This window comes from Oncorhynchus nerka, linkage group LG3, assembly GCF_034236695.1.
Source record: "Oncorhynchus nerka isolate Pitt River linkage group LG3, Oner_Uvic_2.0, whole genome shotgun sequence".
Taxonomy (NCBI): domain Eukaryota; kingdom Metazoa; phylum Chordata; class Actinopteri; order Salmoniformes; family Salmonidae; genus Oncorhynchus; species Oncorhynchus nerka.
The window spans coordinates 45,743,258-45,987,050 of NC_088398.1; the positions used below are offsets into that span (position 1 = coordinate 45,743,258).

At 42.9% G+C, this 243,793-nt stretch overlaps 6 protein-coding genes across 13 annotated transcripts; 5 read left to right on the top strand and 1 right to left on the bottom strand.

The window, feature by feature from the left end:
* Nucleotides 1-16,568: 16,568 nt before the first annotated feature.
* itga6a (integrin, alpha 6a) lies at nucleotides 16,569-42,906 on the top strand. Of its 2 annotated transcripts, XM_029633699.2 has the most exons (26): nucleotides 16,569-17,005; nucleotides 30,201-30,328; nucleotides 30,480-30,559; nucleotides 30,904-31,165; nucleotides 31,494-31,625; nucleotides 32,116-32,329; nucleotides 32,452-32,645; nucleotides 32,732-32,826; nucleotides 32,920-33,047; nucleotides 33,139-33,228; nucleotides 33,345-33,406; nucleotides 35,280-35,449; nucleotides 35,556-35,699; nucleotides 35,870-35,985; nucleotides 36,111-36,270; nucleotides 36,354-36,440; nucleotides 36,545-36,624; nucleotides 36,717-36,794; nucleotides 36,897-36,999; nucleotides 37,118-37,294; nucleotides 37,429-37,524; nucleotides 37,612-37,728; nucleotides 37,836-37,934; nucleotides 38,045-38,170; nucleotides 38,394-38,522; nucleotides 41,363-41,450. In XM_029633699.2, exons 1-25 carry the CDS (start codon nucleotides 16,824-16,826, stop codon nucleotides 38,493-38,495), a joined length of 3,222 nt encoding a protein of 1,073 aa, XP_029489559.2. In that variant the 5' UTR covers nucleotides 16,569-16,823; the 3' UTR covers nucleotides 38,496-38,522; nucleotides 41,363-41,450. The 2 variants fall into 2 exon arrangements, with proteins under 2 accessions (XP_029489559.2, XP_029489552.2); XM_029633692.2 differs by lacking the exon at nucleotides 38,394-38,522 and having other exon boundaries at nucleotides 16,599-17,005; nucleotides 41,363-42,906.
* Nucleotides 42,907-48,035: 5,129 nt separating this feature from the next.
* On the top strand, nucleotides 48,036-51,690 carry pdk1 (pyruvate dehydrogenase kinase, isozyme 1). The gene is made up of 11 exons (XM_029633730.2): nucleotides 48,036-48,685; nucleotides 48,834-48,978; nucleotides 49,188-49,259; nucleotides 49,361-49,545; nucleotides 49,799-49,894; nucleotides 49,988-50,065; nucleotides 50,200-50,276; nucleotides 50,384-50,482; nucleotides 50,598-50,705; nucleotides 50,793-50,906; nucleotides 51,001-51,690. The coding sequence occupies exons 1-11, from the start codon at nucleotides 48,574-48,576 to the stop codon at nucleotides 51,139-51,141; spliced, it is 1,227 nt and encodes a 408-aa protein (XP_029489590.1). The 5' UTR covers nucleotides 48,036-48,573; the 3' UTR covers nucleotides 51,142-51,690.
* A 2-nt stretch (nucleotides 51,691-51,692) lies between these two features.
* On the bottom strand, nucleotides 51,693-97,837 carry LOC115109108 (neurabin-1-like). 2 transcript variants are annotated; one of them, XM_029633710.2, is made up of 20 exons: nucleotides 97,667-97,837; nucleotides 95,348-97,273; nucleotides 67,745-67,877; nucleotides 67,464-67,584; nucleotides 67,074-67,178; nucleotides 63,903-64,029; nucleotides 61,106-61,264; nucleotides 60,943-60,996; nucleotides 60,476-60,705; nucleotides 59,686-59,782; nucleotides 59,448-59,592; nucleotides 59,085-59,230; nucleotides 58,585-58,897; nucleotides 58,363-58,414; nucleotides 58,207-58,278; nucleotides 57,852-58,047; nucleotides 56,842-56,886; nucleotides 54,719-54,835; nucleotides 53,375-53,563; nucleotides 51,693-53,043 (listed from the first exon to the last, which is right to left on the bottom strand). In XM_029633710.2, the coding sequence occupies exons 2-20, from the start codon at nucleotides 97,106-97,108 to the stop codon at nucleotides 52,885-52,887; spliced, it is 4,221 nt and encodes a 1,406-aa protein (XP_029489570.2). In that variant the 5' UTR covers nucleotides 97,109-97,273; nucleotides 97,667-97,837; the 3' UTR covers nucleotides 51,693-52,884. The 2 variants fall into 2 exon arrangements, with proteins under 2 accessions (XP_029489570.2, XP_029489579.2); XM_029633719.2 differs by lacking the exon at nucleotides 56,842-56,886 and having other exon boundaries at nucleotides 97,667-97,835.
* Nucleotides 97,838-118,529: 20,692 nt separating this feature from the next.
* On the top strand, nucleotides 118,530-168,724 carry LOC115109130 (rap guanine nucleotide exchange factor 4-like). 3 transcript variants are annotated; one of them, XM_029633758.2, is made up of 27 exons: nucleotides 118,530-118,709; nucleotides 134,976-135,051; nucleotides 135,475-135,539; nucleotides 141,157-141,263; nucleotides 141,403-141,524; nucleotides 141,641-141,824; nucleotides 142,000-142,084; nucleotides 143,714-143,774; nucleotides 145,133-145,209; nucleotides 145,433-145,579; nucleotides 148,794-148,921; nucleotides 149,905-149,990; nucleotides 153,665-153,743; nucleotides 154,030-154,180; nucleotides 154,444-154,532; nucleotides 154,625-154,655; nucleotides 154,835-154,913; nucleotides 155,392-155,538; nucleotides 159,664-159,761; nucleotides 160,127-160,252; nucleotides 160,637-160,815; nucleotides 163,935-164,025; nucleotides 164,530-164,580; nucleotides 164,813-164,900; nucleotides 167,494-167,558; nucleotides 167,657-167,711; nucleotides 167,830-168,724. In XM_029633758.2, the coding sequence occupies exons 2-27, from the start codon at nucleotides 134,991-134,993 to the stop codon at nucleotides 167,955-167,957; spliced, it is 2,580 nt and encodes an 859-aa protein (XP_029489618.2). In that variant the 5' UTR covers nucleotides 118,530-118,709; nucleotides 134,976-134,990; the 3' UTR covers nucleotides 167,958-168,724. The 3 variants fall into 3 exon arrangements, with proteins under 3 accessions (XP_029489618.2, XP_029489611.2, XP_029489602.2); XM_029633751.2 differs by having other exon boundaries at nucleotides 118,530-118,698; XM_029633742.2 differs by lacking the exon at nucleotides 118,530-118,709 and adding an exon at nucleotides 124,606-124,782.
* A 96-nt stretch (nucleotides 168,725-168,820) lies between these two features.
* Nucleotides 168,821-225,114, top strand: map3k20a (mitogen-activated protein kinase kinase kinase 20a). Of its 3 annotated transcripts, none has more exons than XM_029633772.2 (20): nucleotides 168,821-169,241; nucleotides 171,027-171,220; nucleotides 174,084-174,171; nucleotides 201,444-201,545; nucleotides 201,955-202,020; nucleotides 202,195-202,223; nucleotides 202,349-202,486; nucleotides 206,924-207,010; nucleotides 207,408-207,482; nucleotides 209,401-209,507; nucleotides 213,665-213,800; nucleotides 219,668-219,712; nucleotides 219,826-219,856; nucleotides 219,972-220,111; nucleotides 220,255-220,317; nucleotides 220,408-220,506; nucleotides 222,545-222,661; nucleotides 222,941-223,015; nucleotides 223,275-223,428; nucleotides 223,560-225,114. In XM_029633772.2, the coding sequence occupies exons 2-20, from the start codon at nucleotides 171,062-171,064 to the stop codon at nucleotides 224,264-224,266; spliced, it is 2,418 nt and encodes an 805-aa protein (XP_029489632.2). In that variant the 5' UTR covers nucleotides 168,821-169,241; nucleotides 171,027-171,061; the 3' UTR covers nucleotides 224,267-225,114. The 3 variants fall into 3 exon arrangements, with proteins under 3 accessions (XP_029489632.2, XP_029489648.2, XP_029489639.2); XM_029633788.2 differs by having other exon boundaries at nucleotides 219,975-220,111; XM_029633779.2 differs by lacking the exon at nucleotides 168,821-169,241 and adding an exon at nucleotides 169,652-170,555.
* cdca7a (cell division cycle associated 7a) lies at nucleotides 225,075-228,601 on the top strand. Of its 2 annotated transcripts, none has more exons than XM_029633808.2 (10): nucleotides 225,075-225,183; nucleotides 225,896-226,024; nucleotides 226,138-226,257; nucleotides 226,377-226,592; nucleotides 226,688-226,762; nucleotides 226,900-227,088; nucleotides 227,209-227,343; nucleotides 227,441-227,590; nucleotides 227,687-227,823; nucleotides 227,918-228,601. In XM_029633808.2, the coding sequence occupies exons 1-10, from the start codon at nucleotides 225,163-225,165 to the stop codon at nucleotides 227,946-227,948; spliced, it is 1,203 nt and encodes a 400-aa protein (XP_029489668.1). In that variant the 5' UTR covers nucleotides 225,075-225,162; the 3' UTR covers nucleotides 227,949-228,601. The 2 variants fall into 2 exon arrangements, with proteins under 2 accessions (XP_029489668.1, XP_029489677.1); XM_029633817.2 differs by having other exon boundaries at nucleotides 225,899-226,024.
* The last annotated feature ends 15,192 nt before the right edge of the window (nucleotides 228,602-243,793 follow it).

The following is a 243,793-nucleotide window of genomic DNA, read 5'->3' on the forward strand; positions in this document are numbered from 1 at the left end:
GAATGCCGCAAGGTCCCACTCCCCTCATTGTTTATTCAGAGGCACACCACCCTCCCAGGAGTCATAAAAGGGAGGCAGTCCTTTGTGAGGGGGACCAGAGCAGATTTACTGCCAGGGGTTTCTCCACAAAGGGCTGTGCCACTGTCACAACAGGAGTAGATCAGGAGCTCTCCCTTTCACACAGTGTGATTTAACACCACGCTTCACACAGCTACTGGTGCCTCTCTGGCCGGAGACTTTTCACTGTGGCTTTTAGTGTCACACACACTCACTCACCAGACGTTCACACACTTTTAATGAAAAGCAGTAAGCGCTCTGCGGCTCAATTGTTAATAGCTGTGACTGATGTTTGTGTTTTTCCAACCGCATTTCCTAAAATGTATAACCTTGATGACAAGCTTCAGAGTTGAATATTTTTGTTTACACATTTTGTATTATCTCAGAAATCGATTGATCTGAAGTGATGCAGGGTGAACTGTGCAGTGGGGTCACAATGGTATGTGAGTCTGTGCTCTCTGGAGTTTCATGGTGAATTTGTCTCAGGTGACACTTTATCTCGCCTGTTGGAGATGTCAGACTGAATTAAGATGCGTATGCAAACATAAGGATGATAAATCTGTCCAAGTGATGTTTTTATGAGACAAAAGAACCACCTGATATGCAAGTAGCCCAAATATCTCCCCAAACACAGATGTAACAAAATCCTGTGAGAAATCATTATGATGCGATCATGTGACCATTTATTAGAGCTACACCAAAGAATCAAACTTAAAATGGATGTCATCAATTAGAATGCATTTAAATCCCTTTGAACCACACTACACTCCCATTTCCTCATATTGAGACTTGAAGACACAGAATGACAAGAGGCTAAGTGTGTAATAAATGAGTTGAACAGATGGCGTGGTAATGAATGAGGAGTGCTGTACTCCTTAGTGGTCTAATGGTGCATCTGTCATTGCATTGCATTGCAGTGACTAGTCCAGGATTGTTAGATGGGGTGTAACGGCAGTTGTCTAAATGCCTTTATGAGTGCCAAGCCTGCTGTGCTCTTTGGGCTCTGTCCGATAACTTCTGGGTTTGGTTTCTTCAACCAGTCAGTTTTGATTTCACCACTGTAACTTCAGAAGCCAGCCCTCCAATCTCAAAAGCAGCATGGGTTCCAAACAGCACTGGTATTAAGATGCCTTAACAAAGCAATAAAGTCTGGTGGCAAAACATATTTAAAGTGGTAAAATATATATATACATAATAAATCATGTTTTATGGAATATAAAGTATATAAAAATGTACAGGACCAGTCAAAAGTTTGGACACACCTACTCACACCTAGGACACACCTATTCAAGGGTTTTTCCTTATTTTTCCTATTTTCTACATTGTAGAGAAATTGTGAAGACATCAAAACCATGAAATAACACATGGAATCATGTACTGTAGTAATCAAAAAAGTGTTAAACAAATCAAATCAAAACATATTTTATATTTGAGATTCTTCAAAGTAGCCATCCTTTGCCTTGATGACAGGTTTGCACACTCTTGGCATTCTCTCAAACAGCTTAAGCTGGAATGCTTTTCCAACAGTCTTGAAGGAGTTCCCACATATGCTGAGCCCTTGTTGGGTGCTTTTCCTTCACTCTGTAGTCCAACTCATCCCTAACCATCTCATTTGGGTTGAGGTCGGGTGATTGTGGAGGCCAGGTCATCTGATGCAGCAATCCATCAGTCTCCTTTTTGGTCAAATAGCCCTTACACAGCCTGGAGGTGTGTTGGGTCATTGTCCTGTTGAAAAACAAATGAAAACCAGATGGAATGGTGTGTCGCTGCAGAATGCTGTGGTAGCCATGCTGGTTAAGTGTGCCTTGAATTCTAAGTAAATCACAGACAGTGTCATCAGCAAAGCACCCTCACACCCTAACACGTCCGTGCTTCATGGTGGGAACCGCACATGCAGAGATCATCCGTTCACCTACTCTGTCTCACAAAGTCATGGCGGTTGGTACCAAAAATCTCAAATTTGGAGTCCTCAGACCAAAGGACAGATTTCCACCGGTCTAATGTCCATTGCTCGTGTTTCTTGGCCCAAGCAAGTCTCTTCTTATTATTGCTGTCCTTTAGTAGTGGTTTCTTCGCAGCAATTCAACCATGAAGGCCTGATTCACGCAGTCTCCTCTGAACAATTGATGTTGAGATGTGTTTGTTACTTGAACTCTGTGAAGCATTTATTTGGGCTGCAATTTTTGAGGCTGGTAACTCTAATGAACTCTGTGTCTTCCTTTCCTGTGGCAGTCCTCATGATAGCCAGTTTCATCATAGTGGTTGATGGCTTTTGCGACTGCACTTAAAGAAACTTTCAAAGTTCTTGAACTTTTCCGTATTAACTGACTTTCATGTCTCAAAGTAACGATCAAATGTCATTTCTCTTTGCGTATTTGAGCTGTTCTTGCTATAATATAAGCAAATCTGTGAAGAAAGGCTCTCTCATCTGTGGAGATCCACCTGTCTCTCCCCAATATCTCTCAGGTTACCCCGTACCGTTGACCTGAGACAATCTGGCATAGCAAACTGACCTCTTCTGACATCTCCTATTACATACCCACCCAGGGCTATACTGGACATGAAAGCCCTGCCTGCTGTTTATGTGGTTTCTTTTTTTTGGTTTCTATACTAGTTTGGTAATGGGAGGCATACCTCATAGGTCAAAGGCCCTGGTGACTTCATGGTCCTGGTGACTTCATGACCCTTTGCTACCCATTCATTTATCAAATCAAAATTCTGGACAGTAAGACAGAAAAATAGGCTATAATTCTTGATGAGGATGCATAACATACAGTACAGCACATAGGGCACTATCAGTCGCCTTGATTTATGTCACAAAGCCATTAATTAATTTGCCACCTAATTTGGTAAATTGCCAACATAGATAAAGATAAATCATTTCTAAGCACATCTTAATTTCACAATAGCAATAAATTCAGTTGCATATAGCATATGAAACCGTAGACTTAAAATCTTGTATTCTGTATGCGTGGATTGATGGTTTTCTCACGGGCTGATACCAGCTGCATGATCATATCATTAGCTTTTTTGGCACTTCCTCTCTCACTTTACCTCAGCTTCCAGCCTGGTATCAACACAGCCTTAGCGCTCTATAGCAGATTCAAACAACACTGTTGAAAAATCTGCACATGCCTGAGACTATTAATAGAGATGCTGGTTTCACATCTATATTTGACTTAATCAAATCAAAATCAAATCAAATGTATTTATATAGTCCTTCTTACATCAGCTGATATCTCAAAGTGCTGTACAGAAACCCTGCCTAAAACCCCAAACAGCAAGCAATGCAGGTGTGGAAGCAAGGTGACTAGGAAAAACTACCTAGAAAGGCCAAAACCTAGGAAGAAACCTAGAGAGGAACCAGGCTATGAGGGGTGGCCAGTCCTTTTCTAACTGTGCCGGGTGGAGATTATAACAGAACATGGCCAAGATGTTCAAATGTTCATAAATGACCAGCATGGTCAAATAATAATAATCACAGTAGTTGTTGAGGGTGCAGCAAGTCAGCACCTCAGGAGTATATGTCAGTTGGTTTTTCATAGCCGATAATTAAGAGTATCTCTACTGTTCCTGCTGTCTCTAGAGAGTTGAAAACAGCAGGTCTGGGACAGGTAGCACGTCCGGTGAACAGGTCAGGGTTCCATAGCCGCAGGCAGAACAGTTGAAACTGGAGTAGCAGCACGGCCAGGTGGACTGGGGACAGCAAGTAGTCATCATGCAAGGTAGTCCTGAGGTATGGTCCTAGGGCTCAGGTCCTCCGAGAGAGAGAGAGAAAGAAAGAGAGAATTAGAGAGAGCATACTTAAATTCACACAGGACACCAGATAAGACAGGAGAAGTACTCCAGATATAACAGACTGACCCTAGCCCCCACTACTGCAGCATAAATACTGGAGGCTGAGACAGGAGGAGTCAGTAGACACTGTGGCCCCATCCGATGATACCCCCGGACAGGGCCAAACAGGCAGGATATAACCTCACCCACTTTGCAAAGCACAGCCCCCACACCACTAGAGGGATATCTTCAACCACCAACTTACCATCCTGAGACAAGGCCGAGTATAGCCCACAAAGATCTCCGCCACGGCACAACCCAAGGGGGGGGCAACCCACCTTAACAATTCATAGGCCCACAGCAGTTACCTGTATTGTTCTTAAACCAATTATCATGATCAATTCTAAGCATTATCAGTAATTATATTCAACTGGCCTGTCAATTCTGTGACAATACATATTTATACTGTACAGTTATTAATCACTGCTCAGAAAATATCACCGTAAAGGGTAGTACTGTACACCGAGTGTACAAAACATTAAGAACACCTTCCTAATGTTAAGTTGCGCCCCTCTGTATTGGCCTCGTAACAGCCTCAATTTGTCGGAGCATGGACTCTACAAGGTGTTGAACGCGTTCCACAGAGATGCTGGCTCATGTTGACTCCAATGCTTCCCACAGTTGTGTCAAGTTGGATGGACGTCCTTTGGGTGGTGGACCATTCTTGATACACGTGGGAAACCCAGTAACGTCGCAGTTCTTAACCCAAACCAGTGCGCCTGGCACCTACTACCATACCCTGTTCAAAGGCACTTAAATATTTTGTCTTACCCATTTACCATCTGAATGGCACACACACACTATCCATGTCTAAATTGTTTCTAGGCTAAAAAATGATTATTTAACCTGTCTCCTCCCCTTCATCTACACTGAGTGAAGTGGATTTAACAAGTGGCATCAATAAGGGATCCTAGCTTTCACCTGGATTCACAATGGTCAGTCTACGTCATGGAAAGAGCAGGTGTCCTGAATGTTTTGTACACTCACTGTATGCCTGAGGTGAAGATGCACAGACCATGCCGGATCAATGGAATCTTAGAAATACCTACACTGAAAACTGATTTGACTCATGCTTCACTGCCACTGAGCCAAATCACATTCTCCCAGGTAATGTAGCGTAGCCGCAGTTGTGGTGTATTGGGGTTGTGCAGCAGAGCATCAACAGAGTTGTGTGTGTTGATATGATCACGTTCTAGAAAAACGGTTGAACTGAATTCCTGTCTCCTGTTTCATCATTGTTGAATTGTTATAAAGACATGGTTATGAAATCCACGAGACATAACAAAAGATTGGCGATGAGTAAGTCTGAACCTACAGTGCAGTGACAATTCTGTCCGGAAGGAGTCCGTTTAACAAGTTTTCCGTGGTACTGTCTAGGCTAATGTTAGGACAGTGTATTGATAGCAGTGGCAAGTGCATCGTCAAGCTAGCTAAGAGAGAGTTAGCATCGGCATGGATGGCAGAAAATCATTCACTATGGACATCGGAGCGGGAAAACAACGTGGTTAAAAAGGGAGGAATATTCAGTGAGAAAAGGAAAGGAAAATGTATTCAACTGTGAAGACGAACATGGGAAGAAGAAAACTGCTAAATTAGCGAATTTGAAGATGAAACGCTAGTTAGTGAAGTGAATGAAGATCACGTGACTGAGGAAACTCTTGCTGTGGTTGAGGACAATATTGAAGTGAGTGACAATCAGGAGCCTATTGGGAAAAAAAATGTCTGGAATTGTTGGAAACATTTGACAGTTTGATGAAAGTATTGAGCAGTGGAGCTCATATACAGAATGGTTAGAGTATTTTGTTCTTGCCAATTACATTAATGAGGACAAAATTGTGTTAACAATTCACCTCACAGCCTGATACAGCCAGAGAGGCCCAGTAATAAGATGTATGGGGATATTGTGGAAATACCGAAATGGCACTTTTCCCCCGAAACCACTAGTTATTGCTGAAAGGTTTAGGTTCCACAAAAAAAATGCTGCTGCGTTAAAGAAACTATCAGTGCACTGTGAAGTTAATGATGTTCTAAATGACACCATTAGAGACAAACGAGTATGTGGGGTACGGAGTAAAGCTACGCAGAAGTAATATGACCTTGACAAAGACCATTGAAGTCAGTGTGTCCATGGAACTAGCAGCTAAAGAGGCTCAGCAGTTAAGTTCATCAGGAAAAGTGCATAGACTTGCAACTGAAAATCATATACAGGGAAATCAAGGCACATGCTTCCGCTGTGGCAAAGTGGGACATCAGGCGTCTGTCTACATGCTGGTGTAAGGACAAGGATTGCAGAGCCTGTGGTGAACTATCACCGTGAGAGTCCTCACTGACGTCACAGTTCAGTTAAACGGACAAACTGAAAAGCTACCACTCTTCGTCGTACAAGGAGACTATCCATCACTATTGGGACGTTCGTGGTTGGAGAACATCATACTGGACTGGCCATCACTACAACGACACATGGAGACACATACCTACCCTCCACGTTAAAGAAACATTGAAGAGTCTTTAATGGAGAACTGGGTAGTATGAAATATATTAAAGTGAAGATTAGCATTAAGCCAGACAGCAAACCAAAGTTTCCTTATGCCATCAGAGCAAAAGTTGAGGCTGACTTGGATGCTTTAGTCAAGAACAAAGTACTGGAGCCGGTCAGCATGAGTAAATGGGCGACATTTATCATACCAGTCCTCAAGAAGGATGGTGGTGTCAGGATATGTGGAGACTTTAAAGTCACAATTAACCCTGAGTTGTCCGCTGAGCAGTATCCACTACTACATATCAACAATCCTTTTGAGAATTTAGCTGGGGGACAAAAGTTCTGCCAAGCCTATTTGCAGATGGACGTGGATGAAAAGTCAAAGGAGCTGCTGACCGTCGTCGTACACAAGGGGCTGGCTCTTCAGGTACTGTCGTCTACCATTTGGAATCACAAGTGCTCCAGCACTGTTCCAGAGGGCGGTGAACCAGATCTTGTGTGGATTGCTAGGAGTACAGTGCGACCTGGATGACATCCTCGTTAGTGAGAAGGACAAAGAAGACCATCTCCAGAACTTGGATGCGACCTTACAGAGATTGACAGACTATGGACAGTGAGTTTGTAAGGACACACGTGCATTCTTCCAATCATGGGTTGAATACTCCGGACATGTCATCACGCCATCCAAGGTCAAGGCTATCTTGGACGCCCTAGCTTCTCAGAACGGGAGCCAACTACTTTCTTTCCTGGGGTTACTGAATTACTATGGACGCTTTATCCCGAGCTTAGCAACAAAGCTGAAGCCACTGCATCAGTCGCTTTGTCAGGACAAAACAAGGTAATGTACTAAACAAGGCGAGGAAGCATACATGAAAACCAAGGATGCACTCCTGAAACCTCAGGCACTGACACACTTTCACCTGTCATTGCCCATCCAACTAGCTGATGATAGTAGTCCATATGCTGTGGTAGCAATCTTGTCCCATATCATGCCTTCCGGTAAAGAGAAGCCGATCGCTTTCGCATTGAGGACATTGAACGAAGCAGAAAAGTAACTAGTTATGCACCGATAGAACGAGAAGCCCAAGGCATCATTTTTGGAGTGCGGAAGTTTCACCGGTATCAGTATGGGAGGAAGTTCACCCTTCTTACAGATCATCGTCCACCGAGGAGCATCTTTGGACCGTATACTGGGATTCTGTCACTTGCTGCAAGGAATATGCAAAGGTGGGCTTTGTTGTTGTCAGCACACACCTACGACATCAAGAACCGCAAGTCAGTACTGCACTGCAACGCAGATGGACTTTCCAGATTACCACTACCTGTGGTCAAACCAGAGTCACACCAAGTGGACATCTTCTACTTCAGACAAGTGGAAAACGCACCATTCATTTCAACATAAGTGTGGAGAAACGCCAGAAATGACCCGTGTTATCTGATGTGATGGACATTATCATCAAAGGTAAAGCTGCAGGAGATGCTCCGGACCTGAAACCTGAGCTGTCGGTTTGTCTGCTGTGGGGAGGAGAGTTATCATTCCGTTTTCTCTAAAGAAACCAGTGTTGCAACAGCTACACTCAGGTCATTATGGAATGGTTCACATGAAGGAAATCGCACAAAGCTATTTCTGGTGGCCTAGATTGGATGGAAGCATTGAGGAGAAAGCATTGACTTTGCAGGTCCAATCAAAGACAGAATGTTTGTCGTGGTCATGGATGCTTATAGCAAGTGGCCAGAAGTTGCAATCATGAGGTCTACTACTACTGAGAAGACCATTAAGAAGATTGGAGAAGTGTTTAGTCGGTTAGGATCGCCACTCCAACTTGTTAGTGTCCCAAGAAATGTCCATGTTCCTACAGGTGAATGTGAGACAGCACATCAGGTCTGAAATGTATCATCCATCTACCAATGGGCTGATGGAGAGGTTCCTACAGAACCATGAAACATGCCTTGAAAGTGTCTTAGGGTCAAGGGACGCATGAACAGCTTTATGCTATCCTACAGGACCAAGCTGCACGCAACCACCATGGCTTCGCCTGCATCTCTACTCATGAAAAGAGAGCTACGAAAAAGCTTCAACCTACTCAAACCTCAGAACGCAAAAGAGACGAAGTGTGAAGTCAACAGAAGACAGAGAGCAAAGGACAGAGCTTTCAATCCTGGAGAAATGGTCTAGCTAGGAACTACCTCAATGGACCAATGTGGGTTCCTGCTACAGTCATTGCTCAGACTGGTCCTGTGTCCTACACTGTTCAACCTGCAGAGGACGTCATCTGGAGAAGGCACACAAATCAGTTACTGTCACACCGACAGAACCACCAGTCGTGAGTGGTCCAGAACTGTTACTGGGTGACCCTCTGACCCAGCAGTCATCACCTGGGGGCTCACAGTCAAATTCTCAGGACACTGACTCAGCTGCATCCACGCAAGTGTGTGACGAGACTGTGACACAGGCTACTTGCATGCCTACACCTGTGACAATGCCACCGTCTAAAGACATTGTTCTTGATAGTCAGATTGACCACGGTTACCCTATGAGAGATAGGCGGGCACCAAGACGCTTGGACTTAAGAGTTCATAATTGTTGTTCATAACAGGGACAATTTGACTCAGAAGCTATTCAACAAGTAATCTGGAATTCTCGTTCCTGACTTAGAATGGTCATGTAATTGACTTTGTGTTTCACAAGATTGTAGTTTGAGAGGATAGATAATCAAGTTCCTTAGTATTGGAACTCAATATCCTGCTTTATTGCAATTATAAAGCATACATTGACTTGATGGAAACTATTTTAATCTTTTTGTTGAGGAAATGCTGAGCATAACGTTACATACTGTACATACATGCATTGTACTATTTGTTCTACCTCATGAGATAACTGGATTACATTAGTAAAGAGACATGCCTAATGGTATCTTGCTTTGGTCTTGTGATCTCCATTATTGTAATCCTTGTGTTCTGACACATCTTTGCTGTAACCAGTAATGCTTCTATTATAATGACCTGGCATAGGCACCTCCCAGTCATAGCCCCCCTCAATTAAATTCAAAGAGCTTTATTGGATTGGGAAACATATGTTATATGTTTACATTGCCAAAAGCAAGTGATATAGATGATAAACAACAGTGAAATAAACAAAAAATGAACAGTAAGCATTACACTCACAGAAGTTCCAAAGGAATAGAGACATTTCTAATGTCATAATATGGCTACAGTACAGTGTTGTAACGATGTGCAAATAGCTAACGTACAAAAGGGAAAATAAATAAACATAAACATAGGTTGTATTTACAATGGTCTTTGTTCTTCACTGGTTGCTCTTTTCTTGTGGCAACAGGTCACAAATCTTGCTGCTGTGATGTCACACTGTGGTATTTCACCCAAAAGATATGGGAGTTTATCAAAATTTGATTTGTTTTCAAATTATTTGTGGGTCTGTGTAATCTGAGGGAAATATGTGTCTCTAATATAGTTATACATTTGGCAGGAGGTTAGGAAGTGCATCTCAGTTTTCACCTGATTTTGTGGGCAGTGTGCACACAGCCTGTCTTCTCTTTGGAGCCAGGTCTGCCTATGGCGGCCTCTCTAAATAGCAAGGCTATGCTCACTGAATCTGTACATAGTCAAAGCTTTCCTTAATTTTGGGGCAGGCACAGTGGCCAGGCATTCTTCCACTGTGTACTCTCTGTTTATGGCTCTGTTTTTTTTGTTAATTCTTTCCAATGTGTCAAGTAATTATCTTTTTGTTTTCACATGATTTGGTTGTGTTGCTGTCCTGGGGCTCTGTTTGTGTTTGTGAACAGAGGCCAAGGACCAGCTTACCCAAGGACCAGCTTGAGTTTGATAATCAGCGGGTATCGGCCTAATTCTGCTCTGCGTGGATTATTTTGTGCTTTACGTTGTAGGACATTTTTGCATATTTCTGCATGCAGAGTCTCAATTTGGTGTTTGTCCCACTTTGTGAATTCCTGGTTGGTGAGCGGATCCCAGACCTCACAACAATAAAGGGCAATGGGTTCCATAACCGATTCAAGTATTTTTAGTCAGATCATAATTGGTATGTCAAATTTTATGTTCCGTTTGATGGCATCTCTCAGATCGTTCACAGCTTTTGGAAGTTACCTGTGGCGCTGATGTGTAGGCCGAGGTATGTATCGTTTTTTTGTGTGCTCTAAAGCAATTGTGTCTAGATGGAATTTCTCTCTCGCTCGCTCTCTTTCTCACTCACTCTCTCTCCCTATAATCTTTGACTAGCTGAAATGGGAACAGATTTAGCTTTGAGGTCTCTACAATGCCCACATTGTTTTGTTCTCTGCAGTGAGAACAAGGCTCAGGTCAGTTCAATCTGTAAACCATCTTAAAGGCATGATCAAACACAATATTTTGTGAATGAGAAATAGGCGGCAAACATTCCATTGAAAGATGTTAAGACCATGTGTATTTGATATGTGTGAACAAATGTACACAGGGTTGGGTTATCCATTTTTTTAAATGAAGTATTCCTTGAGGCTAAAGTACACTCTACTCATCAATAATCTTTTCTTGCAGGACATGCCAACAAACTGTATTCACGCCTTTGTCCAACAGAGAGAAGACTAATGCTCACACTTTGAGTCAGAAGTCTCCCAACAAGAGTGTTATGCACAGTGTTGTTCTCTAGTTCATCAGACAAGGCTGTGGGCAGAGTGCCCCTTACATGCTGACCACACCGCGCGTGTGTGTGTGTGTGTGTGTGTGTATGCACCATCGTGCGCATGTTGATTTTGTCCACCCACACCAGACACAATCAGGACATGAAGGTTAAAATATCAAAACGAACTCTGAACCAACTATATTAATTTTGGGGACAGGTCGAAAAGCATGAAACATTTATGACAATTTAGCAGGCTAGCTTGCTGTTGCTAGTTAATGTGTCCTATGATATAAATATTGGGCTGTTATTTTACCTGAAATGGTCCTCTACTCCGACAATTAATCCACAGATAAAAGGATAAACCAGTTTGTTTCTAGTAATCTCTCCTCCTTCAGGAATCTTCTTCTTTGGACTTTATATGGTGGTTGGCAACCAACTTTAAGGTGCATTACCACCACCAACTGGACTGGAGTGTGGACCTCAGTTCATCTTTCAATCACCCACAATCCCTCAATGGGAGAGGCAGGACATGTTGCGCGTCAAGCGACACAAATAGAACCAAGTTCTATTTTAGTGCCTGACTACGCAGACTCTCGTTGATGCGCTAAAGCAGTGTGGGAGCAATGATTGAATAACAAAAATGTGTACATTTATTTAGCATCGCTCGCGCACGCGATGTGGGCGGTGTTGTCAGCATTTTAGGATGTCCTCAGCTCTGACCCACAGTGGCTTTGACTCATTTTGGTATTTTTGGTATTTGGTATTTTATTAGGATCCGTATTTACTGTTGTAAAAGCAGCAGCTACTCTTCCAGGGGTACACACAAAACATGAAACATAATACAGAATGACATAATACAGAACATCATTAGACAAGAACAGAACAGCTCAAGGACAGAACAGCTCAAGGACAGAACAGCTCAAGAACAGAACAGCTCAAGGACAGAACAGCTCAAGAACAGAACAGCTCAAGAACAGAACAGCTCAAGGACAGAACAGCTCAAGGACAAAACAGCTCAAGGACAGCACTTCATACATCATTCAATTGTTTTATGTTCCCAAAATGTATTGAGAAGATAGCAGGGCATAGCTGGCACATTAGCGGTGTTCTTCCTGTAAGGGGATGTGCCAAGGAGCTGGCATGGTTCCCTGGGAGAGAAGGATGCCATTTCATTTGAGACATACTGTAAGTGTAGAGACCACAACATTTAGGAATAATTACTTATTCATGAACATTGTGTCCACCAGGTGTTATGAGTCAGAATGGTCATACATATTTTAGAAGCCATTCTCTTGTTGATGAAGGATTAGGAGCCTATCAAATTGACCATTGTCTATCAAAAGTATTCCTTGTTTTAAGAAGCTTTTAAAATGAAAATCTTTAAGTTTTCTTATGGAGCCTGAATTTGAGAAGCTCCATTCCTTGCAGTGTAATGAAAAAAAAAGGCTTGAGGCAAAGACTGGACAAGTCAGTGTGCCAATTCTACCTACAGTTTGAAGTCGGAAGTTTACATACACTTAGGTTGGAGTCATTAAAACTAATTTTTCAAACACTCCACAAATTTATTGTTAACAAACTATAGTTTTGGCAAGTCGGGTAAGACATTTACTTTGTGCATGACACAAGTAATTTTTCGAACAATTGTTTACAGACAGATTATTTGACTTATAATTCACTCTATCACAATTTCAGTGGGTCAGAAATGTACATACACTAAGTTGACTGTACCTTTAAACAGCTTGGAAAATTCCAGAAAATGATGCTTTAGAACCTTCTGATAGGCTAATTGACATCATTTGAGTCAATTGGAGGTGTACCTGTGGATGCATTTCAAGGCCTACCTATAAACTCAGTGCCTCTTTGCTTGACATCATGGAAAAATCAAAAGAACTCCAAACAATTGTAGACCTCCACAAGTCTGGTTCATCCTTGGGAGCAATTTCCAAATGCCTTAAGGTAGGTACCACGTTCATCTGTACAAACAATAGTATGCAAGTATAAACACCATGGGACCACGCAGCTGTCATACCGCTAAGGAAGGAGACGCATTCTGTCTCCTAGAGATGAACGTACTTTGGTGTGAAAGGTGCAAATCAATCCCAGAACAACAGCAAAGGACCTTGTGAAGATGCTGGAGGAAACAGGTACAAAAGTATCTATATCCACAGTAAAACTAGCCCTATATTGACATAACCTGAAAGGCCGCTCAGCAAGGAAGAAGCCACTGCCTCAAAACCGCCATAAAAAAGCCAGACTACGGTTTGCAACTGCACATGGGGACAAAGATCATACTTTTTGGAGAAATGTCCTCTGGTCTGATGAAACAAAAATAGAACTGTTTGGCCATAATGACCATCGTTATGTTTGGAGGAAAAAGGGGTATGCGAGCAAGGAGGCTGTCTCAGTTACATCATCTCTGTCAGGAGGAATGGAACAAAATTGGAAGGCTACCTAAAACGTTTTACCCAAGTTAAACAATTTAACAGCAACGCTAGCAAATACTAATTGAGTGTATGTAAACCTCTGACCCCTGGGAATGCGATGAAAGAAATAAAAGCTGAAATAAATCCTTCTCTCAACTATTATTCTGACATTTCACATTCTTCAAATTAAGTGGTGATCCTAACTGACCTAAGACAGGGAATTTTTACGAGGATTAAATGTCAGGAATTGTGAAAAAAACGAGTTTAAATGTATTTGGCTAAGGTCTATGTAAACTTCCGACTTCAACTATATCTCTTTGTCTGCCTGGATTTGGGAGGTTCATTATCCAACTGATTGTCTTCACAGTTGACTTGCTGTCCATCCATGTCCAAACATTAGTAATACTAAAAAGACATGGCCACTTCGACATTATTAGCTAGATGCCCTAAAACATATGGACCTCTTTTGATTATAATTTGTCGGCATAAGAGTGTGATTATTGGTACATATACATTGATGAATAGACTACATGTATCTCTCAGTCCAGTCTCGTTACCAAATAGCCATTTCTGATCACTATTGGCTACAGCGAACATTCATTTAATTTAATGAAGCTATTCATGAGGGTAGTTACTGCTTTCAATAAATATTAAAAAAAATTAAATTGGTAAACATTTAGTTACGAGGTTTTCGACGATATGCATCAATACCAAATTCAGTGTGATATCAATACCAAAATCAGTGTGGTTCATCTTAGGGATGTCCATAAGAGGGTTGTTTCAAGTTGATAGGCCACTGTGGAGTGGATTTACAGTGGATTAAATGGACAAGTAAAATGTTTATTTTTTATTTTCTATAACTCTAACTTTTGACCAATATCTTAGCTTTCTTAAACTAAGTTAAGACATGTACCATGGGCCTACAACATTTGTGTCATTTGGTCCTATGGTTCATAAGAAGTATTTCTTGCATTTTTAGCATATTAGAGTATGTGCTAATATGCATCTACTGGCAGCCGCCTTTGAGTGCATCAAAGTAATTTTTCTCAAAATCTTTAGGGACTATTGTGATGAGTCCATTTTACAAAATTTGGAGTGAATCTGAGTTTTAGTCAATGAGAAGATTTTTCACGATTGTTTTAAGCATTAGCGTTACATAGTCAAAAAAGAGAATTGCTAATTGTTTCCTTATTTTTTAAGATATCAATGCCAAACTGAATGTTTCATCATGGTAATGTCTTTTATGATCCTATATCGTTTCACGTTGATAGGCCACTGTGAAGTGTATTTACAAAGGATTTAAATGGACACGTAAAATCAGATTTCTCCCCAATTTCGATCTTGTCTCATCTTGTCTCATCAACTCCCCAACAGGCTCGAGAGGCTTGCTCCGAAACATGACCCGCCAAACCACGCTTTTTAACACCCGCCTGCTTAACCTGGAAGCCAGCCGCACCAATGTGTTGGAGGAAACACCATTCAACTGACAACCAAGGTCAGCCTGAAGTTGCCCGGCCCGCCACAAAGAGTCTCTAGAGCGCAATGAGCCAACTAAAGGTCCCCCGGCCCAACCCTCCCCTAACCTGGACGATGCTGGGCCAATTGTGCGCCGCCCTATGGGATTCCTGATCACGGCTGGTTGTGTTACAGCCTGGGATCGAACCTGGGTATGTAGTGATGCCACTGCGATGCAATGCCTTAGACCACTGTGCCACTTGGGAGGCTCGATTTCCTGATTTATTAATAAGTCAGCGGTTTTTTCAGAGACAAATGTGTTCAGCAAGAAGAAAGACCTCTACCTACAAAGTTTGCAGTCTCTTGGTCAAACAGGGTGGCGGATATGAGGATTTAAGTGAGACTGCTTATAACAGCGCCACCTATAGGCCAATCAGTGCCATTATTTTTGGTTAGGCTGACCCAGTGGTCTGGTAGGCTGATCCAGTGGTTCTCAAACCTCTCCTCGGGGACCCTCAGCTGGTTCATGTATTTGATCTATTCCAGAACTAGCACACCTGATTCAAATGGTCAACTAATCATCAAGCCCTTGATTAGGTCAATCAAGTGAACTAGTTCAAGGCTAAAACAAAATTGTGAAACATCTGGGTGTCCCCGAGGAGAGGTTTGAGAACCACTGGGCTAACCTAACCAGCTAAAACTCCGGACGCTAGTATGACATAGTAATAAATCAGCTGTAAAATGGTTTTATATGGGCTAGTCATACAAGTCATATGTATTCTTTTGACTAAACAACAAATGTGATTGGACAATAGAATTATCAGGGCATCTGTAATTAAAAAGTTACTCACATAGTATGTCATCACTATTGTGTTGATTCATTAATTCCAGTCAATAATTTTGGATTGAAAAGGTCTAGGTAGTTATGCCACCTGAAATTTGAATATAAACAACATTTTATCACATTCCCATTTTTCTTAACATAAATAAATAGGCATTTTTTTAGGCTATAAATGCATAGCTTCGGCTATAAATACATGACATTACTGCTTAATTTCCCCTGGCCAGAGGGATCAGAGCTCTAGGCTACCTGCAGCTGTGGTGGTTATCAGTAAACTACAGTTGATCAGACTGAAGCACAGATTAATTGTGCTGAGGCAAATCAGTCTAAACAACAATACTTGCTTTTGTGTCCATATTTTTTTAACCGAATAAAAGTGTTGGGGCATCTACATTTTTTTGTTAGTATCTCGAAATTTCGATTTAGTATGTCCAATTTTTGACTTAAGTATCTTGACATTTTGATCTACATTTTACATTGTTTTTGGTGGTGAGAATGGGCTTCCATAGTTATTTGACCATGTCAAGGGGGAAAAAATGTCTAAAAATAACGGTAAGTTACACCCTAATAAACCTTAAATGGAAACTGGAATGAATGACGACTACTGAATGGCCATTGCAGGGCAAATCTAAATAAAATCAAAACCCAGAAAACTGTTGTGGGGATTTGCAAGGTGACGTAAGTAAAAGGCGGAGGGCAGCAGAGGAGTGTCACTAGTCAACACAGCCACAAATGGCTAAACCCCGTTTATTTCTGCAATTTCTCTTCTTAAAATGTGATTTAAACATAACCCTAACCTTAACTTTTAATCGTAACCACACTGCTAATTCTAAACCTAACTCTAACCTTAAATTAAAAGCAAAAAGCTGTTTTTTGTTTGTTTTCAAGAATGATTACCATAGCCAATTTAGACTTTGTCGATGTGTTAACTAGTGACAACCAAACAGAGGAAGGAGGGGCGCTGTACTACACGAACTTTATCCATAACCCCGGGAAAACAACAGAACCATTCAGCAGAGAATCCTGAGCGAGGTGTAGTGGAACGTGGAGACAGCGGCACAACATTGGACTATAGTGGTACCATTTGCTCCTAGCGCAATGGTTCTCCCAATAAGATATTTTCCAATTCATGTGGCACTTTTTTGTTTGCTAGAATGGACTCCCATATCAGCCTTCAACCTGGATACCTTGAATGTCCTGAGGAAAGACGGGGAACCGGGCAGTTTATTTGGATTCTCTCTAGCCATGCACCGGCAACTTATTCCTTCAGATAAGAGAATGTAAGTTTAGTTTTTTGTTGTTGTTGATATTGTTGTTGAATTAGTTATGTAACATTTATTAGGCATACACTTCGTGTGGGTAGGTTAGGCTAATTATTGTGCGTCTCCGGTCTCCATTTTACAGTAACGTTAGTTGGAGCGTTCATCACTTGATGTATGGTAGCAGGTCCATTGACCAAATTCCGGTTGGACCGTTTTCTTGTCAAGGGAGGAGAATATTGTGCATTTAAAACGATTTCCTATTAACGCAACGTTCCACAATTGTTTCGTTATGGAGACAAATTAACTATTTCTATTCGTACATGGTTTTTAAATATTTTAAAGTTAAAAATTTAAACATTTTACTCTATGTTTTGGAGACCTACGTGTTGAATGCGTGTTAATAGGCTAGAAGCACAATGAGTATTTATATTCAGTAGTGCGTGGGTCCAGTCATTGTGTGTTTCAGAATGCCCTTTGACAGGGTCCTTGCTACAAATTAACAATGGAAAACCAGAGGTAACGAGCTTTGTCACTGGAGAAATCATGCATGTTAATGACATTTGTTCAAAAGAAAGTGACTCTATCCCCCAAATGAGAGGTTGAGATGGGGACCTCTGAATATGAATAGGAAATATGTAAGGACATTAAAAAGTGAATACACACGGGATATCATACGTTTTTTTCATAGTATGGGACACTGTATTGCACACCCATATGTTTATTGAAAAGTATATTATCATTGTTATCATTTTAGAAGAATTTTGGTGTCAAGTAACCAACAGCATTACTTCTGCTGTTTTTTAATTCTTACAAATAGATCTGCCAGCAACTCCATTCTTGTGCACTTATTTAATGAGTTCATAACATGGTTATTTATTTGACCTTTATATTATATATAAACCCGAGTTTATAACAAATGGTTGTCATTCTACTAAATAGCAACTCAGGCATCTGCAGTGGTGCAACCATGGTTTTATCTATTCATCTGTAATCCATTCTCTGATAGTTTAGATTCATTCCTCTGAAAAGAGGAATGATTGGTGACCTGATGTAATTGTCCCAACGGAGAGTGGATGAGTGTGGCATGAGTCGGGGTGAATTATTGGTTTAGAACAGGGTGCTAAGGGCAGTGGCCCAGACAGAACACACGGTGTGTGTGCAGTGCACTGTGCACCATTTAAAAACATTGCAGCCATGAACATTGAATATATTTAGATAAAGAACAATCCATGAAGTCTAACTTTATCAAATAAATATGTATTTTAACTATGGTCAGCAATGCTTTATTACCGAAAGAGCAAAATATTTTGACATACCTGACATTCAATAATGATTAGTAATGGTAATGATAGATAGGATGGCCACCATCCGTGTGTAACCTGTGATTCATTTCATTTAGCAAACCCTGAGGTGCCAGGAAAGTTAGGGGTGAGTGCAATGATCCAGTGCGGGACAAAACCATGCCTCACAGGTGTGTGTTCCAGCTACCCACCAGAAGAACAGAGCAGGGGGATGGGCTCTGCTGCATGTCATATCCACACACATACTGTAGCCAGGGTGAGCTTAGCTGAGCTCCAACAAGCAAGCACACATTTGGTGGCAGCCAGAGGGCACTTGCTGCAGTACATTAGAGATGCAAAGGCCCAGTCTGCAATGCACTGATAACAACATTTTGGCCAGGATTCCTTAGATCACTCAGATTGCCCTTCTTTTGCTTAGATCCTCACTTAGATCCTGCTTTGAGGAATGCAACGTGAACCTCTTCAGGTACGGCAGTTCTTGGTATCACTATTAACACATTTACTACATGTTTATCACCTACAACACCAGAGATTTTTAGGTTAAGCAATATGGACCCACAGTTAAATTATTATAATTAGCATATACAGTAGGAGGATGCAGTTAAGCATAACCATAGTGTCATTTGAAAGGGAACACGCGTGAGGTTAAGTGCTTTGAATAAAGGTTAGAATAAGACAGTTAAAATGCTCATCTTAGACAAAATCATGCCTTTGTGCCCATAAATGGATAGGGAGTGGAAACAGATGAACAACACAACTTTTAAAATGTTTTTTAATGCTATTTTCAAAGCACATTTTCACCGTAATGGCTGCTGTAAATGACTAGTTAAAAAAAGTTGAATGTCCTACTTGTATGTTAATGTTTTACAAGTGTGTGTATCTCTCTGCTTGTCCAAGAAATAAGTTCAAGAGAAGCCTGCTGATGGCCCAAAGCAGCAGTCTCTAAAATATATAGTGAATTTCATGGTATTTGTTGGACAAACAGAAGCTTGGTATTTCTCAGGAGCCTGGCAGTTGGCTGTGTCCCAGTCAATTTCAAAGGGAAGCTAGAGTTCCTTGGTTGGGTAGAGAGAGAGAGCCACTGATTTATTAACAACGATAGAAGAGCTCAAGTCTTGGTGCTTTGAAAAGCCACACACATTGGGATCAGATTTACGAAGCAATGTCATTTCGGAAGAATAACAATTCAAACAAAAAGTCAAGTCAATGTTAGGAGAATGACAAACATTCTAGTAAGTCTGTCCCTGTCTTCTACAGAACTCAAATGAAGGCTAAGAAGACGTGTGGAAAATGAACCATTTGCCTTTATGACAGTTTTCCCTCCCTGTTCGGTTCTTGTCCTTGGTTGGTTGTTACAAAGAAGATAGTATCATAAAAACAATGTGTAGGCCTATCCGTTTTAGGTCATTGAGACCAGAAGGGAAACACAGTGTCTTGTAAACATTTGGTCTGTTATCAGTGCTTTACTTGAATTGAAATAGGTGCCGGTACTCATTTTGGGTGCCGGTACAGTTTGTCTTTAGGTGCAGGAGCTCCACAATACTTTTGATGTAATATTCTAGGAACAGGAGCTCAAGCAGTAGAACATTTGAGATACCGGTACTCAGCTCTGGTGAGCTCCTGCCCAAGTCAAGAACTGGCTGTGATCTCAAATTTAAATCCTCACGTGACCTTAGATAATGAACAAACCAAGTGAAAGCACAGTTGATCACAAAGATAGTTAATGTGTAGCCCTGGCTAACAGCTGTGATGCTCATTAACCCGCTATGTCTTTACACAGCACAGAAAACCAAATGTCAACGCAAATATTTGTGAAACCAATCGACAATTGACTCTATTTATATTTTCCCCCACCTAGAGCATCTGATATTCAGTCAGTCGCGGTAATGGAAATGCAAATCTGGCCAAATTATCAGCAACATTTATTTGGGAACATGAATTAATTAATAATGTTTGCAACTCATTTATTGGCTATTGCTTGTACTGAGTGACCACTTCCTTTTTAGTACATTGGGGCTTGGAACACTTTTTTAAAAGGAGCATATAGTCTATTATGATGAGCTGGCCATACTTATTGGAGCAGCGGGTGTGTCTATATAACAGACTAATATCCTCACTGTCTGAACTCAACTCAACCAAAGTGATTAACTCACTTACCCTTCCTCTCTAGTTAGATAACCTTCGGTGTCTAGCACCGATTGTGTTAAACTGATTTGAACTCAAAACAACCTCAAGCCCTTCAGGGTCTTATTGCCAATGTCTCTGTGCACTGCAACTCCCCAATGGTTGCATTGAAAGCACAACCTCGTTTTAAGTGTGATACACTAAAGTATTTTCCTTCCTTCTAATTATGTAGTTTCCTGTGGAGTGGAAGTGATAAGTAGAGATCTACCCTTTTCCATTTGACACTGTATATTAAATCAAATCAAATCAAATCAAATTTATTTATATAGCCCTTTGTACATCAGCTGATATCTCAAAGTGCTGTACAGAAACCCAGCCTAAAACCCCAAACAGCAAACAATGCAGGTGTAAAAGCACGGTGGCTAGGAAAAACTCCCTAGAAAGGCCAAAACCTAGGAAGAAATGGTTAGGGCAAGAAATGGAAGATATTAGGGCTCCCAAGTGGCGCAGAGGTCTAAGGCACTGCATTTCAGTGCAAAGGGCGTCACTACAGACACCCTGGTTCAAATACAACATTGTTAATGTTGTAAATGACTATTGTAGCTGGAACCGGCTGTTTTTTAATGGAATATCTACATAGGCGTACAGGGGCCCATTATCAGCAACCATCACTTCTGTGTTCCAATGGCACGTTGTGTTAGCTAATCCAAGTGTATCATTTTAAAGGCTAATTGATCATTAGAAAACCCTTTTGCAATTATGTTAGCACAGCTGAAAACTGTTGTGCTGATTAAAGAAACAATAAAACTGGCCTTCTTTAGACTAGATGTGTAACGGCATTCAGAGGTGGAAGAAGGAGAGGACCAAAGCGCAGTGTGGTTAGTGTTCATCTTTGTAATAAGAAACTGAACACTTCAAAAATAGATAACAACAAAGTGACAACCGAAACAGTTCTATCTGGTGCAGACACACAACGACTGAAAATAACCACCCACAAAACACAAAGAAAAACAGGCTACCTAAATATGGTTCTCAATCAGGGACAACGATTGACAGCTGCCTCTGATTGAGAACCATATCAGGCCAAACACAGAAATAGAAAATCATAGAAAAACTAAAATAGACAACCCACCCAACTCACGCCCTGACCATACTAAAACAAAAGACAAAACAAAGGAACTGAGGTCAGAACGTGACAGTACCTCCCCCCAAAGGTGCGGACTCCGGCCGCAAAACCTAAACCTATAGGGGAGGGTCTGGGTGGGTGTCTGTCCGCGGTGGTGGCTCTGGCGCGGGACGTGGACCACACTTCCCACAGTTTTTGCCCGCCTCCTCAACCGCCCCATGGCCTCTTACGAGCGGCGACCCTCGCCGCCGACCTCCGACTGGGGACCCTAGCCATGGGTCCCGAATGGACGGGAGATTCCGGCAGTGCCGGACAGGCGGGAGATTCCAGCAGCGCCGGACAGGCGGGAGACTCCGGCAGTGCCGGACAGGCGGGAGACTCCGGCAGCTCCGGAGTGAAGGGCGATTCTGGCATCGCCGGCGTGACAGGCAGCTCTGGCAGCTCCTGGCTGACTGACGGCTCTGGCAGCTCCTGGCTGACTGACGGCTCTGGCAGCTCCTGGCTGACTGGCAGCTCCTGGCTGACTGACGGCTCAGGATAGACCGGCGGCTCTGGCGGCTCAGGACAGACCGGCGGCTCTGGCGGCTTAGGACAGACTGGCGGCTCAGGATAGACTGGCGGCTCTGGCGGCTCAGGACAGACTGGCGGCTCAGGACAGACTGGCGGCTCTGGCGGCTCAGGACAGACTGGCAGCTCAGGACAGACAGGCGACTCAGGCAGCTCAGGACAGACGGGAGACTCTGGCAGCTCAGGACAGACGGGAGACTCTGGCAGCGCTGGAGAGGAGGGAGACTCTGGCAGCGCTTGAGAGGAGGGAGACTGGCAGCGCTGGAGAGGAGGGAGCACTTGTAGGCAGAAGACGGAAACTGAAACTCGTCAGTCTATTCTTGTTCTGAGAAATGAATGCTATTCCATACGAGAAATTGCCAAGAAACTGAAGATCTCTTTAACTGTCCAGTCCTCAACTGGCAACTTCATTAAATAGTCCCCGCAAAACACCAGTCTTAACGTCAACAGTGAAGAAGCAACTCCGGGATGCTGGCCTTCTAGGCAGAGTTCCTCTGTCCAGTGTCTGTGCTCTTTTGCCCATCTTAATATTTTATTTTTATTGGCCAGTCTGAGATATGGCTTTTTCTTTGCAACTCTGCCTAGAAGGCCAGCATCCCGGAGTCAAGTCTTCACTGTTGATGTTGAGAATAGAGGTCGAACGATTATGATTTTTCAATGCCAATACCAATACCGATTATTGGAGGACCAAAAAAAGCCGATATCGATTAATCAGACGGTTTTTATATATATATTTGTAATAATGACAATTACAACAATAATGAATGAACAATGAACACTTTTATTTTAACTTAATATAATACATAAATAAAATCTATTTAGTCTCAAATAAATAATGAAACATGTTCAATTTAGTTTAAATAATGCAAAAACACAGTGTTGGAGAAGAAAGTAAACGTGCAATATGTGCCATGTAAAAAAGCTAACGTTTAAGCTCCTTGCTCAGAACATGAGAACATATGAATGCTGGTGGTTCAATATTCCCAGTTAAGAAGTTTTAGGTTGAAGTTATTATAGGAATTTTGACGAGTAGACTATTTCTCTATACCATTTGTATTTCATATATCTTTTTTTGTTGTTGTTGAATTTTTGCCCCCTTTTTCGTGGTATCCAATTGTTAGTAGTTACTATATTGTCTCATCGCTACGACTCCCGTACGGGCTCAGGAGAGACGAAGGTCGAAAGCCATGCGTCCTCCGAAACGCAACCCAACCAAGCCACATTGTTTCTTAACACAGCGTGCATGTGTCAGAGGAAACACTGTGCACCTGGCGACCTTGGTTAGCACGCACTGTGCCCGGCCCGCCACAGGAGTCGCTGGTGCGCGATGAGACAAGGATATCCATACCGGCCAAATCCTCCCTAGGCCAATTGTGTGTCGCCTCACGGACCTCCCGGTCACGGCCGGCTGCGACAGAGCCTGGGCGCGAAACCAGAGTCTCTGGTAGCACAGCTAGCGCTGCGATGCAGTGCCCTAGACCACTGCGCCACCCAGGAGGCCCGTATTTCATATATCTTTGACTATTGGATTTCTTATAGGCACTTTAGTATTGCCAGCCTAATCTCGGGAGTTGATTGGCATGAAGAGCGCTGTGCATCAAGCATTGCTAAGAGCTGCTGGCATACACAGTAAAGTGCTGTTTGAATGAATGCCTACGTGCCTGCTGCTACCTACCGCTTCTCAGTCAGACTGCTTTATCAAATATCAAATCATAGACTTAATTATAATATAATAAACACAGAAATGCGAGCCTTAGGTCATTAATATGGTCAAATCCGGAAACTATAATTTCTAAAACAAAACGTTTATTCTTTCAGTGGAATACGGAACCGTTCCATATTTTATTGAACGGGTGGCAACCCTAAGTCTAAATATTGCTGTTACATTGCACAAGCTTCAATGTCATGTTATAATTATGTAAACTTCTGGCAAATTATTTTGAAACGAGCCAGGCGGCCCAAAATGTTGCAGTGAAAGCAAGAGAAGTGACGCAATTTACCTAGTTAATATTGCCTGCTAACATGAATTTCTTTTAACTAAATATGCAGGTTTAAAAATATTGTGTATTGATTTTAAGAAAGGCATTGATGTTCATGGTTAGGTACATTTGTGCAAAGATTGTGCTTTTTTCGGGAATGCGCTTTTGTTAAATCATCACCCGTTTGGCGAAGTTGAAGTAGGCTGTGATTCGATGATAAATTAACAGGCACCACATTGATTATATGCAACTCAGGACAAGCTAGTTAACCTAGTAATATCATCAACAATGTGTAGTTAACTAGTGATTATGTGAAGATTGATGTTTTTTTACAAGATAAGGTTAATGCTAGCTAGCAACTTACCGTGGCTCCTTGCAGCCACAAGGTCCTTTTGACGTTGCACTCGTGCAACAGGTGGTCAGCCTGCTACGCAGTTTCCTCGTGGATTGCAATGTTATCGGCCATAATCGGCGTCCAAAAAGGTCGATTTACAGATTGTTATGAAAACTTGAGATCGGCCCTAATAAATCGGCCAATGCTAAGTAATCGGTCGACTTCTAGTTGAGACTGGTGTTTTGCGGGTACTATTTAATGAAGTTGCCAATTGAGGACTTGAGAGGCGTCTGTTTCTCAAACTAGACACTCTAATGTACTTGTCCTCTTTCTCAGTTGTGCACCGGGGCCTCCCACTCCTCTTTCTATTCTGGTTAGAGCGAGTTTGCACTGATCTGTGAAGGGAGTAGTACACAGCGTTGTACGAGATCTTCAGTTTCTTGGCAATTTCTCGCATGGAATAGCCTTCATTTCTCCGAACAAGAATAGACTGACGAGTTTCAGAAGAAAGTGCTTTGTTTCTAGACATTTTGAGCCTGTAATCGAACCCACAAATGCTGATGCTCCAGATACTCAACTAGTCTAAAGAAGGCCAGTTTTATTGCTTATTTAATCAGCAGAACAGTTTTCAGCTGTGCTAACATAATTGCAAAATGGTTTTCTAGTGATCAATTAGCCTTTTAAAATGATAAACTTAGATTAGCTAACACAACGTGCCATTGGAACACAGGAGTGATGGTTGCTGATAATGGGCCTCTATACGCTTATGTAGATATTCCATAAAGAATCTGCCGTTTTACAGCTACAATAGTCATTTACAACATTAACAATGTCTACACTGTATTTCTGATCGATTTGATGTTATTTTAATGGACAATAAAGGTGCTTTTCTTTAAAAAACAAGGACATTTCTAAGTGACCCCAAACTTTTGAAAGGTAGTGTATATATTGAACATGTTAATGCATCCTTTTCAAAACAATGAATTGGATACCTCTGTGAATAGCTATGTACGTCGATGATTTGGTTAGGATATCTCCACAGTGAAACCAGAGAAAAGGCCATTGAATTGTACATGCCAGGCCATCTGTGCACATGTAACCCAATAGACCGCTTGCAGCAGTTTTCTCTCAGACAAGACACTCAAAACCAACTAGAAATTGTGGCTTTTCTTGGATCACACTGTACAGCAGTATGTATATGAACTCTTTGCACCACATCTAACAGGGGTTTTGTTCCTATCTGAGCTTTCACTGAGCAGGATCTCTGCTTAAATCCAGCACGCCTAATTCTTGTAATGGCCTGGCTGATATAACAAGCCAACTCCAGGCCAGTGCCAAGTGTTGGTGTGGGTAAACGGACACAGTTAGAACAGCTGCAGGGGTCCTGGGGACTGTGAGTGCGTGGTGGTGGGGGCAGCGTCACACATGTGAACAAAGGATGCACCCATAATTTGGTCACCACTATTCATTTCCTGTTAGTCTGTAACCAACCATTCTGATGGTTGATCTGCCATGCTTTGACATGGTCTCTGTTTTGGCTTTCTTTGCTCTTCCTTATTGTCTTTTAGACTTCTTGACGGGGATAGGGATATGGCTTCCCATGTATGCTTTTATTTACCTGTGGTAGTTATGCTGACTTGATACTATAACCTGGATGTTTTCTGTTTTAGGGAAACAGGGGCAGTAGATTTGCAATGTTTTTTTTTTTTATGTGTCCGAAAATGTCTCATTTCCCGCAAATGTAACTTGTTGGCAGTTCGCTACGAAGAAGGTAGCTTAGCGGTAGCTTATATCACATCACAGTGTTCCCATTACTTCTATAGGGCATTGAGATCTATGAAGACCAGAGGGAAGAAAGTTTCAGAAGCTCCAAGTAGCAGTTTTGACTTTTTGGTTCAAATTGCTTAGTCATTCCGAATGAGTTTATCTACATCAGAAGCTGTTTAGTAGTCAATATGACAGGGTGGATAAGGTGCTTGTCCATAAGTCATCAGAAATTAGCAGCTTGTTTACATGTGTGCACCAGACTTTGGATGCAAAGGCTGAAGTGTTGCATGTTAATGTCAATATTACTCTTCAGTGATTTGCCGAATTCTACAACTATCACTGAGGAGCCATGCTGAAAACCTTTTCTTGCAGATACAAATCCCTATCTCTGTGTTACTATCTCTGTGTTACTATCTCTGCATTGATGTGTTGTTTCCCACCTAATATAGCTCTACACTCTGGGGAAAAAAAGGTTATATCTAGAATCAAAAATGGTTCTTCGCTTGTCCCCATAGGAGAACCTTTCGAAGAACCCTTTTTGGTTCCATATAGAACCCTTTTGGTTCTACCCGGAACCAAAAAGACTTATCCTATGTGGATAGCCGCAGAAACCTTTTGGAACCTTTTTTTCTACAGGTGTATGGGGTTGTTTTCTCCAGGGTTAGGTGAAAGTGTGATGTGCAAGAGTAACATTACAATAAATAAATTGTGATTCTGAAAGCCCTCAACTATATACATTCTAACTGTGCCTAACACTGAAGCTCAGCTGCACTGTGAAATTGTAGTTACGATCTTTGTATTGACTAAGCTCTTATTTGCATTTCACTGGCTGTTGATAGAAGGGAGGGGACAGAATTTGGGCTTCTATCTTCCTCTTTCCCAACAGGCTTCCTCTTGGGAGTTCTTGTTTGTTAATTGGAGGTCTATGACTCTATCCAATGAATCAATAGGGGGTTTACGGAAGAGCCTGTGGAATCATGTGGAGTGGAGGAAGAGGGTGAAGAGGATTCCCTGACCCCCTTTGAGGAAATTCTTACAATGTTTCCATTGGATTCACACTGTGGTCCACGATCACCCAAATGTGTTCTCCACTAGATCGGTCCCTAAGCAGTTGAACAGAGGACTTGTACTGTATGGACTGTAATACATTTCCCTAATTGCATTACAAAACGACTTCCTCTAGTTAATATGCAATAGGCCTATGCAATATTTTCTCCCAGAGTGAGCCGTTCTCATATTAATGCTTCTGCTCACGTTTTTCTCAGTGCTCCCCGGTATGGGCTGTGGCTCTCACTCACTGTCCAGGCTGGAAAATGTGACCCAGAGTGGTCCTGCTGAGGGGTTTCTCTCACTGTGGTTGTTCAACAATGCGCAAGCTGCCTGTGTGTTTCCCTCTATAGTGTTAGTCTAACAGGAACACTTTTTTCATTTAGTGAAGTGCAAGTACAGCCAATTCCTAAAAGCCCTGCTAAGATATTACTTGAAATGTTTCATTCCAATATCTCATTCAGTCACAGGTCTTATAAAGCATTGTGCATAAATATATGGGCTCCTGAGTGGGCAGCAGTCTAAGGCACTGAATCTCATAACTACACACACCCTGGTTTGATTCCAGGCTGTATCACAACCGGCCGTGATTGGGAGGCCCACAGGGCGGCGCACAATTGGCCCAGCGTGGTTAGGGTTTGGCCGGTGTAGGCCGAATTTGTTCTTAACTGACTTGCCCAGTTAAATAAGTAAATACAAATGTAAATGGCTCTACAAATTATTCAAGCCTTTAACGTATTCACACAGGCCTATTGTCCCCCGGCGGTTGTTAGGATTCTCTGAGGGGCTGGGGGATGATTTGGATAAGTTGTTGTCAGTGAGCTAATGTTGTACAGGACAATCACATTATTGAATATGTTGCAAATTAGATTGTTGCTCTGCCTATTGCTCATTGTATTGCACAATAGTCTACTCTACTACATACAGTTGAAGTTTACATACACTTAGGTTGGAGTCATTGAAACTTGTTTTTCAACCACTCCACAAATTTCTTGTTAACAAACCATAGTTTTGGCAAGTCGGTTAGGACATCTACTTTGTGCATGACCCAAGTAATTTGACCAACAATTGTTTACAGACAGATTATTTCACTTATAATTCACTGTATCACAATTCCAGTGGGTCAGAAGTTTACATACACTAAGTTGACTGTGCCTTTAAACAGCTTGGAAAATGCCAAAAAATGATGTCAGGGCTTTAGAAGCTTCTGATAGGCTAATTGACATCATTTGAGTCAATTGGAGGTGTGTACCTGTGGATGAATTTCAAGGCATACCTTCAAACTCAGCGCCTCTTTGCTTGACATTGTGGAGAAATCAAAAGAAATCAGTCAAGTCCTCATAAAAAAAATTGTAGACCTCCACAAGTCTGGTTCATCCTTGGGAGCAATTTCCAAACGACTGAAGGTACGACGTTCATCTGTACAAACAATAGTACACAAGTATAAATACCATGGGACCACACAGCCGTCATACCGCTCAGAAAGGAGACGCGTTCTGTCTCCTAGAGAGGAACGTACTTTGGTGTGAAAAGTGCAAATCAATCCCAGAACAACAGCAAAGGACCTTGTGAAGATACTGGTGGAAACAGGTACAAAAGCATCTAAATCCACAGTGAAACGAGTCCTATATCGACATAACCTGAAAGGCCGCTCAGCAAGGAAGAAGCCACTGCTCCAAAACCGCCATAAAAAAGCCAGACAACGGTTTGCAACTGCATATGGGGGCAAAGATCGTACTTTTTGGATAAATGTCTTCTGGTCTGATGAAACAAAAATAGAACTGTTTGGCCATAATGACCATCGTTATGTTTGGAGGAAAAAGGGGGATGCTTTCAAGCCGAAGAATACCATCCCAACCGTGTAGCACGGAGGTGGCAGCATCATGTTGTGGGGTGCTTTGCTGCAGGAGGGACTAGTGCACTTCACAAAATAGATGGCATCACGAGGCAGGGAAATTATGTGAATGTATTGAGGCAACATGTCAAGACATCAGTCAGGAAGTTAAAGCTTGGTCGCAAATGGGTCTTTCAAATGGACAATGACCCCAAGCATACTTCCAAAGTTGTGTCAAAATGGCTTAAGGACAACAGTCAAGGTATTTGAGTTGCCATCACAAAGCCCTGACCTCAATCCTATAGAAAATTTGTGGGCAGAACTGAAAAAGCATGTGCAAGCAAGGAGGCCTACAAACCTGACTCAATTACACCAGCTCTGTCAGGAGGAATGGGCCACAATTCACCAAACTTATTGTGGGACACTTGTGGAAGGCTACCCAAAACGTTTGACCCAAGTTAAACAATTTAAAGGCACTGCTACCAAATACTAATTGAGTGTATGTAAACTTCTGACCCACTGGGAATATGATGAAAGAAATACAAGCTGAAATAAATCATTCTCTCTACTATTATTCTGACATTTCACATCCTTAAAATAAAGTGGTGATCTTAACTGACCTAAGACAAGGAATTTTTTACAATGATTAAATGTCAGGAATTGTGAAAAACTGACTTTAAATGTATTTGGCTAAGGTGTATGTAAACCTCCGACTAAATAGATCATGAGAATCTCTTTTTTTTTGTTCCTAGCCACCAAAATAATTATTTTGAGGACTGACAGCCAGTTGATATACAAATTGTTTGTATTTGTGTCTCAAAGGGCATGTTCCCAATTATTTTAAAACGCTTGAGACAGTATTATGAATGCTGGACGTTTGTCTGGCAATTTGTATAGGCACACAGTAATGGACATGTGTTTGCCAGTTTGACATGGTTTCTGTTATTCAGTGCAGTCCTGGGTACTAAATTGACTGCATCTAATCCTATGTCTAAAAATGGTCAGTATGAATTATTGAATAGAACAGCTGCAGTATAGGATTACCAAACATCTCTGACATCTGCTATTGTCACAGTACATTAATCTACAGACCATACATATCTTAAAGATACAGTCATTGGATTTTTCTTACAGACTGTTGATTGGAGCACCAAGAGCCAAAGCTCTGGCCAACCAGAGAGCCAACATAACCGGAGGCCTGTACAGTTGTGACATCACCACAGAATCCGATGACTGTGATCGCATCGATTTTGACAATGAAGGTGAGGTGTTACTCATATCTGTTTCTCTCTCCTACACAACATATGAATTAACACGATGCTTTATTATTCACAATATACTGTAATTGTAATAAATGATTCTAAAGCAAGAATAAAAAATAACATCCTGATTCCTTCTGATGAATTTCCACAGAGGATGTGAGAGTTGAGAACAAGGAGAACCAGTGGATGGGGGTGACAGTTAACAGCCAGGGCCCCGGGGGGAAGATTGTGGTAAGTCAGTGTCCGAGGATATACTGGTTGGTTTCCTGACCAGGTTCATTTTGCTTTGTATATCTCACATGTGGAACTTCGCATTAGATCTGCAGTATTCATTAGCTGAGGATCTGTCTTACTTGGTGGATGTTAACCTGATTTCATTATACCCTGATGAAGACAGCTTGTCTGTCAAAACGTTGGTTATTTAGGTTGTTCAATTATTGCATCGGAGCTCCTAGAGTGTGCGGCTCTCTTTTTCTTTTTCAAGTGTTCTACTCCGCTAGCCAGCATCTCGCCTAAACAGGTGTGCGTTTCTCTCGCCTCCAGATTAACCTGATTCCACTGTCTTGTCATTGCAGACCTGTGCTCATCGCTACCAGAGACGTCTGTTTGTGGACACTGCTCAGGAGTCCCGTGACATCACAGGCCGCTGCTACGTCCTGAGTCAGGACCTCACTATTGATACGTCCTCTGATGAAGACGGAGGGAACTGGAAGTTCTGTGAGGGACGTGCCAGAGGCCATGAGAGGTTTGGCTCATGCCAGCAGGGTCTGGCTGCCACGTTCACCAAGGACTACCATTACGTGGTGTTTGGAGCGCCTGGCGCCTACAACTGGAAAGGTAGGAGTCTGTTCATAAGGCAAGAACTTAAGTTGTAGTTGCCAAACCTATTTACTTTGAAAATGGGTGTTCAATGTTTTGATTTGAATGTCAGCTGAATGAACCATGTAGTAATTGTGACTTACATTGCCCTCTAGAGGTAAAGAAAGGCATTGCAGCATTCTTCATTTGACATTTCCATACTGTGCTTTAATTGAATTTTTATTTCACTTGTAGAATAAATTCACCCAGTTACATTTAGCTTGTGTCATTATTGTTTTGTTGAGGGTCATATTTAAGCCAGCAGCATTCCATTGACATCTTCACCCCTCACTCTCAACCACTCTAGGCATTGTACGTGTAGAGCAAAAGAACAACACTTTGTTGGAAAAGGGATTTTATGATGACGGACCTTATGAAGTTGGAGATGAGAACCGCTTGGATCCTGACCTGGTGCCTGTGCCTGCTAACAGCTACCTAGGTGGGTACAGTAGGTCTGAACCTTGATTGTGGGAATCATGTGTTTTGTGTGCTTAGGTATCCTGTTCATGACCAGTTTGTCTGCTGCCAACCCTGATCAGTTTGTGTATAAGTCGCCTTCTCTGCAGGTCAGCTTTGAGAGAACTCTAGATGTGACGACCAATACTTACTTAGGTTTGTGACCTTCGAGGTGCCTAAAACATGAACCATTCCATCTCCATGATGGCTAACTAGTGAATGGTTTATAGTGTGAATATTTAGCATGTCATTATTTTAACATAATGCTTGAATGCACTGCAGTTATTATTACTGGTATAATTATGTGTGCATCAACATATGTTTTCTAGGTTGCGTCAAGATAACATGACTAGTATATTTAGTTGTGTTTTTCTTTACTTCCCAAATTCACTCATTTATCCATGAAATATGCATGATCTGTATTATAGGCCGTGTAAGAGATATACCTTGATTCCTGTTATTTTATGTTGCAGGATTTTCCCTTGATTCTGGCTTTAGCATCACCAAGGGGCATGGTCTAACTATTGTGTCTGGAGCACCACGAGCCAATCACTGTGGGGCTGTGGTCCTGTTGCGAAAAGAGAATGAAGCGTCAGCAAGACTCTCCCCAGAGTACATTCTAGAAGGGCCTGGACTGGCATCGTCTTTTGGATATGATGTAGCTGTGGTCGACCTGAATGGAGATGGGTATGTCACACAAGTTCACTTCTACTTTTCCAGTTGTGGCTTATCCATACATTATGTAATCAAACCTACATGGATATTGTAAGTTATGATTCCATTTTTTGTGTGTTTTTTTTGCATCCCAGGTGGCAGGATATTGTTGTGGGAGCCCCTCAGTTCTTCATGAAAGAGGGAGACATTGGAGGAGCTGTTTATGTCTACATCAACCAGGCAGGAAAGTGGGCCAAGATCACCCCAATCCGCCTCAATGGAACCAAAGACTCAATGTTTGGGCTGGCAGTGGAGAACATCGGTGACATCAATCAGGACTCCTATCAAGGTGGGAACCTGGCATCTGTTCTTGTTTCTGGCCTTTTCTGTGCTTTTTCCACCAAATCACATAGCTAAACGGCTTCTCTTTTACAGACATTGCTGTTGGAGCGCCCTACGCTGACGCTGGTGCAGGAAAAGTGTACATTTACCATGGTTCTGCTAATGGAATCAACACCATGCCTGCACAGGTGGGTTTTGCAGTATTTTATTGGTTCTGAATGTCCTTGTTGACATAGTGAAATGACATCTCTGCTGCATCCTATTTTCATTTGTCATTTCAGATCCTTGAGGGAAAGCCCAACAACATCAGATTATTTGGATATTCTCTGGCTGGGAACATGGACTTAGATAAGAATTCCTATCCTGATATAGCCATTGGGTCACTCTCAGATACAGTACTCGTTTACAGGTGATGATCTTGTTAGGCTATCTATATAGCAGTCTAGTTTTGACCTCACAAATTCATTTCAAGATAACACATAAGAATTTTTTTTGTTTAGGGCAAGGCCAATTATTAGTATCAAGAAGGATGTCAAAATTACTCCGAAGGAAATTGACTTCACAAAGAAAACCTGTGGCAACAGTATCTGGTAAGGTGTTGATGGGATTTGATGACTACTCATGTTTGAAAATATGTCTGACATCTTTATACTTCTGTACATTTGTTTGCTAATTCAATTGAATGACATCCATTTGTTGTCTATAGCTTGACCGTGGAAGCATGCTTCACCTATAAAGCAAACCCTGCATCCTACAGCCCAAAACTAAGTAAGCAAAGCTTCTCTCTCTCCAGTAACCCCACCCCAATTGGGATCATTTGTCGTAGTCCCGAAATTACTGAATCCATTTGTCCTTACATAATACATACTGTTCAAATCAAATCAAATTTATTTATATAGCCCTTCGTACATCAGCTGATATCTCAAAGTGCTGTACAGAAACCCAGCCTAAAACCCCAAACAGCAAGCAATGCAGGTGTAGAAGCACGGTGGCTAGGAAAAACTCTCTAGAAAGGCCAAAACCTAGGATGAAACCTAGAGAGGAACCAGGCTATGTGGGGTGGCCAGTCCTCTTCTGGCTGTGCCGGGTGGAGATTATAACAGAACATGGCCAAGATGTTCAAATGTTTATAAATGACCAGCATGGTCGAATAATAATAAGGCAGAACAGTTGAAACTGGAGCAGCAGCACGGCCAGGTAGACTGGGGACAGCAAGGAGTCATCATGTCAGGTAGTCCTGGGGCATGGTCCTAGGGCTCAGGTCCTCCGAGAGAGAGAAAGAAAGAGAGAAGGAGAGAATTAGAGAACGCACACTTAGATTCACACAGGACACCGAATAGGACAGGAGAAGTACTCCAGATTTAACAAACTGATCCTAGCCCCCCGACACATAAACTACTGCAGCATAAATACTGGAGGCTGAGACAGGAGGGGTCAGGAGACACTGTGGCCCCATCCGAGGACACCCCCGGACAGGGCCAAACAGGAAGGATATAACCCCACCCACTTTGCCAAAGCACAGCCCCCACACCACTAGAGGGATATCTTCAACCACCAACTTACCATCCTGAGACAAGGCTGAGTATAGCCCACAAAGATCTCCGCCATGGCACAACCCAAGGGGGGCGCCAACCCAGACAGGATGACCACATCAGTGAATCAACCCACCCAGGTGACGCACCCCCCCACAGGGACGGCATGAGAGAGCCCCAGTAAGCCAGTGACTCAGCCCCCGTAACAGGGTAGAGGCAGAGAATCCCAGTGGAAAGAGGGGAATCGGCCAGGCAGAGACAGCAAGGGCGGTTCGTTGCTCCAGAGCCTTTCCGTTCACCTTCCCACTCCTGGGCCAGACTACACTCAATCATATGACCCACTGAAGAGATGAGTCTTCAGTAAAGACTTAAAGGTTGAGACCGAGTTTGCGTCTCTGACATGGGTAGGCAGACCGTTCCATAAAAATGGAGCTCTATAGGAGAAAGCCCTGCCTTCAGCTGTTTGCTTAGAAATTCTAGGGACAATTAGGAGGCCTGCGTCTTGTGACCGTAGCGTACGTGTAGGTATGTACGGCAGGACCAAATCAGAGAGATAGGTAGGAGCAAGCCCATGTAATGCTTTGTAGGTTAGCAGTAAGACCTTGAAATCAGCTCTTGCTTTGACAGGAAGCCAGTGTAGAGAGGCTAGCACTGGAGTAATACGATCAAATTTTTTGGTTCTAGTCCGGATTCTAGCAGCCGTATTTAGCACTAACTGAAGTTTATTTAGTGCTTTATCCGGGTAGCCGGAAAGTAGAGCATTGCAGTAGTCTAACCTAGAAGTGACAAAAGCATGGGTTAATTTTTCTGCATCATTTTTGGACAGAAAGTTTCTGATTTTTGCAATGTTACGTAGATGGAAAAAAGCTGTCCTTGGAATGGTCTCGATATGTTCTTCAAAAGAGAGATCAGGGTCCAGAGTAACGCCGAGGTCCTTCACAGTTTTATTTGAGAAGACTGTACAACCATTAAGATTAATTGTCAGATTCAACAGAAGATCTCTTTGTTTCTTGGGATCTAGAACAAGCATCTCTGTTTTGTCTGAGTTTAAAAGTAGAAAGTTTGCAGCCATCCACTTACTTATGTTGTTCTGGAATGTTTCCTTACAGCTATCCGCTATGCATTTGAGGCTGAAGCAGATCGCAGGAAGCAAGGGCTGATCTCTAGGGTCCTGTTTCTGAACAAGTCTCGCACCGACCAGGACTTCCAGTCCACCGGATTTCTGGACCTCAGGGGACAAAACAAAAGAGCGTGTACCAAGACAAAAATCAGACTGCAGGTACAGTATTTGGTCTTCGTCTAAACCCTCTTGAGATTTTAGAATAACACCTAGAATGTGGCGAGGGAGACGGTGTACTCATCATGGTTGTGTTCTCTGTCTGTAGGATAACATTAGGGACAAGCTGCGTGGTATTCCCATTGAGGTGTCAGTGGGAATCCAGGGTACCAAGCGTCAGAAGAGGCAGAACGCTCTCCCCCAGCTTGTGCCTATTCTTGACAACTCCCAGCCAAGCAAGGTCATCACTGAGGTAATCATACTGCTTCAGAGCTGAGAGAGGATCTCCATGTCCCCATTGTTGCATATACTTCCCGATGCCATTGAATGTCTCAGGGCGAATGGAATTCAGTAAAGTTTAGAATGGACTTACTGTCAGTTGCATTAAAAATACGCTTTTTTATGTATTGTGCTTCACTACAGGTTAACTTCTTAAAGGAAGGATGTGGAAATGATAATATTTGCCAGAGTAATTTACAACTGGAGTACAGATTCTGCTCCAAAGAGCCCAACCAAGAGGTATTCCCTCCATTACAGATGTGAGTATGAACAAACATTCTTAGTGTATATACATTCTGGGATGTTCATGCTAAGATTTGGAAAAAGAAAACCATGAATCTGAGGAAGAGGTATAAGGCAATGTTTTGTTTTTGTTTTTATCCAGGCAGAATGGGCTACCAGTGATCTCCCTCAGTGATCAGAAGGACATAGCTCTGGAGGTGACAGTGAAGAACAGAAATGGGGATGATGCGCATGAGGCTAAGCTGGTGGGGATGTTCCCTAATGCTCTCTCATTCTCCGGCTTTCGCTCTCAGAAAACTACGGTAAGTGGAGGGACACTGGATTATTTCAGCATAGATTTGCTATCAGTCAAGTAACAACATTGTAATGGGCTCTTGTTCTCCAGAGGGATAAACCGGTGCTTTGTTTAGCCAATCAGAATGGCTCCCAGACAGAGTGTGAACTGGGGAATCCATTCAAAAGAGATTCAGAGGTAGGCTATGAAGTAGTTTTCTTTACAGTATTTTTCTTATTCTGTCATTGTGTGGCTCACTCATGGTGAAGGTTATTTCATATTTGGATGCAACGTGTTTCCAGGTTACTTTCTACATAATCTTGAGCACTGCTGGTATCTCTCTCAATACCACAGAAATCGACATTGACCTTGAGCTTCAAACGTAAGTAGCACTATAGTTTTCGCACAAACGTGACTGATGACTGACTTGGTGGCCTTGTAAAACACTTTTTTGTGTCATTTCTCTTCTTTCAGGACCAGTACACAGGAAAGAACAGGCAGTCTGAAAGCAAGGGCAAAAGTAGTGATTGAGATGTTACTTTCTGTTGCAGGGTAAGTATTCAAACATTGGCACTTTTTGACTACTGCATCAATTAGTTTTGAAAGCTATTGTGAGCAATGTGGTCCTCTAACATGTGGTTTGTTTATCAACAGAGTTGCGAGACCTTCCCAGGTGTATTTTGGGGGCGATGTGCAAGGAGAGAGCGCCATCAAGACAGAAGAGGAGATCGGCAGTTTGATTGATTATGAATTTAGGGTAATTATCGTTATCTGCTTATCTCACTGAGTTTCTCAATATATCTTGATCTGAGGTTAGAGGACTGTGATGAGGACTGATCTGAGGACTGTGATGTTGAAAATGGTAATACCTCCAGATAATCAATTTGGGTAAGCCGTTGAAGTCCTTTGGCACAGCCTCGTTGAACATTCAGTGGCCCAAAGAGAATGTGGATGGGAAGTGGCTGTTATATCTGGTTAAGATCAGCATCACTGGCCTGGAAGAGGTCCTCTGCTCCCCAGAAACTGAGATCAACTCTCTCAAACACATTCAGGTAATACTTTCCTAATGCAGTTTCACTGTACTCTATGCATTTTTGTAGAAGCAAAAAATGTCCAGAAATGAGGTTTTAAAACACTTAATGAAATTCTAGTTTGAAATACTAACTTCTGATGTTTGTTTTTTTAGGAGTCTAGCACATCTAGGAAAAAGCGTGAAGCTGGAGGCAAAACATCTGGAGGCAAAATCTCTTTGGTATCAGACCAAAGAAAGCACAAGATTTTGGTAAACACACTTTCATTTGCATTTAAAAAAATATATTTGATCAATAATTACAGCTAGGTTGTCTGACAAAAAGTATTTTCCTCTCAGATGTGTGGCAATGGCTATGACTCTAGATGTGTGGTGATCAAGTGCCCTCTACTGGGCTTGGACAGTAGTGCAGTGATTTCTCTAAGGTCCCGTCTGTGGAATGCTACCTTCCTTGAGGTGAGAAACAACATGTCTGTTGCTATTTGCTTTTCAAAATAGTCCTAAATAGCCGATACGATTGATTCGGACATTCTCTAACATTGAAAACCTTTATTTTGAAACAGAATTACGCGTCTTTGAACTATCTTGATATAATTGTGAAAGCTTCCATCAGCCTTGATGCTCCTGCAAAGAATATGGTTCTCAGGAATGCTGAGACTCAGGTGAGTTGCACAGTCCACTCACACAATGACTCCTTCACTGATCAATACAACTAAGAGTTTCTATGTAACAAATCAAAATAAACATACGGTTTCTTCTTGTGCCCATGCAGGTGAGAGTCACAGTGTTTCCGGAGAAGGCAGTAGCCCAGTTTGGTGGAGTCCCATGGTGGATCATCCTCGTGGCTGTCCTGGCTGGTATTCTGATGTTGGCGTTGCTAGTGTTTCTACTCTGGAAGGTAAGGACAGTCTAGCTGCAACACATTTACTAATATATTCACTGTGTTGTACTCTGCTATTAGTAGACGCATGTAACAGTGAATCATTATTCATTCAGGTGGTAATCATAACATACAGTGATTAGAACGTATCTTTCTGATAAAATTGATTTTATTCACACTTGCGGTGTTACAGTATATTTCCATTCTCATATTGATTCTCATCACCCTTGCTCTCCTTAAGTGTGGTTTCTTCAAGAGAGCCCCACAGTATGATACAGCGTATCACAAGGCACAGATCCATGTTCAGCCCTCTGACAAAGAGGAACTCACTACTGAGGCATAGTGCCTGATCTCTGCACTCAGACCTGGGGTAAAATGGACATTGCAGTCAGCATGGAGTGTGGGCTTAACAAAGACTAACTCACTTTGGCTTTAAAGGAAATGCTTACTTCCGAAGCTACTTCCGAACGTCTCGTGTGAAAATATTTGAATGGACACACTCCCATACTCCCTAAGTGAATGCACTTTATGTATCTAGTCCCCCCCATTTGAAGGTGTCATAAGTATTGGACAAATTCGCTTATTATATATTAAGTAGTCAAAAGTTTAGTATTTGGTCCCATATTCCTAGCACGCAATGACTACACCAAGCTTGTGACTCTACAAACTTGTTGGATGCATTTGCAGTTTGTTTTGGTAGTGTTTCGGATTATGTTGTGCCCAATAGAAACGAATGGTAAATAATGTATTATATCATTTTGGAGTCACATTTATTGTCAATAAGAATAGAATATGTTTCTGAACACTTCTACATTAATTTGAACGCCACCATGATTACGGATAATCATGAATGAATCGTGAATAATGATGAGTGAGAAAGTTACAGATGCACAAAGATCATGCCCCCAAAACAATTTGGTGAGAAAGTTACAGAGGCATAAATATCATACCCCCCAAAAAAAAATGCAAGATATTTATGCCTCTGTAACTTTCTCACTAAAACTTTTGACTAAATTGAATACACGATAAGTGAATTTGTCAAAATACTTATGATACCTTCAAATGGGGGGACTAGATACATAAAGGGATTTTATTTCTAAACTGTAAAACAGATATGAATGAAAACACCCTAAAAGAAAGGGGAAGATCTGTACTGTCACCTCATATAAAACATTTGATCTCAAAACCATAATGATGGAGTGTGACACCAAATTAAAAGTTTTAGCTTCACTGTCCAAATAAATACGTATGGGAGTGTACTATATCTGGTCATTGGAATCGATCTAATTTGAATATGTGCAAAGAGTATGCACTATTCAGATACAGTATCTGTGTGTTTGAATTTGGTCAGCATTTAAAGTTTTTTTCCCCCGAATGAGCAGATATTCGATTTCCCTTCATTTTCAAACCTATTAAACTTTTTATCCCAGCTTCTTTCTTTTTCTAGGTTTCTGCTTTGCCGCCTGGCTGTTTGGAAATGCTATTTTGAATATTACTCTTTCCAAGGGAAGCATGCTTTCTCACAAATCACTCTCTATGCATTGCCTCTGATTTGCCTGAGCATTATATTTTCTAAGTGTTGTATTTATATGTGCAGGTTGATACAAGTCTCATTTATAATAATGTACAGTGGGGCAAAAAAGTATTTAGTCAGCCACCAATTGTGCAAGTTCTCCCACTTAAAAAAGATGAGAGAGGCCTGAGGACTTCAACTGTGACAGACAAAATGAGAAAAAAAATCCAGAAAATCACATTGTAGGATTTTTAATTAATTAATTTGCAAATTATGGTGGAAAATAAGTATTTGGTCACCTACAAACATGCAATATCTCTGGCTCTCACAGACCTGTAACGTCTTCTTTAAGAGGCTCCTCTGTCCTCCACTCATTACCTGTATTAATGGCACCTGTTTGAACTTGTTATCAGTATAAAAGACACCTGTCCACAACCTCAAACAGTCACACTCCAAACTCCACTATGGCCAAGACCAAAGAGCTGTCAAAGGACACCAGAAACAAAATTGTAGACCTGCACCAGGCTGGGAAGACTGAATCTGCAATAGGTAAGCAGCTTGGTTTGAAGAAATCAACTGTGGGAGCAATTATTAGGAAATGGAAGACATTACAAGACCACTGATAATCTCCCTCGATCTGGGGCTCCACGCAAGATCTCACCCCGTGGGGTCAAAATGATCACAAGAACGGTGAGCAAAAATCCCAGAACCACACGGGGGGACCTAGTGAATGACCTGCAGAGAGCTGGGACCAAAGTAACAAAGCCTACCATCAGTAACACACTACGCCGCCAGGGACTCAAATCCTGCTTAAGCCAGTACATGTCCAGGCCCGTCTGAAGTTTGCTAGAGAGCATTTGGATGATCCAGAAGACGATTGGGAGAATGTCATATGGTCAGATGAAACCAAAATATAACTTTTTGGTAAAAACTCAACTCGTCGTGTTTGGAGGACAAAGAATGCTGAGTTGATTCCAAAGAACACCATACCTACTGTGAAGCATGGGGGTGGAATCATCATGCTTTGGGGCTGTTTTTCTGCAAAGGGAGCAGGACGACTAATCCGTGTAAAGGAAAGAATGAATGGGGCCATGTATCGTGAGATTTTGAGTGAAAACCTTCCATCAGCAAGGGCATTGAAGAGGAAACGTGGCTGGGTCTTTCAGCATGACAATGATCCTAAACACACCGCCCGGGCAACGGAGGAGTGGCTTCATAAGAAGCATTTCAAGGTCCTGGAGTGGCCTAGCCAGTCTCCAGATCTCAACCCCATAGAAAATCTTTGGAGGGAGTTGAAAGTCCGTGTTGCCCAGCAACAGCCCCAAAACATCACTGCTCTAAAGGAGATCTGCATGGAGGAATGGGCCAAAATACCAGCAACAGTGTGTGAAAACCATGTGAAGACTTACAGAAAACGTTTGACCTGTCATTGCCAACAAAGGGTATATAACAAAGTATTGAGATAAACTTTTGTTATTGACCAAATATTTATTTTCCACCATAATTTTCAAATAAATTCATTAAAAATCCTACAATGTGATTTTCTGGAGAGAAAAAAATCTAATTTTGTCTGTCATAGTTGAAGTGTACCTATGATGAAAATTACAGGCCTCTCTCATATTTTTAAGTGGGAGAACTTGCACAATTGGTGGCTGACTAAATACTTTTTTGCCCCGCTGTATATTTTCTCTTGCCAGTGTGGATTTTTCAAACGCTCAAAACATGATGACAGCGTTCCAAGATACCATGCCGTACGGATTAAGAAGGGGGCTTGTCAGTTTAAGGACGGAAAAGCCAAGCTGGATTCCTTTGAGAAAAAGCAGTGGATGACAAGCTGGAATGAGAACGAGAGCTACTCATGAGACACTTGACTGTTGGATACGGTCAGATACAATAATCTCCTATTTTTCTAAACATCCAATGACTGCATTTGGGAAGCAAACTACAAAAGAAACGTTTTCTATTCTCCCCAAGGACTCTCAGATGAAAATCTATCCTGGGTCGCATCTGAGGAAATTAGAAGCATCGCGTCTTACATTTGGGTAGAAAAAGGAAATTGGGACTTTGAAATCCATTATCTGCCACTGATACAGTTTTTGATGACATGATGAATTGAGTTTCAATCTCCAATGTTTAGCTGTAGATAATCTTTCTGCTGTGTTGTATAATCCCTGCAATGAATTGACTGGAACATTCTGTATGTTTTGTATATATTTAAATACTTTAGCACACTGTATATTTATTTTTGTCATTATCTGTATAAAAAAAAACAGATATGCATTGGCCAAAGTCTTTTTACATTTTTTTTATCCCAAGTTACTTTTCAGTATAATAAGTTAGGGTAAATGGTACTGCTGATTTTCTAGTGCTGCACAGACTTAAAAGTAGCTACAGGTATTATGTGAATAATATTGTAATTGGGACTCATTCTTTGCACTTGATTATTAAAAAAAGATATGTCATTTCTACACAAGTCAAACAGGTACAAAGTTTATGCAATGCCTCTTAATTCCCAAATTAGAAAAGAATAGCACCTTTATGAATATTTCTAAGACAGTTATGTCAGTTATGAGTTTGAGATATTTAACTGATTCCCACCAAACCTCTGTTTATCCAATACAGTGGCCCCTGTCAAAGCCATTTCATATATGCAAATACTGTACTGGGTGATACTTCAGTAGCATGCAGCTGGGACAACTGGAGTTCGAAAGAAGCAGTAAAATGCAGTTTATTGTTTCGCTAATTTTATTTGAGCATTCCTGAGTAAGAAGGAAGGCACTCAGTAATGGTATTTGTTATGTGTGTCTTGAAGGTTGAGATGCCACCTGACATAATAATCATAATACAAACCCCCAAAATGCCGACTTTGGAAAGTGATCTTCTTGATGAATGCTGTCTGTAGGCCTAACAGACTTAATTTAATATGGAAGCTATTCAAAGGGTAATTGCTGTGGAATAGTGATCAATGAGAAGCATTAGGTGCTTTCACACTGCACCTTAGCTCAGGGTTAACAAATGTTTATTTGAACACCGACTAAGCTAGCCCAGGGCCAGTCTAGCCTGGGGCTAAGAACAATGCAGTGTGAAAAGGCCTATTTAGTACTATGCCTACCTAAAACATGCTTTGAAAAAAATAATAATGTAAGTCTCATCACTGGCTCTTCATTCATTCCTCTAGTCAGATGTTTTGAATACTGTGTTTTGTGACAAATTGCAATAAAAAGAGAATAAATGGCTCAAAGTTTTTGTTTTGTTTTTGTGAAATGTGTTTTTTGCATACTTTAGTCTCCCTGAGACAACCTCAGAATGGGGTGAAAGCCAGTGTCTACCATTTTCAACAGCAACCCTGGAGCATAAGGTTTAACTGCTTTGCTCAACGGCACGTCGACTGATTTTTTACCTTGTCGACTTGGGATTCGAACTAGCGACATTTCGGCTACTGGCCCAACACTCTTTATGTGCTTGTTTTGATTAAATAAATGCTTAAAAAGTATATAGACTAAGGAAACAGGCACTTCTGAATCTACTAAAGGGCCATGTGTGACGTCAAGGACCCTGAACCAAAGAGGAAGCTCACTCTTAGGGTGTACTTTAACACTAGGCTGACCTGGGCAGAACACATTGAGAGAGTGGTGGGAAAGTAATGAGCTAAATGTCGAATCTTCCATTCCTCTCAAAAATTTTAGAGAAGGCTGTTGCGCAGCAACTCACTGCCTTCCTGAAGACAAACAATGTATACGAAATGCTTCAGTCTGGTTTTAGACCCCATCATAGCACTGAGACGGCACTTGTGAAGGTGGTAAATGACATTTTAATGGCAACGGACCGAGGCTCTGCATCTGTCCTCGTGCTCCTAGACCTTAGTGCTGCTTTTGATACCATCGATCACCACATTCTTTTGGAGAGATTGGAAACCCAAATTGGTCTACACGGACATGTTCTGGCCTGGTTTAGATCTTATCTGTCGGAAAGATATCAGTTTGTCTCTGTGAATGGTTTGTCCTCTGACAAATCAACTGTACATTTCGGTGTTCCTCAAGGTTCTGTTTTAGGACCACTATTGTTTTCACTATATATTTTACCTCTTGGGGATAAAACATAATGTAAACTTTCACTGCTATGCGGATGACACACAGCTGTACATTTCAATGAAACATGGTGAAGCCCCAAAATTGCCCTCGCTAGAAGCATGTGTTTCAGACATAAGGAAGTGGATGGCTGCAAACTTTCTACTATTAAACTCGGACAAAACAGAGATGCTTGTTCTAGGTCCCAAGAAACAAAGAGATCTTCTGTTGAATCTGACAATTAATCTTAATGGTTGTACAGTGTCTCAAATAAAACTGTGAAGGACCTCGGCGTTACTCTGGACCCTGATCTCTCTTTTGAAGAACATATCAAGACCATTTCGAGGACAGCTTTTTTCCATCTACGTAACATTGCAAAAATCAGAAACTTTCTGTCCAAAAATGATGCAGAAAAATTAATCCATGCTTTTGTCACTTCTAGGTTAGACTACTGCAATGCTCTATTTTCCGGCTACCGGATAAAGCACTAAATAAACTTCAGTTAGTGCTGAATACGGCTGCTAGAATCTGACTAGAACCAAAAAATTTGATCATATTACTCCAGTGCTAGCCTCTCTACACTGGCTTCCTGTCAAAGCAAGGGCTGATTTCAGGTTTTACTGCTAACCTACAAAGCATTACATGGGCTTGCTCCTACCTATCTCTCTGATTTGGTCCTGCCGTACATACCTACACGTCGCTACGGTCACAAGACGCAGGCCTCCTAATTGTCCCTAGAATTTCTAAGCAAACAGCTGGAGGCAGGGCTTTCTCCTATAGAGCTCCATTTTTATGGAACGGTCTGCCTACCCATGTCAGAGACGCAAACTCGGTCTCAACCTTTAAGTCTTTACTGAAGACTCATCTCTTCAGTGGGTCATATGATTGAGTGTAGTCTGGCCAGGAGTGGGAAGGTGAACAAAGGCTCTGGAGCAAAACCGCCCTTGCTGTCTCTGCCTGGCCATTCCCCTCTTTCCACTGGGATTCTCTGCCTCTACCCTGTTACGGGGGGGCTGAGTCACTGGCTTACTCATGCCGTCCCTGGGGGGGTCGTCACCTGGGTGGGTTGATTCACTGTTGTGGTCGGCCTGTCTGGGTTGCGCCTCCCCTTGGGTTGTGCCGTGGCGGAGATCTTTGTGGGCTATACTCGGCCTTGTCTCAGGATGGTAAGTTGGTGGTTGAAGATATCCCTCTAGTGGTGTGGGGGCTGTGCTTTGGCAAAGTGGGTGGGGTTATATCCTTCCTGTTTGGCCCTGTCCGGGGGTGTCCTCGGGTTGGGGCCACAGTGTCTCCTGACCCCTCCTGTCTCAGCCTCCAGTATTTATGCTGCATTAGTTTATGTGTCGGGGGGCTAGGGTCAGTTTGTTATATCTGGAGTACTTCTCCTGTCCTATTCGGTGTCCTGTGTGAATCTAAGTGTGCGTTCTCTAATTCTCTCCTTCTCTCTTTCTTTCTCTCTCTCGGAGGACCTGAGCCCTAGGACCATGCCCCAGGACTACCATGACTCTTGCTGTCCCCAGTCCACCTGGCCATGCTGCTGCTCCAGTTTCAACTGGCCTGGGCCCTAGGACCATGTCCCAGGACTACCTGACATGATGACTCCTTGCTGTCCCCAGTCCACCTGGCCATGCTTTGCTCCAGTTTCAACTGTTCTGCCTTACTATTATTCAACCATGCTTCATTTATGAACATTTGAACATCTTGGCCACGTTCTGTTATAATCAGGACTGGCCACCCCCAGATGCTCTCTTTGACTACCTGGATGACTCCTGAGTCCCCTCAGGACCGCTGCCCCAGGTACATTGGTCATTTATGAACATGACTCCTGGCTGTCCCCAGTCCACCTGCTTTTTTCTGTATTCGACCATGCTGGTCATTTATGAACATTTGAACATCTTGGTCAACCCGGCACAGCCAGAAGAGGACTGGCCACCCCACAGCCTGGTTCCTCTCTAGGTTTCTTCCTAGGTTTTGGCCTTTCTAGGAGTTTTTCCTAGCCACCGTGCTTTTACACCTGCATTGTTTGCTGTTTGGGGTTTTAGGCTGGGTTTCTGTACAGCACTTTGAGATATCAGCTGATGTACGAAGGGCTATATAAATAAATTTGATTTGATTTGATTTGATTTGATTTGAATGTCATGCGCTGTCTGATGGGAAAAGAGTGGTGGGCTGGGAGTTCCTCCCTACCGTGCCTTCGGAAAGTATTCAGACCCCTTGACTTTTCCACATTTTGTTGTGTTACAGTGTTACAGCCCCCCCAGATCTGATCTACACAATACTCTGTAATGACAAAGCAAAAACAGGTTTAGACATTTCTGCTCATTTATAAAAAACACAAATAAATGGAATATCACTTCTACGTAAGTATTCAGACCCTTTACTCTGTACTTTTTTTGAAGCACCTTTGGCAGCAATTACAGCCTCGAGTCTTCTTGGGTATCATGCTAAAAGCTTGGCACACCTGTATTTGGAGAGTTTCTCCCATTCTTCTCTGCAGATCCTCTCGAGCTCTGTCAGGTTGGATGGGGAGTGTCGCCGCATAGCTATTTTCAGGTCTGTCCAGAGATGTTTGATCAGGTTCAAGTCCGGGCTCTGGCTGGACCACTCAAGGACATTCAGAGACTTGTCCCGAAGCCACTCCTGTGTTGTCTTGGCTGTGTGCATAGGGTTGTTTTCCTGTTGGAAGGTGAACCTTCGCCCCAGTCTGAAGTCCTGAGCACTCGAGCAGGTTTTCATCAAGGATCGCTCTGTACTTTGCTCCGTTCATCTTTCCCTCGATCCTGACTGGTGTCAGTCACTGCTGCCACCACCATGCTTCACTGTAGGTATGGTGCCATGTTTCCTCCAGATGTGATGCTTAGCATTCAGGCCAAAGAGTTCGATCTTGGTTTCATCTGACCAGAGAATCTTGTTGGTCTGAGAGTCTTTAGGTACCTTTTGGTAAACTCCAAGCGGGCCGTCATATGCCTTTTACTGAAGAGTGGCTTCCGTCTGGCCACTCAACCATAAAGGCCTGATTGCTGGGGTGCTGCGGAGATGGTTAACCTTCTGGAAGGTTCTCCCATCTCCACAAAGGAACTCTGGAGCTCTGTCAAAGTGATATTCAGCTAGCCGCCCGGCAAAACTGAGCAATTGGGGGAGAAGGGCCTTGGTCAGGGAGGTGACCAAGAACCTTCTCCCCCAATTGCTCAGTTTTGCCGGGCGGCCAGCTCTAAGAAGAGTCTTGGTGGTTCCAGACTTCATCCATTTAAGAATGATGGAGGCCGGCCTTCCGGGTGGCGCAGTGGTTATGGGCGCTGTACTGGGTTCGCGCCCAGGCTCTGTCGTAACCGGACGTGACCGGGAGGTCCGTGGGGCGACGCACAATTGGCCTAGCGTCGTCCGGGTTAGGGAGGGGTTGGCCGGTAGGGATATCCTTGTCTCATCGCGCACCAGCGACTCCTGTGGCGGTCCTGGCGCTGTGCGCGCTAACCAAGGTTGCCAGGGGCACGGTGTTTCCTCCGACACATTGGTACGGCTGGCTTCCGGTTGGATGCGCGCTGTGTTATGAAGCAGTGTGGCTTGGTTGGGTCGTGTATCGGAGGAGGCATGACTTTCAACCTTCATCTCTCCCGAGCCCGTACGGGAGTTGTAGCGATGAGACAAGATAGTAGCTACTAAAAACAATTGGATACCACGAAATTGGGGAGAAAACGGGGTAAAAATTTTAAAAAATTAAAATAAAAAAAAAGAATGATGGAGGCCACTGGATTCTTCGGGACCTTCAATGCTGCAAAAATGTTTTGGTACCTTTCCCCAGATCTGTGCCTCGCTACAATCCTGTCTCAGCGTTCTACAGACAATTCCTTCAACCTTATGGCTTGGTTTTGGCTCTGACATGCACTGTCAACTGTGGAACCTATATAGACAGGCCTTTCAAAATCATGTCCAATCAATTGATTTTACCACAGGTGGACTCCAATCAAGTTGTAGAAACATCTCAAGGACAATCAATGGAAACAGGATGCATCTGAGCTCAATTTCGAGTCTGATAGCAAAGGGTCTGAATACTTTACTTATGTAAATAAGGTATTTCAGTTTTAAATTTTTATAAATTTTCAACAAAAAAAGTTGTGATGGCCATGCTGTTGGCCTTGCAGTGGGTGGAGGAATTCATTAGATACAGTCTCAAATATTTTATATTTTTTAAGAGAAAAAGGGCTGGCAGGTAGGATTTCGTTTTTCCCTGTCTCATGGACCAAACTCTAGTACAGTAGGTGGCGGTAATACACCATAACGTTGGATGCCAACCACCGACAAAACCCCACCGAAGAAGAAGATGAAGCGCGTTCGTGTTTATTTTGATTGCTAGCATGCTGCTGGAAGTTAGCTAGCACAACAGAACCAATGCATGATTCTTGAAGCGATATATGGGTTGTTCAATGTAGAAAGTAACGTTATAATACGCTAAACTAATACATGTTTTAAAATAATGTAAATAGCTCACTTTCTAGGAACGTTTGCGAACAGTTCCAGTCGACTTGAATGAATGACATGCTGGAGTACTAACGTTAGCTAGCTAAATAAGCTAGCTATCTCCACTGAGCTTTTGTCATTTATTGTAAACTGTAACCGTTACCTAGCCTAATTATTTACTTGTGGATCGTGATGGCTGCAAACGAACTTCACAAAAGCTAACTAGCTAGCTGTTAAAAGCTATCTAGTAACGTAGCTAGCTTAGCTACATATCTCGCTGCGTTCATCAGATGTCAACAATGCCATTGGCAATCAGCTGTTAAACACCGTCAACTGAATCATTTCTATCCAGGCCCGTTTATCAACTGTGAGCTAAATCGATCAAAATGAGGATTCTACGGGCCTTGATGAGTAACGCCGCTTCAATGGGAAAGCACATTGATTACTACTCCAGGTTCTCCCCTTCTCCCCTCTCAATGAAACAGTTCTTGGACTTCGGTAAGTGTACTTGATTTTCAATGTCTTTAGCCAACTGTTGACTAGCTTTATTGAGATATGTGGCACATAGGCTTTATGGCTGCTTCACCTGTTTCATATCTTTCATCGAACTACCCCAACAGTCATGTTTGTTCTGTTCCACGTTCAGGGTCTGGTGAAAATGCATGCGAGAAAACATCATTTGCATTCCTCAGACAGGAGCTACCTGTGAGGTTGGCAAACATAATGAAGGAGATCAACTTGTTACCTGATAATCTGCTAAAGACTCCATCAGTCCGGTTGGTACAGAGTTGGTGAGTACTGTCAACGGACCCCCATCTAGCCTTGTGGAACCAGCCTGAATGCTGCTTTTACCATTCCATTGCATTTCACTTCAGTAAAGCAGGATGATGAATGCAGAAATCAATTCCACCAGGCTGATTCCCATTTTCTCCTGTTATGCATTTTCATCAGGCCTATGAATATCTTAACCAATGTATTGGGTCATTTTCTCTTTTTTTAGGTACATGCAAAGTCTTCAAGACATTATTGAGTTCAAGGAGAAAGATGCCGATGATGAGAAAGTAACATATGAGTAAGATTATAATCCCGTTTCGTTATTCATGCTGACATATCACTGATATAAACGGTGCCCATTGTGGATCATAATTCCTTTTGGTGTCTGTCTTCACACAGTTTCACTGATGCTGTTATAAAGATCCGAAACCGTCACAATGACGTCATCCCGACAATGGCCCAGGGGGTTGTGGAGTACAAGGAGACCTATGGCACAGACCCCATCGTCAGCCAGAACGTTCAGTATTTCCTGGATCGCTTCTACATGAGCAGAATATCCATCAGGATGCTGCTTAACCAGCACAGTGAGCATGTCACCTGTTATAGCACCCACACTGACATCAAAAGCTACAGCATTGCTCAGAAGAGGAACATTTGAAATGGAAACTGTTTCTGGCAGTTTAAAGACATTCTGTTTTAAAGGCGAAAAATAGCTTACATCATACGACCAGAATATCTGAAAGAAATTGACAAATAACGGGCGCAGAGCTGTCAAACTCGTTATATAAACATCTGTTAAATGTTAGTGGTGACGGTTTTGCACGTCTTCTATTTTAGCCCTGCTCTTTGGTGGGAAGGTGAGGGTAAACCCAGCGCATCCTAAACAGATTGGCAGTATTGATCCGCACTGCAGTGTTACTGAAGTAGTTAGGGGTAAGTGCTGCACAATTTTAAACAACTGAAATAGGCCTAAATTGATGGCAACAATTTAGTATTACTTTCCTAACTGCTTTGCCTTTACCCCAGATGCGTATGAAAATGCAAGAAACCTATGTGATCGGTATTACATGAACTCTCCTGAGTTGGTACTGGAACAATTCAATGGTAAATGTTTGGTTTTCATTCCTGACTTATTCATAATAATAAACTTTGACATTTTTATGATATTAGACTGCATTTACATGTATTTTCTGAAATTATTGCATGACAGTTCCTACATTTTCCAATTGTCCCTACAGTGAAAGATGGTGGAAAGCCAGTGACTGTAGTGTATGTGCCATCCCATCTCTACCACATGGTATTTGAACTTTTCAAGGTATGCCTTATTTTTTAAACTTCAAAATTCATGACTTATGAGCTTCCGTTTTTTTAAGTTCGGAGAAAAAAATAATGTAACCTTAAATGTGGATTCAATCTCTCCAGAATGCCATGAGAGCCACCATGGAGTTGTATGGCGACTCTATGGACTATCCTCCTGTACATGCCCAGGTGGCCCTGGGGAGTGAAGACCTGACAGTCAAGGTACAACTACTCTGCAGTGTTGCTTCTCATTTGTCCTCTCTTATATGGCTAGAAAGACGCCATATCATATCAGGCTTATCAGTGCGTCTCTAGTCGATGCTATTTACTCTTCCAGGTGAGTGATCGCGGAGGAGGGGTCCCTCTGAGGAAGATTGAGAGGCTGTTCACCTACACCTACTCCACCGCCCCCCCGCCCAGCATGGACGGCCAACGCAGCCCTCTGGTGAGACTTTCCACTTTATAACAAGGAGCTCATAGTATTAATATTCATTACAGTATTGTAAGCATTCTCTTATCTGTTCTGTTGTAGGCTGGATATGGGTACGGCCTGCCCATCTCTCGATTATATGCCAGATACTTCCAAGGTGATTTGAAGCTGTACTCTCTGGAGGGCTATGGCACCGATGCTGTGATATATATCCGGGTAAGTCACAAAAACGAGACGTTAAAAGCGCTGATATTTTTCAGAGTAACTTGAAACTCATTTCTTCCATTATTCCCTCTACAATTGTGTGCAGGCATTGTCCACGGAGTCCATCGAGAGGCTTCCTGTTTACAACAAGTCAGTCTGGAAGCACTACAAGACCATGCACGAGGCAGACGACTGGTGTGTTCCAAGCAAGGAGCCCAAGGACATGACAACGTTCCGTAGTTTTTAGGCCTAGATGCCTCCTGGTTAGACTAGTGTCATTTGCTAGATGACTTACTGTACATGAATTGCTTTGTGTGAGTGACGCTATAGCTGTTCCACTGTGGGAAGCAATAGGTCAAAACCCTTTGCACCTTTACTGGTTGTATGGATACATAACTAGCGAAGTTCTAGTGCCATACGTTTGTTTCTGGGAGTGTTGCTTTTTCAAAACTGACATGTTTATTATGTGAAAGGATTGCTTGGTTTCTATCATTTTGCTGAAAGGGGAAAAAGAGTGAATGTTGTTTGTTATTTATACTGAGTGTTCTCCACTGGCTGAAGATGTTTGTTAAAGTTGTGCAGCTACGAGGTCTTTTTCCAAGGAATATTATTTTATCATCTCGACAGTATAGAAGTACATGTTTCCTTTGTCCTCCAGTGATACATCAGAGAAATACAAATATAGTACTTGTTCTAACCAATGTGTTATATCTGTCAAGTGTTGTGGAACTTCCATCTCATGATTGCAGAAACCATTAGACCTTCCAATAAAGCACAAAATACACCCACAAAAGAATCTGATGTGAGAATTTGTTTATTTTATGCTGCTTAACATGCACCCATCATTCATGTTGACAAGACAGCAAGCTAATTCAACAGATTTACTGTCATAGGCACACACACACACCTCGTGTTCTTATGGACCCCACACCCTGTAGAATAATATTGCATGTCTTGGTACCATTTCAGCAACACGTCAAATTCTCCAGCTCAATGGGACCACGGAGTAGTACATCCATTCTCAAAACAGGCACAGTTGGGAACGGGTTATATATATAAACAGCATTTACGTTGTCGTTACTTGATTCTTTTGCTTTTAGCAAAGATGTTTTCATCCCAGTGGCTATTCTACTTAGTAGAAAAAGTATTATAAAATGATGAACCTTTAATAATTTGATTTAAAAAAAAAGTTATGCAGTTAATTGATATGTAGAAACGTTAATTTATACACCTAAAACCTTGTCACCCTTTTAAGCTTAAAAGATTGTATAGTACTTTTATCTCAACTGTACAAAGTTCCTGCAACAAAATATCTGTACATGGCTACAGGAAAGTTACGCTAGCAAAAATACACTATAAAACATGTAAAAAGTAGTACTGAAATCATTCCACTTGTTGTATGGGTAAATGTACACAAATCCTGCAACTACATATCTGGAAACTCAAAAAGGGATAAAATTACTGCTTCTATAGCTTTATAAAGGTAAAAAAAAAAACATGTTGGGTTTTGCCTTTGGTCATGTCCCCAACACTTGTCATTACAGTATCACTCCCCCCCCCCCCCCCCCCCAATCTACCACAATGATGTGACACAGATACTGCTGGCGACAGGACTGTCAGCGTGTTTGATTTGATTATAAAGCAGAGCCAGCTCGTGTGTTCTTGTGAATAACCCAAAACTAGGAAACTAGGAAAAGTATCAATAGCCAACGACAAATCGGGCTATTTTCAGATGATTCTTCCAATTGGCATGGTAAATCAACACTGGTGTGCTAACATTATTGTTACTGGTCATTATAAACTCACATGATGAGTGACTGCTTTAGTGCTCTCTTAGTAACTGCGGTGAACTGAGGTGGATGGCACTTACATAGACCTATATGTGAAACAGAACAGATACAAGGGTCGTTGGATGTCCTGCCTCACTTGAGGGAGAACGTGTTGGGTTATGTTCAGAGAGAGAGAGAGAGTGGGTCACCTCTGGGGCAGCTCAGCAGACAGAGTCAGTGTTGGGAGGCAGTCTCCCGCTGCGCCGTGATTCCTTCTCCCTTTTCTCCCTCTGTTTCTCCATCTTCTCCTGGGCCTTCCTCATGTCCTTCAGCTTCTTCTTGATGGTGGCCCGGTCACTTTGGCTGGACACACCTAGAGCCTGAGGGGACAAACATCACCGGTCACATTTTAGAACACACCTCTATGAAATGTATATACACTTCGGACAATATCCTCTCCTCTATCCTCTATTGTGTCGTTTTCCATATGTACCATTTTAGTGTAAATCATTGTGGAATTCAGTCGGTTTATTTGGGGCTATAAGGTGGAAGTCTATGGCTTATAAACCTGACCGCTGCTGTAAATGGAAGCGCCTGCATTTGGATGATATGAAAAATCACTTCAATTGTACTTTCTTCCTTCTGACTGAAACTGTGTGGCCTACATATGAGTTCTGAACTGTAGTCTTGTTGCTTGTGATGCCCTCGTACCTTCAACTTGTCACTGTCCAGGTGCATGAGCTGATGGCCATCCACACCCTTGGCGGTGAACTCGGGCGTGTATTGGTCCATGTTCATGCCCATCAACCAGTGACAGACTTGCTGATTGGTCCACTCGGAGACAGGGCGGTTCTGCCATTGATATTCCTTCCCCGTGGGCACTGGCTCGTCATCCAGGTCCTACGGAACGCCAAGAAACACATGACATCCCAAGAAAACGAACGAAAAAAACTCACCTACAGCACAGTATAATGGATGAAATAGCAAATTCATGTTTTAAGCACAATATCAAAACTCTACGGCACAGTGCAAAGCATTTGGTACATGCATTGCACATCCAGTGACTGAAATCACATAAAAAATAAAAAAAGCTGTGTCCAATGGTCCATTCAGAGTTTATCACAACTCTGTGGAACAGGCCAGAACATGCGGCGGGAGCATGTCTGTTTAGTTCTACCTGGCATACGTCTGCTTGTTTGAGTATAGTAGGCAGGGCTTAGGTGTAGTGTTTATCAGAGTCAAATCCTAGCACTGAAACACCCAACAAGATAAGCCAAACAGTCACAAAACACAATTATACACACAATCCAGAACCATATGAAAAGGAATGTAAGACGAGCTCCACTAAACAGACACAGGAGCGGCACAGATCATTTTATGGCAGGGTTCCCCAACTGGCGGACGGCCTGCGGTGTGGTTGTATTTGGCCCCCAAACATATCTTTTGTTGTTGTTGTGAATTTTAAATGATCATTGTTGGACATAAAAGACTGTAAAAACACCAGGAAATCAGCTCCAAGTGATTTTCATTTGGGAAATCTGTTCCCAAGTACCTCCACGCATATTAGAGAGACACGTGATCATATACAAATGTAAGCAAGGTTTGAAATGATTCATGTTTTAGTCAAATGTGATTTCTGTTTGGGCTTCTACATATGATTTGTAATTATGTTCCGCCCCACCGACCATCCGCTCAAGTAAAACAAATGGTCTTGTCTTTACATTGTCTTGTGGCTGTATCTAGTTGATGATCCCTGTTCTAAGGTCGATGAGAAAAATGGAAGACCACTGGAGTAACTAAGTAGCCTCTACTGCTAGTTCAGCTGGTAGTAGCACAACAAGGACCCAAAGCTAAATACACTTGTTTTAACACCACACAGACAACTTCAGCACACACATGCAACTTCCTTCTCCGGTGGTCATTCACCACTCCATCATCACAGCCGCAAGGAGGGTAAACTCAAAAAGCATGCTTGAGACTGTCCCCTTTCAGAGAAATCTGAGAGCAGCACCATCCCGCACAGGGGTTTGTGGAACAAAGAGAGAGAGCACTCACCTCATTGGACGAGAAGACTAAAGTATGTGAGCGCCCAGGCAGATTGGGCTCTGCAACTAAGCCTGAGATGTCTGAACTGGGGCTGCCAAGGTTCGAATCATCTAGGACTGACAAACTCTAGAGCAGTGGAACAAGGAGGAAACAAGGAAGAACGCATTAACTAGACAAACACATGGGTGGGTAAACAACAGTTCAGTGGCCTAAAGCTCTAGGGAGGAAGACGATCAGCAGTTGTACTGTAAACGTGGAAATTGAGGTTGAGAATTAAATAGGGATTATCATTGACATGATTTGGTCTATGGTGATATCAACACTGGGAATACTGTGTCAAAATGCATCTGCATCATAACAGACGGGAAGAAGAAGATATCAGGTCAATGATTTCACATTCATTAATCAAACTGGATTACCAACTGAGCTCAAGGCAAACATAACTCGACAGAATTGCTATCATGACAAAACGACTTCTACTACGACAATGATGACACACAATTTCTATTGGTACAGCACTAACAGCAGCACTCGAAAAACCTTTGTGGTAGTGTATCAAGAGTACGTTTTTCAATCATTTGTGATGAATTCCAAACTGATAATATTCATCATTCATATCATGTGTGATATGAAAGGTACGGCGAGGAAGCATAAATGTGAAGTTAGATTTACAGTGCCTTCAGAAAGTATTCACACATTTTGTTGTGTCACAGCCTGAATTCAAATTCAACATTCTCACTCATCTTAGACAATACCTCATAAAAAAAATATTTGCACATTTATTGAAAATTAAATGCAGAAATATCTCATTTACATAAGTATTCACACCCCTGAGTCAATACTTTGTAGAAGCACCTTTGGCATCACAGCTGTGAGTCGTTCTGCGTAAGTATCTAAGAGCTTTCCACACCCGGATTGTGAAACATTTGCCCATTTCTTCAAGCTCTGTCAAATTGGTTGCTGATCATTGCTAGACAACCATTTTCAGGTCTTGCCTTAGATGTAAGTAGAAGAAAATCTACTTAACTAGGACACTCAGGTACATTCACAGTCTTCTTGGTAAGCAACTCCAGCGTAGATTTGACCTTGTGTTTTAGATTATTGTCCTGCTGAAAGGTGAATTAATCTCCCAGTGTCTGATGGAAAGCAGAATGAACCAGATTTTCCTCTATGATTTTGCCTCTGCTTAGAGCCATTCCATTTATTTTTATCCTGAAAAACTCCCCAATCCTTAACGATCACAAGCATACCCATAACATGATGAGGCCACCATTATGCTTGAAAATATGGATAGTGGTACTCAGTAATGTGTTGTATTGGATTTACCCCAAACATAACACTTTGTATTGAGGACAAAAAGTGAATTGCTTCGCCACATTTTTTACAGTATTACTTTAGTGATGTTGTTGCAAACAGGATGCATGTTTTGGAATATTTTTTATTCTGTACAGGCTTCCTTCTTTTCACTCTGTCAATTAGGTTAATATTGTGGAGTAAATACACTGTTGTGGATCTATCCTCAGTTCTCTCCTATCCCAACCATTAAACTCTGTAACTGTTTTAAAGTCACCATTGGCCTCATGGTTGAATCTGTGTTTGAAATTCACTGTTTGACTGAAGTGCCTTAGAGATAATTGTATGTGTGAGGTAGACATTCAAAAATCACGTTGAACACTATTATTGCACACAGACTAAGTCCATGCAACTTACTCTGTGACTTGTTAAGAACATTTTTACTCCGGAACCTATTTAGGCTTGTCATAACAAAGGGGTTGAATACTTATTGACTCAAGACATCTTTTGTAAACATTTGGAAAAACATAATTCCACTTTGACATTCTGGTGTAATTGTGTGTAGACACAAACATCTAAATGTAAATCCATTTTAAATCCAGGCTGTAACACAACAAAACGAGGGGAAAAGTCAAGGGGTGTGAATACTTTCTGAGGGCACTGTAAGTGCTTGACACACTACCACAAAACCCAATTCCACTACAACACCACAAATCAATGTTGGGTTATTAGTACAATCTAGATGTGAAATGAACTATCACAACACTAAACTAGATGACTGGTTAGTTCTAATCTACCAGCTCTAAGACTGGGGTTGTAAAAAGGAAATCATACTGTACCAAATCTAACGAGCGACTGAATAAAGAGGACCAGGAGAGATTTGTCTGTTTAAAAGAAGAACGGTTGGAGAGATTGTCATGTCGTTCTCCATACTGTACACTGGGGTTGACACCCACCTCTAGCTGCCACGGGACCACACAGAGTAGAATTCCAGCCAGAGGAACCAGGGGAGGCCCTGTTTGTGGCACACATCGCCCACTCCCCACAGCCCTTGTGCTGTTGGCCTCTGTCTACTCCCCAGGCAGCCTGGTTGGGAATTACTCAGGCCTATTTGTGCAGATGCATTTAATGGGGATAATTATCTGGTTGCTAAGCCATTGAAAATGCCAGTGAATCCTCCTCCTCCTCCTCTTGCTCTCAGATTAATGACGGGGTACCGTCTCAAATGGCACCCTGTTCCCTATATAGTGCACTACTTTTGACCAGGGCCCATAGAGGAATAGGGTGCCATTTGGGACGCATCCACGGCCCCCATATGGTTCCACAGGCGGCAGCAGGAGCAGCAGCAGTGCAACCCTGTTCTGCTCTCTTCCTGAATGGGAGGAGCTATAGGAGACAGAACAGCCACTCCACAGCAATGTCATCGTCACGCTCTGGGATAAACGTTACCGGCCGGCTGCTACACATCTCTTGACTGAATGTGGTATTTCCACGCAGAGCAAAAACCTGCTTTAAACAGTGGATTACTGACCAATGAATCACTGGCTTATTACTGGCCAACTCACCATGAAACAGTCAGGAAATGACAGAGGGGTCAGTTCAGTGACACAGGACTTACTTTATTCCACTTAGTAGTAGCAAATTAAATGTAATTCGAATCCCGGCTATATTTTTCATTACAGTAAAATGTCCTAATGCAATCATTCCTTTATATGTTCTGCTTCCGTTTGTTTTTGGTGATTCTGAAGTGACTGAAAATCTCTACCTCTTGGATAAAGATGTCTAGATGAGAGCTTTTTCGTTCTGTCTTTTGATGGAGTTGGCACTGTGTGTGTGTGTGTGTGCTCACTTTGTTCTTGCGGTCCTGGTTCTGCTCACTGCTGGTCTCAGTGGCTACGTATGGTAGGCTGCTGCTGGTGGACGAAGGCTCCTTGTCCCTATCTCGGTCCCCAAACCAGGAGAAAGGCATACAGGTGGGAATAGAGGTCATGGACTCAGAAGGGGACAAGTTTCCCCCAGATTCCTCCAGGAGCTCGGCAGAACCCCTGGACATTAGGAAAATAAAGAAAAATAAAAGTCTCCAAGTTATATATTGTCCCTTTAATAGGAGAAAGGTCCTCTGCTAGCAGAGCTGTGAGTGTACTGTGGTGACGTATCTAGGATGTGGTGAAACAGTCAGCCTGGTAACATGACATGTGACATACCTGCTGTCCAGAGATGCTCGCATCGCCTCCTTGTCATGTTTCTTCCCTTTGCTACCAGACTTCCGAAGGCCACTGTTGGTTATTCAAAAGCTTTAGATTGCGCAGGGACTAACAGGACTGTCAAACTGGAAACTAATCTTTATTACAGGCACTTACCCAAAAATCGTCTTTTTGGGTTTTCCGACGGAAGAACTCTCATTTGTCTCATCTGTAACAGAGTCCAATTTTTATTTTTTACAAAGTAATGAACTGCCACAAGCAGAGAGCCAGTAAGAGGCATATCAATATGGTGACAGTCAGTGGAGGTAGCAGCAACAACTTGTTTTATAAATGTACTGTGTAAACAGCATATTTTGGGTAGCAGATTAATGGCGGTACCTTTGAGCTCCTTGCCCTTCCCCTTGGACTCCCTCTTCTTGACGTTGCGAAGGAACCCTGAGGGGGAGTGTGGTGAGGGCGAAGAGGTGTCTTTCGGCGGGGACAGGGAAGGACTGCCCCCGCTTTCGACACTATCTCTCTGGGACGGGGGCAGGGAGGGGCTGCTGGAGAGCTTCAACTTGCTCCTCGCAGCCTCGGGGGTGTCATCCCTCTGGCCGTTCCTAGGACAGCAGATGGGCCCGGGCAGGGACAGGCTCTCCTGGATGCACCTCTTCCTGCTGGCAGAGTCCTCCTCCTCCTCCTCGTCGTTCTCCTGGAGGGGAAAAACAGTCAGCAGTGAATTGAGCAGACAAAGAGTGGCTCGGAGAACTGAAACATGTGAATATTGATATTGAACATGCATCCATAGAAAGAGATTGTGGAAGAAGAAATCTTTGAAATAGCCAGTATTGAACCCTGAAATTGTTTTCAAAATCAATGAGAGAACTTTCTGAGCTGACCTGTGAGTGGCAAGGGGACATGACGAGGTTCTCCTTCCGTTTGTTGCGAGATGGACGATTCCTCCTTGGGGCCAGTAGGCACTTGGCTTTGTGTGCACTGGTGTCCAAGCGCTCAGTCTCCGGAACCAGCTCGCCCCAGTCTGTATCTGTGGAGGAGAGACAAAACAGCTCAGTAAACACAACATAAGGCAAACTGTACCCTATTCTCAGACATACTGGTGTTCGGAGACAGTCACAGAGGCAGTCACAGAGGCAGTCACAGAGGCAGTCACAGAGACAGTCACAGAGACAGTCACGCTTTCCAGTGGTAGTAAATAATGGGTGGCTTCTATCCTGTTCGTCAAGTGTACGTTGGAGCCCTACCTAGCGCTAGAGAGTCCACTGACTGTGTGTTGATGAGAGGGCCTTCACTTCCCTGGCTGCTCAGTCTCCTCTCCACAGCAGAGTCCTGACCCGCCTGGGTCTCTTCACAGTCAGCAGGTGGACCGCTACCCTCCAGGACCGCTATCTGAGGAGAGAACCACAGAATGGCCAGTCAACTTCTTCTCGACTCGGTCTGTTCTAATGTTGAAGTCTCTTTATTCCAATATGTCCCTCATACCCTGTCCTGCAGGCTTTCAAGCTGCTCCTTGTACCATCGATCCTTCTCGTCTAGAACTTTCCTCATCTCCTCCTCCTTCTTCACAAAGTCAATCTCCCTGGAAAGGAATCAGAGCATTAAACTTCAGAAATCATTCCACTGACGTATAAACATATTGTACTTTCTACACAACGTGACTCAGCATAGTGGAAGGAAGCCTTCGGCCTGGTCAACACAGAAACTTACTTAGCTGAAGTAGCGACTTCTAAATAATGAAAAAATGCACGTCTAACTTAGTGAACTCAACTCGAACTGCAAAACCAACTGCAAAAATCACTGAAACGGATGACTCATGTCTCCCTCACTAGCTTTAAGCACCAGCTGTCAGAGCAGCTCACAGATCACTGCACCTGTACATAGTTCATCTGTAAACAGCCCATCCAACTACCTCATCCCCATACTGTATTTATTTCTTCATCTTGCTCTTTTGCACCCCAGTATCTCTACTTGCACATTCATCTTCTGCACATCTACCATTCCAGTGTTTAATTGCTATATTGTAATTACTTCGCCACCCTGGCCTATTTCTTGCCTTACCTCCCTTATCTTACCTCATTTGCACACACTGTATATATACACTTTTCTTTTTTCTACTGTATTATTGACTGTATGTTTGTTGTACTCCATGTGTAACTCTGTGTTGTTGTATGTGTCGGACTGCTGTGCTTTATCTTGGCCAGGTCGCAATTGTAAATGAGAACTTGTTCTCAACTGGCCTACCTGGTTAAATAAAAGGTGAAAAAAAACTCACTTCTGCTGGTAGTCTTTGAGCAGTTTCTTGGCCTTGTTGTATTTCTTGTCCAGCGTCCCGTACTGGCTCTGGGTCTCCGACAGTTGCTTGTTGACAGTTTTACACAGAGCCTGGGCCTCCAGCCAGTACTTCTCCAGCTTCAACATCTTCTCGTTATTCTCCTCAATCTTCTGCTCCAAATCAACCTCCATGGACTCCCTGGATGCTTTGTCCTCCTCAGACACCCTTAGCTGTGAAGGAAGAGTGAAAGGTATTTTTACTACCTAAACGTAAGGGCTTCTCGTCTACTAGTACAATCAACATATTCAAATCATTACGGTCAGTCAGGTGGCTGACAGGCAGAGACAGACAGTGTGACTGATGACATTTATGGTTAGTCACCGGGCTGGCGTCGGCTTACGCTCCAAGCATTTATCCATAAGTTCTCGTGTTTATAAAACAATCGTTTGTTCTTCAGATTGACCTACCTTTTCCTTCAGTTGGTTTATTTCAGCTGTTGCTGTGTTGTGTTTCAGCTGGAGCTAGGGTAAAGAAAGAAACAGTTTAAGCAACAAAAACAAGCACATATCACACACATAATTACACAGCCACCAAACTGTAAACTTGTGATAATTCTAACATTAGAAATACCTCCTTGAATTTGAAGCCCATCTGTGTGGAGTCCACGTTGGAGGGCATGAACATGGCCTCGGTCTTCGGCAGGTCAAACACCTCCACTGTCCTTCCGCCGGAGAAACTAGACCCTAGGATACCTCCCTCCTCTCCCTCCTCTTCCTCATAGTGCTCCTCCTGAAACACAAAACAACCACACAATCACGCAGCCAATCACCTGCCCACGTGGCGCCCAGCAGCTCGGCTCGGAGCCCAGGGGAGAGGTATGGGTAATCACTACATCATATCTCAGTGTTACCGTGGTAGCCTGCAGAGAGCTCAGCAGGAGGCCTGTATCAGCAGGAAATTCATATCTTCTGCTCATCAACATGTTCCATCACACACACAACCCCAAACATGAGCCACCACACACTTAGAAAAAAAACAACACAAAAAGCCCCATCACACTACTGCACAGATTAATTGCATACCCACATTGAAATGGCCAAATTTGTTCACCACTACCAACAGCTCCTTGGACAGGAGTAGTCCGGCATTCGGAATGTATTCAGACCACTTTACTTTTTCCAGATTTTGTTACGTTACAGCCATATTCTAAAATGGGTTAAAATATGTTTGTTCCCTCAATCTACACACAATACCCCATAATGACAAAACAAAAACAGGTTTTTAGAAATGTTTGCACATTTACTCAAAATAAAAAACAGAAACACCATATTTACATAAGTATTCAGACCCTTTGCTTTGATAGTTTAAATTTAGCTCAGGTGCATCCTGTTTCCATTGATCATCCCTGAGATGTTTCTACAACTTGATTGGAGTCCACCTGTAGTAAATTCAATTTATTGGATATGATTTGGAAAGGCACACACCTGTCTATATAAGTTCCCACAGTTCACAGTGCATGTCAGACAAGAACCAAGCCATGATGTCAAAGGACAATTCCATGACAGGATTGTGTCTGGGCACAGATCTGGGGAAGGGTACCAAAACATTTCTTCAGCATTCAAGGTCCCCAAGAACACAGTGGCCTCCATCATTCTTAAATGGAAGAAGTTTGGAACCACTTCCGCCAGGCCAAACTGAGCAGTCGGGGGAGAAGGGCCTTGTCGGGGAGGTGAACAAGAACCCGATGGTCATGCTGACAGACCTCCAGAGTTACTCTGTGGAGATGGGAGAATCTTCCAGAAAGACAACAATCTCTGCAGCACTCCACCAATCAGGCCTTTATGGTAGAGTGGCCAGACAGATGCCACTTCTCAGTAAAACACACATGACAGCCCACATGGAGTTTGCCAAACAGCACCTAAAGGACTCAGACCATGAGAAACAAGATTCTCTGGTCTGATGAAACCAAGATTGAACTCTTTGCCAAGAGTCACGTCTGGAGGATACCTGGCACCATCCCTACGGTGAAGCATGGTGGAGGCAACATCATGCTGCGGGGATGTTTTTCAGCAGCAGGGGCTGGGAGACTAGTCAGGATCGAGGGAAAGATGAACGGAGAAAAGCACAGAGAGATCCTTGATGAAAGGGCGAAAGTTTACCTTCCAACAGGACAACTACCCTATGCACACAGCCCAGACAACGCAGGAGTAGCTTCGGGACAAGTCTTTGAATGTCCTTGAGTGGCCCAGCCAGAGCCCGGACTTGAACCCGATCTAACATCTCTGGATAGACCTGAAAATAGCTGTGCAGTGATGCTCCCCATCCAATCTGACAGAGCTTGAGAGGATCTGTAGAGAAGAATGGGAGAAACTCCCCAAATACAGGTGTGCCAAGCTTGTAGCTTGAGGCTGTAATCACTGCCAAAGGTGCTTCAAAGTACCGAGTAAAGGGTCTGAATACATACATTTGCAAACAATTCTAAAAACCTGTTTTGCTTTGTCATTATGGTGTATTGTGTGCAGATTGATGAGGGGAAAAAACAATGGAATACATTTCTTAATAAGGCTGTAACGTAACAAAATGTGGAGAAAGTCAAGGGGTCTGAATAGTTTCCAAATGCACTGTATCTACATGATATGCTCCACAATGAGACATGTACACTGCATGTACAAAATATTAAGAACACCTTCCTAATATTGAGTTGCAACCCCCCCTTTTGCCCTCAGAGCAGCCTCAATTCGTCTGGGCATGGCCTCTACAAGGTGTCGGAAGCGTTCCACTTGGATGTTGACTCCAATGCTTCCCACAGTTGTGTCAAGCTGGCTGGATGTCCTTTGGGTGGTGGAACATTCTTGACACACACGGGAAACTGTTGAGCGTGAAAAACCCAGCAGCATTGCAGTTCTTAAAACAAACCGGTGCATCTGGCACCTCCTACCATACCCCGTTCAAAGGCACTAAAATCTTTTGTCTTGCCCATTCAGCCTCTGAATGGCACACATACACAAACCATGTCTCAATTGTCTCAAGGCTTAAAAATCCTTCTTTAGCCTGTCTCCTCCCCTTCATCTACACTGATTGAAGTGGATTTAACGTGACATCAATAAGGGATCATAGCTTTCACCTGGTCAGTCTATGTCATGGAAAGGGCAGGTGATCATAATGTTTTGTATAATCAGTGTATATCGCCTTTTAACAGATCCAATAGGTTTAAACTTTGTCTCTTTTCAAGGAGCCCAACCTTTTCATGCCCAGTTCCCTCTACAAATAAAGGCCTGTGGTTGCCTGTGCTTTTGAAAAGCAAACATTGCACAATTCCAGCAGGCTCCAGCAGCCACCCCACCCACACAGCACCAGGGTTACTCACTGCTCCCTTCCCGGATGGAGTGTAACTGGATTGGGCTAACCAACGGGCCAGGTGACTCACCTCCTCAGTGGACTGTTCATAGGGGTCGTCCAGGTGCTGCTGCTCGCTCTTCTCCTGCTCCAGGGTCTCACTGATCAGACGTGCCACCTCGCTCTGCGCCCCCGGCTTCTCCCGGCCAATCAGGAAGCTGTTTGTGTGAGAGTGCAGTGGGTCAGTGTGGAGAGTGGTAGTACCAGCAGACGCCTTAGTATCTGGCAGACACCTTGCCTAGTCGATTTTATGTCCTTTGCTCTAAGTCTTGGCATACCAGCGTAGTTCCAATCATAATAGCGGGCTCATACTGATATGAGTCGTTGTAATGTAAGGCAAACCGGGTGAAGCCTGTTTATTGAACTTTTCCTAGAGTGTGTGTGTGCTCTCCTTTCAATTGTGTACAGTAAATCATTAACATATTCACCCGTGTCCCATGTGGGCTACTCTCTGTGTGGAGGCCTGAGGCACATGCAGTAGACAATAATAAAAACCAACCGATTTATTCAATATTTCGACATTCCTCAAGGATATTTATTTTCCTCCAGTCATACCATATCACTTGAAGAAAGCTATGAGGTATTTTGTGGGACGTTCCATTACTGTCACACCTTAATCTCGTGTTGCCAGGCAACCTAGAACTCTGGGGGCGAGGCTAGCCACACCTAGGATGATTACGACTTATTTCAAAATCAAATCAGCTCACGTTTTATTTGTCACGTGCGTAGAATACAACAGGTGTAGACCTTACAGTGAAATGCTTACTTACAAGCCCTTAACCAATGCAGTTTAAAGAAAAATAAGTGTTAAGTATTTACTAAATAAAACTGAAGTATAAACAAATAAGTCAAAAAATAAGTCAAAAAATAAGAAAATAACAAATAAATAAAGAGCAACAATAAAATAACAGTAACGAGGCTATATACTGGGGGTACCGGTACAGTCAATGTGAGGGGGCACCGGTTAGTCGAGGTAATTGAGGTAATATGTACAGAGGTAAAGTAACCAGGCATAGATAATAAACAGAGTAGCATCAGCGTAAAAATTATTAGCTGTTCAGGAGTCCTCTGATATATAGTATTATGGCTTGGGGGTGGAAGCTGTTAAGGAGCCTCTTGGACCTAGACTTGGCACTCCGGTACTGCTTGCTGTGCGGTAGCAGAGAGAACAATCTACGACTAGGGTGGATAGAGTCTTTGGCAATTTGTAGGGCCTTCCTCTGATATCACCTGGTATAGAGGTCCTGGATGGCAGGAAGCTTGGCCCCAGTGATGTACTGGGCCGTACACATTATTCTCTGTAGTGCCTTGTGGTCGGAGGCAGAGCAGTTGCCATACCAAGCGGTGATGCAACCAGTTAGGATGCTCTCGATGGTGCAGTTGTAGAACTTTTGAGGATCTGAGGACCCATACCAAATCTTTTCAGTCTCCTGAGGGGGAATAGGCTTTGTCGTGCCCTCTTCACAACTGTCTTTGTGTGTTTGGACCATGAGAGTTCGTTGGTGATGTGGACACCAAGGAACTTGAAGCTCTCAACCTGCTCCACTACAGTCCTGTCGATGAGAATGGGGGGTGTGCTCGGCCCTCTTTTCCTTTGGTCCACGATCATCTCCTTTGGTCACGCTGAGGGAGAGGGTGTTATCCTGGCACCACACCAGCAGACCTCCTCCCTATAGGCTATCTCATCGTTGTGGGTGATAAGTGCTACCACTGTTGTGTCGTCGGCAAACTTAATGATGGTGTTGGAGTCGTGCTTTACCATGCAGTCATGGGTGAACAGGGAGTACAAGAGGGGACTGAGCACGCACCCCTGAGGGGCCCCTGTGTTGAGGATCAGCATGGCAGATGTGTTGTTACCTACCCTTACCACCAGGGGGCGGACAGTCAGGAAGTCCAGGATCCAGTTGCAGAGGAAGGTTTTTAGTCCCAGGGTCAGCTAAGTGATGCTCTTTGAGAGCACTATGGTGTTGAACTCTGAGCTGTAGTCAATGAATAGCATTCTCACTTAGGTGTTCCTTTTGTCCAGGTGGGAAAGGGCGGTGTGGAGTGCAATAGAGATTGCACTCCACACCACCCTGGGATAATGGTGTGATGTGAGCCATGACCATCCTTTCATAGCACTTCATGGCTACAGACGTGAGTGCTACAGGTCGTTAGAATTAATTTAGCTCGTCTGGTAGGCTTGTGTCACTGGGCAGCTTGCTGCTGTGCTTCCCTTTGTAGTCCGTAATAGTTTGCAAGCCCTGTCCCATCCGACGAGCATCGGAGCCGGTGTAGTAGAAATGAAGCCAGTGACTGATGTGGTGTTCTCCTCAATGCCATCGGAAGAATCCCGGAACATATTCCAGTCTGTGCTAGCAAAAGAGTCATGTAGCGTAGCATTTGTGTCATCTGACCACTTCTGTATTAAATGAGTCACTGGTACTTCCTGTTTTAGTTTTTGCTTGTAAGCAGGAATCAGGAGGATAGAGTTATGGTCAGATTTGCCAAATGGAGGGAGAGGGAGAGCTTTGTAGGCCTCTCAGTGTGGAGTAAAGGAGGTCTCGAGTTGGTTGCACATGTAACATGCTGGTAGAAATGAGGTAAAACGGAATTAAGTTTCCCTGCATTTAAGTCCCCAGCCAATAGGAGCGCCGCCTCTGGATGAGCATTTTCTTGTTAGCTTACAGCTACGAAGCTGTATGTTATCCATGTTGTCGTTCAGCCACGACTCGGTGAACAATAAATGATTACATTTTTTTATGTCCCGTTGGTAGTATATTTGTGATCGTAGCTCATCTATTTTGTTATCCAATGATTGTACGTTGTCTAATAGGACTGATGGTAGAGGCAGATTACCCACTCGCCATCGGATCCTTACAAGGCCCCTTGACCTACGTCCCTGATATATTTGTCTCTTTCTCATATGAATGATGGGGATTTGGGCCATGTCAGGTGTCTGAAGTATATCCTTTGCGTCCGACTCGTTAAAGAAAAAAATCTTCGTCCAGTATGAGGTGAGTAATCACTGTTCTGATATCCAGAAGCTCTTTTCGGTCATAAGAGACGGTGGCAAAATACGTAATGTACAAAATAAGTTACAAATAACAACATCAAAAAGAAACACACAATAGCAGAATTGGTTTGGAGCCCGTAAAACGGCAGCCATCTCCTCCGGCACCATTCTATCAAAGGGTCTATTAGAGCTGGACTCTGAGCTCACCTGACTGTTCCTTTAGTGTTCTTCAGAACTGTAGCAGCAAACAGCTGGGTCACTCCTACCAGACTGATCCCATCCACCTCCACTATCTGGTCATTCACCTGGATTCTAGTTGGAAAGGACAAAATGCAATCATAAGGCAAGACATTTGAGACATACTGCATGTTAGAAAGAGGGAGTGTAATCAACAGGGGAGGATATTTGAGAAATGTACTGTAACTATGTTATAGTGACGCTTTTCCTTAAATTTCTTTGAAATGCACAAATTCTTCCAGCGTTGTGGATCATCGTGATACGCCTATAATTCACAACACATTTTAAATGCCAAGGTTAAAACTGTAATTGTTTGGTTAAGCACAGTGGAGCGGAGCGCGTTTCCCCAAAGGGCATCACCTGCCATCCCGTTCAGCTGCTCCACGCTCAGATATGGTCTTCACAAAGATTCCTAGTTTCTCCAGGCCCTGGTCAGCTCCCACTCCCATCCCTATGATACTGATGCCCAGGCCGTTGTCTCCTGTGGGGCAAAGACAGATGGGGAGTTAGAATGGATGGATGGGACTGCATTCTCTGGACCCTTGTGATGATGTTGATGAGGATGTATCTTGGCCAGGGCTGCCCAATGGTACTCAAATGGATTAATAAAGGAAAGATGAAAGACAGACAAGGCGACGGACCCTTTTCAATTTCCACAGGGAACACGTCCATCTTCTCCACCCTCTTCTCCAGCTCGTACTCAGCCGACGCCGCCACGGGGTCCACCTCATCGTTGCGCCGGTCGTAATCCTCGTTAGAGTAGGTGCTGAACACCTGCAGTATGGGAACAAGCACGGGGGGCTTACAACTAGGTAAACCACTCCCCACACTCCAACAACAAGCAATGGACCTAATATGGGAGACACATTTTCTGTCTCTGTACTCATAGAATTAACATTATTCTCTAAAATAAGTCTGTTCTGCTCAGAACTATTGTATTTGTTTTTGTCTCTACTGTGGTTATGCGTTTCAATAAATATTAAGCAGACTAGGCCTTGATGTCTCGAACTCTAACCCTCCATTAATTATCAATTAAAAAAAGCACTCCCGGTGCCATCAACTCTGGTTCACCCTTTGCCAGTGAAAGAGGCTTCTGTGTCTTAGTTTTCAGACAGTGAGGTAACTTGCAGTCTCCCTAGTTTACAGCAAACTAAAGCACTGAGGCATGCAAACACCAGTATGCACCAAGACACACTGTTACAGGGATTCCATTAAGGTTTAAAGAACCTACGATTTCAGCAGACATAACATCAGAGCACTAGTTCAGTCTCTGTTCAGTTCAGAGACGATGTAGTGGTTTCCGTGTTAGGATCCTAGTCGCACAAAGTGTGGCAGGCAAAGCACGCCCTGCCTCGAGAAAAAGCAGGCCACAGCTGGAAGGAAAAGAGTGGATGTGGCAAAGATCATTGCTCTCTGGCAACAGGTGGCAATCCTCAGCGCTAAAATGAATAGCTCACAGAAAGCCTGTATTCAGTCAGCAATCTCCTGCCCTCTGTCAGCTTTCATTGCAGGTGGGCGTTATCCCGCCATATCTGTGATTAAATCAAACATCACACAGTTCATTTAGCCCGGCATACCGCGTGTATTAGTCAGCTGGCAAGGCCGCCTTCCATAATCGAATTTGTGAAACACTCTTAGAACCATCTACAGTGACGACGTTACCAGGATGTAGTAAGAAAGGTATCTAAAACAGCTTGGGCTGTGGGCTCCCAGGTCTGCATGGTGTCCTCTCCTCAGTCACAATGTGATATCCAGCCAAAGAGACAGAGAGCCAGAGCAAGCAGCACAGCCAGCTGAGATTTCAAAGCTTCTTTTTTCAGATGATCTCAGATCTGCTCCGAGAGAAGGGAGCTCTACTGATGGTGGGGATGGAATAGATCGGACCACACATTAGTCTTCAGCTTTGATATTCTTCGGACATCCTATGTCAAGAACTGCAGGAAACTCACTCAAAACTAAATGTGTTGCTAGCTACAGGAAACGGAGGAAAGGGAAGATATGTCAAGGTTTAAAAGAGTTGGAATGCGAAGTCTACAACTGCAAAGCCAAGGGAACAAACTCTAGTCCAGAGTTGTTCTGTTCTCCCTAATTTTTAAGGCATGGGGTCAGCTTCAAGTGTGACCTCACTGTAACAACAGCAATCTCCATACATGGACAGGGTAGTTGTTACCTATTGTCACTACAGAGTCTTAGACATGACCCACTGTGTTATTACAACCCAATGACGAGCTCAGAAAAGTGAGGCCCAATGTTAGTCAGAGCACGCACTATATTGAACAAAAATATAAAACGCAACAATTTCAAAGATTTTGCTGAGTTACAGTTCATAGAAGGAAATAAGTAAATTGAAATACATTCATTAGGTCCTAATCTATAGATTTCACATAACTGGGCAGGGGCGCAGCCATGGGTGGGCCTGGGAGGGCATAGGTCCACCCACTTGAGAGCCAGGCCCATCTACTTGGGAGCCAGACCTAGCCAATCAGAATACGTTTTTTCCCCTCACAAAATGGCATTATTACATACAGAAATACTTCTTAGCACCCCCCCCCCCCCCCCCCATTATCCTGGCAAAGGAGAAATGCTTACTAACAGGGATTATGTAAACATTTGAGAGAAATAAGCTTTGTGTGCGTATGGAACATTTCAGGGATCTTTTATTTCAGCTCATGAAATATGGGACCAACACTTTACATGGTGCGTTTATATTTTTGTTCAGTATAGTAGCGAACACCAAAGACAGACACAAAACTGGCTCTTTCATTCTCCAGAGGATAGATGTATCCTAGCCTGCTATCTACTAACGGGAATTTTCTCACACAGTTCTGAGCAATAGTTCGAAGGAGTTTCCACATATGCTGAGCACTTGTTGGCTGCTTTTCCTTCACTCTGCGCTCCAACTCAGCACACAAACCATGACCTGCCCAGAGCACGCAAACCATCTCAATTGTATTGAGGTTGGGTGATTGTGGAGGCCAGGTCATCTGATGCAGCACTCCATCACTCTTCTTCTTGGTCAAATAGCACATACACAGCCTGGAGGTGTGTTGAAAAACAAATGACAGTCCCACTAAACGCAAACCAGATGGAATGGCGTATCACTGCAGAATACTGTGGTAGCCATGCTGGTTAAGTGTGCCTTCAATTTTAAAAACATCACAGGGAGTGTCATCAGTGTCACCAGCAAAACACCCCCACACCTCATCCTCCATGCTTCACAGTGGGAACCACACATGCAAAGATTATTTGGACGCCGATTATGGCCGATTACATTGCAATCCACGAGGAGACTATGTGGCAGGCTGACCACCTGTTACGCGAGTGCAGCATCAAAAGGACTCCTTGTGGCTGCAAGGAGCCAAGGTAAGTTGCTAGCTAGCATTAAACTTATCATATAAAAAAAAACAATTAATATTCACATAACTACACATGGTTGATGATATTACTAGTTTAACTAGCTTGTCCTGCATTGCATATAATCAAAGCAGTGCCTGTTAATTTATCAACAAATCACAGCCTACCTCAACTTCGCCAAACGGGTGACGATTTAACAAAAACATTCGCAAAAAAAGCACACCTGTTGCACAAAATGTACCTAACCATAAACATCAATGCCTTTCTTAAAATCAGTACACAGAAGTATATATTTTTAAACCTGCATATTTAGTTAAAAGAAATGCATGTTAAGCAGGCAATATTAACTAGAGAAATTGTGTCACGCTCTTGCGTTCTGTGCAAGCAGAGTCAGGGCATATGCAGCAGTTTGGGCCGCCGGGCTCATTGTGAACTGTGTATAGACCATTTCTTCCTAACAAAGACCGTAATTAATTTGCCCGAATTTGACATAATTATGACATGACATTGAAGGTTGTGCAATGTAACAGCAATATTTAGAGTTAGGGTTGCCACCCGTTCGATAAAACGGTTCCATATTTCACTGAAAGAATAAACATTTTGTTTACGCAGTTATAGTTTCCTGATTTGACCATATTGATGACCAAAGGCCCGTATTTCTGAGTGTTTATTATAATTAAGTCTATGATTTGATATTTGACAGACCAGTCTGACTGAGCGGTGGTAGGCAGCAGCAGGCTCGTAAGCATTCATTCAAACAGCACTTTACTGCGTTTGCCAGCAACTCTTAGCAATGCTTGAAGCACAGCTCTGTTTATGACTTCAAGCCTATCAACTCCCGCGATTAAGCTGGCAATGCTAAAGTGCCTATAAGAACATGCAATAGTCAAAGATATATGAAATACAAATGGTATAGAGAGAAATAGTTGACGCGTCATAATTTCTATAATAACTACAACCTAAAACTTCTTAACTGGAAATATTGAAGACTCATGTTCAAAGGAACCACCAGCTTTCATATGTTCTCATGTTCTGAGCAAGGAACTTAAAAGTTAGCTTTTTTACATGGCACATATTGCACTTTTACTTTCTTCTCCAACACTGTTTTTCCATTATTTAAACCGAATTGAACATGTTTCATTATTTATGAGACTAAACAGTTTTTATTGATGTATTAAGTTAAAAAGTGTTCATTGTTCATTCTGTATTTTTGTAATCGTCATTATTCCGAATATATATATAAAAATCGTCCGATTTATCGGTATCGGCTTTTTTTGTGTGTGTCCTCCAATAATCGGTATCGGCCTTGAAAAATCATAATCGGTCGACCTCTAGCAGAGATCATCCGTTCACCTACTCTGCGTCTCACAAAGACATGGAGGTTGGAACCAAAAATCTAAATTTGGACTCAGACCAAAGGACAGATTTCCACCGGTCTAATGTCCATTACTTGTGTTTTTTGGCCCAAGTAAGACTCTTCTTCTTATTGGTGTCTCTGGGTGACTCTGGGTCTTCCTTTCCTGTGAAGGTCCTCATGAGAGCCAGTTTCATCATAGCACTTGATGGTTTTGGCGACTGCACTTGAAGAAACTTTCAAAGTTCTTGACATTTTCCGGACAGACTGACCTTCATGTCTTAAAGGAATGGACTGTAGTTTCTCTTTGCTTATTTGAGCTGGTCTTGCCATAAAATGGACTTGGTCTTTAACCAAATAGGGCTCTTCTGTATACCACCCATACCTTGTCACAACACAAATTATTGGCTCAAACGCATTAAGGAAAGAAATTCCACAAATGAACTTTTAATTGAAATGAATTCCAGGTGACTACCTCATGAAGCTGGTTGAGAGAATGCCAAGAGTGTGCAAAGCTGTCATCAAAGCAAAGGGTGGCTACTTTGAAGAATCTCAAATATAAAATATATTTTTGATTTGTTTATTAACACTTGTTTGGTTATTACATGATGCCATGTGTGTTATTTCATGGTATTGATGTCTTCGCTATTATTCTACAATGTAGAAAATACATGTCTAACTGAGGGAGACGAATCCTCTCCCTTCATGGCGGTTCATGGCAGTTGTGATCTCCAAGTTCTCCCCAAATGTTGCGAGTGGTAAGGAAGTACGGTCCAGGAAACAACACAAGCCAGCCCTCAGAAAAAGGCAGAGGTTTGCTGTCTGCCGAGGTAGGCAGAGAGTGACTGAGGAAAGCTACATGATTAGAAGTAGATCCCTTTGGAAGCTTGGATGGAGGAGTAGTGTGAAGCCTGCATGATGTAATCCAGTAAACATTTCCACTCTGAGAAGCCCAGTCTGAGGTCTGGGTGATGGAGCATGTCAGGACTTGAGGAACCTGGCAGGAGCTCAGCGGGAGTAGGAGACGACCGACCATCCGTCTCCGTGTAGACCGCTATGGGTTCTCACAAGCACAGTCCCATGTAAACAGATTACAATCCAAAAGGGTTTGTAGTTTGTACACACTATTGCAATTTTGTGGAAGGGAAGAATGGCCCTCATTTTACTAGAGGTAGATGTAGATTTTGACCGTGTCCGTGGGTATAATCTCATAGTTGAACACCATTTCCCCTGCCTGCATCCCCTGCTTTGGCTTTATTCTCCTAGCTGGACAGACATTGCTTAAGCTTGGACACAAGCAATGCCATCTCACTTGGGATTGAGATGAGTGAATCTGCCAATTAATTCAGGATGTATAGTACAAGTGCTCTCTGCCATTTCAAATGAAAATAGTTTAGTCGGAGCACACCAGTCCTTGGATTATCTGACACGCACACATTTACTAAGGCTGAGAACAGTGTGCTCTAGAAAAAGTCTATGTGAACAACCGAATTAGATTGGTTTGGGATTTAATAGCCAGTTAATTTTTTTTTTAAAGAATCAATAAAACCGAAGCAGACAAAAGTCATTAAGGATAAAAAAGGCCTGGTTTTGGGGGTGTACAGTAATTAAGTGGAGAAACGTTAATAGAAAATGTAAATTGTAGAACGGCGGGAACACACTGATGCATCCCAGGCCTCAGTTGGACTCTGCAGTAGTGCTGCAGTGGTTTTGCTTGGCTTCTCCCCTCTCACTTCTTTTGTTCCATTTTCCTGTTGCCATGGAATACTCCAGCTATTCGGAACAATGTTCCTTTCTCTGTTGCCGAAACCTAATCACTCAAGCACTGTCTTCCACACAAGATAGAGACTCTGGAATCAATGTCTTTATTACCCCCCCCCTAAAAAACAGCTTGCTGTTGTGATCACCAATCTCCAGTTACCATGTGAAACACCCATTTACCTTTATCTCTGTGTGCAGGCCTGGTGGTTGGCCAGGTAAGAGTTGCAATTTGTTCCATTCTGGAGGGCAAGGACAAGCAGATTCAGATCAAAATCGGTCAAGCGCATAGTATTCTCTTTGACTACTGAGCTGAAAGCTTGGCAATTAATGTGGCATTTTATTTTTTGTAATTTTGTGCCACTAAATCTTTAATAGAGTGACAGAAGCTGTGATGTGGCTTGGTAAACCGTAGTGCCATCTGCTTCATATTTTCTGTTTCTCCATGGCTTGTGAAAGCCTGTCTCCCAGCACGCCTGGCTTGACAATTACACTTCATCCACCTTCAACCACCACAGAGGCCTGCCTGCTGTACACACACACACATATATTTTCCCCCTCTCCCGTTATCCCTTCCCCCCAAAACATACCACTGTGGGAAATGAGTCAGCAGCTGGGAGGGAAGCTAACCAGAGAAGCCCGAGCTACGCAAGGGCAGCAAAGCGAGCGCCGAGCGCTGGATCGGGACGAGCACATAATGTAAGCAGCTCTACAAAGACAACAAATGAAAACATGCTGTGGGAGCAGGGCAGGGGCCTGGTGCAGATCATACAGTAATTAGGAAAGAAAGCATGCAGCCAAGTTATTCAGTCCTGAATAAACAGAGCACGGAATGGAATGGGTTCAATACTTCCTGCTAGCACGCTCTACAAAAAGATGAGACCAGATTTTTAAAAAAATAGACATTGGTTCAACAACAAAAAATATCTGTCAAATAGGCCTCCTTTTCAACTCTACATTTGAAGAAATAAACAATGAATCACTCTGGAAAAGCAAGTGACTGACTGTTTAATTGTGAGAAAGAGGCCATACCCTAACCTTGTGTTTGGTGATATGGATAGAATGCGGCTGGGTTCCATTTTGGAATCATATTCAAAGGAGCGTGGAGTAAAGACAGGTTGAACAGGTTTGCATCTAAACGGCCCACAGACTCAGATTAACAGGCACCTCTCGTGCCCTGCTATGGGCAGCTGTTAAAAACTCTCCGATACCACTTCATCTTCTGTCAACCAGCTAAATGAAAACAACAGTTATTGATGTACTTACTTTTAAAATCACACAATGAAACGCATTATGAGGCAATCACAATCAGCCCCAGACTAGTCGGAGTCTCCCTGTGCCAAAGAGCGAAAAGGCAGCATTGAGGCAGCTGTATTAGTATTCAGGCCCATCCCTCCAGTCTCCAGCCCAGGTGTCTGGAGGGAGCTCAGATCCTGGCAGGCCGGGCCTCCCTCTCCTCACCTCTCTGGCTTCTCTGTTGGCTGGGTAAGGGGTGGAGTGCAATGTTCCCTCGAAATATTTTCGTCACTGAGCAAATTTCAGGTCTGCTGAGCGCAAACTTGAACATTATGAAAATTCTGTGCAAATTCCAGCATGTGTTTACTGTGAACACTGAGGCTGAACCTGCTTTAAGTTACAGTTTAAGCAGTGGCCAGGTAGACTACTGTGGCTATTTGACCATAATGTAGGCCTACCAGAGTTGCCGACCATCAAAAACAATGAAGAAAATGATGTATCCCACAACATTTTAAACATGGAAATAGCTGTTCTATCACTCTGTTCTATCACTCACACTATCACGCCTAAAGTAGCAGAGAATGTGTTGAGTTCAACGTAGGCATTCCATGGGACTTTGGAGAAGGAAAAAAAACATGCAGGGCTTGACATTAACCTGTTTATCCACTTGTCCTTCAGACAAGGAGATGCCTGAAAACATTTGTGTTGCTAGATGCAAGAAACCACTTTACAAAATTAAATTCATTATTATTCCCATACCATTATTACAGAGAATCAGACACATTATGCTACCCTCTGCCTACTGGCTACTTAGCTTATTTAAGCCAGTCTAAAAATACAACACTGCCTTTAAGACAAAAAAAAGCTCTTTACCTGACTCGCTTTTCAAAGACGTCTAGAGATGTACACATTTTGTGCTCTTGTAGGAAGCAATCACTCCCTTATTGCTGACTACAAAGTATCTATAACTGGGCTAATAACTCACTAACTAGCAAAATATATTAACAAAATGTCCACACGTGACTACATGCAGCTCTTGCTTTGATCACAAAACAAGCTCATCTCTATCACGACCACAGCTGTAAACACAGTCCAGTTCAAAGTAAATGGCACAGATCCATATATGGCAATGGTTGATTTACATTTAGGCCTACGGCAGCTCTGATTGTCGTGCCCAATAAAATCCTACTTCGATTCGTTCTGCCTACAACAAACTCTCTTGCATAATTTGTTTTGTTTCGGTATGTCGTATTGAAAGTGGGTAATATTGCATTGATTCGATCCCAATTGCCACGGTAAAGGGAAATGTCGATAGTGTTAACGGGGAAAACGCGAGAAAGTTGAGTGAAGTTCAATCTCGTTAGTCTCTCCGTGGGCTGATATTTCTTGTAAGCTTTGCGCGGCAGTCTCAGGGCTACTGCGCGCACAGCTTCGAGGGAACGTTGGTGGAGTGTGTCAGACACATTCCTCTGGCAACCAAAGAGAACGAAACAGAGACAGGAAATTAAAGTATACAATTTTGTGGAGGGGGATGTACAGGAGCCGTCCCTCCTTGAGTGTCCATGACTAGAGTAGTAGGGTCGAATGGTATCTACGTTCACTTCTCTCCACTTTCCAGGATTCACACACAGGAAATCGAGCAGGACAAAGGGCATGCCACAACATAATGTTTCTTTCTGTAGAACGACTGAGAAAGTCATTTCTGGTGACTTTAAAAAAAAGTAAACATATTTATGTTGACACCATCTGAGATATAACTGATTCACGTCTCTGATTAGCGCCACTGCTAATTCTGTTTGCAACAAATATACATTGTAACTTGTCACTGATTTAAAGGGATAGTGCAATATTTTGGCAATCAAGCCCTTCGTATACTTACCCAGAGTCAGATGAACTCATTGATACAATTTGTCTCCATGAGCAGTTTGAATTAAGGAAGTTCAAATGAGTTTTGTGAACCACTGCTAACTAGCGTTAGCGCAATGACTGGACATCTATAATAGCTGCTCCCATAGACTTGCTAGCTGCTCGCATAGACTTCCAGTCATTGCGCTAACACTAGTTAGCAACTTCCTACAAACTGCGCGCAGACATAAAAATGATACCCATGAGTTCATCTGATTCAGGGTAAGTAGAAAAACGGCTTATTTGCCAAAATCTAAATGCGCATCTGTGCAAAAAAGTAAATGTTTAACAATTATTTATTTGAACCCTTTACACATGTGGGAATTGGCCTATATGGATAGGCTAAATGTAAATGTTTCTTAAGGAAAAAACCTGAAAATAATGGAAAGGCAACAGTTTGGAGATTATGGGAAAATTATTAGACCAAAGTTTAGGACAAAACAGTTGTTATTTAACTAGACCAGTTAAGAACAAATTATTTTTTACAATGACGGCCTACCAAAAGGCAAAAGGCCTCCTGCGGAACGGGGGTTGGGATTAAAAATGACAAAAATAAAATATAAATATAGGACAACACACACATCACGATAACACTACATAACAGACCTAAGACAACATAGCAAGAAAGCAACACATGACAACACAGCATGGTAGCAACACAACAACAACATGGTAGCAGCACAAAACATTACTGGGCACAGACAACAGCACAGAGGGCAAGAAGGTAGAGACAACAATACATCATGAAAAGCAGCCACAACTGTCAGTGAGAGTGTCCATGATTGAGTCTTTCAATGAAGAGATTGAAATAAAACTGTCCAGTTTGAGTGTTTGTTGCAGCTCGTTCCAGTCGCAAGCTGCAGCCAACTTAAAAGACGAGCGACCCAGGAATGTGCGCTTTGGGTCCTTTAAAAGAATGTGACTGGCAGAACGGGTGTTGTATGTGGAGGATGAGGGCTGCAGTAGATATCTGAGATAGGCCTCACTATGCCCTAAGCAGGTTTTAGAAATAAGCATCAACTAGTAGGTCTTGCGACGCGTATACAGAGATGATCAGCTTACAGAGGAGTATAGAGTGCAGTGATGTGTCCTATAAGGAATATCGGCCTGCTTTTCTTCAGCAGGGACAGGGAAGATGGTTAAAATTGATGGGAAGATGGATGGAGTCAAATACAGGACCATTCTGGAAGAAAACCTGATGGAGTCTGCAAAAGACCTGCGACTGGGACGGAGATTTGTCTTCCAACAAGACAATGATCCAAAACATAAAGCAAAATCTACAATGGAATGGTTCAAAAATAAACATATCCAGGCGTTAGAATGGCCAAGTCAAAGTCCAGACCTGAATCCAATCGAGAATCTGTGGAAAGAACTGAAAACTGCTGTTCACAAATGCTCTCCATCCAACCTCACTGAGCTCGAGCTGTTTTGCAAGGAGGAATGGGAAAAAATTTCAGTCTCTCGATGTGCAAAACTGATAGAGACATACCCCAAGCGACTTACAGCTGTAATCGCAGCAAAAGGTGGCGCTACAAAGTATTAACTTAAGGGGGCTGAATAATTTTGCACGCCCAATTTTTCAGTTTTGATTTGTTAAAAAAGTTTGAAATATCCAATAAATGTCGTTCCACTTCATGATTGTGTCCCACTTGTTGATTCTTCACAAAAAAATACAGTTTTATATCTTTATGTTTGAAGCCTGAAATGTGGCAAAAGGTCGCAAAGTTCAAGGGGGCCGAATACTTTCGCAAGGCACTGTATATCTCCGTAATCTTGCAAGGGTAGGATGGTCATCTGAATCAGGGTTAGTTTGGCAGCTGGGGTGAAGGAGGAGCGATTACGACAGAGGAAACCAAGTCTGGATTTAACTTTAGCCTGGAGCTTTGATATGTGCTGAGAGAAGGACAGTGTACCATCTATCCATACTCCCAAGTACTTGTATGAGGTGACTACCTCAAGCTCTAACCCCTCAGAGGTAGTAATCACACCTGTGGGGAGAAGGGAATTATTTTTACCAAACCACATGACCTTTGTTTTGGAGGTGTTCTGAAGGGCAGAGAAAGCTTGTTTAACTCTAACAAAGCTTTGTTGTAAAGCATTTAACACAAAGTCTGGGCCAGCTGAGTATATGACTATCATATGGATGAGGGCTTCCTACTACCTGAGTTATGTTGTTGATGCAAATTGAGAAGAGCGTAGGGCCTAGGATCGAGCCTTGGGGTACTCCCTTGGTGACAGGAAGTGGCTGAGACAGCAGATGTTCTGACTCTTGAGGTAGTAACCTAGTCAGTTGATTACAGACAAGTTTTTCCCAACACTTTTGATAAACAGGGCAAAATAGAAATAGGCCTATAACAGTTAAATAAAAGGAGGAAACGTGGCTGCCTTCCAAGAAATGGGAATCTCCCCAGAAAGGAGAGACCGGTTAAAAAAGGTCAGAGATAGGCTTGGCGATGATAGGGGCAGAAATCTTAAAGAAGAAAGGGTCTAAGCAAGTGGGCTCCCGAGTGGCGCAGTGGTCTAAGACAATGCATCTCAGTGCAAGATGTGTCACTGCAGTACCTGGTTCGAATCCAGGCCGCCCCATAGGGTGGCGCACAATTGGCCCAGTGTCGTCTGGGTTTGGCCAGGGTAGGACATCATTGTAAATAAGAATTTGTTCTTAACCTTTTTGGGATAGGGGGCAGCATTTTCACATTTGGATGAATTGTGTGCCCAGACGGAACTGCGTCCTACTCTGTCCCAGATGCTAATATATGCATATTATTATTAGTATTGGATAGAAAATACTCTGAAGTTTCTAAAACTGTTTGAATGATGTCTGTGAGTATAACAGAACTCATATGGCAGGCAAAAACATGAGAAGAAATTCAAACAGGAAGTGAGAAATCAATTTTCAAAACAGTGCCTATTGAAATCAAAGTCAGATATGAATGAGGTTGTACTTCCTAGGGCTTCCACTAGACGTCACCATCTTTAGAAACTGGTTTGAGGATTCTACTATAAAGGAGGGGTCCATGAGAGCTCTTTGAGTGAGTGGTCTGGCAGAGAGCCTCGGTCTCATGACGCGCGCTCCCGACAGAGTTTGCTCTCGTTCCAATGCTTTTCTTCAGACAATGAAATTCTCCGGTTGGAACCTTATTGATGATTTATGTTAAAAACTCTGTATGTTTTGGAATCAAAACATTACTGCACGTAACGCGCCAATGTACACAGAGTTTTGGATATAAATATGCACATTATCGAACAAAACATACATGTATTGTGTAACATGATGTCCTATGAGTGTCATCTGATGAAGATCAAAGGTTAGTGATTAATTTTATCTATATTTCTGCTTTTTGTGACTCCTATCTTTGGTTGGAAAATGGCTGTGTGCGTTTTTGTGACTTGACTCTGACCTAACATAAATCATATGTTGTGCTTTTGCTGTAAAGCATTTTGAAATCCGACATGATGGGTAGATTAACAAGATGTTTATCTTTCATTTGCTGTATTGGACTTGTTAATGTGTGAAAGTCACATATTTTTGAATTTCGCACACTGCCTTTTCAGCGGAATGTTGTCGAGCCTGCGCTAGAAAGGTTAACTGACTTGCCTAGTTAAATAAAGGTTAAGTAAACTACATTTAAAAAACATCTGACCAAGATGTTTTTTTGGGGTCAAGTTTAATTAAGGAGCTCCTTTAGCACCTCGGACTCAGTGACTGCCTGCAGGGAGAAACTTTGTAGCGGGGCTGGGGAAAAAGGGGGAGAAGTGTCGATAGTTGCATTAGAAGGGGTGGGAGATTAAATGTTGGACGGGCAAGGAGGCATAACTGAGTCAAATAGGAATCCTGACTTAATGAAGTGGTGATTAAAGTGCTCAGCCATGTGCTTGTCAGTAACAACCACGTCATCAACATTAAGGGGCATGGGCAGCTGTGAGGAGGAGGGTTTATTCTCCAGGTCTTTAACCGTTTTCCAGAACTTCTTGGGGTTAGGACCCACAGAGAGAGCCCTGCTCCTTAACTTCTTTGGGACTGGGGGGCAGTATTGAGTAGCTTGGATAAAAAGGTGCCCAAAGTAAACTGCTTGCTACTCAGGCCCAAAAGCATATAATTAGTAGATTTGGATAGAAAACACTCTGAAGTTTCTAAAACTGTTTGATGATGTCTGTGAGTATAACACAACTCATATGGCAGGCAAAAACCTGAGAAAAGAATCCAACCAGGAAATGGGAAGTCTGAGGTTAGTGGTTTTTCAAGTCATTGCCTATCGAATATACAGTGTCTATGGGATCATATTGCACTTCCTAAGGCTAGAGGTCAACAGTCTTTAGAACCTTGTTTGAGGCTTCTACTGTGAAGTGGGGGCGAATGAGAGCTGTTTCAACCAGGTGTCTGGCAGAGTGCCATGAGCTGATCACGCGCGCTCCCGTGAAAGGTTGCTGTGTTCCATTGCATTTCTAAAGACAAAGGAATTCTCCGGTTGGAACATTATTGAAGATTTATGTTAAAAACATCCTAAAGATTGATTCTATACATCCCTTGGCATGTTTCTACGAACTGTAATAGAACCTTTTTGACATTTCGTCTGAACAAGTGATCGTGCATTATGCATTTGGATTACTGGGCTAAACGCGCTAACAAAAAGGAGGTATTTGGACATAAATTATGGGCTTTATCGAACAAAACAAACATTTATTGTGGAACTGGGATTCCTGGGAGTGCATTCCGATCAAGATCATCAAAAGGTAAGTGAATATAGGTAAGTAAATAACGCTATTTCTGACACCTCTCCTTCTTTGGGAAATGGCTGGATGTTTTTCTGTGACTAGCGCTGAACAAGGTGTGCTTTCGCCGTAAAACCATTTTGAAATCTGACATAGCGGTTGCATTAAGGAGAAGTTAAAGTTATTTCCATGTATAACACTTGTATCTTTTATCAATGTTTATTATGAGTATTTCTGTAATTTGATGTGGCTCTCTGCACTTTCAACGGATGTTTGTTTGAGACGATGCATTTCTGATCATAACACACCAATTTCAAATGAGGTTTTTGGACATAAAGATTAACTTTATCGAACAAAACACACATTTATTGTGTAACATGAAGTCCTGTAAGTGCCATCTGATGAAGATCATCAAAAGGTTAGTGATTAATTTAAATGGCTATTTCTGATTTTTGTGAGCCCTCTCCTTGGCTGGAAAATGGCTATATGGTTTTCTGTAACTAGGTGCTGACCTAACTTTTGGTGTGCTTTCGCTGTAAAGCCTATTTGAAATTGGATACTGTGGCTGGATTTACAAGAAGTTTATTTTTTAAATGGTGTAAAGTACTGGTATGTTTGAGGAATTTTAATTATGGGATTTCTGTTGTTTTGAATTTGGCGCCCTGCAATTTCACTGGCTGTTGGCGAGGTGGGACGCTCCCGTCCCACATATCCCAGAGAAGTTAAAGTAACTAACTTTGGCCTTCTGGATAGCCTGAGTGCACTTATTTCTCATTTGCCTGAGCATTTTCGCCAAATGCAATTGTTGAGGTGGAGTAACTCTGCAAGATCATGGTCGAACCAGGGGCTGAACCTGTTTTTAATTCTAATTTTCTGAATGGGGCGTATTTGTTAATAATTCCACTGAAAATATTTTAAAAAGAAGTTCCAAGCGTCTTCGACAGACGACAGTCTTCAAGCTGATTCTATACCATTTTACAGAGGCCAGTTCATTAAGTTTTTTTAGCAAGTGTCAATGACAAATCAGGACAGGTTGTTTCACTGAGCAGCTATTACAAACACAGGCTGTTAAATAGTGATCACTAAGGTCATTAGAGAAACCACTGGACTGATACCTATCAGAATTATTTGTGATGATAACATCGAGGAGAGTAGCCTTTTCTGGGTATTTGGAGTCATACTTTGCGGGATTGGTAATAATCTGAGAAAGATTTAGGGAGTCCCATTGCTTTAGGACTTGGTCAGCTGTTTTAAGCATGTCCCAGTTTAGGTCACCTAGCAGGACAAATTCAGACAGTGTAAGGGGCTAGGAGAGCTCTTAGGGCAGGTGGGGTACAGGCCGGTGAGGATGGAGGACGATAGCACCAGCAACAGTCAACAAAGAACTGCTTAAAAGTTTAATGCTTAGAACCAACTAATCAAATTGTTTGGGGACAGTTCACCTGACAGAAGACTGGATCCAAACATTACACTATTGATTTGAGAATTGTACATTTACTCTACTTTTCGCCGCATTTGTTGATAACCAAGTCAGAAAATATACTGGATACATTGAGTAAAATCATAGGAACATTCCTGGAAAATGTGGGGTCGGTAGTGTCTCCAAGTGGCCACACACCTTTTCAAATTGTGCACAGTAATCTCAATGCACTTTTATGACTCAAAGAAGAGTCTTCAACTATAAGGTGTTTTTTTGAGCTCTCCTAGCTGTGCCGTTGAGGAACTACAGCAAGCACACTTGTAGTTTTATTTGGAACACAGCATTCATAACCCTTTACTTACTACATATGAAAGTTATGTTTATCTCACCAGCTACACACAATACCCCATAACGACAATGTGAAAACATGTTTAAATGTCTTTTTGCAAATGTATTTCAAATTAAATACAGATCTATCTAATTTACATAAGGAGTCACCCGAGTCAATACTTTGTAGAAGCACCATCGGCAGCAATTACATCTGTGAGTCTTTCTGGGTACATCTGTAAGAGCTCTCCACAGCTGGATTGTGCAACATTTGACAATTATTATTTTCAAATAATTTCAAGCTCTATCAAATTGGTTGTTGATCATTGCTAGACAACCATTTTCAGATATTGCCATAGATTTTCAAGTGGATTTAAGTCAAGTCAAGATTTAACTCGGCCCCTCAGAAACATTCACTGTCTTCTTGGTGAGCAACTCTAGTGTAGAGCAACTCTAGCCTTGTGTTTTAGTTCATTGTCCTGCTGAAAGGTGAATTAATCTCCCAGTGTCTGGTGGAAAGCAGACAACCAGGTTTTCCTCTACGATTTTGCCTGTGCTTAGCTCCAATCCATTTATTTGTATTTAATTCCGAAAAACTCCCCGGTCCTTAATGATTACAAGAATACCCATAACATCATGCAGCCACCACTAAGCTTGAAAATATGGATAGTCATATTCAGTAATGTGTTGTATTTGTCACACCTATTCCCACTCTCCCTCTCTAGCGCTTGAGGGCGCCAGGCTGCCCTTCATTACGCACACCTGTCACCATCACTACGCGCATCAGCGCTCATTGGACTCCCCTGAACCTCCCTTACTTTATTGATTGCCCCTCTATATCTGTCTGCTCCTCAGTTTGTCCCCCATGTCAGCATTGTCATTTAAGTTTCCCCTATCGGTATTCTGTTCTGTTTGTTGGTTATTAAATGTTCACTCCCTGTACCTGCTTCTCATCTCCAGCGTCTGTCCTTACAGAATGCTGACACCAATATGTGAAGCATCAGGGAGTTTTTGTTTGTGACGTTGGGTCCGGGTTCCGTCGCCGATGGAACTGGGGGTGCCTCAGTTGGCCCGAGCGGTTTACTTGCCTCGGCAGGCGCCCAATCCACGTCATGCCTCAGCCAGTTCATCGGGCTCCACGATTAAGCTGGCTCGTCGGGCTTCTACGCTTCAGCCAGCCCGTCAGGCTCGCCCAGGTGGGACGCCGGGTGGGGGTGTACTGTCATGCCTTCTACCGCTCTCCAGCACCAGGCTGCCCTTCATAACGCACACCTGTCACCATCATTATGCGCATCAGCGCTCATTAGACTCACCTGGACTCCCTTACTTTGTTGATTGTCCCTATATATCTGTCTGCTCCTCAGTTTGTTCCCTGTGTCAGCATTATTGTCGTTTATGTTTCCCCTGTCCAGACGCTGTCCGTTGGCTAAATGTTCACTCCCTGTACCTGCTTCTCATCTCCAGCGTCTGTCCTTATAGTATTGGATTTGGCCCAAACATAGCACTTTGTATTCAGGACAAAAAGGTAATTGCTATGCCACATTTACTGCAGTATTACTTTAGTGCCTTGCTGCAAACAGGATACATATTTTTTCCTTCTTTCCACAATGTCAATTAGGTTAGTATTGTGGAGTAACTACAATATTGTTGATCCATACTCAGTGCCATTTTCCTTTTCTCTGAAGATTAACTCATTCCCAACTCCAAATGTTTACCCAGACTTCAACAGCAATGAGCAGCACAGTACAATAGTTTAGTCAGCCTCTCTGGACAGTGAATTAACTGGATAAACTACAGTGTACCCACCTCGGTACTGCACACAGTATCTACAACAGGATAATAACACACCTGGAACTGGGGAGTGTTACCGCTCTCTACTATAATTCTACAACATGTGGTCATAGCATTGGTGTCAAGGTGAATGTGAATGTCAGCAGATACAGATTGCCGGGTGTGCTGTTTGTTAGACCTGTGGATCACAGTTTGAACATAGCTCTGTGTCACACCACTCCATAAATTTCTTCAGATTAGGCCACACCTAGAAAACACAATTCCAACTGTACGGAGAACAGAGGAGTTAACCCTTTCCTTACCTCTGCCTATGACACAATCAAATGTTTCAAAAGCCCTTTGAAATAGGGCTGGGAGATATGTCCTGAAAATCATAATGCATTTTAATTTTTTTAATTTATGGGCGATTCAAGATCTAAATAAGCTTTGTTGCACAATTAAAAAAAGGTCAATGCACTGCATTTCAGTCAGGTATACAGTCAGGTATACAGTCAGGTATAATCAAATTAATTCAGGGCTTGTAAAATTATATTTAGGCTAAATAAGCCTTCCAAAACCATAAGACCCACTAATCATTTTATTTGATCAAATTAGTTTAACCTGCTTTTTTTGCAATACTCACCGATCTGGCTTTCAAGTCTGTCTATGACATGGTTTCAATTAGGAAAACGTGGCGCCGGACATTTGACCAGCAGCATTTTAATTTACCGGACATTTGAGAAATTGACCGTACCCATATGCATAGGTTGCGTAACCTGATTAGGGCATCCACCTACGGTGCTCAGAATGACAGAAATCACATTTAGATTAGGGTAACTCATATAATCAGAACATGCAAGTCGAGGATGAACGATGTGCACTTTGAAGATGTTAGAATAACTGTATTTTTCTCAGCCAGCAAGACGAGCAACAGACAGCAAAATCACTGGCCTTTGTCAACCTACTATCCCCTATAGTAGAAAAGTTGACCTATTCTATTGGTCAGCTTGTCAAGAAAGAAATAGCCTATTCCAAACAGACTCTGGGACAGTTGTGAGATGATAGAGTCCAAATTCATACAACCAGTTACCTTAAAAAGCAATTAGTCTGATGCAACAGATGAGAATGTTAAGGAATCTTGCGATACAGGCATTTGGAACAGCGCACCAAAACATGCATTCAAATTAATTTGATTGATCACCCAGCCATTCTTTGAAGTAAGAATAAAAGCTACGCAATATGACATAAAACGATAGATTGCGCAAAGAGATATCTTGAAGATAAAACGTGTGGAAAAGACTATGGTATAACCTCAGTGTTTATGTTGACCATTTATCACGAGGCCTGTACAGAAGGTTGAGACTGCTGCAGCAACAGACTACTACCGACTCAGCTGCTATGGGAATGCAGTATATCGTATCCAACGCCCCATCTAGGTGCTCTGTTTCCAAATATTAACATGAAGATATTTCCCCCCCACCATTGCATTAATGCATTGACTGACTGAGGAACCTGCGGCAATACAGACATTTCGACTACAGTAAATCAAGGAGCAGAAGTGTTCTGCCCTATATTATCTGGCATACAGAAATATGACAGTGTGCACGTGTCAACAAGCCAGTGGGTAGTCTCCGGGTAGTATAGCAGGCAGTAAACAAAAAAGGTCCAACGTAACTTTGACGTAATTGTCACCTAGTAATTAAGCCTAACCTTCAAATAACCATTATGGCACTTCAGGTTGGAATACTCAGCTTCTTTGTTGTTGTTTTTATAGTTAGTCATTTTTTTTTTTTTACACCTTTATTCTCCACAATTTTGTGATTGCGATCTGGTCTCGTCGCTGCAACTCCACAACTGGCTGTGGGTGAGGCGAAGGTGGAGTCATGTGTCCTCCGAAACATGACCCGTCAAGCCACACTTCTTAACACCTACTCGCTTAACCCGGAAACCAGCTACAACAATGTGTCGGAGTCAGTGGTGTAAAGTACTACTTAAAGTACAGATACCCAAAAAAACTACTTACCATTTATATTTTTGACAACTTTTACTTCACTACATTCCTAAAGAATATATTGTACTTTTTACTCCATACATTTTCCCTGACACCCAAAAGTACTCACTACATTTTGAGTACTCAGCAGGACAGGAAAATGGTCAAATTCAAGCACTTATCAAGAAAACACCTGGTCATCCCTACTGCCTCTGGCCTGGCGGACTCACTAAACACAAATGCATCTTTTGTAAATAACTTCTGAGCGCTGGAGTGTGCCCCTGGCTATCCATACATTTTAGAAACAAGAAAACATTGCCGCCTGCTTTGCTTAATATAAGGAATTTCTTTCTTATTTATATTTACTTTTGATACTTAAGTATATTTTAAACCAAATACTTTGACTTTTACTCATGTAGTATTTTACTGGCTGACTTTTACTTGAGTAACTTTCTATTTAAAAAAAAGGTAGCTATACTGTTACTCAAGGACGACAATTAGGTACTTTTCCCACCACTGGTCAGAGGAAACACAGTTCAACTGATGACCGAGGTCAGCCTGCAGGCACCGGGCCCGACACAAGGAGTCGCTAGAGCGAGATGAGCCAAGTAAAGCACCCCTGGGCAAACCCTCCCCTAACCCAGACGACGCAGGGCCATTTGTGCGCCGCTCTATGGGATTCCCGGTCACGGACGGTTATGACCCCAGGCTGTAGTGACTCCGCAACACTGCGATGCAGTGCCTTCGACCGCTGCGCCACTCGGGAGGCCCGGAATACTCAGCCTCTGACGGGTACAAAACATCAACTTAAGTTGAGATTCCTTAAGTAATGCACAACCTCTATTTTTAAAGATGCATTAAAGCAGAACAAGCAGATTAAGTACAAAGCTAATGGGATAGGAGTACAGGTGTCTGAAAATCAGTCTCAACGAATTTACAATCCATTCATTTGCGAAAAACAAACATTAATTCTCCATATGTGCAGCTGCAAACTGTCTTTTGAGCCTCAGTCAAGGGACATGTTCAGAATGGAAGTCTCCTACAGCAGCTTGACAAAGAAGACCTTTCTTCCTCAGACAACAGGTCCCCTGTACAGGCTCAGGTTGCACACAAAGACCTAAATCCTGCTGCAGGCAGTAGCACAAAGCACTTCAACTCTCCTCTGATAGCAGGCCAGGGCTCCAGAGTGGCCCACCATGCCACGCCAGGCAGGGCCAGCTCAAACCAGCACACTGTCTGAGGCATTGTCGACTGAATACCCTAGTCAAGCACTACTAGTGAGGTAAACTAGAATCATTCTGTATTGTGCCACTAGAGGTGAAGACAGACTGGTGCTGAAAATGAAATGGAAAGACGCTTCGGTTGAAGACCAAACTGTCAAATGCAAATCTTTCTGCTTTCCAGATAATTGAAAAAGACAACAGTTGTGATTAGACAGTCAATCCCCTTTTTCAACTGATATTCAAACACCAACAGCAAGGGCCAACCTGTCACCGAAATTACTCCTATTGCAAAAGGAGAGTGTCTTTTCTCCTGAGAGGCCTGTTTGAGAGGGAAAGAACTCTACTTACATAACTTTACTCTCTAGGCAAGTAAGGCTACAATTGTGGAAACAAATTGTTAAGTATTGTAACAGAAGCCATCCCTGCTTGCAATATCATCGTTGACGTTTAAAGGAAAGACCAGAGGAAGCATTCCACTTTCGAGTCAACACATAGCAGAAGACGCATCTCATCCTCGTGTTGTTAAGAGATACTCCAGGGTGGAGTGTTTTCAGGAAGTGCATGCTTGAAGAAAACCTAAAGTGCCGTGCCCACTTCAAACTGTCTGGAAGCAGTTCAAATCATGACTCATCTAAAATAGGACACCCACCATTTTACAGATGGCACCCTAAGGAGTATAGAAGGCTAAAAAAATGAAGGGTGCAAAAAAGCTGGCGGAAAACAATCTTTCATTAATAACTAGTAAACACTTTGTCCCAGACACATGACATGCTATCTACCTTCAGCCTGTTAGAATTGAGAAACAAGGAGGGAAGAATGATGAGCAGCACATGCCAGGGCAAGACCAAAACGAAGAATCCACCATTTCACAACCACGGGAAGAACACTGTCAACCAACAGATGTCACGTCACACTTACGACCTAGTCCTAACAAGGAGACGCCCTTTAACCTTAGCGTTACCTGGACAAAAGACTGGTGATCATAAATCGATCCATCGTTTGTACAGGAGTTTAGAAGTAATGCATTCTTCACTGAAACAGTGTTTGATAATGGAGTTTGCAATGGCTTGAATTTCTGAACACATTTGTGTATCTCTCTTCACTCACACTGTTATTGAGCTCTATCAATATGTGAACTGTTACTGTAACACAATGACGTGAAGTGTAAAGCTAGGCTAATCTCTGCTATGTCGTCCCTAGGACAGATGCAGCACACTGTTTGTGTCGTCCTCCAGGTCAGCTACTGGCCCCCTCTCACAGGACCCCCTCCCTAGGAACCCATGTCAGGCCAATTGGGGCCATCCACACCCTGAGATAACACACGAGGCCCTGGATAAACATTGACCAGTATATAGGCTGTGGAATGCCCTGAAGTGATTTTTTCCCCCCCTGATCTGCCAAAATTGTTGATAAGCTGTGTTGATGGGAGATATCACCCAACACCCCCCATGCCCAGCCCACTTCATTTTGACGCCTTTCACAAATTAGTTTTAGGCCATATAGCCCAGCCCTATCTCAATATTCTTCAAACCTATGGGCAATTCACGATTTGTATATATATTTGTTTTCTCTAAATAAGCTTTGTTGTACAATTAAAAGGTCAAATACACTGCATTTAAAAACAGTCAGCAATAATCTAATTCGGAGCTTGTGAAATTAGGCTGAACGTACACAACGTTCAAATGTTTGGGGGTTCGATTACAGGCTCAAAATGGCCAGAAACTAATAACTTTCTTCTGAAACTAGTCAGTCTATTCTAGTTCTGAGAAATGAAGGCTATTCCATGTGAGAAATTGCCAAGAAACTGAAGATCTCGTACAACACTGTGTACTACTCCCTTCACAAAACAGTGCTAACTGGCTCAGAATAGAAATAGTGGGAGGCCCCAGTGCACAACTGAGCAAGAAGACAAGTACATTTGTGTCTAGTTTGAGAAACAGACACCTCACAAGTCCTCAATTGGCAGCTTCATTAAATAGTACTTAGCTAACACAACGTGTCATTGGAACACAGGAGTGATGGTTGCTGATAATGGGCCTCTATACGCCCCTGTAGATACTCCATTAGAAATCAGCCGTTTCCAGCTACAATAGTCATTTACAACATTAACAACGTTTACACTATATTTCAGATCAATTTTGGAGGGATGGTGGGGGATAAAGTGCTTTTCTTTCAAAAACAAGGACATTTCTAAGTGACCCCAAACTTTTGAATGGTAGTATATGCATTCCACAACCATAAGACCCACTAATAATGTCATTATTTATCAAAATAGTTGTATCTGCTGTTTTTCCCCCAAACAATCACTGAACTAGCTTTCAGGTTGGTCTATAAAAAAAAGCCCTTTTTGTTAGAAATTTTACCATTCACTAATAACGTAGCAGGCATTATAGAAAATTAACACCATTCTCATAAACAAGTCCACGTGCTAGTGAGTAGCCAGCTAATATTTATATTTCAAGTTTGGCTAATTTGGATCTGAATTCAGCTAACAGTTGTATTGTTATGAACACAACCTTCTGTCTGTCTCCAACTGTTTGAACAGCATGCTAGCCTGTCCAGTTTGTTCAAATGTTGAAATCAAGTGGCCTGCCTTGTTTCTAAAGAATGAGAACAAGTTGCCAATTCCTCACATAAATTGTTTTACGCTTATTGCACATTTATAAAACACAGACTACACAGCTAGTATAACAATCTTTATTTGACTAAAAATCTGCTAGCGATACGTGGTACCATAATGCGCGCGCGACTAACTGAGCATTCATTTTCCAGAATGTTCATTGGTACATCTGTTTCAGTAGTGTCTGCTCTGTTTCAAATCATGAGGAGTTGAAACATTTAAAAGAAGGTTATGGTTCGAAACTTCTCATCTATTACAGAAAAATAATGTCTCCCATGTGTTTTGGTGTCCATATGACCCATTCTGTTGGACCAAACCTCAAATGCAAATAGCAAGTTGAAACTGTTTGTCAGAGAGGAAGATGGGATATCCCATCTGTTGTTGTTGTGAGTGGTAGGAGGAGAGGCTTGGGTGAAAGAGGCGAAGCAAGAGGTTTCACTCTCGCCAAAATCTGTCCAAAATAAGCCCAATGCATTTCTATGCTCTTATTTTGAACCTAAGATTGTCACCTGCCTTTCCGCTTTTGGGACAACGACTCCCATTGTTAGGGCGGAGACATGAGCATCTCGTCATTATATACAGATCTCTGGTGTAAATGGGAAGGTGCACAGCACAGAAGGAGCGAACAAGACCGAAAAGACAACGTGAGAACAAGCGTACATAAACGCTCATAAAAACAAAATACTATTCTGCGATACAGGCATTAGGAATGAACATAAATTCAAATTAACTTGATATATCCCATGAGTGCCAGTGGTAAAGGAGAATGCCATGCACGGATAAGAGTACCCTCTAGCTTACCATCTTCAAGTCACTCACCAGCAGTGAACTGAGCATATTGACCAGGCGGATCATTAACACAATAGATAGGAGGGAGTTCTGAGGGCAGGAATGTGTTTGTTCCCAAAAGGATTTAAGTACCGCTCGCTCGTAAAAGGTAGAGTAAATAGGGAATTCTTGGTTTTTACTATCCCCACCATTATCATGAAATGACTTGGCACCGGTCAGTAAAATGAGATCATACGAGTTGAATTAACATCTACACGTCTTGTTGGTCAAGAGTCCTTACATGTTGACTAGGCTTGGGTGATATACCGTTTATAGCGTATACCGGGGAATTTCGAAATACTGACGGTATGATTTTCAATACCATTTGGGTTGAGGGCACCCTTGTCTTGCGGTGGCGAGAGCTACGCCACTGCTTTTACGGTATATAGGTTAAGTATAACCATTTTTAAAAATCCAACACGTGTCAATAAATTATATCCAGCTCAGGGCTCCAGCTATGAATTTGATTCGCTAACTTGCTAGTTAAGTGGCTACATGTCAAGATGAAGCTTATTGGTTACAGCAGAGACATTCAATCCCCCCCTGGATTGCCTAAATTCTTGTGAGTAAATTAAAAAATAAATACATACATACAGTACCAGTCAAAAGTTTAACACACCTACTCCAGGGTTTTTATTTATACTATTTTCTACAACGTAGAATAATAGTGAAAACATCAAAACTATGAAATAACATATAGTAACCAAAAAAAAGTGTTAAAACAACTCAAAATATATTTGATATTCTTTAAAAAGTAGCCACCCTTTGCCTTGATGACAGCTTTGCACGCTCTTGGCATTCTCTCAGCCAGCAACATGAGCTAGTCACCTGGAATGCATTTAAATTAACAGGTGTGCCTTGTTAAAAGGTAATTTGTGGAATTTCTTTCCTTAATGCGTTTGAGCCAATCAGTTGTGTTGTGACAAGGTAGGGCTGAGTCACTGGCTTACTGGGGCTCTCTCATGCCGTCCCTGGAAGGGGTGCGTCACCTGAGTGGGTTGCTTCACTGATGTGGTCATCCTGTCTGGGTTGGTGCCCCCCCTTGGGTTGTGCCATGGCGGAGATCTTTGTGGGCTATACTCAGCCTTGTCTCAGGATGGTAAGTTGGTGGTTGAAGATATCCCTCTAGTGGTGTGGGGGCTGTGCTTTGGCAAAGTGGGTGGGGTTATATCCTTCCTGTTTGGCTCTGTCCGGGGTGTCCTCGGATGGGGCCACAGTGTCTCCTGACCCCTCCTGTCTCAGCCTCCAGTATTTATGCTGCAGTAGTTTATGTGTCGGGGGGCTAGGGTCAGTTTGTTATATCTGGAGTACTTCTCCTGTCCTATTCGGTGTCCTGTGTGAATCTAAGTGTGCGTTCTCTAATTCTCTCCTTCTCTCTTTCTTTCTCTCGGAGGACCTGAGCCCTAGGACCATGCACCAGGACTACCTGACATGATGACTCCTTGCTGTCCCCAGTCCACCTGGCCGTGCTGCTGCTCCAGTTTCAACTGTTCTGCCTTATTATTATTCGACCATGCTGGTCATTTATGAACAGTTTAACATCTTGGCCATGTTCTGTTATAATCTCCACCCGGCACAGCCAGAAGAGGACTGGCCACCCCACATAGCCTGGTTCCTCTCTAGGTTTCTTCCTAGGTTTTGGCCTTTCTAGGGAGTTTTTCCTAGCCACCGTGCTTCTACACCTGCATTGCTTGCTGTTTGGGGTTTTAGGCTGGGTTTCTGTACAGCACTTTGAGATATCAGCTGATGTACGAAGGGCTATATAAATAAATTTGATTTGATACAGAAGATAGCCCTATTTGGTAAAAGACCAAGTCCATATTATGGCAAGAACAGCTCAAATAAGTAAAGATAAACTACAGTCCATCATTACTTTAAGAAATGAGGTCAGTCAATTTCAAGACCTTTGAAAGTTTATTCAAGTGCAGTCGCAAAAACCATCAAGCGCTATGACGAAACTGTCTCTCACGAGGACCACCACAGGAAAGGAAAACACAGAGTTACCTCTGCTGCAGAGAAGTTAATTTCAGCCCAAATAAATGCTTCAGAGTTCAGAGGAGACTGCGTGAATCAAGCTTTCATGGTCGAACTGCTGCAAAGAAACCACTACTAAAGAACATCAATAAGAAGAGACTTGCTTGGGCCAAGAAACACGAGCAATGGACATTAGACCGGTGGAAATCTGTCCTTTGAGTCCAAATTTGGGATTTTTGTTTCCAACCGCCGTGTCTTTGTGAGACACAGGATGATCTCTACATGTGTGATTGCCACCGTGAAGCATGGAGGAGGAGGTGTGATGGTGTGGGGTTGCTTTGCTGGTGACACTGTCTGTGAGGTATTTAAAATTCAAGGCACACTTAACCAGCATGGCTACCACAGCATTCTGCAGCGAAACGCCATCCCATCTGGTTTGGGACAGTCATTTGTTTTTCAACAGGGCAATGACCCAACACACCTCCAGGCTGTGTAAGGGTTATTTGACCAAGAAGGAGAGTGATGGATTGCTCCATCAGATAACCTGGCCTCCAATCACATGACTTCAACCCAATTGAGATGGTTTGGGATGAGTTGGACCACAGAGTGAAGGAAAAGAAGCCAACAAGTGCTCAGCATATGTGGGAACTCCTTCAAGACTGTTGGAAAAGCATTCCAGGTGAAGCTGGTTGAGACAATGCCGAGAGTGTGCAAAGTTGTTATCAAGGCAAAGGGTGGCTACTTTGAAGAATATAAAATATATTTTGATTTGTTTAACACTTTTTTTGGTTACTACATGCTTCCATACGTGTTATTTCATAGTGTTGATATCTTTACTATTATTCTACAATGTATAAAAATAAAGAAAAACCCTTGAATGAGTAGGTGTCCAAACTTTTGACTGGTACTGGTACTGGTACTGGTATATATATATATATATATATATAATATATAGTATGGTACAGAAACAGTATGAAAGTCTGAATACTGCCCAACCCTAATGTTCAAAGGCTGATTCACAGTGAATGGAAATCATCATTCCCCAAGAGTAGGCCTCCAACCAACCATCAACAAGTCACTGGAAGAGCCATGATGAGGTTGTTTATACTGTACAGTACAGTTAAGTCAGGGTTCCAACACGTCACTCCAGTTCCCTCCCGACTGTCCTCATTCAGCTGGGGTTCACACAGACCCCTTACGTAATGTCAACAATGTTTCCATAAATACAGCGTGGAGCATTCTGGACTAACATCTGGAAATGTCTCCACTACTACTAGCCTAGATCCACAACATTGTTAACAAGAGAAATATGTGACCCTCAGACACACCAGCTTTAGGCAATGCCTCAGTAATTACAGAAGCTTAAACACCCCATAGTTTGGGTTCTCATCCATGACACGCTTCACCTGATACAGTGCAACAGCAGCCATAACATCATCATGTGTAACAAAGACACTCATTTCCTATGTGGGATCTGTCAATCAAGGCACCAAAGAATGCCCTCCACAAATAAGTCAACAACCTGAGTGAAAGCAGACTTCCTTGGTTAATAGATTTGATCCAAAAGGGCGCCAGCTGTGACATTGTCCAGTATATTACCACATGTACAATTGACCTCTCTCAGAACTTTTAGGCCAGACAAAAGCTAGCTAGCTACCATGAATAGAAACCATATAGTAAGGTTCACATTCTCTAAGACCCCAAAATGAAAGCAATTAACATCAACTTCACTTCAGATTATCAATGTAACATTCCCTCTTCTCAATGCTTACCCGTATCGGTGACGTTGAAAACTTGATCTTCCTCAGTGGTTCCGGTTCCTCCTCATCATCTGAAAGCCCAGGGGCCTCCTCATACTCCTCCTCACAGAGCTGCTCTTCATTCTCCTCCTCGAGGGTCTGGTCTGTATCCCCATCATCCACAAATGCTGTGTTCTCTCTACCATATGCCACTGGGGAAATCTTGCCCCTTCTGCCCTGTTCCTCCTCCGCATTTTCCTCCTCGTAATCCGCGGTTTGATTTACAGGATTCGCCTCTTTCAATTCATGCCGTGACTCCTCAAATCGACTTCCTTCTTCCTTCTCCAGTGTAATCTCAGTCTCCTTGCCGTCATCTTTCTCTGAGATCGGCTGATGGTGGTCATCCTTCTGACTGATCGCCTTTGGTGGCGATTCTTTTAGCTCAACTTTGATCTCTTTTGGGGGTTGAACATGCACTTCCTCAAAAACATCGTCTTCAATATTCTCCTCTTCGTTCTCCTCGCTCTCTGATGACTCATTCTGTACCACTACGAGCTCAGCCCGGACCGTGCCAGGCAGAGACGAGGCCTGGGTAGGTGGCTTTTCCCTGGTGGGACTCCGTGCCACATGCCCATCACTCTTGGCACTGTTGGAGGTTTTGGCCCTGTTGCTACTGTAAAAGCTATTGGCAAACACAGTAGGCTGTTTTTGATCCCTGGGGGGTGGACTGGAGGGTTTTACTCCATCGCTACCCACAGATGGTCTACTGAAAGCATCACTGGTTGAGGGGGAGTGCTTGTAAGCGCTTTGGCCACCTGGGGATACGGGCTCTGGGGAGATGGGCTTTGGAGTGGCATTGGCTGTTGGGAATGTTTTGTGAGTAGTGTTATTGAATGGGGAAGTTGGTTTGAGAATGACACCGGTAACTATGGAGGTAGGTTTGTTAGTGGCATCATTAGTTGGAATGGTGGATTTGTTAAAACTGTCCCTTGTCGGAGATGTAGGCATTGAGCGATCTGAGAGACTGCATACTTTAGACAACATCTCTGTGGCTTTTGCCTCATTGTCACTGTCCACAATGAAGTTGTCTAGCCGCCTGGACATGGGCCCAGCTTTCAGGGACACCCTGGACACATGTTTAGTCTCCTCAGTATCGCTCCTCTCATCTGGCTGGCTTCTCGTCACTGGAGTGGGACCAGGCTCTGTTTTGATGTTGCTAGTTTCAGTGGACCCTGACAATCTCCTGGTACTTTTCCCCCCATCAGACACACTGCCCAGGGGCACCCGGCTTACAACTCTGTTGGGAGACTTCTCCGCTGCGGGTTGTTCTTTGATAGTCCTCTCAAAGAGTTTCCTGGTCGAAGAGAACTTCTCTGCCAAAGCTGTTTTGTCAACTTCGACATCTTCTCCCTTGGGGGTTTTGTCTAGACTTGGAGATTCTGGGCTAGTGGCACAGCTCAAACTTGTTTTGTGTGTGGTGACTGCAAATGGCACATTTGGTGGGGAGACCAGGGACAAATCAGCTTTCAATGTTGTTTTCACCTCTTGAATCTCTTGTTGCTGGCCATCCATCTGGAGGAAAATATTCTTTATCTTGTTTATCCGATTGCCTAAATGCCTCCCCCTCGTGTCCTCCTGTGTGTCGTTAGAACCATTTGCATATGACTTTGCAGTACCGTCCGATTTCGTCCCATCAAAAGTACACTTAATAGCGTGGAAGTCCGACTTGTAAGCATTTCTATGCGGGGACGCACTCCTCAGCGCCCTTTCTCCTTTGCTCTCGGCTTTTATCATTTTCAAATATTTACTGGGAGTATCTTGGGAAGAGGCGATAGAAGTTAAACGTCTGAGTGTTTCTTGTTCCCCTATTGTTGTTCTCAGTCGACCAGTGCCATGGATCCCTCAGATTATTCGGCGTCTTGGTCAGGGAGTCTAAATCATGGGTAATGTGGTGGTCATCTACAGAGACAAGAGGAAAATACACTTTCAAAAACTAGCTGTTAGTACTATTCGAGCCTATCCAAAGCAACTTCCTATATACCTTGCAATCGCATTCTTCCGGCTGCTTCAAAGCAAATTACTTTTCCCTCACCACTACATCGTCGTAGACCAACTTCTTTAATTATTGAACGTGAGTGGGCTTTTAAGAGCCTATGATAATTCGTAGCCGGTCAAACACTGACAATAAAAGTCAGCTAAAGATGAAACACAAAAATAAGCTAACTGTGCAAAACACGTTAGATACCAAACGTCTTTTGTGGTGATCAGTTTCATTGTAACAATTACAAGTAAACTGTGACCGAAACATTTCAGAGCTTTACCGCACGCAAATTAACTTCCGTTGTATTTTACCTCTTACGATACTTATTTCTTCATCCTAGGTGCTGAAGGCTCCTCATAATGCAACTCTTGTGTAATTTATACTCCCGAACTTGTCATTTCGTTACCGCCATCACTCCCCTTTCCAGTTTTCCTCCTTCCTTGTACTCCAGATACAGACAAATCGCGCTTCCGCGCGTACGTACCCTCGCCCTCTGGCGCGCCACACGATCAGACACAATCGGGGGCGCGCACACCAAAACATTCCAGGACGACAAACCCCCATCCCTTCTTGAGTGCGTGGTTGCGCAGACACATTAAATATTTGAGGAATAGATTTCCTTGAGAAGCTCACCCACCGCTCTGCCGCATATGAAAGATTTAAAATGTCCTCAAACAAAACAACACCTATCTCAGGTAGCTACTGTATGTATCTTCAGCAGCTGCTCTATCTGATAGTGATAGTTTTGGTGTAAATGTCTCAACGGCAATATGGCTATTTGATGTTCCAACAAGTGGGTGTGATTTTGGTGAACAGTCTAAGAGCTTGTGTGAAATAGGCTTGGCATGATGCAACGCAGATACCTTACGACCAACCTTAACTTGGTCTATTTTGCCTCCCGAATGACACAGCGGTCTAAGGCACTGCATCGCAGTGCCAGAGGCTTCACTACAGACCTGAGTACGATCCTGGGCTGTATCACAACCAGCCGTGATTGGGAGTCCCATAGGGCGGCGCACAATTGGCCCAGCATCGTCCCGTCCGAGTTAGGGGAGGGTTTGGCTGTCATTGTGAATAAGAATTTGTTCTTAACTGATTTTCCTAGTTAAATAAATAAATCTTAGCGATACTACAACTGCAGAACAGTGATGTATGTGTCATAATTTGATTGTGTAACATTGTTCCAGAATAGCTGACCTGTAAAGAAACTCAAAAAGGTACATAAATTGCACTATATTACCTCACTGAAGAACTGTGCTGCCTTGCAGAGAAGCCAAACTAGTTTCTCAAATGCAAATTCTCTCTCTCGTATTCTGCCACTGTGTACTCTGTTTAGGGCCAAATGTGTCAAGCAATTATCTTTTTGTTTTCTCATGATTTTGGTTGGGTCTAATTGTGTTGCTGTCCTGGGGCTCTGTTTGTGTTTGTGAACAGAGCCCCAGGACCAGCTTGTTTGGATTTTAGTCCCATTCTCTCGGTCATTCTGTAGCTGCCAGACTATGCAGCCTCTCAGAAAACAGTGTTTGCCTACTGAGGATGGAAAAGTACACTGAAAATGATGAGTGCCGTTTTACAGGAGAACATCAACACTGGTGGTGTTTGCACAGGTAAGGAGAGCTCATCTTCTCTGTGAAGAACACACCATAACACTTAGTAAATAGAGGATATTACTTCAGAGTTGACTAATCATTGAGATCGGAGTTAGATTTATATGGTAAATTGTGCTAATACAGCCAAATGTTTCCACACAATCCAAACAATGGCAATCATATTGTTTTATGATTTAACACTACAACATACTGTAATGCAATGACTGGATTATTTTATAGGAATAAGAGTGAATACAGTAATGATTTAATATGGAAAATGGAGCAATTACTTACCATGCAGCATTTAAACTGGTTCCCTCCTTTAGGGACAGTAGCCCTGCACGAAGTAGCACACAAGTTAAAGTTAACTTCTACTCTATAGACAGACATATTTGATGTGTTAATTCTAATCTAAAAATACCAAGATAGCCTTAACAGGATTTGTTGATGTTCTTGAGATCAGCCAGACTCACTGGAAGAGAGTTTAGTGACATTTCCCAGGTGACATGAGGACCTAGATTTAAAAAATACCAACCAATAAAATAGAAAGGGGGACAGAAGAGGTGAATAGAATTTAAGAAAAAGTGCTTTGCACTCCACCCTCAGACATCAATACATTGTATAGGATAGATTAAGTAGATGTAGATGTTCAATCCAATAAAGAACAGACTTGATCAAATGTGTTAACCCTGATCACTTTGCAAGTCAATGTACAACAGTGGAGGCTGCTGGGGGGAGGATGGCTCATAATAATGGCTGGAATGGAGTCAGTGGAGTGGATCAACCACATGGAAACCACGTCTTTGACGTGTATGATGCCATTTCATTGACTCTCTTCCAGCCATTATTATGAGCCGTCCTCCCCTCAGCAGCCTCCACACGTATACTAGACTAACTAGATATCTTAATGTTGATAAGTGGAAGTTAATGACACCTGAAGCCTCTTGAAAATGTTTTCATGAAAGCAAATAGGCTTCTGTGCTGAGCCAAGATATATTCAAAAGTAGTTCCTTTGTAGAGCATCAACTTCTGCCTATCCTACACTGGTCTTGGTACCAGTAGACCACACTAAGCATAGATAATAATGGACGAAACGCATTTAGAAGACACTTCATTAGGTGATCATTCCAAAATTGTTGTGTAAAACAAAAGTTACTGATCAGTATTTAATGAAATAAACTTGGCAGCTAATGCATAAACAGATGGCGATCTATTTGTCATATGTTGAGCTTTGTTATTTTCTCAATCACACCAGGAGTGAACCCATACATATTTAAAATGTTTGAAACATGAAAAATTTACCTGACCCAAAGACTACATTAGATTGCAGAAAAATTGCCCTCCAAAAATGTGTATGTCTAACAACATGTCTTAACTCCAATTGAATGGATTGAAGAGCTACTCCAAACGTTTTATGACTTACAGTGCCTTCAGAAAGTACTCAGACCCCAATTTTCAACATTTTGTTACATTACAGCCTTATTCTAAAATATATTAAATCATTAAATCGTGCTTTTACACCTGCATTGTTTGCTGTTTGGGGTTTTAGGCTGGGTTTCTGTACAGCACTTTGAGATATCAGCTGATGTACGAAGGGCTATATAAATAAATTTGATTTGATTTGATTCCCCCCCCCTCAAATCTACACACAATACCCCATAATGATGAAGCAAAAACAGGCTGATTTAAATAAAATAACTGAAATATCACATTTACATATGTATTCAGACCTTTTAATCAGTACTTTGTTGAAGCACCTTTTGGCAGTGTCTTTAGGTGCCATTTGGCAAAACTCCAAGCGGGCTGTCATGTGCCTTTTAGTGAGAAGTGGCTTCCCGTCTGGTCACTCTACAATAAAGGCCTGATTGGTGGAGTGCTGCAGAGATGGTTGTCCTTCTGGAAGGTTCTACCATCTCCACGGAGGAATTCTAGAGCTCTGTCAGAGTGACCATTGGGTTCTTGGTCACCTCCTGACCAAGACAATTATCCCCCGGTTGAGGCCAGCTCTAGGAAGAGTCTTGGTGGTTCCAAACTTCTTCCATTTAAGAATGATGGAGGCCACAGTGTTCTTCAATGCTGCAGAAATGTTTTGGTACCCTTCCCGAGACTTGTGCCTCGACACAATCCTGTCTCGTGCTCTACGGACAATTCCTTCGACCTCAGGGTTTGGTATCTGCTGTGAACTGTGGGACCTTACATAGACAGGTGTGTGCCTTTCCAAATCATGTCCAATCAATTGAATTTACCACAGGTGGACTCCAATCAAGTTGTAAAAACATCAAGGATGATCAATGGAAACAGGATGCACCTGAGCTTAATTTCGTGTCTCATAGCAAAAGGTCTGAATACTTATGTAAATAAGTTTTTTAATTTTTTAAAATAAATGTGCAAAAATTTCTAACAAACTGTTCTGACTCATTATGGGGTATTGTGTGTAGATTGCCGAGAATTAAACAAAAATCAATTTTAGAATAAGGCTGTAACGTAACAAAATGTGGAAAACGTCAAGGGGTCTGAATACTTTCCGAAGGCACTGAATGTAGAAGTTAAGTTACGCAAATCATATATATTTTTTATTCATATATTAAAAGAGTGTGGCTAATGGTAGGTAGCTGATGGTGTAGACAGATTCAACTGAGTTTACTTCAATACAGCCATTGTGTAACTACTCAAGTAAGCTACATCACAGTCAACACGTCAGAGCATATTCATAAATAGAAATGAACACAAACAGCTTAGCAGTAGCTACATTTAGGGAAGCAATCTCTGCAGCAAATTCTGCTCCTCAGGCATTTCCTGGGGAGTAATCTGCTCTCACATTCCATTTGGGACATAGTTATCTGATGTATGAGGGTTTATACATCTTCTCGCAGAAACTCACATGTGCTTCTGGTTTAATAGTTAATTTGATTTCTATAAATACATTATATTGTGGTCAAGAGATTTGTTGTGGGTTCAACAAGGTGGAGGGTTAAAGGTTTCAATGATCGGAATTATGAAACAGATTGATGACTGACTTGATTTCCCTTGACATTTAGCGCTCGGCTTATTTTTCAGTGAAAACTCATGTCTAGATCCACTGTGTGTGGAGCCTTTAAAACATGTAAAAAATACTCTTTGTTGTAGCCCTTTTTCAGTAGTAGGACACTTTGAAAGGCATCTACATACCAGCTGCAACAAAGCAGCTGCCTGAATGCTAGTTAGCATCTGAAATGATGCTGTGTGTGCACATGTGTTCTGCATGTGTGTTTACTATTACAAACTCACTGGATTATCTCCGAGCAACGGTGGGCCATTAGGCCCTGAAAGGCATACAGGCAGTCAATGGGACAGCATACCTCCCAGGGGTAAAATCCCAGCAGGCCAATGGCCCACAGTCCCCATGACAACACCTCAAACAATGTCTGAACGCACCAGTACCTTCAAATCAAGGGAAGACAGGACATTGTACAGGCAACAAAACATTCTAAAATCATACTACAATGTGAACAGCTTACATGATATCATGAAGATGTTCAGCCCTCTGAGGGGCCAGGAATCACAACATATATGTTTGAATCATAGCACAGCTGCAACACATTTTTCACTAGGCCTATATACAGGGAACTGCCAAAATAAACACCAACGTAAAGTTTCTTATTAGGGAGTTGGGCTATCACAAGCCGCCAGAACAGCTTCAATGCGCCTTAGAATAGATTCTACAAGTGTCTGGAACTATATTGGAGGAATGCGACATCGTTCTTCCACAAGAAATTCCATAATTTGATGTTTTGTTGATGGTGGTGGAAAACTGTCTTTGGCACCGCTCCAGAATCTCCTATAGGCTAAAGCCTTGTTCATACTGCAGGCATTAATGCTCAAATCCGTTTTGGACTACTGACTGCCCAAACAGCTGACTGCCCAAATTACAAGTGACCAAATAAGTGACCAAATCGGATGTGAGTGTGTTCAGACAGCAGTCACTTTCTGACAAGGCTACGCTAGTTGTCATTGTAACAACGGGTACAGTTGAGGTCAGAAGTTTACATGCACCTTAGCCAAATACATTTAAACTCAGTTTTTCACAATTCCTGACATTTAATCCTAGTAAAAATTCCCTGTCTTAGGTCAGTTAGGATCACCAATTTATTCTAAGAATGTGAAATGTTAGAATAATAGTAGAGAGAATGATTTATTTAATCTTTTATTTCTTTCATCACATTCCCAGTGGGTCAGAAGTTTACATCCACTCAATTAGTATTTGTTACCATTGCCTTTAAATTGTTTAACTTGGGTCAAATGTTTTGGATAGCCTTCCACAAGCTTCCCACAATAAGTTGGGTGAATTTTGGCCCATTCCTCCTGACAGAGCTGGTGTAACTGAGTCAGGTTTGTAGGCCTCCTTGCTCACACACGCTTTTTCAGTTTTGCCCACAAATTTTCAAAAGGATTGAGGTCAGGTCTTTGTGATGGCCACTCCAATACCTTGGACTTTGTTTTCATTAAACCATTTTGCCAAAACTTTGGAAGTATGCTTGGGGTCATTGTCCATTTGGAAGACCCATTTGCTACCTAGCTTTAACTTCCTGACTGATGTCTTGAGATGTTGCTCCATGTGCATGTAATTCCACATCTTTAATCGGAGTGACACCTTCACAAAAAACAGGTAAACAGAAACCGAATGTGCCGCAACCCTGGCGCACACAAACACTCACAGAACATAAATAATTACCCACAAACACATGTGGAAAAAAGGCTGCCTAAGTATGATTCCCAATCAGAGTCAACGATAGACAGCTGCCTCTGATTGGGAACCATACCTAGCCAACAAAGAACAGACAAACTAGAATGCCCACCCAAATCACACCCTGACCTAACCATATAGAGAAATAAACAGGCTCTCTAAGGTCAGGGTGTGACACCTCCCCCTTTTTCCTCCAAACATAACGGTGGTCATTATGGCCAAACAGTTCTATTTTTGTTTCATCAGACCAGAGGACATTTCTCCAAAAAGTACGATCTTTGTTCTAATGTGCAGTTACAAACCGTAGTCTGGCTTTTTTATGGCGGTTTTGGAGCAGTGGCTTCTCCCTTGCTGAGTGGCCTTTCAGGTTGTCGATATAGGACTCGTTTTACTGTGGATAAATATACTTTTGTACCTGTTTCCTACAGCATCTTCACAAGGTCCTTTGCTGTTGTTCTGGGATTGATTTGCACTTTTCGCACCAAAGTATGTTCATCTCTAGGAGACAGAACGCATCTCCTTCCTGAGCGGTATGGCGGCGGTACCATCAGGCGTTTGGAAATTGCTCTCAAGGATGAACCAGACTTGTGGAGGTCTACAATTTCTTTCTGAGGTCTTGGTTGATTTCTTTTGATTTTCCCATGTCAAGCAAAGAGGCACTGAGTTTGAAGGTAGGCCTTGAAATACATCCACAGGTACACCTCCAATTGACTCAAATTATGTCAGTTAGCCTATCAGAAGGTTTTAAAGCCATGGCATTGTTTCTGGAGTATTCCAAGAATTTTCCAAGCTGTTTAAAGGCACAGTCAATTTAGTGTATGTAAACTTCCGACCCACTGGAATTATGATACAGTGAAATAATCTGTCTGTAAACAAATGTTGTAAAAATTACTTGTGTCATGCACAAAGTAGATGTCCTAACCGACTTGCCAAAACTATAGTTTGTTAACAAGAAATTTGTGGAGTGGTTGAAAAATGAGTTTTAATGACTGCAACCTAAGTGTATGTAAACTTCCGACTTCAACTGTATGTGTGCAGTGGTGTAGGCTGATTGGTGGTGGTGCTCATGCTTCCTATCACTCAGAAGTTATGTGGCAAGGTAAGGTGACAACAATGCCCACCATGGATTTTTCCCAGTTCAATCAATCAAATTTATAAAGCTCTTCTTACATCAGCTGATGTCACAAAGTGCTGTACAGAAACCCAGCCTAAAACCCCAAACAGCAAGCAATGCAGGTGTAGAAGCACGGTGGCTAGGAAAAACTCCCTAGGAAGGCCAGAACCTAGGGAGAAACCTAGAGAGGAAGCAATCTATGAGGGGTGGCCAGTCCTCTGTTGGCTGCGCTGGGTGGAGATTATAACAGACCATGGCCAAGGTGTTCAAATGTTCATAGATGACCAGCAGGGTCAAATAATAATAATCACAGTGGTTCTAGAGGGTGCAACAGCTCAGCACCTCAGGAGTAAATGTCAGCTGGATTTTCATAGCCGATCATTCAGAGTATCTCTACCGCTCCTACTGTCTCTAGAGAGTTGAAAACAGCAGGTTTGGGACAAGGTAGCACGTCTGGTGAACAGGTAAGGGTTCCAAAGCCGCAGCACCAGTTTAAACTGGTGTAGCAGCACGACCAGGTGGACTGGGGACAGCAAGGAGTCATCAGGCCAGGTAGTCCTGAGGCATGGTCCTAGGGCTCAGGTCCTCTGAGAGAAAGAGAGAGAGAAGGAAAGAAAGAGAGAGAGAGAGACAGAGAAAAAGAGAGAGAATTAGAGAGAGCATACTTAAATTCACACAGGACACCGGATAAGACAGGAGAAATACTCCAGATATAACAGACTCACCCTAGCCCCCCGACACAAACTATTGCAGCATAAAAACTGGAGGCTGAGACAGGAGGGGTTGAGACACTGTGGCCCCGTCAGTAAAACCTTGAATGTTGAAAACAATAGTGCAAACACTTTTAAAGCCTCTAAGAATAAGATGATCCAACTTTCAAGTCCTTTTTGGCTAGCCACAGCAGTCAACTGGCTAGCTAGGTAGCAGTTTATCTTCATAAAAAGTTCACTAATTTGTTTGTAAACAATTAACAAGCTAGTTAGCTACCACATTTTTTTGTCAAACTGTCAACAGAGTAGCTAGTAGGCAACAAGATAAGACAAATAACAGTCTAAAAACCACTTGAGTGCTAATTAAATCAGATTTGTATCGGATTTCAAACCACATACAAAGGTAGGTCGTTTTTGATCACGAGTAGGTCTATTGCGTCTGAGTGTACATCTTTGAAAAACGTTTTTTAAAATTGTTCTTAACCAAAGTGGATTTTTGTTTTCTCATTGAAAAGTGTTTCTTGTTATCTTGGCCTTTGTCAGAGCTTTTGAACATCATACAAACGGGGACAGCTTGGTCTGACGAGGCAATCACAACTATTGTGAAGTCCTTGCAGAGAAACCACATTGTAAAAATCACATCCATTCATTTGTGTGACATCAAAGAGGGTAGCAGTCCATGTAAGCTTCAAACAGGGAGCTCACCCCGCAAAGCACATGGTAAGATCAGTGACATAACATCAAAACAGGAAGAAGAAAAGAAGGTCAGATTAAATAATGCACTGTGCGAAATTGTAATGTAAATGTGCATACTGTGTATTGGCGCATCAAAATACATGAAGTTGCCAATATTATGTTTCAATAGAACAGCATGATGGAGTAGCTAAAGTGGAACAGGATTTTTTATATTTTTTAAAGACGTTTTATTTAACCTTTATTTAACTAGGCAAGTCAGTTAAGAACGTGAATTCAGAAAACGTGGGAGACTTTTTGCATCCAACATATTAGCCCAACTCATGATGCATTTCTGAAATTCTCAATGCTTCCTAATCAAACAAATTGATTTGTCATTGGGGTACAATTAGGACTATAATGGTGTCCCAGTTTATCTATCCTGCTGTCTACCAAATCCAAACTGAAAACATGTTTTTTTACTCAGTGCACGCAAATGGGTGTGTCATTTGTTTTTTTTGTGTGATTAGGAAACATCTTGAGGATTTCAGAAATGTATAATTGGTTGGGATAATATGTTGGATAAATCTCTAAAGAGGTTACAGAAGATCGTCAATGTAAAAAGCATCCCACTTAGTCTTGATACGCCGTATTAGAGGTGTCATAATGCCCATAAAACCTAGCGGTCAAACAGGGAAATGGTTCCAATTGTTTTTCCACCATTTATTTTTCCCATAGGGAATTTTAGAAATACTTCAAATAAGGGCATGCAAATCTCTCTTGGACAAGGTGACTTGTATCAATATATTAGTCTATTTATGCTCAGATTTGAAAATGCTAATTAGACAATGCTAGACTACAAATCCCTGCACGTCACCTCTAGTTTATACCTTTGTGTCACATTCGTTGAATGGAGGAGACCAAGGCGCAGCGTGATATGAATACATCTTCTATTTACTAATGAAGACGAACACTAAACAAACTATACAAAATAACAAAACGAACGTAAAGCTAAATATTTTTTATTTTTAGAAAAAATAATTTATTACGTTCAATACCATTCATTCTTTATAACTCATAATTTTCATTCATACTCCAATAATGGTATTTTAATTTAACTTAACAAAAACCCCAAAACAAAACCTCAGGGGAGCATCCCCCCCCCCCCCCCGTCATCCTACAAACTACCTTTCCCTATCTCCCCATCCCTAATCTATCCCCTTACAAATCTAAATGAAACCCAGCCCTAAACCCCCCTTCCACCTCTCCCGGGCAGCATGCTGCCCCCACTTCCTCTCCTCCCTCTTCATCCTCCCCCTCAAATCTCCTTCCACCCTCCTCACTATCCCTTCCACCCCCCAATCTCTCCCTGTCTTCACCATGTTCTGCCTGGCTTCCCACAGCCCCCGTTTGAAGAGACTCATGAGAAGCCAGAGCAGAAACCCGTCCCTATCCGTCCCTCTCGCTCTCCCTACACCTCTCTCTAACCTGGCCCATGTCAATACAAAATCCCCTCTTACCAAACCTAACAACACCCGTGCCCTAGCCCATACTACTCCGGCAAAGGCACAGTCCCAAAAGGCATGGTGCACAGTCTCCTCCCTGCCACAAGAGGATCTTGGACAGGTGGGGGATCGCGCCAAACTATGCCGGTACATGATGGAACGTACCGGCAAGCACTTGTGGAGGCTCAACCAATTCAGGTCCTTGAGCCTGTTGTCCAGGCCCTCGCCTGCACTCCCTCCCAGACCACTGCCGAGATGCCCACTACAGGTGCCGGACTCCCTGCCTGTCTGACCTCCTCGTACAGGTGCCTGTGATCTAAACCTACTCGGGCAACTTCAACCTCGGGGTGCTCGCGCAAGCGTGCCACGGCAGCTGTTCCGCCCGAGGACCCGTGTTAGACCACACCATTACGCTTCTCGCCTGATACGAGAAGAACACCTGCAGGAGGTAACCGGACGGGTGTATCACTGGATAAACAAGCTCCTGTTAACAAGAAAGAAACAAAAATTGCGTCCAGCTTGAGGGGGAGATGTGGTACCCCCCTACCTCCCTCCCTGATGGGACAGAGCATGCGTGCCCTGGCGACCCACTCGTACCTGCCACCCCACATGAACTGAAACACAAGCCTCACTAGAGGCCTCGTCAGACAAGCCGGCAATGGGTAGTTGTACCCCAAATACAATAGAGACGGCAACACATCCACCTTTAGGACAAGGACCTTGCCCATAAAAGACAAAGACCTAGCCCTCCACATCGCTAGCTTTCTCCGTACCACTACGATACCCATGTTCCAGTTCAGCGTCGCTGATCCGGAGGTCTCAAAATGGACCCAGAGAATCCTCAGGGCCCCCTCACAGAGAGATAACCCCCGGGCACATCCGTCCTACCGCGCCCTCTTCCGAAAAACTTAAGACCCCTGGAGTTGCGCCATGTAGGACCTGCCATATTCAGAGTAGTGTGCAGGCCACCATCAACCAGACCATGGCAAGACATTAGCTTTGAGGTGCCTTGCTGAGGAGATGTTATCCATGTATCTCCCCAGAAAGGCCCTCACCTCCTCGTCCTTAACGTATGGGTTGTAAATGTTTACAGTCACAACCCTAAAGTTGTTCCTCGCCAAGCTGGTTACTTCATAGTGACACATCGGCCTCTCACCTCCCACTGCTCTTGCCCTTCTCAGGATCTCATCATGTTTCACCCCTGTGTGTAGTGCCACGTCGTATGCTCCCTACAATGAGTTGCCTTGGAAGCAAAACACGTCCTTCACCGTCAGCTTTAGGATCCCCATCAAGATGGTCCTTCTAAATGTTTCCCGTCCTAAAGGCTCCATCTCCTTTTCCTTCCATGCAAAACTAATCGTGTTGGCCAGCCCAATCCCAGGGACAGACTGTGTTGAAGAAGAAGGAGATAAAATAAAATCCAAAGTGACCGAGAATCTGAAGCTAAATATAGTGCTGACACAGGCAACTAACACATAGACAATAACCCACGAAATACCCAAAGAAGATAGCTGCCTAAATATGGTTCCCAATCAGAGACAACGATAAACACATGCTTCGCTAGAAGCAGACTGTTTCAAGGACAGCTTTTTTCCATTTACGTAACATTGCAAAAATCAGAAACTTTCTGTCAAAAATTATGCAGAAAAATTAATCCATGCTTTTGTCACTTCTAGGTTAGACTACTGCAATGCTCTACTTTCCGGCTACCCGGATAAAGCACTAAATAAACTTCAGTTAGTGCTAAATACGGCTGCTAGAATCCTGACTAGAACCAAAAAATGTGATCATATTACTCCAGTGCTAGCCTCCTTACACTGGCTTCCTGTCAAGGCAAGGGCTGATTTCAAGGTTTTACTGCTAACCTACAAAGCATTACATGGGCTTGCTCCTACCTATCTCTCTGATTTGGTCCTGCCGTACATACCTACACGTACGCTACTGTCACAAGACGCAGGCCTCCTAATTGCCCCTAGAATTTCTAAGCAAACAGCTGGAGGCAGGGCTTTCTCCTATAGAGCTACATTTTTATGGAATGGTATGCCTACCCATGTGAGAGACGCAAACTCGGTCTCAACCTTCAAGTCTTTACTGAAGACTCATCTCTTCAGTGGGTCATATGATTGAGTGTAGTCTGGCCCAGGAGTGTGAAGGTGAACGGAAAAGGCTCTGGAGCAACGAACAGCCCTTGCTGTCTCTGCCTGGCCGGTTCCCCTCTTTCCACTGGGATTCTCTTCCTCTAACCCTGAGTCACTGGCTTACTAGGGCTCTTTCATACCGTCCCTAGGAGGGGTGCGTCACTTGAGTGGGTTGAGTCACTGATGGGATCTTCCTGTCTGGGTTGGCGTCCCCCCTTGGGTTGTGCCGTGGCGGAGATCTTTGTGGGCTATACTCGGTCTTGTCTCAGGATGGTAAGTTGGTGGTTGAAGATATCCCTCTAGTGGTGTGGGGGCTGTGCTTTGGCAAAGTGGGTGGGGTTATATCCTTCCTGTTTGGCCCTGTCCGGGGGTGTCCTCGGATGAGGCCACAGTGTCTCCTGACCCCTCCTGTCTCAGCCTCCAGTATTTATGCTGCAGTAGATTATGTGTCAGTTTGTTATATCTGGAGTACTTCTCCTGTCCTATCCAGTGTCCTGTGTGAATTTAAGTATGCTCTCTCTAATTCTCTCTTTCTCTCTCTCTCTCTCGGAGGACCTGAGCCCTAGGACCATGCCTCAGGACTACCTGACATGATGACTCCTTGCTGTCCCCAGTCCACCTGGCCGTGCTGCTGCTCCAGTTTCAACTGTTCTGCCTGTGATTATTATTATTTGACCATGCTGGTCATTTATGAACATTTGAACATCTTGGCCATGTTCTGTTATAATCTCCACCCAGCACAGCCAGAAGAGGACTGGCCACCCCACATAGCCTGGTTCCTCTCTAGGTTTCTTCCTAGGTTTTCGCCTTTCTAGGGAGTTTTTCCTAGCCACCGTGCTTCTACACCTGCATTGCTTGCTGTTTGGGGTTTTAGGCTGGGTTTCTGTACAGCACTTTGTGATATCAGCTGATGTACGAAGGGCTATATAAATACAATTGATTTGTTTTGATAAACAGCTGCCTCTAATTGAGAACCAATCTAGGCAACCATAGACATACATAAACACCTAGATAGTATACACCCCGATAAACATACAAAACCCCTAGACAGTACAAAAACACATACCCTGACCTAACCAAAATAATAAAGAAAACAGAATACTTTGACTTTGTGTATTTTGTTTGCTCTTCCCAATTTCGTGGTATCCTATTGGTAGTTACAGTCTTGTCCCATCGCTGCAACTCCCTACGGACTCCGGCGAAGGTCGAGAGCCGTGCATCCCCCGAAACACAACCTAACCAAGCCACACTGCTTCTTGACACAATGCCCGCTTAACCAGCCGCACCAATGTGTCGGGGGAAACACATTCACCTGGCGACCGTGATGGCGTGCATTGCGCCCGGCCTGCCACAGGAGTCGCTAGTGCACGATGGGACAAGAACATCCCTGCCGGCCAAACCCACCCCTAACCTAAACGACGCTGGGCCAATTGTGCTCCACCCCATGGGTTGCCCGGTCGCGGCCAGCTACGACAGAGACTGGACTCGAACCAGGATCTCTAGTGGCACAGCTTGCACTGCCTTAGACCACTGCGCCACTCTGGAGGCCAATAATGTACAGTCTTATGGCAAAAAAAAAAAACCAGATATGCCTCAATCCTTGTCTTTGGTGCCATTTACACAGGCAGCCCAATTCTGATATTTTTCAGAGCTGATCTGATTGGTCGAAAGACAAATTAGTTAAAAAAAAAAAATCACAATTGGACTGCCTGTGTAAACGTAGCCCATTGAGCAGAGGCCCTCTCGAGTTAACTACTTTCCATGCCAGCACCACCGATTTTTGAAATGGCCTGTTTTCTGTTAAAGTTCTTAGTCAGATTTGTATTACAGGTCTTCACAGATTAAATCTCTGAAATGTGTACTGATTATTTTCCTCAATGTTTCATATCTGCCCGAAATGATGTTATATTCCATCAGTCAAACTTTACAGACCTCATCCAGATTTCCATTTTTGACTCCATGACTGGAAATATGTACCATATTTTGAGACTTTAATGTTACATTCCATTAATCAAATCATATATTCTATTAATTCTGAACGCAGTATGTCCTCAGCAGTTCACTATGTTATCCATGGGTTATTCATTAAGCCATTTTATTTACATGACTCTGTCTATACTGTATTTTAAACATAGTATATAATATGTAACAATGTGGATAAATGTCTTATTGAAAATAAAAAAACTTGTCGACAGTGGCCACTAATTCTTAGCCTATAGGGAGTGTGGCGTAGTGTTAATTGGCAGGGTGTGTCTTTCATATGGTGGCATGTTGCAGCTGGCGGTATGCAGTATTAGCGGAATGTGTGCTGTGTCCAGGCACTGCATGCCTGAGCCTGAGCAGGAGAAGCTCATATGACCCCATCCTGCTGACCAATTCCAAATTCCACCTCCAGAAGAGAGGGTGTAACTATGGTGATGGCAGCAGACTTCTCTTCAGATGATGGCAATTACAGTTTACAAACACAAACTGTGGTTTGTCACCACCGCAGATAGACCCGATCTCTATAACAGTGGATCAAACTTGACAGTGGTATGTGAGCTGTGGCCTGTGCGCAGTTGGATAAGTATACAGTATTCAAAAGTTGGAAATGAAAGGATGTCATGATGCTCCTGGACAGGATGCGCGCTGAATGCTGCCATCTTCTGACAGAAAAGTAAATGGCTGTGAACAAAAGGTGAGAGCAGACATTTTCCTAAATAAAATCAGCACTGTGACGATAATCGCATGTCAAAATAGTAGTTTTTAAACAATGTATACTGTGTTCCCCACATTGTTTTTATTCCCAATTCAGTGAGGTCATTATGGACTAAAAGCAGTAATCGGATGGCACTTTCAAACATGTATTACAGTCTTGTTAACAAACACATAGTGGATTCAGGAAAATACTGCCACAGCTAGTGAGGCAAGATAAGATAGCCATTACTTTTACATTCCCATGTCTCAGTTTGTTACCAAGGCAACTCTAAAGGGAAAGACAAGAAACAATCTATGTAATAAAAGTTTAACTGTATTTGAACTGAAAAAAAACCAAAAACATTTTATGGCCAATATAGCAGCCAAAGTACACTAGAGCAGGCATAAGTGAATGTTATTCCCTATCGGTCTTCGCTTCCTGCTACATGACTTCAACGTATGGAGCTTCAAATGTCACACTATACCCCTACCTGCATAACATACCAATATCCTGCAGCACAGAATTCCCCTGATGTGCTGACTGGCCATTTAAATCATGCTGTTTGGCACATCTGTCTCCAGCAGCTGCTGCCTCTTGACTCCCTGGGTATAGCACACACAAACACACCGTCTGGACTTCGCATATTGTATATGGGAGACATCTGCAGGAGTGTGGAACGTTCCCCTGCTGCCAAACCATAGACCCAATTGGGCTTGAGTTGCTTTTTCGGTGTTGTAGTCAGTGTGTTGAATGAGAGTGACAGAGCCCGCAGCTAGCTACCGTAGGGCTCCTATGGCTCATTTCCATCTGAATGTCTGAGCACAGAGTGCAAGAGGTTCTCCAAATCAATCAGAGAGATGGTTGGCAACCAGAGTACTCTGGTTCACTCAAATCAATGTTAATGAGTGATTTTTGCAAAATTACAAAACCCGGAATCTCTCTCGGGTTGCCAATTGAATAGCACCATAATTGTCCTGTGATCCACAGCTACCAGTGTGTAATTCCAACAGCGACTATTCCACTTCCATGGGCAGACTGCAGGTATTTTCTTACAGTGGATAAAAAAGCATTTGCCTGTTTCCTCCCACTCATTTTGCTGCAGTGCTGTCACTGTAGTGACTGGCCTTCACAGCTCCTGTGCTGTTTATCGCTTGTCTGCATTGCTTTGTATTTAGTGTGTTTGTATAATCTACTGCAATCGAACCTCCATAGTCATATTTGCTTTGTAGCCTATTCCAAAGTCTGCGCATATCCGAGCTACAGTAGCTTCCTTTCCAGAGGAAATAGCTGCCTTTAGGTCTCAGGTAAGGTTTTTCATCGTCATTAAGGTGATAGACAATCCAATTACCTCTGTTACATTCACCCTTATATTCCCCTTTGGTTGACCTCCTCTCCCTATCAACCCCAACAGCTGACTGATACCAGCTCTCTGGTGACAGGAGTCAAGGCACCACTGTAACCCGATTTCCATCCAACCTTGGTCATCAGGCAAGGTTGCACACCACAAATGTCTGGTTTTAAAATGTGGTCGTTCCCCATTACTTTTGGAGAACAGTTGAGGGATGGTTCTGCAGATATCTAAACATTCTGAAATTCATAGACAGAGCTTCGGATGCAAGGACTGACCATCCATCATATAAAGATGATAGTTTTAACCATGTTTTGATGCTATGGAATATACAGTGTTTGTTTACTAGCAAAAACTCCCAGGTCTGTATTGTTTTTGGAAACCTGCCAAATGTACAGTTGTAATTCATAGCCAAAAAAATATCCTATAAATATTTTGATTTTAGAAAACACCTCCCAAATATCAGTAGTTTACATCAAATGTCACAAGGAGATCGACCAGAACCAGTTTACAAACTGCTAAGGTTCCCACTGTTTGTGCTCTCCGTGAAGTCTGTTGAGTGACTAGGGAGCACTACTGGGTAAATGATTTAGATGGAAATATCAGTCATTGAGTGTTGAATGATCATACTATATTTATGACTGATACAGCAGGTCTCGCCACGATGGTCACATGGGATCGTCCCTTTACAGATCAATAATTCCTACTACTACTGCACTACTCTTCATGCAGAAATACATTACTCATTTGATTCTTATAATCAAGTGAGATTTGTAAATGTAAGGGAATACCTCCTGGATTATGTGATGGAACGGCATTGTAAAGGTGAGGAACCTGTCAGGAAAATAGAAAGGATATGTACTGCATCAGCTATTAGGTGATACAGGTGGGAGGACGTGGTGTTTCACTGTTGATTTGCTCTAGAGCTTTAAACTTGCCATTCTAGCTTTGCCTAAGGTAACAGGATGCAAAGCTACCTGTCTGAAAGGTTATTTCTAACACAGAGAGATAAGATGGGGGCAGACATGGTTTTCCAGGCCCTCTGGCGGCTGCTCTGATTACCGACCTCCATCTGAGAGAGTGCATTAGCCACACGACCGTGTGACTCGCTTGCCAGATGTGTTTACACAGTAAATGTCCCTTTGTCACTGTAGAGCGTACTAGGCACTTTAGTTGCTTTTGGTGTGGCTTATCGCCACCTGCAGGCAAACATGGCTCACCTTATGATGTAGATATTTGACATTTACAGCAGACTTTTTGACTAGATTTTGGTTGTATAATTGTAAATTCCTCTGTCACTTTCCCCACCAAATGTAAGTGCAAATACAATGTGAATGGCTAAATATAGCATTTCATATTTTCCTTGTTCTACTCTTGCATTAACGTAACAGGAAGAACAATGCCAATACCAAATACCAAGACAGGTAGTCTCTCAAATATGTATTATGTGATACCATGGTTGGCTAGTAGGGTACAGAATAAGCAGCCATAATATGTCATGATGAAAAGTTTTAACTCACGTGATACAATTTGGCGCTGTTTCGGAAGGGAATGACAGGAAATGGGAATAGCTGAATATGCAACTGTGTCCTCACATTTAGGAAGTATCTTTCTGACTCTGCTTCAGGCATCTTGTTACACTTGATCAGTACCGGGAAGTTATCTCAACGTCAGAGAGTTGAACGTGTGTCAGAATGTTTTTTTGCACACTTCACCCCCAGGCTATAGCTCGATTAAATATTCTGCTGCTTTTACTGTGGAAAGTGACTCCACAAAGTAATGTGACGGTAAGATAGTGGACCCTACAAGGTCTTATCAGTGGGTGTGAAGCATCAGGAGTCAGACAGAATCACGTGGAAAATAGTTGTAGTGATTTGCACGTGCAGAAGGTGTGCTGGATCCATTAATATTTGCAAGACTTTGACGAACACTGACATTTTTATCTAAACTTTATTTAACTAGGCAAGTCAGATAAGAACACGTTCTTATTTACAATGACGGCCTACACCGGCCAAACCCCGGACGAGGCTTAGAGAACATTGGGACAACATATCACTCCAGCCCTCCTTAAATGAGCACCCTGAACAGGTTAAATGCCCAAACCCATCTGGGATATTCCAAAATGCACCTAAACAGGTAGGCCTATTTCATCAATTAACAGGAATTTCTCACTTAATAATGCATCCCTTTCACTGGTTTCAATATCAATGGCCAATACATAATACATTTGAACATATCAGGGCGTAAAATCACATTTAGCAATACAGATATAGGAAAATGCTTGAAAACGTTAGCAACATGAACAAACATCAGCAGACATTTGCAATCTGTTTTTTTGGCACTAAACGAGAGGATATGAACGGAGTGGAATGTTTAAGGTGACAGGAGCTCGCGTCATACAGGGTTATTTTCCTAATTCTCTAATATTGTGCTGAATAACTGACTGATAGGATATTTCCTCTCCGTTCAGACCTGCTGAGCGCTCTGGGGAAGATGTGGACATCATACTGGCCAGGCTGAAATGTGTGAAGGTCTTTGAGCGGTTCCACCCTAGCCTCCTACAACAGATATGCCTGTGTGGAGAGAGGCGTCACATGTAAGTCTTGCAATTATGTTCAAAGACCAGTATGTTAGCAAGACTCTTACTCTGTGCATATCTAAAAATATGTTCTCACATCATGTATTTTCTTCTCTAGTATATCGTCAAGGAGATATTGGTACCAGCTGGTATGCTGTCCTCTTTGGCTCACTTGATGTCAAAGTGTCAGAGACAGCAAATCATCAGGTAAGAACGGTTGACTATTCCTGTAATTATACCCCTTTTAATGAAAAGCAATAGTATTTATTGAGTAGATGCCGTAAACAGTCGATGGCGTAAAAGATTGCAAGTGAACAAGATTGCAAAACTAAATGGAATATTAAAACCACTTCCCTGACTTACTGTGAATTACTTTTCTTTACAATTTAAATCACTCGCCCCTGTATCCAATCGATTCGTTGGTTCCAAAAATAAATTGTACTATAGCTAATGTTCATATTTTTGTCATACAATCGTTAAATACCAAATAAGATAGGCGTATCAGAGGCGTGTCCACTTTCCTGCAAAATAATAATAATTGGTATTCCTTATGTATTGCCTGAGATGAGTGAAAATCTTTCCAATAATCCTACCTTTAGTTCTATTAGTCTCCTCTCACGTCAAAAAGGATGAACTGCTCTGTAGCATGTGCATGAGGAGATCAAGATGCACATTAACCCTGGAGCTCATCTTAAGAGTCAACTAGAAAGGACACTCTACTTCAATGATTTATATCTGAAATTGCTAACCTTGGGAACACCAGGAGTCTTTTCCTATCATTACCAGTGACCTGTATGTCCAAATCTGCCTGGCCCTGTGTTGATTGGAGTGATTTTAGAAGCCCTTTGACTAATGCAAGTGTTCAGTGCTGCTAGATTGCGCCCCACCGTTGGGCGTGATCTGATCACTGCCCGTACCTAGCACTTTGAGTGCCTCTCAATGAGGCCCATTTTAAAAGGGAATAAACACATTTGATTAGCGTAGTCCTTCCTACTTCCCTCCCTGTCTCCTCCTATTGAAAACAACGAGGAACCATCCAAGAAGAGATGCTTTTTGGTGTCTCTTGTAGGATGCGGTTACGATTTGCACTCTGGGGATTGGGACAGCATTTGGGGAGTCGATCCTGGATAGCACCCCTCGGCACGCCACCATTGTTACCCGGGAATTCAGTGAACTCCTCCGCATTGACCAGAGGGAGTTCAAGTCTCTGTGGGAGGTAAGCACCTCTGCAGTACTCCTCACTATTGTGGATTCACGCTTTCAATTCACCATCCAGTATGACTTACCTAGATAGTAGCTGTAGTTAAGTATCAGGGGACTGATAATACCCACGCTGGAAATAATGAGGCTTTGTGGGGGTTCTATATTCTGGGATTTTCTTTGATCTCTGCAAAAGTGAGCATGCAGAATTGTTGGTAAGGTGTTTACCCTTTGAGGTGTGTCTCTGAGGCATTGGTGTTTACTTGTGTTTATACACTGTGTATAGATCACGTGAGCAGCACATGAATTCTTAAAGTAGACCACAAGAAATAGCCTTTTTGTAAAAATATATTTTTAATTGGGATAGTATTTCTTTAGCGGTAGTTCAATGAAGCATCTGTTTAGAGTTTCATTAGACCTTTTGACCACTAGGGGGAAGTGCAGTGTTATAGAGATTCAGTGCACTTCTTCATGTTGTGTGGATACATTTACAATTGTGGTTAGATCGCTCGCTTCATCATTTAAGTCAACATTTGGAGCCATTCTCCTCTCCAATTAGTCTAGGAAAAATAGTGCCCCTGCGAAGATTCTTTGCCATATCTGTGAAACATTGTTCCTTCTACTCAGGGCATAATAATTCCATGGGAAATTATTTTTTTGAAGAGCAGTAATGATATCTGAATGTCTCCACAGCAGGTTAGACAGCTATATCCCTTGCCACTGTGTCCCTTCCTGCTCCACTGAGCTCCTCTCTCCCCTACCCCCCACCCTCCAACCCCCCCAGCAGTACAGGAAGGTACTAAGAACTGGGTTGGCTGGGATGGAGGTGCCACACTGTCCAGAGGCCCCTGTCTGTCCTGGTGGATCCACTACACTAGCTTCCTGAGTGAGAGAGCTGGTTTCCTCTGAGAGCAGAGGGCAGGCAGGGGGGCTGTTAGTGTTAAAGCCATGGACTGTATGTCACTCTCTGGTCCTCCTCACTTGAACTGGAATCTGAGCCTTGTCTGGATGTAGTCTACTGCGTTTAGGCTGTGGACTACCACATGGAAATACTACTATCTCTATCCAGAGAATAAGCTCTTCTGAAAGGTTGGTCTGAGGTGAGCCTACCGAAAAAGGCTTTTAACTGCCAGGCAGGAACATCATCATTGTACATTTGCTCATGCTTCACTGATGTGGCATGTTTTTGTTCTGTCTTCAGATAATATTTAATACCCACGGTTGCAGTTAGCTTTTTAGAGCAGGGATAAAAAGGAGTACTGAGTGATATAATGACCGTCGATAAAGCTTTCTGTTTGATATAAAAGATGGTTTCAGCTCAGGACTTTGGATGACTATGTCGTTATGTTCCGGGCTGTTCGTTTCAAACTATTTCCGCTTTACAATGATATCTACGGATGAATCTACTTGTTTGATGAGTTCAAACTTTTCAAATGGGAAGGGAGCTTGTGATGGTGAAACAACAGCTTGTCTCGGCATACAGCAATTTTGGCTGTTATCAAATCAGCTCACAGCTCCGTGCTTAAAGAGATTATCTGGTACTTTTGTATACCTTTGAGCCAGTAATTCTGAAAGTAGTACTCATGAGCCAAAAGTGGTCCCCTAATATTGCGTACTATGTCGCGTGCTGATATGTGCCCCACGTCATTCCCCTCTCTCTCTCTCGCGCTCTCTCTCTCGTCCACTGAGCTGTTGGGCCCGGCCCTGCAACCTCATTGGATAACGCTGCGAGGCCTCTTGCTAGGGAAAATGGCGTGGCACAACTTCAAGAAAACTATTTTGTGGCTACTTGAGGTAAGACGGTAATTCTGCTAATAGATTAATCATGTATGAACTACACATTGACACATCCAGTCCGAAGCTGGAGGTTTGAAAATACTTTCTTAGTCACCAAAGTACCGGAGCATGTCTTTAATTGCTGTAAATAGTGTTCAGGGATAGCAATCTCCTTTGCTCCAGCCACTCCAGCCAATGCCAATGACAGACCTTGGGTTCAGCAAAACATCACTCCATCATGACTTTGTTGCTTGACATGCTGAGTTAGCGATGTCAGACAAGCTGGGAATGACTGAACGGCAATCAAAAGTGAACCCTGTGAGCTTTCCCGTTGGCAAGCTTTAAATGAATTATGCTGTCAGCGTGTCTGTGGTGTGGGCCTATGCGACTTTGGGTCCTATACTGTATGCTGTCACTCAGCATTTTGCTCACGTGCACAGAACATAGATTGAAAACAGATTGAGTTCATCCCTTTCAGTTCTTTTGAGAATCTCCTATGTGTCAAGGTGCTAGACACATCTTGTTATTCAGCCCTGCTTGTGCTTTTCTTTGGAGCCTTGGTTTGAGACGGTCTAGGGGTGGCCATTTATTTCTGTCTGCCTTGCCGCAATTCAAAAAGTACAGGTCTTTAGAAATTCTTCATTTTCTTAGTTGTTTATACCCTGCCTGTTTACAATATCTCTTGTACTGTGCTGTAATTGATTGTATAAATGCAGACTAACTACCAGAGGCATAGACAACCTGACTTGACATTGTGTGTTTTTTTTGTGATTGAGTCAAACACAAAGCTCATTAAAAGGCAAATGGTCTCCCTCGGGCAATGACTTAAAAATGGTTGAACAGCGTATTAGCTGTAATTAATGATTTGTCTGAAGAAACAAAGAGTAGTAGTTCGAGGAGGAGGGAGGGAGGGTGCTGACCGGAGTTGTCCTAACCCAAGGTCCATCCCCCGAGGAACAAGATGCTTAGGGTAAGGGAGGGCCTTTGACACGCATGAACACAAACACACACACAACTCCACCCACACATCTGAGATTCTTCTCCCTGCAGAAACCCTTGGCCTCAACACCGCTACAGGCTGAGAACAGCACAGCCTGAATAAACTGCTGGGTATTATTTATTAATGGCTGCCAAGTATTCAGAACACACTTCTCATCCAGTCTCTGAATTCAAAACATCACAAAAAAAGTCCAGACGGTACGTGGATATTCGCTTCAAATACTTTATATTCAAGTATTTCTACTGATGGCCTTTGCTCCCCATTTGAACATCTTGCTCCGTCAATCTTCTTCAAAAGCGCTGCATCTGTTCACGCTGAGGCGAATGGGACACAAACCATTTGTGATTATGGTTTGATATACTGTCCCGCTCAGCTTGACACTGAAGGTGGTGGCAGCAACAGAAATGTTGCTGGAACATGAAATGTTGGTTTTCTCTACTCCCCTGACTCCCGCCTTCAACAACAACGTCAACTGTCACTGCTATCAGGCATGGCTCCCGCTCTGCACATCCGAGTCTGGCTTATGTTATTGGGAGAGGCAGGCATGTGCTTGTTTATTTAACAGATCAGACATGGGCTGTGCTCTGCACACACAGGAACATTTGCTGAGGCACCAATGACCTGATCATCAATTTACCCAAAACTTTGTTCTCTGCTTCCGTCGGTCATCGAGAATGAAACAACACAATTGTGATTTGTGCTTTGCGTTCTTGCACGACAGCACGATCTGGATCAGTAGCCTCTAGCCAGCAGATCCCTGTCTCTGTTCCATTCGCTTGTGGTGCACATAAGATTCACTTTCATACCCAGGATTTTATCGTAGCCCACTTTTCTGCGATATTATACGCTGTACATCTGTGCTGTAGTGGAGCGACAGTGTTCAAAGGCATGCCTAGTTAGTGTTTGTGCATGACAGGCAAGCCCATGCAGTGTTGAGTTGAGGCTCTGTTGGAGGCAGGACAGTGGGTGGGTGGTGGGCGACCACTTTAAGCTCACTGGCTTTGGGTGCTGACCTGTAAAGTGTGGAGTCCTCCACATACATAGGCAGTGTAAGACCAGTGGCAAGTGTGTGTGTGTGTGCGCATGTGCGCGCACGCACTCTTACTACATCTAAACGCCAGCAGACCCAAGTCCTTCCCAGAGAACAGTGAATATATACACAAGTAAAGAGCACTGAGATCATTGTATCAACAACACTTCTGTTTATCTCCTTATCCGTTCTCACAGCCGTTGCATAAACGTTAGAACAATGGTTTTCAACCTGGAAGAGAATCAGCTTTTCATGGCTGATTTTGTTCAATCAGATGGAACCATAAGTGATCAAAGGGATTACGTCATCTGTATATTCACCATCAGATGTGCACATTCACCACTCACTCACTCACTCACTCACTCACTCACTCTCTAGTGGATGATGTGTAGAGAGGAGAATTGCTAAATCTGGCACTCTCTTCTTTTTTTGGTTGCATTTAATTGTTTTTGCACTTAGTGGTGTTGTCGGGGCTTTGTGAATTGAATATCCATGCACTGTTATTACATGAGGAGAATAGAAATGCAGGACATAGATTTACTCATTTTGTTTATTCACAATGGTCCATTATTTACTGCATTGTGGACTTCACAATTCATCATGCACTATCTCTGAAAATGTGGAAGTAACCCAACCTTATCTAATAAATTTACTTTGTCACAAACAACGTCTGTACAGAACTGTTCAAAATCGAGCTTTGTGTTCCCCGTCATGCCATGTTCCCAATCTTTTACAAACACATTATTGTAACCTCCCAGAGCGTTTGTCTAAAGCTGACTGAAAGTGTACTAAAACAATTTAGACAGGCCAGGCTTGGGGGTCACCGGTCAAAGTGTGAATTTTGGCCCATTGAAAACCATAAACAAGTTATGTGATTTACAGTTGTGATTATATATGTCATCTTTCTCCAATAAGTCCATGATTCTTCTGTTTCCCCAAAGCAGCCGTGACAGACCTGACCTCAGAGGCTGGATATGAGGTGTCCACATTTCCCAGAGCTTCTCCACTAACACACATCCATCTGCACCTGCTCATCTCCTTGCCTCTCCCCTGTTTCACTCCAAACCAACTGACAGAGGGGCCCTTTCAAAAAACAGACACCTCTCTCCAAATTCACTGTCTCTCTTTTATCTGATTCAGGGTTAACTTGGCTGCAGTTGAGCAGTTATGCAACACTGGCAATACTGTTCACAACCTGGGGCTATGGTCTGTTCTCCCTGTCACACCAATAAATTGACATTCTTTATTACTACCTCACTGCAGTAGTGGGGGGAGTTCCCTCTATGGCACGGAGGGAAGCTGGCCCTTCTCCATTGTCGTCCAATTATTACTTTATTCTTTGATACATTTTTTGCAGTGGTCAGCCCTCCAATACTAACATATTTACAACCTGGGTAAATCTAACCTTCTATATGTATTTTCCCATTGTAGAAGTGCTGAAAACACCTGCATGCCAAAACATTCAAGGTGCTCAAAATGTGACCCGTTTTGCATACCCTACCATAACATGAAACGTCCATGTCTTCATCACTGGAAAAGAGAAACGGTTGAGATCGATGTCATTTTAAAAGCTTATAAACACGTTGTGTCTCAACCGATTGGTGGGCGGAACACACAAAAAAAAGTGTATGTAAAATACGGTCTGAGCTAGAACACATGCGAACATGAACAAAAATCGTAGTGCACATGTTTTTAGATAATTGACTTTTAAAGTCGCAATCAGCAGTTGAAACAATAACAAAGTGTACTCCCCATGCCTGTTTCAGTAAAAAAGCTGAAGCGATGGGGCTGGAGATATGTAACCACTCTCAAATTAATGGACAGAGCTATGGATACATGAACTGACTATCCATGATATCAAAATGAGTGTTTTTAAGCTAAAATAGTTTGTTTACACTGTACTTTGTTTATAAACGGAGTGAAACGAGCTTATATTTTGGGTTCTGATGGGGTACGACAGTTGAACTAAGCTCATGAGGCATTTATAAGTGAAGTTCTTCATGAATCAATGGGTACATTTTAAATGGATGAAGCAACTGCAGATTGACCCTTTTTTAAAGGGAAAACAAAATCTGAATTATTCTAAAATAGTTTGACAACCCTGTTTGTAAGCTTTTAAATATAATCAAACGGAACCATTTCTCTTTCCCAGTGATGATATGGATGTCTCATGGTATAGTAGGGTATGCAAAACGGGTCACCTTTTTGAGCACCTTTATCTCTTGAATGTTCTGGCCTTCAGGTCCATAAAGTCACTTTCTGAACACTCCTTCCATGGGCAAACATGTCTGGAACGTTTTGTTTAAGGGAAAAAGGATGCAGTGTCAAAACAGTGATTGAATTCAAATGGATTTACCCATGTAACAATGTTGTCAAAAACACGTATTTCTCTGTTTGGCTACAAGGCCAGACAGTTGGAAGGTCAAAGATCCCATCTGCCCACTGTCGTTGATGTAATGAAGAGAGGCTAAGTAATAGAAGCCGGAGTACTGAATGTACGGAACCTTTTAGGGTCAGAACTCACTAAATAAAGGAGAAAGTATTCCGGGCATCAAAAAGGACGTTTGTTGTATGGCTCCTTGTCGCCCCCGGAGAATCGGAGGCCAAGAGCGATTGCTGAGTCCAAAAAATTGGCCAGGCTTTCTGCTTTGTTCTGGATGTAATGTCACGTAATACCTTGCTGTAGGCCCAGTGTGCCTGGCCAATACAAGACTGTCAGATTAATTTCCTTCCAACTGTAGGTATGAACATGCAATTTTGAATAATTCATTTCATGAATGCCCTGCTTGGGAGATGTAACACTGAAGGGTAGGCAACTGCATGGAAGATGACACAAATGGTTGGCATCCCTTTTGTACAACTATGCTGAGTGTTCTCCCAAACCGTTGTTCCAGTATTAACTTTGTATTATTATCAAGACAGGGGAGCACTTAAAATACATATCTGTGTTCTGTGTAAACACGACTTAATGGTTTAACTAATAGTGCAAAGCCCCCCTATGTCCCTGCCTTTTGGGACCACATGAGCAAGTTCCAACTGTGTCTGCGCTGTGTGTAGTGTCGCTGTGTGCCGCTGCAATGGAGAGAGTGTCCGATTGGAGGGGTGGAGTGATCGCCTAGCAACTGCTGCATGGGGGGAAATCAGCTGGCTGGGAGGCGGGGACTCTACTGGGCACAGGCAGGCTGGGTTCAACTCACTCTGCTCTGAGAGAGGGATGGAGGCTGGGGCACCAGGACTGGACCACACTGACAACCGGGGGATGTGAGGGAATTCAGACCAGTTTCTGACACGGGGGACTGTAGGTGGATTCTACTACTGGGACTGTAGAATCATCTCATGAAGATAACTAGACTGGGAACACGTGTAGGTGAGTCTTGCTTTATCAAACCTTTTGTGTGATGCTAATGTGAAATTTAGAAATGGGATAAACGTCTAGGCAATTGAATACATTTTTCATAGATTACACATTTTGACCGTGTCTTTTGACTTCTACAGAAACTTATCACAAGGGGTTTAGAAATGGGATACACTTTTAGACAATTAATACATTATAATAAATTGCACATTTTGAATGTGTCTCTTGACTTCTACAGAAACCCATCACAAGGATAAGCGTGCTTAACTTATAACTATAGTTATAACTTTAAACTAGAATGTTTTGGAAAAGTTTGCATGAAACGTCTCTGTTTGGTGAGAGCCTTAAGCTGCTTCCCCAAATAGTTTTCCAAGCAGCCTGTAGTCTGCCAGACAGTGGAGGGTATTGACTAGTTAAGGAAATGTCTTGAGAGCAGGCAGCAGTTTGTGTGATGTATGTTCTGTCATCTGGGATGAATTATTCAACATACAACATCCATGCATAATGATGCTCAGAGTGCAAAATGTGCAGAGGAGGAGCGAGAACATGAGCTGTGAATTTAGTCTTGTGACAAGTTGTTATATTTTCATATTTCTAGACTTTAAAATCCAGTATTACTGTAGATCCATGCCATACATATGATCACTGGTATGATATGTTCAATGCATGTCAGCATTATTTTAGAAATGTTACTGTATGTTTTTGACAAATGGATAATGTTATTTTAGAAGTGTTTTAGTATATTTGAAACATGCATTTGTAAAAATTAGTAACATAGAGAAGCCACAATGGTTGAAGAAGTGGAGCAGAGCGTGTGTGTGTGTGTCAGAGTGGTTGAGGCAAATCAGATAGTAGCTGCCCTGACCCCCCCCCCCCCTCCCCCACAGAGAGAAAGAGAATAGACACCGCTGTCATTGCGTTGATAAAGCCTCGGTTTGTATGATGGGATAAGTGATGTTTAGGATGAGTCTCAGAGGAATAGTTTCACTCCTGTTATTATGAGTGTATTATTATATAGATATGGGGTGTTTTGGGCCTGTGTTTATACTTGGGTCTTTATTTAATTGCATAGAAGAGATTTTGGCACTATATGATACAGTAGTAGCTTTTATTTGTGTAATCCGGGTTTGTGCATTGGATTCACTCCACCACAGTAATTCACGATTCTTCTTTCAGATTCAAATCCCAGGTAACTTCCTGATCTGGTCCTAACATGTCCTCCAGTTCAGAGAACAGAACACCAAATAATCCCTGTGTATGCTTTTAAATCCTTCCATTAACTCCAAGGAAATCCCCTCTAACAATGCTTCTTATCACAACCTCCTAAACTCACTGCTATGACGCGATCACAAACTGTTTCATAATCTGGTAAAAGTAATATCAGTTAAAGAGTGAAGCGTTTGACTTAAGCCATTGTTTTGGCTGTTGCCTAGTTGTAAACCTGTCTTAAAGGACTTCTTGACAGGGATTATCTCCATAGACTGCCTTTACTTTGGACGGTGACTACCAATCCTGTTGACTCTGCTTTGTTGGGGAAACAAGTTCTTAACAAGTTCTGAACTACCTGCTGATGTTTGCACCAGTGTAACACTGTGGGATGGATAGGTTTAGCATGTAGTCCTACATCTCCTCAATCTGATTTAGCCACGTTACTACTTCTAACGGACAGGGGGCAGGCAACCTCTCAGTGAAGTGATACAGTAGGGCCGGCTAGGTAATCTGACATGGTGATTTAGGACACTTCCTTTTGATGCTGTGGTAGGTGTGTCAGGCAGGCCATCAATGAAGCTCTGTTGACCTGTCATATCACATTGCGTCAAATCTCTGCACACACTCGGTTTGATGGTTGTCTTGTAGTGTAGTGCCTCCCATTTTCATACAAGTAAAATTATCTATCTGGTGTGACTGAATGAGACTTGTGGTTAAAACATAATAAAATCATTTTGAAAGGTGTATAACTTCCCACGTAATCGTTCAGCTGTTATGACATACTGAAACGCTGTTTTCTTGAGCAGCCATGCCCTTTGTGACCGCTTTACCTGCAACAGATGCTACAGAGCTCCGACAATTGTGGTTTTTTCAACCCTGATCACTACAGTAACTGGTGTGTGTAAAAATGAAACGATACTATACATATAGTCGTGTGAGAGTTGAAAGTGCTCATTGTAATTACAGTGCTGAATCTCTGCTAATGGGATTTGGGCTAACTAATAAACTCATTAAAAAAAAGAAACGTCCCTTTTTCAGGATCCGGTCTTTCAAAGATAATTCGTAAAAATCCAAATAACTTCACAGGTGTTCATTGTAAAGGTTTTGAACACTGTTTCCCATGCTTGTTCAATGAACCATAAACAATTAATGAACATGCACCTGTGGAACGATCGTTAAGACACTAACAGCTTACAGACGGTAGGCAATTAAGATCACGGTTATGAACACTTAGGACACTAAAGAGGCCTTTCTACGGACTCTGAAAAACACCAAAACTAAGATGCCCAGGGTCCCTGCTCATCTGCATGAACGTGCCTTAGGCATGCTGCAAGGAGGCATGAGGACTGCAGATGTGGCCAATTGCAATGTCCGTACTGTGAGATGCCTAAGACAGCGTTACAGGGAGACAGGATGGACAGCTGATCGTCCTTGCAGGGGCAGACCACGTGTAACAACACCTGCACAGGATCGGTACATCCGAACATCATACCTGCGGGACAGGTACAGGATGGCAACAACAACTGCCCGAGTTCAGCCAGGAATGCACAATCCCTCCATCAGTGCTCAGACTGTCCGAAATGGGCTGAGAGAGGCTGGACTGAGGGCTTGTAGGCCTGTTGTAAGGCAGGTCCTCACCAGACATCACCGGTAACAACGTTGCCTATGGGCACAAACCCACCGTTGCTGGACCAGACAGGACTGGCAAAAAGTGCTCTTCACTGATGAGTCGCGGTTTTGTCTCACCAGGGGTGATGGTCGGATTTGCGTTTATCGTCGAAGGAATGAGCATTACACCGAGGCCTGTACTCTGGAGCAGGATCGATTTGAAGGTGGAGGGTCCGTCATGGTCTGGGGAGGTGTGTCACGGCATCATCGGACTCATCGGACTGAGCTTGTTGTCATTGCAGGCAATCTCAGCACTGTGCGTTACAACAACGTCGCCCATGGGCACAAACCCACCGTCGCTGGACCAGACAGGACTGGCAAAAAGTGCTCTTCACTTACAAGTCGCAGTTTTGTCTCACCAGGGGTGATGGTCGGATTCGCGTTTATCGTCTAATCTCAACGCTGTGCGTTACAGGGAAGACATCCTCCTCCCTCATGTGGTACCTTTCCTGCAGGCTCATCCTGACATAACCCTCCAGCATGACAGCATGACAATGCCACCAGCCATACTGCTCATTCTGTGTGTGATTTCCTGCAAGACAAGAATGTCAGTGTTCTGCCATGGCCAGCGAAGAGCCGGGATCTCAATCCCATTGAGCACGTCTGGGACCTGTTGGATCAGAGGGTGAGGGCTAGGGCCATCCCCCCCCCCCAGAAATGTCCAGGAAATAGCAGGTGCCTTGGTGGAAGGTTGGGGTAACATCTCGCAGCAAGAACGGGCAAATCAAGTGCAGTCCATGAGGAGGAGATGCACTGCAGTACTTAATGCAGCTGGTGGCCACACCAGACACTGACTGTTACTTTTGATTTTGAACCCCCCTTTGTTCAGGGACATATTATTCCATTTCTGTAGGGAAATGTAGGGAAATGAACAAGAGTCGATTGCATTGTTGAGAACAGTCTATTTTTCAGTTGTCCCACAACTCTGTACTATTGTAAGATTGGCTAAGATGGATAAATATCTATCTGTCTTCGTCAGCTGATTAATTCATTTTCACAGATGAAGAACAATCAAATATACATTATATTTGATGTAATATCTATATAAAATGTTTCATTCGAGCATGTTTCGGATAGACTATAATACGGCTGTCCTGGCAAAAGGAATCATTGATAATGTATGATTGTTCCTCATCTGTATAGCTAGCGGCTTCCTATAGAAGCGAGTGCAGAGTACAGTAGGTCACAGGGGGGAGACTGTAGCTTTGTGAAAATGGAGTGTTTGCTGACACTCCTGCCATCAGCACTAATCCCCATCTAAAACAACACCCTTCTAAAACAACACCCCACCCACCGTCTCTCCACACCCCACCCACCGTCTCTCCACACCCCACCCACCGTCTCTCCACACCCCACCCACCGACTCTCCACACCCCACCCACCGTCTCTCCACACCCCACCCACCGTCTCTCCACACCCCACCCACCGTCTCTCCACACCCCACCCACCGTCTCTCCACACCCCACCCACCGTCTCTCCACACCCCACCCTCTCTCCTTCAGCCAGCCAGTCCCTCAGGGGAGAGACTTATTGGTTCAGTAGGGTCATTTAAGTGTTGGATGCGTCTCCTGTGCACTGAATGCAGTTTAAGTGCTACTCTCAAGCCCAAGCCCTTTAATTGTCAACAAAGAACGGTGGGCATGTTTACAGTAACTGATCCTGAAGGCTTATTTCTGTGGCACTAATGTTCATTGAATAATTAACTGAAAAAGCATGCTGTTATATAGATTGTTCCACGAAATGAGTGCCTTTTGCATCCCTTTTAATATTTTAAGTAGAAATTGTGCAAAAATATAGAATTTTAAAAGCCTGTTCTATTAAATGAAGTGCCCTTTAATATAAACCACATGGAAAATTCTATAAATCAGATTTTTAATATGAACAAAGTCTTTCTAAAATGCAAAAAGTCCGGCTTTTTGACATGTCCCTCTAAGCATCCTTTGTGACTTCTTCTTAGGAAGATTTTAATCTACTAACGCCAGCATTTCTCCACGTTTTCACCATTATAAAGCCCTAGTTATTTTGTTGCTTTTGACAGTCATTTCTGAAGAGTATTATTTATTTCATGTGATTAGTGACGAGTTTTAAGAGAAAACAATAACCTGTCCCTTATTTTTTAAGGTCGACCCTGTTACATGAACTTAACTTTTTTTTCAAAATAAACATTGAACATCTGATAAATATCACAGTGTAAAAGCAGGTGAGCTGGTTCTACTCATTTTGACAATTTTCTGGTGTTTTGTGCTGGAAAACAGAGCGAGTAACACATCAACCCTGTTACCAATAGATAAGCTAGAAATGTACATTTAAAAAATTGTCGTGAAGCTTGCATTCAATTACCCCTCTTTATGACAATGTTTTTTAAAATTTATTACGTTTTTACACTAAATCAAAAGGCACCCAATTGCTGGAATGGCTTTTTCAGACACGTGATGATTAAGGTCAGTTCTAAGATTGAATACACGCCGATACAGTATATAGTCTCATGGTTTATGATACCATTTTTGCTCATATTTCAGCAACATGCAGAGAGCACAGAGTCAATTAGCGTTTTGGACTACATAAAGGGGAAATGCTTCTAAAAATCAGAGGTCATTGAGCCATTTTCAAAAGGCTTCTTAATTGAGCGAAAAAGCTGTTTGCCTCTTATGGGATCTTAAAGTGATTAGCTGTGGGTATAATTCAATTTAGAATTTGACCTCTGGGCGTAAACTGCCATCCAGTAACAAATGACTCTGTAGATTGGGCTTTCATTAGGTCTGTAGTGACCAAAATATATTTTTAAAGGGGATGTCAGGCAGCAGCTATGTTGCTAAATGCTAAAACCAGCTTCTACGGAGTCCCACCCTTCATTTAGGCTCTTAGCCCATTGTATTATGCTTGTTTTTGGAAGCCCTTCAGCACATGCTGGTATAGGGTATTGATTTAACAGCAATCCATTTCAGGGATTTTGACGTGTTTGATTGATCACAATGGTTTTGTGAAGTGCATTCTTGAGTAAGTAACTAGCCAATCCAGTTAATATTAGTGAAATTGCATAAAGTGTCGATTTAAAGGACCCTCTTCTTGATTTGTTGTTGTGCAGCTAAGGTCTAGTAAGGCACAGTACCAGCCTATAAAAGGTTAGCAGAAAGATTATACATTCTGGTTGTTATATTTCTACCAGACAAGCATAACTATACTACACTCTCCTTGATATGGGAAGCTCTTCACATAGAATTACACATGCACATGGTTTCGTGCATGTTTGGATTATTGACGTGATATTCCTGTTAATGTGCCCTTTGACCCCTGTAGGCCCGTATTGCGTTGTCATGAGCTAAGAAACGGCATTTACGTTGGCATGGGTATAATGTTTGTTTACGTAATAGCCATGCTGCAAGGCACAGCTGCAGTATAAGCCACTTATGGCCTTATTGTCATGCTCTATTCCTCAGAGGATCGCTCTCTACATGTAGGCTGAGTGCACTAACGCTCACAGACTGATATGGGTCGAGGCGATGCCCAGTAGTAGGAGTCTGGGGAGCGTATAGAGAGAGGCCTAATCTACAGTGCACTAGAAAACCACAGGAACCCAGCTGCTCCTGTGCTCTGATGGGAGGGACTACACACTGGATATTAATGCAGTGTAAAGATATCCAGACACATTTTCAGAGGTTTGGATGCTTCCCTCTCGTGTGTGTGTGTGTGTGCCCTTACAAAAAAAACACATGTCAAATTTGCCCTTTTACATGTGAAATAGCTGTTTTCACACCTTGAGCTTAAATTTGACATGTGAAACCATAATTTAACATGTATTCAATTTAGAGTTCACATGTTAACACCACCTTTTCATATGTGAGGGGTAAAAAAAATACTTTTTTTCACCTCACTTGAGGTTGCATGTGTAATTTGCGGGTTCACATGTTAAAATTGGATATGCACGTTCACGTGTAAAAATTAATCACAATCAATGACAATCTCAATTGCAGTTTCACATGTAAGAAACATTTGCATGTGAAAATCGAACTTTCACCGATGGAATTGCAAGTTCACATGTGGTGGTGAAATAGTGTTTTTCTCCTCACATGTGTGAAGGTGGTGTCAACATGTTCCAGGAGCAATGTTTCCACACATGGAATTGCAAATTCTGTAATGCCATTCTGTAAAAGGTAACTTAGCTTACCTGAGTATAACGATTCAAGATGTATTATTTCTGAACCATCCATTCGGGGGTGTTACTGCTGGTGTTAACGTGTGAACTCTAAATTTAATACATGTGAAAATATGGTACGTATCATAATGACTTAGTTTCAGCATCAAACATTGTCCACTATCATCATTCAAAGCACTGACTTTAAAAAAATAAATCATATTGTCTGAAAGCGTTGAAAATACACCGAAAACATTCACGTACATATAATCTATCCAGCTAAAAACAACAATGCGATGTCAAAACAAGTTGACTTTGAGGTTAAAGAAAGCATGTTTAACACATATCCTGATTTTTGCTAACCTTTGGACAAAATCAAAACAGCAAATTATGAATTTGTGATTATTCACATGAAATCCTGCAATACTTGTTTTTTTTTTGTTTCATTTATTCCCATTCAAATGTGAAAATGCACATGTGAAAGTGTAGCGGATATGAGTCGGCCATGGTTGCTCATGGTCACGTGATGAGGTAGTCCTGCTTGCGACTTACACATTTGTGTTTGCCCTCTTGGTCGAATGATCCAGACGTTGGCTTCTCCCATAGGAATCCCGGGTTCTAATCCCGGCAGTTACAAAAGCACACATGTAAAACTTATAATATCACATGGGAAACCCCATGTGTCTGAGTCATGTGAAAATGTGAATCTTCACGCATGTCTAAAAACCACATGTTGATTTTTTCCCCATGTGACATTTTTCCAAATATATCTGTTCACGTGAAAAATTAATGTGAAATATCACAAGTGTCTGAAAACCATGTTCTTTTCACCTGTGATTTAAAAAAAAAAAATAAAAAATATATATATATATATACACATACACACACACACACACACACACACACACACACACACACACACACAGTGGGGCAAAAAAGTATTTAGTCAGCCACCAATTGTGCAAGTTCTCCCACTTAAAAAGATGAGAGAGGCCTGTAATTTTCATCATGGATACACTTCAACTATGACAGACAAAATTAGGAAAGAAATCCAGAAAATCACATTGTAGGATTTTTAATTAATTTATTTGCAAATTATGGTGGAAAATAAGTATTTGGTCACCTACAAACAAGCAAGATTTCTGGCTCTCACAGACCTGTAACTTCTTCTTTAAGAGGCTCCTCTGTCCTCCACTCGTTACCTGTATTAATGGCACCTGTTTGAACTTGTTATCAGTATAAAAGACACCTGTCCACAACCTCAAACAGTCACACTCCAAACTCCACTATGGCCAAGACCAAAGAGCTGTCAAAGGACACCAGAAACAAAATTGTAGACCTGCACCAGGCTGGGAAGACTGAATCTGCAATAGGTAAGCAGCTTGGTTTGAAGAAATCAACTGTGGGAGCAATTATTAGGAAATGGAAGACATACAAGACCACTGATAATCTCCCTCGATCTGGGGATCCACGTAAGATCTCACCCCGTGGGGTCAAAATGATCACAAGAACAGTGAGCAAAAAATCCCAGAACCACACGGGGGGACCTAGTGAATGACCTGCAGAGAGCTGGGACCAAAGTAACAAAGCCTACCATCAGTAACACACTACGCCGCCAGGGACTCAAATCCTGCAGTGCCAGATGTGTCCCCCTTGCTTAAGCCAGTACATGTCCAGACCCGTCTGAAGTTTGCTAGAGAGCGTTTGGATGATCCAGAAGAAGAATGGGAGAGTGTCATATGATCAGATGAAACCAAAATATAACTTTTTGGTAAAAACTCAACTCGTGTTTGGAGGACAAAGAATGCAGAGTTGCATCCAAAGAACACCATACCTACTGTGAAGCATGGGGGTGGAAACATCATGCTTTGGGCCTGTTTTTCTGCAAAGGGACCAGGATGACTGATCCCTGTAAAGGAAAGAATGAATGGGGCCATGTATCGTGAGATTTTGAGTGAAAACCTCCTTCCATCAGCAAGGGCATTGAAGAGGAAACGTGGCTGGGTCTTTCAGCATGACCATGATCCCAAACACACCGCCCGGGTAACGAAGGAGTGGCTTCTTAAGAAGCATTTCATGGTCCTGGAGTGGCCTAGCCAGTCTCCAGATCTCAACCCCATAGAAAATCTTTGGAGGGAGTTGAAAGTCCGTGTTGCCCAGCAACAGCCCCAAAACATCACTGCTCTAGAGGAGATCTGCATGGAGGAATGGGCCAAAATACCAGCAACACTGTATGAAAACCTTGTTTTCCTCTGCTTGACCTCTGTCATTGCCAACACAGGGTATATAACACAGTATTGAGAAACTTTTGTTATTGACCAAATACTTATTTTCCACCATAATTTACAAATAAATTCATTTAAAAATCCTACAATGTGATTTTCTGGAAAATAAATTCTCATTTTGTCTGTCATAGTTGAAGTGTACCTATGATGAAAATTACAGGCCTCATCTTTTTAAGTGGGAGAATTTGCGCAATTGGTGGCTGACTAAATACTTTTTTGCCCCACTGTATATGTAAGGGTGTGTTTTGATTGATTCTTGGTATAATCTGTTGTAAATCCTTTTAATCTGTATAGACTACATATTAAGGGTATTTGATCAACTCTTGCCACACTGACTGAATCTACTCATCTCCAATGATGCCATCATTAGTAAAATATGGCATGAAAAGCATAGATACTGTCGTTGAACATTTGCCCACTTGCCACATCGATTCCTTACTATACGTATGGAAGCATGTTGTCCTGTGTACATGTCAGCTACTGTGGCCAACAACAATAGGCTTTTACTTCAAATGAAGCGACATGAAACGTGTATTTTGTTCCTGCCCTTTGAAATGCACTGGTTTGTGAGATGAAGGATCATTTAAATGAGGCTGCAGCAGTTGTGACGCTTCTGAATACTCATAACCGCCAGCTGGGAGTCTCAGCTGTGTATTTACATAGTCCTCAATAGACACGTTGATTAAGAGACACGAGTATAGGGGAGAGATGCATAATACTACAATCCAAATGATTCCACGGGTTACCACCTGACATAAACAGGTGACCGTGGTTCACAATGAATTACATCGTTATCTTGAATGGAATTGCATCGACACACTGTATAATAAACCTTGTATTGTTGAGGATTTGGCTTGTGGCTTGTTCTACCATGTCTAATAAGAAGACTGCTTTTCTGTCTCTCTCTGTAGAGATATCGTCAGTGCATGGCTGGACTGCTAGCCCCATCTTATGGAGTTATGGAAAGTGGTGGACCCAGCCCTGACAGTGAGTACAAGACAACAGTCAGTAATGTCCATCTACGATGCTTCCTTACTGGCCTACCTCTCACCTTTTTACTATGGAAAAAGTGATATCAGCAGTCTGAAAGTCATGTCTAATTTCCCCTCCAGAAAAGGTTTTGAAGTGTAATAACTAATTGTGTTTTTTCCTGAGGGGGGGCGCGTCACCCTCTTCTTACTGTAGAAATCTCCCTCGGCGACTGATGACGTTATGTCACTCACTCCCCAAGGAGATTTTAGTTGACACATATCTACATTCAACATAGCATTGAGAGGATGTATTAACATCAAAGTATATTTGTGAAAATGCACCAATTGTGGCAGAGAAATAAGTAGTGATGTATTGGCTTTCAACTCGGTCTTAATGTTTTACCGATGAATGACTACACATTTAAACATTTTCACTCAGGAATGCCGGACAAAGAGAACATAAGCAACAACTCTTTTGGATCCATCTCTAAACATCTGAGTAAGGTACAGTAGAACATCCCTGAATGCAAAACTGAGACCTCATCATTACATATCAGAATGACTTAGTTTCACCCTCCAACATTGATTTTTGGATGATGATAGTGGACATTCAAAAAAGCACTGTGTGACTATGGCAGGAACCATGTGATCTTGGCAACCCAGAAACAAAATCTAACGTAAATGACCAGCTACTCATCTGTGTGAAAGAGATCAGTAACCACTTTATGTGAAGTGAATATCACCCAGATTGAACACTGTTGTGAATGGAAGAGTGACCGCGGGTGGTAACGGGACGGTTATTTACTCCTATTTACATGCTGCTTGCGTGGGGCCTGATCTAACAACGTCCTCTTTAGTTAGAATAAGCTCAAAATAAGTCTGGAATGTCGAGCTTGTTTAAAGTTTGACTAAATGTAAACAAGGCGGCAGCTGAGACCAAGCTTCCGTTGGTGTGCAGCATGTCCTTAATAATTCCCGTTCCACCTTAACCCGGTTGTGACTTCCTTACCTCCATACAGATAACACGGTGCTACTCTGGGGTTTCGTGATTTATTACGGCTTGGGCTTTGTTCCTGTTTTTTTTCTTTTTCTCCAGACCAGCCAAAACATGTGCACTATAAATAACTACAATGATAGTTGTAATTTTGTTGTTTTTTAGCAAATCCCACCCTGCGGTTGAATTGTTGGTAAATATTTGCCTAACTCGAAGGCTCTACATATTGTAGTCATAACAACAACAACAAATGCAGTGACTGTTATGCAGTTCATGTGCAGTGCCTTCGGAAAGTATTCTGACCGCTTGACCTTTTCCACATTTAGTTAGGTTACAGCCTTATTCTGAAATTGATTAAGGCAAAACATTTATTTTAAATAAATCTACACGCAATACCCCATAATGACAAAGCAAAAACAGTTGTTTATTTTGTTGAAATGTTTGCTCCTTTATATATTTAAAAGAAAATGAAATCACATTTACATAAGTATTCAGACCCTTTACTCAGTACTTTGTTGAAACAGCCTCTAGTGTTCTTGGTTTTGACGCTACAAGCTTGGCACACCTGTATATGGAGAGTTTCTCCCATTCCTCTCTGCAGATCCTCTCAAGCTGTCAGGTTGGATGGGGAGCGTCGCAGCACAGCCATTTTCAGGTCTCTCTAGAGATGTTCGATCGGGTTCAAGTCCGGCCTCTGTCCTGAAGCCACTCCTGCGTTGTCAGGGCCGTGTGCATAGGGTAGTTGTCCTGTTGGAAGGTGACTCTCACCCTTTCATCAAGGATTTCTCTGTACTTTGCTCCATTCATATTTGCCTCAACCCTGACAAGTCTCCCGGTCCCTGCTGCTGAAAAACATCCCCACAGTATGATGCTGCCACCACCATGCTTCACCGTAGGGAAGGTGCCAGGTTTCCTCCAAACGTGACGCTTGGCATTCAGGCCAAATAGTTCAATCTTGGTTTCATTAGAGCAGAGAAACTTATTTATCATGGTCTGAGAGTGCTTTACGTGCCTTTTGGCAAATTCCAAGCGGGCTGTCATGTGCATTTTACTGAGGAGTGGCATCCGTCTGGCCACTCTACCATAAAGGCCTGATTGGTGGAGTGCTACAGAGATGGTTGTCTTTCTGGAAGGTTCTCTCATCTCCACAGAGCAACTCTAGAGGTCTGTCAGCGTGACCATCGGGTTCTTGGTCACCTCTCGACAAGGCCCTTCTCCCCCGACTGCTCAGTTTGGCCGGGCAGCCAGCTCTAGGAAGAGTACTGTTGGTTCCAAAGTTGTTACATTTACGAACGATGGAGGCCCCTATGTTTTTGGGGAACTTCAAAGCTGCAGACACTCTTATTTTATTTTTATTTATTTTTACACTTCCCCAGATCTGTGTCTCCACACAATCCTGTCTCGGGGCTCTACGGACAATTCCTTCGACCTCACGGCTTGGTTTGGCTCTGACATGCGCTGTCAACTGTGGGACCTTATGTAGACAGTTGTGTGCCTTTCCAAATCATGTCCAATCCATTGAATTTACCACAATCAAGTTGTAGAAACATCTCAAGGGTGATCAATGGAAACGGGATGCACTTGAGTTCAGTTATACCCCGATACAAATAGACTTCCAGTCACTGTGCTAATGCTAGTTAGCATTGGCTTGCGACACTATCTCTTAACTTCCTTCATACTAGACCTCATTTCCAAAATTCTGAAGTATCCCTTTAAGCATCTATGTAAGTATTGTTCTTGGCTGTGAGAGAAATTATGTTAGAAAGGAGGTGTTATAGAGTTTGAACAGTCGTCGTCATGTCCGCTTTGTAGTATAGAGTGCTGCTGTATGTATAGGTCAGTTTGATTCTTCTCTGCTGTAGAACTCATGAATGACACATCCATACATGACTTGTTCAAGGTGGTTTCTGTGCTGTGGGTCCAAGGGTTGGGATGTAAGCACAGACCGCAGACACCAGCTGTTGATTTAACTTCTGATTTAACAGGGCCCTTTTGACAGTGGAGGTTGTTAGCATGGTTGTCAATTGGGTATGGCCCAACACCAACTATTTTAAAATGGGCTACTGAAATCATTCCAATCCTGATTTTTAAAGGCAAATGCAGTTTAGCAGGCTGACTTTAGGACCATGGGAATGCCTGGGAGTGGGAGGGAAGGCTGTTTGTATGGCTGGCTGGCTTTTTGGAGAGTGCATCTGTACAGCTGTCATTTTGCCATACCCTTGGTTTATCTGAAAGTATGCCCTTGGTTGATAGTGGTAAAGGCTACATCTTCACACGGGCCTAATCTCTGTCATCATTGATAGGGAGGGAACTGCGACCATTCACTAAAGTCTGTATCGTGTGTCATACAATCTCAAATGTTCTTATCATCCCTGTCCTTCATTTTGTGCTTTTATTTTGAAATCCATTTTTTTTTTTTTTTTACCAGGTAGGACAGTTGAGAACAGGTTCTCATTTATTAGTGCGACCTGGCCAAGATAAAGCAAATCAGTGCGACAAAAACAACAAGAGTTACACATGAGATAAACACACTCAATAACACAATCAAAAAAATCGGTGTACAGTGTGTTCAAATGAAGTAAGGAGGGAAGGCAATAAATAGGCCATAGTGGCGAGGTAATAACAATTTAGCAATTAACACTGGAGTTAGTGAGGGGGATAAGTCTCCAACTTCAGTGATTTTTGCAATTCGCTCCAGTCATTGGCAGCAGAGAACTGGAAGGAAAGGCGGCCAAAGGGGGTGTTGGCTTTGGGGATGACCAGTGAAATATACCTGCTGGAGCGTGTGCTACGGGTGGGTGTTGCTATGGTGACCAGTGAGCTGAGATGAGGCTGAGCTTTACCTAGCAAAGACTTATGGATGACCTGGAGCCAGTGGGTTTGGCGACAAACATGTAGCGAGGACCAGTCAACGAGAGCATACAGGTCGCAGTGGTGGGTAGTATATGGGGCTTTAGTGACAAAACGGATGGCACTGTAATAGACTGCATCCAATTTTCTGCTATTTTGTAAATGACATCGCCAGAGGATCGGTAGGGTAGTCAGTTTTACGAGGGTATGTTTGGCAGCATGAGTTAAACCAGGCGAGGCTGTCATTAGAGAAACCAAATCAAATCAAAATCAAATCAAATTGATTTATATAGCCCTTCGTACATCAGCTGATATCTCAAAGTGCTGTACAGAAACCCAGCCTAAAACCCCATACAGCAAGCAATGCAGGTGTAGAAGCACGGTGGCTAGGAAAAACTCCCTAGAAAGGCCAAAACCTAGGAAGAAACCTAGAGAGCAACCAGGCTATGTGGGGTGGCCAGTCCTCTTCTGGCTGTGCCGGGTGGAGATTATAACAGAACATGGCCAAGGTGTTCAAATGTTCATAAATGACCAGCATGGTCGAATAATAATAAGGCAGAACAGTTGAAACTGGAGCAGCAGCACGGTCAGGTGGACTGGGGACAGCAAGGAGTCATCATGTCAGGTAGTCCTGGGGCATGGTCCTAGGGCTCAGGTCCTCCGAGAGAAAGAAAGAAAGAAAGAGAGAGAGAAGGAGAATTAGAGAATGCACACTTAGATTCACACAGGACACCGAATAGGACAGGAGAAGTACTCCAGATATAACAAACTGACCCTAGCCCCCCGACACATAAACTACTGCAGCATAAATACTGGAGGCTGAGACAGGAGGGGTCAGGAGACACTGTGGCCCCATCCGAGTACACCCCCGGACAGGGCCAAACAGCACAGCCCCCATGCCAAAGCACAGCCCCCACACCACTAGTGCCAAGGCTGTTGAGTCTGCCGATAAGAATACGGTGATTGACAGAGTCGCCTTGGCCAGGTCGATGAAGACTGCTGCACAGTACTGTCTTTTATTGATGGCGGTTATGATATCGTTTAGGACCTTGAGTGTGGCTAAGGTGCACCCGTGACCAGCTCGGAAACCGGATTGCATAGCAGAGAAGGTGCGGTGGGATTCGAAATGGTCGGTGATATGTTTGTTAACTTGGCTTTCGAAAACTTTAGGAAGGCAGGGCAGGATGGATATAGGTCTGTAACCGTTTTGGTCTAGAGTGTCTCCCCCTTTGAAGAGGGGGATGACTGCGGCAGCTTTCCAATCTTTAGGAATCTGACGATACAAAAGAGCGGTTGAACAGACTAGTAATAGGGGTTGCAACTATGGCGGCGGATAATTTAAGAGAGGGTCCAGATTGTCTAGTCCAGCTGATTTGTAGGGATCCAGATTTTGCAGCTCTTTCAGAACATCAGCTATCTGGATTTGGGAGAAGTGTGGGAGGTTTGGGCCAGTTGTTGCGGGGGGTGCAGAGCTGTTGGCCGGGGTTGGGGTAGCCAGACGGAAAGCATGGCCAGCCGTAAAGAAATGCTTATTGAAATTCTCGTGCATTGTGGATTTATCGATGATGACAGTGTTTCCTAGCCTCAGTGCAGTGGACAGCTGGGAGGAGGTGCTCTTATTCTCGATGGACTTTAGTGTCCCAAAACTTTTTGGAATTAGTGCTGCAGGATGCAAATTTCTGTTTGAAAAAGCTAGCCTTTGCTTTCCTAACTGACTCTGTATATTGGTTCCTGAATTCCCTGAAAAGTTGCATATGGCTGGGAATATTTGACGCTAGTGCAGTACGCCACAGGATGTTTTTGTGCTGGTCAAGGGCAGTCAAATCTGGGTTGAACCAAGGACTATATCTGTTCTTAGTTCTACATTTTTTGAAAGGGGCATGCTTATTTAAGCTGGTGAGGAAAGCACTTTTTAAAGAGCAACCAGGCATCCTCTACTGACGGGATGGGGTCAATATCCTTCCAGGATACCCGGCACAGGTCGATTAGAAAGGCCTGCTCGCAGAAGTGTTTTAGGGAGTTTTTGAAATCCATTATGTTTCCGTGTGTACGTGTGTGTGCGCGTGCACGTTTTCCAGTCAATGTCATGTCATTTTACTTTTCAGAAATCCTTCACAGAAAGCCCAGACAAAATCCATCCTAAATCCATTTCTCAGGTAGTAAAGACCATCACACCAATAGAGGCCATCTCATCTGTGTCTGTCCATTGATCTCCTTTTTCTCTCCTCTATTATAAGGCCTGGCCTCTCTAGTATAAGGCCCATTTTCTCCCCACAGGTCCCATCTGAGAAGATCATGCGAGCAGGGAAGGTTCTACGTGATGCCATCCTCTCCAGAGCTCCCCACATCATCCGAGACAGGAAGTACCACCTGAAGACATACAGGTGGGTTGGAATATCCCCTGTACCATGTACACCTGGTACACTCATATCACAGTACGTGTACATCTGTCGGTTTGTGTATTGGTTATGTTTGTTTTTTTGCTGTATGTATTTCCTGATGTGATGTGTGTATCTCCTGCAGGCAATGCTGTGTGGGAACAGAGCTGGTTGACTGGCAGATGCAGCAGAGCTCCTGTGTTCGCTCTCGCATTCAAGCAGTGGGCATGTGGCAGGTGCTGCTGGAGGAAGGAGTTCTCAACCACGGTGAGCCAGAACAGTCCAGTAGACCATACTAAGAGTAACCTCTCTGTCTGTCTGTGTGCATGTGAAAGTCGGTCCATTTCTAAACCCTCTGTGTTCTCTGTTTGTTGGGGTTGCAGTGGATCAGGAGCTGACCTTCCAGGACAAGTATCTGTTCTACCGTTTCTTGGATGATGAGCAGGATGACGCTCCCCTGCCCACTGAGAAGGAGGCCAGGGAGAGCGATGAGGAGCTGCAGGATACCCTCCTCCTCCTCTCCCAAATAGGCCCTGATGCACACATGCGCATGATCCTGAGGAAACAGTAAGATCACAGAGATCGCCATCTGCGGGTAGGATGTATGCAGGTCTGGAAAGTTTGGGTTAGGCAAGATGAATAAGATATGTAAGCAAAGTGCAAAGCTGATGCGAAGGTCCTGTTTGAAGTTAATATATTTAAAAATGATTTGTTTTATCGGTGCATGTTTCCCCTTCCCCAGGCCAGGACAGAGGACGGCAGATGATTTGGAGATAATTTATGAGGAGCTGCTCCATATAAAAGCCTTATCGCACCTATCCACCACTGTGAGTACAGATTCGGTTACATTCATAATTCATTGTCGGCCTGTATAGAGTGGCTTGCGAAAGTATTCACCCCCCTGGCATTTTTCCTATTTTGTTGCCTTACAACCTGGAATTAAAATGAATTTTTGGGGGGGTTGTATCTTTTGATTTACACAGCCTGACTGCCACTTTGAAGGTGCAAAATATGTTTTATTGTGAAACAAACAAGACAAAAATACAGAACTTGAGCATGCATAACTATTCACCCCCCCAAAGTCAATACTTTGTAGAGCCACCTTTTACAGCAATTACAGATGCATGTCTCTTGATGTATGTCTCTATAAGCTTGGCCCATCTAGCTGGGATTTTTGCCCATTCTTCAAGGCAAAACTGCTCCAGCTCCTTCAAGTTGGATGGGTTCCGCTGGTGTACAGCAATCTTTAAGTCACACCAAAGATTCTCAATTGGATTGAGGTCTGGGCTTTGACTAGGCCATTCCAAGACATTTAAATATTTCCCTTTAAACCACTCGAGTGTTGCTTTAGCAGTATGCTTAGCGTCATTGTCCTGCTGGAAGGTGAACCTCTGTCCCAGTCTCAAATTTCTGGAAGACTGAAACCGGTTTCCTTCAAGGATTTCCCTGTATTTAGCGCCATCTTTCAATTCTGACCAGTTTCCCAGTCCTTGCCAATGAAAAACATCCCCACAGCATGATGCTGCCACCACCATGCTTCACTGTAGGGATCGTGTTCTCGGGGTGATGAGAGGTGTTGGGTTTGCACCAGACATAGCGTTTTCCTTTATGGCCAAACAGCTCAGTTTTAGTCTCATCTGACCAAAGTACCTTCTTCCATATGCCTTTTGGCGAACAACAAACGTGTTTGCTTATTTTCTTCTTTAAGCAATGGCTTTTTTTCTGGCCACTCTTCCGTAAGCCCAGCTCTGTGGAGTGTACGGCTTAAAGTGGTCCTATGAACAGGTACTCCGCTGTGGAGCTTCAGGGTTATCTTTGGTATCTTTGGTGCCTCTCTGATTAATGCCCTCCTTGCTTGGTCTGTGAGTTTTGGTGTGTAGCCCTCTTTTGGCAGGTTTGTTGTGGTGCCATATTCTTTACATAATGGATTTGATGGTACTCCGTGGGATGTTCAAAGTTTCAGATATTTTTTTATAACCCAACCTTGATCTGTACTTCTCCACAACTTTGTCCCTGGTCCGTTTGGAGAGCTCCTTAGTCTTCATAGTGCTTGGTGGTGGCCCTTGCTTAGTGGTGTGGCAGACTCTGGGGCCTTTCAGAACAGGTGTATATATATTGACATCATGTGACAGATCATGTGACACTTAGATTGCACACAAGTGGACTTTATTTAACTAATTATGTAACTTCTGAAGGTAATTGGTTGCACCAAATCATATTTAGGGGCTTCATAGCCCACTTTCCAATTTACATTTTTTATTTAAAAAATTAATTTCACTTTGCCAATTTGGACAATTTTGTGTATGTCCATTACATGAAATCCAAATGAAAATCCATTTAAATTACAGGTCGTAATGAAACAAAATAGGAAAAAGGCCAAGGGGGGTGAATACTTTTGCAAGGCACTGTATGATGTCAACCCTGTAACCTAGCTATGTTTCCCCCTGCTTCTACAGGTAAAGAAGGAGTTAGCCGGAGTCCTGATATTTGAGTCCCATGCCAAAGCAGGAACCGTGTGTAAGTAGTTTAACACTGCCTCCATGACCAAAGTTCAACCCCTTTCTTAACTTCTTGCATCGAGCCATCCCGGATCCGGGATCGTGACCACAGCCTCAAGACCATTACCATAACGCAACGTTAACTATTCATGAAAATCGCAAATTAAATGAAATCAATATGCTAGCTCTCAAGCTTAGCCTTTTGTTAACAACACTGTCATCTCAGATTTTCAAAATATGCTTCTCAACCATAGCAAAACAAGCAGTTGTGTAACGAAAAAAAAGTATTGAGCATAGCTATTTGCGCTTAGCCATTTGTTAACAACACTGTCATCTCAGATTTTCAAAATATGCTTTTGAACCATAGCTAAACAAGCATTTGTGCAACATTTTCAACAAAAACCAGAAAAGCATTCAAATAAAATCATTTACCTTTGAAGAACTTCAGATGTTTTCAATGAGGAGACTCTCAGTTAGATAGCAAATGTTCAGTTTTTACAAAAAGATTATTTGTGTTGACAAATCGCTCCGTTTTCTTCATCACGTTTGGGTAAGAAAAAAAAAAATATATATATATATATATTTTTAAATAAAGTCGTTAAAACGCGACCTTTTTTCCAAATTAACTCCATAATATCGACAGAAACATGGCAAACGATGTTTAGAATCAATCCTCAAGGTGTTTTTCACATATCTATCGATGATAAATCCTTCGTGGCAGTTGACTTTCTCTTCTGAAGAAATGAAACGCGCATGGACCTAGAGATTACGCAATAATTTCGACACAGGACACCGGGCGGACACCTGGTAAATGTAGTCTCTTATGGTCAATCTTCCAATGACATGCCTACAAATGCGTCACAATGCTGCAGACACCTTGGAGAAACGACAGAAAGGGCAGGCTCATTCCTGGCGCATTCACAGCCATATATGGAGACATTGGAACACAGCGCCTTCAGAATCTGGGGCATTTCCTGTATGAAACTTCATCTTGGTTTCGCCTGTAGCATTAGTTCTGGGGCACTCACAGATAATATCTTTGCAGTTTTGGAAACGTCAGAGTTTTTTCTTTCCAAAGCTGTCAATTACATGCATATTCGAGCATCTTTTCGTGACAAAATATCTTGTTTAAAACGGGAACGTTTTTTATCCAAAAATTAAAAGAGCGCCCCCTATCTCGAAGAAGTTAACTTGATGAACTTTGCACGCTATTCATTGATTTATAAATGCATCATCTATATGGAGGCAGAACGAAAATCCCAGATGAAATAGTAAATCCTTTGTGGTTGTTTCTGTAAGTTAATGCATTGAGATGCATTCTTGGAAATGTTTTGTTGGAAAATATCCGTTTTGATATGTTATCATTTTCACTTACAGTGTTCAATCAAGGGGAGGAAGGCACATCGTGGTACATCATTCTAAAGGGCTCTGTAAACGTTGTCATTTATGGAAAGGTAAAAAGTATTTAAAAAAGATTGTTCAAATGTTATTTGAATCTGGCATCTCATACGACTCATCCCCATTTGATCAGTATTCAGCTAATCACTATAGCCAATTATAGAAAATATGAGAGTGGATAAATTACATAGCAGATGTAAAACTATTGTATGCTGTCATCTTATGCCCTTTAAGGCACAGCCATTCTTTGTTTGCTTATTCTTGTCCTGTTTCACATAGGGGATTGTTTGCACGCTGCATGAGGGAGATGACTTTGGGAAGCTTGCCCTGGTCAACGATGCCCCCCGCGCCGCCTCCATTGTCCTACGAGACGATAACTGCCACTTCCTACGTGTGGACAAGGAGGACTTCAATCGGATCCTCAAAGTGAGTTATCTGGGGAAATCCTTTTTGTCCTCACAGGAGATGGCATGGCCCCCTCCACCTCTCTGTCCACTAAGCTCAGTGAAATTCCACTTTATCTGTATTAATGGTGTAGTCTCCCTCTATTGTTTGACATTCGGATTCAACATTGCAGCTCCTAAAAAAAGAGGTGTTCATCAGAATGATGCATATATTAACCAGTTGTACCAGTTAAGAGTCAAGTCTCCATTTTCATTGAATTGTTTTAAAGATAGACTACTATCAACTACGTGGGTCAATGGAGACCGTTGTCTGTAGGAGAGGTACGGTATAAACGCTAAAGCCAAACTGTCAACTGTCAGACTCTTAGCCCAATGGCCAGCAGATGGTGATATTGAGTCGTTGCCATCTTACCGTCCAAACGCTATGCAGCTGACAATACACTCATATCCCGTGGACCAGTACCTAACATTCTTCGTACCTAACATTCTCCATTCAGGCTGCAAATGCATCAATTTGTTCCTGAACTAGATTTCACGGTGAGAAGGTGGGGGGGAAAAATATGCATACTTTCTTTATGAAACACCATTTTCTACCACCATGCTAAAGTGGTTAATGCCTAGGAAGGAATGCTAGTTCCGGATGTTGCGTATCGCGTTCAGCCAATCAGGCTGCAGCATTCTGCATGCAGGGTGCAACATCAGGAAGTAGCATTAGCCATGAAGAAAGCATGCATATTTTCCCCAGTTTTTTTCCTTCTTCTTGTCAGTAAATCTAAACTCATCAAAAAAAGAAACGTCCTCTCACTGTCAACTGCGTTTATTTTCAGCAAACTTAACGTGTAAATATTTGTTTGAACATAACAAGATTCAACAACTGAGACATAAACTGAACAAGTTCCACAGACATGTGACTAACAGAAATTGAATGTGTCCCTGAACAAAAAGGAGAGGGGGGGGGTCAAAATCAAAAGTAACAGTCAGTATCTGGTGTGGCCACCAGCTGCATTAAGTACTGCAGTGCATCTCCTCCTCATGGACTGCACTAGATTTGCCAGTTCTTGCTGCGAGATGTTACCCCACCCTTCTACCAAAGCACCTGCTAGTTCCCGGAAATTTCTGGGGGGAAATGGCCCTAGCCCTCACCCTCCGGTCCAACAGGTCCCAGATGTGCTCAATGGGATTGAGGTCCGGGCTCTTCCCTGGCCATGGCAGAACACTGACATCCCTGTCTTGCAGGAAATCACACATAGAACGAGCAGTATTGCTGGTGGCATTGTCATGATAGCGTTACACCGAGGGTCATGTCAGGATGAGCCTCCAGGACGGGTACCACATGAGGGAGGAGGATGTCTTCCCTGTAACGTACAGCTTTGAGATTGCCTGCAATGACAACAAGCTCAGTCCGATGATGCTGTGACACACCTCCCCAGACCATGATGGACCCTCCACCTCCAAATCGATCCCGCTCCAGAGTACAGGCCTCGGTGTAACGCTCACTCCTTAGACGATAAACGCAAATCCGACCATCACCCCCCGGTGAGACAAAACCGCGACTCGTCAGTGAAGAGCACTTTTTTTTCAGTCCAGCGAAGGTGTGTTTGTGCCCATAGGCAACGTTGTTGCCGGTGATGTAAGGCAGGTCTTCACCAGACAACAGGCCTACAAGCCCTCAGTCCAGCCTCTCTCAGCCTATTGCGGACAGTCTGAGCACTGATGGAGGGATTGTGCTTTCCTGGTGTAACTCGGGCAGTTGTTGTTGCCATCCTGTACCTGTGTGATGTTTGGATGTACCGATCTTGTGCAGGTGTTGTTACATGTGGTCTGCAACTGCGAGGACGATCAGCTGTCCGTCCTGTCTCCCTGTATCGCTATCTTAGGCGTCTCACAGTACGGACATTTCAATTTATTGCCCTGGCCACACCTGCAGTCCTCAGGCCTCTTTGCAGCATGCCTAAAGCATATTCATGCAGATGAGCAGGGACCCTGGGCATCTTTCTTTAGTTGTTTTTCCAGAGTCCGTAGAAAGGCCTCTTTAGTGTCCTAAGTTTTCATAACTGTGACCTTAATTGCCTACCGTCTGTAAGCTGTTAGTGTCTTAACGACCGTTCCACAGGTCCATGTTCATTAATTGTTAATGGTTCATTGAATAAGCATGGTAAACAGTGTTCAAACCCTTTACAATGAAGATCTGTGAAGTTATTTGGATTTGCAAAAATATATATTTTTTGGAATTATCTTTGAAAGACAGGGTAATAAAAAAGGGACATTTTTTGTTTGTTACTGAGTTTAGTTCAGGAGGAAATCGTCGCCTTTGCAGCCTGAGTGGAGAATGTTTTAAGTACGAACCGGTCCACAGTACGAACCGGTCCACAGGGGATACGAGTGTATTACCGGCTGCATACAATAGGGTTGGATTGTAAGCTGCAACCATCAATACTAGATCAATATCGACATCTGCCTGCGTTTGGGCTATCAGTCTCTCTACATTCTCCCTCCACAGCCTATTGTTTAGCTCCGCCCACGTGCAGCTTGCATTGGACTTTGATAGGATATCAGGGTCTTTATTGTGTCTACTGAAAAGCGGATGGATGATGGACATCTGTGTGATTCACAGAGGCAGACCCTTTGTATGCGGCTCATTGAGTCCTCCTCCTCTGTAAATCTCCTGTTGGCTTTGGACTGATGGGCTTCTGGGCCACATAGTCTGCTTCCCAAACGACACCCTATTCCCTATGAACTGCACATCCTGGTCAAAAGTAGCGCACTACATAGACAATAGGGTGCCATTTGTGACTCCGCCTCAGTCGAAATGCTGACCGCCCAGTCTCCCTGTCAGTTGTACTAGCAGACTAATCCACCATGCTTACAGTACCATAGTTCTGATGGTATGATGTAATGTAGTGCAGCCTCCATGTTAACTACCAGATGCCACTAGAGTCGGAGAGAGAAGTCATCCTAGCCATTTTGGGGGATGGTCTACTCTGCAGGATTTGCTACAGTACTATTCAGTCGGAAATTTATTTATTCATTTTCAAAAACTTAACATCCAGGTAACAACCACTTGTAGTCGTTAGGAAAGGCATGTCATTTCATAATAAAACATAACAACAGTACAATGATTTATGATGACATAATGATCAATTGTGTGTGTCCAGGATGTGGAGGCCAACACATAATAAAATATAACAACAGTACAATGATTTATGATGACATAATGATCAATTGTGTGTGTCCAGGATGTGGAGGCCAACACGGTGCGTTTGAAAGAGCATTATCAGGATGTTCTGGTCCTGGAGAAGAGCCCCAGCAGCCAGGCCTCCACCCATGGCTCCACCACCACCACAGCCACCTCCTCACACTATAAGTACTGAGCTAACTCTCTATCTGTCTCACCCAGTCATCCCCTCACAATATGATTGAACTGCTTTCTGTAGCAGCACTGTTCAGTAGAGGTAGAGTTCACTAGGAAGTTAAAGGGGACTGTGGGTGTGTGAGATACTCTCTCCTGTTGGGAGGGTCATGTGTGTGATAATGTCTCTTGACGTTAGATTCATAACAGGGAGTGAGGTTAGTGTGAGAGACTCTTGAAAATTTGCACAGAGTGAGTGTAAAAAGGGGGTGAGTTTGTGAGCTACCCTCGGCTAAAGAGTGTATAGGAGTGCGGATCTGGTTGCCGGGGGTAGAAGTTCTATTGTAAAGCCAAGACTGAGGCTACAAGGCTGCAGACGTCTGTTAGCTACTAGCTAGTCTTAATGGCAGCTGCTGTCAGTGACCGCGGCTGCAGTAATGGAGAGAGACACATTAATGGTAATGACTGAGAGATGGGCTCCCGGGGAGAAGGCAGGCCCCGCGGGTCACAATCACTCTGCCAGAGTAGGCCTCTAATCAACCACAGCGCCAGTCACATATGAAGAGTGTGAGGGTGTCAAGCTCCTCTCCTTGCCCTGTGGAGTGACTGGCACACACCGCCTGCGTCCCAAACGGCATCCTTTTCCCTACTTTCTTTTTACCAGGGCCCTATGGGGAATAGGGTCCCATTTGGGACAGACACGCCTCGTCCTCTCTCTCCCCTTACCTAGCGAATCACAACCAGCCTGGCTGTAGCGTGTTGATTCTTATGGTCGAGTGGTGGTCTCTTCCTGTGTTTTACCTATGGAGAGGCTTCCACACCCTTTCAAACCCAGCCATCCCCTTAAAACCTACAGCAGTGGTATCTAATGTAGTAATCACAGCCAGGTATTGAGAGGACACAGGTCATTGAAGTGTGGCATAGGAACAGTAGTGAGCACTAGCAGTAAACTTGTCTTGATTAATGAAGTAGGTGATTGATTGACACTGGCATTCCAGATACACTGTGATGTCCGGGACACCGGAGAAGATTCTGGAGCACTTTCTGGAAATGATGCGACTGGACTCTCACCTTAACGAATCAGGTAGAGTAGAGCACTCTGTCACTCCAATAACATCTCTCGCCACTGTGGACCATTGTATTTCTGTGTAAGGACCATTTTTTTAAAGAACAAATTCTTATTTTCAATGACAAATATTTCAACCCTATGTGATATTTTTTTAAATGTGTGTGTGTATACATATATATATATATATGTCAGCCACCAATTGTGCAAGTTCTCCCACTTAAAAAGATGAGAGAGGCCTGTAATTTGCATCATAGGTACACTTCAACTATGACAGACAAAATGAGGGAAGAAAATCCAGAAAATCACATAGTAGGATTTTTAATGAATTTATTTGCAAATTATGGTGGAAAATAAGTATTTGGTCAATAACAAAAGTTTATCTCAATACTTTGTTATATACCCTTTGTTGGCAATGACAGAGGTCAAACGTTTTCTGTAAGTCTTCACAAGGTTTTCACACACTTGTTGGTATTTTGGCCCATTCCTCCATGCAGATCTCCTCTAGAGCAGTGATGTTTTGGGGCTGTTGCTGGGCAACACGGACTTTCAACTCCCTCCAAAGATTTTCTATGGGGTTGAGATCTGGAGACTGGCTAGGCCACTCCAGGACCATGAAATGCTTCTTACGAAGCCACTCCTTCGTTGCCCGGGCGGTGTGTTTGGGATCATTGTCATGCTGAAAGACCCAGCCACGTTTCCTCTTCAATGCCCTTGCTGATGATGGAAGGAGGTTTTCACTCAATCTCATGATACATGGTCCCATTCATTCTTTCCTTTACACGGATCAGTCGTCCTGGTCCCTTTGCAGAAAAACAGCCCCAAAGCATGATGTTTCCACCCCCATGCTTCACAGTAGGTATGGTGTTCTTTGGATGCAACTCAGCATTCTTTGTCCTCCAAACACGACGAGTTGAGTTTTTACCAAAAAGTTATATTTTGGTTTCATCTGACCATATGACATTCTCCCAATCTTCTTCTGGATCATGCAAATGCTCTCTAGCAAACTTCAGACGGGCCTGGACACATCTGGCACTGCAGGATTTGAGTCCCTGGCGGCGTAGTGTGTTACTGATGGCAGGCTTTGTTACTTTGGTCCCAGCTCTCTGCAGGTCATTCACTAGGTCCCCCCGTGTGGTTCTGGGATTTTTGGTCACTGTTGGTCACTTGTGATCATTTTGACCCCACGGGGTGAGATCTTGCGTGGAGCCCCAGATCGAGGGAGATTATCAGTGGTCTTGTATGTCTTCCATTTCCTAATAATTGCTCCCACAGTTGATTTCTTCAAACCAAGCTGCTTACCTATTGCAGATTCAGTCTTCCCAGCCTGGTGCAGGTCTACAATTTTGTTTCTGGTGTCCTTTGACAGCTCTTTGGTCTTGGCCATAGTGGAGTTTGGAGTGTGACTGTTTGAGGTTGTGGACAGGTGTCTTTTATACTGATAACAAGTTCAAACAGGTGCCATTAATACAGGTAACGAGTGGAGGACAGAGGAGCCTCTTAAAGAAGAAGTTACAGGTCTGTGAGAGCCAGAAATCTTGCTTGTTTGTAGGTGAACAAATACTTATTTTCCACCATAATTTGCAAATAAATTCATTAAAAATCCTACAATGTGATTTTCTGGATTTTTTTTCTAATTTTGTCTGTCATAGTTAGTGTACCTATGATGAAAATTACAGGCTTCTCTCATATTTTTAAGTGGGAGAACTTGCACAATTGGTGGCTGACTAAATACTTTTTCGCCCCACTGTGTGTGTATGTATATGTGTGTATATATATATATATTTTTTTTTAATGCTCTTTTTTTTTTAATGCTTTTTTTAATGCTCTCCGCAGCCGATGTGAGTAAGACTCATGTCTGTAGCCATGAAATGCCATTATCCCAGAAACTATAGACCCACTACAATTTGCATACTGCACCAACAGATCCACAGATGATGCAATCAGTATTGCACTCCACACTGCCCTTTCCCACCTGGACAAAAGGAACACCTATCTGAGAATGCTATTCATTGACTACAGCTCAGCGTTCAACACCATAGTGCCCTCAAAGTTCATCAATAAGCTAAGGACCCTGGGACTAAACACCTCCCTCTGTAACTGAATCCTGGACTTACTGACGGGCTGCTCCCAGGTGGTAAGGGTAGGTAACAACACATCCGCCACGCTGATCCTCAACACGGGGGGCCCCTCTGGGGTGCGTGCTCAGTCCCTCCCGTACTCCCTGTTCACTCATGACTGCACAGCCAGGCACGACTCCAACACCATCATTATGTTTGCCGATGACACAACTGTGGTAGGCCTAATCCCTGACAACGATGAGACAGCCTATAAAGAGGAGGTCAGAGACCTGGCCGTGTGGTGCAAGGACAGCAACTTCTCCCTCAATGTGATGAAAACAAAGGGAGATGATTGTGGACTACAGGAAAAGAAGGACCGAGCACGCCCCCATTCTCATCAACGTGACTGCAGTGGAGCAGGTTGAGAGCTCGGCATCCACATCATCACCAACAACCTAACATGGTCCAAGTACACCACGACAGTTGGGAAGAGGGCACGACAAAACCTATTCCCCCTCAGGAGACTGAAAAGATTTGGCATGGGTCCTCCGATCCTCAAAAGTTTCTACAGCTGCACCATTGAGGACATCCTGACTGGTTGCATCACTGCCTGGTATGGCAACTGCTCGGCCTCCGACCGCAAGGCACTACAGAGGGTAGTGCGTACGGCCCAGTACATCACCAGTGCCAAGCTTCCTTCCCATCCAGGACCTCTATACCAGGCGGTGTCAGAGGAAGGCCCTAAAAATTGTCAGACTCCAGCCACCCTAATCATAGACTGTTTTCACTGCTACCACACAGCAAGCTGTACCGGAGAGCCAAGTCTAGGTCCAAGAGGCTTCGAAACATCTTCTACCCCCGAGCCATAAGATTACTGAACAGCTAATCAAATGGCTACCCAGACTATTTGCATTGCCCCCTCCCCCCTCTTTACACCACTGCTACTCTCTGTTGTCATCTATGCATAGTCACTTTAATAACTCATCCTACATGTACGTACTACCTCAACTAACCGGTGGTGCCCTGCCCCCGCACATTGACACATTGACTCTGTATTGGTACCCCCTGCTATTGTCATTTACTGCTGCTCTTGAATTATTTCTTATTCTTATCTCTTACTTTTTGGGCAATTTTCTTAACTGCATTGTTGGTTAAGGACTTGTAGACCTTACAGTGAAGTGCTTACTTACGTCTGTTGTATTCGGCGCATGTGACAAATAAGATTTGATTTGACTAATGTAGATTCATGTGTTGTGTTCGTCATGGCTGTCGTGCTTAGATTGTCTCCTCTGTATCATCAGAGAGAGAGAGAGGAGAGCGAGCATCCGGCCTCCATGCTGCTGATGACCTGTTTGTTCATGTTTATAATTAGCAGCGCATCACAGGGCTGATCTAATTACGCTTGAACTCCTGGCTGCTTTCATGTCCCAGCCGTCTGTGGTGACGGAGCCAGCAGCCATGTGTGATCAGGCCTGTAGTACTGTCAGCCTGGTCTGGCATCCTTTCATCTGACATCACAGGTGCCCCCCTCTCTCTCTCTCTCTGTCTGTCTTCTGCTCTCTCTCTCACGCTTTCTCTTTCTCTTTTTCTCTGTCGCGCTCTCTCTCTCTCTCTCTCTCTGTGTCTGCCCAGATCCAGCTCTGGACGACTTTGTGCTCATGCACTGCGTCTTCATCCCTAACAGTCAGCTGTGTCCGGTGCTCATGGCCCAATATCCTTTCAGTCACTGAAAATAGCAAATAATTACTGTATGTTTTTCTGTGTATTTCTACTGATGAGAATCAGTATCCCTTCTATGTATTAAAAATAGCAGAGTAGGATCTAGGATCCGGTCCGCCCTGTCCAAATAATCATATTCATTGTGACTTAAATTGCAACATGGATCCTGAATCAGAACCTCTACTCTGAGACGCTTGCTACAAACGGCCCCTGGACTAGATGTGAATCAGTGAAGATGATGTCGCGCAAACGTGTTTCTGTCCTTAACTGCCCTGCACCTACCATGCTGAGGCGTCCCAGGGCTCAGAACAGGAGCGTCTTGACTATACCCTGAACAACAAGAGGAGGGTGATCAGGCTGGTGCTGCAGTGGGCCTCAGTACATGGAGACCACCTGCAGGAGGAGGATGCCTCCCTCGCCTTCCTAGAGGTCAGTGGATGCATACCAAGTCCCACCCTATTCCCTATATAGAACATAGGGCCCTGGTCAAAACGAGTGCCCTATGAAGAGAATAGGTTGCCATTGCAGAGGTAACCCGCGTCTTCCTCACAAACCTTTATTAATAGGCACTCTTATTCAGCTTGTTGCTTAAAAATATACTGTTTGCTGTAATTAGTGATTTGTCATTTGATCATCCAAATGAGTTTGGGCTCATTAATCTCTCCTCATTGAGAGTGTGTTGTGTGCTCCAGGAGTTCTTTGTGTCTGTATCTGATGATGCCAGGGTGATTCCTGCTCTGAAAGATCAACTCCCAGAGTTAGAGAAGATCGTTAAAAACAAGTAAGTGTGTGAATGTATTGTTACTGCGTTGTACTTATCTTTAGTGTCCCCGGCTGTAGCATGGTGTAATCTCACTTTGTTTGCCTTCTCAGCTCAGATGACGCCAGATCCTCTCAACAAAAGGTATGTCACCCAGCTATGACCCAAGCACTGCAGTCATGTTCTGTGCTTTTGTTTTAATTGGCAGCCCGAGCTACATTTCCCCAAGCTACATCCTACTCCCACCCACGGTTTTGTTGTCATGTTGTTGAACCAACACACTTCTGAACCACTTCTGTCTGTCCTGTTCTGTTCTGTTCTAGCACAAAATCCTGTTGAGGCAGTTCAGCATGGGGGATGAGAAGCTGCAGAAACGACAGGCCATCAAGAGTAATGATGAGAGTAAGTATGGCATAGTGCAGGGTTTTCCAACTGGCCAAATATATCTAATATTTGACAAAAACAATCATTTCAAACCTTTGTTTATATTGTTAGATGATCACGTGTCTCTCTAATATGTGTGGAGATACTTGGGAACAGATTTCCCAAATTAAAATCACTTGGAGCTGATTTCCTGGTGTTTTTATAGTCTTATGTCCAACAATGAAAATTTAAAAAAAATATATATATACTGTGTGTGAAAGCATGCAGGATATGCGTTCGAAGAGAGCTAGCTATAAGCTATAGAAAAGCACAGTTTAGCAGTCATGAGCCTTTTGGCCTTGCAGCCAGGAGTGACACACAGTGTTTTCTAACCCGTTTTGAACCTCTACCATGACCAGGCTGATGCGCTGGCCTCTGATCTGTCTTCCCAGTACCCATCCTTCAACCCTAAATGTTAAGGGACCTGCATTGTGCTCTGTGCTCTCTCCCCATGCAGTCCTGTTCAAAGTGTACTGCAGCGACCACACCTACACCACCATCCGGGTCCCCATGGCCGCCTCGGTCAGCGAGGTCATCAGCGCGGTGGCCGACAAGCTGGGGTCAGCGGAGGACCTTCTCCTGGTCAACCTCAGTTCGGCCGGAGGTGAAAAGGGCCACAGCTATACGCTAATCAAACGATGGTGGTTGACAGTCTTTCCACACATGGCCTGCTATTTACAGATGCTATGAAGCTCATTAATCAGGCCTGATTTACTAGAAATGATTGGGTGTTGGTGCTGGATTGGTCTGTTTCAGTTACCCGGTGTATGCTCAGTATAGGGACAGGAGGGCCATGGCCTGCAGCATAGAGAAAAGGTCGGGGCAATATTGCTGCAAGCTTGCTTCAACTCATAAGATTCTACACCAGCATGTTGCCACCATCGGCTGGGACTTGCTGTATGGATATTCCAGTGTCTCTGCCAGGGTGTACTGATCCACCTCTTTTCTGGCCTATGTTTGACCTGCGCTTCACCCGTACCAAGTAGTAATATAAAGCCAGAAGCACTGCTCCTTTGTCTCTGAGACCCTAATCATATTGCCCACAAATCTGTTATTTACTAGCATTTGTTTTGCTGCTAAGAATCTGGGCCCAGTTCTCTGCTGAGGATTCAGAGGGAGATGGATGCCCCCATCTGTCATGATCAATGCAATATTGCCAGTTCTAATGCTATCGTGAGTGCATCCTCTTCATAGTATTTATGACCATTTTCTTTGATAATAAAGTTAGAGGACGACTCTGGGGAAAAAAAGTGACGAGGCAGTCAGGATTGAAAATTAACATAGTTGCAGCAGTGTATGTGAAGAGTGGGAAAGTGTGTTGTGTGTGTTGTGTGTGTGTGGCGTCAATATGCATATGTGTGTGTTTTGTGAGTCCGGTGAGCGTGTGTAGAGTCAGTGGAAGAGAGTCGGTGCTAAAAAGGTTCCATGCAAATAGTCCGGGTAGCCATTTGATTAACTATTCAGCAGTATTATGGCTTGGGGGTAGCTGCCAAGCAGTTTCCATACCAAGCGGTGATGCAGCCAGTCAAGATGCTCTCAGTGGTGCAGCTGTAAAACGTTTTGAGGATCTGAGGGCCCAATTATTTTCAGAAGAGGTGTTGTCGTGCCTTCTTCACGACTGTGTTGGTTAGTGTGGACCATGTTAATTCCTTAGTGATGTGGACAACGAGGAACTTGAAGCTCTAGACCCGCTCCATTACAGTCCTGTCGTTGTGGACACTGAGGTACCCCCGTGTTCATGGTCAAGGTGGCAGATGTGTTGTTAAATACTCTCCAAACCAGGGGGCAGCCCGTCAGGAAGTCCAGGATCCAATTGCAGAGGGAGGTGTTTAGTCCCAGGGTCCTGAGCTTATTGATGGGCACTATGATGTTGAACACTGAGCTGTAGTCAATGAACAGCATTCTCGCATAGGCGCTCCTTTTATCCAGGTGGGAAAGGGCAGTGCAATAGAGTGCGTAATCTGTGGATCTGTTGGGGCGGTATGCGAATTGGAGTGGGTGCAAGGTGTTTAGGATGATGGTGTTGATGTGAGCTATTGACCAGCCTTTCAAAGCATTTCATGGCTACAGATGTGAGTGCTACGGGGCGATAGTCATTTAGACAGGCTATGTTGGCGTTCTTGGGCACAGGGACTATGGTGGTCTGCTTAAAACATATTGGTATTACAGTCTCAGACAGGGAGAGGTTGAAAATGTCAGTGAAGACACTTGCCAGTTGGTCAGCGCATGCCAGCAGTACACGTCCTGGTAATTCATCTGGACTTGCAGCCTTGTGAATGTTGAAGTTTCCCTGCATTAAAGTCCCCGGCTACTAGGAGCGCCGCCTCTGGGTGAGCGTTTTCTTGTTTCCTTATGGCAGAATACAGCTCGTTCAATGCTGTCTTAGTGCTAGTCTCTGACTGTGGTGGTATGTAAACAGCTACGATGAAAACTCTCTCAGTAGGTAGTGTGATCTACAGCTTATCATGAGATACTCTACCTTAGGTGAGCAATAACTCGAGACTTCCTTAGATATCGTGCACCAGCTATTATTTACAAAAATATTATAGTCCACCGCCCCTTGTCTTACCAGACGCCGCTGTTTTATCCTGCCCATTTACATCATATAACCAGCCAGCTGTATGTTAATATTGTCATCGTTCAGCCATGACTCCGTGAAGCATAAGATGTAACAGTTTTGAATGTCCTGTTGAAAGTTTAATCTTCTGCGTAACTCATCGATTTTATTCTCCAAGGATTGCATGTTTGCTAGCAGAATGGAGGGAAGTGGGGGTTTATTCGATAGCCTATGAATTCTCAGAAGGCAGCCCGCCCTTCGGCCCCTCTGCCCCCTCTTCACGCAGATCATGGGGATCGAGGCCTGTTCCCGAGGAAGCAGTATATCCTTCGCGTCGGGCTCGTCAGAGTCGTGAAAGGAAAAAAAGGATTCTACCAAGCCGTGGTTAGTAATCGCGGTCCTGATGTCTAGAAGTTATTTCCGGTCATAAGAGACGGTAGCGGCAACATTATGTACAAAATATGTAAAAAAATAAGTTACGAACAACCTCAAATAAATAATCAAAAAACACAATTTGCTGGGGGAACGTAAACGTCTGCTCCGGCGCCATCTTACACCCGTAGCACTCACGTCTGTAGCCATGAAGTGCTTTGAAAGGCTGGTCATGGCTCACATAAACACCATCATCCTAGAAACCCTAGACCACTCCAATTTGCATGCCGCCCCAACAGATCCACAGATGATGCAATCTTTATTGCACTCCACACTGCCCTTTCCCACCTGGACAAAAGGAACACCTATGTGAGAATGCTATTCATTGACAACAGCTCAGCGTTCAACGCCATAGTGCCCTCAAAGCTCATCAATAAGCTAAGGACCCTGGGACTAAACACCTCCCTCTGTAACTGGATCCTGGACTTCCTGACCGGCCACCCCCAGGAGGTAAGGGTAGGTAACAACACATCTGCCATGCTGATCCTCAACACAGGGGCCCCTCAGGGGTGCGTGCTCAGTCCCCTCCTGTACTCCCTGTACACTCATGACTACACGGCCAGGCACGACTCCAACACCATCATTAAGTTTGCCGATGACACAACAGTGGTAGGCCTGATCACCAACAACGATGAGACAGCCTATAGGGAGGAGGTCAGAGACCTGGCCGTGTGGTGCCAGGACAACAACCTCTCCCTCAATGTGATGAAGACAAAGGAGATGATTGTGGACTACAGGAAAAAGAGAACCGAACACGCCCACTTTCTCATCGACGGGGCTGCAGTGGAGCAGGTTGAGAGTTCCTTGGTGTCCTCATCACCAACAAACTAACATGGTCCAAGCACACCAAGACAGTCGCGAAGAGGGCACGATGAAATATATTCCCCCTCAGGAGACTGAAAAGATTTGGCATGGGTCATCAGATCCTCAAAAGTTTCTACAGCTGCACCATCGAGAACATCCTGACTGGTTGCATCACTGCCTGGTATGGCAACTGCTCGGCCTCTGACCGCAAGGCACTACAGAGGGTAGTGCGAACGGCGCAGCACATCACTGGGGCCAAGCTTCCTGCCATCCAGGACCTCTATGCCAGGCGGCGTCAGAGGAGGGCCCTAAAAATTGTCGGACTCCAGCCACCTAGTCATAGACTGTTCTCACTGCTACCACACAGCAAGCGGTACCGGAGAGCCAAGTCTAGGTCCAAGAGGCTTCGAAACATCTTCTACCGCCCGAGCCATAAGATTCCTGAACAGCTAATCAAATGGCTACCCAGACTATTTGCATTGCCCCCTCCCCCCTCTTTACACCACTGCTACTCTCTGTTGTCATCTATGCATAGTCACTTTAATAACTCTACCTACATGTACATACTACCTCAACTAACCGGTGCCCCCCCCCCCCCCCGCCCATTGACTCTGTAGTCTCGCTATTGTTATTTTGCTGCTGCTCTTTAATGCTGCTCTTGTTACTTTTATCTCTTATTCTTATCTGTAGTTTTTTAACACTGCATCGTTGGTTAGGGGCTCATAAGTAAACATGTCACTGTTGTATTCGGCCCATGTGGCTAATAAGATTTGGTTTGAATTGGTCGGGAGCCCGTAAAACGGTCGATATCCACTGCAGCGCCATCTTTTCCTTACCCTTGTTATGCGACTTCAGGACAGACCATAATAACATGCTCATGTACTGTATTTAATAGGATCATGTTTTAATTATCGCTCGTTTGTTGTTTTCCCTCAGATAAAGTGGTGCTAAAACCCAACGATATTTCCGTTTTCTCCACACTCAGCATCAACGGCCGTCTATTTGTCTGTCCCGGGGATCAACTGGATTCATTGGTGCGTAAATACCCCGCAGAAAAAACATATTGCCCAACAAATTAACAATGCAGAAAAACAAGCATTCAGACCCACCCAACTAATTCCCAGAGGTTTTCCTACAAGCTACATCTCATGCAGCTGTTACTATGAAGCATGTTGCGTCTCATGTTGTGTTTCTCTAATGGAATATATTTGTTTTAATCGACTGACATATGTTCACTGGCCTGAGGCTACTGTTGCAATTTGACTTGTTATAGTTGTAGAATTGTCATTGTAGCTATCAAAACAGTCCTGTATTTCATATCAGTGTGAATTGTATGATGAAAAATGATATACAGACAACTGTAAATTATACAGTATATTACATTTGCGCAATATTTCAGATGCCCTTACCAGAGCAGGAAGGACCCTCCACAGGCTCCCTGGGCAGCTTTGAGTTGATGAGCTCTAAAGACCTGGCCTACCAGATGACTCTCTACGACTGGGAACTCTTCCACTGTGTACATGAGGTGCCTCAGACCAATGACGAATGAGGAATGACTTGATTCTATGGTTGCGACCTAAATGGCACCCTATTCCCTATACATGTTTCTTGCACTACTTTCGACCCCTGCCCTATGGGGAATAGTGTGCCATTCTGGGTGCAGGCTATGTCTTCCTACACTATTTGGCTATCCCCATAGGAGGTAGAACTGTTTTTGGTTCCAGGTAGAACCCTTTTGTGACACTCTGAAGAAAGGGTTTTACATGGAATCCAAAACGATCTACCTGGAACCAAAAAGGTTTCTTCAAAAGGTTCTAGACTATTAACTATTAAACCAATATAGTTTCCATTATAATGTATCACTATCAGGGACACGATCATTGACTTTCTCTCTTGCCCTGTACTACAGCATGAGCTGATCTACTATACATTTGGGAGGAAGAACTTCAAGAAGACTACTGCCAACATGGACCTGTTCCTCAGGAGGTTCAATGAGATTCAGCTGTGGGTGATCACGGAGATCTGTCTGTGTGCTCAGCTCAGCAAGCGTGTTCAGCTGCTCAAGAAGTTCCTCAAGATCGCTGCCCAGTGAGTGGCCCTTGCCTTGTCGCCCTCTCTCTCATGCATGCACATTTGCGCGTGCACGGTCTCCCCTGACTGCAGAGCTGTAGTAGTAGAATTGCATACCTGTGTCACTTAGCTGTAGGGTACAGTCAACCCTCCCAATCAATCCATTTACATTTAAGTCATTTAGCAGACGCTCTTATCCAGAGCGACTTACAAATTGGTGCGTTCACCTTAAGACATCCAGTGGAACAGCCACTTTACAATAGTGCATCTAAATCTTTTAGGGGGGGGTGAGAAGGATTACTTTATCCTATCCTAGGTATTCCTGAAAGAGGTGGGGTTTCAGGTGTCTCCGGAAGGTGGTGATTGACTCCGCTGTCCTGGCGTCGTGAGGGAGTTTGTTCCACCATTGGGGGGCCAGAGCAGCGAACAGTTTTGACTGGGCTGCGCGGGAACTGTACTTCCTCAGTGGTAGGGAGGCGAGCAGGCCAGAGGTGGATGAACGCAGTGCCCTTGTTTGGGTGTAGGGCCTGATCAGAGCCTGGAGGTACTGAGGTGCCGTTCCCCTCACAGCTCCGTAGGCAAGCACCATGGTCTTGTAGCGGATGCGAGCTTCAACTGGAAGCCAGTGGAGAGAGCGGAGGAGCGGGGTGACGTGAGAGAACTTGGGAAGGTTGAACACCAGACGGGCTGCGGCGTTCTGGATGAGTTGTAGGGTTTAATGGCACAGGCAGGGAGCCCAGCCAACAGCGAGTTGCAGTAATCCAGACGGGAGATGACAAGTGCCTGGATTAGGACCTGCGCTGCTTCCTGTGTGAGGCAGGGTCGTACTCTGCGGATGTTGTAGAGCATGAACCTACAAGAACGGGCCACCGCCTTGATGTTAGTTGAGAACGACAGGGTGTTGTCCAGGATCACGCCAAAGTTCTTAGCGCTCTGGGAGGAGGACACAATGGAGTTGTCAACCGTGATGGCGAGATCATGGAACGGGCAGTCCTTCCCCGGGAGGAAGAGCAGCTCCGTCTTGCCGAGGTTCAGCTTGAGGTGGTGATCCGTCATCCACACTGATATGTCTGCCAGACATGCAGAGATGCGATTCGCCACCTGGTCATCAGAAGGGGGAAAGGAGAAGATGAATTGTGTGTCGTCTGCATAGCAATGATAGGAGAGACCATGTGAGGTTATGACAGAGCCAAGTGACTTGGTGTATAGCGAGAATAGGAGAGGGCCTAGAACAGAGCCCTGGGGGACGCCAGTGGTGAGAGCGCGTGGTGATCCCTAAAGGAAAGGTTTAAGTGTCAAGATTAACAAATGTTTGAATGGCTGAATGTACGGTGCATTCGGTAAGTATTCAGACCCCTTGACTTTTTCCACATTTTGTTACGTTACAGCCTTATTCTAAAGTTGATTAAATAGTTTTGTTTTCCCTTATCATTCTACACACAATACCACATAATGACAAAGCAAAAATAGCATCTTAGAAATGTTGGTAAATGTATTAAATCTTTAACTGAAATATTGCATTTTCATAAGTATTCTGACACTTTACTCAGTACTTTATTGAAGCACCTTTGGCACTGATTACAGCCTCAAGTGTTCTTGGTTATGACACTACAAACTTGGCAGACGTGTATTTGGGCAGTTTCTCCCATTCTTCTCTGCAGAACTCTGTCAGGTTGGATGGGGACCATTGCTGCTCAGCTATTTTCAGGTTTCTCAAGAGATGGCTTCGGGTTCAATGCAGGAGTGGCTTTGGGTTCAAGTCCGGGGTCTGACTGGAGGCTCAAGGACATTCAGAGACTTGTCCCGAAGCCACTCGTGCATTGTCTTGGCTGTGTGCTTTGGGTCATTGTCCTGTTAGAAGGTGAACCTTTGCCGCAGTCTGAGATCCTGAGCGCTCTGGAGACGGTTTTCATCAAGGATGTCTCTGTACTTTGCTCCATTCATCTTTCCCTCGATCCTGACTAGTCTCCCAGTCCCTGCTGCTGAAAAACATCCCCACAGCATGATGCTGCCACAACCATGCTTCACTGTAGGGATGGTGTCAGGTTTCCTCCAGATGTGACACTTGGCATTCAGGCCAAAGAGTTCAATCTCTTCATCAGACCAGAGAAACGTGTTTCTCATGGTCGGAGTGCGCTTTACGTGCCTTTTGACAAATTCCAAGCGGGCTGTCATGTGCCTTTTACTGAGGAGTGTCTTCCATCTGGCCACTCTACCATAAAGGCCTGATTGGTGGAGTGCTGCAGAGATGGTTGTCCTTCTGGAAGGTTCTCCCATCTCCACAGAGGAACTCTGGAGATCTGTCAGAGTGACCATTTGTTGTGAGAATTATGTTCTCAATGTTCATAAACTGAACTTCAATTAACTACTCAGTCTGCAACCTAGAATTTGTAAGATACTGGTTGAAATGAAAACAGACAGAGGCCCAGCCTACAATAGTTGAATGTTTATTCGCGAGAACGTTCTGAAGTCCACAATACAAAGACATCCATTTTATAGCGGCGCGCATACTTCCACACAAACAGTAGATATCATACGCACATACATACGAACAGTAGGTATCCTACGCACATAGTGTATCAATACCCAGCTGACAAAGATTAGGGACCGTGAGAAGCACTCCCTGTCCTCCCTCAAGATGAGGGAGTACTCACTGCCCTCTCCCAAATCTCTGAGGTGCCTAGCAAGGTTGGCACCAAATTTAATTTAATTTACCACAGGTGGACTCCACTCAAGTTGTAGAAACATCTCAAGTATGATCAATGGAAACAGGATGCACCTAAGCTCAATTTCGAGTCTCATAGTAAAGGGTCTTAATACTTACGCAAATAAGGTATTTCTGTTTATTATTATTTTTTGTACATTTGTATAAATGTCTAAAAACAAGTTTTTGCTTTGTAATTATGGGGTATTGTATGTAGATTGAGATGTATTTTTCTTTGATCAATTTGTATTGTAACAAAGTTGCTGTAACGTAACAAAATGTGGAAAAGGGGAAGGGGTCTGAATACTTTCCAAATGACCTGTACATGTATCATTTTGGTAATGACAAGTGTTTCATTCATGACCCCCTGTGATGACTTAAATTAGTCACACGTAACATGTTACCTGATACTGATACTTTCTCTCTGTAACAGCTGTAAGGAGTATAAGAACCTCAACTCCTTCTTCGCTATTATCATGGGCATGAGTAACCCAGCCGTGAGCAGACTGAGTCAAACATGGGAGGTGGGTGTCTGTGTGTCTGTCTGTCTCACTGTCTGTCTGTCTGTCACACTGTCTGTCTGTCTGTCACACTGTCTGTCTGTCTGTCACTCTGTCTGTCTCACTGTCTGTCTGTCTGTCACACTGTCTCACTGTCTGTCACTCTGTCTCTCTCACTGTCTGTCTGTCTGTCACACTGTCTGTCTGTCTGTCACTCTGTCTGTCACACTGTCTGTCTGTCACACTGTCTGTCTGTCTGTCACACTGTCTGTCTGTCTGTCACACTGTCTGTCTGTCTGTGTCTGTCACTGTGTGTCTGTCTGTCTTTATGTCTCTGTCACTGTGTGTCCGTCTGTGTCTGTCTCACTGTCTGTCTCACTGTGTCTGTCTGTCACTGTGTCTGTCTGTCACTGTGTCTGTCTGACATTGTGCATCTGTCTGTCCAACAACACTCAAATGTGTTTAGCATCTGCCCAAGAATATGATTTCAAACTGTCTGTTAACTTTCCCTGTTACTTGTGTTGACAGAAACTACCCAGCAAATTTAAGAAGTTTTACAGCGAATTTGAAAGCTTAATGGTGAGTACCCTAAACTATTTTTAGTCCCATATCAACCATTCATCCACTCAGTCTCTAGCCTTGCTTTCTAAAGCTCCAATTTATTCAAATATTTAATTGAAACGTCACATTCTTGCATGGTCATTTGTCATCTAACAATGTATGTATTGAGCTGCACCACCCATGGCTGTGACTGATGTGCCCACTTAACATGGTTGTGGCAGATCTCAGAACAGTGTGAGTATTTCCACAGGACCCGTCCAGGAACCACCGGGCGTACCGGCTCACTGTGGCCAAGCTGGACCCGCCCATCATTCCCTTCATGCCGCTGCTGATCAAAGGTCAGTGCAGCCCAACACAGCTCTCTCCCACCGTCTACATGACCCTCCATGTTGTTTTACCCAACACAGCTCTCTCCCACCGTCTACATGACCCTCCATGTTGTTTTACCCAACACAGCTCTCTCCCACCGTCTACATGACCCTCCATGTTGTTTTACCCAACACAGCTCTCTCCCACCGTCTACATGACCCTCCATGTTGTTTTACCCAACACAGCTCTCTCCCACCGTCTACATGACCCTCCATGTTGTTTTACCCAACACAGCTCTCTCCACCGTCTACATGACCCTCCATGTTGTTTTACCCAACACAGCTCTCTCCCACCGTCTACATGACCCTCCATGTTGTTTTACCCAACCAGCTCTCTCCCACCGTCTACATGACCCTCCATGTTGTTTTACCCAACACAGCTCATGACCCTCCATGTTGTTTTACCCACCGCTCTCTCCCATGACCCTCCATGTTGTTTTACCCAACACAGCTGACCCTCCATGTTGTTTTCCCACCGTCTACATGACCCTCCATGTTGTTTTACCCAACACAGCTCTCTCCCACCGTCTACATGACCCTCCATGTTGTTTTACCCACACACAGCTCTCTCCCACCGTCTACATGACCCTCCATGTTGTTTTACCCAACACAGCTCTCTCCACCGTCTACATGACCCTCCATGTTGTTTTACCCAACACAGCTCTCTCCCACCGTCTACATGACCCTCCATGTTGTTTTACCCAACACAGCTCTCTCCCACCGTCTACATGACCCTCCATGTTGTTTTACCCAACACAGCTCTCTCCCACCGTCTACATGACCCTCCATGTTGTTTTACCCAACACAGCTCTCTCCCACCGTCTACATGACCCTCCATGTTGTTTTACCCAACACAGCTCTCTCCCACCGTCTACATGACCCTCCATGTTGTTTTACCCAACACAGCTCTCTCCCACCGTCTACATGACCCTCCATGTTGTTTTGTCTACATGACCCTCCATGTTGTTTTACCCAACACAGCTCTCTCCCACCGTCTACATGACCCTCCATGTTGTTTTACCCAACACAGCTCTCTCCCACCGTCTACATGACCCTCCATGTTGTTTTACCCAACACAGCTCTCTCCCACCGTCTACATGACCCTCCATGTTGTTTTACCCAACACAGCTCTCTCCCACCGTCTACATGACCCTCCATGTTGTTTTACCCAACACAGCTCTCTCCCACCGTCTCTGACCCTCAGCTCTCTACATGACCCTCCATGTTGTTTTACCCAACACAGCTCTCTCCCACCGTCTACATGACCCTCCATGTTGTTTTACCCAACACAGCTCTCTCCCCACCGTCTACATGACCCTCCATGTTGTTTTACCCAACACAGCTCTCATGACCCTCCACCCCAGCTCTCTCCCACCGTCATGACCCTCCATGTTGTTTTACCCAACACAGCTCTCTCCCACCGTCTACATGACCCTCCATGTTGTTTTACCCAACACAGCTCTCTCCCACCGTCTACATGACCCTCCATGTTGTTTTACCCAACACAGCTCTCTCCCACCGTCTACATGACCCTCCATGTTGTTTTACCCAACACAGCTCTCTCCCACCGTCTACATGACCCTCCATGTTGTTTTACCCAACACAGCTCTCTCCCACCATGACCCTCCATGTTGTTTTACCCAACACAGCTCTCCCTCTACATGACCCTCCATGTTTTACCCAACACAGCTCTCTCCCACCGTCTACATGACCCTCCATGTTGTTTTACCCAACACAGCTCTCTCCCCACCGTCTACATGACCCTCCATGTTGTTTTACCCAACACAGCTCTCTCCCACCGTCTACATGACCCTCCATGTTGTTTTACCCAACACAGCTCTCTCCCACCGTCTACATGACCCTCCATGTTGTTTTACCCAACACAGCTCTCTCCCACCGTCTACATGACCCTCCATGTTGTTTTTTTAGCTCTCTCCCACCACATGACCCTCCATGTTGTTTTCCCACCGCTCTCTCCCACCATACATGACCCTCCATGTTGTTTTACCCAACACAGCTCTCTCCCACCGTCCATGACCCTCCATGTTGTTTTACCCAACACAGCTCTCTCCCACCGTCTACATGACCCTCCATGTTGTTTTACCCAACACAGCTCTCTCCCACCGTCTACATGACCCTCCATGTTGTTTTACCCAACACAGCTCTCTCCCACCGTCTACATGACCCTCCATGTTGTTTTACCCAACACAGCTCTCTCCCACCGTCTACATGACCCTCCATGTTGTTTTACCCATTATCTTACCTATTGATTGACTATTGAGAGGTTTGTCCTCACTGCCTCTTGTGTGAAGAAGTTATTATCAGCTATTATTCTTTAGCAATACAAGACCATCGTCTGACCATCGCTTAATGAGAGGTCTGGTTAGCAGATATCACTGAATTTGTTCAGGAAATGTGTCATTCTAATGCTTTATTATCTTTTTGGAGTGTCAGCCTGGGACACAGTGTATCTAGCTTCTATATTGTTCGCTCTTGTCAATTCCAATCCTTATTCTTTTGTCTATGTTCTATTTGTGAAATCCTATTGCTATTATCTTTCCAGACATGACTTTCACTCATGATGGAAACAAGACGTTCATTGACAGTTTGGTCAATTTTGAGAAAATGGTAAGGCCCTCCCCTGAGGATATTGATTTTGACATGATATTATATTGGAAGTCTAAATTCATCATGGTAACATCTATTTGTGTTTTTTTGTTTTTCAGCGAATGATCGCTAACACAGTGAGAATAGTGAGATACTGCAGAAGTCTGCCATTCAGTAAGTAAACATAGCCGTCTTTAAGTCTTCATTTGACTGGGAAGGTTTCTAAGTGCTTGGGGCATACAGGACACGGTTTATAAGGAAGGTGGTATTTCGCTTTCCCATCGTCTCTCAGGTGCAGAACCATCTCAGACCAGTAAGAACCACCTGGACGTGAGGAGCTATGTGCGCCAGCTGACTGTGATTGACAACCAGAGAACCCTATCTCAGTTCTCCCACAGACTGGAACCACGCAGGACCTGAAGCTTGGACGGACACTGGACAGACACGGGACATGTCACATGCTGCTGCTCTACTGCCAACAATAAGCTTGCTTTATATGTTGTACCAGTACACACACATATCCACTTTGCTACATGGAACTTAACATTATTATACATGCAGTTTAGTCAAGTAAGCTGCAGCTGCAGAGTTCATCGGCTCCACCTTCAACTGTATTTCAAATGTCAGTATCATTTCTGCTGCTTGTTTTCCTTTGTGTATCGTTTTCATTTTTGTTATCAATGGGCAGCAGTCACTCCGCTTTAAATTTCACCAAGTATTTTCAAATTCATCTCATTCTCATGTCCCTGAAGCTCTATTTAATTCTTTGAAGTCACCAGCCCCACGAAAAGGACACAATCTATGAAGCGAATTATCGTTTGGAAATAATCATCCATTTGATTGTTGTACAATAATCTGTGAGGTTTATGTTAAACAGATCACTTTTCCAGGTGGAAACATTGGCTCTTACTTCACTCTAACCTCCTAAATTCCAAATCCTGATATTCAGATGTTGTTCAGATGTTGACATTCAGATGTTGTTTTCTAAATCAGATTTGATGCTTTTTATTACACATGTACAATGTGTTCAAATATCTATTATGGCCTCAGCATGCAACAATTTGAGATGTTGGGCTGGGACGTACAGTATGTGAGCACGTTCCTCTTTGAAAGTCTCTAAGGTAACCATTTTCTGCAAACATTTTAGCCATGTGTATTCTGTATATATTAAAAATGAATTCGATGCATCTGCTGTCCATTTGATTGTTCATCGATTATTTTGATAATTAGTTAGTATAATAACTAATTATGAGCTGAGCTGAAAAAATATTTACAGTAGCCTGAAATAATATGTCAAATACACTTTTATGCTGTCATAGTATTATCTTTTGATAATAGGAAAACGAATTCGATTCCCTGTAGGTGTTGGTTGTTATAACATAGATTGCTGCATCATTTTAATGGTGTCGTTGGAGGTGTACCGGTTTTACCCATTGAGTGGCGCTGTTGTCATCAGAATTTGTGAAGCTCTTTGGAAAATGTTGGGATACTTCCCTGGTTTTCATGTCTATGGCTATTTCTCTATAGCGTTCAGCACTCAGCCCAAGTCAAGGACGAAGTTGTGTAACTAGAAATCATAAACGTCACGCCCGGTTTCCAGGAAAGTGGGTTCTTTACAGTAGTTCTATGTTTACCTGCAGAAGTTAAGCTACCCATTGGATCTGGCAAACTGAATGTTTCTAGTATTTGTTGGAAAATTCAAAGGTAGGCTATGCACTAATATCGCATTATGTTTCAGTGAGTAGGCCTACACGCCGTTACATGTTTTCAATTACATACTTTTTGGAAAGTTGTGAATAACAAATTCCATTGTTTTACAGTTGTCTGTTTGGCAAAAGCGTTGGTCTCATGCGTGTCATCGCAACATGCGTGTCATCATGGAAATTGGTATTCTTGCCTATAAACTCCTGTTGATCCTGAGCTGCTGAAGTGTCTTAATCTTGCAAAATTATATTTAACACAATTTACACTAGTCTATTCATATTTTGTGTGTGGTGTATGTATGCAGTCTAAACTGCATACATACACATAGACCATTTCCTGGTTGAATTATTTACTGTAAATGCCTGGAGACATTTTGATTATGGAAGTAACAGCAGTGAGACTTCTATTTAGTTTTGCTTCGGGTGGTAGTTTAAACTCTGGAGCTGAAGTTTGTACTTCCTGATGGGGGACAGTATGTAATCATATCCGCCACCGGGATGATATGAATGGGTCAAGCAGACGAGGTTAACTCAATACATTTGGGTTATTTCTGCTCCATTTTGACACGTTCATCTGTAGAGCTCTGGCAGGTATCCACTTGCCTGTATATGTTCACATGGGTATTGGTCCATAATGTCAGTGTCTGGGGCAGAGTGTCGACTTTCCAGTGAGGACAGGCAAAAACGAGCTCCAATAACCCTGTAACCCTTCGTGCTTAAGTGTCTACAGAAAATGTCGGAGCTGCTCATGTACTGAAAAGATTGGTGTGAAGCTAAGTATAGCATCAATAGCCGTAAATCAGTAGAGAGAATTGGCTCCCCTCTGTGACAATGGAGGCATTTCCTGCTGGGCTGGATAGCAATCCTGATTTAGGTCCAGGTAACAGCCTCTTAAAAGCCATAATTGCTGAGCAGTAAATGGGAAAACTTCTGAACAATATCCGAGCTACAATTTCCTGTAATGAAGGGATTCTTTCTTTACAAGATGCACTTAGGTTGATATTTAAAAACAAAGGGAAGTGTGCGTTAATTGTTGTCTGTGGGCAAAAAGTTGGTTTGGTGTTCCCTCTACCAATTATCGCACTTTCATTTATATACATTAGGAAGATATGGTCCCTGTTCTTTGAATATAGAATTAGAGGTGTGTAGCACCTTTTGGGTTTGTTTTTAAAACAAGTGTGTAGTGATTGTGTGTCATGAAAAGTTTGCAGGGATTCATGGGAGACTAGAGGATGCAATCCCTTTAAGAGCTCTGCTGTGACTGGTACTGTACAGACCACTCTAGACTCTACTGGAAGAGTCGGTGACTTTGGCCGTGAGTATTTTGTGCTTAGTGATCACAGTAGAGGGAGAATGCATGCCAGGGATGCCATCCATAGTCCTTATACAAGCAGAGGATCCTGGGACCCTCACTTAGTGATTACTGGTGACTGTGTGGCGTAGGTCTGGGACAGGCGGGCTCGTTGAATGTCCCGTAAATCACTGGCTGAGATCAGGGATATCACGGTGCCACTCCGGGCAGACATAGCCAATGACACAGAGGCCTCCCTGGGGTACTGTTAGCAGCACATCCAGCTTCCCAGTCACACACTCTAATGGTGTGCTCAAGTGTACAGCTGCTCTCAGTTGTGTCACTGGTGCAGGACTTTTACTTTGAGGAATGAGTTTTTTTTGGGGGTGGGGGGACAAGCCTATGACAGACTTGAGCATCGGTTCTTAACTGCTTTTTAGTGAGCTCTGTGCTTATTTTTCCTCCTCCGCTATCTCCTTCCCTGTGGTCCTCCAGACAGACGTTGAGTTGGGGCTGAGTGTTATTATGAGATGTTGCCTCTCAGTGCCTCCTTCGTGCAAATCAAGTTTGATGACATCCACTTCTACGAGAACTGCGGCGGCGGCAGCTTCGGGAGTGTGTACCGAGCCAGGTGGATCCCTCAGGACAAAGAGGTGGCGGTGAAAAAGCTGCTCAAGATCGAAAATGAGGTAGGAGTCCTAATTGCTGAGGCTTTTCATATACTTTTTAATTGTCGGTATAGTAATCATTTTAATTGCTACCCCGTTTAGTGGGTTGTGGTGACTTTTGGTACCCATCAGTCATAGTCATTATACTCCCCCTCGCTTTGTGCACAGAATTTCACATGCTGTATGCTTTAAAGAACGACTATTGCCAAATGAGGGATCATATTAGGCCCAATTAAATAATGGATGATTCTGATTCTGGAAATTTCTTGTAAGTGACAAAAATACATCTGATGTACACTACATGACCAAAAGTATGTGGACATCCGCTCGTCAAACATCTCATTCCAAAATCATGGGCATTGTTATGGAGTTGGTCCCCCCTTTGCTGCTATAACAGCCTCCACTCTTCTGGGAAGGCTTTCCACTAAATGTTGGAACATTGCTGTGGGGACTTGCTTCCATTCAGCCACAAGAGCATTAGTGAGGTTGGGCACTGATGTTGAGCGATTAGGCCTGGCTCACAGTCGGTATTCCAATTCATCCCAAAGGTGTTTGATGGGGTTGAGGTCAGGGCTCTGTGCAGGCCAGTCATGTTCTTCCACACCGATCTCGACTAACCATTTCTGTATGGACCTCGCTTTGTGCATGGGAGCATTGTCATGCTGAAACAGGAAAGGGCCTTTCTCAAACTGTTGCCACAAAGTTGGAAGCACAGAATCGTCTAGAATGTCATTGTAAGCTGTAGCCTTAAGATTAAGGGGCCTAGACTGAACCATGAAAGACAGCCCCAGACCATTATTCCTCATCCACCAAACTTTACAGTGTTCACTATGTATTGGGCCAGGTAGCGTTGTCCTGGCATCCGCCAAACCCAGATGGTGAAGTGTGATTCATCACTCCAGAGAAGGCTTTCCACAACTCCAGAGTCCAATGGCGGCGAGTTTCACGCCACCCCAGCTGACGCTTGCCATTGCGCATGGTGATCTTAGGCTTGTGTGGTGCTGCTCGACCATGGAAACCCATTTCATGAAGCTTCCGACGAACAGTTCCTGTGCTGACATTGCTTCCAGAAGCAGTTTGGAACTCTGTAGTGAGAGTTGCAACTGAGGACAGATGATTTTTACGCACTACGAGCTTCAGCCCTCATCGGTCTCGTTCTGTGAGCTTGTGTGGCCTACCACTTTTCAGCTGAGCTGTTGTTGCTCCTAGACATTTCCTCTTCACAATAACAGCACCGACAGTTGACGGGGCAGCTCTAGCAGGGCAGAAATTTGTCAAACTGATTTGTTGGTAACGTGGCATGCAATGACTGTGCCACGTTGAAAGTCACTGAGCTCTTCAGTAAGGCCATTCTAATGCCAGTGTTTGTCTATGGAGATTGCATGGCTCTGTGATTTTATACACCTGTCAGCAACGGGCTGAAATAGCCAAATCCACTAATTTGAAGGGGTGTCCACATACTTTTGTATATATGGTGTACCTTTTCATACTTATTCTATTTAATATGCCTATTTTGGGGCCTGCAGAAATATTTTCACTGATATCCTACACAATTCTACACAATTTAGATGTCAGCTACAGTGCCTTTAGAAAGTATTCATACCCCAGTGATTTATTCCACATATTGTAATATTATAGCCTGAATTCAAAATGTATTAAATATTTAAAAAATTCACCCATCTACACACATTACCCCATAATGACAAAGTGAATACATGTTTTCAGACGTGTTTGCAAATAAATTGAAAATGAAATAGAAATAAATGTACATAAGTATTCACACACCTTAGTCAATACATGTTAGAATCACCTTTAGCAGTGATTACAGCTGAAAGTCTTTCCGGGTTATTCTCTAAGAGTTTTTCACATCTGGATTGTGCAATATTTGCCCATTATTATTTTCAAAATTCTTCAAGCTCTGTCAAATTGAATGGAAATCATTGCTAGACAACTATTTTCAAGTCGCCATAGATTTTCAAACAGATTTGAGTCAGAACTGTAACTCGGCCAGTCAGCAACATTCACTGTCTTCTTGGTAAGCAACTACAGTGTAGATTTGGCTTTGTGTTTTAGGTTATTGTCCTGCTGAAAGGTGAATTCCTCTCCCAGTGTTTGGTGGAAAGCAGACTGAACCAGGTTTTCCTGTAGGATTTTTTCTGTGCTTAGCTCCATTCCATGTCTTTTTTTTATCCTGAAAACCTCCCCCGTCCTTAACAATTACAAGCATACCCATAACATGATGGAGCCACCACAATGCTTGAAAATATGGTGATTGGTACTCGGTAATGTGTTGTATTGGATTTGCCCTAAACATAACACTTTGAATTCAGGACAAAAAGTGAATTGCTTAATTTTCTTTGCCACATTTTTTGCAGAATTACTTTAATGCCTTGTTGCAAACAGGATACATATTTTGGAATATGTTTTATTCTGTACAGGCTTCCTTCTTATCACTCTGTCAACTACAATGTTGTTGATCCAGCCTCACAGCCATTACACTCTATAACTGTTTTAAAGTCATCATTGGCCTCATGGTAAAATCTCTGAGCGGATTCCTTCCTCTCCGGCAACTGAGTTAGGAAGGACACCTGTATCTTTGTAGTTACTGGTTTGAGTGATACACCAATCAAAGTGAAATTAATAACTTCACCATGCTCAAAGGGATATTCAACGTCTGCTTTTATTTATTTTTTACATCTACCAATAGGTGCCCTTTTTGAGGCATTGGAAAACCTCCCTGCTCAATTTAATCCATTTTAAATTCCGGCTGTAACACAACAACATTTGGAAAAAGTCAAGGGGTGTGAATACTTTCTGAAGGCATTGTATATTCAGTCTATTTTGTTTGTGAATTCTATGTTTGCCGGTGTGTCCCCCTGTTCAGGCTGAAATCCTCAGTGTACTAAGCCATCGGAACATCATTCAGTTTTATGGGGCGATCCTTGAAGCACCCAACTATGGAATCGTCACTGGTAAGTCTCGACAACCCTAATCTTGCTAGTTTGTCATGCAATAGTAACCACAGCTATTATCTCCTCAGAAGATTCAGACCACGTTTATATCTATCGTGTTAATGGAAAACCAACAAACACCATCTGTTCATACTTGTTTCACAGCTATTTTGTTTACTTAGAACTGAATGGTGCTGTGGTCTATATTAACACATTAGTTAGTAGATGGCTTTATGGTTCAGTAAGATTACATGTTGCTGGCTTTTTGTTAATGTTAGCGACTGAGATGTTTTTAGAGTTCATACCATGTGACAGTCCTCACCCTGTGGTATGAGAAACCCCTCCCTGCGCATATTCTGAGTATCACATCACATGGCAGTCATTGGCCGACTCAATACTCCCATGGTTAGGATGTTAGCTATGAACTTTTCAGCCACTGAGTGGTGAATGACACTGCCGTTGATAGAAATAGTGCTCACTAGCTATCTATTTACTGTATTGAGTTATACTTTGTGGATTTTCACCTTTCATCTCTTGTCTGCAGCCTTGCCTCAGACATGATTCTATCTTTGTTCTCTATAACTCGTTTTATTGGGCAAGCTTGAAGGACAATAACACTCCAAAACAATATTTTGGTATTTGTTTCAAGAACACATTTTTCAAGATCTAGAACTTTCAAAATACAGAAAGGGATGATGTGTCCAAACTCTCTGTGTTTTGAAAGCTATATATGTTGAAAACTTGATTTCTGACATGAAAAACATGTTGGGACTGTATCAACAGTGGACTAATGAAACAAACAAAAGTGGTATTTTCCTTTAAGTTTTTGCAGTTTGGCCTCACAGTGACATAAGCAATCAGGTTATTTTGGAAGTGTCCAACCACTACTTTTAGGATGATTTCCACAAATGACATTTAACTACATGTACTCTTTCCCATCTCCCATGCTTACTCCACCTGCTCCTCCTCTGATCCCATAGATCGTGGAATGTTGTTGTATGGAAACACAAAGCCCTAGTTGGGAAAAAAAAGAAAGGGAATCACATTGTATAAGCATTGTGTGACTTCATGGATTGAGGAATTGGGAAATATCTTTGTTAAAATCAGGTATTGCTCGGACAGGAAAACAGATGCCCCTTTGATGTTTCCTCTGTCTGTTTATGTCTTATAATACAGTCATATTTGCCCTTTAGTCGCTACGAGGCAGTAATGTTCAAATCGTTCAGTGTTCTCCGACTTTACATTTCACAACCTCCAGCCAGTGTTACATGGGTGCGAGAGATGGGGTTGGCTCAGTGTTTCCGTTGCAGTCGTTTTGCTGTGGCTCTGCTCCATGACAAAACCATTGCCGCCTCGCCCCAAAAAATAAGGAACATAAAACAATATTTCTGCCGAAGCGCACTTTGAAGAGTAATTGCAATTTATGAAAACAGCAGTTTTAATGGCCTTTATTAAAAAGAGGGGGCTCCCAGCTTTCCATTCCCGATTTGATTTATTTCTCAACCCCTAAATATGTGCCAGCTGCACCATTTTAAACCCAGAGACCTTTGCAGCTGCATGGTTAAGCAGGTTACTTCTCAGCAATGCACTGTGAGTGCACAGGGGAGAGTGGGCTATATGTAACACGGGTCAATTGTAGGGTAACTTTGGGTAAAATGCCACCCTACCTAAAATAATTTTCTTGGAGTGACTTAAAACATTGTGATGAGACAGATTACATTTTTTTGTTTCAGCAAGAGTAGTGGCAACCAGGGTGACATGATGTGGTTTCTGTAAAAAGTACAGGCAGGGGGGGGGGGGGGTGTTATAACAGGTGGCGGATTACCCCATTATATTATATTCACTGTTTATGCAAGTTTTTTGGGACATAAAATCAATCAATAGGATGCTGACTATTTAAAAGATCACATTTGAGATCTGGCTAATGATTAGCCCGATGGGCTAAATGTAGATAGGAAGCCCCATGCTTCAGCCTTTTTATTTATAGCCACTATGCTGCATCAGTTGGGCTACTGATGATAATGCTTATTGCTAATAGCATACCTGATAATATGCATGGCTCATTTCTAGCGGTGGAAATTACATTTTACATGGTGTCGGCTTTGGATTAGAATGTTATTTTAAAAGGTCACCAGAACTGAGCTTTTCAGTTCTTGTACAACCCTTTCCAAAGAGAAAGGGTTGTATATGGAACCCATAAGGGTTCTACCTGGAACCAAAAGGGTTCTGCCTGGAACCAAAAAGGGTTCTTCCAAGGATTCTCCCATGGAGACAGCTGAAGAACCCTTTTAGGTTCTAGATAGCACCTTTTTTTAAGAGTGTAGTGTAGTTTTTATACAGTACCCAAGACAAATATGTGAGTTAATTTGACCATTGGATAAAAAGCTACTGCTTATATACTGCAATGTGGGTTGGATTGAATTTGAGCCCCTGATCTTCATTTTCAAGGTGATGATTGCACTTTTCTTCCCAACACAATACCGCAATAAATGTGAATACCTTATTAAATGTGAATACCGCAATAAATGTGAATACCTTATTAAATGTGAGTCCACCATGGGGGATTCGAACTTACACTGCAAGTGCAACACAATCTCACACTCAATTCGTGCAAATATATACAAAAATATTTCAGCAGATTTTGTGTGTTTTTAGTTCCTTTGAAAATACACAAATTTTTGTGTGACTTAATTCTTCGGAAAATACACAACTCTTTGTGCGACTACATTCATAGGAAAATACATTTTTTGGGGGGGAAACTTCGGAACAATATTTTGAAAGTTATTGGAGCTCAAATCAAAATCAAATTATATAGCCCTTCGTACATCAACTGATATCTTAAAGTGCTGTACAGAAACCCAGCCTAAAACCCCAAACAGCCAGCAATGCAGGTGTAGAAGCACGGATTTTGCAACTATAATGAGTTTGCATAACAATCGGAAATCTGTATTTTTGGGCACTGATTTTGCCGATTTTTAAAAAAAAGTTATTTTTTAAATTAAATAAAAAATGTAAAAAGAACTTATACCTTTATTTAACTAGGCAAGTCAGTTAAGAACACATTCTTATTTTCAATGACGGCCTAGGAACAGTGGGTTAACTGCCTTGTTCAGGGGCAGAACGACAGATTTTCACCTTGTCAGCTCAGGGGATCCAATCTTGCAACCTTACAGTTAACTATTCCAACGCTCTAACCACCTGCCTCTCATTGCACTCCACGAGGAGACTGCCTGTTACGTGAATGCAGTAGCAACCAAGGCAAGTTGCTAGCTAGCATTAAACTTATCTTATAAAAAAACAATCAATCATAATCACTAGTTAAGTACACATGGTTGATGATATTACTAGTTTATCTAGCGTGTCCTGCGTTGCATATAATCAATGCAACGCTTGGGGATGATTTAACAAAAGCGCATTTGTGAAAAAAGCACAATCGTTGGACGACTGTACCTAACCATAAACACCAATGCCTTTCTTAAAACCAATACACATAAGTATATATTTTTAAACCTGCATATTTAGCTAAAAGAAATCCAGGTTAGCAGGCTATATTAACCAGGTGACTTCTCTTGCGTTCATTGCACGCGGAGTCAGGGTATATGCAACAGTTTGGGCAGCCTGGCTTATTGCAAACTAATTTGCCAGAATTTTACGTAATTATAACATTGAAGGTTGTGCAATGTAACAAGAATATTTAGACTGGACGGGATGTCACCCGTTAGATAAAATACCGAACGGTTCCTTATTTCACTGAAATAATAAACGTTTTGTTTTCGAAATGATAGTTTCTGGATTCAACCATATTAATGACCAAAGGCTCGTATTTCTGTGTGTTATGTTATAATTAAGTCTATGATTTGATAGAGCAGTCTGACTGAGCTTTGGTAGGCAGCAGCAGGCTCGTAAGCATTCATTCAAACAGCGCTTTCGTGCATTTTGCCAGCAGCTCTTCGCAAGCACACCGCTGTTTATGACTTCAAGCCTAACAGCCTAATGGCTGGTGTAACCGATGTGAAATGGTTAGCTAGTTAGCGGGGTGCGCGCTAATAGCGTTGTCACTCGCTCTGAGACTTGGAGTAGTTACATACACTCAATTAGTATTTGGTAGCGTTGCCTTTCAATTGTTTAACCTGGGTCAAATGTTTCAGGTAGCCTTCCACAAGCTTCCCTCAATAAGTTCGGTGAAATTTGGCCCATTCCTCATGACAGAGCTGGTGTAACTGAGTCAGGTTTGTAAGGCCTCCTTGCTCGCACACGCTTTTTCAGTTCTGCCCACAAATCTTCTATAGGTTTGAGGTCAGGGCTTTGTGATGGCCCTCCAATACCTTGACTTTCTTGTCCTTACGCCATTTTGCCACAACTTTGGAAGTATGCTTGGGGTCATTGTCCATTTGGACGACCCATTTGTGACCAAACTTTAACTTCCTGACTGATGTTTTGACATGTTGCTTCAATATATCCACATCATTTTCCTTTCTCATGAAGCCATCTATTTTGTGAAGTGCACCAGTCCCTCCTGCCGCAAAGCACCCCCACATCATGATGCTGCCACCCCCGTGCTTCCCGGTTGGGATGGTGTTCTTTGGCTTGCAAGCCTCCCCTTTTTCCTCCAAACATAACAGTGGTCATTATGGCCAAACAGTTATATTTGTGTTTCATCAGACCAGAGGACATTTCTCCAAAAAGTACGATCTTTGTCCCTATTTTGCAGTTGCAAACCGTAGTCTGGATTTTTTTTATGGTGGTTTTGGAGCAGTGGCTTCTTCCTTGCTGAGCGGCCTTTCAGGTTATGTCGACATAGGACTCGTTTTACTGTGGATGTAGATACTTTTGTACCTGTTTCCTTCAGCATCTTCACAAGGTCCTTTGTTGTTGTTCTGGGATTGATTTGCACCTTTCGCACCAAAGTACGTTCCTCTCTAGGAGACAGAACGCGTCTCCTTCCTGAGCGGTAGGACGGCTGCGTGGTCCCATGGTGTTATACTTGCGTACTATTGTTTATTATTTATTTATTTACTAATGGACAACAACAAAAAACATCTTTCAAAAACAAGGACATTTGTAAGTAACCGCAAACGTTTGAACGGTAGTTTATATATTCTCCAATCTGGAAACCCTCATCAAATTCAAGATAGCCTTGTATAAAATGCATTATAAAGAAAATTGTATAATGTAGGCTCCATAAAATATGAAATGCGTTATGAAGAAAATCGTGTAGGCCTACTGTTGCCTACATGAAAAAAGGGCCTCTCTGACTGCAAGTGCACCAGTGTCCCAAAGTGTTAAACAGAAAACAAGCATAGAAAACAGTATTGACATTAATAAAAAATCATTTAAAAAAAGTAAGGCTACTATTATAGTGTAGAAAACCATTGCCCATCATGCATTGCTCTAATAACATTCAAAAGATGTTGTTCTGAAGTTTGCCCCCAAACATTTTTTTTAAGTCAAACAAAAATGTGTCTTTTCACACAAATTAAGCCACACAAAAATGCATTAAACACACATATTCCGCTGAAATACTTTTTGTACATATTTGCACGAATTAAGTGTGAGATTGTGTTGGCAAGTGGCAATAGATGTCAGGAACTTACCTGTCACGGATCCCTCCGGAACTGTCATTACGCACACCTGGTCCCTATTCCCTTTGATTAGTAATTGTATAAGTGTGCCCTTTGTTTACCATTGTCCTGTCGATTATTGTTCCAATGTCCGTTGGTTTGTGTGAGTACCTGTGCTATGTTGTTTTGGCTTTCGTGCCACATATATTGTGCAGATGATTACGGGTCTTGTCCAATGTGATAATCATTGTGCGATTGTGTATTTATTCAAGGTACTCCTCACTCTTTTGTTTGGGTTTCTACGTTTTGTATACGTGTTTGTTTGGTCTTCAACCCCGGGGCCTTTCAACAGCACGCTGTAATTTGGGTAATAAAATCCCTATTACGCATTCCTGCGCCTGTCTCCCGATCTCTTCATACCGACGTGACATTACCACTGTGAGCTACCTGTCCAGAGCCACATTTGCTAACGATGCACATACTGTAGTTTTATTATCAGAGTGCCAGTGGACTTCTGGTAAGTATGCTTTAGTGAGGAAGTGTTGGGATCAGGTACAACTACATTTACCCACCCCCAAAATTAATATTTATGCGCAATTCACACCTGAATACATTTTTTTATATTTTTTTAAGGGTTTGGGCAAAGGCTGAAATTGGGGTTGAGAGTAACCCTTAAGACCACAATGAAATCTGTAAGAGATCTTGGTGTTTGTATCTAAACCACATAATGTAAATGATTAGATCTATAACCTACATCCTTCCTGGATTTATATTAGGGCATAATATGGTCAGGTCAATTCATATTATTAATTACAAGTACAGGCCTGGTTCCTTCCCTCAACCGTGATTCTTGTTTGCACTATTATCTGTGGTGAGATAGGAATGTATGTTGTGCAAACATCAGACTCCCACTAGTCTAGTTGATATCAGATAATGTCAATTTTAGCCATCTGTCTTTGTCAGGTGAGGCCACTCTATAGTTCATGGAGCGACAGGAGAGCTGTGTGTCTGTCTGTCTCTGTGTCTCCCCGGTACCGAAGTGTCTCAATGATTTAACAATGATTATTGGCAGTGCTTGTGGCCTTTTTATAAGGAGGTGTTGCATGGACTATCCAAGCATCCTACTTCCACATGATGCTTCTGTTATTGCTATGTTCGTGTGTTTCCCTTCACTACTGGTCTGGGGAAAGTATGCATTAGAGTAATATGGTCTGATCCTTCTTGAACATGATAGAAAAATAGTTTTTACAGGGATATAGTTTTGACATTGATAGTTTATAGGGTGACTGCACTTCCTTGTTTTCCATCAATGCTCATTAAGAAATGCTAGCGGTCATGAGTGTGTGTCGGTCTGATGTGGGTGTTTCTTTGGTGTGTCTTTGCCATTCAATCACAACAAGGCCAGTAGTGAGGTAAGCTAAGCTAGCTTTGCTATGAGATCGATGTTCAGGACTTCTCCTCTCCTGACTGACTTGCCATCTTAAGATGGTCAGCTAATTCAGTTTTATGTGGAGGCTAAAACCTGCGCTGACCTTGTGTTTAACCAAGCTGACAGCAGTTAGCTAGCATAGCTCTACTATTATTCTGACATATCACATTCTTAAAATAAAGTGGTGATCCTAACTGACCTAAGACAGGGAATTTTTTACAGGGATTAAATGTCAGGAATTGTGGAAAACGGAGTTTAAATGTATTTGGCTAAGGTGTATGTAAACTTCCGACATCAACTGTATATAAACTCCCAGTAAATTAGTGGGTTGTTTTACCCAATAAATTACTGGGAGTTTTATTTATATACATACGCAGTTGAAGTCTGAAGTTTACATACATACCCCATAATGTAAAAGTGGAATTATGTTCTTAGAAATGTTAATAATTAATAGAAAAGCTGAAATGTCTTGCATCAATAAGTATTCAACCCCTTTGTTATGACAAGCCTAAATAAGTTCAAGAGTATAAATGTGCTTAACAAGTCACATAATAAGTTGCATGGACTCACTCTGTGTGCAAAAAGTGTTTAACATGATCTTTTAATGACTACCTCATCTCTGTTCCCCACACATACAGTTATATGTAAGGTCCCTCTGTCGATCAGTGAATTTCAAACAGATTCAACCACAAAGATCAGGGAGGTTTTCCAATGCCTCGAAAGAAGGGCACCTATTGGTAAATGGGTAGAAAGAAGAAAAAAAAGCCTACATTGAATATCACTTTGAGCATGGCAAAGTTATTATTTTGTTTTTTAATTTTAAATGATTATTTATTACAAAAAACACGAGGGGGTAACATTAAAGTATTAGAACATGAAGGACAAACATGTATCAGTCTTTCTGCAACAGAGCCATCTTTATGTGTGAGGGTGCTTGTGCATGATAGTGACATAACATATTGTCATAGTTTCCTTTTTTGCCAATGTAACGGCTCTCAAACTGAACACCGCAACAAAATAACAAAGTAGAAAAAACGAAAGCGCACAGTTCTGTCAGGCAACAAAACAGCTAAAGAGAAAAGAACTCCCCAAAAACCCAAACGGAAAATCACAACTTATATATGATCCCCAATCAGAGACAACGATAGACAGCTGCCTCTGATTGGGAACCACACTTGGCAAAAACAACAAAGAAATAGAAAACATAGATTCTCCCACCCGAGTCACACCCTGACCTAACCAAACATAGAGAATAAATAAGGATCTCTAAGATCAGGGTGTCACACCCCCCACAGTTCTCCAATAACTGTCCCTCAACCATTCGAGACCCCTCCCACAGTCCCCCCCCCCCCAGAAGAAAGAAAATAAAAATACAATGAATTCCATTCCCCACCCCCAAGAACCCCCAATGCACCAACAACCAAGAGAAAAAAATGACTAAAGAGAAAAAAGAAAACAGAAGAAAACAACAATACAAAAAATTCAAATTAAAAATACATTTAAAACAAAGGACATCAAGGACAACTGAAATCATAACAGCATGCCAACTGTATATGTTTGTGTGCATGTCTGGCACTATTACATGTATGTGTGTGATCTTCTATGTATTTATTTTAATGAGAGTGTGTGTATATGCATGTGTACAAACACCTGCACGGCATCAGCCTCAGGCAAACCCTCATTAGTTGTAAAAACACTGCCACTTAATGTCATTCAAATGTACTTTTATGTTTTATTTAGACTTTTTTTTCTCCTTTATCTTTTGACCATCATTCTCTCTCTCACAGCAACTCCACTCCCACATGTCTCCAATTCCACATACCAACCCTTAGCTTCCCTCAGCCCATCCCATCTATCTCTGCTGGCCACCCACTTCGTGTTTCTAAGCAACACATGCTATAATGTTTAACGTACAATTTCAATCTATCTAATCGAATAGAATCTACAGATTGCGTGTTGAAGATAAATACTTTTACTAAGAGTATTAGTATATTAGTAATTGACTGACCCGGTCTCTCCAGATCTCCTAACAGTACTATTTCTAGGGTCAATTTTAGATCAATGCTATGCATTTTCAGCCATTCCTGAACCTGAGACCAGAAACAGGCTACCCGAGGGCAATACCAAAATAAATGGTCTATTGATTCTGTATCCTCACAACAAAATCTGCAGAGCTTCGATGATTTTATGCCCCAAATGGTGGTGAAGTTATTAATTACACTTTGGATAGTGGATATATCAATACACCTAGTCACTACAAAGATACAGCTGTCCTTCCTAACTCAGTTGCCAGAGAGGAAAGAAACCACTCAGGGATTTCACAATGAGGCCAATGGTGACTTTAAAACAGTTAGAGTTTAATGGCTGTGATAGAAGAAAACTGAGGATGGATCAACAACATTGTAGTTACTCCACAATACTAACCTAAATGACAGAGTGAAATCAAATCAAATGTTATTTGTCACATACACATGGTTAGCAGATGTTAATGCGAGTGTAGCGAAATGCTTGTGCTTCTAGTTCCGACAATACAGTAATAACCAACGAGTAATCTAACCTAACAATTCCACAACAACTACCTTATACACACACAAGTGTAAAGGAATGACGAATATGTACATAATAATATATGAATGAGTGATGGTACAGAATGGCATAGGCAAGATGCAGTAGATGGTATCGAGTACAGTATATACATATGAGATGAGTAATGTAGGTTATGTCCACATATAAAAGTGGCATTGTTTAAAGTGGCTAGTGATACATGTATTACATCAAGATGGCAAGATGCAGTAGATGGTGCAAAAAAGTATTTAGTCAGCCACCAATTGTGCAAGTTCTCCCACTTAAAGATGAGAGAGGCCTGTAATTTTCATCATTGGTACACTTCAACTATGACAGACAAAATGAGGGAAAAAAATCCAGAAAATCACATTGTAGGATTTTCAATTAATTTATGTGCAAATTATGGTGGAAAATAAGTATTTGGTCAATAACAAAAGTTTATCTCAATACTTTGTTATATACTCTTTGTTGGCAATGACAGAGATCAAACGTTTTCTGTAAGTCTTCACAAGGTTTTCACACACTGTTGCTGGTATTTTGGCCCATTCCTCCATGCAGATCTCCTCTAGAGCAGTGATGTTTTGGGACTGTTGCTGGGCAACACGGACTTTCAACTCCCTCCAAAGATTTTCTATGGGGTTGAGATCTGGAGACTGGATAGGCCACTCCAGGACCTTGAAATGCTTCTTACGAAGCCACTCCTTCGTTGCCCGGGCGGTGTGTTTGGGATCATTGTCATGCTGAAAGACCCAGCCACGTTTCCTCTTTAATGCCCTTGCTGATGGAAGGAGGTTTTCACTCAAAATCTCACGATACATGGCCCCATTCATTCTTTCCTTTACACGGATCAGTCGTCCTGGTCCCTTTGCAGAAAACAGCCCCAAAGCATGATGTTTCCACCCCCATGCTTCACAGTAGGTATGGTGTTCTTTGGATGCAACTCTTCTTTGCATTCTTTGTCCTCCAAACACGACGAGTTGAGTTTTTACCAAAAAGTTCTATTTTGGTTTCATCTGACCATATGACATTCTCACAATCTTCTTCTGGATCATCCAAAAGCTCTCTAGCAAACTTCAGATGGGCCTGGACATGTACTGGCTTAAGCAGGGGGACACATCTGGCACTGCAGGATTTGAGTCCCTGGTGGTGTAGTGTGTTACTGATGGTAGGCTTTGTTACTTTGGTCCCAGCGCTCTGCAGGTCATTCACTAGGTCCCCCCGTGTGGTTCTGGGATTTTTGCTCACCGTTCTTGTGATCATTTTGACCCCACGGGGTGAGATCTTGCGTGGAGCCCCAGATCGAGGGAGATTATCAGTGGTCTTGTATGTCTTCCATTTCCTAATAATTGCTCCCACAGTTGATTTCTTCAAACCAAGCTGCTTATCTATTGCAGATTCAGTCTTCCCGGCCTGGTGCAGGTCTACAATTTTGTTTCTGGTGTCCTTTGACAGCTCTTTGGTCTTGGCCATTGTGGAGTTTGGAGTGTGACTGTTTGAGGTTGTGGACAGGTGTCTTTTATACTGATAACAAGTTCAAACAGGTGCCATTAATACAGGTAACGAGTGGAGGACAGAGGAGCCTCTTAAAGAAGAAGTTACAGGTCTGTGAGAGCCAGAAATCTTGCTTGTTTGTAGGTATTTATTTTCCACCATAATTTGCAAATAAATTCATTTAAAATCCTACAATGTGATTTTCTGGATTTTTTTCTTCTCGTTTTGATTGTCATAGTTGAAGTGTACCTATGATGAAAATTACAGGCATCTTTTTAAGTGGGAGAACTAGCACAATTGGTGGCTGACTAAATACTTGTTTGCCCCACTGTATGAGATGAGTAATGTAGGGTATGTAAACATTATATGAAGTGGCATTGTTTAAAGTGGCTAGTGATACAGCAGCTAGTCAATGTTAGTGGTGGTGGCTGTTTAACAGTCTGATGGCCTTGAGATAGAAGCTGTTTTTCAGTCTCTCGGTCCCTGCTTTGATGCACCTGTACTGACCTCGCCTTCTGGATGATAGCGGGGTGAACAGGCAGTGGCTCGGGTGGTTGTTGTCCTTGATGATCTTTATGTCCTTCCTGTGACATCGGGTGGTGTAGGTGTCATGGAGGGCAGGTAGTTTTCCCCCGGTGATGAGTTGTGCAGACCTCACTACCCTCTGGAGAGCCTTACGGTTGTGGATGGAGCAGTTGCCTTATCAGGCAGCCCCACAGGATGCTCTCGATTGTGCACCTGTAAAAGTTTGTGAGTGCTTTTGGAGACAAGCCAAATTTCTTCAGCCTCCTGAGGCTTCTTCACCACGCTGTCTGTGTGGGTGGATCAATTCAGTTTGTCAGTTTGTCCGTGATGTGTATGCCGAGGAACTTAAAACTTAATACCCTCTCCACTACTGTCCCATTGATGTGGATAGGGGGGTGCTCCCTCTGCTGTTTCCTGAAGTCCACAATCATCTCCTTAGTTTTGTTGACGTTGAGTGTGAGGTTATTTTCCTGACACCACACTCCGAGGGCCCTCACCTCCTCCCTGTAGGCTGTCTCGTCGTTGTTGGTAATCAAGCCTACCACTGTAGTGTCGTCTGCAAACTTGATGATTGAGTTGGAGGCGTGCATGGCCACGCAGTCGCGGGTGAACAGGCAGTACAGGAGAGGGCTCAGAACGCACCCTTGTGGGGCCCCAGTGTTGAGGATCAGCGGGGTGGAGATGTTGTTACCTACCCTCACCACCTGGGGGCGGCCTGTCAGGAAGTCCAGTACCCAGTTGCACAGGGCGGGGTTGAGACCTAGGGTCTCGAGCATGATGATGAGTTTGGCGGGTACTATGGTGTTAAATGCTGAGCTGTAGTCGAGGAACAGCATTCTCACATAGATATTCCTCTTGTCCAGATGGGTTAGGGCAGTGTGCAGTGTGGTTGCGATTGCGTCGTCTGTGGACCTATTGGGGTGGTAAGCAAATTGGAGTGGGTTTAGGGTGGAGGTGATATGGTCCTTGACTAGTCTCTCAAAGCACTTCATGATGACGGAAGTGAGTAGTCGTTTAGCTCAGTTACCTTAGCTTTCTTGGGAACAGGAACAATGGTGGCCCTCTTGAAGCATGTGGGAAGAGTAGACTGGGAAATGGATTGATTGAATATGTCCGTAAACACACCAGCCAGCTGGTCTGCGCATGCTCTGAGGACGCGGCTGGGGATGCCGTCTGGGCCTGCAGCCTTGCGAGGGTTAACACGTTTAAATGTTTTGTAATCCGTGATTGACTGTAGACCCTGCCACATACCTCTCGTGTCTGAGCCGTTGAATTGCGACTCTACGTTGTCTCTCTACTGACGCTTAGCTTGGATGATTGCCTTGCGGAGGGAATAGCTACACTGTTTGTATTCGGTCATGTTTCCGGTCACCTTGTCCTGATTAAAAGCAGTGGTTCGCGCTTTCAGTTTCGCGCGAATGCTGCCATCAATCCACGGTTTCTGGTTTGGGAATGTTTTAATAGTCGCCGTGGGTACGACATCGCCGATGCACTTGCTAATAAACTCGCTCACCGAATCAGCGTATTCGTCAATGTTGTTGTTTGACGCAATGCGGAACATATCCCAGTCGTGATCGAAGCAATCTTGAAGCGTGGAATCAGATTGGTCAGACCAGCGTTGAACAGACTTGAGCGCGGGAGCTTCCTGTTTTAGTTTCTGTCTATAGGCTGGAAGCAACCAAATGGAGTCGTGGTCAGCTTTTCCGAAAGGAGGGCAGGGGAGGGCCTTATATGTGTCGCAGAAGTCAGAATAACAATGATCCAGGGTTTTACCAGCCTTGGTTGCACAATCGATATGCTGATAGAATTTAGGGAGTCTTGTTTTCAGATTAGCCTTGTTAAAATCCCCAGCTACAATGAATGCAGCCTCGGGATATGTGGTTTCCATTTTACATAGAGTCAAATAAAGTTAGTTCAGGGCAGTTGATGTGTCTGCTTGGGGGGCGGGGGGATATATGCGGCTGTGATTATAATCGTAGAGAATGTTCTTTGTATATAATGCGGTCGACATTTGATTGTGAGGAATTCTAAGTCAGGTGAACAGGAGGACTTGAGTTCCTGTATGTTGTTATGATCACACCACGTCTCGTTAATCTTAAGGCATACCCCCCCCCCCCGCCCTTCTTCTTACCAGAAAAATGCTTGTTTCTGTTGGCGCGATGCGTGAAGAAACCAGCTGGCTGAAGAAGAAACCAGCCATGCTGGTCATTTATGAACATTTTAACATCTTGGCCATGTTCTGTTATAATCTCCACCCAGCACAGCCAGAAGAGGACTGGCCACCCCTGATAGCCTGGTTTCTTCCTAGGTTTTGGCCTTTCTAGGGAGTTTTTCCTAGCCACCGTGCTTCTACACCTGCATTGCTTGCTGTTTGGGGTTTTAGGCTGGGTTTCTGTACAGCACTTTGAGATCTCATCTGATGTATGAAGGGATATATAAATAGATTTGATTTGATCTGTACCGACTCCGATAGCGTGTCTTGAGTGAGCCATGTTTCCATGAAGCAAAGAACGTTACAGTCTCTTATGTCTCTCTGGAATGCTACCCTTGCTCGGATTTCAACTACCTTGTTGTCAAGAGACTGGACATTGACGAGTAGTATGCTCGGGAGCGGTGCGCGATGTGCCCGTCTCCGGAGCCTGACCAGAAGACCGCATCGTCTGCCCCTTTTACGGCGTCGATGTTTTGGTTCACCGGAGGGGATCCTATCCATTGTCCTGGGTGTTGGGCAAAACAGAAGATCCGCATCTGTAACGGCGTAATGCCGAAATGCAGCGTGGTGGTTACTCATGTTACTTTAATGAAGAAAATGACGATACATGAAATAACTATACAAATACAAAACAACAAACGGAACGTGAAAACTAATTACAGCCTATCTGGTGAACTACACAGAGACAGGAACAATCACCCACGAAATACAAATCGAACTCAGGCTACCTAAATACGGTTCCCAATCAGAGACAACGAGAATACCTGACTCTGATTGAGAATCACCTCAGGCAGCCAAGCCTATACAACACCCCTACTCAACCACAATCCCAATAAACAAAACCCCAATACGAAATACAACAACATAAATCCATGTCACACCCTGGCCTGACCAAACATATAACGAAAACACAAAATACAATGACCAAGGCGTGACAGCATCGGAAAAGTTGTATTCTTGGTCGTAATGTTGGCGAGTTGACGTTGCTCTTATATCCAATAGCTCCTCCCGACTGTATGTAATAAAATCTAAGATATCTGGGGTACCAACTTAAGAAGTAACACGTAAAAAAACAAAATACTGCATAGTTTCCTAGGAACGCGAAGCGAGGCGGCCATCTCTGTAGGTGCCGGAACTTCTATACTTGTACAGAATAAAACTTTTTCAAAACATGCATCCTGTTTGCAATAAGGCCCTGAAGTAAAACTGAAAACAGATTTGGCAAAGAAATGAACTTTTATGTCCTGAAGACAAAGTGTTACGTTTGGGGAAAATCCAACACAACACACCACTCTTCATATTTTCAAGCATGGTGGTGGCTGCATCATGTTATGTGTAAGCTTGTCTTTAGCAAGGAAAAGGGAGTTTTTTTGGATAAAAAGAAACGGATTAGAGCTAAGCACAGGCAAAAACCTATAGGAAAACCTGGTTCAGTCTGCTTTCCAACAGACACCGGGAGACTAATTCACCTTTGAGCAGGACAATAACCTAAAACAGAAGGCCAAATATACACTGTAGTTGCTTACCAAGACAACATTGAATGTTCCTGAGTGGCCTAGTTACAGTTTGACTTATATCGGTTTGAAAGTCTATGGCAAGACTTGAAAATGTCTAGGAAGCAACATTATAGAGCTTGAAGAATTTTTAAAAGAATAAAGTGCAAATATTGTACAATCCAGGCGTGCAGACTTACCAAGAAAGAAAGGGGATTCTAAAATGTATTGACTCGGGGGTGTGAATACTTGTGTAAATTAGATATTTCTGTATTTCATTTTCAAAACAATTGCAAAAATTTCTAAAAACTTGTTTTCACTTTGTCATTATGGGGTATTGTGTGTAGATGGGCAAGATGTTTTATTTTTATTAAATCAATTTTGAATTCAGGCTGTAACACAACAAAATGTTTAACTTATTTTGTACATAATGTTGCTGCTACCATCTCTTATGACCGAAAAGAGCTTCTGGACATCAGAACAGTGAATACTCACCTCAAATTGGACTAATAATTTTTCTTTAATGAGTCAGATGGGAAGGATATACTCCAAAAGCCCGAACAGGCCCTCATTCCTGTCATTTGCTGGAGAAAGAAACGGATTTTGCGGAAAGAGATTGGGTGCCTTGTGAGGATCAGGCGCCGAGTGGCTAATCTGCCTCTGCCATCCGTACTGTTAGCTAACATTCAATCGCTGGAAGATAAATGGGATGAATTGAAAGCACATATATCCTACCAACAGGACATTACAAACTGTAATATCTTATGTTTTACAGAGTCGTGGCTGAACGACGACATTAATAACATACAGCTGACGGGTTATACACTCTATCGGCAGCCTCTGGTAAGACACGGGGCGGGGGCCTATGCATATTTGTAAACAACAGCTGGTGCATGATATCTAAGGAAGTCTCGAGGTTTTGCTCGCCTGAGGTAGAGTATCTCATGATAAGCTGTAGACCACACTATCTACCTAGAGGTTGAGGATTTTCAACTGCGATACCGATTTATTGGAGGACCAAAAAAACTGATACTGATTAATCGGCCATTTAAAAAAGAAAATGTTTTACAATTTATTTGTAATAATGACAATTACAACAATACTGAATGAACACTTATTTTAACTTAATATAATACATCAATAAAAATCTATTTAGCCTCAAATAAATAATGAAACATGTTCAATTTGGTTTAAATAATGCAAAAACAAAGTGTTGGAGAAGTTTTTATATATGCCATGTAAAAAAGCTAACGTTTGAGTTCTTGCTCAGAACATGAGAACATATGAAAGCTGGTGGTTCCTTTTAACATGAGACTTCAATATTCCAAGGTAAGAGGTTTTAGGTTGTAGTTAATATAGTATTTACAGGACTATTTCTCTCTATAACATTTGTATTTCATATACCTTTCACTATTGGATGTTCTTATAGGCACTTTAGTATTGCCAGTGTAACAGTATAGCTTCCGTCCCTCTCCTCGCCCCTACCTGGGCTCGAACCAGGAACACATCGACAACAGTCACATTCGAAGCAGTGTTACCCATCGCTCCACAAAAGCAGCGGCTATTGCAGAGCAAGAGGAACAACTATTCCAAGTCTCAGAGCAAGTGATGTTTGAAACGCTATTAGCGCGCACCCCGCTAACTAGCTAGCTATTTCACATCGGTTACACCAGCCATTAGGCTGATAGGCTTGAAGTCATAAACAGCGCTGTGCTTGAAGCATTGCGAAGAGCTGCTGGCAAAACGCACAAAAGTGCTGTTTGAATGAATGCTTACGAGCCTGCTGCTGCTGCCTACCATCGCTCAGTCAGACTGCTCTATCAAATATCAAATCATAGACTTAATTATAACATAATAACACACAGAAATACGAGCCTTTGGTCATTAATATGGTCGAATCCGGAAACTATAATTTCGAAAACAAAACGTATTATTATTTCAGTGAAATACGGAACCGTTCAGTATTTTATCTAACGGGTGACATCCCTAAGTCGAATTATTCTTGTTACATTGTACAACCTTCAATGTTATGTCATAATTACATAAAATTCTGGCAAATTAGTTCGCAATGAGCCAGGATGCCCAAACTGTTGCATATACTCTGCATGCAATGAACGCAAGAGAAGTGACACAATTTCACCTGATTAATATTGCTTGCTAACCTGGATTTCTTTTAGCTAAATATGCAGGTTTAAAAATATGTACTTCTGTGTATTGATTTTAAGAAAGGCATTGGTGTTTATGGTTAGGTACAGTCGTGCAACGATTGTGCTTTTTTCGCAAATGCGCTTTTGTTAAATCATCCCCCAGCGTTGCATCGATTATATGCAACATAGGACACGCTAGATAAACTAGTAATATCATCAACCATGTGTAGTTAACTAGTGATTATGATTGATTGTTTTTTATAAGATAAGTTTAATGCTACCTAGCAACTTACCTTGGCTTCTACTGCATTCGTGTAACAGGCAGGCTCCTTGTGGAGTGCAATGAGAGGCAGGTGGTTAGAGCGTTGGACTAGTTAACCGTAAGGTTGCAAGATTGAATCCCAGAGTTGACAAGGTGAAAATCTGCCGTTCTGCCCCTGAACAAGGCAGTTGGCCCACCATTCCTAGGCCGTCATTGAAAATAAGAATGTGTTCTTAACTGACTTGCCTAGTTAAATAAAAGTGTAAAAAAGAAAATAAATTAAATCGGCAAAATCGGTGCCCAAAATAACAATTTCCAATTGTTATAACTTGAAATCGGCACTAATTAATCGGCCATTCCGATTACTACCTCTACTATCTACCTAGAGTTTTCATCTGTATTTTTCGTAGCTGTCTACATACCACCACAGACCGATGCTGGCACTAAAACTGCACACAATTAGCTGTATACCGCCATAAGCCCTACAGGAAATCGCTCATCCATGTCACACCTTGGTCAATATGTTTTGTGTTTTCATTATATATTTTGGTCAGGCCAGGGTGTGACATGGGTTTATGTGTTGGGTTCGTATTGGGGTTTGTTTAGCATTGGGATTGTGTATGATTAGGGGTGTGTCTAGTTAGGCTTGGCTGCCTGAGGCGGTTCTCAATTGGAGTCAGGTGATTCTCGTTGTCTCGGATTGGGAACCGTATTTAGGTAGCCTGAGTTCACTTTGTAATTCGTGGGTGATTGTTCCTGTCTCTGTGTAGTGTTCACCAGATAGGCTGTAATAGTTTCACGTTCCGTTTTGTTGTTTTTGTATTTTGTATCTGTTATTTCATGTACCGCGATTACTTAATTAAAGTCATGAGTAACCAACACGCTGCATTTCGGTCCGACTCTCTTCCTTCAACAAACGAACGTCGTTACAATCCAGAGGCGGCGCTCCTAGTGGCCGGGGACTTTAATGCAGGGAGACTTAAATCAGTTTTACCTCATTTCTATCAGCATGTTAAATGTGCAACCAGAGGGGAAAAACTCTAGACCACCTTTACTCCACACACAGAGACGTGTACAAAGCTCTCCTTAGCCCTCCATTTGGCAAATCTGACCATAATTCTATCCTCCTGATTCCAGATTACAAGAAAAAAATTAAGCAGGAAGCACATGTGACTTGGTCAATTAGAAAGTGGTCAGATGAAGCAGATATTAAACTATAGGACTGTTTTGCTAGCACAGACTGGAATATGTTCCGAGATTCTTCCGATGGCATTGAGGAGTACACCACATCAGTCACTGGCTTCATCAATAAGTGCATCAACGACATTGTCCCCAAAGTGACTGTACGTACATAGCCCAACCAGAAGCCATGGATTACAGGCAACATTCGCACTGAGCTAAATGGTTGGTTGAGCTGCCACTTTCAAGGAGCGGGACTCGGAAGCTTATAAGAAATCCCGCTATGCACTCCGACTTTCAATCAAACAGGCAAAGCGTCAATACAGGAATAAGATTGAATTGTACTACACCGGCTCCGACGCTCATCGTATGTGTCAGGGCTTGCAAACTATAACAGGCTACAAAGAGAAGCACAGCCGAGAGCTGCCCAGTGACTCGAGCCTGCCAAACAAGCTAAATAACTTCTATGCTCGATTCGAGGCAAGCAACACTGAAACATGCATGAGAGCATCAGCTGTTCCGGACGACTGTGTGATCAAGCTCTCCGCAGCCGATGTGAATAAGACTTTTAAACAGGTCAACATTCACAAGGCCGCAGGAACAGACAGATTACCAGGACGTGTACTCCGAGCATGCGCTGACCAAACGGCAAGTGTCTTCACTGACATTTTCAACCTCTCCCTGTCTGAGTCTGTAATACCAACATGTTTCAAGTAGACCACTAAAGTCCCTGTGCCCAAGAACACCAAGGTAACCTGCTTAAATGACTACTGACCCGTAGCACTCACGTCTGTAGCCATGAAATGCTTTGAAAGGCTGGTCATGGCTCACATCAACACCATTATCCCAGAAACCCTAGACCCACTCCAATTTGCATAACGGATCCACAAATGATGCAATCCCTATTTCACTCCACACTGCCCTTTCACACCTTTAGAAAAGGAACACCTATGTGAGAATGCTATCAATGGTGTCAAAAGCAACACTAAGGTCTAGGAGTATGAGGACAGATGCAGAGCCTTGGTCTGACGTCATTAAAAGGTCATTTACCACCTTCACGAGTGCAGTCTCAGTGCTATGATGGGGTCTAAAACCAGACCAAAGCGTTTCATGTTCATTATTTGTCTTCGGGAAGGTATTGAGTTACTGCGCAACAGCTTTTTCAAAAAATGTTGAGAGGAATGGGAGATTCACCATAGACCGATAGGTTTTAACATTTTCTGGGTCAAGGTTTGGATTTTTCAAGAGAGGCTTTATTACTCACTTTTAGTGAGTTTGGTACACATCTAGTGTATAGGGAGCCATTTATTTATGTTCAACCTGGGAGGGCCAAGCACAGGAAGTAGCTCTTTCAGTAGTTTAGTTTGAATATGGTCCAGTATGCAGCTTGAAGGTTTAGAGGCCATGACTATTTTCATAAATGTGTCAAGATCACATCACCAACAAGCTATATCATGGTCCAAACACACCAAGACAGTCGTGAAGAGGGCATGACAAAACCTATTCCCGCTCAGGAGACTGAAAAGATTTGGCATGGGTTCTCAGATCCTCAAAATGTTCTACAGCTGCACCATCGAGAGCATCCTGACAGGTTACAACACTGTCTGGTATGGCAATGCCTTGCTCGACCGCAAGGCAGAACAGAGGGTAGTGCGTACGGCCCAGTACGTCACTGGGGCCAAGCTTCGTGCCATCCAGGACCTCTATACCAGGCGGTGTCAGAGGAAGGCCCTAAAAATTGTCAGACTCCAGCCACCTTAGTCATAGACTGTCCTCTCCGCTACCGCATGGCAAGTCTAGGTCCAAAAGACATCTTAACAGCTTTTACCCGCAAGCCATAAGACTTCTGAACAGCTAATAAAATGGCTCCCCAGACTATTTTCATTGCCCCCCACCCCCTCTTTTACGGTGCTGCTACTCTCTGTTTATTATCTATGCATAGTCACTTTAACTCTACCTGCATGTACGTATTACCTCGACTAACCGGTGCCCAAACATTGACTCTGTACCAGTACCCCCTGTAATATAGCCTCGCTATTGTTATTTTCCTGCAGCTCTTTAGTTATTTGTTGCTGTTATTTAAAAAAAATTTAACTTATCTATTTTTGACTTAACCAACAATGCAGTTAAGAAAAAATAAGTGTTAAGGTCTTGTAAGTATTTCACTGTAAAGTCTACACCTGTTGTATTCAGCGGATGTGACAAATAAAATGGAGGATAAAAAAACTTGAGCGTCTCCATTGATCCTCCATTGATCCTGAGCTGATTTGTGCAGACTCAGTACAACTGAGCTTTGGAGAAATATGCAGATTCAACGAGGAGTCCGTAATTTGCTTTCTAATGATCATGATATTTTTGTCGAAGAAGTTTATGAATTCATCACAGCTGAAGTGAAAGGCATCCTCTCTTGGAGAATGCTGCTTTTTCGTTAGCTTTGCGACAGTATCAAAAATACATTTTTGGATTGTTCTTATTCTCCTCAATTAGGTTGGAAAAATAGGATGATCCAGCAGCAGTGAGGGCTCTTCGATATTGCACGTTACTGTCTTTCCAAGCTAGTATGAATACTTTCAGTTTGGTAGAGCGCAATTTCCGTTCCAATTTTCTGGAAGCTTGCTTCAGGGCTCTAATATTTTCTGTATACCAGGGAGGAAGTTAGTTTCTTGTGACAATTTTGGTTTTGTTTTCAAGGGTGTGACTGCATCTAAGGTATTACACAATGTTACATTTAGATCCTCAGATTAGGTGGTTAACTGATTTTTGTACTCAGAGCAGATTATTTGTTGCTATTGCAAACGTAATAAGATGGTGGTCTGTGAGTCCAGGATTATGAGGAAAAAACTTTTAGATCCAAAATATTTATTCCACTGGGAAGAAAATAGATCCAGGGGATGACTGTGGCAATGAGTAGGTCCGGAAACATGTTGAACAAAACCCATTGAGTCGTTGATGGCTCCAAAAGCCTTTTGGAGAGGGTCTGTGGACTTTTCCATATGAAATATTAAAGTCACCCAAAATGTGAATGTACAGGCCTCCCTGTTATCTGCCATGACTACAAGTCCGACAGGAATTTAGGGCACTCAGTGAGGAACTCTGTATACGGCCCAGGAGGCCTGTAAACAGTAGCTATAAAAAGTGATTGAGTACGCTGCATAGATTTCCTGACTAGAAGCTCTGCTCTACAGCACTCACAATTCAATCGCTGGTTGCAAACTGCTTTCAGCCAGCTTAGTGGACTTTCTTCACTAGCATAGTCCATGTAGTCAGCTCAGCCATCCCCATTGAGACCATGTCTGTGCCTCAATCTAGGTTGGGCAAAACTAAACATGGCCGTGTTCGTCTTAGCAATCTCACTGAAATAAAGACCTCCATTCCTGTCATTATTGAAAGAGGTTGTGATATCTAAAAAACGCAGTCATTTTTGTTGTGGTAAATTGACATTTGCTATTGTAAATGTTAGCAATAACTCTGCCTTTGCGGGATGCGCAGATATGCGGATATGGTCACTAGTGTAACCAGGAGGAGAGGTCTCATTTAACACAGTAAATTCATCAGGCTTAAGCCATGTTTCAGTCAGGCCAATCACATCAAGATTATGATCAGTGATTAGTTCATTGACTAACTGCCTTCGAAGTGAGGGATCTAACATTAAGTAGCCCTATTTTGAAAAAAAGTGTTTTTATACCTTTCAAGTGTAACAGTTCCATGTAGAAAAAAAATAATACTTCACATAATACTTAAGAAACCATTGTTCCTTAAGTATATTAGGAGTGTTCTGCTAATATAACAATGTGCAAATAGTATACCTTCCTGTAGGGTATATGGTGTTCCCTGACCTGTTTGCTCCAGGCCTCTCTCATCACAGATACTAGTCATGAAGGAGCCTTGCTTCGGCTCCTATATCCGACACAGCTCCTGTTTCACACACAGAGACTGACTGACTGACTGACTGACCGACCTACGCTCACAGTCATGGAAGCCAACAGTAACTATACTGTTGAACATAGCCAGTCAGAGTTCCTGATTCTCTGCTAATTCACAAGGGACACATGCCAGCATGGCACTGACTGGGTGGCATTATTCACTCAGGCTCAGGAGTAGTCCATTGGCACAGTGGAAGGGGGCACCTCCTTACAACATACAAGACACAGGTGGTTAGATGAATTCCAGGACATAGTAATTTGACAATTCACCAGATCAAATGTGACCAACCCGATTCAAGTGTCCTCCATTACTCTGAAGCGGGACTGGTATCTAGCCACTGCCTCGGCCTTCTGTAACAATTCCTGATATGGTAGGGGGTTCCCATGACGCTGCTGAACAACAAATTCATCAGGTTTTGTACATAGCCTGTGAAGGAAATCAAATATAATCACACAATAAACATATAGCGAGAAAAATTAATTTTAAAAATTACTTTTTATGCTAAAACAGGCACTGCAACTACCGAATAGATTCAGGCTGGTGACGCTGATGCTGTTACTATGCAACCAGCTGTGTACGTTCCTGAATGCTTGCTGATACGTTTTGCTATGCTGCCATAGCTATATATTTAGTAGATAAGTACCATCCTTCATTTATTTTTGCCCTAGAAAATACACAAACTTTTATAAGAACAGGCATGTTGTTTTGGGTTAGCAAACGAAGCCCCGGTTAGTTATTATATTTTTGTCTTGAGTTGAAATTAGTTGGCTAGCTAACGTTACCTAGCCAGTTCAAGTTGAACATTATTGAAAGCAAGCTGGCTACATCCTATCATTAGCTAGCGAGCAAGTGCCTGCCCTGTATAGGCCTTTCTCTCGCACAAGGGGGGGATCAAATTGCAGGGGACTCTCTGGAAATGACTGTTTCTGTTTTTTCGCTGCTGCTGTACACTACGTGGGCATAAAAATACATTTTCCTGAAGAAAATAAACATCAGTTTTTCTTGTAAACTAAGCTAGAGCTGGTTTTACGGACATGTTTTTATTGCCTACACTAGATTCTTCGGCCACTGTCATTTAGGAATCTAGGAGGCTGAGACCGGTATAGCTAGCTAGCTAAACTAACGTAGGTAGCTAAATATTATAATAGGTTCAACTTGCTGCCAAAACTCTTGCTAAGACTATGTACAGTGCCTTCAGAAAGTATTCATACCCCTTGACTTATTCCACATTTTGTGATTTTTACACAATACCCCATAACAAATGTTTTGATTTTTTGGGGGAAATCTATTGAAAATGCAGTACAGAAATATCTAATTTACATAACTATTCACACCCCTGAGTCAGTACTTTGTAGATGCACCTTTGGCAGCGATTACAGCTGTGAGTCTCTTTCTCTAAGAACTTTCCACACCTGGATTGTGCAACACTTGCCCATTAATCTTTTCAAAATTCTTCAAGCTCTGTCAAATTGGTTGTTGATCATTGCTACACTTAGAAAGAAAGGTGCTATCTAGAACCTAAAAAGGTTATTTGGCTATTGGGTTCCATGCACAACCTCTGCCCCAGAGGGTTCTACATGGAACAGAAAGGTTTCTACCTTGAACTAAAAAGGGTTCTCCTATGATGACAGCTGAAGAACCCTTTTGGAACCCTTTTTTCTAAGAGTGTAGATAACCATTTTCAGGTCTTGCCATAGATTTTCAAGTAGATTTAAGTTGAAACTGTTACTTAGCCACTCAGGAACATTCACTGTCTTCTTGGTAAGCAACTCCCGTGTAGATTTGGACTTGTGTTTTAGATTATTGTCCTGCTGAAAGGTGAATTAATCTACCAGTGTCTGGTAGAAAGCAGACTGAACCAGGTTTTCCTCTGTGCTTAGCAATTTTGTCTGTGCTTAGCGCCATTCCGTTTATTTTCTTAACCTGAAAAACTCTCTAGTCCTTACAAGCATACCCATAACATGATGCACCCACCACTATGCTTGACAATATGGAGAATGGTACTCAGTAATGTGTGTGTATTGGATTTGCCCCAAACATAAGACTTTGTATTCAGAACAAAAAGTGAATTTCTTTGCCACATTTTTTGCAGTATTACTTTAGTGCCTTGTTACTTTTTATTCTGTACAGGCTTCCTTCTTTTCACTCTGTCAATTAGGTTAGTATTGTGGTGTAACTACAATGTTGTTGATCCATCCTCACTTTTCTCCTATCACAGCTATTAAACTCTGTAACTGTTTTAAAAAGTCACCATTGGCCTAATGGTAAAATCTCTGAGTGGTTTCCTTCCTCTCCATACAACAGATTATGTGACTTGTTAAGCACATTTTTACTTCTGAACGTATTTAGGCTTGCCATAAAACAAAGGGGTTGAATACTTATTAACTCAAGACAGTTTTTTATACATTTTCAAAAAACGTAATTCCACTTTGACATTATGGGATATTGTGTGTAGGCCAGTAACAATACATCTCAATTTAATCCATTTTAAATTCAGGCTGTAACACAGCAACATTTGGAAAAAGTAAATGGGTGTGAATACTTTCTGAAGGCACTGTATATATCGTACAGTATAAACAATCAAAGAAATGTATACTGAACAAAAATATATATGCAACATGTAAAGTGTTGGTACCATGTTTCATGAGCTGAAATAAAAGATCCCAGAAATGTTCCATATGCACAAAAAGCTTATATTGCTCAAATTCTGTACACAAATTTGTTTACATCCCTGTTAGTAAGCATTTCTCCTTTGCCAAGACAATCCATCTACCTGGCAGGTGTGGCATATCAAGAAGCTGATTTAACAGCATGATCATTACACAGGTGCACCTTGTGCCGGGGAAAATAAAAGGCCACTCTAAAATGTGCAGGTTTGTCACACAACACAATGCCACAGATGCCTCAAGTTTTCAGGGAGCGTGCAATTGGCATGCTGACTGCAGGAATATCCACCAGAGCTGTTGCTAGAGAATTTGTTTATTTCTCTACCATAAGCTGCCTCCAACATTGTTTTAGAGAATATGGCACTACATTCAATCGGCCTCACAACCGCAGACCACGTATAATCACACCAGCCCAGGGCCCCCACATCCGGTTTCTTCACCTGCTGGATGATCTGAGATGAGCCACCTAGACAGCTGATGAAACTGTGGGATAGAACAACTGAAGGATTTCTGCACAAACTGTCAGAAACCGTTTTAGAGAGGCTCATCTGCATGCTCGTCATCCTCACCAGGGTCTTGACCTGACTGCAGTTCGCCGTCGTAACAGATTTCAGAAGGCAAATGCTCACCTTCGATGGCCACTGGTACACTGGTGAAGTGTGCTATTCACGGATGAATCCCGGTTTCAACTGTACCGGGCAGATGGCAGACAGCGTGTATGGTGTCGTATGTGCGATCGGTTTGCTGATGTCAACTTTGTGAACAGAGTGCCCCATGGTGGCAGTGGGGTTATGTTATGGGGGCAGGCATAAGATACACACAACGATACACAATTGCATTTTATTGATGGCAATTTGAAAGCACAGAGATACCCTGACAAAATCCTGAGGCCCTTTGTCGTGCCATTAATCCGCCGTCATCACCTCATGTTTCAGCATGATAATGCACGGCCCTATGTCGCAAAGATCTGTACACAATTCCTGGATGCTGAAAATGTCCCAGTTCTTCCATGGTCTGCATACTCCCAGACATGTCACCCATTGTGCATGTTTGGGATGCTCTAGATTGACATGTACGGCAGCGTGTTCCAGTTGCTGCCAATATCCAGCAACTTTGCACAGCCTTTGAAGAGGAGTGGGATAACATTCTACAGGTCACAATCAACAGCCTGATTAACTCTATGCATGGGAAATTTGTCACGCTGCATGAGGCAAATCAGGTCACACCAGATGGTTTTCTGGTCCACGCCCCTACCTTATTTTTAAGGTATCTGTGACCAACAGATGCATATCTGTTTATATTTTTGTTCAGTTTATATGGTAGTTGGCAACCAACTTTAAGGTGAATTACCGTCACAAACTGGGCTGAAGCGTGGGCCTTGTTCCTCTTTCAATCACCCAATGAGTAGATGGGAGGGGCGGGACTTGCAGCACGTCAAGCATCTAAACTAGAACCAAGTTATATTTTAGCGCTTGGTTATGCAGACGCAATGCCGCCGGTTTGGTCAGCATTTAAGAGCTGTTCTGAAAAAGACCGCCTGAAATTTCAGCTAGTTTTCAGTTTTCCCCTCCCCACTCAGACCACCCCAAGACAGTCCTAGCAGAATTCTTGCTTGAGTAATTGCTCTTTGCTGAGAAGCTATTTTTGTTCCTTTTTGACCATTTTAATTGAAAACAATCACAGTAAGGTACTTAATTGTTACCCATAAATGATTTGATATTGAGATGAAAACGGCTGCATTGGACCTTTTAACTATAGTAAAAAGACATATTTGATATAGTGCAGAGCAATGTAAATGATATTTTGGGAGTTTTATAATGGTATGTGTTTTCACCACAGATTATGCCAGTGGAGGGTCCCTGTATGACTACCTGTCCAGTGCAGAGAGTGAGGAGATGGACCAGGAACAGGTCATGACTTGGGCCATGGAGATTGCCAAAGGTACAGTCATGATTCATTGTCTTAGCTCCTTTAAAACTTGCAAGGGTACGTGTTCTTGTCGAATTTTTGCAAAGCCATTTGACTAAACTTAAACACTGACTGAGATTCCACATTTGTTTTAGCTCATTAGCAACTCAGCAGTAGAATATATTTCAGACATGTACGCTCGGGGTCTATTCCAACTCATTGAGAACAATACGGTCTCATTGAGAACAAGTGAAGTCAAAACACGAAGGCCTACATGTGATTAATCTGTGTCCTTAGTTTACATAAGTAATGGACATTGTGAGGAAGGCATGGATGAGGCATTTAGGAGAGCACAGATGAACACAGACTTGTTTATATCAGCCTGGTTGCCCGTTGATTGGTCAGAGGAAAATTTTATTTCTCCATCTTATTTCTCCATCAGGCATGCACTATTTACACTCCGAGGCCCCGGTCAAGGTTATCCACAGAGACCTGAAGTCCAGGAATGGTAAGATTTCAGATTCATCTTCATCATCTAGCCTTCTGTTATGTGTCTGAGTCTATACAAAAGACACGTCTGGTCTAACAGATATAGCCAGAGGCAAATATTACATAAGCTGAATTAAAAGAAACCTGAATATACATATTTTTCCTGACTTGACAGACATGTTTTCTATTGCAGTGGTTGTGACGGCAGACAGAGTTCTTAAGGTACATTTGTTTGCACATTCCTGAATACATGGGATCATACGTTTGCATACTGGTTTTACGCAAAACCTTTTCTCCCAACTCTTGCTAAAACCCGGGCCTTCACCAGTACCTGTTTCCCTGTGCAGATCTGTGATTTTGGGGCGTCCCGGTTCCACTCCCACACCACACACATGTCCCTGGTAGGCACGTTCCCCTGGATGGCCCCGGAGGTCATCCAGAGCCTGCCCGTGTCTGAGACCTGTGACACCTATTCCTACGGCGTGGTGAGTGACCAACACATAGGACACACACTGACCACAGATCAGCTGTTCATACTCAATCCAATAGTTACTGAGACTGGGCTATTTTTCTCCAGCTGATTCTGCAAGACAATCTGCTTGTGATGTTCATATGAATCGGCTCATACATAGACTTTTATTTACTAAGTACAGAAACCATCAGATAGAGACTTGTTTGACTTGGGACTGAATCAGCTTGGTAAGGAAGTTGCTTAGTTTGTAGAGGAAGCCAAAGAACAATTATGGTTAAGAAAAAGCGCTAATGTCACTGTTGCAACTGCATGGCTGAGAGAGTAGACTGTCAATCAACCAGTACCTAGCACTTGAAAGAACAGACTTTTCAGAGATGACATTTTCATGCCTTCATTACTGCCACTGGGAAAGTAGTCGGGAGCGGCATTATTGACCTTTTGTAGAAGTGCTAGCAGCAGTTCCATACGTTTTCTTCCTAATTTCTATCATCTTTCATCCCTGAGTAGAGAGTTTGAAGCCTGGGCATATTTGTGTGTGTGTGTGTGTGTGTGTGTGTGTGTGTGTGTGTGTGTGTGTGTGTGTGTGTGTGTGTGGTGCTGGCTGTGCTGGCTGGCTGCATCTGCTCGCTACATTCCTGCATGGAGAAGGTGTGAAGTGTAGAGTGACATAGCATATAGGGGACGCTTTGAGTCACCCAGCCAGTCAAGGTCCTGACTCCTGAGTGACATAAATAGTCAGTGAACAAAGAGCAGGGCCTGAGGTCAGGTCAGCCAGTGTCTGGGTCAACCCACTGTTCTCTATCTCAATCCACCTGGCTTTCACTTAAACTGGGGTGTATTTACCACACACAATGTCATTTACTGTATTGTTATAAATGTGTATTATGTGTAGTGACTTGTATGATTTGCCAATTTGCCCTTCATTCAAGGTTTTTTTTACTCTCCAAATATGGTAACTAATGTATAACTAAAGTCTTAGTCTGTGTTGTATCTCAGTTCAGTGGAAGACTCAGACCAGACAATGAATTCTGTGGTGTAGATGGGTCTTTCTATAAATAATGGGGCCGGTGTGTGACATTGGATAAACATTTCAGAATGGTTTGAACAAAAATAAAAAGGACTTTCATGCATTCCACATGTGCACTTGGAGGAATACAAGTGAATATATGCAAATTGGCCCATATCTCCACCTATAGTATTCAACAAAATAGGCCTAGGATTATACATCCTTTAAGCAGGGTTCATACAGACATTGGCAAGTCAAATTCAAAGACTTTCAGGGACTTTTTAAAGCACTTAATTGTAATTTTCAATGACCGCAATTGTACAATTGTTATACAATTGTAAATTTTAAATAATTGTACATACAGGGCCTGATATAGAACCCCGCTCCCCCCAAAAAGTGTCAATAAAGTAGGCCATTACCACTTTAAGAATAATGTATTTTTTAGGCCTTGCCAATACATTGGTATTTCAATTATTACTACATTCTAAAATACAGTATGTGAGAATAATGTGGACATTGCCCGACTAAATCGATTGGATGCATGGGGATTTTTCTGTATCCTATGTGGTCGATGCAGGCACACGTGAATAGCGGTAGCATTAATCTCACCATTTGAATCTCACCATCGCTGTTTTTATAATGAGAAAGTGACCAAAAACCAGGTTCCTTTTTTAATGGAAGGATCTGTATGGAAAGCCAAGTTGAAGCCAACATTAGATGTCGTCCTCATAATAACCGCACGTGGTTTTACCGCAACAGCGTGGCGCAACACTCTTCATTTGAAGCTGCGGAAAAAGAAAGTGGCCACATCTCTCACAAAAACAGATTTTTTTTTTTTTATCACAGATAATTATAAGGGAGCATGACAATTTATAAATTGCCTACAATAATTAGAATAACTTTTCAAGCATCAAATTGAGAAAATTTCTGATTTTCAAGGTAGGCCTATTCCAGGAGCCTACTTGAATTTCTGAGCTCCAAATTCAAATTCAAGTAGGCTCCTCCATGCTCCTTGTATTGTTTAAAAATGCAGGTCTAACATGGAAAACTAAATGTATTTATCATGTTATTTCATTACCAGATGATATTGTACAGGCTGTGTACGGTAATTTGTCATTATATCCAGAATAATGAATAGAAATAGCTTTGGGTGTTGTGTAGTATTGACTATTGCGCAACTGCATACAGTAAACTGTCCAATCCGAGGCACAAAAACATATGAAAACATGAACTCGTTACCGTGATGCTTTTTTTCTCTGTTAAAAAATTGAATGAGATCCTGCTATAAATAAAGCAGACCACAATAGATGATCAACATCAATTCGCTAAGGATCTTAGATCCAATGTGGATCCCAGCACAACTGTCTTCACTGGCGTAAGGAGTGAGACACAAATATTCTGGACATTCCTCGCAAACACCATTTTTTTTCCAGCACTTGGGCTGTTGTCGCATCACATGCGCTATCACAACAGCTGTTCACCACTTGACTGTCATTCAGAAAATTCCTTTCTGGGTCAGATGATGATGATGTGTGAAAATATTAAGGCACAACTAATCAGCTGGACATCAAATCCAACGTGTATTATGTATTATTATTGAAGAACCACATTAATGACGGTACCGATTTTTAGGTTTTAAGTATTGAGGTGAGGTGACTCTTTCGGTTAGAAGCATTCAATTTTCCAATGCATTTGGATATGTGTGCCGATGAAATCTGTTTTCACCACATAACATAAGGAGATGTTGTGTATTTACACTGCATTTCTGAGAGTGTCTGAGAGTTAGATCCAGGATTCTACAGAGTTCAAGTTCAATGTCTATTTTAACTGATTAATGATTAATATATGATATAACGACAATTTACACTGCCATAAATGCAAGGACAGAAAAGTTATGTTTTATGTCGCAGGATTTTGAACACATTTGTCAAGACACCAACCATAATAAAGCATAAAACATTTCAATGAACTCTTGAATTTGATTGAAAATAGCTATTATCCCTCAGAGGACCATCCTCAGTGAATTTCATACAAATATAAATAGTGAAACATTAATAAAGTTATCCTTTTTAGTTAGAACTATACAAAATATGTTTACATGTCACCAAATAATGAATTAAAACTCACTGTTTTGCAATGAAGGTCTACAATAGCCTTAACAGCACTCTGTAGGGTAGCACCATGGTGTAGCCGGAAGACAGATAGTTTCCGTCCTCCTCTGGGTATATTGACTTCAATACAAAAACCTAGGAGGTTCATGGTTCTCACCCCCTTCCATAGACTTACACCGTAATTATGTCAAATTCCAGAAGTCGGTCTTCAACCTATCAGAATTCTTGCAGCATGAACTGAGATGTTGTCCACCCAATCAAAGGATCAGAGAATAAATCTAGTACTGAGATCATAAGCTACAGCTAGCTAGCACTTCAGTGCATAAAATGTGGTGAGTAGTTTACTAGAGAGAGAGAGAGAGAGAGAGAGAGAGAGAGAGAGAGAGAATAGTTGAACATTTTTGAACAAATTAACTTCTTCAAAAATGATAGAGAAGAAAGAGAGAGAGGTTTCCTTGTATTTTTTTCACTTTCCCTTAGTGAATGCAGCTAGCTAGTTTAGCCTACTCAAACACTCGGAGAGGGATGCTACATTATGTTAGCTAGCTGGCTTTGGCTATCCAACACTGGAATTCTTCCAAGTCAAGGTAAGCTAAACTGCTTGCTGACTGTACACTGTACTGCATGATTGTAGAAAGTTTACTAATGCGTTAGTTCTATTAGCTATTTTGACTATAGCGTTAGCTAACATGGTGACAATGGTGTAGGCTGTGTGTAGAGGTTAGCGGTTATGATATGAAGGTTTGGTTTGGAAAGTTTTTTTGCCTGGTCACAGACAGCTGATGTGTTGTGCACTGAAGTCCACAAGCGAAGGGAAAAGTTGAGAGGAGAGCGCATACTGTATATACGAGAAGGAATTATAGACCAGCTACATGCAGGCAAGAGTGTGCAAGGTGGTCTTGAATGTGTTACTGTCTGTGACCTTGATTACTCAAATTTATCTCGAACTGTGCACCTACAAAAATGTAATTCATAAGCTAGGTTGTAGCAACCTCATGATGGGTATAGGGAACATTTGAGTATCATGAAGTAGCCTGAACCTATCGATGGTACATTGAGCTGAGTGAATGGAATATGAATGACTGTCATCCAATATGCTGTAATAGAAACAAGGCCATACTCATAAAAAAAATAATCGTCCTCCCTCATCTTAAACGCCACCGACCGCCACTGATCTTAATGTAATGACATGAAGAAAATTGGCAGATTATTATCAATGACTTATCATCAGCTGTAATAAGTTATCCAGTGTAGGAAATCCTCACTGGTACCCTAGTTTATAGATGCATTTGCTCGTTGACTGACCATGACCCCTCTCGTTTCCCTGTGTCAGGTTCTGTGGGAGATGCTCACCCGGGAGATTCCCTTTAAAGGCTTGGAGGGTTTACAAGTCGCCTGGCTGGTGGTGGAGAAGAGTGAGGTACAGCTGCACTTCCTTTTTCCTCATTATGCAGTCTTCTAGGAACAGATTGACTGTAGATGTACTGTAAGCTTCCTCAATCTATGCTAATAGATTTTGTGAATACACAGATTCCTGACAGTTTTTCTTAATGAGCCAGTGTATCTTTACAGGAATCATTTCAGTCATCACACACCAGTATAACTAGTTGGGGGATCGTCATATGGGCCAAAGCCAATTGATCCCACTCATGCAATATCCGCATTCTCAGAACCAGGTCTCCAGTCACATAAGTCATCCGTATATTTGACCTGCCTCCTGACATGCTCTAAATTCATATTCTGACCTCAGAACTGAAAGCTGAGACGACTGCAATCCTTTTAGTGATTGTGTGTGTGACTGTGTCTGTCTGTTCCAGAGGTTAACCATTCCCAGTAGCTGCCCAGACAGTTTCGCTGAGCTGATGAGGAAGTGCTGGGTGACTGATCCCAAGGTACGACGTCCTCACACATACCCACATTGTCACGCACACAGAGATCCTATTGAATTATATGTAATTCTATGCTATCGCACACATACAGTTGAAGTTGGAAATTTACATACACCTTAGCCAAATACATTTCAACTCAGTTTTTCACCATTCCTGACATTTAATCCTAGTAAAAATTCCTTGTCTTAGGTCAGTTAGGATCACCACTTTATTTTAAGAATGTGAAAAGTCAGAATAATAGTAGAGAGAATCATTTATTTTAGCTTTTATTTATTTTATTACATTTCCAGTGGGTCAGAAGTTTACATATACTCAATTAGTATTTGGTAGCATTGCCTTTAAATTGTTTAACTTGGGTCAAACATTTTGGGTAGCCTTCCACAAGCTCCCCACAATAAGTATGGTGAATTTTGGCCCATTCCTCCCAACATAGCTGATGTAACTGAGTCAGGTTTGTAGGCCACCTTGCTCGCACAAGCTTTTTCAGTTCTGCCCACACATTTTCTGTAGGATTGAGGTCAGGGCTTTGTGATGGCCACTCTAATACCTTGGACTTTGCTGTCCTTAAGCCATTTTGCCACAACTTTGGAAGTATGCTTGGGGTCATTGTCCATTTGGAAGACTCATTTGCAAGACCCATTTGCGACCAAGCTTCAACTTCCTGACTGATGTCTTGAGATGTTGCTTCAATATATCCACATCATTTTCCTTTCTCATGATGCCATCTATTTTGTGAAGTGCACCAGTCTCATCTGCAGCAAAGCACCCCTACAACATGATGCTGCCACCCCCGTGCTACACGGTTGGGATGGTGTTCTTCGGCTTGCAAGCCTCCCCCCTTTTCCTCCAAACATAGCGATGGTCATTATGGCCAAAAAGTTATATTTTTGTTTCATCAGACCAGAGGACATTTCTCCAAAAAGTACGATCTTTGTCCCTATGTGCAGTTGCAAACCGTAATCTGGATTTTTTTAATGGCGGTTTTGGAGCAATGACTTCTTTCTTGCTGAGTTGCCTTTTAGGTTATGTCGATATGGGACTCGTTTTACATTGGATATAGATACTTTTGTACCTGTTTCCTCCAGCATTTTCACAGGGTCCTTTTTCTGTTCTGGGATAGATTTGAACTTTTCGCACCAAAGTATGTTCATCTCTAGGAGACAGAACGCGTCTCCTTCCTGAGCGGTATGACGGCTGCGTGGTCCCATGGTGTTTATACTTGCGTGCTGTTGTTTGTACAGATGAACGTGGTACCTAAAGGCGTTTGGAAATTGCTCCCAAGGAACCAAATTTATGGAGGTCTACAATTTTTATTCTGAGGTCTTGGCTGATTTCTTTTGATTTTCCCATGATGTCAAGCAAATAGGCACTGAGTTTTAAGGTAGGCCTTGAAATACATCCACAGGTACACCTCCAATTGATTCAAATTATGTCAATTAGCCTATCAGAAGCTTCTAAAGCCATGACATCATTTTCTAGAATTTTCCAAGCCGTTTAAAGGCACAGTCAACTTAGAGTTTGTAAACTTCTGACCCACTGGAATTGTGATACAGTGAATTATAAGTGAAATAATCTGTCTGTAAACAATTGTTGGAAATATTACTTGTCATGCACAAAGTAGATGTCCTAACCGACTTGCCAAAACTATAATTTGTTAACCAGAAATTTGTGGAGTGGTTGAAAAACTAGTTTTAATGACTCCAACCTATGTGTATGTAAACTTCCGACTTCAACTGTGCATACTCACACATAGCCACTGTGCACAGTAGACTCAGCACACAAGTCAGTACTACAATGGATAATACTAAAGAGTAATGTTATGTTACATACAGTTACAAGGCCAGTCCAATAGTCTTGAGTAGATAGATATACTACATGACTGCTTATGAATATCAAACTGTTTTGTTTCGTTTCCACCTAGGAAAGACCCATGTTCAAACTTATCCTTACAACCTTGGAGACCATGTCCAATGACAGCAAGCTTCCAGCGCAGTGCAACTCCTTCCTACACAACAAGGCAGAATGGAGGTACTGAGATCATACTGTACGACTGCAATCCTCTCCATCTCTTCTAGACCAACACCGCTATATTCTAAGGATACGCCAGAACTGTTTCAAATCAATAGGCCCATCTATGCGCAAGTGCTGCTTTTGTGGGCCACTAAATGTCTGAAGGGATTTTTGGGAGTGTGCATACAGATCTTTTATAATTGCACTGATAACATAAAGGCATCAAATATCTAAAGAATCCCCCATCTGGATCTCCTTCCTCTCTATACCCATAAGGTCTAAAAAATAATCAACATCTTTTTCAAGTCCAAGTGTTTAATTGGCCTGCATGAGCAGCTGGAGGATTAGTGATGTTCAGCACAGCCTGGGTGTCAGCTGCTACTGATTTCTCTCTCTCTGGGCTTTTCTACGCTCACAACTCTTCATAGAGACGTGTCCAAGCAGGTGAGCAGCTCAGTAGTGAGAGTCGATCAAGAACATGTGCATTAGAGTGAGGGAAATGTTGCACACCAAGTACAGTCGTAGTAGCTAGCTAGTAAGAAACGGGAGGGGAGTGGAGTGGTGCGGCCTGAGCTCCTCTTGCATCAGAGGCAAACAGGTTGCAGGAGCGATGTGTTATAGTTTCTCAGGGTGGCAGGCAGTTAGAGCGTTGGGCCAGAACCGAAAGGTCACTTGTTCAAATCCCAGAGCCGAGAAGATTTTAAAAATCTGTCGACGTGCCCTTGAGCAAGGCACTTAACCCTAATTGCTCCAGTGTCACCATTGGTATTGGCTGACCCTAGCCGCGACCCCACTCTTCCAATTCACATGTCTACAATACAAACTTGTACATATATAAGCACCCAACAAATTATTATAATAAGTAAGTGTCCCACTGATGAAGGCTCAATGGTATTGTCAATACTGGCACTTGAAAAAAGTAAAACTAGGAGTAGGTGTCCTGTGTTTGCATCTCAGGAGGTTGGTGGCACCTTAATTGGGGAGAATGGGCTCGTGGTAATGACTGGAGCGGAATCAGTGGAATGGTATCAAATACATCAGACACATAGTTTCCAGGTGTTTGATGCCATTCCATTTGCTCTGTTCTGGCCATTATTATGAGCCGTTCTCCCCTTGGTAGCCTCCGCTGACAAATAGCTCCTGGTGTTGGCTATATTAAATCTGGCCTCATGCTATGTTTCTTCTCTTTTATCAGACTGTTGAACAGTGAACAGTGGCTGGCTGTCTCATTAGCTATCAATGCACTCATTTGTGTAATAGTGTCAGTTAGAAGCTGCTCACTGCTCTGTAACGATGGCTCAGAGGGCTCTTGTTGCAGTCTATATTAAGGCAGTTTGCACATGGTCCAGTAGAGCATGAAGGGACTCCTCTTTTCGCTGTTTCTCTGGCACCTGTCTAGATCGGGGAGGAGGAGCAGAGAGGGGGAGTTAGTTTGGGAGGAAAAGAAAGGGGGTAGTTAGAGTGCTGGGGGAGGAAATGTGAGAGGTATTAGAAAACCTGTAAATGAGCAGGATAGGACTAGAAATACAGAGAGTGTTTGTCAGGAAAGCGACAAGCAAGATAATCAATTATGAGGGAAGTTTCAAGTATTAGTGGAAAGTCTTTGAGGGGATGGGAGGGAATGTGGGAGGATGCAGGAACAGGGCAGGAGTTCCTGTCTGTGTCACGTGCCTGTTTATTAAATAGTTACTTTGGGAGCCGATTGTCTTGGCCTCTGACTCAGCATGGCTACCCATGGTGCACCACACAGCCCCACCTGCTGGGCAAAGCAGACCCGACCACTCAGTGTGTGAACCGCATTAGCAAACACACTGGAAGTTAAGTGTTCCTCTACTGTCTGTGGCCTTAGAGCTGTCACTAAAAGGGCAGAATCCAAACTTGAGAAACACATGCATAACTTTGAACTCTTGTGTATATTGCATGGATGTCAGGGAGAGATGTGTGTTGGAATCTGAGTTAAGCACAAGTACCTCAAATCAACAGTTTAACACCAGCATTATAAGTGTTGTGGTGGATGATGTTGGTTACTAAACACATCAGGGGTGTCATACCTTAGCTCAAGACCAAAAATATAAAGTAGGCAACAACAACAAAAAAGTAGACTTAAATCCCAATGGCTGTTTAGCGTATTGGGTGGCTGGTGTGAGTTTTCTTTGCCTGTCAGCCGTTTAGGCAGTGCGCTGATTGTTTTGAATTTAATGTTGGCATTTGAACTCGTGCTTTTAAACCTTGCTGTAATCTGATAACCAGGGATTATTTGAATTGGGAGTTGAGGGAGCCCTCCTTTTTGGTGATCATCCGCAACCAAAACCTATACTGAACAAAACAATAAATGCAACATGCAACAATTTCAAAGATTTTACTGAGTTACAGTTCATATAAGGTAATCAGTCAATCTAAATAAATTCATTAGGCCCTAATCTATGGATTCTACATGACTGGAAATACAGATATGCATCTGTTTAGGGGAGACATCTGTGGCATTGTGTTGTGTGACAAAACTGCACATTTTAGAGTGGCCTTTTATTGTCCCCAGCACAAGATGCACCTGTGTAATGATCATGCTGTTTAATAAGCTTCCTGAAATGCCACACCTGTCGGGTGGATGGATTGTCTTGGCAAATGAGAAATAATCACTAGCATGGATGTAAACAAATTTCTGCATATAATTTTATAGAAATAAGCTTTTTGTGCGTATGCAACATTTCTGGGATTCTTTATTTCAGCTCATGAAACATGGGACCAACACTTTACATGTTGCATTTATATTTTTGTTCAGTGTATATTATTGATATTAAAATATAGGTTGTGATAGCTCTAGGCCTAATTTATATTTTAATTCATTTGCCCAGTAGGCTAGTGCAATTTTGGTTTCTTGGTTTCATTTATGAAAATAGACACAATTGAACAACTTGCTATTTAGAGCATCTGCCCATAATACATGTCCTGTTTATGCCAAATGTGCATTTTCATGAAGTGACAGAATGCTAATTTTCAGATAATGCAAATCATGAATGACTACTTAGGCCTACATCATCTTCAGCCTTCATTCATAATCCCTACCTGTCTCTGATATAATGCATTCCCACCTCTCAGTCTAGTTTGTCCACCTTCCTGAATTAAAATGAGATATTCTAACAGATCAATCATGCTTGCAAAACGTCACTAAATATTGCTAAGTTATGCTTCTACTGCTAGAGGTCCTGCACGTCTTATAGAATATTAGCTCAAAAATGAGCTCCTAAACAGTACCGGCACCTAATTTGAGTCCACATCAAGTACTGGCTATAGTGTAGCTGTATGGCTGTTTTTTGTTGTTGACATAATGAGCAGTCAGATATCGCAACTGCTTTGTAGGCAACACAATGCTATCAGAAGGAGACGAAAATGGCCCGGGGAAACTTTTTCGCGGACCGCCCCCTCGTTGGCTGTATTAATATTTCGGAGCCGCCTTGTTGACACAAAACGTTTCAATATTCTCTGAGCAGCCTTGTTGATACAATGCTTTCCCTTCCCAGGCGAATAATGCAGACAGGCAAATGCAAAAACTAGCTTGGGCACCCACATTACGGGACAATCAGAAGAAAATTTGACTACACGAAACGCATAGGTTGGACACTGACATGTAAAGGGGCTTTTGTCATTTTTGACATTCTTTGAACGAGTTTGTTTGTCTTCATGTGTCCTTGTCGATTGTAAGTAAGTCATTTGATGTAGACCTATGCCTTTTTATTTCAATGCGTGTGTAGGATTTATCTGGCATAGTTTGCTTCCACGGTCAGCTGTTTAATGCACTAGTTACTTTCGCATTGATGTCTGCATTTGAAGTCGGCCTGGTTGTGACTTGATAGAGTGTACTATGCATCTATTTCATGTTGCACTGTATGCGCCGTTCCACAAGTAAATGAGTCAATTAATGATGAGTGGGAGTTGAGTAGTGGTTGACATTGTACACGCCGTTCCACAGACCTTTTAACCTAATATTGCGGATAATAATTCATTGCTGGGGTCATTTTGTTTTTGCTGTTCTCCAAATAGCATTTGAGAGTTTTTAAATCTCTGTAGAAATGCAGCAAATGAGCTTCAACTTCGCACACCCCACCTCACTTTGCCATACCCTCGGTTTAACTAAACTGACGCCACTGAAACGCATCCCTATGTTGTCTGTGCTGTAGCTGTGAGATCGAGGCCACACTCGAGAGACTGAAGAAGTTGGAGAGGGATCTGAGCACCAAAGAGCAGGAACTGAAGGAGAGAGAACGTCGCCTGAAGATGTGGGAGCGCAAGCTCATCGAGCAGTCCAACACCCCGGTAAGTTCCTCAGGAGCCAATACCCATTGCACCCCACACCCTCAGCACAACCCCCACACACCGTCTGGTCCCTGAACATGAACAGCACCCCATCTTAGCACCACCTTCACTGTGTTGGTCCATGTGTCACGGCCTATGTTCTTGGTCACAAGAGGAAGCAAATCATTCAGTTTACTTCAGATTTCAGTCTGGAATGAAGGGGAATGGAATGGAGGGAAAATATACAAATAAGGCTCTGGCTAGGCTCACTGAGTCTCACCGATGGGCTGTTGTGTTGAGTAGAGGTATTAGCTCATGGTGCCACTCTGTGTGGGACTATGTCACTGAGCCCCCATTGGCCATCAGTGATAATTAGAGCTCAGTGTGATTGTAATGTTGGTAATGCCAATGTTGTCACGCTTCACTGCTTGTGTGTATTTGCCTATACTACCCTTTCTATGTGAAGCTTTCAAAGGGACACCCCACTCGGCCTTGGCCTCCTGTTTCTGTTATTGCTTTGGCATGCAACACATTTAACCTAAATATTACCTTTGTAGTTGGATGCGTTGGTTGGATTTGTTTACCGCACTTCCACATTGTAGCACTAATACTTTGTTTTGTCCATTGTATAATTGCATTCTACAGCCATGCATTGGGAATGTCTTACAGTGCTTTGCCTTGGCATCAATTTGACATTAGTTTAAATTGATACATGTACTGATGTATCGGGTAAGAATCAGTACTGTCATCCTGAGAGATGTTACCGTGTTAGCGATCTCTTTGTTTTCTCCCTTTCTCCTAACTTAATCTGTCCTGTAGACTCCAATTGTTTCAGTCCAACCTTCTCTGATAATCCAATTTACTATATCTCTCAACTCTACTCTTCTAGTGTTTGACAGTCACCTTTTTATAATGGGTATAAAAACAAAACACATTTAATCATTCGTCTTGGTGTACAGTGTGTGGTCAAAGACTGATTTCCTTCCCTCCTTTCCCGCCCTCTTTTCCTCCCTCTTCTTCCCTTCCTTTCCTCTCTCCCCCATCTTTCCCTCTCTGCTGTTCCTACCCGTGGCGGCTCAGATTAGCACTGAGTCGTTCTATGAGTCTAAGACGGAGGAGTCGAACAGTTCGGAGATGACGTGTCAGATCACATCCTCCAGTAACGGGGAGGTGGAGGGGATGAGTCTGCAGGCCATGATGAAGGGCTTTGGGGACATGTTTGCCTTGGACATGGGGGGCCCCGTCCTGCACTCTGGCATGCAGGGCAACATGCAGGCCAAGCAGAACTCTTCCAAGTCCAGCAGTGTCAGAGAGGGCCGCAAAATCAACATGGCCTTGGGGATGTCAGACGACAGTGATTAGAGCAACCTGATTGGTAGCATCCGTAACATCTGTCCATCAATCACTTTGGCCTGTGTCTAAACTGTGGTCTTGCAGAAAGCTCCCATGCATATTCTTTTTCACATTACTGGTGTTATGGACACCATCTTCAAACATTAGATCATTCATTACTAATAGCTTTTTATTCCTTGACTGTTTTTGTTGTTGTTGTTGGAACAATCCATTTTTCACACATTCTTTTGAAAAACAATAAAGCATATCCAAAGATACAATACTTGTTGTAGCACAGAGATGTTCTTCTCGCCGTATGAACACAATGTATTAGAAACCTTCCTCCTACATGGCTCACATGGATGTCATTAATGCCTAATGTACTGGATGTATAGTGCCATGCTGTAAAGAGTCATGTGAGCAACATGCATTGAGGAGGCAAAGCTTTTATGACATTTTGCTGACATTAAGATTGGCCAATTTGTTCGGAATGTGGTGGAGTGCAGTTGCTCTGATTGAGTCTCTCACCAGGATGAGAATGTACATGTTGTGTCCCTCAGCTGACCCTGACTCGTGTCAGCAGGAGAGAGAGAGAAAGTTTCCCGATATCCATGTTAAACTACAGACTTCCTGTGCTCTTTTTCTGTATATATAGTGTTTGGAATATTTGGATTTCAAGACCGCATACCATGGCTTATTGGTGTAAAGTGCACTACAGGTGTTTGTGTAGTCTCGCTTCGTGTGCTGGTTGACAGCTGCATGTTATAGATGCATATAATCAGGATGTTTGTGAGGAGTACCATAGACTACAACACCTTGACAGGGGTAAGTTCTCATAGACAAAAGGCAACTATTAAGGACCTTTATTCCACTAACTCTGTTATTCAGTGGTAGGTTGGCCTTTCATTCAATTATTTAGGAAGTAATAACAGTATCTCTTTGGAGAGATGATATGAAATACTCTTTAGATGGCTTCTCTAAGCTAATGATTATCTTTCAGCTAAACATGTATGCATCTGCACCAACAGTTTTGACCACAGACAAAAGTGTGTTTAACCATGCCCAAACTGAGCCTATTGAAGCTCACCTTAACAAGTGCCATCACCAAATGCCCTGTAAATTCTGCTATTTATGGTCATATGGGACCTCATCTCTTCTAAACATATCCAATATGGAGGATATTTCTGTCTGACTCTGGCCCTACAGGTTCCACCTCTTTCTACTTAGCTGATGTATGTTTTTGTATTCTGTTGTGTAGTTCTTAAACCTAGTCACTCCGAAACACATCCATTGACATAGACAATAACCAACCGATACACCTCCTGATGTGAAAGTCAACCACTTTGTACGGTATTTTCAGGACATCGAATACCCAGAGTTGCAATATGATCTATACAAACTTCAGCACCTTGGATTAGTCCAATTCCTTGGATTATTCCGATAGTTATGGCACACCATTAAAGAGACACTATTAGACAGACTGCTGTTTGATATGAACATGTTTTTCTGCAACCTCTACTGTTCCTTGTTTTTCAATAAACATTTTCTCATTAAACTTCCTGCTTTGGTTCTTTACTCTCCCTGTTTTCTTACATTTCCTTCTTCGATGAGGTTTAACGGCGGTTGGCATCCAGTAAATGTTGCATTACCGCCACCAACTAGACTGTAGTAGAACTCCCTTATACTTTGCTTGAAAGAGTCAAATACATTTAAAATACCCTACCATCTAACCCTACTCTCATTAAAACCCAACCACCCTACTCTACTATTTTAAACGTTTCTAGTCCTACCTCAGGCCAACAGCCTGAAAGGACGGTACACACTACCACTCAACAAACCCTTTAACCCGGCAACTCTTACTGAAGCATATATCATATTTTGGCCTATCCCTCTGTACTGATGCAGATCTACTACTCACACAAATCCTGTCAGGATCCCTCCCCCTTGACCCATCTTCCTCAACTTTCTTCACTACCTCAGCATACGACACCTTCTGCTCTACTGTAACCCTGGTAACCTCAACCTGCCTCTCTTACACCGGACACTTCTGATCCCCAGCTCCGTGGGCACCCCTACAATCAACACATACAGCTTCTTTCCCCAATGTTACACATTCCTTTGTCTCATGCCCTTCTGCACACTGCTCACACCAAGGACCCTCCCTCCTACACACTGCTGCCACATGCCCATAAGCTTGACACCTGTGACACAACGTAACAACCTGTAACAAGCTTTTACGAGAACTCAAATATCCTAACCTTTGTTGGGCAGACTCAACATAAAAACTCTAAAGAACAGCCAATGACTCTTCTGTTTCACCACCCACGCCACCTTGTCTGTGTTGCACCAAACGACGAGCATCACAAACACCGGGAGTCTTCCCCTTCAGTTGGTCAACCTTCACATTTGCTGCTACCCCAGTAATCGCTCCTTTCAATGGCGCCCTTTTCTTGGGAGCAATTCAAGTCACATCTATTGTCCCAATTAGTTTGGCGCGAAGCCTCTGCTCCCTCTGACCAGCAGAAACACAAACAATTATCACAAGACCACTTCGGGTTACCTTCACCGATTCCACAGTACCAAACACCTTTTTCACACACTGAAACCACAAATGGATCAGACAAAAGGCAGGGGTCCATTTCCTCCAAAAATATCCCTCCTACAGTCACAGACTCGTCTTTATCCTGACCATCAGTGTAAGCCTCAGGCTCCGAGGACTTCACCACACCTGCCACCTCTGATAATTCACACTCACTCACTTCCATTTCTCCTCCTGTCTTCAATCTGGCTTAGGTCTCACACTGCTTCCACTTTCTGCCATTCTTTCGACAAACCATCTCCCTTTTTCCCCCCAAAGTGTTTACCTGACTCGAGCTCACCCTCTTCCTCCGTCTCTCTCTTTGACCTCCTCTGCCTCTCTTTTTCCCTCCATTCCTCCTCCGTATATGTATGTGTCTTGTTATGGTAATGTTGTACTTCTCCTAACATTCATCTCATTCTTGCCCTCTTAAGGGATGCCATTCTCCCACTATCATCCTCAATCTTTGTCTTCTTACATTTCCTCTTGGTTTTCCCAGTTTTTTTGTTTGTTGTTACCTTGAAACTAACGACTAATTCAAAAACGTTACAATAACTTCACAACAAAGGTTTGTTAGCCACAAAATTCCAAATGTGGCCAAGATGATAAGAAACATTTTGTGCTGGGAGAAAATGAACAAAATGTGACTGGTGTTAGAAATATAACTTCAGATATGGTCTGGAATAACTATGTTTTAACATGTAAGACCTGAAATCAGTCATATTACATTAATTGATTTGCATTAGACCCATGTTCACACTAGTCCTCAAGGTTTCAAATAAATATATAGTCAATGGTGGGACTTCTATCATTAGCTAACTGGGAACCACTCATACTTGGCGCAGAACATCAATTTGTATTGTATATGTTACACTTACGGACAATGTCTGCTTAATTGCCCCTGCGGGGATTGACAAAGTCATGTTGAATTTGTGGTGTAGCCACTAGCCAACAGGTTTCCAATGCTTTTCCGCCTCTATAGTGTAATCAACTTGCTACAGTATACTCCCATTCCACATGGGGGCAGAGTTGTGTGAACTACTGAACTCCTCTTCCCTGCCAAAGGCTGAGCAATTTCTACTGATATCCCCCCATCCTTCCCCTCCTGTCATCAATTAAGATCTGTTTCAGTTTGTCAACAGTATGCTAAGGATTTTATTAAACGATTTGGAGTAATTTGTGACATTACAATATGACTCCTGTAAGCGCGATGTTATGTCACTTTAATTAGGCAAAATCTGTTATGGAACTGTGGCAGTAGTGTAGGGGTGGTGTTTTTTTTACGTGATTACTTCCGAACCATACCACTGGAGGAGACGAAAAATGCAGCTGGGGGCGAGGGACTTCAGAAGGAGGCTGCAAGGAAGTGTATCGCGCTAATTCTAAAACGGCCCTCTTTGAATGCGATCTGTTGAGATTGCCATTCATCTCAGGCTCTGGGCTGTTATACGATTCCGTGGGAAGCAAATAGAGAATGCTCCGATTAGTAATTAATGTAGTCATCTTCCCCTCAATTCTCCCGGCGCATCGTTTCTGCCACCACATAGCAGCCTCGTGATCATAATGATGAAATTTGCATTTTGTCTGGCTACTTTCTGCCTGTTTATACTTAATGAACAATAAATGATTTCTCTTTAAAATGCATCATGAAAGAACAGTCAGATGGGCATTGGACACATTTTAGTTTGATATAGACATTTAGGACCCAGTCATCTTGATTGCAGAACACTAGCTGCAAAAACCATTGCTATAAGACATGGTAAACATGTCTTGGAATGAAGTAAGCCTATATGTAATGCACCGATGTTCATAATGATTTACTTGCACACATGAATGCAAAATCTGTGTCAGAGTCCAAACATAAAGAATAGGCAGCATTTATTTCTTTTGAGCTGTGCACATTTGTACTACGTGACCATTAGAGCAGTATTCCCTAGTGCTAATTCAGTTTTGTCTTCTTCTTTCTTTTTTTACACAGCTCCTTCCCAACCTTCATATTCATTCCTGGACAGAGGAACATGTGGTCAGTATCAACACGTATCAATCGATTACTTATTTAGTTTACTTGACCATTAATAACCATTTATGCCTCCATTGACTATGAATAGTAATGCTTTTCCAATTCCATCCCCACAGTACTTTTGGATGCAGCAGATATTTGGGGCGGGTATGTTCAAAGTCACCATATAGATTTCTTATACTGTAGGTATGTTCAAATGAATAAACCCATCGTTTTGGCGTGTATGTGTTTTAATTTGCATTTGTTTCCCCCGTGTTCTCAGAAGAGGGGGCATATGGCATGCAGCTGTATGGTGACCTGTTTAAGGAAAACCACATCACTGGCAAGAGGCTGCTGCTGCTCACGGAAACAGACATGCGAGACCTGGGGGTCAGGTCCAAAGGTCACATCATGCACCTCAAGGTACCATATTACCTTTCACACTAGCATGAACTAGCCAGCCATTTCACAATGTGTCCTATGGTATAATTATTGAAATTGAGCAATATGCTCATACTAATTATTTTGAAGTTTGAAGTCTATGTATAACATGCTTTCTCCAACAGAGTGAAATTGAGAAGCTAACCAATGACTACATTGGGCTCTTCCACTTCCCTCCACTAATGAAGGTACTGTATGTCCTTTCTCTTTAATGTTATGAAATGGTTGGCATTGTTTACTGTTACAATATGTTCCGTCTGGAAATCTCTGTTCCACAGGATGCGTGGGCAGAGGAGGAGGAGGAGGAGGAGGAGAGGAAGATTGTTCATCTGGAGCTGGTGTTTGGGTACCACTGGAAAGCAGGAACAGGTCACTCGGTAGGCTTTCAATGGACACTGAAAATATTATATGACAAATAACCAAGATGTCTTGGGACTTTTTTTGTTGTTGATATTTTGTCCCTGCATTTTCAAATGTATCTGTAAAATAATTTAGTCTCAGTTCTGGTTTGGTTCAAATGCATATAGTCATAGCAAACTTGTTGTCAGATAAGATTGAAACTGGTATGTCAAGATGGAAATGCTCATCTTCAAGATGCTGTTTCTCTAGGTAAAGATGCCCATATGTTCCCCATCAAACTCAAGCAAACACTGACCACTGTTTCACTGAGCTTGCTTTGCCTTCAAGACATATCCTTACAAGAGAAACAGATTAATAAATATTTCATATAATCCCATCCACCCCCACTTGCTCATCGTCCTTTGTTAGGGTCTCAAACGTTGGAGAGAGGCTGCTTCTCCACTTGCTTTTTGAATTTCATAAAAAAATAGCCCATTTAGCCAGAAGTCATTTTCTTTTTAAAAGGCAAATGTTATTTAATCTTTCAGCTGTTCATTGTCCCATCATAAATAGTCCCCTTTCAGTGAGTTCGGCGGGGCTGAAACGAGCCTGCTAATTGCCTCCCATTTCTTCTGACATGTGGTGCTTTAGTGGGTAGAAAACACAGCAGGGAGAAGGAAACAGGAGGCTGAGAAAATGAGAGCTAATTATTTTCCCCTGCCTGGTGTCAGGTTCTGTGTCAGCCTTGTTTTTACAAACTGGAAGGTTTTTTTGCACTAAATAAAACAAACCCGCACTGCTTTTTTTCCCGCCTCTCTTTGCTGGCGGTGTCATGGTAGCAGCTGCACTTCTCAAAGACAAAATGAGGGCCTGCGATTGTGCGGCCACCATCTGACAACCACTGAGGGTCCCCTACTAATGAGGATATCACCGCGCAGCCAAGAGAAAGGTGCTGAATTATGTATGAGTTGTCATTAGAGCAGACGCACTCCGGTCTTGGGCATCATTATCAGACATTGTTTCTGCTGGAGTGATTAGACCAGCGTGGACCTGGGGGCCCTGGTGCGACTGGCCAGGGCCGACACAGGGCCGCTGCCTGGTGTGTCTCGGAGCCAGAGCCTTCCTCACACTTGCTCCCCCTTTGAGCCCCGGCCAGCCCCTGGGGACGGTGCAGGAGTGGGCTGAGGCTCCTCAGACGAGTGTGTTAGTGGCACTTCTTTGATGTCTTCTTCTGTGATCCTTCCACACAATAGATTGGTCCACACCGTGAACCCTGTGTGGTTAAGCAGTGACCTGTGGCTTCATGGCTGGCTTTTGGGGATGGCAAAATCATTACTGCTTTGTCAGCATGCAATATTCAGAAGGAGTATGGCGTTGGGGTTTGCTCAGATTTGTATTTCCTAGTGAGGATTTGATCCCTATGTCCATTGAGCAGAAAATATTGAAATACTGAGTTTACTTTCAGCTAACTGGAATAATATTAGCATTACACTGTATTTTTTCACAAAAAATAGCATCATGTGTCAAGATTCTGCAAACCATATCCACTACAGGAAATAATACTAGAAAGCCACCATAGCAACTTATGTTTACCCCTGGAGTAAAATAAATGTCTTTGCAAGTATAGGTTGTTAATATTCTCATTATTATTATTCATGTTTGACCACTTGTTAGGTCATCCTTCATACTATGATAATTCAAGAGACATGCCATCCTCTGTGATTCTGAGAGCACATTAAAAAAAAAAGTGTGGGGAAAGCACTCAATATTCAAACATTGTCTTAATTGAACGTAACTCACACAGGATACTAGGTGAATGCAGAATTCAAATCTAAAAGTATAACATAACTTGTGCTTCTGTCAAATTTGATCAGAATTTCATATACATTCACATTACAGAAATGTTCAGTTCTAAGGAACTACCTCTAGGCTGTGCTGTTGGTTTAGGAAAAAATGAAGTTAGGTTCTCAACTGACAGCAGTTCTATTTTATATTTTTTTTGCAGAAAGCAACAGTTTGGAGCCAGCCAGGGATAAATAAATATACTGTAAGACCTACAATCTCTCTTTTTTTTAGGACTGCAAATGGAAAATGTACATGGAACTTGACGGAGATGAAGTTGCAATAACGTACATCAAGGATGTGACCTTTGATGCCAACAGACAGGATGTGGATGTCCTGAAGATGACCAAGGTGTGATCATAAGCATTACGCCATGCCATGTGCTGAAAAGGGCATCCGGACTTAAAATCAACAGTCACTTGTCCTTTACATTTCTTTGTTGACGGTTTTTATGACCATTGAAGGAGCGTACCCTTTTGCTAAATGTTATGACATTTAAAGTCCCTCTTTGTATCTCAAGATAAATGTAATTATTCCTTGAATTGATGTCATTGCAGTGTTGAAGATGCACAGTGCTAGCTAGCTTATGCATGATGATTAATTACCATTTATCAAACTATTTCCTTGCAGCCCCCATTTGTGATGGACAAATGGGTAGTTGGACTACGGGACAATCAGGTTGTTGACTGCATTGTTAATTATGAGGTGAGTCATTCAAAACATATCCTATAGGGAGACAGTCCTACAATGACCTAATCATTGCACTACATAGGCCTACACTACACCACCTTTAGGCTAGTCATTACCAATAATAAGAATTCTTCAGTAAAATGTAGGTTCACAGTATGCGTATGGTACGCTTAAATTATTTTTTTAAATACATAGAATTTAATTTGACGTGTAAATGTGATCTGATGTTTAAAATCGCCTACAGTGATTGTTGTGTCTCTACACTTGCCACTAGAATGATGTGAGATCACCAAGGTCTACCCGATATAGCCATGCAGTGATGTGGAACCCCACTGGTGGACGAGATGAGATCAAGACTGTGGAGCTGCTGATAGAAACAACCCAGTTGAACATAGAAGGGAACCCCAGAAGCAGATCAGACTCAAAAGGTCAACATTCCTTTCTATTGTGCTTTGGATGCAGATTTCATTGACACGTGGTGCATTTAAAGTTGTCTTAAAAACAGTATGAGCACTTCTATGTAGCCGATCCTACCAGTGGATGTTCTTTCTTGTTCCAGATGTGGATCCCAGATGGATGTACAATCTGAGACAGAGGCAGCTGAAGAACCAGTCAGCAGCAGAGCAGCATGGTGCCCGGACCCCCACCGGTGGCACAGAGACCTGCACCCTGTCTCAGTTCCTGTCTGCGTATGGAGACCAGGCCTCTTCCTACGCTGCAGCAGTGCGGAGGTCTCCCAACCGCAGCTCCCCCTCTCCCTGGTGCTCCCGCAGCTCATCCCCCACCACCGGCCTGTCCGCCATGCTCTCCCCCCTCTACCTGGGGTCAAAGGGCAGCAGCCCCTCCAGCACCACCTCAGAGAGCGCATTGGAGCGTGAACGCCCGCTCAGTGCTGGGGCAGTGCAAGGTTACCGCAGGCACAGCAGCTACTTTAAAAACTCATTGACTGTGACAGGGGGCCACAACAGAGGTGCATGGTCCAATACAAGGGGAAACTTCACACAGAATAAGTCTAGCAGAACCTCACAGCAAACAGGGAGGCCTCGGTCCCATAGTTACAGTGTAGTAGCTCAGAACCGGCCCAGGGTGATACCGGGCATATCACCAGCGGTGGAAAACCCCAGTACAGAGCAAGAGGGGGCTAAAGTCAGTGAGGGGGGATGGATCAAAGTGGAGCGCCAGAAAAGGTTACCGCGACAGGACAATAAACAGGTCAGAGGAAGACCGAGGAGAGGGGGTAGAGGTGGCTGTAGTGTTCGAAGCTGAGGATCATTTGCTGTTTCAAACTGTTTACATGTCTGAATAGACTGGACAGCAGGTTTACTTTGAAAATGATCCTTCACACTACTTCAAAAATATACATTTTTAAACGTTCTCTCGAGGGATCTTTTTAGGAGTCGTTTGAGCTTGTGAGAATTGTGATTTAGGGAATGCACACAATTCAGTCTTTTAGGGCTGAATTCTGAATTGTACAGTATGCACTCAAATATCTTTTATATTTAACATGTAAGCCTACATATAATGTGTAGTTGTATATGTGAACTGTTTTATATAAGGCTATTGTAAATTGTATTGACTACATTGTTGTAATATTTCTATTTATGAGAGGTAATTGTGCCTTTTATTACAATATAGAAAAGTTAATGTACGTAATATATGTTTTATATAGGTTTGAACTATATGTAGAGATTTAAAAAAAGAAACATATATGAAGTTCATTCGCTTCTCTTATTATCCAAGAACACGACCACCACACCTGGTGGCAAGGACGCGGGAGTTTTTCTATAAACCCGCCCCTTTATGCACAGTTCTACGCTATGATTTCGCGCCAGGGCGTAGTACTTGAAAGGTTACACGTTGGTGGATCAGTATATGACATAATATTTTCAAATATTTGTAAAATAAAAATGTGTTGAAGAGCCGTATTTAAATATATATATGTTTGCTAATTTGTTGTCGCAGATTTGTGTGTTCTATTTTCCTTTTAGCTCGTATTAAAAAAAAAAAAGTTTATATACCTTTTAGGACATTTTCCTGCGCGGGAAATTTCTCTGCCCCATCTGCAAGTCTGGAGGTGTTTCTCTGCATTCATTAAAGGACTGAAGAAGCGTGAACACGAGTTTAGATTGACTTTCTTTGCAAAAAACTTTAAAGAAAACAAAATGAGTCCATCTCGCTCTAGGGTAAGGAATGTATAATTACATATAATAGCTATATAAAAGTTACAGGGTACTTCTAGATAGCTGCAGAGAATGATAGCTACCTACAATTCTCCTGTGGTAAACTTGTAGCTAGCTAACGTTAACTTTTCTATTTTCTTGCTCACATTTTAGTCAAGCTGTTGCAGACTGCAGTCTCGTTTGAGTTGCAATGCAACCGTTGCTTTGCCTTTGCTTCAAATCAAGTATCCTGCTTCGCTAACTAGCTACCATGTGTGAATCTAAACAGTTAAAAAAATATATTAATTAACGTTAACTAGTTATGTTTTTAATCAACCATTTCAGTGGCTACTAACTAGTTACACCACAGATTTGGTTACTCAGATTCATATTTTATCCTGACAAGTTTTGTCATTTCAAATGTTGGTTGTATCCTAAATCAACGTGAGTGAATCTTACTTGGCTACTGTAGCTAGCCACTCCTTTTTCTATAGCTAACTTCATTGACCTTGTAAGATCCATTTGTGTTAGCTAACGTAGAGCTATATCACGGCTAACTTACCTTGTGGTGTCCGGAATGAATCTTGCAGTCACACCCCTACCACCATAGGTATTGCTGCTTCTCTCCCTGTCTAGGAGGGCAGCAGTGTACAGGCAGTTTCTAAAACCAATAGTACTCACAGTGTTTGTCTATGGTCATTCAGTTTTTCCTAACTTTTTCCGCTTGTCGCTCCAGCAGGCCCCCCAGCCTCCTTCCACCAGGATGAGTTTGCGGAGCTTCCGTAACGTGCCCATGGAGACATCCTCTTCCTCCTCAGATGACAGCTGTGATAGTTTTGGCTCGGACGGTGGCTTTGCCAACACGGTAAGCCGAATTGTTACGTTTCCACCCAGTTAGAATGAATGTTTTACCATATTCACTCATTTGAATGAGTTCGTTGTTAATGAAACTGAAGTTTGTGGTTTTACTTTGTGCAGAAAAGTAGCTTCAGAGAAGCTAAGAAGGTGGCGGAGAGAGCCAAGGTGTTTGAGGCTAGCTCGGAGGAAGAGTCTCTCACTGGGTTCGAGAATGCTTTCAGCAGTAAAATGAGTGCCATGGTGATTATTTACATTAAAAAAATATTAAAACATGTTCTTGATATTACCAGCTTAATTTTATTACACAATGGTGGCTACTATAAACAATAACCTTTCAGAATGTTGCTCGTGCGTTTCAGAGAGTGGACTCTGACTCGGAGGAGTCGTTGGGGCCTCGGCGGAAGGGCCGTCGGTCCCAGACCCTGAAGGTGGCCATGAAGTTCCCCACCAGGAGGGCCACCCAGAAGACTACTGCAGCAGAGCCCTCTAAACAGCCCAAAAAAGAGTCTGACTCCAAGGAGGGAGGCAACTTCATGGACAAGAGAGCGCTTAACATTAAGGAGAACAAAGCAATGGTAGGACGGGCTCATTCACAGGAGTCATTCTGGCAGTTGCCTGCTGAGTGACATTTGAGTGCTCATTTATTTTATTTTTGAAATATTTTGTTTAGCTTGCAAATCTGATGGCAGAACTCAACAAAATACCTGGCTTCCCCAGAAGATCATCTCTGCCTATGATGAATACGGTAAGTGGGTCAAGATGGAGGATGAGGCTGTACTATAAAACGCATATCGGGAAACCGAAGATTTGACTATTGATGTCTAGCTACCATGTTTTTGTTTTTTTACTGTATTTGATTGGGTATGTTTTAATTTTCTCTAGCCTCGCCGTGCCCCCCGCCAGTCTCTGGGAGCCTCAGGACCCCGTAGGAGGAACCCTGAACGCACCTCTCGGCCCCACACTCGCTCCCGCACCCTGGTGGACGGCCCCCCCAGCCCTCCTACAGAGGAAGAGGAGGACAAGTTCAACCTGGTGCGCAGGAGCCGCTACTATGAGGAGGTGGATGAGGCGGTGAGTGGCACACCCATACCCAAACTATTTTGATGTTTCTTGATCTGTCCGTTCAACAATAGTGAATCTGAACTCCAGGAATTGCCAGTTCGGTTGATATATTTGTGAATGTGTTTATAGAAGGCGCCTCATCGGCGTAACTACAGCTCAGGGCTAGCTATTCCTCATGTGGTGCGGCCTGTGGAGGACATCTCCCAGATGGAGCTGGATCTGATCGCCAACAACGTGCGGGAGAAGGTGTACAACAGCTCCACTGTAAGTTCCCATTCTCCTATAGTGGTTCTCAAACGCAAGGTTTCACATTCGTACTGCCATGTTCAGCAAATTCACCCCTCTGATTTGCTTGACCTAGGGATCCACTTGCCACCAGTGCCGCCAGAAGACGATCGACACCAAGACCAACTGCCGTAACCCGGAGTGTGTGGGGGTGAGGGGTCAGTTCTGTGGCCCATGTCTCCGTAACCGCTACGGAGAGGAGGTCCGAGATGCCCTGCTGGATCCTGTAAGTACTGCACTGTTCTACTCCCGAGCCATCAAACGGTGACTCATTCTTTGACTGTTGTGCAGCCTTGGTTGAACTCGCCTTGGTATGTTGCAGGAGTGGGAGTGTCCGACATGCAGAGGGATCTGCAACTGCAGCTTCTGTAGAGCCAGAGAGGGTCGCTGTGCCACTGGAGTCCTGGTCTACCTGGCTAAATACCACGGGTATGACAACGCCCATGCCTACTTAAAAAGGTAAATGTTCTTTCCGCTGAAGCACTTCAATCGTATACAGACTGTGATTGCTACTGTGTTGGGAAGTCAAACATGGCTCTTTCTCTCTCTGCAGCCTTAAAAAGGAAATGGACGAGAGCCAGTAAACCAAGGAGGGTTTATTCTGGACCTGATTCTGGACCTGACTGACAAGCGTTGTGTTAAATATCTCTATATTCCATAATGCAAAACGGTTAATTCTTCTATTGTTCCTGATTCTGTATTTCTTTTTTTTTACATTGTTTTAAATGTATAAAGTTTTATCATCAATTACGTGACGTAATTTGATGAGTCTTCCTCACTGTTTATACTGTTATGATGAATATCTTCAATGTTTATAGTTGTGTTTGCTTGTGATTTCACTTTTAACCTGCAAGTTGTTATAAACCCAAATGTGTAAGGGCTAGTTGGGCTCTACGGTAATTGTACTCAAGATTCATACATTTTTCTGTAAGAAAATGAGCTTTTAACTTCAATAAGGCTTATCTGCTGTTTTAGTCTCAGCTGTTGGAAAGTAAAAAATGTTGTCACGGTTACTCTTGACTATTTGGTAGTCTGTCACTGTCCCACAATGCCCCTGGGGTGGAGAGGACACAGTGAGCCATTGGACCCCCCCCGGGCTGAGAGGAACTGTGATATCTGACAGTGCCTGGTTATATCCTTCATTAGATAACTGTCACTAATGGTGTGGAAACAATTAGCAGTGTCTAATGGGAATCTCATACCTGTAAATCAATTCTATTAAAGCACTTTCTCGCTCTCCTCGTTCTCTCCTTTCATTTTCCAGCTATGTTTTACAGTGCAAATAGTAATGTTCTCAGTTGTCACTCAAGTAGCAAAGAAGTTATTGCCTGTATTTTCTCTTCAGTAGTGTGGTACCTCACAGGAAATGTGCAGTGACTCTTTGGTGGTTCATTGCTATTAAGCCTTTGAAAATGTACTGCATTTGACCTGCACCGTCTCCAGTGAGCATGCTCTCATTAACACTGACACTTTACATTTTGACATTTCAGTCAACGCTTGAGTGTGTTCGGCGAAAGACTTTCTCTTATTACAGGAGTAGCTACTCTAATTCGGAGTGCGCTGCTTTGTTCAATATTTGGAAAACAGCTGGAAGCTTGTCCTGCTGGGTTCCGAAAGGATACATGTTTGGTCACAAGTTTGTAGTCTATTGCCTTCTGTCATATGCAGTAGAAAATGGCTCTGGCTTGCGTTGACATTGGAAAAATCTTGGAGGCCGTTTCACATAAACTGATCAAGGCACGCCACAGATTTGGTCTGAATAGCATCCTCAGTTTATAAACGTAGGCATCTGGAGATGTGCAAAGAAAGAAGCAAGTTTTACTGCTTTAAACAGTTCTCCACAAATCCATACAGTGATGCTGTGTTTAGGTCATCATCTCTGTTCTTTACATTTTCATATTTTTTGGATCATCTTTTTCTCCCCCAGAAACAAATCTTTAAAAATCTATTATTAGCATAATAAAGATGCACTTGAAAATACTGGTATTAAATACCAATGATCATCCACTTTGAGGTGATGAATATTTAGGGAAATAATTGTTTACGACGTGCAAGCATTGAGCTGATCTGGTAATCAGGCTATGAAATACAATATTTATTCATTAGAGCGGATTTAATGAGGCCTTGCGGCGCTAATTATGAAAACCAGTGTAGCAGTAAATGAGTAGCGCACGGTGGTGGGCTGTCGGGTACCTGTAAGGAGGGAATGGGGGTTGAAGTGCCCTGAGTGCCATGCCACATTGAGCAACACAGAGCCACAGCCCTTCCTTGGTCCTGTCTGTCCAGACCCCAGCACTACATCACTTTATCTGAAGACTGCACACAGATGGGCCCTCAGCCCCCACAATGCCCTCTTCTGCCAGGGCTGGAGGAATTAGAGTAGTAATGATGACAATCATGTTACATGAATAATGATAGTGATATTGTGCTGGTTGAACTGCATAGCTATTATCATGCAGGTTTTCAGATTGCATTAGAAGGATTTTTCATACATGTTTTTTTTCTTCATTTTAATTGATTGATATTTTCATTATGGCTGCAGGGTTGCAAAATTGCTTTTACTTTCCTAGGTGTCTAGTGACTGTTGTGAAGCCAGAGGAATAACAGCTGAATAAATGGAACACACAATTCATAATCACGATGGGATCTGTAGGTCGAAATCAACAGATGAATTACAATGTAGAATGCATCTGTCAGATCTCTGCAATAAACACCCTTTTCAGCTCACTGCCATGGAACACCGTAACTAGATTGTCATGTTCCATGTTAGGAGCCACTGTAAGGCCTGGATCACACAAGCACAAAAAGAACGGCAGGAGAGCCCATTCAGGGGGACTAAGATGTCTTCAGTACTCTCTTTTCTGTGATTTCTTGTGCAGGTGGACAGAAGTTTCTAGATAATATCCCCCCCCCTCCCCCCCCCAGACCTCTGTGTCCTGTAGACTGTCGAGAGAGTGTGCCGCTGTTGAGGAACAGCAGCGAGTGACTCTTGGGTGGCAGGAGACTTATGACATGTATCTTACCACCGACTCCAGACTGTGAGCAAATGGAAACAGCAGTTTGGTCCAGGTGTCAGGGACATTATCCAAGAAAAAAAGGCTGCCTGCAGTTGCTCCATCTCTGAGGAAATTGCCAACTCACCCTAACAAAGGAAGGCATAAGTGCACTCGCTGCCGCCTTCAAAGAACGCGTGACAAAATGACGTTATAAATACAGAATTCTTCACAGAGAGGGGGAAAAAACACATCATACAACTGAACTTGTCAATCCTGTTATTTTTTGCATGCTTCCTTAAAGCGAACTTGTTGAGGAGCATATGTTCAATATCCTAAGTAGTCTAATTGTCTGATTATTTGGATATTTCAGGTATAAGTGATACATTTGAAAGGGAATTTCTGAAGGGTAACAAGGTTATTAATCTCCCATAGCTAGGCTATAGGATTCAATGCACTACCTCTACTAAACTCAGAAAAAAATTAAACGTCCTCTCACTGTCAACTGCGTTTATTTTCAGCAAACTTAACGTGTAAATATTTGTATGAACATAAGATTCAACAACTGAAACATAAAATGAACACGTTCCACAGACATGTGACTAACAGAAATGGAATGATGTGTCCCTGAACAAAGGGGGGGTCAAAATCAAAAGTAACAGTCAGTATCTGGTGTGGCCATCAGCTGCATTAATTAAGTACCACAGTGCATCTCCTCCTCATGGACTGCTCCAAGTTTGCCAGTTCTTGCTGTGAGATGTTACCCCACTCATCCACCAAGGCACCTGCAAGTTCCTGGACATTTCTGGGGGGGAATGGCCCTAGCCCTCACCCTCCAATCCAACAGGTCCCAGACGTGCTCAATGGGATTGAGATCCGGGCTCTTCCCTGGCCATGGCAGAAAACTGCCATTCCTGTTCAGGTGTTTTTACACTCGGTCTGCCACTGCGAGAACGATCAGCTGTCCGTCCTGTCTCCCTATAGTGCTGTCTTAGGCGTCTCACAGTACAGACATTGCAATTTATTGCCCTGGCTGCATCTGCAGTCCTCATGCCTCCTTGCAGCATGCCTAAGGCACGTTCACACAGATGAGCAGGGACCCTGGGCATCTTTCTTTTGGTGTTTTTCAGAGTCAGTAGAAAGGCCTCTTTAGTGTCCTAAGTGTTCATAACTGTGACCTTAATTGCCTATCGTCTGTAAACTGTTCGTGTCTTAATGAACATGCACCTGTGGAATGGTCGTTAATTGTTTATGGTTCATTGAACACGCATGGTAAACAGTGTTTAAACCCTTTACAATGGGGTTTAAACACTGTTTACTATTATCTTTGAAAGACAGGGTCCTGAAAATGGGACGTTTCTTTTTTTGCTGAGTTTATAAGTGATACATCTGAAAGGGAATTTCTGAAGGGTAACAAGGTCATTAATCTCCCATAGCTAGGCTATGCGTCAATGCACTACCTCTACTACATTTACCTTTGACCCTCTCCTCACCACAGCAACCCTAACTGCTCTGTGATCACACATGCACCACCGTAGTCAAACACAAATGATCATTGGTGGTCAGTGCTGCATGCTCCACACTCTTGACCATACATACATACCTGATTTTGGGCAGTTTGGACAGACATAGCATGGCTTCTCACACCATCACCAGATTTTGAATGCTTGTTTTCTATCTTATCACCTCATCTGATGGAAGATACCCAATACGCTGTTCCTGAAGGGGGAGCTCCAATACAGGCAACTCTGTACACTGCCTCATCTTGACAGCTGCAACTTTCAGTGACTCTTCCACAGAGTTGGTGGAGAAACAGAAGCATCTTATCAATGAGGTTGTGGTAATGGTTTCACCCGCAACTACAGGAAATTGACAGATACATTTGTCTTTAGTCAACGAGAGTAGTACTTTCACAGATGTGTCGCCAATCCATGTAGGCTAAGTACATACTGTAGCTAGCATAGTGCTTAATTTAGAGTGCCATTTCATTACTGTAGCTTATTCCCCCCGAGAGAGTGATTTAGGAGGGATTTGAGGAGAACAAGAGAGCTGAGGAGGAGGAGGACTAGTCTGGGTTCTTTGTCCCTCACTCTGTCCCACTAGTGAGGGCTTCACACAGGCAGGGCCTAGAGCTGGGACCTGAGAGGGTGATGACATTGTCAGTGCGCACAGCCTTGTGAAAGTTCTCATTAAATTTGTGAGTAGCAATAGGGAGATGAGGGGAGTCCAGCATGCCACTATGTCCCGATCAGAGGGAGTAGCTAATTATGATGTAGGGAAGTGCTGGGCCGTAATGTGTAAATCTAATCTTACCTTAAATGAGAACTGGTACATTGGATTGATTGAATTGAGATCATACATTACGAAAGGAGCATACCACCGTGAGTTGGTGGTGCTCCCGTGCTTCATTAATTTACTTAATTAACTGTCTCCTCCAGAGCCTACAACACACAATTCATTGCTGGTCATGAATCCAGAGCACTGGCAAAATGGACAGCAATATCAGATACAGTTGAAGTCAGAAGTTTACATACATCTTAGCCAAATACATTTCAACTCAGTCTTTCACAATTCCTGACATCTAATCCTAGTAAATATTCCCTGTCTTCGGTCAGTTAGGATCACCACTTTATTTTAAGAATGTGAAATGTCAGAATAACAGTAGAGAGATTGACTTACTTCAGCATTTATTTCTTTCATCACATTCCCAGTGGGTCAGAAGTTTACATACACTCAATTAGTATTTGGTAGCGTTGCCTTTAAAAATTTTAACTTGGGTTAAACATTTCGTGTAGCCTTCCACAAGATTCTCACAATAAGTTGGGTGAATTTTGGCCCATTCTTCCTGACAGAGCTGGTGTAACTGAGTCAGGTTTGCAGGCCTCCTTGCTCGCACACGCTTTTTCAGTTCTGCCCACACATTCTCTATGGGATTGAGGTCAGGGCTTTGTGATGGCCACTCCAATACCTTGGACTTTGTTGTCCTTAAGCCATTTTGCAAGTATGCTTGGGGTCTTTGTCCATTCGGAAGACCCATTTGCGACCAAGCTTTAACTTCCTGACTGATGTCTTGAGATGTTGCTTCAATATATCCACATAATTTTCCATCCCCATGATGCCCCTTTTTCCTCCAAACACAGATGGTCATTATGGCCAAACAGTTCTATTTTGTTTCATCAGACCAGAGGATATTTCTCCAAAAACTATGATCTTTGTCCCCATGTGCAGTTGCAAACCGTAGTCTGTCTTTTTTTTAATGGCGGTTTTGGAGCAGTGGCTTCTTCCTTGCTAAGCAGCCTTTCGGGTTATGTCGATATAGGACTTGTTTTACTGTGGATATAGATACTTTTGTACCTATTTCCTCCAGCATCTTCACACGGTCTTTTGCTGTTGTTCTGGGATTGATTTGCACTTTTCACACCAAAGTACGTTCATCACTAGGAGACAGAACGCATCTCCTTCCTGAGCGGTATGATGGCTGCGTGGTCCCATGGTGTTTATACTTGCGTACTATTGTTTGTACAGATGAACGTGGTACCTTCAGGCGTTTGGAAATTTTTCCCAAGGATGATCCAAACTTGTGGAGGTCTACAGTTTTTTTTCTGAGGTCTTGGCTGATTTCTTTTGATTTTCCCATGATGTCAAGCAAATCGACACTGAGTTTGAAGGTCGGCCTTGAAATACATCCACAGGTACACCTCCAATTGACTCAAATTATGTCAATTAGCCTATCAAAAGCTTCTAAGGCATTGACATCATTTTCTGGAATTTTCCAAGCTGTTTAAAGGCACAGTCAACTTAGGATATGTAAACTTCTGACCCACTGAAATTGTGGATATAGTGAATTATAAGTCAAATAATCTGTCTGTAAACAATTGTTGGAAGAATAACTTGTGTCATGAACAAAGTAGATGTCCTAACCGACTTGCCAAAACTATAGTTTGTTAACAATACATTTGTGGAGTGGTTGAAAAACTAGTTTTAATGACCCCAACCTAAGTGTATGTAAACTTCCGACTTCAACTGTACATACAAGACAATGCAATGGATATACTGACTAACACAGTCTGAATAAATCACAAACACATGCAAAATGCAGAACCTTAGAGGCATTTGGTATTTATGAGTTAGCTCACTACATTTGATCAATGTCTTCACATTTGGAAAACATGTCTGAAAAACAAAGCATTCTTTACTCTAGCTAGTTAAATGAAGCATTTATATTAAACTGCAGAAATGATATAATGATGTCTCAAATAAATCCTATTATGAAAGCTCCTTTATATCCGCAGTGCTGTGAGGACCCGAAAACAAAAGCTAAGAAACAATCCCAGGACTTGTCTAGGGACTGAAGTTAAGCATAAACGCTGTCTGGAATTGATATCCAGAGGAATTTACTGTACGTTTGTTCTGTGGAGGTTCAAATGGAGCAAAGGTCATTTTCCATGTTTTCAAAAGTTAAATACTTTGATAATTGGCAGAGGAGTCTGCATGTTTGTGAACTACGTTGCGTCACGATGTTCGCTACATCAATAAATTGCGGACCCTTGTTCCCACGTCAAAATGTCACCATAGACATTCCCGTCAAAAGGCCCTCTTGCCTTGACCGAGAAAAAGCAGTACATTAATGAACGAATCATGTATGAACCACTGTTTACTCAGCGGTGTGGACGCGCAGAGCTGAAAGACACACAAAGGCAAGTATCTCATGAGCCCTCTTGGTTTACTCTTCTGTTTCTGAAACATCTATGGACATCTAGCGGTCCCTTTTCCCTCAGCAAGGATATCAATCATTGCCATGGCACCTCCTACTTTTCAATGGACCATTTGTTTAATATTATAGTCTCACAGTCTTAAACCCAACAATATCAATCAATCATGAAAGCACCCCGCATGCTTCTTTGCCCTGTAATATCTACTGTCTCTATTAACCCATGGTGGTTGACTATACTGGTTTACAGCGCAGAGGAAACGGGTGGAGGCGGGGCAGCAATAGGGGGTGACTTTCAAATTCACCCAGGCGTGACCTTGTAGATTGACCGCTAAGTACAACAGCTGGACAAACAAGTCTTACTAGTGTTGGATCTGACGCTTGACTTGGTATATGGTCTAATACTGGAGAATGAGGAAAGAGTCAGACTCGAAATAATGTGCAGTGGTAAAAGTAGCACATGTAAAGCATTGGCTGTCTGTAGACTTCTGGAGAGACAGTAGAGGCTTCTGAAGTTTCTGCATTTCAACGTATTGTCATTTAGAACTGCTGCCTTGAAGAACATCGTGTGATGTTTCACCACACATGCTGAAATAATGGATCTGTCATGGTTGTTAGCCAACTTTCAAACAATATCTCCACAAAGCTATCAGTTGACAAAAGAAACAGAGAAAACATTTTGAGGTAGTCAGTCTAAAGTTGAGAGAAAGAAAAGAGCTCTTAGATAATTAGCACCAGAAGCCACTCAATAATCTTAAAATCATTCTCACCACTTCAAATCAGCACAGATGGTCTGTATTATTGTGGTGAAACAGAATGAACAACACTCGACTGGATCTGATCCCCTAAATGTGTTTTTCCTTGAACATGTTTTTTCTTCTGTTCCTTAATATCAGTGTTGATCTGACCCAGCTGGCCTAACCACTGTGTCAACATCCCCCAGTTAGCCTATTGCAACATCCACGGATTGTTCCCAATGAACAAGCGTGAGAGATTTGTTGTCCACATAACATGTCGTAACCTTGCTTATCTCCAAAACAACACACCTCTTCGTTTGATCAGGTCAGGTAGTACATGTTTCGAAGCTATGAAGTCAGTGAGTTAAACATTCACTTTCACTCAGAGATTCACTGTTACTCATCCATCTGTTTTGTACCACATGCTGCAACAACAAGAGAAGGTTTAGCACCAAACCAAGGGTCTTTCTCCAACACAAACGTCAAAATAAATGAATCATTCAATTGACAGGGTTATACATCCATTAGCCAGTAGCCTATATGCCACTGATTCACATATTGACAGTTTAAGCTCCCTAATATAACATCCTGGAAGCATGATCCCTGAAAACATCCCAAAGCTATGATAATTTAAATAATGCATTACATTTTTTGTTCGAAAAAATAAACCCTGTAATTGCAAAATATGAAATTTAACCCTGGAGCATGGTTGCTTAACCAAACATGCTTTGTCTGGATAGGCTTCGTCGCTGAGGAAATGTCTGGCTCACAGATTAAATTTGTTCTCTCGAGAGTCAAAGGCAAGAAAACAATTAAGTGTCTGCAACACATTTCACTGTATGCCACTTAACACAGTTTTCACATCATCGGGGCAATTGTCTGCAGAGGGCTATGAGACAAAGTCATTATTTCCAATGTCTCGGAAAGGTGGCATTGTCATTTTCCTGATTTTGAAACATTTCAATTAAGCTGCTGATGGTGATAATAAACATAATGGTGTGAGACTTCCAGTTTTGTCTTTTGTCCTGTCATGTCCCTGCCAGGAATCAGGAGGGTAACTGCTGTTGGGCCAGAGGTGGGAGGCATCGCTGGCACCCAAGGGGCTTGTGTGTGTCTCCACCCTTGAGGGTGCCCCCCCCCCCAAAACCTTCCCCTTTTATTCAGCGTCTAGCCCTTTCAAAACAAGGTGAAGTTCAGCAAAGTTTCTCTGCAGCGATGATCAAACAGTCACATCACTTATGGAGCTGGGTGACGGGGGCAGTGAATACAGATCAGCTTTAATTGTAGCAGGTCTTACTGCCACTGTCTGTCAATCAGAGCCTTTGAATTGGGGGAAATTTGCTCTGTTCATTCTGTTAAATGATGTATCCAATTAAACGCGTTAGAATTCATGATCTTCAGTCAAGGTTAAATGAAAGCAGTTACTCCTGTCAGTAAGGTGATTAAATGCTGCCCACATCAGGCACATTTTGTTCAAAATTCAAATTTTGGTCTAGAGCATGAATCTTTATTAATTATCTTGCAGTCGTGCTATATAAATGCCTGGCACATTTGCTCTTAATCATCGTGTTCATTTTAAATCTTTACTTTAGTCTCTTTATTAAAAGGGATCTCAATCCACAAATTATAGTGTTTTATATTCAGTGAGGAATTGTGGCCAGGTCGATTGATGTTCAAAGACATCTTTCAACAGCAAAGATGAATATTTCACTTGTTAATGCCTATAGGCTTAGTTTACTGACGTGGTAGTAAAAAAGGTACTAAATACATTACTAGACAAAAATATGATTTGTTTAAAAGTAATGTTTCAAGGATAATTACACTGAACAAAAATATAAACGCAACAATTTCAACGATTTTACTGAGTTACAGTTCATATGAGGAAATCAGTCAATTGAAATAAATTCATTAGGCTCTAATCTATGGATTTGACATGACTGGGAATGCAGATATCCATCTGTTGGTCACAGATACCTTAAAAAAAGGTAGAGGCGTGGATTAGAAAACCAGTCAGTATCTGGTGTGGCCACCATTTGCCTCATGCAGCGCAACACATCTCAGGCTGTTGATTGTGTCCTGTGGAATGTTGTACCACTCGTCTTCAATGGCTGTGCGAAGTTGCTGGATATTGGTGGGAACTGGAACACACTGTCGTACACGACGATCCAGAGCATCCAAAACATGCTCAATGGGTGACATGTCTGGTGAGAATGCAGGCTATGGAAGAACTGGGACATTTTCCGCTTCCAGGAATTGTGTACAGATCCTTGCGACATGGGACTATGCATTATCATGCTGAAACAAGAGGTGATGGCAGAAGATTGCCATCGATAAAATGCAATTCTGCTCATTGTCCGTAACTTATGCCTGCCCATACCATAACCGCACCGCCACGATGGGCACTCTGTTCACAACATGTTGTCTGCCATCTGCCCGGTACAGTTGAAACCGAGATTCTTTCATGAAGAGCACACTACTACAGCGTGCCACTGGCCATCGAAGGTGAGCATTTGCCCACTGAAGTTGGTTACAGCGCTGAACTGCAGTCAGGTCAAGACCCTGGTGAGGACGATGAACACGCAGACGAGCTTCCCTGAGATGGTTTCTGACAGTTTGTTCAGAAATTCTTTGGACGTGCAAACCAATCGTTTCATCAGCTGTCCAGGTGGCTGTTATTCTTATTCGCGCAGCTGAATAAGCTGGATGTGGAAGTCCTGGGCTGGCGAGGTTGCACGTGGTCTGCGGTTGTGAGGACGGTTGAACGTACTGCCATATTCTCTAAAACAATGTTGGAAGCAGCTTATGGTAGAGAAAGTAACATTAAATTCTCTGGCAACAGCTCTGGTGGACATTCCTGGAGTCAGCATGCCAATTGCACGCTCTCTCAAAACTTGAGACATCTGTGGCATTGTGTTGTGTGACAAAACTTCACATTTTAGAGGTAAACCTGTGTAATAATCATGCTGTTTAATCAGCTTCTTGATATGCCACACCTGTCAGGTGGATGGATTATCTTGGCAAAGGAGAAATGCTCACTAACAGGAATGTAAACTAATTTGTGCACAACATTTGAGAGAAATAAACGTTTTGTACATATGGAACATTTCTGGGATCTTTTATTTCAGCTCATGAAACATGGAACCAATTTTATGATGACGTCCTTGTTGTGCATAGACCTTTGAAATCTGGTGGCAAGGTAGGAACACAGAATATTGGGCAAAATCAAAAGTCAAGTGACAAAAATGAACAATTATGCAATAGGAGAGAAGATCATTTTGCTTTTGTAAGATTCATTGTGCGTGGTGTTATTACTGCAACTAGGCTACTCAGGAACATTCAAAGTCGTCTTGGTAAGCAACTTGTGTATATTTTTGTTGTAGGTTATTGTCCTGCTGAAAGGTGAATTTGTCTCCCAGTGTCTGTTGGAAAGCAGACTGAACCAGGTTTTCTTCTAGGATTATGCCTGTGCTTAACTCTATTCCATTTATTTTTATCCTTAAAAACTCCCAGTCCTTGCCAATGACAAGCATACTCATAACATGATGCAGCCACCACCATGCTTGCAAATATGAAGAGGGTTACTCAGTGATGTGTTGTGTTGCACTTGCCACAAACATTACACTTTGAATTCAGGACATAAAATGTATTTCTTTCCCCAATTTTTTGCAACATACACTGTCTACACGTTGTTCCTACGACAGGTGTTGTTCGGTCCCCCTAGCAAGCCTTGTTCCTCACAATGGCTACTGCTATCCCATCCCAGGACGAGCCTAGCCCAGCACTCTAACCCCCACGTTCTTGTGCTTGTGGTTCCATGATTGCAGGGAACAATTCCCACCCTCTATGCATCAATTGCTTTGCTAAGGTACATGCTCTAGAGGCGCTCGAGGATATTGAGTTCTGTGAGCACTGCAGACTGCTGATGAGGGCAAGTGAAGAGGAGGCTTATACATGCTTCTATCTCGATAGCCCCTCTTGCCTCAGAGCCAACAGCGAAAGATGAGGCTCAGCTCTCCGCAACTGAGCCCAATTGGGTCGAGGTCATGGATAGCCTCGGCTCCCTCCCCTCACTGTCTGACGATGTAGTGTCAGGGGAAGGCTAGTTAGGGATGACATGGATGTTGATGGGATAAATCTCATGGATGTCTTCGAGATAGGGCAAGAGATTGGGAATGACTACCCCGTTCTCCCACCCTCTCAGGCCTGCAGGCCTGACAGCCCAAAGAACCTCCTCCAGTGGAGTTTGAGCTCCCTAATGTATGCAAACGGGCCGTGGCCAGACTCGATATCGAGTGGCCATCTCCTGTAGGGGCTCAGGGCCTGTCAAGAGACCTATATGACGGAAAAATACTCCCGTCCTATACAGCTCCGTTTTAGTAACTACTCCCAGCAGTACCAGCTTGCCTCATGGAAGCTCGGAGATTGTGGGAAAAAACCCTCACCAGAAAGATTCTTACCACCCCAGCCACCTTGTACCAACGACATCAATGCCTCAGTCCCTGGGAAGATGAAGCACATTACTGCCTCCGTTTTTTCAGAAGATGTACAAGGCCTCAGCCCAAGCAATTAGAGTTCTGAATGTGACCTCTTTATTGTTGGCATATCAGGCTGAGTTACTGGAGGTGGTGGGGAAGCAAATGAACTTTGACACCCTAGACCCAGATGCTTAGGAGATCTGTGGGATTACAGACTTGAACCTCCAGGCATCCCGTAGTGTCATCCAAGGATGTGGATGTACCATGAGCCTGCTGAGAGTGGGAGAAAGGGCACTTTGGATGAGCTCATCCAGCTTAACAGACAAAGAAAAAGTGGTCCTCTTGGATGCTCCAGTGACACTCAAGGAGTTGTTCAGGCCCACTGTCGCTGCCATGCGGCAGAAGTGTGACATAAATAAAAAAGAAGACAAAGCCTTCATCTTCTGCCTGCCCCGCAGATCCGGGCTCCGTGACAGCCTGTTGGTTTCTGCATCTCGCCCCAGCCTTAGGGAGGGGACAACAAGCTGGCCTTGGGGGACTAAGATCCCCGGCGACTCAGCAGTCTGCCAAATGAACCAGGCCAAACTTGTAGGGAAGCAGTCTTGTGCCCCTCTAACCCTCTTAAGGGAGGTAAGAATGGTTAGCTAACCTAGGGCGTAGCCCTGGCGGCTGAGGAGTATAGTATGAAGGGCCTACGGCCCTCTCCCCTACATTCTCTTTTCGGGTTTAACGGTTGCTACTCCTGGAGGAGATGCACTTTTTTGTTTCCCCTTCCGAATGCCTCCCTCCCTGAGGCTCTCCCCTCAGGTTTCGAGTCGGGGGCAGAAGTCAGCATATTAGCCCTCCCTCCCTCCGGTCTCACAGACACATGGAGCAGGACGGCAATCTGTCTTTCGCCATCCAGTGTGGCCCATTTTCCCAGTGTCTATGGCCTTTTGCTTCTGACTGCTATGGCGCAAGCTATCACAGTCAAGCAAGTTCTTTAGTGTGCCACTCCGGTTTTCCTGCCAGAGGACACTGCTACTTTATACAACAAGGCAGGAGAACCATAACCATTCCGCTCCCCTGTTCTACTGGAGGACAGGTTTCCAGGGCTCACTCTGAAACCCCCTCAGCTCTTTTTAGGATTCTGAGTGGCGGAACTTGGCTCTGTTCTTGAGAACACTCTCCATTGAGCTAGAGATCAGTAAGTATAGTAATTCCCTAATCAGGCATCAGAGCCCCAGACAGCTATCTGGTACTCCTGAGTCCACAAAGCTTTGGTTTTCCTCGTCCCATGTTTTACTGCGATTGGTTCACTTAGCCAGACCACTGCCTGCTCTGCCTCCCAATGGAGGAGCGAGCGGCTGAGGAACTATCTTTGCTCTTGACAGCCGTCCTCCACGGAGCAGGACCAAGACATAACAGTTACGTAGCTGTCCTACTGCCCAGCATTAGGAATACTGCTGTCCTGTGTTGCCTGAGATCTGACATCATGGCGCTGGCTGCTCTGTCCCGAGACAGTCCGCTTCCCGCATCTATCCAGACTGACTTGCTGCAGCCTGGTAGAAGCGACAACCCTATGAGGAACCAAAACACAGGGACCACGCCGTTTGGGGTGGACTTGCTGACACACCAAGGGAAATGTTGGTGATGCCGCATGCTTTCCCTCCTCATCTTCGAGCCCCTCGATGACCAGTGATTTTCCAGTCAATGCTGCTTACGACCGGTCCTGGCAGCTATCATCATGCAGGGCTTATACCCTAGTGAACAAAGCCACTCTCTATCCTCACCTGGATGCTTTAGCCTTCGGGTCATAGCCAGTAAGAGAGAAAGAAAAAAAGAAAGAGACAAAACCACGACTCTTGGAAAAGAGTGCCAGCCCATTATGTACACTCTCTGTTTTAGTTGGTGTGTTTTTTTGTGTGGAAAAGTGGTGTGACTATGTTTCTTTCTTCCTACACTTTTTCCATGGTCCAATGCTCCTTGCAGGATCTTTTGGACGGAGAGAAGGTTCATTGTTGTTCAGTGGCTGGTAGAGCACAGTCCACACATACGCTTAGGAACGCCAAGGGCTGTAGCAAGGAAGGGCTGAAATATCAAGGAATATTACCTTTCCCCGCTTTTCAGTGGCTAGTAGCTGCTGTGAAAAGGTCTTAAGCACAATAGACACATCCCAGGACGACCTAACATCAATTAACCTTGTCTCAATCAAAAAGATCCTGCAAGGTGCATAGGACCAGACAGTGATACAGTTTACCCATAACAGTTGTGTTGTCTCTTAAGGGGGCTGGGGCCAAAAAAGCGGCTAAAGGACCTTAACAGTCTCAACCACGGGACGATTTTTTCTTGAGCAGACGGTTGGGGGGACTACAAATTGACCGCAAGAAGCCCAAACAGATATCATATTTGACTAAAACATCATAATTTCAAACCTTTTTTTACAGTTGTATACGATCACGCATACCGCCAGTTGGGGAACCCTGCTCTAGGCCTTTAGCCCGTCCTGGAACATGTCTATTGTCCTTAAGATCTTTCCACAGCAGCTAATAGCCTCTGAAAAGTGGGAACATGTCAAATTCCTTGATATTTCACTTTGCTACAGCCCTTGGCGTCCCTAAGTGTACGTGTGGACTGGCTCTACCAACCACTGGTCACGCCCACAGTCTGCCCTGGTTGTTTTTTTGAGGTTAATGTACATAACCCAATCTTTGGCCCGAGACAACTTTTTCCTATTGGCGCACCTTGGAGCCTAAGGCTTTTCAGCTGTCACCTTCCCTAGAAGGCTGTCGTTGTCAAGTACGCGCAGTGCACATCTACTTGGATTGTAGGCGTGTTCGGGCAAGGTTATTATGCTCTTCGATCATTGGGCAACCACCCTCTCTTTTTGACGTTATCCTGCCGGATATTTGGGACTATTATATTGATTTATAATGGCGAGAGGGTGATAGCCTTCGGAGGGGACTGGAAGGGCCCAATCCTACAGAGGAGTTTACCTCTTGGGCACTGTTTTTGGGACATATGGCTCCTCCGCTCTCTCCACTGGCTTCCAGTTGAAGCTCGCATCCGCTACAAGACCATGGTGCTTGCCTACGGAGCTGTGAGGGGAACGGCACCTCAGTACCTCCAGGCTCTGATCAGGCCCTACACCCAAACAAGGGCACTGCGTTCATCCACCTCTGGCCTGCTCGCCTCCCTACCACTGAGGAAGTACAGTTCCCGCGCAGCCCAGTCAAAACTGTTCCCTGCTCTGGCCCCCCAATGGTGGAACAAACTCCCTCACGACGCCAGGACAGCGGAGTCAATCACCACCTTCCGGAGACACCTGAAACCCCACCTCTTTCAGGAATACCTAGGATAGGATAAAGTAATCCTTCTCACCCCCTTAAAAGATTTAGATGCACTATTGTAAAGTGGCTGTTCCACTGGATGTCTTAAGGTGAACGCACCAATTTGTAAGTCGCTCTGGATAAGAGCGTCTGCTAAATGACTTAAATTAAATGTAAATGTACATATCTCATTAAACTAAGATTG

Excerpts from the sequence above, each read along its gene's own strand:
- itga6a (XM_029633692.2), top strand. The coding sequence starts at position 16,824 with ATGGTTCTCCCAATAAGATATTTTCCAATTCATGTGGCACTTTTTTGT. Across the intron at positions 31,166-31,493 it reads TGGCGCCTACAACTGGAAAG|GCATTGTACGTGTAGAGCAA; the intron begins GTAGGAGTCTGT and ends CAACCACTCTAG. Across the intron at positions 35,986-36,110 it reads GTATTCCCTCCATTACAGAT|GCAGAATGGGCTACCAGTGA; the intron begins GTGAGTATGAAC and ends GTTTTTATCCAG.
- pdk1 (XM_029633730.2), top strand. The coding sequence starts at position 48,574 with ATGAGGATTCTACGGGCCTTGATGAGTAACGCCGCTTCAATGGGAAAG. Across the intron at positions 48,686-48,833 it reads GAAACAGTTCTTGGACTTCG|GGTCTGGTGAAAATGCATGC; the intron begins GTAAGTGTACTT and ends TTCCACGTTCAG. Across the intron at positions 49,895-49,987 it reads TGTTACTGAAGTAGTTAGGG|ATGCGTATGAAAATGCAAGA; the intron begins GTAAGTGCTGCA and ends CCTTTACCCCAG.
- LOC115109108 (XM_029633710.2), bottom strand. The coding sequence starts at position 97,108 with ATGATAAAAGCCGAGAGCAAAGGAGAAAGGGCGCTGAGGAGTGCGTCC. Across the intron at positions 64,030-67,073 it reads AACACTAAAGGAACAGTCAG|CTTCCTGATTGGCCGGGAGA; the intron begins GTGAGCTCAGAG and ends TCACACAAACAG. Across the intron at positions 60,706-60,942 it reads TAAACCAACTGAAGGAAAAG|CTAAGGGTGTCTGAGGAGGA; the intron begins GTAGGTCAATCT and ends CTTCCTTCACAG.
- LOC115109130 (XM_029633758.2), top strand. The coding sequence starts at position 134,991 with ATGGCTGGACTGCTAGCCCCATCTTATGGAGTTATGGAAAGTGGTGGA. Across the intron at positions 141,264-141,402 it reads TACCACCTGAAGACATACAG|GCAATGCTGTGTGGGAACAG; the intron begins GTGGGTTGGAAT and ends TATCTCCTGCAG. Across the intron at positions 167,712-167,829 it reads CTGCAGAAGTCTGCCATTCA|GTGCAGAACCATCTCAGACC; the intron begins GTAAGTAAACAT and ends ATCGTCTCTCAG.
- map3k20a (XM_029633772.2), top strand. The coding sequence starts at position 171,062 with ATGTTGCCTCTCAGTGCCTCCTTCGTGCAAATCAAGTTTGATGACATC. Across the intron at positions 171,221-174,083 it reads TGCTCAAGATCGAAAATGAG|GCTGAAATCCTCAGTGTACT; the intron begins GTAGGAGTCCTA and ends CCCCCTGTTCAG. Across the intron at positions 223,429-223,559 it reads AAGCAGATCAGACTCAAAAG|ATGTGGATCCCAGATGGATG; the intron begins GTCAACATTCCT and ends TTCTTGTTCCAG.
- cdca7a (XM_029633808.2), top strand. The coding sequence starts at position 225,163 with ATGAGTCCATCTCGCTCTAGG. Across the intron at positions 226,025-226,137 it reads ACGGTGGCTTTGCCAACACG|AAAAGTAGCTTCAGAGAAGC; the intron begins GTAAGCCGAATT and ends TACTTTGTGCAG. Across the intron at positions 227,591-227,686 it reads GAGATGCCCTGCTGGATCCT|GAGTGGGAGTGTCCGACATG; the intron begins GTAAGTACTGCA and ends GGTATGTTGCAG.